General features: G+C 42.7%; 8 protein-coding genes across 11 annotated transcripts in view; all 8 read right to left on the reverse strand.

Annotated features, from left to right (window-relative positions):
• LOC140373640 (glutamate receptor ionotropic, kainate 1) overlaps positions 1 to 14,684 on the reverse strand; it is a 54,622-nt gene extending 39,938 nt beyond the window's left edge. For all 3 annotated transcript variants that reach the window (XM_072460253.1, XM_072460262.1, XM_072460244.1), the window contains exon 1: positions 14,263 to 14,684. In XM_072460253.1, coding sequence (XP_072316354.1) covers positions 14,263 to 14,347 — 85 coding nt within the window. In that variant the 5' untranslated portion in view covers positions 14,348 to 14,684. The remainder of the gene's footprint in view (positions 1 to 14,262) is intronic.
• Positions 14,685 to 19,648: 4,964 nt separating this feature from the next.
• Positions 19,649 to 20,814, reverse strand: LOC140370402 (claudin-8-like). The gene has a single exon (XM_072457544.1). The coding sequence runs from the start codon at positions 20,717 to 20,719 to the stop codon at positions 19,685 to 19,687; it is 1,035 nt and encodes a 344-aa protein (XP_072313645.1). The 5' UTR covers positions 20,720 to 20,814; the 3' UTR covers positions 19,649 to 19,684.
• A 3,222-nt stretch (positions 20,815 to 24,036) lies between these two features.
• LOC140373658 (claudin-8-like) lies at positions 24,037 to 25,256 on the reverse strand. The gene has a single exon (XM_072460273.1). The coding sequence runs from the start codon at positions 25,112 to 25,114 to the stop codon at positions 24,272 to 24,274; it is 843 nt and encodes a 280-aa protein (XP_072316374.1). The 5' UTR covers positions 25,115 to 25,256; the 3' UTR covers positions 24,037 to 24,271.
• Positions 25,257 to 27,736: 2,480 nt separating this feature from the next.
• Positions 27,737 to 29,001, reverse strand: LOC140373698 (claudin-8-like). The gene has a single exon (XM_072460331.1). It carries the CDS (start codon positions 28,920 to 28,922, stop codon positions 28,029 to 28,031), a length of 894 nt encoding a protein of 297 aa, XP_072316432.1. The 5' UTR covers positions 28,923 to 29,001; the 3' UTR covers positions 27,737 to 28,028.
• A 3,548-nt stretch (positions 29,002 to 32,549) lies between these two features.
• On the reverse strand, positions 32,550 to 33,277 carry LOC140370409 (claudin-4-like). The gene has a single exon (XM_072457557.1). It carries the CDS (start codon positions 33,228 to 33,230, stop codon positions 32,550 to 32,552), a length of 681 nt encoding a protein of 226 aa, XP_072313658.1. The 5' UTR covers positions 33,231 to 33,277.
• Positions 33,278 to 40,546: 7,269 nt separating this feature from the next.
• LOC140373684 (rho guanine nucleotide exchange factor TIAM1-like) lies at positions 40,547 to 134,604 on the reverse strand. Of its 2 annotated transcripts, XM_072460310.1 has the most exons (27): positions 134,491 to 134,604; positions 92,602 to 92,669; positions 91,615 to 92,491; positions 87,868 to 88,330; positions 87,132 to 87,304; positions 86,466 to 86,690; positions 84,062 to 84,247; positions 79,245 to 79,391; positions 78,298 to 78,372; positions 78,042 to 78,212; positions 77,268 to 77,372; positions 76,845 to 76,926; positions 74,379 to 74,465; positions 71,010 to 71,222; positions 68,684 to 68,784; positions 53,966 to 54,151; positions 51,737 to 51,805; positions 51,254 to 51,379; positions 49,796 to 49,904; positions 47,297 to 47,476; positions 46,594 to 46,712; positions 46,406 to 46,514; positions 46,268 to 46,326; positions 45,645 to 45,750; positions 44,186 to 44,273; positions 42,202 to 42,374; positions 40,547 to 41,033 (listed from the first exon to the last, which is right to left on the reverse strand). In XM_072460310.1, the coding sequence occupies exons 3-27, from the start codon at positions 92,479 to 92,481 to the stop codon at positions 40,567 to 40,569; spliced, it is 4,686 nt and encodes a 1,561-aa protein (XP_072316411.1). In that variant the 5' UTR covers positions 92,482 to 92,491; positions 92,602 to 92,669; positions 134,491 to 134,604; the 3' UTR covers positions 40,547 to 40,566. The 2 variants fall into 2 exon arrangements, with proteins under 2 accessions (XP_072316411.1, XP_072316418.1); XM_072460317.1 differs by lacking the exons at positions 91,615 to 92,491; positions 92,602 to 92,669; positions 134,491 to 134,604 and adding an exon at positions 89,015 to 89,246.
• An 841-nt stretch (positions 134,605 to 135,445) lies between these two features.
• LOC140373668 (SR-related and CTD-associated factor 4-like) lies at positions 135,446 to 175,361 on the reverse strand. The gene is made up of 18 exons (XM_072460286.1): positions 175,166 to 175,361; positions 174,128 to 174,211; positions 165,226 to 165,270; positions 164,990 to 165,151; positions 164,799 to 164,913; positions 164,412 to 164,548; positions 164,200 to 164,331; positions 164,055 to 164,128; positions 163,891 to 163,972; positions 163,720 to 163,803; positions 163,564 to 163,643; positions 162,700 to 162,881; positions 162,419 to 162,519; positions 160,470 to 160,583; positions 160,244 to 160,400; positions 159,947 to 160,044; positions 138,168 to 138,294; positions 135,446 to 136,117 (listed from the first exon to the last, which is right to left on the reverse strand). Exons 1-18 carry the CDS (start codon positions 175,193 to 175,195, stop codon positions 135,774 to 135,776), a joined length of 2,148 nt encoding a protein of 715 aa, XP_072316387.1. The 5' UTR covers positions 175,196 to 175,361; the 3' UTR covers positions 135,446 to 135,773.
• Positions 175,362 to 176,230: 869 nt separating this feature from the next.
• On the reverse strand, positions 176,231 to 212,680 carry urb1 (URB1 ribosome biogenesis homolog). The gene is made up of 40 exons (XM_072460299.1): positions 212,438 to 212,680; positions 212,224 to 212,363; positions 210,825 to 210,976; positions 210,603 to 210,732; positions 209,863 to 209,959; positions 209,483 to 209,568; positions 209,280 to 209,405; positions 209,079 to 209,206; positions 208,682 to 208,877; positions 203,200 to 203,337; positions 202,470 to 202,643; positions 202,254 to 202,383; positions 201,486 to 201,602; positions 201,292 to 201,410; positions 200,984 to 201,103; positions 200,770 to 200,886; positions 200,149 to 200,287; positions 199,888 to 200,046; positions 197,480 to 197,634; positions 197,345 to 197,395; positions 196,567 to 196,770; positions 196,327 to 196,500; positions 194,645 to 195,479; positions 193,824 to 194,028; positions 192,473 to 192,659; positions 191,562 to 191,620; positions 190,722 to 190,909; positions 189,142 to 189,252; positions 189,018 to 189,081; positions 188,401 to 188,569; positions 188,089 to 188,188; positions 187,849 to 188,009; positions 186,708 to 186,819; positions 184,769 to 184,875; positions 184,540 to 184,683; positions 182,640 to 182,749; positions 181,988 to 182,182; positions 178,904 to 179,145; positions 177,214 to 177,774; positions 176,231 to 176,446 (listed from the first exon to the last, which is right to left on the reverse strand). Exons 1-40 carry the CDS (start codon positions 212,562 to 212,564, stop codon positions 176,262 to 176,264), a joined length of 6,714 nt encoding a protein of 2,237 aa, XP_072316400.1. The 5' UTR covers positions 212,565 to 212,680; the 3' UTR covers positions 176,231 to 176,261.
• Positions 212,681 to 259,364: the final 46,684 nt, after the last annotated feature.

A 259,364-nucleotide genomic window follows, 5' to 3' on the forward strand; every position in this document is an offset into this window, starting at 1 on the left:
CGTTCCAAAACACGGCTGTCTCTGCTTCTTTCGCCTGTTCTGACAAAGCTCAGAGAATATCGAGTTAGAAAGTTAGAGGGATTATTTCGTCGCTCTCACACCGAAGAATCCCTAAAAGCATGGAAAAGTTGCCTGCTGTCCTATAAGCAGGCTCTGCGTAAGGCCCAAACCAGATATTATTCAAATCTAATAGAAGTCAACAAAAGTAACACTAAATTCCTTTTCAGCACTGTAGCTAGGCTAACAAACTGTCACAGTGCAGTAGAGCCCTCAATCCCAGCTACACTCAGCTCTGATGATTTCCTCCTATTTTTTAACAATAAAATAAAAACAATCAGAGATAAATTAGATGAAATTACCCCCGCTATTAGCCCTGAACTAGCCCAAGCTGTAAATCTAACGTCCCATATAAATCCACCTGTAAACCTAGAAAGGTTCACAGCTGTTGATCAAGCAGAGATAACTTCAGCCATTATGTCCTCTAAAAGCTCAACTTGTGTCCTAGACCCCATTCCAAGCAGACTCCTCAAAGACATTCTTCCCCTAATTATAGACCCTATTCTTAATATAATAAATACTTCACTCGAAAGTGGCTATGTTCCACAGTCCTTCAAACATGCAGTCATTAAACCTCTTCTGAAAAAGCCTAATCTAGATCCCGACCTATTGGTAAACTACAGACCTATTTCAAATCTTCCCTTCGTCTCTAAAATCCTTGAAAAAGTTGTAGTAAAACAGCTTTGTCGCCACCTGCAGGACAATAACTTATTTGAAGTTTTCCAGTCAGGGTTCAGAGCCCACCACAGCACTGAAACTGCACTAGTTAAAGTCACAAATGATTTGTTATTAGCCGCTGACGATGGACTGGTCTCAATCCTGGTTCTGTTGGACCTCAGCGCAGCGTTTGACACCATTGACCACAACATTCTACTGCAGAGGTTAGAATGTGATGTAGGTGTTGGAGGAACAGCCCTCAGCTGGTTTAAATCCTATCTATCTGATAGGTTCCAATTTGTTAATGTAAACCAGAGCTCCTCACCAAGCTCTAAAGTAATTCACGGTGTGCCACAGGGTTCGGTACTCGGTCCAATTCTGTTTACTCTTTATATGCTACCATTAGGCAACATTATCAGAAAGCATGACATTAACTTCCACCGCTATGCAGACGACACTCAGCTGTATTTATCAATGAAACCTGATCAGAGCGATCAAGTAGACAGACTTAGTACTTGTGTGAAGGAGATAAAAACCTGGATGACACTAAACTACCTGCTTCTTAACCCTGAAAAAACCGAGGTCATTGTGCTTGGCCCTAAGCATCTACGAGACGCTCTATCTGAGCAGATAGTCACACTGGACAATGTCAGTGTAGCCTCCAGTTCTACTGTAAGAAACCTTGGAGTCTTATTTGACCAGGAGCTCTCATTTAAAGCTCATATAAATCAAGCTTGTAAAACAGCCTATTTCCATTTGCGCAACATCGCCAAAATCAGAAGAATCCTGCCTAAAAGTGATGCCGAAAAACTTATCCATGCATTTGTAACGACTAGATTAGACTACTGTAACTCCCTGCTTGCAGCGTGTCCTAAAAGCTCCATAAAAAGCTTTCAACTGGTTCAAAATGCAGCAGCAAGATTACTAACAGGAACAAAAAGAAGAGAGCACATTACGCCAGTGCTGAAGTCTCTTCACTGGCTCCCCGTCGAGTCCAGAATCAAATTCAAAATTCTACTCTTGACCTACAAAGCCATAAATGACATGGCCCCATCCTACCTCAAAGATGCTATAGAACCATATCATCCAAACAGAGCTCTTCGCTCTCAGAATGCCGGCCTTCTGGTGGTGCCAAGAGTCTCTAAAAGTACTGTAGGAGGTAGAGCGTTTAGCTACCAAGCCCCTGTGTTATGGAATCAGCTCCCGACCCATGTTAAATATGCTGACACAGTCTCTTCATTTAAGTCCAGGCTTAAAACGTTCCTCTTTGAAATCGCTTATGGTCAGAGTAGTTAGGAACAGAAAGATAAACCCACAGCTTCAGCTACGCTGCCCTAGGAGTAACTGTGCTGGGGGAAGTATGACAGCTTGAGCACTATCCTCTTCTTCTGACTACTTATGCTATCAAACAATATTTATTTTTTAATTCCACTTGCAAACTGTTCACCGCCTTCTTTTTCTTTCTCTCACTCCTGAGGACCTGTGGACCCAGATGTCCCTCTCCTGGTGAAGTGGTCCCTGCCCCATGTGGACGGTCCCTCATCTGCCTGAAGAGTGGCTCCAGTTCGCCTCAGTCGGTCCCTCATCTGCCTGAAGAGTGGGTCCAGCTCGCCTCCGACGGTGCCTCATCTACCTGAAGAGTGGGTCCAGCTCGCCTCCCACAGTCCCTCATCTGCCTGAGGAGTGGGTCCAGTTCGCCTCCGACGGTCCCTCATCTGCCTGAAGAGTGGGTCCAGCTCGACTCAGTCGGTCCCTCTTCTGCCTGAAGAGTGGGTCCAGCTCGACTCAGACGGTCCCTCTTCTGCCTGAAGAGTGGGTCCAGCTCCAGTCTCCTCGTGTCCGTCTGTCCGTCTGTGAGAGTCGGATCTCTCCTTCACTGGAACTCCTCCAGGTTTCTACGCTTTTTTCCCAAAGAGGTTTTTTTTGTAGTTTTTCCTGGCCGAGAAGGAGAGTCTAAGGACAGAGGACCCTGGGACATCGTCCCTCGCCACCACAGACATTGTCTGACTCCATCGCCACCACAGACATTGATGATTCATTTCTCCCTGTGGCCCTCAGAGGCAACTGTTGTTGTGATTTTGGGCCTTACAAAAATAAATTGATTTGATTTGATTTGAATATGCACATTGTCTTTTGAAAAACAATTCTGCTTTAAACTCTTTAATGAACAAGTTTTGTATAAAAGACTGATCTGCGTTTAGACATAGGGTAGTCTGAGTAGAGTTTTATTTCTTTTTTCTTGCACACATTTCACTTTTACTTTACTTAAGTACAATTTTGGCTGCAGTACTAGTAGAAATATTCTGTACTGTTTCCACCGCTGCCTGTACGATATAATCCACAGATACACATTCTGTCTCTTCTTTCATTTCCACCTGAGATCAGATCATTTATTTTCATAAGTCATAATGAGTTTGTTGATTTCCTGAGAGGTGCATGCTGGGTAGTGGGGGAGAAGGAACACCACTTAATCCTATACACATAATCAAAAACAAAGAAAATATTGTAATAAAACAGTTTTGAAGGACACATTTGCATTGTTAGAACTTAAAATAATGTATGTATGTAAAAGCAGTCCGCACACCATTAAAGGTCCACAGTCCAACACATGCTTGGCCTGGGCGACGCTTGCGCCCCCTGCAGGTTGAACTGATGAGAGACATCATTCAAACTATGGCAGTTCATAATGTAACAAAGCAGCAGAACTGAGTAACATATCGCCTTATTTACCGTCTTTGTAAGTCCCTGAGATGGTTATATATGTATTTTTGGGGTGTTTTAAGTGTCCGTCGTCGCCCCCTGCTGTTTCTGTCCGTACAACACCCCCAGTCAGGGCTGGTCAGAGGAACCATCCAGTCCTCCTCGCACAGTGGCTTTACATTAGCATCTGTATAGTGTGGAACAGGTAAGGAAAAGTTGTTGTTTTTTCCCCTGGCACTATAAACCTGCACATAAAACTACGATGCACAAAAAGCTCAAACAAATACTGGTTTTACTGTTTTTTTTTTAACTGTTATTCAGAATATCACTTACAATTTACTAATCAGTAAGTCGCCTTTTAAAATATTTTCTCATGTGAATTAATAAAGTTTGTCTGAAAATGAATGGAATTTATGTCTCAATGTTGAAAACATTTTGTGTCACAAAAAGTACCTGCCCCTGAGCAAAAAAAGTCCCAAAAGTCCATGTGATGAGCCCAGATCTGGGTCAAAGGCTCACGCCCCAGTCCCAAACTCAGTCCCAGACCCAATCCCAATCCCAATCCCAGACCCAGACCCAGTCCCACCTTCAGTCCCAAACTCAGTCCCAATCCCAATCCCAGACCCAGACCCAGTCCCAGTCACACCTTCAGTCCCAAACTCAGTCCCAGTCCAACCCCAATCCCAATCCCAATCCCAGTCCCAGCCCAACGTTTCGAGAATGTCAAATTGTGAGAGCGAATCCAAAAGCTGCGGTGAAAAAATCATCTGTGGGAATTGTAAGATATGAAAATCGCCGCACTTTTGATAGGTTTCGTTTGACCTACGGGCGCATAGATGATTGCAGATGCTCTTCTTGGGCAGCGTGCAGACGGCAGCCATGATAATATAATAGATCTATGGGCGATATGCACGCCTGGTGTTTCAGCGGTGAAGTTATTTGGCGTGACTGTCGAAAAGTGATCACATCCTCAAGTGACGGTAAGAAAAATAGTGAGCGCTCACCGAACACGCGCGCAGGTCAACAGTGCCGCGGATCACGGACCACAACAGAGCAAATTAATAAATGATAAGTAAATAATTCAACTTAAAGCAGAACATTTAGAGTCAAAGTCACACCCAAACTCAGAAGATCGACCTGGATTCATACCATATTCTTTATTATCATTCATTATTCATTATATTGTGTTTATCTGGGGTTATTATTATTTATTAAATATATTTATGCTACAGAAACAAACACAAGCTGTGTATTTTCATAATAAAAGAAAGTGGCCAAATCTGAAAAGCCACATACTTGTATTATATCAGCTACTAATGAGACAAGCGCCATGGTAACGCTGAGGGGAGGGGCATATTCCATTCTAAACATTTGCAGAAATATAGTTATCTATAGTTAATCCCCCATAAAAGTCAAGATATGTCCATATTGCCCACTGTGATTTCCAAGCGTACAAGACTGGGTGAAATTTTCGCATTTCAATCATTTAGAATTGTGTTAATACTGACGCAAAAGGACAAACAATTTCCACTTTACACCTCAGAGCTCCTTCACCATCTGGAGGATGAAAGACGAGCTGCTACAATGACCTCACACTCTCTCCGTCTCTCTCTGTCTCTTATCCATTATCTCTGTCTCTCTCTGACTCTGTCTCTCTCTGTCTCTCATCCATTATCTCTGTCTCTCTCTGTCTCTCTCTGTCTCTCATCTGTTATCGCTGTCTCTCTTTGATTCTGTCTCTCTCTGTCTCTCATCCATTATCTCTGTCTCTCTCTGTCTCTCATCCGTTATCTCTGACTCTGTCTCTCTCTGTCTCTCATCCATTATCTCTGTCTCTCTCTGACTCTGTCTCTCTCTGTCTCTCATCCATTATCTCTGTCTCTCTCTGTCTCTCATGCATTATCTCTGTCTCTCTGTCTCTCATCCGTTATCTCTGCCTCTCTATATCTCATCCACTATCTCTGTCCCTCTCTGTCTTTCTCTATCTCTGTCTCTCATCCGTTATCTCTGTCTCTCTCTGTCTCTCATCCATTATCTCTGTCTCTCTCTGTCTCTCTTTGACTCTCTGTCTCTCTCTGACCCTATGTCTCTCTGACTTTCTCTGTCTTTTTCTGTCTTCACCCTCTCTCGTCTTCAGTTCTCTCTTCTCTTTCTTCCTCTCTCCTCGTCCCTCTGTCTCCTCCCATCTCCCCCCTCTCTCTTTCTTTCCCCTACTCCCATTTCTTTGTCTCTTTATCTCCCTTTCTCACCACCACTCCCTTTCTAACCTCTTTGTCTCTCTCACCTTCTTTTTCTTCCCTTGTCCCCTTCTTTCTCCTTTTCTGCTTCTTCCCTTTCTGTCACTTTCTTTTTCTCCTTCTCTCCTCTCTCTTTTCTACCGCTCTGCTTTCGTCTCTCTCTTTGTCCCTTTTGCTTCTCTCTTCTCTAATTTTTGCCCTCTCTCCTCAATTATCTTATCTCCCTCCCTTTTTTCCTCCCTCCCCTCCCGTTTGCCTCTTGCCTCCTCTTCCTCTCTTGCTTTCTCTAATCTCACTCTTTCCCCCTCCCCCTCTGGTCCTCGGTCCACCTGGGCCGGGGCCAGCCCCTGTCCCACAGTCTCGGTGTGCGGACCACTCAGTGTGTTTGATGTGCAGCACTGAGCCTGCTCTGTTCTGACACTCGCACCAAAACATCAGATTCACATTCAGGACGACTGCTCCAAATACACAAAAAGCACTTCCAATCGAACCCCACGTGTTTGTAAATGAGCGCTGGGAGCAGGACGGGCCACATCAAACAGAATAGTGGTCTGGCTCCGTGGTCCTGTGGCGCTTCAGTGCTTTTCTTTTTTTCTCGTTCACATTTAGCAAGTTCGGGAGTTCGACAGCTTCAAACTGGACTTTAAGCCATTCGTAAAAAATCTAAATTTCAAAACATTTTGGTAAATTTTGTGGTATTTTGTGATTTCCTTTGATATCCTTCAAATTTGAGTTTATTCAGGAAAACCCCCCACGATTTACAGAGAAAAGGATTTGCATTTTCATGAGAATTTGTCTCTGGACACTGGATGAAAAGTCAGGGAGTTGGTCCCAAGAAAAATGAATATTCCGATTTGAAAACAATGAAGATTTTCCTTTTTTCAGATTAAAAAAATGCGTTACAAGCAGGGATTTAAACTGGTCAATGGAAATGAAGTCAGAGTTTTTTAGCCACAATAGAAAACACAGGCCCTCCTTTGGCCCCGGGAAGAGGACCTGAGGGAACGAGGAGCAGTGTCTTAAGTTAACAAATAGCAATGTAATCAGGTGCAGAGCCGTTGAGAGTATTAAAAACAATACAATAACAATACTATTTTAAAATCAATCCTAAATTGAATCGGCAGCCAGTTGAGGTTGACTAAGATTGGAGTTATGTGTTATTTGTTCATCTAACTGCTGCTTTTGGAGTGACAGTCATTTTGAAACAGCAGTTTGAGTTTCAGAACGCGCTCGTGCATTCCTGCTTCATGAGGTGGATTCCTGGTCACTGACTTTCGAATAAGCTCCACCCATTCTGTGTTATGGACCTTCTGTAAGATAATATTCATACATTTTTGCTCTAGCTTTGTTCTATTAAACATGTGGGCTCAACATCATCACTGGAAATACTGTGGCTTAAAATTATTATTTTCTTTTCGTATCTACGTTTTACTGTCTCGTTTTCGACCTGAGTTTTGTTTTCCAATCATCTCACTCCACAGTGAGTCAGACCACTTTGGAAGATAGAGCTCTCACGGCCCACTTTGGATCCCTTAAACAGACCAGTACGGTTCACTTAAAGAAGAACTAAGTAACGCTTTGCATTATTAAACACATATTTTTGGGTGATTTGTCGCCCCCTGCTGCCTCTGGGCGTCAGCCTGACAACTCTCCTGAGAAACCCTGGCTCTTTGTGTGTGTTTATACTGTCTTATTACAATGAAGAGAGAAAGAAAAAAGCATTTGCCTTTGTATTGTGTAAAGAAAGAGTTTTTTGTTATCATTAGGGTATCGGTATCGGTTGCGGTTCAAGTATTGCACGAAAAAATGAAATGCATAAATATAACTTTACTTGTTGCTAAGTTTGAAATACACATTGCTAAATAGTTACACATAGTTTATATCGTCAATAAATGTCCCATATCTTCAAAACAACAATTACAATAATGTGCATTTTTCAATATAATTCCCCCCCCCCCCCCCTGATCACCCAAAACAACAACATTAGCATTAGCATGAATAGAGAATGCTAACTCAGAAAAATCCCGTGCCCGTTCCCCACTGCTGTGAGACTTGGCGCTCCCTTTAGCAGCCATATCTGCTCCTTGTGTGACTTTGTGCATAAAGAAGAGTAGTGAGAGTCGGCGTTTGGTTTCGCTTCATTACAGAAGACGGAGAGTGAGCGGGAGAGACAATCGGAGCGAGCGATGTTAATGAAGCTCACCATATGGGCCAGATTATAATGGTCCGACTGTCGCTGGGATTAGGAGGTCACTGACAGATCATTTAAACAGATTAACGATGGAGCCGTGGAGAGCAACAATCAATGCAGGATTTTATCAAAAAGATATATATATATAGCAGTGTTTATTTTCTAATCTAACTCTCGAGAAATAAGAATACTGGAAATTACCATAGACAGTAAACTATTGGGTGGTACAAAATGGTATATATATATATATATAGGTTTGAATGAAATGTGGTAAAAAGCAAGTTATCAAATGATCACAGCGAGTTGGCAGATTTTTACACCAGATGCCCTACCAGCCAGGGACCCGGGGCAGTACATGCAGCCCCTGTCGGTATCAACCCAAACCAGCAGCTCTTTATTTCAAAACGAGTAATTAGTAACCACTTTATACAACTTAAATGATAAGATGCTTGATTTACAATACTGGAACCTGAGGTAAATGTATAACTGAATTTTAGAAAATTAAATTCAAGACAAATTCTTTGAGAAAAAGAATAACCATTCAGTATACAAATATATGTATATATTTATCATTAATTTGTGCTGGGACTTTAAAGGTGCACTATAAAATAAATGGGAAAACAAAGAAATTGTGTTATAACAGATGAAGAATGGGAACATATACGCATATATCTCCATGGAGAAGCCGACTACACCAACAAAAGCCCCACCACCCATCCCCCCTCGCCTCTCACCTGGTCCCAAACTCTCCTTGGCTACAAAAGCCCCACCACCCATCCAACCTCGCCTTTCACCTGGTATCTCCCATAGCTAGGATGCACTGGGTCTCAGCGTTGCCGGGACTTATTGTCACATTAAAAATCAAACCAACCCGGGGCCCTATGTAAAAAGAGCCCCCCCTAGTGCTATTTCTGTAGTCACATCATCACACAGATGGAAAAACAAAATGCGAGTCAGGCCCAATCTGAGAAATGTGTTTCATATTCCCTGTGAAAAGATAAAGCCCAGTCCCGTCTGAAACTTGCTGTGCTAAATGTCAGATCCTTATGTAACAAATCTCTCTTAATTAATAATTTTATTTCTTCTTATAATCTTGATTTTATGTTTTTAACTGAAACATGGCTTGACAAAAACACAGGAAATGTAGTTCTGATAGAATCTGCTCCACCCAACTTTAAGTTTGAATCTGAAACACGAGAAAACAAAAAAGGGGGTGGAGTCTGTGCTGTCTTTAGAGATGAAATAATTACCCGCAGGTTGTCTTTTGGGGTGTTTTCATCATCCTTTAAAATGGAGCTAAAACAGTCTCCATCCGTTCTCTTCATTGTTTTATACAAGCCTCCCCAGCACTGCCAAAGTTTTATTGATGATTTTACTGAGATGCTTTCAGTCATATGCACAGACTTTGATGGTTTGGTCATTACAGGTGTTTTCAATGTGCATGTTGATAATATTTGTGACAGAAACGCTAAAGAGCTTGATGCTGTCCTTGAAACCTTCAGTCTTACTCAGCATGTGAGAGGCCCCACTCACAGCAAAGGACACACTCTAGATCTCATAATTACAAAGGGGGTAAATATTTCAAATGTTAATGTGATCGATGTTGCTCTGTCTGATCATTTCTGTGTCTTCTTTGACCTGTCTGTTTCTCCCAAACCACCGGTTGGTCCTGCAGTTGTTCAGAGGAGACACATAAGTGATGGCACAGGTGCACTGTTTATGGAAATGATAAACTTTGAAAATGTTTCATGTTCTAATGTAAATGATTTGTTGAACTCTGTTACATCTAGTGTTTTGAATGTTCTGGACACCATCGCCCCTATAAAGGCTAAAATGGTTAAAAATAAGCAGAAGGTGCCATGGAGAAATGATGCACAGAAAAGGGAGTGCCGCAGGGCCGAACGGAAATGGCGCAAGTCAAAGCTCCAGGTTCAAAAAGAGATTTACAAAGAGAAGCTGAACATGTACAACCTAATCTTACGTAGAACTAGGGAAAGATATTTTTCTGAAATTATTGGAAGCTGCAGTAACAACTCGCGTGTCCTGTTTGCCACAGTTAACAGATTAACAAACCCTCCAGCTCAGCTGCCGTTAGAACTCATTTCCACATCCAAGTGTAATGAGTTTGCATTATTCTTTAATGACAAAGTTCAGGGCATTAAAAGTGCTATAAATCCCACAATGCAAAAAATTACCCTAAAACCACCAAGACACTTAGAGCTAACTCACTTTGCACCAGTAACTGACAAAACTGTCCATGAGATCATCACCAGTCTGAGTTCATCTACATGCTGCCTCGATGTGTTACCCACCAGATTTCTAAAGTCTGTGCTGAACAGTTTGTTAGCACCATTCACTCACATAGTTAACATGTCGCTTCAATCTGGAACATTCCCAATGTCTTTGAAAACTGCGGTCATAAAGCCTCTCCTAAAGAAGAGCAGTCTTGATGCCGCAGTACTGAGTCATTACCGGCCCATCTCTAATCTGCCATTTTGGGGCAAAGTCCTTGAAAAGGTTGTTTACCAACAGCTCACAGATTTCCTCTTAATAAACAACTCATTTGATGTTTTTCAGTCAGGTTTTAGACCTCATCACAGCACTGAGACTGCTCTTGTCAAGGTGACAAATGACATCCGCCTGTACACAATGACACGGGCAAAGCCTCAGTCTTAATTCTGTTATATCTGAGTGCTGCTTTTGACACTGTCGATCATGGGATCCTCTTACAGAGACTAGAGGACTGGGTGGGCATCACTGGCACTGCCCTAAACTGGTTAAGGTCCTATCTATGTCGGGATCACATGCAATGGTATTTATGTATTTATTTGTCTATGGGAGTTTTTATTTATTTATAGGAGATCTTCTACTGAAAGTGTTTTTTCAGACTTCCTATAAGTGATCTGTTCTTCTGTATCTACCTCTGTATCTACCTGCGTTGCACCAATGAAATTTCCCCATGTGGGACAATAAAGGATTATCTTATTATTATCTTATCTGGAAGACAGGAAGTACTTTGTTGAAATTGGTAGCTGTGTCTCAGACCACATGACCCTGACCTGTGGAGTGCCCCAAGGGTCAGCCCTGGGTCCCCTTCTGTTCAACCTCTACATGCAGCCGTTAGGTCAGTTGATACGCAGTGAAAATGTGTCCTATCACAATGATGCAGACGAGTCAGATCTATGTGTCACTGTCGACAGGTGAATATGGACCAGTGGATTCACTCTGTCACTGCATCCAACAGATCAGTTTGTGGATGCAAAACAACTTTCTCCAGCTGAACTCAGACAAGACTGAAATAATCGTTTTTGGCCCACAGAAACAAAGAGAAAGTGTTAGCGGTCACCTCCAGAGTCTCGCTCTAAAACCTACAAACCAAATTAGAAATCTGGGGGTAATAATGGACTCAGACTTGAACTTTAATTGCCACGTCAAATCAATAACATCAGCAGCTTTTTACCATCTAAAAAACATTGCCAAAATCAAAAATATAGTGTCAAAACCAGATTTAGAGAGACTTATCCATGCGTTTGTCTCCAGTAGATTAGACTACTGTAACGGCCTGCTCACTGGCCTCTCCAAACGAGTTGTAAAACAGCTGCAGTACATCCAGAACGCTGCTGCTCGGGTCCTGACCAGAACCAGGAAGTATGATCACATTAGTCCTGTTCTCAGGTCTCTGCACTGGCTCCCTGTGGCTCAGAGAATAGACTTTAAAGCAGCTCTGCTTGTGTACAAGTCTCTCCATGGCCTAGCACCAAAGTACATCTTGGATATGTTAGTGCCATATGAACCATCTCGGACTCTGAGGACCTCAGGGACCGGCCTCCTGCTGGTGCCCAGAGTCAGGACAAAACATGGGGAATCTGTGTTTCAGTTTTATGCAGCTAAAATCTGAACAGTCTTTCTGAAGATGTGAGACAGGCTTCTACTCTGACAATGTTCAAATCTAAGCTAAAAACAGTTTTGTTTAGCTCCGCATATGACTGAAAGGATTTTTTCTTTGCACTCTTCTCTTTTGTTTGTGATTTTATTAGTTTAGACAATCAGTTGGATTGATAATTTTTAATTCAGTCAATTTTATTGTATTTCTGTTTCTGTAATTTCTTTGTGATTTGAAAGCATTTTTTCCTGCTGTGTGAAGCACTTTGAATTGCCTTGTGTATGAAATGTGCTCTACAAATAAACTTGCCTTGCCTTGCCTTGGCTTGCCTTAAAAATGTGCCACGATATTTTACTACACATGTCCAAGCTCAGATGACTCACAGGAAAGCACTGTTTTTTGGAGAAACTGTGATTATCAAGCGGCTCTTCACTAGGGGACCGTCCTGTTGTTCATAAATACTGGACTGAGAGGACTTTAAAACTGTGTATCTCGGACGTACAACTCCAACAATAGAAACTACAGATGGATACCTGTCAAATGTACTTGCTGCAGAAAAAATGAATAAAAAAAGCATGGAGAAGGATGACAGAAAGCTGATACAGTGTGTGGGAGGGAAAGAACAACAAAGATGGGTGTTATTTTGCCAGTAAATGCACGAATAAATGCAAGAAAGACAAGCGTAATGCCATACTGTGGAAAATTCCAGGCAAAGTGACACCATCTCAAGTGGCGGACCATCTAAATGAAAAGTTACAATGCACGTTTAGCTTCCTAGTGCTGCCTGCTGAAGAGCTACTTGAAATGAAACCTCTTTGTTTTAAATACAGAATATGTTCCTCTACAGAAGTAACAGTACCTTGTCCTAATTGCAAAACTAATATTGCGTGCGCTAATTGCAACGAGATACTTTTCCAACATTGTTCCACACAACTGCAAAAGCCCTCAGAGTGTAAGAAGAAGCCGGGGTAATGACTTCCCCGTAACGTTGCGTGGAGTGCAGCCGGTGGCATGGGGACACTCCAGGCTAATATTTCAACATTCTGTGACGCAACTTAACGAGAAGCACATCATTAATTTGGAACCAAAAAAAAAAGAAAGTATAAACTCTCTGATGCGACTTTGGTCTCTGTTACATCAGCAATCAAAGCAAGAACAAAGAGTTAGAAACACTTTGAGAACTTTAGACAGCGCGTTGTCTTACTAGCCTTTATTATAATATGCTGTAATCCACTGGAATATAGTTAATTTATATTCTCAAATGATTATAAATTAAGTTTAAATGCACATTCTGTAACTTTATCTGGTGGAAGCGCTGCCATCTCCCTGTCTGTGCTGAGATTGTTCCACAGTATGGCATTAAATGTATCAGTCGTCATGAAAACAAGCAGGTGGCACTACCAGGCTAAGTTACAGGTCAGATCTGTGGAGAGGCGAGCCCACTTACAGTAAGAAAGCAGATTTTACAAGTTTGTTTTTCCCGCAATACAAATACCTGAATATCATAATTATTTTAGGATTTAACTAACTATTTCTATTGTACATTGATACTTCTTACATACGTTTTTAACCAAACAAAGGTTGAAAAACTATTCATGAATAAAGTGTGTTGTTTATGGGAATCAGAAGAACCACTTAATTCATTTTTTTGGCATTTTGATTCAAGAATGATGCTGTCTTTGTTACAAAAGGTTATTTGTACATGTTTGTTTAGTCCAGATAATAAGTATGATGATCAAACTACGGCTATGATTTTATATAATTGATCGTAATAACAAATAATAATAATCTCCATGGAAACAAGTGGTGACAGCCCCCCCAACAGAAACGTTACTCAGTGCCCTTTAAAGTATCCAAGTGATAATCACATCAAACTGTGGGCGGGGTGATATTTGAGGCGCTATGACAACAAAAATATAGAAGATTAGATAACTCTAATAACTCCATTTTGAAAATGTGTCTTAAAGTTTTGTTCTTTTTGAAACAATCTTCTACAAAACAGTGTTGATTTTCTCTATTTTTAATTAACTAAAACAGATTCTGCCTCTGAAAACACACTTCCCTTTCCATATTCATCAATTACAACTTAAACATTAACTTTGTCTTATTCAAAACAATTAGCTTTCCGTATTAATTCAATGAACATAAACAAGACAAACCGTGATAGAAATAGAGAGCAATCCACACAATTATGGAGGTGTATCTAGTGAATTATTATTAGCCCTTTTATAGAAAATATTATGATTATTTTATACATATTAGGTCGTTATATGTATTAAAAATGTTGCGTGATTTTCTGACAATCCGGACAGAGAATTAGTTTAAACTTCCAATCGTTGTCCAGCATCATTTTCTTCTTTTCTATTTCACTATTTGAATTAATTAAATGTTAAACTTGATGAGTAGCGTTTATCTTTAAATCAGATCAGGCCTGTATAAGTAAAATAATCTAGATTGGAGCTCAAGACTCAGAACGCAAGGAATTATAAGCACTTTTTAAAGGAATGCGTGGCCTACTTTAGAGATGCTTCACTCACCGATTCTGAGGACTTGCGCCCGGCAGAGGCAGAAGTGTGTCACAAAGTAAAGCAGTGGAGACAAGAGTCCCTTTTGTGGCGCCATGGTCCTCCCTCCAGTGTCCTCCCTCCAGTGTCCAGCAGCTCCTCATTCACATGCGCCTGACCGCTCCAAACAGCTCATGCTCCAAACACTTTTCTGCCCAAATATCCAAGAGGAGACAGGCATCGGACTCTCATCCTCCTTTCAAACATCACGGTGAGAAAAGAGAAACATCAAAAGTCAGAAATCAGCATCCGGGAATATGTGGGGAAAGTGAAAATTACTCCATTCCTGGCGCGTAATGTGTGCGTAAAAGTGCGAGGGAGCGCGCGGGCAGCGCCGGGAACGTGTTTTTTCCCCGCGGAGAGTTGGACAGAAGCGGTGATGAAGATGAAGATGAGACTGAGACTGACTTTGAGGTCAAGAGAAATCATTCACGCTAAAGGGCTTCCTGTGGTGTCTTTCACAATAAGAGTGGAGGGCATCGTATTTTGTAAGGCGTGTTTAAATGAAATCCTAAATGTAGCACATGGTGTTTTGGAATAAAGTAAAAAAAAATAAAATAATAATTAAACCCACAAAAACAAGTAGGACAAAGTTGCATTTATTTATATATTGTGACTTGGTGCTTCTCACATGCTCACTTATGTTGACTTATTGTTTGATAAATGATTGGTCTAACAATATTTTAGGATCTTAATATATTGTGTGCACCTTGTCTTTACTTATTTATTTATTCATTTATTTTATTTATCTAGTTAGTTAGTTAGTTAGTTGTCAATGCTACAGTGTAATGAACATTATACATTACAAATAACCCAGTCAGCCCCCTGCCAGCTGGTAATAGACAGAGGTAGGTAGAGAAGTTAAAAATTGTAAAGAGTAACAACTTATTAATATTATTACTCAGTTAAAGTACAAAGTAGAGGTACAAGAACGTACTCAAGTAAAAGTAAAAACCACCCTTATTGCTCAATTATCAATTATCATCAATATTTGACTGATTTTTTAAAACAACTACAGTTTGTGGAGTGGTCAGCCTTTGACCTCTGTGATCATATTTGCCAGTTGAAGAAAGTACATTTTGGTTTCCTTTTGAAAACTTTACAATAGCAGCTTAAGTCTGAGAGCACAGAACAAGCGCTGTCCATGGTGCTAGTGAGTCCTCTATGGGGAAATTGTCAGGAAAGACACTACATCTCTGAACAGAAATGAGGTACAATCTGTTTCCCATTCACACCCCCATCCTCAGGCCCAAACCCAAACAAAAAAAGAATAATAGTGAAATAGTAATCATAATCAGACTATTAAGGGCATGAACTAGTATGCTAAACATGACTCAGGTGACAGTTTACACCTAGAGTTGGTCATTAGACTAGTTTGGGTTAGTTTCCATGTAGTTAGCCCCTCCCTTCAGACAGATATCAGATGAACTGAATATGAGCAGCAAGTCTTAAAACATTTGTCCAGTTGACAGAATTACATTTTCTTTTGCTGTGGAAATGACCGGACAACTGAGGGTCTGCACAGACATCAAGGATAAATGATTAAATATATTTATTATAAGTCGGTTCTATTCTCATAATTGATTGTAACCAGTTAAAAACACGTAGAAAGTTAAATGAGAATCAGAAAAGGTTTTTTGACCATTGTCATTGAACAAGCCTAAAGGTGCAACATAAAACAATGAATAATAAAATAATAATGATAATAGCAACGTCTATAGAGTCAAATATGGCATGCATAAATTAAGAATTTACTTATAAGATAAATTAAAAATAAACTTGTCTCAGTATGTACACAGATATTTATACAAAACGTTACAGATGGTCGGAAATAGTGCAGAAAGGGAACAGTGTGTGAATAGTATTGGTTGAGTATTGTTAAAGGGACAGTGTTTAGAAGCGTTCATGAGTCCAACGGCAGAGGGAAAGAAACCGTTCTTGTGGCGGCAGGTTCTGGTCCAGATGGACTGGAGCCTCCTGCCTGAGGGGAGTGGCCTCCTGCCAGAGGGGAGTGGCCTCCTGCCTGAGGGGAGTGGCTAAAATAGTCCGTATCCAGGGTGAGAAGGGTTGGCTGTGATCCGACCTGTTCGTCCATGAGTCCTGGAGACGTACAGGTTCTGCAGAGATGGAAGTCTGCAGCCGATCACCTTCTCAGCAGAGGGCGCTGTAGTCTCTGTTTGTCCCTGGCTGTGGCTCCAGCGTACCACACAGTGATGGAGGAGGTGATGGAGGAGGTGATGGAGGAGGTGAGGATGGACTCAATGATGGCCGTGTAGAACTGCACCATCATCTTCGCTGGCAGCTTGGCTTTCCTCAGCTGCTGCAGGAAGAACATCCTCTCCCACTTGAGGTTCTGGTGATGGTGGTGCTGACCATCATCAAACGGTGGTGATGCGGGAATAGCATTGATGAAATGATTGAGTGATAAAATAAATGAGTAGCATTGTTAAAGGAGACATGATAATGCTTTTTTGTCAAGTACTTCATAATGAATGTAACATGAATAGATCATAACTTTCCTATTTGTTTATTGTAAACTGCAATATCGATCTAAAATGGCTTAGTAACAGAAACAGGTCCATTGATTTCCTGCAATGCTCTTCTTAGAGACATTTCACTGTAACAATCAGAATGAGAAATTGGGTTATTGTCATTGTCAATGAACAGGATTCAAAAACTTGGAACTTGCTACGGCATTAAGGTGTAAAATACACGATGAATAATGTTTAAGAGCTCTTTACAGGTAAGAGCACGCTATCAGACAATTCAGGCACAAAAACAGACCAAACAAAGAGCACCAAAACAGCAGGGCATCCGTCTGCGGAGCCATCTTACATTTACATGTAATTGTTTTTGTGAAGTGGTCACGTGACTTTTTAGAACATACAACCTGTTACTCAGTGTCATCACAACAAAGTACAGGGATGTGGGCGGGGATTGGGGGTAGGTGAAAACAGGAATTTTCTGAGCACTGGAGCCTCAGTTTCCAAATAAACTAAACTAACAAGCTTACGCGAAGAAGAAAAGAACACAGTGTCAAAGATAGACTCTTATTTAATTCACAATGATCATTCACATTCATATGACCCAGACAGTAATCCAGATTATTCTGTTTCTAGGAAATCACTAATCTAAAAAAAAGAATCAAGGGTGTGAAAAAATCAAGGGTGTGAAAAAAAAAACTCTCTAAGTCCAAAAGACATTCCTCTTTCACTTTGATTGTTTATGTTTGTGCACAGTTCGACAGAGACATGTGGAGGTAGATCCTCTGACCCTGAAACCCATATTGTGACATCCGTTTCCCCCCCTCACTTCCGCTGTACGTCCCGGTTGACGCAGCCTTGGCACGGCTCGGCTCGGTCCCGTGCAGCGGCCAGACTTCTGCTGCTTCTGCTGCTTCTGCTGCAGCTGATCCGCAAACATGGATACGTCCTGAAGATTAACAGCAAATCTGGCAACGCACGACCCCGACAACGTCTTTGCCGCGGAACACCGAGGAATGATTAAATCCTTGCTCCAGCTCCTGATGGAAACGCAAATCTAATCCGCAAACGGCTCTGTGTGTGTGTGAGAGAGAGAAAACCCGGGGAAACCACACGAGGAGAGCGGAGAGTTCATGCGCACTTTGACTCACGCGGGGCCCATTGACAACACGCATCAGGAGGGCCCCAAGTTAAGGAAACTACTGTGTGAAATAGTCAAATGGAATAAATAATGGTCTTATAATCATATTTGCATGGAATGGAACATTGTGTTAAGCAGAGGTCAGTAACTAGTGACCTCTGCCAGTCCCCATTTGATGCACATTCATTCAGAGTAGGAACCTCTGGGGTCACACATTGCACACGGCAGGAACCTTTTTCAGTTCCTGGTACTTTTTTTTAGTACGAGTCCCCATTTGAACACACTTTGGGGACTTTTTATAGGAACTTTTTGGTGACACAAGTACATCCTTTTGTTTGAATATTTTTTTTTTAACAATTAATCTTCGGATTGTTCTGATCCACAAGAGAGAAGTAGGTGAAATAGTAACTTGTGATTACTGTGAAGATTTGTGTTTTATAGTAAATGCCATAGTTAGTGCAGGTTTATGGTGCACAAAAAGGAGGAAGAAGAAAGACTAACCCACCTAATCAAATATGTAAATGTTCCACCATATGCAGATGCTGATGTAAAGCCAGAGCCACTTTTAGTCGCTGTTGATTGGGGAATGTCGGAACTTCTTCATGGTACTTTCTTTTGTGGATGCTCTATTTCGGCCCCAGCAGGAGAAAGAGGTACTCAAACTTATTTATTCCAGCGGATATCAAGAGTCTACATTCAGTGAACAGAACCTTTGAGTCACTCTCTGTTGTTTGAACCTAGTTTTGTGCACGTCTTCTTTCGTTTTCATGTTTTTTGCTGCCATCTAGTGCAGAGTAATGGATGCTGTCCTTTCCCCCCATGGAACCACATACTGCAGAATATTGTGCTTAAGAATAGAAAATTGCTACAAAGTGAACAGTTAATTGGACCACAAAGTAAAACCACACCTGTCAAACTGCGTTATTAAACTCACACAATGCTTTATAATGCAATATTTTTACCTATTGCGCATAATATATTTCATGTGATTGTGCTTGGATAGTACCGTAAAAGATGTATATATATATAAAATGTAAAAAATAACATATATACCCAACCTGTTCCAAAAACCTGCTCCACACTTTGTTTGTTACACTGTAAGTTTCTCACAGAAGTTTGAGCCAGTTTGTGTTTACAGTGACAACAACCATCAACGTCAGGTACGTTTAACCAGATAAACCACCAAAAACATACAGCTTGTTATAATTGGATTATTTCTTTATTTTTTTACTGTTTGATTTAACCACTCAGAAAGCCGAATATTATCTTGAAAAAGTTTGAGAACCACAGTTTTAGGTTATGACAACACACAAAGCACTCCAGTACTGAAAGTAACAATAACATTTGGATTTATGAGTCACTGTATTTGACAAAACATGAAATTCTGCACAAATTCTGGGAGTTCCAAAGAATAGACTCGACAACAACAACAAAAACTGGGGGTCAGGCGTAAGAAGCGCTTTTGAAAGAGGGAACAAAACTTTTACTCAACCCTTGCTGTTACACTGTAAATATACACTGCCTGACCCAAAAATTATGTATATGTATATTTTGTGGGACCACTTTTAGCATTGATACAGCACATACTGTGTTGCAGCTGAAAGACCCATGCAGCATTTATCCAGTAGGAGGCTCCACCTACTGTATTTGGTCAGGCAATGTATATTCACGTAAGTTACATTGAAAAGACCTCAGAAAAAAAATCTCTTCAAAAACTTACTTAAAATAGAGGTCTGTAGAAAAATGTACTAATTAAAAACGTTTTTTACCTTCAAATATACATCCCTGAACTAGTCGCACTTGGATGATGCATCATGGACCTATTATAACCGATGAAAACTGGAGTTTGTGGAACAGGATAGTAACTGGATTGATACGTCGTTGAAGGATTGTCTGTCTGCGTAAAGGGCATCGTACTGTGGCTCACATAGGCCGAATTCCCCGGAGTATACATGCTATGCGGATGGTTCGAACTCCTCATGGAAGCCTGGTGCGCCAAGTTCGCTTGATACTGTAGCGATGCGCTTTCTGGTAAACTGGGGTCATAAACCATCGGAGCGTTGAACGGCGGTCCATGGTTGGGGATCGCTTGCTGGTTGCCGAACGACATGCTATTTGGAGGTCCCGAGAGGCTGGATATCGTTGAAAGTGGATGGTACCTCATCATCGGCAGTTGGTTCGGCTGTTGCTTGTATTGGAGCAACTTGGCTTGAGTGTAGAGATCGAACGAACCCTTTTCCGACGGCAATTTCCGACACAGGAACAACATTGCCGACGCGAACAGGACTGCGCCGGTCACCCATCCGATGTATAGCGCCTCGCCGAGTTCTCTCCGTTGAGCGTCGATCAGCAAAGGGTTGTAGAAGTCGCGAATGATGACGTGACCCGTCCAAGATACCGGAATGAAGACGCTAATGCTTGCCAAAAGTTGCATGCCGCCGGCGACCATCAAAATGATCGTCTTAGCGCGTTCGTTGCCCTGTATGCAAGAAATGCACTTCATTCCGGCAGAGGCGACAAGAAGGCCCAGTCCTGACAAAGCAATGGAGCAGCACATGAGGCCCCTGGCGGCTTGTAACTCTGCGGGCAAGTACAGAAGCGAATCGTACACTTTGCATTGCATCCTGATGTTAGCTTGACGGAAGCAGTTCATCCAAAGACCTTCCCAGCGAGTTTCCATCACAATAATGTTCTCTCCGATAAAAGCAGTCACCTTCCACATGGGCATGCCGGTGGTGGCCGCAGCTCCGATGAGTCCGAGGAGGCCGACGCACATGCCGGCGATGTCGGTGACGCCTTGGAGCATGATGGCGGGAAAAACGGCAGAAAATGGAAGGTATAAAGTTATTTAGTTGTCCATGTTGAAGTGAAGAGGAGATGTGAAGTGGAGAGTTTGCCAGGAGGAACTGAGCTGTGTGATGGGAAAGTTGGTTGTTATGACTAAAACAAAGCTCCTGATTGGTTGAGGAGATAGGGGGCAAGCTGACCTCTGCTTGTTTACTGTTTATAGTCGCTCTGGTAGGCGTGGCATCATCAAATCAAGTATTTAGCAACAGTTTTTGAGTAATGTTCATTTGATTCTACAAACTTCATTGCCTCCTGAATATATTATTGAAAAATGTAATATCTGTAATGTCTATGTCTCTGTGTTTGGCCCTGCGACAAGATGGCCACTGTCCAGCGTGTACCCCGCCTAAGGCCCAAAGTCACTGGGATAGGCTCCAGTCACCCGCGACCCTGAAAGGGAACAAGCGGTAGAAAATGGATGGATGTTTGTTATAATGGTGGCACTGGCCATGACCGACAGAGACAAATTAGTTTGAAAATGATCAAATGTTTTTTCCAGAATTTCTGAAAGTGTTTGAAGGTTTGTTTTTTTAATCCAGTGATTTAATTATAGTCCCTGATAGAAACAAATTATTCAATAAACAAGGAGTACAAAGAACGCTCCAAAATATTCCAAATCTACTAAAAGACACATGAAAAACAATGATAATTACTAATAACAAGTAAACATGTTTAAATCTCCTTCTAGTCTCAGCGGGTTGGTTCAAGAGAGTCTTTGGCGACTTTTGATGGGAATCATGTATTTCTTTACGATAGCTATACCAGGTTAGGTTGGGCAAGACTAGGCTTTGGATTTGGAGTTAATTATTGAGAATGAAACAAGGACCAAGTGGATCCCCATCGGCTGCAGTGTGATACTTGTAAACTTAAGTAAAACACCACATTTAAACCTACAAACGTACATACAATAGTAGAGCATACTGTATGTAGGCTCTGTGCAGGCCTCGGCAGTGTCTGATCATTTCCCAGTTCTTGTTGAATGTCTCTCCCCACTCTTTTACACACATCTGTCCTGCTATTCCAGAGAGACTCATATATATTATAGTATTTTACAGATACAATTTCTTCAGTAGATCTGCTGTACCTTTACAGATCACAAGGGGCCCCCAGAACTGTGAGAAGTGAGAGTCCAAGTTCGACCTTTTCTGACTTCACAATCAGCTCCAGACGCTTTACAATATAATAAATATTCATTCATCGTTGGGACATTGGCACTGACTGTTGTGAAGATTTATCCCCTCCAGCATTTTAAGATTTTAGCCTATTGGCCATTATAACAACAACAAAAACACCTGTTATTCCCACAAATAACTTCATTAAAGAAAACGCATTCTCTGTTTTTATTTTGATATGTTTATTGATGAATTGTTTCAAAAATCCATCATATTAAAAAACAAAAACTGCACACTACCGTAATTTCAACCTTCTAATGTTTTTCCTCTATATTTTTTTTCACTTTGTTATTTATCAAAAAAGCAATTCAATATACATTTCCCACACTCCTGCCATACTTCTCTGATCCACCGGAGGGCAGTGCAGTGGTATTCACGGGTATCTTCTGTGCGGCTTCATTTAAGAAAAGCTCATTGTTTTCACATTAATTGTTTCGTGCTGTCAGGAAATACACGCAGTATTTTAATTCAAACAAGAAACAATTTTAACAAAAGTACTTTATGACATTGACAAGAAAAAAAGTATTAAAAAAAACCTGTGATACAACAATAACTATGTAACTTGTATTGTGTTATTGTAAATCCTCACTGATTGAAATGTGAAAAGGTAATTTTTTGAATAAAAATATTGTGGAAAAGTGAATTTAGTTCTAGAACTCTATTTTATATATACATTATATCAGGCATGTCCAAACTAAGGCCCGGGGGCCAAATGCGGCCCTCAGACCAATTTTTGTCGGCCCTCCAGCTTCCTGTTAAGTTGATCCAAACAACAAAAAGTAGTCGTTTTTACCGTAAAATTGGAGAGATTGAAGCATTTCGATGTTATACCAACATAATATTAATGTTCCAGGTCTTATTAAAGGTGTGGAGGCATCAAAACTATGTCAAATGCAAAAAACGACATTTTCGTGACATTTTCGGGTTGTTTGTGGCCCTCTGCTCCGTATAAGTTTTAAAATGCGGGCCTCGGTGAAAAAAGTTTGGACACCCCTGCATTATATAGTCATCTTTACTTTATACAGTTTTCAATAAACTCACTGTAATTACTACAAAATATAGAAGAAAATAAATGTTATTTAGTTTTAGTTTTTAGTTTTAAAAGAATTATCTTAAATGACCCATAATATATATATAATAGTTCCATAATATAGTCATTGTAATAGACATCCACCACTATAAACAATAGCATACACGCAGTTTCGACCGAAAGCCCTGTGCATCATTCAAAACAGTTTGCAAATTGTGATCACATGACTCTTGTGATGCAGCACTGCTCCTACTTAACAAACACCGCTCATGTTTCCTGAGTGCATACCTTAAAGCTGCTGTGTGTTTACTCGACTATTGGATTCTACTGCTGCTAAAGCCACAGAGCAGCTACAGGGCTCGTGTCAGGGCTGTTGTTTTGACATATGGACATTGTGAAATGTTAGATCCCATTTAGATTTCATTATCAGCACTTCAGCTCTGCATTATAACCTCCAGCTTTATGATCTCAAACCTTCAGAATGATTAAGTGAAGTTAATGTGACATAAACAGACAGATAAATGCATTTTACATTTAGGTTTACTGTTTTAGAATATATATTGCATGAAAATTACATATTTTTGTTTAAAGAATTGTCATTATATAGAAATGTTTTTGGTTTGTACAATTACGACCTAAATAACGACAACTATAATGAACAATCTCTAATGCATATTAATATTATTGAGAAAAAAAAAATCCCCCACAAGGATGTTAATTTTTGTCAATATTGACCAACGGGACAAATTTGTAGTTAAGTAATATTAATCTGATGATCAAACCTAAGACAATCAATCACTGAAAATGTAAATGCATAGTACATACTTAGAGCCAAGAGATTTAAACATGTATTGTATATGGCTGTAGTAGTATATAAATCCGTGGTTGACTAAAACATGCCCTGTGGATCGATTAGACGCCTGCACTGGTAACACCACAAGATCACAGACGCTGACAGAATTACAATTATACAATTTATACAGAAATCTACTAATAAACAGCGTATTTATCTACGTATGAATATTACGTAGGTAACGTTTTATATCTATCTACAAATGTTTTACTGACTTCGACTCCATCGACCAATTAATAATCTAAAGAAAAAACCCTTCAGCCCTAATTGACAAGAAAGTTAAAAATAGCCCAAACATTGTTATAACATAAGTTATAATCACATCTGAAGTCAAGCTTTGGCCATCTGCTGTCGGAAAACACATAATAGCAAATCAATCCACTCCATGGTCAATTTACATCACTCTATTCTGTGACACATTCTAAGTTAACTCATACCTCAAATGATTGTAAAAGTCTATAGGTAAGCCACCGCGCTCCTCACCGATGGGTACCGGGAGGGTTGGGGTAGGCTTTGGCGGCTCTGCAGGCTGTAGTGGCTGTAGTTCGTGGAAGGGTGCCTGGAGAGCATAGGCTGAGCGCGGGGCTGAAGCTGCTGGGGCTGGGGCAGAAAAACCAACTGCTGCGGCTGCAACTGCTGCGGCTGCAACTGCTGCGGCTGCAACTGCTGAGGCGGGTACGTGATGTAGTCCGAATTCCTGGAGTACAAGTATCTCTCCGATCCCTCCTTCTCCGACTTGACGTTGCAGCAGGTGAACATGCAGCCTCCCGCACAGAGAAACGCCGCCGACACCCAACCGATGTAGAGCGCCTCGCCGAGCTCTCTCCGTTGGGCGTCGATCAGCAAAGGGTTGTAGAAATCTCGGATGATGACGTGGCCGGTCCAAGAAACGGGTATGAGGACGCAAACGCAGGCGCAAATGATCATGATGCCGGCGATGATCAGGATCATTCGCTTGGCGCGGTCGTTGTTCTGGATGCAAGAGGTGCATTGGAGTCCTACCAAGCTGATGAGTACGCCAAGGCCCCCCAAGGCTAAGGCGCAACACATCAAACCCCTAGCCGCTTGCAAATCGGGCGGAAGGGCCAGCAAGGAGTCGTACACTTTGCACTGCATTCGAATGTCGGCTTGTCTGTAACAGTTCATCCAAAGTCCCTCGTACCTGGTTTCGAACACGATGATGTTTTCGCCGATGAAGGCAGTGACTCGCCATTGGGGCATACCAGTGCTGGCAGCGGTACCAATGAGGCCAATCAAGGTCAACAGAAGGCCTATAATCTCCAAAGCCGAGTTAGCCATGTTTCCCCCTCGCTCCTATCCCACCATGCAGCGTACAATATGTGTCGAGCTGTACCAGGAAGCAGGACTATGCAGGGAGGGAGTTTGCATCCCAGAGGAGGAGCAGTTTGAGCAGGTAGTAGCAGACAATGGGAGGAGTGGGAAATGCTATCTGTCGCCAAGTAACCAAATCCCCAGGTCATTTTTTTTCCCTTCTTGTTTACACCTGTCCTACTGTGAGCTCAGGCTTTGTTTGCTCACCGCGCTCAGCTTACATCCACACCACTGCAGGCGGCAACAGAGAACTGTTGCCATGGGGAAATAAAAGTAAAAAGGTAAAGCTGAGAGATTTTAGTTTTATTATTGGCCAGCCAATCTAACAATAAAAGTTTGGAAGTGTGGCATGTCAGGGGTGTTTTAACTTTAGTTACTGTTAAAACCCAAATCATTGGGTTTCATGGGGGGAAACTTCTGCTGCGCACCCCTGACGGGCAGCGGACGTGGCTAGTTCAGCCGGCTACACGCACGGGAGCCCAGCTTCCAGAATGACCAGTCGCCAAAGCACAATCCAGGAGTTCCCCATAGGCACTAGAGTAACATAAATTAGTGGCGGTAGAATTAAACGATTGTAATGGAAAATGCCGAAACTACCTGAGGACAGGAGAACAGGGCGTCGACACGGCCCAATCTGAGGCGGAAGTGGGAGAAGCAGAGGAAGAGGAAGTGGTAGAGGGGGTTTTTATAGAGCGGAGTGACACCTGCTGGTCAATTTGATTAAAGACCATCCACACTATCACAGAAGGAAAAACCTCTGAGAACTGTTGGTTGGTTTGTTTTCTGTTTAGCTTCCCTTTTTCATCACGTCATCACAGCAACTGTTGTACCTGCTTGAATCAGTTACATTACAGCAGGAAGATATATGCAAATATATGTTTAAAAAAAACAAGAAAAAACTGCATTTGTTTGTGCTGTGAGTATCATCTGTAATCAAAACAATTACAAATTAGGAATTTTAACATTTTTTCTGTACTTCTGTGGCTCATTCACGTTTAATGTGATACTTGAACCTCAACCAAGAGATTTACGGACACATTTTAGAAAATCCTGATGTATTGTTTAAATATAATCTGAATATTGTTCCGAAATTGAGCTCTAGTCAGAAATATGGATGCCAACTTTAACACATATTATGCAAAAATCTTTATGTATTAGCAATTATTCCACTGGTTCTGTTTGCTCTTTAATTATAAGACTATTATATATTTAAAGCAAATGTCAGATGTAAAAAACATGGAAACACAACTTTTTATTACTATTAAACAACTTAACATTAACAATCTTACCCAACCCTTTTAAATTACACACCTATCATATATATATCCTCATCTTTATTGCCAAAAAAACATTTTTACACAAGGCCTTTGGGATCAATACTAAATAAACTATGGAAATCTTCTACATCAGTGGTTCCCAAAGTGGGGGTCCGGATCCCATGGGGGTTGGAATCCCGGGGGGGGGGGGTCGTGAAGCTTTAGCAGGGGATCACGAGATGATTTCAAGAACCTACTTCTAAAAATGTAACATCTTGAAATGATCACAGATGTCTGGTTCATTCAGCTGTGCGGGTCCTGGTCCAGTTGCATGGTTATTTTGGGGGTCCCGTGTTCACCGATCCGCCCATTAATAAGTGTCTTGCTCAGGGGCAGATGCAGTAATGTGAGAGTTGAACCACCAGTTTGTGAGTGAATGTTTACCCAGTGCCCTTTAGTTAAACAAGTTCAATACAATGTGTTTACACTGGTCGTTCCGGGAAATGGTCATGATCAAAACACCAAGGAATACTTCAACTATACTTCAACTATTCCAATTTTCTTCAGGCAAAACCACACTTTAGTTGAGCTTCTGAATGTAAAAAAAAAAAGAATCAGGACATACAGAAATTGAAGTAAACCAATCGTTTTATTCCGTTTAAACTGACAGTCAACAGTTGATGAAAATTCACTTGAACAAAATTACATGTTTGTCTTTATTTCTTTGATCCACAAAAAGGTAACTTTAAAGTGCATGTGTCATTGCTGGTGTAATATTACAGATGACAGGGGCAGATAGGAGCTGAACAGTGGCGTGCTGTGGGTGCGCCTGCCCGAGCGTCTGGTTAAACGGGTTTAGCCACATTTACTCTGACAACAACAGAGACAAGGGAAAAAACACTGGCAGTTTCACCGAAAAGCAAACTCACTGCTGTCTGTTTGGAAAAGAAAATCTAAAAAAACACACAGACTAAACAGAACTGTCAATTTTCATCTTAAACTAACAAGTGTCATTACATAGGATTATTTAATAGCATGAATATAGTGACATTTCATCACAGCGTTCTAAAAGGCCATTAAGAATACAGATATTCATCATTTCTCAGTTCTACAGATCAAATGTTTCATTGCTTAATAAATGTATAATGTATTCTTGTTACAACCCAAGGCCTTGAATGTTAAACGTGTACTTTGAATATCCTTGCAATTATATATGTAATACCAGGAAGTAGCTAAAACAAGTAAAACTGGTTCATAAGAAACACTCCAGTCTTACATTTTAAAGATGAATTCCATTTCTTCTTGTGCATAAAAACCAAACAAACTGCATCCATTTTGTAAATACTTCAACTTTAATCAATTAAAGGAAATTATTCATACAAAAAGTACATTATTGTATCGGTTTGAAAAAGGCCGAGTGCATTAAATATTCTCAAAGCAGCAGTCAAAGTCAAACATTTACAATTCAGATCATTGCTTTTCACAAGGAAACTTGGCCCTCTTTGAGAAAACAGTGAAAGTTTGGCCATTTTTCATTATTGCTCCTGTTCCTTTTGCTTCACACGTTTCATAAAACAAACAAAAAAGAGTCTATTGTCTCTAGAATGGCTTAACTTTGACCCAGTTTAGTACTGGGTTGGGGTGTAGACGACAGACCCGGGCGGCGGTGCGGAGTAAGCTGGCTGATAGGTGTACCCCGGCTGGTACCCCGGCTGGTATCCTGGTTGATAGGAGTAAGGTTGATAGGTATAAGCGGGTGGTTGCCCATACTGTATGGCCTCTGCTTCCTGGGTGCGTGGTGCGTGGCGACAAAGCAGGATCACTCCAGCCGTAAAGAGAAAAGCCGAGGTCACCCACCCGATGTAGAGCGCCTCGCCCAACTCCCTTCGCTGGGCGTCGATGAGCAGAGGGTTGTAGAAATCGCGGATGACAACGTGTCCGGTCCACGAGACGGGAATCAAAGTCGTGACGCATCCCAGGAGGAACAGGGAGCCCCCGACCACCAGCACGACATGCTTGGTGCGGGCGCGGTGGTCGATGGCCTTGGTGCATTTCATCCCGACCGCCGACACGATGAGGGCAATGGCCGTCACCGCTACCGAGCTGCACATGAGACCTCGGGCGGCTTGCAGATCGGGCGGGAGAAACAGCAGGGAGTCGTACACCTTGCATTGCATTCGGATGTTGGCTTGTCTGTAGCAGTTCATCCACAGGCCTTCCCACCGCGTCTCCATCACGATGATGTTTTCTTCGATGAAAGCCGTGACTTTCCACATTGGCAGGCCGGTGACCGCCGCCACACCGATGAGGCCGATGAAGCCGAGAACCAAGGCGACCACCTCGCAGCAGACGGCCGAGCGTCGGTCTTTCACTTCGTTTGCTTTCTTCTCATCGTAGACAGAATCCTGGGTGTAATCGCCGTAGTTTTGGGTTTGTTTCCCGTCGTAGTAGGAGCCACCCCCCAAGTAAGTTTGGGGTGGTTTGGTGTAGCCACTATAGCCGCTGTACACAGAGGCCATGGTGGTGGAAACGGTTAAAATGACTGAATGGGAGCGATGTGGCTACTCCGTCACTGCCCGAGAAAGAATCTGAGCAGCAGAGCCAGTCAGGGAACTTATACACCCAAGAAAAAATGCGAATGTGGAGCAATGCAATCTTACTGGTCCAACTGCCTGAGAGTCGTCAGGTCAACAGGGATGAGCTGGAGAGAATACAGTGCTTTCGAATGCTAACATGGCAAACAACAAGTCATGTTTCTGTGATTACTGGGAAATGGAGTAAATAAAGGATTCCAAGGATGTGTCTCATGTGTGTGTTGTTGTTTTTACAGTAAATTACATTGACATTGCACTCTGTTTAAGTCACTGCAAGTCTTTAAATATATTGACATGGACAACTTAAGATAAGATTAAAACTGGAGAGAAATATGCATTTTTAGCTTCCTTGGATCTGATTTTGAATCGTAAATACTGATTTATTTCTAACTCAGAAATTTTAACCCTGAAATAAACAACAACACACATTTAAATTGTTTTTATTCTAAAATAATTCAATAATAAAGATTTTTTTTCTCTCTTAAAAAAATTGAAATGAAAAATTGTCCCAGCAAAGATCCATGATGCCAACATTCACTCATTTTGATCTGTTGCTAAAATCACTGCAAATTTAGACACAATGCAAATTATTACAGTAACATGTAGTAAATTAAATTCAGAATATTAAAAAAATGAATCATGCTTTTTCAGGGTTGAAGATTCTAATTAAGACGTTTTCTAGCTGGCATTTGTTAAGCACTGTGGTCACTTTGAGTGTTGTAAATAGTTAGATTGATTGATTGATTTAGTCTACGTGTAATAACTCCGTTATTGTATACACATTCAAGATAACTGCATTATAAAATGGCTATGACGTATTATTGCTCACATGATTTCCTGTTCCCATAGTTCCCCTGAGGGCAGTGGCCATGTTGTTCAGTTCAGGTATTTCTACAGCTACAGAGTAAACACAACAGGCCATGGGAGGAGCCATGGGAGGAGCCATGGGAGGAGCCATGGGAGGAGCCATGGGAGGAGCCATGGGAGGAGCCATGGGAGGAGCCTGTGTAGATTCACTTTTCTTGAGACCTAAACAAGTCAACGTATAATACACTATAACACAGACTTTCAGCACTGCCATACAATCACAGCTTGATCTGTCCAATTTTATAGATTAGTAATGGATTTGGGATTATATTTCCATAATCAATTATTGGTGTATTTATTATAATTATAAAAGTTTCCCATTTTTCAAATATCATAAACTATACATTTTCGGAAAGCACTCGCGCTTTCCTACCTCATGGTGTGGGTCCCTGGTCACTGACGGGTACTTTCGTTAATTTTGAGTGGGCTCCGCCCACTTTGTGTTTTTGGCCCTCTATACAGTAATAATGTTCAATTTTTGCATTACATGCTTATATGCACGGAACATGCTAGAGATGGGGAACGTATTCGTGAGCTACTTAGCGCAAATGAGTGCTTTATATATCATCCCAATGTGAAGTGCTCGTTTAGTGCGCACTTTTGCACGAGCTTCGCCCGTTTACAACGGTAATGTTCCATTTTCCTACTAATGATTAGTATGCACGGGGCGTGCGTGAGTGAAGGAGTGCGTTAGTGAGTGTTTGGAAGTGGGCGAGCGCTTCGCGCTCGATTTCGTGCGCACTACGTCTCGCACGGCCTTACGAGATTAATAGGCCTCTCGCCAGCTTGTGGCGCTCGGGCCTAATAATAATAATAGATAAAAAACTCAAGAGCGTGCTAGACTTGGTGAGGTTTAAGTTTTAGGAGCAAAAGTTGAGAATAAGGGAGTGGCATCAGAAAAAAGGGGCGAAAGAATAAATAAATAAAAAGACATTCCATTGGTATACGTATCCATTCATAATCCCACATACATATATATACACAAATATGCACATAGTCGGCCATATATTCATATATATATACATATACGTACCTCTCCCCTACATATACATACACAAAGAGGAATTACTCAAGATAATTCAAGATAATTGTCCCATTTTGACCATTGTCTTTTGAAAAATATACTGTCATATTTTTACTAGTACATTTTATACATTTACTTTTACTTTCTGAGGTATAGAAGCTCAGCACAATGTAGACTAGATATTTTCTCCTCTGGACTTGTTTTGCCCCAGTCCAAACCTGGTGGTGTCTGCTGTCTGTGAGCTGTAATCTGAGTGGAGGAGAGGTGGAGGAGAGGTGGAGGAGAGGTGGAGGAGAGGTGGAGGAGGGGTGGAGGAGAGGTGGAGGAGAGGTGGAGGAGAGGTGGAGGAGGGGTGGAGGAGAGGTGGAGGAGAGGTGGAGGAGAGGTGGAGGAGAGGTGTGGAGGAGAGGTGGAAGAGAGGTGGAGGAGAGGTGGAGGAGAGGTGTGGAGGAGAGGTGGAGGAGAGGTGGAGGAGAGGTGGAGGAGAGGTGGAGGAGAGGTGTGGAGGAGAGGTGGAGGAGAGGTGGAGGAGAGGTGGAGGAGAGGTGTGGAGGCAGAAACCGCAGAGGGCCTGGTTTCAGTGTAAGCGAGCCCGGCCGGTGCTCCTGTGTGACAGCCGTTCACACCTCGTCACTGGCCTCATGACTTTGCTCCATAATGAATGAGACTGCTAACACCAGCGCTAGAACAAGTACATATGTGCTATCCTCACTGGTTAACATAAAAGTATTTGCAGTAGTACAGCTCAGTTCTGTAAATAGTTTTATCAGACAAAAAATTGTGTAGTACACGCAAATATACAAACAATGATGCAGCAGTCATGGATTTACAAGAAAGAGTTATAGTTACAAATATTACATTGTGATTATTTTCAGTTTATTTTGTACATTGATCAAAAATACAAATAATCACTTGAAAATAATTTGAAATAGCAAAGAATTATATATTTGATTGATAAAAAAGAAAAAAAAAGTATGACAAAAACGTCAAAATGAGGCTTGGAGATATCTGGAAGAGTCGGTGATTTAGGCATTAAAATATGGATCTGAGTTGATTGATCGCAGCTTTTCTAAATATCGACCTCTGTGTAGCTCATCCAAGGAGTTTGTGGACTCGGAAAGCTCTGGGGCCTCCATCATTTACGTTTGAGATCACTAGGAACGCAACAAGTGACGGACAAGGGGGCGGCAACTTATGAAAAGGGGGCGGCAACGTATGCGATCACGTGGTTTTGTGACGTCGGTGAATGAGCTCTATAGTCTGGGCCTGGATTCAGAGTCAGGTCTGCGAGGTGAGCACCCAAACGTAACAAATGGTTTATTAAAAAAAAGAAAAATTCCAATCATTTAATCATGAGGCCAATTCCAACAATTCACAAAAAGACATTTTGTAATTCCAAGTTTTTGTGACTGTGAGACGTGGCTAAAGCTGGTTCATCCTCAGCTTTATCATAAGATCAAGTCAGCATTTGGAGGGAAATAGTTATTTTTTGTTATATCTGCTTTTCCACCTGCGTTCTCTCTTGTCCAGGCATCTCACACTAAAGCGTTCCGAGGACACAAAAGCAGTCGTGGTCCAACCCTTCCATGACGGGGTCAGTCTAAGGAATTCAGCTCAAAACATTCAGCACTCAGCAAACCAAAGTACACTTATAGAAACGTTCACACATACTCCATGGCCTTGTGAGTGGTGGAGGGCGCTCTCTGCAGGTACACGCTGTCCGCTGCACTTGGCGCTAACGCGTACGCGCCCGGATAATCACCTCCCTCTCGCTTGCCTCTCCTCTGACAGAACCTCAGGAGCAGGATCACTCCGGTCGCCAGCAAGATCCCCGCCGTCGCCCAACCCACGTACAGCGCCGTCCCGAGCTCTCTCCGCTGCGCGTCCACCAGCGTCGGGTTGTAGAAGTCTCGTATGACCGTGTGCGCCACCCAACACACCGGTATCATCGTGGTCAGGCATGCTAGCAAGAAAATGCAACCGCCGATAGCTAGCGTCGTCATTTTCGCCTCCGGGCTGTCGTCGCAACAAGCCGTCACCTTCGTCCCGACCACGGTAATGACAAAAGCGACGAGCGCTAAGACGATGGACGCGCACACGAGCCCTCTCGCCGCTTGAAGTTCCACCGGCAAGATCAGCAAGGAATCGTACACTTTGCACTGCATCCGATCGATTTGTTTGATGCAGTTCATCCACAGTCCCTCCCACTGATCTTCCATGACGATCAGGTTGGCGCCGATGAAAGCCGAGACCCTCCACAGCGGCATGGCGGTGATGGCGATGAGCCCGACGATGCCCAAGCCGCCCAGGACCAAAGCCAGGATGTCGAGTTTGACTCTCATGGCTGCAGAGAGAAGTGAGTGTCGTCTGTAGAAACGCTGGAGTCATTCTGTTCGGGCAGTTGTCGATGATGATATCCACAATGCAATGCTGCCGTACTGGTTTTGGTACGTGGACATTGATAAAGATAGTTTCAAGGTGAAAGTCAAGCTGTATTTGTTTTGCTGAAATGTGTCGTAATGATTGAGCTGTTTTAAAGAAAGCGTGGCACAGACCTGGTGATTAACCTTGGGCAAGAATCACATGTGATGCAATGGCAAAGGTGATGAAAGGTAATGAGGTGAACTGTAACACTAAATATGGTCATTCATTTGGATAATACTTCTATAATCAGCAAAAATCAAATGAGTGATGAACTACAACAAACAGGACCAGACAAAAGGACTGGGAAACGCCCCTTTTAGTCAATCATGTTATGCGAAAATGAAGGTGTCCCATCACAATCACAGCAATGGTGGCAATGTATACATTTTGTAACTGAAAGAATAATCCAAACTGTGACTTGTGTGGAAGGGCAAGCAGATTTAGGGAGTTGATCAATATTTACTGGATAACATTTGCACACAAAAGTAAAACAGACAAAAAATAACATGCAAGGGTGAGTTTCAAACCACCGTCTCCCACATGAAGGGCAGGTCCCCGTCCCACTGAGCTAAACTCAGTAATTACTGCTGAATGGAGTAAATAGTCTCACTTCACTGATCAATTCATTAGATAAATTAGCGCTTAATGTTGTTAAATGAGCGCCTGTATTTCTAACTTACGTCTAATCATTGGAAACATGAACAGAGTCGGCTACAAACAAAGACTTGTCCCTAAAATATAGTTTTTAAGTGTGTCTGTTGAAACTTGGCGCTGCTGTTGCTTCACTTCTCCTCTGCACATGCTCAGTTATTGCAAACATCCTTGATTCCCACACAGGTTTATTCAGTGTGGTTTGAGCACAGATCCATGGGTTTGAGGCTGTGTGGTCCTCAGAGCATGTGCAGAGAAGCTGCTGTCTGCTCTGGTTGTAAAAGCTCATGTGAGAGAGCTGAGCATGAACGGGCCTCTGAACACGGCCACAGACTGAGCAGCTGCAGGAGAAGAAGAACCGAGCTTCCTGTGCAGTGCTGCTCAGTGACCTGTAGTGGCCACTAAAACACTGTAACTTCCAGCCAAGCTTCAGCAGCTGAAGTGAGGGAAAAACAAGCTCATTTGGACATATTTTGGACCAATTTCAATACAGTTGTGACACACAATAATTTTAGATTTTACTAGTCAATCACTACTTGCCTTGATTGCCCTGACCGCACACCACTGCCACAGTTAGACACAGTTACACTAGAATGCCAAGCGGGAATCAGACTGGAAAACTTTTTGCTTAGCTTTCTGCAAAAAAAATAAATAAAAAAGTACACATTAGGCATACAGACCGATTTAATTAATACAAGAATACTATTAATGATACTATTTATTTTTCTCTTTACTAAAAAAAATAAATTAATCCGAAGTGTTTTCCCCACGCAACATTGAAGAGCCTGCACCCAATGTTTTGTATGTAATAAAGTAACTTGGTTTCATGTTTTAAGATGTAAAAAATAGAAAATCAAGTGCCTAGCTTTTAAAACATGGCCTCAATAGAAAAGAACACATCACACACACAAAAAAAAACATATCAACGGCTTGAAAAGGTAAGTTTTTATGTGTTCCTTAAAAGTATGAGGATATTATTTGCCTGAGATCAAGAGGGAGGGAGGGGCCCGCTGTGTTCAGGGGACGACCAACAGTGAGTGTTCTGGAGGGGACGTGTAAGGAGGTCAGGAGCTGGGGTCAGTCTGGAGCCAGTGTAACTCTTACTCTTGGCATTTGGATGAATCTACTTCACAATTTGCTTTGATGATCTCATATGAAGAATAGAATTGTAACTTTGCCTAAGCCACTCCTGCACTGTGTGTGTTGTGGAGGAGAGGCTGTGTCCAGTCTCCAGGAACCGGGACAGAAACTGAAGAACTCGTCTGACCGGCCTCTGATACTGTCACGTCCTCTGCTCCACATGGAAACACTGCAGCACAACATGTACTTTTACTTATGCCTGCAATCAGTTACATTCTGAATAATACTTGTCGCTTTAAAAACAATAACTAAATGTAAACTCTTCTGTGGTGTTTGTAGTAAGTTTATGTGTAAAAATGCCTCTTGATGTGGGAAGGAGAGCGTGCCCTCTGCTGGATATAAATGTCACTGCAGGCCTCAGTTTTATGTGATGTTCCCTGAGAGAGTCATTTGACATTTTATTGATAAGCTGAAAGGCTCTGAGAAGTTCAAATATAACATTTTAGTGCGAGTTATCATCAATTTGTGCCTCGTTTTAGGGCATTATTGTCAAAATTAAACAATGTTGTTACTTCTTTTCTCACGACTTTATTTGTATTTTAAGAAGAGGCACTTCAGATAAATAGGAACACAATTTAAATAGAGAATTAGACATTTGAATTTATTTATGTAGTTCACTTACTAGAAAAAAGGTTATATATAAATCATCCAAGTTAAAATGTGTGCATGATGCGAGTGGTTATCTTTAGTTGTTTTTTATCCATATTCTATTTGTTGCTTTCATTCATTCCACTCTTGTCTAAACCATAACCAACTTTACCTTAGAATAAATAAGAGTAGCTCTCTCACCACACCCAGTAGCGGTCATGTGATCTGAAGCTGTCTAATGTCTGCAGAAAACAAACCCTGACATGCACTGGCAGAAGTAAATGAGGCTAAATACAGTAGCTTACATACTGGACTTAGAAAATGCCAATAACCCATTTCAAATATACATCAGAATGTTCAAAATTCCAGAATGGAGGCATCTGGAGGCTAAAGGAAGTGCATAATTACACACTTTGACAGTGATTTACCAACAGCGGATAGACAATGGGCTTAAGTCTTCATCAAAAACATATCTTTTGACTTCCCAGAGTAGAAATATCAGTAATCTGTAATTTATTTGTAGATAAAGAGAAATGCTATTTATTGTGGGATCAACATTTCTGTCCAGTAAAACCTAAAGCTAATGGTAATGAAAAAACGAATGAAAAAGTGTCTTTCATAATGTTATATTTTATAAGCAAAAAATCAAAAACAATATTAAATGTGTTTTAATCAGGCTCACATTATGTCTGAGTTGTTTTACTTAGATTTTTCATATTTTGAGACATTCTGAGGTCCATTGTGATGCTTTAGTTTAGCCTTAAAAGTGTCTGTATTGTTCAAATGTTTGGCCGTATAATAATAATGATAAAAAAAAAACAACAACCTAGAATTCTATAAAGTGTAATGTTGCTGGTTATGACAGGAAGGGCATCCGGAGGAGGAGGAGTTCCTCTTTGAAGTTGACGAGCCGACACCAGTTGAACGCGGACACAAAGGCAGATCGAGTGCTGGTCTCTGGTGGCACAGATGGCGCACACTTCACTCCCACTCACTGTAAGATCACAGGTTCACTCACTCGGCTGTTCGCTCCACCGAGTCTTTGTATGAGCTCAAGAACTGCACGCGTTAACCTACTGTAGAATATGTACCAGAACTCACTCCGTTCGTCCAAATCCAACAATATCACCACAAATAAGATAAGATAAGATAAGATATTCCTTTATTGTCCCACATGGGGAAATTTCATTGGTGCAACGCAGGTAGATACAGAGGTAGATACAGAAGAACAGATCACCTATAGGAAGTCTGAAAAACACTTTCAGTAGAAGATCTCCTATAAATAAATAAAAACGTGAATTCATTGAGATTAAAAATGGCTTTCTTCCCTTAAATTTGCTATTTTTGCTCTGAATTAACTGTAACTTGCTTGTTGTTCTTGAAATATTGACCTATATTGATCGCAATACTGACCTAACCATGTGCAATTCCGTCATATGTGCAATTACTGTCGTGATTCATGTGCAATTACTGTGAAATTCATCTGCAATCCATGTGCCGTCGTGAAACATATTCATGTGCAATTACTGTCCTGATCACATGCAATGGTATTTATGTATTTATTTATTTTTATCTTTATTATTTTTTCCCCTCCATCCCTTGTTGGGTTTTGTCTATGGGAGTTGTTGTTTATAAGAGATCTTCTACTGAAAGTGTTTTTCAAACTTCCTATAAGTGATCTGTTCTTTTCCTCTGTATCTACTTCTGTATCTTCCTGCGTTGCACCACTGAAATTTCCCCATGTGGGACAATAAAGGAATATCTTATCTTAAATGTATCAAAATATACACAATTCTGCTGCAAAACTGTATGATTATTAGTGAATTTACAAAAAAGCAGGGCAATACATGAAAAAAAAACGATTTATCAAGACTAATATATTTATGAAGTTGCATTAAATGGCGTGAGAAGACCATGTTGTTATAAAACCTCCATCTTTTGAATAATTTCATTCTTTGTCAGTCTCACCTGCAGATTTCAGATCAGTTCATTTTATTTTCTTATTATTAAAATGCATGGGACAGGTCAGACACACTTCACTATAACTATAATGAATATAGTTACGACTTTACTTAAAATTATGGCTATTTCCTCCCATTTTGGTGAAGTTTATGATGTTACTTCCTGGTTGGACATGAGCAGCAGATGTGACATGAGGTAATTCCACAGCTTCTATCCAGCAACCAACTGCAAACAAGAGCCCACATCCTCACACGTTACACAATATATGATTTGATGAATAATAAATAATACCTGATGCACCTTTATTTTGTTAAATTGTTTAAACTGTCTGAATGTTTGTCATATGCCCATAACCTCACAGTATGTTCTTTTCCATCTGCAATTTATTTGAGACTAAAATATTGAACTAATTGAAGAATCCATGTTGTCACTGCAGAATTAACATGTTTCAGCCATAAAAAAACAGCAGAGAACATTTTATTACTGAAAAATAATTTTGGGCTGAATACAATCTTGACTCTTAAAGATGACATATTATTCTTTTTATCAGATACTTGGTTTTAAACAATAACATAAGTAGTATTTTGTTAATTGTAAACTGCAATATTGATCCAACATGGCTCTCTCTCTTTGTCTCTCTCTCTACACTATGGACACCAACTGCCATAAAACACCAAAGAAGAAGAAATGGATTGATTTTCTGTTCTAAACTGCAGAACTGAACCTCTTCACAGTGACGTTTCACTGACAATGAAACAGTTGTAACAAAGCTCATTAAAATAGATTTCTAACGTGTCTCTTTTAAAAGTCTCAATCTTGTCTCGGTCTTGAGTATTACAATCTTCTCTACAATTTAGCTCGACGGGGTTAAAACATGTTTTTTTTCTCCCTTCTCATAAAAACGGCCACAGAGAAAATTGTATTAGCTATAATTAAAACCTTTGAAGTCAAAATTGCCACTTGAATTGGTGCCATTAACCGAGCTGTATTGCAGATAACAGGATAGTTTAGTAGTTTCATATCGTGATACCACAATACACTTATAATGAAGACGAGTTCACCAAAGGAAACATAGGAAACAACTGTATTTATTATGATATCAATACATCTTCTATGTACACACAGTAATAAAAATGCACTCTTAGTAGCACTATAAGATGTTTACAAGTTCATTTGCTTTTCTCAGGCAAAACACAACATCCTTTGATTGCTTAAGCAAATTCTATAACTGGGAAAATGTCAACGTATGAATATACAGATGAATAAATAAAGTTGATTTCCAGTGAACATCTTAAAAACACACAGTAGCTATGTGCAAATCCTCTCTATTGCAGAATGTGCACGTGAAATGTTAAAAGTGGATTATCACAATACTGAAAAGCAATTGATTCACAGTAAAGAAAAGTTGTAACAGCAAATTCAAGTAAAACAGGATTAAGTTAAAACATTAAAACCCATGTGCTGTTATGGCTATGACATAATTCAGCTATTTAACAAAATAACACTATTTTCCAAGATAAAACCATCAAATAAATTCATGTACATAACTGGATAGTGGCCCCCAAACAGTGTTAAAATATACAATAAAAAATTATTTGCCATTTTTACAGCCCTTGACTATAATATATCCGAGTAACACAGACAGGAAATATAATTGACAATGTTGAAATTTGGTAACAGCAGGCAGGACTGTACAACGCTGCCTCAATGTGCAAACCATGCCAATCAAGCAACACTTTCCACCATTGTTCCATTCAAATGTGTTCTTTTGTCAGCATTTCATTAGAAAAAAAATAAAAACAAAGAAAAGTCAGATATTGCTCCATTTGTGATGTGGACAATGGAAGTAAAAAGGAGTGGACCATCGATGCTAAAATAGGAGATTAATTTGAAGTCATAATACTCAAGCTAGGAATATACTTTTAATATCAAATATAGTTATGTATAGCTAGAGCTACATGACAACACGTTAATGGATGAAGCTAGCAATAATTTAAGCGCCATTGGCTACAGTGAGGGCGCTAGCATGGTAAGGGCGCTAGCACGATAAAGGCGCTAGCATGATACAATTTCAATAAAATGGGTTATCTTTTGCCAATTACCTGCATACATTTTACATTAGCACACCTTTGTTTCTTGGCTACAATTCTGTCACAATACTGAACCAAAAATAGAAATGTTTTTGTGAAGCTCGTTGCGTTTGATGAAACCACAATGTAAGCAAGCTATTTAAAGCCAAACTAAGCTTTCAAAAAAGACAAAAGCAACAAAAAACAACAACAACAACAACAACAACAACAACTAAGCTAGCAACAGCCGGCTAACCCCAGGTCCACTCCGGTTTACTGCCATTTCTCTAACTGTACACAAAGCACTTAGCATAAGGTTAAGCAGGCTATATAATACTAGCGGTACGTGATGCCCATGCACTGGTGGCGAGTGTGGGTTGTAAACAGAGCTCTTCATTAACTTTTTGCCAATGCTGTGACAATAATGTGAATTTTCTTTGACAATGGCTATCAGAAGGATTTTCGAGCTCCTATACTATAAGATGATTAAAGATTGTAGAATCACCCAGTGTGCCGGGGAACACTCACGTGCCTTGGAAAAAAAAGAACCAATTCACATTCTGTTGATGTAAATAATTTGCCAATTTGGAGTGTTTTAATCAATCCCCTGAACCAGAAAAGGCTTTAACTGACTAAAACAAATTCAAATGAGAGAAAACAGAAGTCACTCTGCATCTAACACTGAGGATCAAAAAGTGTGCAGCGAATCAAAAAAAGGTAGAAAACCAATGGTATGAATAGTAGCCTGAAAATAGACTTTCTAATAGCCAGTTGTGTTAATGTCAAGCCCTGGATATGTTGGAGCTCATTTTATCTTATTTATATCATATTGTCCAAAAGAGTATTATGCTTCACAGTCTGGGCAGCCTCTTCGGACCCAAACGTCATCCTCTGCCTGGTGGTCCTCGTCCGCGCTGATGCTAATCCGCTTCAAGTCCTCCATCGGGGACATTAGGTCTTCGCTTTCCGTCTCCTCGCTCTCCAAGGACAGCGCAGACGCCGGATCTTCCACCGAGGCCTTCCTGAGCTTCCGGCAAAACTCCTCGTCCTCGTCGCTCAAAATGTCCGTCTCCTTCATCACCTCGCGGTCCTCGTACTCCTCCAGGTCGAACTGCTCCTCCACCCAGCGGTCCGTGTCCGATTTGTGGTGCTGGGGGTCGCTGTTGCCCCGCTGGAGCCGCTCGGGGGCCTCGGTGGCAGGTTCAGGGGGGGAGACCAGGTCCGGGTCACTGTCGAACACGATGTCGGTGTCGATGGTGAAGCGGTTTCGCACCAGCTTCCTCCGGCCCAGCGTCCTGGTGGGCGCAGACGCTGTGAGGGGAACATGACGGCTTCGGTTAATGACTCGCTTTACATTGCTCTGTCCTACATTTTGAGGTTCACATCAGCTGTTCATTTGTTGTTCAAGTATAAAGTGCTTTACTTACTACAAAACCTGCAACTTCTGGTACTATTAGGGGTGGGTAAAGAGGCTTTGAGCAGGCTAATAACCTTAGCTGTTAAATGTATAAAGATATGTTTGTGGTGAAAGTAATTGGATTCGAGATGGTTATTGTTAAAGATTTATCAAAATATATATTATTGATACTCATCATTGATCTGCTCTTGTAGTGGTACTTTTATCAGTACTATACAAATACAAGTAGTAGTTTTCAACAATCAATTTCTTATCTTCTTATCATTACTAGAATAAAAATAATAATAATAATAATGCAATCAATTTCTTTAACAACATATTATATTATTATTATTATCATTACTAAAATATTATTACTATTATTTAATATAAAAAAGGGCAAGACCAGAGAAATAAAATAAAAGTCCCATTTAGTCCGATGTCTGTAAAAGGTCCAAATGGGATGGGATCTTTAATCGTTAGTGCAATTAGTGTCATGCATTTCTTTTAGTGATGGCCTTTTATCCAGCTGCAGGTAGCATGTTCCAAAGGCTTCTGTCCAATATTCTTTTTACAACAGGACACTCCCAGAACACATGACATTTTAATTTAATTTTAAATTTTCATATTAAAATAGGCACAGTTTAAATTGAAATCCAAAGTTATATTTAACAATATAGCAACAAGGTTACAACTCAAGACAGACTCTTAACATAAGCCCAACATGCTTCAATGACGTGCTCTCCTGGGGCTTATTCCTCGTGTCATTAAGGAGGAACTTACTACATTAGTTGATGATTACCACAACTGTCAATCACCTTTATTAACTCAGCCCTAACAATTAAAGAAAGATTCTGTCGGCAGCCATTCCAAAGTGTGCCCAAAAGATCAGGAAAAGAGAGAAGAACGAGACTTCAGAATATGAACTTGAAGGCAGCAGTAAAGTAAATGTGCCATGTGAGTCTGAAGTGGCACGGTGAAGGAGGCCCCTGGTGCTGGAGGCCCCTGGTGCTGGAGGCCCCTGGTGCTGGAGGCCCCTGGTGCTGGAGGCCCCTGGTGCTGGAGGGCGTAGGGGACATGTACCTGCTCTGTTGATGACGGGCCGCGCTCCCTTCAGGGCGCACAGGCGCTTCCCTCCGAAGGGCACGTACTGCTGGCTCAGGGGCAGGCTCTCGGTCTTCAGCAGCTGTCTCCTGTGCTTCTCCCTCAGGATGGAGTGGACCGTCTTCATAAAGTCTTTCCTGCTCTCTGCGGAACTGAGCGGGGACAAAGGAACGGCATGAAGAGGGCTGCAAGGGCTGTTATTGCACGTGCGCTGAAGGGACAAAGTACTGCACTTAAAGCTGTACATTTTATATCAGATACTTTTTACTTGGATCACATTCGAGAGCAGGATCTGTACTTCCTACTCCACTATCATTTTGAAATGGAGTAAAAAGTAAAAGTATTTTTCTTACGGTTTTATGAGTTTTTTTTAAGCATGTTCACATCTTGATTATATTTTTCAAATTCCAAAGTCATGTAGAGTTATGTAAATGACCAGGAAAACTGCTTCTGGTGATCAATAATCAGGATAACTCTATATCAACGTCACAATTTACAATATTTCTCACTTAAATCAGGTGTACTTTCAGAATTTACGTAAATATATATATTTTGTAATCGGGTATTTTTACCTGATTTTTTTTTGTACGATCACTGAAGCTAATACATAATCAATTAGCAAGACGCCTTAATTAATGACAGCAATGGTGAGGCCTTTCATCCATTAAACATTTATTCACTTACAAAGTCTTGAACCAAGTTTGTTTTAATGTTCTTCTGATACTGACTGTGCATTATGAACGTGTAGTTGTATTTTAAACCAATAGGCGTGTACACGTCATACAGTGCCTTTAATCGTACACAACATACAGTGCCTTTAATCGCACACGACATACAGTGCCTTTAATCGCACACGACATACAGTGCCTTTAATCGCACACGACATACAGTGCCTTTAATCGCACACGACATACAGTGCCTTTAATCGCACACGACATACAGTGCCTTTAATCGCACACGACATACAGTGCCTTTAATCGCACACGACATACAGTGCCTTTAATCGCACACGACATACAGTGCCTTTAATCGCACACAACATACAGTGCCTTTAATCGTACACAACATACAGTGCCTTTAATCGCACACGACATACAGTGCCTTTAATCGCACACAACATACAGTGCCTTTAATCTCAGACAACATACAGTGCCTTTAATCGCACACAACATACAGTGCCTTTAATCGCACACGACATACAGTGCCTTTAATCGCACACGACATACAGTGCCTTTAATCGCACACGACATACAGTGCCTTTAATCTCACACGACATACAGTGCCTTTAATCTCACACAACATACAGTGCCTTTAATCGCACACGACATACAGTGCCTTTAATCGCACACGACATACAGTGCCTTTAATCGCACACAACATACAGTGCCTTTAATCGTACACAACATACAGTGCCTTTAATCGCACACAACATACAGTGCCTTTAATCGCACACAACATACAGTGCCTTTAATCTCAGACAACATACAGTGCCTTTAATCGCACACAACATACAGTGCCTTTAATCGCACACGACATACAGTGCCTTTAATCGTACACAACATACAGTGCCTTTAATCGCACACAACATACAGTGCCTTTAATCGCACACGACATACAGTGCCTTTAATCGCACACGACATACAGTGCCTTTAATCTCACACAACATACAGTGCCTTTAATCGTACACAACATACAGTGCCTTTAATCGTACACAACATACAGTGCCTTTAATCGCACACGACATACAGTGCCTTTAATCTCACACAACATACAGTGCCTTTAATCGTACACAACATACAGTGCCTTTAATCGCACACAAGATACAGTGCCTTTAATCGCACACGACATACAGTGCCTTTAATCGCACACAACATACAGTGCCTTTAATCGCACACGACATACAGTGCCTTTAATCGCACACGACATACAGTGCCTTTAATCGCACACAAACACGGCTCCTCACCTGCAGCACAGCTGAAGGGCCCGCTCAGGACGGCCCTCCGACTCCGATTTAGTGTGGACGATTTCGCACACGGCCGAGCCCTCGCCATCTGTCCAGACCACAAAACAGCATATTTTAAGTACGATCCAGGAAACGACGCAGGGCTGGGCTTGGATCAGAGGACGCTGCTGGGAAAGTCAGCGGCTCTCAAATGTTTCACACAGAGGACCACCTGATTTGTCTTCATAAGTACAACCCGATCGAAAGCAGAGCGAGGCAGAGTTTAGTTTGTCTAGACTGTTCTGAAGTGTGTTAAGATCTGCCCCAAGTTTAAGTGCTTTTAAATCTGTCCTAAAAACATGACTGTTCATTGTTGAAGTGCTTATTATATTTTTGTACTGTTGATATTTATTTTTTGGTAATTTTTCTTTCGCTAAGGTGTGCAGTGAATGAATAATGCAAAGGTAAGTGTTGTGTCTTTAAAGTTGCTCTACAAATCCAACACATTGTTACTATGGAAATGTTGCCTGACCCGCCAGCCCCGCCCACATTCTGTTCGAATGCGTAAGGGTCTGGAATCGGAGTCAGAGCCAATGAAATCGTCGGTCATCCATTTACCGACCAATCCCAGTCGGAGGTTTTAACCTGTCACACTGAGATACGGAAGTAGCGATTTCCATCCCCGTTCCAAAACATTCAAGATGGCAGACCCGGCCCGTGACCCGGCCCGTGAAACGGCCCGTGACCCGGCCCGTGACCCGGCTCGTGACCCGGCTCGTGACCCGGCTCGTGACCCGGCCCGTGACCCGGCCCGTGACCCGGCTCGTGACCCGGCCCGTGACCCGGCCCGTGACCCGGCTCGTGAAACGGCTCGTGACCGGGCTCGTGACCCGGCCCGTGACCCGGCCCGTGACCCGGCTCGTGACCCGGCTCGTGACCCGGCCCGTGACCCGGCCCGTGACCCGGCTCGTGACCCGGCCCGTGACCCGGCCCGTGACCCGGCTCGTGAAACGGCTCGTGACCGGGCTCGTGACCCGGCCCGTGACCCGGCCCGTGACCCGGCTCGTGACCCAGTGTTTACTTCTGCTCTGGCTTCGGTTTGAACAATCAGGAAAGTCCGCTCTACTCGTCGTGATGAACGTGCGTTAGATGCTGTTATACGAAGGGCGTCATTGAGATTCAGGAGACATTATAGGCGTTCAGGACGGATAACGCGGAACACGCCTTGTTGACATGGGCTACGTAATATCCGGTTAAGCGTGTCGTGTTTTTTGCGTCACTTCTGGGTTCATGGGATTGGTTCTGTCTCTAAACTCCGCCCTAGAAATTGAACCTCAGCGGTCGAGCCCCAGAACCACACACAGTTTTGATCAGTAGTTTGCCAAAACGTGTTGGGAATGAATGGTCAGGCAAATGGAATCGCTTCAGGTGGAAAAAAAAAAAAGATGAGATGTGACGTTTAGTATTTCAGAAGTATTACCTGCATTGGCCAAGGAGCGCACTTGGAGGGCGTTGGTGGGAATCATATGGCGATAGCGGAAAGGGTCTTTGTCCTCAGAAGACATTGACGCTCTGTGTGTGCCGCCCTGAGGTCACACAAAAAGAAAGCAATGTTAGTATGAAGAGACTTTGAGGGAGATGTCATAGCCAGGTTTAAACCAATAAGCTGCGATCACGTTCTAAAATTTGACATAATTTCCGCCAACACAAATCTGGATATTTCGTCCAAAAACAATAAATCTCTCTTTATGAAGCACAAATGTTGGACCTTATTTGTTCGGGATCGGCGCCGCAAATTTGGCTTAAAGTCCTTTGTTTATTTATACTAACAGAGAAGACATTGAAGTTTGTGCCAGTTTTTGTTTCATGTGAATAGGCCCAGTGATTACAGAGATATGAACCATAAACCAAGTCAACAAATCTGCAACCTGACACTTAAACAGTGACCGTCTCAGCGAGTTTTAAACTACAGGGATTCTAAAACATTTATACATCACGTGAACAGAACCTATCTTGGCCATCTGTTGAAAAGCAAATGACCAAAAAGCGTCCTCAAAAAGTCTCTAATTTAATCAACAAATGGAACAAAGAGTGACAATTTACCATCTTCTTTTTCTGTTTGGATCCATCCTTACAGATGAAGACCACTGCCGTCTTGAACACTGGAAGGAAAACACAGAACGGTAACTAAAGCTCTTTCCGGCAACGAGAATGAATCCGACGCGGAGAGTTCTGACGTACCAAACGTTGCCATCTGCGGCTCCTTCTTCCACTTTCCCAAAGAGGCCGGAGGGTTGAGCCACGTGACTGTGGTGTGCAGGAGCAGGTCTCCCATGGACAGATCCGCCACCTTAAGAAAAACCAAACGTCTTTAATGTCCAGCTCAAGCCCACTCGACAGGAAGTACCAGAACTCCAGCGACCACGTACCTCTTTCTTTTCACCGATCTGCTCTGTGATCAGCTGGTCGAAGACGGCGCCAAACTCCTCGTGGATCTTCTGCATTTCATTTATGTGGCTGGCGACTTTGTTCATGGCTTTCATGGCAACTGCGGAGGAATGGAGCGTCACATGAGGGTCTGACTCTAAAGCCCTGTTACTACGCCGTCACTATGGGAGCATTAAGAGGCATATGTACTTTTTCCCCAGGTGCGTAGTATTGAAATATAACATGAGTTTTTTCATATTTTGTTCATTGTTGACTGCAATATTGATCTAAAACAGCTTAGTAATAACAGTAATCCAATGACTTCCTGTTAAAACTGCAGAACTGATTAGCTCCGCCTCTTCACCAGGACATTTCACTGTAATAAGCAGCAGATTGTCATTTACATGTTTTTGAAGTGGCTCCGTGATATTTCAGAACTCTACATGTGTCGCTCGCAGTATTCATTTTTCAAATAATCACACTAAGTTCAGGGATGTGGGCGGGGATAGGGGGTAGGTAGAAACAGGTATTTTCTGAGCACTCAAGCCTCAGTTACAAGACAAAACAGGATTCACTCAAACATTCAGGAATGATCAAAACACTGTTGTAACAAGGTTAAAATCTCATTCAAGTTGATCTCGCATAATGTGTCTCCTTTAAAATAATGTACGTCTGATGTCTGATAATACGGAGTAATGCCGTTACCGTCCAGGTGGTAGTGCTCCTCGCTGTCGGGGTCAGTGAGGGAGTACAGCTCCTTCAGCAGCAGGGGGTACTTGAGCACCCTCTGGATGGGCTTGATCAAGTACGACTCCAGGGTGGACGAGTGCTGCTGCTTGGGGTTCCGCTCGTCCAGGAAGGCCTTGAAGTCCGGCTCCGACTTGGCTGCGCGGCGGAGCAACATTAGCATTACAACACATCACACACACATAATCCCCACAGTGCACTTTATTACAAAAAAACATTGATAGTAACTTTGAGCAAATGAGAAAACAGAATGCATAACATGAAGTAAGGCAACAAACCAGTATTTTAGTAGTCAACCAGTTACAAATTATATTTGATGATTATTGTAAATTGACAGTTTGAAATAAATTTTTAACCAAATAAAGGTTGGAATATGGTGACTGAAGACTTCTAGATATAGAGTATTTACAGACAAAGTGTATTTTTGATTTAATAATGACGTAATCTTTGTCATAAAAGGTCTTCTGGCTCATGTTGTAGAGTTTGTGAGATTCAAATGATCAAAATACGATTATGAGTCCTAATATAGAGTATAATTTTGAACATTACGATGTATAATGTATAATACTTTGGTGATAAACGGTAATAAATAAATGTCAAGTTTAAATTTGATCACAATTTAAAACATGATTAAATAGATTTTGTATAAATTTCAGTAGCGGACAAGTCAAAGGATTATTTAGCGTGTTCACAGTATCAAACAAATAAAGGTGGAAATAATGTGACCGTAAGAGTCGAGATGGAGAATATTTATGACAATCAGAAACTGTTTATTCCATTTTGACATTTTGATTTCATAATGTTTCGCTTCAAGGTCTTTTTGCTTGTGTTTTAGAGTCGGTACAGTCAAGATAACGATCTAAATACGACAGTACAAACTCAACATGGCCTTCTAAAACGAGCCCGAACAATCTCCACAAAGCCTCCTCACTCGACCTGCTGCAGACGCTCCACGGACGACCACAAAGCACGGACGACCGCACAGCACGGACGACCACACAGCACGGACGACCACAGAGCACGGACGACCGCACAGCACGGACGACCACAGAGCACGGACGACCGCACAGCACGGACGACCGCACAGCACGGACGACCACAGAGCACGGACGACCACAGAGCACGGACGACCGCACAGCACGGACGACCGCACAGCACGGACGACCGCACAGCACGGACGACCGCAAAGCACGGACGACCACACAGCACGGACGACCACAGAGCACGGACGACCGCACAGCACGGACGGCCGCACAGCACGGACGGCCGCACAGCACGGACGGCCGCACAGCACGGACGGCCGCACAGCACGGACGGCCGACCACAGAGCACGGACGACCGCACAGCACGGACGACCACAGAGCACGGGCGACCACAGAGCACGGACGACCACACAGCACGGACGACCACAAAGCACGGACGACCACAGAGCACGGACGACCGCACAGCACGGACGACCACAGAGCACGGACGACCGCACAGCACGGACGACCACACAGCACGGACGACCACAGAGCACGGACGACCGCACAGCACGGACGACCACAGAGCACGGACGACCGCACAGCACGGACGACCGCACAGCACGGACGACCACAGAGCACGGACGACCACACAGCACGGACGACCACAAAGCACGGACGACCACAGAGCACGGACGACCACAGAGCACGGACGACCGCACAGCACGGACGACCACAGAGCACGGGCGACCACAGAGCACGGACGACCACACAGCACGGACGACCACAAAGCACGGACGACCACAGAGCACGGACGACCACAGAGCACGGACGACCGCACAGCACGGACGACCGCACAGCACGGACGACCGCACAGCACGGACGACCGCACAGCACGGACGACCGCACAGCACGGACGACCGCACAGCACGGACGACCGCAAAGCACGGACGACCACACAGCACGGACGACCACAGAGCACGGACGACCGCACAGCACGGACGACCGCACAGCACGGACGACCGCACAGCACGGACGACCGCACAGCACGGACGACCGCACAGCACGGACGGCCGCACAGCACGGACGGCCGCACAGCACGGACGGCCGCACAGCACGGACGGCCGCACAGACGACCGCACAGCACGGACGACCACAAAGCACGGACGACCACACAGCACGGACGACCACAAAGCACGGACGACCACAGAGCACGGACGACCGCACAGCACGGACAACCACAGAGCACGGACGACCGCACAGCACGGACGACCACAGAGCACGGACGACCACACAGCACGGACGACCACACAGCACGGACGACCACAGAGCACGGACGACCACAGAGCACGGACGACCGCACAGCACGGACGACCACAGAGCACGGGCGACCACACAGCACGGACGACCACACAGCACGGACGACCACAGAGCACGGACGACCACAGAGCACGGACGACCACACAGCACGGACGACCACACAGCACGGACTCACCTTTGGCCAGGACCTTGGGGACTTTCGTGTGGCTGGCACAGAAGGCGCTGTAGATCTTAAAGCGGTCGGCGTAGTAGAGGAACGAGCCGCCCAGGGAGAAGAGGATTTTCTGTCAGAACGGAAGGACAAGTTACACAATCGTGCAGGAGAAAGAACGTACCGCGGCAAATATGTAGTTTATGGTGATATACAGTATTTTTTCTGTATATTTCATTATAGTTGAACCTCAGAGGACATGTCCGCAGCAGTATCGACTCGTCTGTGGCATATGGAGCTTAACATTTCTTCAGGGGAATATTACATAAGACCTTTACATTCATCTTTTCATCTCGTCACGCCTTTATTTGCCATGGAACATAATGTGAGTGAAATGTCAAGTGTGCCACAGGTTACATTTGAGGCATGGAAATGTCAAGCAGACTGGCATTTCAACACGACTTGCTTAAAAGATATAGATTATACAAGATTAAAAAGGTGCAGTCTTTAAATCGTCCGGTAATGTCACTTTGTCTAGAATGTTCCACAGCATGGCATTTAAAAGGTGAGGTTACAGGTCCGATCTGTGGAGAGGAGACCCCGCTCACAGTAGGAATATGACATCAGTGCCTTTTGAGGCCTCAACGCTCATCAAACCTTTGTTTAACCAGTATTGTACCAAGTTGTTCAATTATGTTATTACTGAATAAGATAATACAGCTGAATATGTTAGAGTAAAACATATTTGAATTTGTGTTAAAATTGCACATTAGCATTTGATATTTTAAAAGCAAAACATTATTTGTGTGTTTTGTTTTAATTTCCTAACACTGAACATATAATGTACATTTATTGACAATTGATAGTAGTTTTTTTGTACAAACTCATCATTTGTGTGTATGTGACTTTAAACACATGAACTGCTTTAAATTACATTACATTATTGTATGTTTGAGCAATAAAATCACTCATAATTAAATACATTCTGTAAAAGATGTTTAATGCCATAGAGTGGAACATGAAGCCATAACATTAGCACAAAAGTACATAGTGCACTTTGTTTTTCAGCTAATTCACAGGACATTTACATGTTCTACCACTTAAACGCTGCAATTCAGATCTCAAAACCAAAGAAGTTTAAGGCAGACTTTTGCAACCTTTCGAAACTTTCCGACAAACCGGTAATTAGTGCCAGCCGACCTCTCCGACCGTCACAACATGTCACACTGCCACATGCAACCGCCAATTTAAAGCCCCGCTGTGCAGTTTGGCCCCGCGTCACGGTTTCAAAGATTAGACCAGGCTGACAGCACATATTCGTTCTGCCCCTGCCATAATTACCGTAAAAATCAGACTATTGAGTGCACCTGAAAATATGCCAAACCACCTAAAGCTACAAGGAATTTGGAGCCCCCTGATAAAGACATTTCAAACATTTCAAAATAAAATACAAACCCACCGCCGCACGATCCCTTTTCTCACCTTAAACTGCTCGACTCGCTCCAGCTTGTCCAGGTCCGGCACCAGCCTGGTCCCGTCCTCCAGCGTCTTCAGAAACTCCACCTGAAACTCCACCATCTCGGGCAGATTCCCGAACAGAACGTCCAGCTGGAGAGAGAACTGGCCGTTAGTTTGCGCTCCGACAGGTGCCAACTGCTTTTTTGTTTTTCCCATTACAACTGTCATCTATTATGCAACCTCGAATTTGACGGGAAAAAATGAAGAAGTCTTAAAAACGACACGTCTTAAGGTTTGTGATATTCTGAGGCTAATCCCAGTTCGTCCATTGAAATCACATTATGTTCCACCTCCTTTTTTTCGTTAATTCATATTTTTGCTTTTTAGTGGGATAAACAAACAATAAAAACATCAAAAATTACACAAAAAAGGACAAAAAGTCTTCAATCCACTTCATTTTGGCCTTAGAATGCTTTCGCTTGCAGGTTTTCTCTCCACTGAACGTACCTCGTCCTGTGTCAGAAAGCTTTCCTTCTGCAGCGGCGTCAGGTACCTCCCAATGAGACAGTTGAGATCCTGGAGACAAACAAAGGAGGACGGTTTAATGCGGTTAATTCGGGGACGTGCAGCGAGCGTGTGAAGGATAAGGCTAAAACACACATGAGGTTTACACAAGGATTTATGAATGAACTCCAAGAACTGATGGAGAGCGAGGTTTAGTTGCACAGTGTTAGTTTTTTCTTTTTTTACACCATTTTCCGTCTTGACTAAAGTGTATTATAATATTCTAGTAAAATGGATTAATTTATTTATATATTTGTTTTGCGTACTTTTTACTCTGCTGCTGTTCTTGAACTGTACGTTTCAACACTTTCATTTCCCCCTTGTTCTATCTCTTCTCTTAAAATTGATTAAATTGTTATATTGAATGGATAAACTTGGAATTACAGAGGAGTAAATTGCATAATTTAATGTAAATATGATTAAAAATGTGTTTAGAACATAATTATAGTTTCAGTTATATGTTCAGGTCATATTTGAGATAATGCTTGATCTATTCAGGAAAGGTCGCATTTTGTCCCATTTATGAATGATTCTTCAGTATCAATTTGTAGCTTGGTATGTTTTTTTCACCACTCAAAAGTATCATAATGACAACAAACAACTGAATCATTTAAAAAAAAAAAAAAAAAAACGTTTTTAATTGGGACTAAACCAGAAGAAAGAAATCTGTGACTAAAATCTGGCCTTTTACATTTTAAACCGAAAGACAAAAAAACAGCCTTTTCATAAAACTAGAACACAACCATCACCATCCTGGACAAAATAAGATATTGCCAGTAATAAAACAAATGATGCCTTCTAAACTTAATTGCCTTTCACTTCTTCTTAGAACAGTAATTGAGTTATAAACCTTAACCACGATTGATTTCCTGCCGTTCCATCGTGAGGCAAAGTGAGATGAATCGCAGCACAAAGCGCGCCATTAAGGAGGCGCAGCATTCATCCCCGTCCATCATTTCAAATATGATTAAAAGGCCACAACATTACCCCGCCCTGTACTCCGCCCTGTACTCCGCCCTGTACTCCGCCCTGTACCCCGCCCTGTACTCCGCCCTGTACTCCGCCCTGTACCCCGCCCTGTACCCCGCCCTGTACTCCGCCCTGTACCCCGCCCTGTACTCCGCCCTGTACTCCGCCCTGTACCCCGCCCTGTACCCCGCCCTGTACTCCGCCCTGTACTCCGCCCTGTACTCCGCTGTAACCCAGTTAGAGTGCGCTCATTTCTACAGAGGCGCGAGGAGTGGACGGGACGGAGGCGAGGGCACAGCTCCATCCCGCCCATGGCCTCTCCGTCCCGCCCATGGCCTCTCCGTCCCGCCCATGGTCTCTCCGTCCCGCCCATGGCCTCTCCGTCCCGCCCATGGCCTCTCCGTCCCACCCATGGCCTCTCCGTCCTGGGGTAAAGCAGATCCATCACCTGCCTGGATCACGTTGTTTACATGCACGTTGGGGAAACTACTCACTGAGGTGGGCAATATAATGAAAATGTATCGATATCGCAAACTAAACATATTGCCCACCAAGGCGAGAATGCCTCGGGTGCCTCCCGGAGGAGTTGGAGGACGTGTCTGGGGAGGGGGAAGTCTGGGTCTTATAGTGTTGCTTCTGCGACTCGGCCCCAGATAAGAAGATGGTGTTTTTACATGAAAAAGGAAGATTTGATTCATTTCTGTCTTCATAGAATTTTCATTTTCAAGCCCAATTTTAGCCTCGATTCAATCTTAGTTTTGTCCATGTCAATCTTTTATTTTAAGTCTTGCAAGTAAATAAAGGCATGTTAATAATTTAATGCATGTTAATAAATTAAAGCATGCAAGATAGAAGCGACATTAGTATAAAAATATGGTCATACGTTTCAAGAATCGTGCAACTATTTTATGTCCAGGATAAATACACTTTAGTAATTAACTTTTCACTTTAGTCGGAATAATTTGTGATCTTTACCTCAACTTAATATTTGTGGGTCTAGCTAAGGAATTTATGATCTAAACATCAGTAATGGCAAATATCAGCAAGCGAAAAATCCTGCAGTTTCAGTACAATTACAATGATGAGTAGAAAACAATCTAATTCAATATCATCATGTCTTGTACTAGTTCTGCTTTAGATCTAAGACAGCAGCACTTTTATAGAGTAAACATGGTACATTAGGGAGGGAAGCATGACACTCACTTTCACATAGGTGCGCTCCGTCTCCACCAGCTCCCCGATGACTTTCCGAAGCTTGTCCACGTCCGACAGCTGCCTCGGGGGGGTGGGCGGCGGGTACGGCGAGTCCGGGCTGGGCGAGGACGACAGGCACTCCGACGGGTTCATCTCATGCAGGCTCCGGCAGAACGCGGCAACTTGCTCCGTGCTCTAAAAAAAACAAAAAAAGATTGTACAAAGACAAATGGAGGTAAAAGGTTTGACAAATTTACCTCCGAAAGACGTTCACTGAGCCATGACTGAGCAGAGAGTGAGCAGAGAGTGAGCGGAACACGGAAGCAGCAGAGGTAGGTTGGGAAAGGAAAGGTGTTCTGAGCTAATTCAGGTCTATTTTCAGGCTGTCATAACAATAGCGCCCTCCCTCCCTTGATTTTCACACATCCCACTCGTCGGTTTGCTCGCTCTAATGGCCCACCCGGGTAATGATTCATAAAATTCACACTGGCAGCAAAACAAACACAGCTGGAGATCAGTGGGAAAAGGTGACCGCAGGAATAAATGTATGAATTAGAAATTGGGGGAAAAGACAAATGAGTGTAGACTGAGCATTGGACAACAGCATATGCCCAAATACTGCACTTAAAAGAGCATATTCAAAGGGATTTCGGGCCAGTTAACATTGATGAGACGGTTTATGCACTTTAATTAATAAATACAGATTGGAAGTCTGCAATGCCATTATTATGTTTCCACCCATAAAATCAAGTTTAGTTGTAGGTTTCAAATAAAATACTCAAGACCAAACCAAAAAAAACAACAAGGAGAAGGAAACGAGCAGAGGAAGAGTGAGGCTTGGAATCACAAAGCTTTATTGCCGTTGTCGGTGAACAGAATTCACAAAAAACTAGACCCGAGCTGCACTACACAACAGTATTGAGCTCAAACTACAGTGCTTTGTGTACATTGACAGTTTTCTATGCAGTCAGTGGAATATTCCTTATTACCGTATTTTCCGGACTATAAGTTTCACCTTCACCTTTTTTCATAGTTTTGGCCGGAGTGCAACTTATACTCCAGAGCGACTTATATGTGAAATTATTCGTTATTTTCACACTGACGACCACAAGAGGGCGCTCTAGGCTCTAAGCGACGCAGAAGAAGAATCTGCACTTCCTCTTCCTCTGGAGTTTGTGGAGTTGTTTAGAAGTGACACAGAGGAAGAAGAATTCAATGGATTGAGTGATTTGGGGTAAAACTGATGCTTTGGTAAACTTGTTAGCATGTTCTTTATGCTATAGTTATCTGAATAACTGTTCATATGTTACGTTAACATACCAGACACTTACCACAGTTCTGTCTGTGCCTCATGTAGCTGAAGGTGTTAGCGTTAGCATACGTACACCTATTCACCAAGTTCTCTAATCTGTTTATTATTATATATATATATTATTTTAAATTGCATTATATTGCTTACCATTTTGTATCCGTTATCCGCACATTAAAGTCACAAAGCACCAATATGCTACACATGAAAGGAAGATCAATTCATACAGCTGAATCTAAAAGCCAATAATGGGCTCGACACGAGAGTCCGCTTAAATCAGACGCGCTTTATTGCCATATTCATTTGGAGCTAACAAACCGCTAACCGCTGTAGCGTCCATGAAAAGTGCGCGTCGCGTCCAGGACTGGGCTTGTGTTGATGGACGTTACCGCGCTCACTAAACACATTCCTCTTGTCACAGCTACAAGCTGCGCTGGGAAAGAAGAACCACTCAGAAATCTCCTGACAATCTCCCAGATGAAATCATTTTTAAAGGGAATAGGCGCCTGTATACGGTGTGCAAACACGAGGAGTTATAAAAAGATGAATAGCTGCGAATCTTATTCAAGTTGCAAAGATCACAAATGCGTAAGATAATGCACTGCAGGGGTTGGATTTTGACATTTGGAGGATTTATTGCTAAAATTACGTTAAGAGGTTTGACTTTTAAGATGCCACCCTTTTTATTGACACATATTTAGCATTATTTGTATTGTTATTGGCCTTTAACGATTCTTGACTCTGCTTTGAAATCCCATGAATTAAAAAAACATGGGTGTACCGAAATCACACATCACTTCATATCAGTTTGAACTGTAAGTACAGGCTGCAGAGGTAATAACAGGGCACAGAAACAAACCTAGCTCTCTCCTGACATTCTAATGACAACACACAGTTGTAACGGACGTGAGTCGAGTCAGAAATGTGCAGAACGAGCGATTTAAGGGACGTAAAAAGCAGCACAAAAACAATGTCAGGAAACTGTACAATTTGGAGTGTTTTTTGAGGCTCAGAGGGAGAGGACCGCCAGTAGACTTCAGAACACGTACACATTTACAAATTGGCGAGCAAATCATCAGAGTTGCTTTCGAATACAACAACAAATGACACTCGGGTACGTCAATGCCCAACGGGACTTCAAAGTATTTCGAACGGCCCAAATACTTCAGTAGTTTGTGTTTGTATCAGACAGAAAGGCTTTGTGCCACAGACGGACTCCCTCTCTCCATTTGTTCGCCTGATAATGTTCCAACACCGTCAGATGTGCCGACCATTTCTGAGGACAACTCTGATGCAGTAACGCCAGTAAAAGGGCACTAGGACGCCCCCTGCTGGTGCACTGAGCGAGGCGATAGAAACGAGGCTAAAGTGCGTCATAAACAAGTCTATTAGTGAAGGCAAACGAGTGAGGTGAAGGAGCATGGACGTTACAAACATGGGGAAAGAGAGACTAAAATATACATGATTACTCAAGCAGGGCATGTTTTTGATGAAAGTAGATGATCATTTTACATTTTGTTCGTTGTAAATCACGACAGAACAGACCATTTTGTGATTTGGACACTTTTGCAACGTATTGTGCAGAGGCAATTATTGAAATCGCAATATAACGTAATCCAAACCAAACCTACATAGCACAAACACCAAACAGTGTGGACCTTAACGAAGTAGACATTCGTCCCACTGCTCCGAATGTATTTTTAAATTAAATATATTTTATTCCTTAATAGCCTCGATTTAAATTTAAGTTTTGTTTATGTCAAGCATTTGTTTTGTCTGACTATTGATATAAAAATGTGCATGACTTAATTTACTAAAGTCCAAAACACATATTCTAACATTTCAATATGGCTGTTTATTACTGCCATATTGATTTATTGCAATACATTCCAATATCATGCAGCCTTATAGAAATATAAAAAGTTCTATTGATTTCTTGACTCTGTAACAAGCAGCAAGCAGATTGTCTTCCATTAATCGCACTCAGTACAGGGATGTGGGCGGGGATAGGGGGTAGGTGAAAACAGGAATTTTGGAGCCGACAGCAATCAATCACAATACAACTTTGAGTGACCTAATGATGAGGAAACACTGTTGTAACGGGGTGAAAACATCATTAAAATGGATTTTGCATAATATGTCTCCTAAAACTTGATGTAGTCTAATGGTATGGTAGAGTTAGAAATACAAATAGAATTGGCTTGTCATGTTTTTACAAAATGTTACTTCTCGCGTCCACATGGCGTATTCAGATTTAGGCAGAAGATCAGAAGTGTTTAGTGTGACTGTGAGGAGGATCCGTGTAATGGAGAGGTTGGGCGGCTGACAGTTGGCTGACAGGGCCTAATCAGACACTGGTCACAGTCCTCAGCCTTCACAGAGAAGAAAAGAGAAGAAGAGAGAAGAGGAGAGAAGAAGAGAGGCTAATTAACACCATGGAGGAGAGGATGGAGCGCTCAGACGCCCAGGGAGAGAGCAGTGTGGAGGCAAGGCACTTCAACAGGTGCAGATGGATGTGATTATGGAAATGGAAAACAGTAGGCATGTAACAATAACCCACATATTGTGATATCGCACAGTCAAAAGTCTCAGAATAATATGTCACAGTATATCGAATTACAAGCTCCTTTGCTCCAATACTTGGTTTTGATGCAGCCACAGCTAAAATACAGAAGTGATAACATAGACCATGATCCTTTGCTTCATTTCAATGCAGGAAAAAAGAACGTGATAAAAGGCTCGTCAAGATTGGGCATTTGATATGACGGACAGGCAATTTTCCACACTTTAATAGCAAAAATAATAGAGAAAATGTAGCTTTGTCAGTGGAAGATGGAGAGAAATACTGGCTGTATTTTAAGATCAAAGCGGAAAAGACTCACTACTCAAGTACACGGTCATTCTAAGGAGTTCCATGGAGACGAGCAGGGTGAGACGTGTGTTCTATGCAATACAAATAACCCGTAATTGAATAAAAGCAAGATACACACATTTAATGCCATACTGTGGAACGTTTCAGGCAAACCAATAACATCTCGATGGAGATTCTAATGCTTCTAATGTGCTCCTGGGGTTTCTGAGTTTGCATTCCTGTGCTTTTATCTGGAAAAGTCTGGATTTTAAAGGCACCTATAACAAAATCACTGAATTTAACAGCGCTGACAGTAAGATTTGTAATTAGCCTTCTCTAAAGCGAAAGGCTATATCAACATCTTATCATTTTTACTTAAGCAAGCGAGCGTTACATTGGAAATAAATAAAGTGTTGGGTCTTTCTTGTGCAAATCAGTTTTTTGTGGTCTTATGGAAGAAACAACTGTTGTTTGACAGTGATAAATCGTGTGAGAGATCATGTGCAATTCCTTTTTTGTTGTTGACAATTTTCTGTCCCGAAGGCCTAATTAACCAGGACAGTTGTAGCGTGAAATTGGGAGAGAGACGGGAGAGACATTCAGCAAATAGTCGAAGGCCAAGAATCGAACCCATGAAAACTCCAGCAGCTTTTAAACACGGAAAACATACGAAAAAAACCACCAGGGACAGAGCACGACGAAAGAAAAGAAAGACAAAAATTAAGACCCATAGTTCGAAGTAAACGTCCCATTTTGTCCATAGTCTGACGAAATCGGATTCCAAATGTGACTTTTTTTTATTTTTCCTATGTCAATTATTACCAGTCCAGTCTTTGATTGTTGGTGTAGTTTGTGTTATGCATTTTTTTTAATGCGTTTTTCAATTTGGAAAAACATTTAAGTTCCTGAGAACCACCTGAGAGCGCAGCAACAGTTCGCCCTTTAAATAGTGTAAAGTGCAAAATGACATAATACAGCATCAGTGTCTTGTGTCTGAGGACGAGGTCTTAAATGTTTCAAAGTTTCCAGTTCAACTTCCGGTACATTCTCTCTAAAACAACACCACATCACACTGAGCCACTTTAAAAAAAGGAGCAAACCAAACAGACAAATGTGTTACAATCTGAAGAGCCACAGCAGAACTCTCGCGGCGCTCTTACAGTTCCAGAGCACATTGGCACTCGGGCTGCGACAGAGCGGTGACTCACTGCTTCCCGGTCAGTGAGCTCCGAGCGATGCGTTTGCAAAGATCCGTGTCAGCTTTACGGCGCGCATCTGGCAGTTCATCACCACAACAACAACAACACCCCCGCAAACAACCGACAACACATCGCCGAGCATCACACAACGCTCTTACCAAATGAAGCATGTCGTAAATGGAATCTGCCGAACGCTTCCGGTCTTTGCCCCAACTTAAGATGGACATGGTTGGTTCCAAAAAGTTGACGACTGACGAAGAGATGTGTAAAAAAATGATAAATCTTCAGCGCATTTACGATTGGAGAGTGGAAATGGCAGCCGCTTCTCCCCGTTCTCCAATTTTGCGACGGGACAATTTGATTTTTTTTTCCTCGAAGAGCCGAGACGAGCAAGAGGTGTGAAGATGTCCGAAAGTGGTGGCAGAGATCGGCTCCAAAGTGAGGAGGAGGACGAGGAGAGAAAAGGGAGACAGAGAAGACAGTAAGAGAGAGAGAGAAAAGGGGGAGGGTGGTGGAGAAGGATTGGCTGATGGAGCGACGCCGCAGCAGAATTTAAATGCACCACTTGAGCGACGGCCAGAGGGATAGAGAGAGGAGAGAGGGGATGAAGGGAGGAGGAAGACGAGCGGGACGTTATCGTTTTATGGACGTTTCATCCCACGCGTTTAAGATGAGTTATGACGTGCCTGATCAGCTCTGTGTGTGTTTTGTACTGTAAAAAGGTCAAATAAAGGGGAGTCGAAGGTGAAGAGGTGTCTTGCCCCGGGATACAACAGTTTAGATTTGAGCGTCTCCAGTGCCGCAAATGCCTCGGTCCGTTCACTGATGCAAAGGAAAATCCTCGGCTAAATGACATAAATGCTTTTCTTAAAAGGGGATAGTATGTTCTGCTGAATCAGCTTCAATGAGCTTTTACCAAATGAATCATTATTTTGTGGTTGAGTCCTGCATGTTTGAGTTCATCCTGTTTTGTCCTGCAACTGAGGCTCCAGTGCTCTGAAAAGTCCTGTGTTCACCTATCCCCTATCCCCACCCACATCCCTGTACTTGGTGTGATTATTGGAATATTGAGACTAAGTGACACATGTAGAGTTCTAAAATGTATTGTAGCCACTTTAAAGAAACATCTGCTGATTGTTACAGTGGGATGTCACCATGAAGAGGCGGGGCTTATCAGATCTAACGTTTTTAACAGGAAGTAAATGGACCTCTTTCTATCACTAAGCTGTTAAGATAAGATAAGTCATTTGTGACTCGCCACCGGAATTGTCGGACCATGTCGGCCTCGGTGAAACTGAGAAAAACAGCATTTTACTTTTTTTCCCCCAAATTTGTGATTTTCGTTTTTTTGCAGAATGTGCTAGTTGAAGATATGGACCAGCCATTCGATGTATCAGATAACAGTATTTGCAGCATTAAAAGCATAAATAAAGCCGTTTAAAATGTGGTGTTTTCGGGCGCTCTCTGGACGTGCAGAGTGGTGTGACCGCATTTCCATATGAACAGCTGCGCTATTGTAGTCAGCCAATGGGCTGAGCCGCCAGCCGCATGGCTACTTGATAAGCAGCAACACGAGCTGTGTAACATCAGTTGAAAAATGGATCCTTCTGCTATCGCTCCGTAACTTTGACTGTTAATGTTACTCAAGAAGAAAAGAAAATTCTCTACTCTCAAGCAAATCGTGTAGCGGGAAACTCACTCCAGAACTCATGTACAAGCTACGGAGCGACTCATTAGCAGCAGAAAGAGAGTGGCAGGATATGAGGATTATCGGACATATGGAAGCAAACAGACGTTCTGTCGTAACTTCTGAGCTGACGACGTCCACGAAAAAGCCCCAGAAGAAGCGTGGGGAAATTTTGGTGTTGCAACGCAAGTAGATACAGAGGAAAAGAACAGATAAAAAACACTTATAAAACAAAAGAAGTCTTATAAAACAAAAACTCGTATAAACAAAACTCCTATAGACAGAACCTCTCATATCTTAATAGGGAATGGAGGGAAAAAATAAAAATAAAATAAAACAGTTGGCATAAGACAAAATAATACTAATATGTTGTTTGTTGTAGATCAATATTGCAGATTACGATGAACAAAATGCAAAACTATGATCTACTTTAACTATATTGTTATAGTTCAATACTAAGAAGCAGGAAAAAGCAGAATGTCTCCTTTAACATCAGTTAAATGGGATTTATGGACAAAATAATCAGCTTAAATGTGAACAATCAGAGTGACCTTGGACAAAGCATGACTTTATTTACTGTTGTTTAATCACATTGGGCACAGCTCCTCAGTGTTGACCTTGTCATTGGACAAACAGCTACAGAATAATTACTGCTAAAGCTACAACAGTTCAGGCTTAAAGACTAAAGGCTTGATCAATTCTCAATTTTACAACATTTACCAGTAAGGACACTTGATTTGATACACACAAGAAGAATGCATTACAATCCAACTAATGTGATGAATCCAAATGACGGTGAACTCAATCTTCAAAGAACAGTAAACATTATAAACATTCCCAGCAGCGTTATGAAAAAAGGCAAAACTCGGGAATGCAAAGAGAATACCAGCCATTTACCGACAGCTTTTAGACAGAATAAATCACATTCATTTGGATGAGACCTCTGGCTAAAACATTAAATGATGCTTTAAGGTAGTTTTTATATGTTCATTACAGTAATAAAGTTATGAATAAAAACTTAAACCTCCACTTTTACGACCCAGAAAGACCCAGAAAGACGGCAGAAGTTTGTCCATTTGTTTGTAGAAGGTTGAGGTTTCTGAATTCAGCTTCTGACATTTCATTAAATTACAGCATTAAAATAATCTACTTTTACCTTCTATTCCAGAGTTTCTCCAAGTGTCAACACGAGCGGAATCTGTTAATACCAGAGAGCAGCGGGTCAGCCGGCCTCTGTGGCCCTCACACACACGTCTGCCTCTGTGCCCCTCACACACACGTCTGCCTCTGTGCCCCTCACACACACGTCTGCCTCTGTGCCCCTCACACACACGTCTGCCTCTGTGCCCCTCACACACACGTCTGCCTCTGTGCCCCTCACACACACGTCTGCCTCTGTGCCCCTCACACACACGTCTGCCTCTGTGGCCCTCACACGTCTGCCTCTGTGCCCCTCACACACACGTCTGCCTCTGTGGCCCTCACACGTCTGCCTCTGTGCCCCTCACACACACGTCTGCCTCTGTGCTCCTCACACACACGTCTGCCTCTGTGCTCCTCACACACACACGTCTGCCTCTGTGCTCCTCACACACACACGTCTGCCTCTGTGCTCCTCACACACACACACGTCTGCCTCTGTGCTCCTCACACACACACGTCTGCCTCTGTGCTCCTCACACACACGTCTGCCTCTGTGCCCCTCACACACACGTCTGCCTCTGTGCTCCTCACACACACACGTCTGCCTCTGTGCTCCTCACACACACACACACGTCTGCCTCTGTGTTCCTCACACACACACGTCTGCCTCTGTGCCCCTCACACACACACGTCTGCCTCTGTGCTCCTCACACACACACACGTCTGCCTCTGTGCTCCTCACACACACACGTCTGCCTCTGTGCTCCTCACACACACACGTCTGCCTCTGTGCCCCTCACACACACACGTCTGCCTCTGTGCCCCTCACACACACACGTCTGCCTCTGTGCCCCTCACACACACACGTCTGCCTCTGTGCTCCTCACACACGTCTGCCTCTGTGCTCCTCACACACACACGTCTGCCTCTGTGCTCCTCACACACACGTCTGCCTCTGTGCTCCTCACACACACACGTCTGCCTCTGTGCTCCTCACACACGTCTGCCTCTGTGCTCCTCACACACACACGTCTGCCTCTGTGGCCCTCACACACGTTTGCCTCTGTGGCCCTCACACACACGTCTGCCTCTGTGCCCCTCACACACACGTCTGCCTCAGTGCCCCTCACACACGTCTGCCTCTGTGGCCCTCACACACGTCTGCCTCTGTGCTCCTCACACACACACGTCTGCCTCTGTGCTCCTCACACACACACGTCTGCCTCTGTGCTCCTCACACACACACGTCTGCCTCTGTGCTCCTCACACACACACACACGTCTGCCTCTGTGGCCCTCACACACGTCTGCCTCTGTGCTCCTCACACACACGTCTGCCTCTTTGCTCCTCACACACACGTCTGCCTCTGTGGCCCTCATACACACGTCTGCCTCTGTGCCCCTCACACACACACGTCTGCCTCTGTGCTCCTCACACACACACGTCTGCCTCTGTGCTCCTCACACACACACGTCTGCCTCTGTGCTCCTCACACACACACGTCTGCCTCTGTGCTCCTCACACACACACACACGTCTGCCTCTGTGGCCCTCACACACGTCTGCCTCTGTGCTCCTCACACACACGTCTGCCTCTTTGCTCCTCACACACACGTCTGCCTCTGTGGCCCTCATACACACGTCTGCCTCTGTGCTCCTCACACACACACACGTCTGCCTCTGTGCTCCTCACACACACACGTCTGCCTCTGTGCTCCTCACACACACGTCTGCCTCTGTGCCCCTCACACACACGTCTGCCTCTGTGCTCCTCACACACACACGTCTGCCTCTGTGCTCCTCACACACACACACGTCTGCCTCTGTGTTCCTCACACACACACGTCTGCCTCTGTGCCCCTCACACACACACGTCTGCCTCTGTGCTCCTCACACACACACACACGTCTGCCTCTGTGCTCCTCACACACACACGTCTGCCTCTGTGCCCCTCACACACACACGTCTGCCTCTGTGCTCCTCACACACGTCTGCCTCTGTGCTCCTCACACACACACGTCTGCCTCTGTGCTCCTCACACACACACGTCTGCCTCTGTGCTCCTCACACACACGTCTGCCTCTGTGCTCCTCACACACACGTCTGCCTCTGTGCTCCTCACACACACACGTCTGCCTCTGTGCTCCTCACACACGTCTGCCTCTGTGCTCCTCACACACACACGTCTGCCTCTGTGGCCCTCACACACGTCTGCCTCTGTGCCCCTCACACACACACGTCTGCCTCTGTGGCCCTCACACACGTCTGCCTCTGTGCTCCTCACACACACACGTCTGCCTCTGTGCTCCTCACACACACACGTCTGCCTCTGTGCTCCTCACACACACACGTCTGCCTCTGTGCTCCTCACACACACACACACGTCTGCCTCTGTGGCCCTCACACACGTCTGCCTCTGTGCTCCTCACACACACGTCTGCCTCTTTGCTCCTCACACACACGTCTGCCTCTGTGGCCCTCATACACACGTCTGCCTCTGTGCCCCTCACACACACACGTCTGCCTCTGTGCTCCTCACACACACACGTCTGCCTCTGTGCTCCTCACACACACACGTCTGCCTCTGTGCTCCTCACACACACACGTCTGCCTCTGTGCTCCTCACACACACGTCTGCCTCTGTGGCCCTCACACACGTCTGCCTCTGTGCTCCTCACACACACGTCTGCCTCTTTGCTCCTCACACACACGTCTGCCTCTGTGGCCCTCATACACACGTCTGCCTCTGTGCTCCTCACACACACACACGTCTGCCTCTGTGCTCCTCACACACACACGTCTGCCTCTGTGCTCCTCACACACACGTCTGCCTCTGTGCCCCTCACACACACGTCTGCCTCTGTGCTCCTCACACACACACGTCTGCCTCTGTGCTCCTCACACACACACACGTCTGCCTCTGTGTTCCTCACACACACACGTCTGCCTCTGTGCCCCTCACACACACACGTCTGCCTCTGTGCTCCTCACACACACACACACACGTCTGCCTCTGTGCTCCTCACACACACACGTCTGCCTCTGTGCCCCTCACACACACACGTCTGCCTCTGTGCTCCTCACACACGTCTGCCTCTGTGCTCCTCACACACACACGTCTGCCTCTGTGCTCCTCACACACACACGTCTGCCTCTGTGCTCCTCACACACACGTCTGCCTCTGTGCTCCTCACACACACGTCTGCCTCTGTGCTCCTCACACACACACGTCTGCCTCTGTGCTCCTCACACACGTCTGCCTCTGTGCTCCTCACACACACACGTCTGCCTCTGTGGCCCTCACACACGTTTGCCTCTGTGGCCCTCACACACACGTCTGCCTCTGTGCCCCTCACACACACGTCTGCCTCAGTGCCCCTCACACACGTCTGCCTCTGTGGCCCTCACACACGTCTGCCTCTGTGCCCCTCACACACGTCTGCCTCTGTGCTCCTCACACACACACGTCTGCCTCTGTGCTCCTCACACACACACGTCTGCCTCTGTGCTCCTCACACACACACACACACGTCTGCCTCTGTGGCCCTCACACACGTCTGCCTCTGTGCTCCTCACACACACGTCTGCCTCTTTGCTCCTCACACACACGTCTGCCTCTGTGGCCCTCATACACACGTCTGCCTCTGTGCCCCTCACACACACGTCTGCCTCTGTGGCCCTCACACACGTCTGCCTCTGTGGCCCTCACACACGTCTGCCTCTGTGGCCCTCACACACGTCTGCCTCTGTGGCCCTCACACACGTCTGCCTCTGTGGCCCTCACACACGTCTGCCTCTGTGGCCCTCACACACGTCTGCCTCTGTGGCCCTCACACACGTCTGCCTCTGTGGCCCTCACACACGTCTGCCTCTGTGGCCCTCACACACGTCTGCCTCTGTGGCCCTCACACACGTCTGCCTCTGTGGCCCTCACACACGTCTGCCTCTGTGGCCCTCACACACGTCTGCCTCTGTGCCCCTCACACACGTCTGCCTCTGTGCCCCTCACACGTCTGCCTCTGTGCCCCTCACACGTCTGCCTCTGTGCCCCTCACACGTCTGCCTCTGTGCCCCTCACACGTCTGCCTCTGTGCCCCTCACACGTCTGCCTCTGTGCCCCTCACACGTCTGCCTCTGTGCCCCTCACACGTCTGCCTCTGTGCCCCTCACACGTCTGCCTCTGTGCCCCTCACACACACGTCTGCCTCTGTGGCCCTCAGGTCTGCCTCTGTGCCCCTCACACACACGTCTGCCTCTGTGCCCCTCACACACACGTCTGCCTCTGTGGCCCTCAGGTCTGCCTCTGTGCCCCTCACACACACGTCTGCCTCTGTGGCCCTCAGGTCTGCCTCTGTGCCCCTCACACACACGTCTGCCTCTGTGGCCCTCACACACACGTCTGCCTCTGTGGCCCTCACACACACGTCTGCCTCTGTGGCCCTCACACACACGTCTGCCTCTGTGGCCCTCACACACACGTCTGCCTCTGTGGCCCTCACACACACGTCTGCCTCTGTGGCCCTCACACACACGTCTGCCTCTGTGCCCCTCACACACACGTCTGCCTGTGGCCCTCACACACGTCTGCCTCTGTGGCCCTCACACACGTCTGCCTCTGTGGCCCTCACACACGTCTGCCTCTGTGGCCCTCACACACACGTCTGCTTCTGTGCCCCTCACACACACGTCTGCCTCTGTGCCCCTCACACACACGTCTGCCTCTGTGCCCCTCACACAAGTCTGCGCTTCTGTCCTAGTTCCCTTCATGTTAGTCTCCTCCCTCCCCTTTTCTAGTCTAATTAGCCCTTTAAACTGGCTCCGCTTCTGAATGCTCATTTGGTGATATAATAAATATGAGAAGAGTATGTGTGCATTTGTTTCCTTTCCACTTTGATCCCATGCGCTTTTCATTTAAAATGTGAACCCAGCTGACTTGCCCTGTCCGCGCTGCTGACCTGCCCTGTCCGTGCTGCTGACCTGCCCTGTCCGTGCTGCTGACCTGCCCTGTCCGCGCTGCTGACTTGCCCTGTCCGCGCTGCTGACCTGCCCTGTCCGCGCTGCTGACCTGCCCTGTCTGTGCTGCTGACCTGCCCTGTCCGTGCTGCTGACCTGCCCTGTCTGTGCTGCTGACCTGCCCTGTCTGCCCTGTGCAGAGACAGAGGAGAGAGCACTCAGAGAGGCTCATTTATTTGTCTGTGAATGACAATTATTATTGTTATTTCAGGTTAATAGGCAATCATATAGTTGCAATTTGTATTGTTTTATAATCATACGTTATAATTTCCCATGGCTGAGGAGGCGCGTCGATACATTTTTTATCTCCCAAGGGAGGCGCGCCAGAAAAGGTTTGCGCAGTCCTGTTCTATTCCAATCAAACAAGTTGAAGCAAGGAGCCATCTCTCCTGCAGCATCTCCACCTGATTTCTTGGCGCTCTCCTCTTCATACTGAACACTTACATAAACATTCAGCCCCCCTTTGATTATCAGGATCTTTGAAGACCATTTAAACAGCTGGTTGCCATGCAGACCTGGTTAGACGCTTATTAACACCCAAGCTCATGTGTTAAGCGTGGCATTATGTAAACAGGTACGGAGCACAACATTCAAACGCCCCAGTGGCAGATGGCGTGCGAGGCAAACTGTTGTTAAGTGCTGCATGCGGGGGAGATGTGAAGGACAAGGCCGACACTGCCAACAAATCGAGTGCTCACAAATGCCACAATGGACAGCCGGCTTCATGTATCAGGGCATCAAGATCGGCTGTAAATAATGACAAACGATGTTGAATTGAGTAGTGGAATCGCTATATTGGGTCTGAAAAAGTATCATGCTCCAATTTGTTTTTATTGGTTAAAATCTAAATTGTACCTGAATTATACTTTTTAATCATGAGGCTGATCTCAGCAATTCACAAAATATGTTTGTTATAAAAATTTGTGTTGCTGTGAGATGTGGCTAAAGCTAGCATGAACAGGAAACTATTTCTATTGTGTCTTTTTTTATGTAATATATCAAGTTTGGCAAAAATTACATGCCTTATGCTCTGGAAATATAATATTTTGGTCTTAACAAAGCGAATGCCAACTTCTCGCTGATGCTAACGTGTGCTAGCTTTGTTTTGCTAAGTGTGTGGACTCAACACTGGAAATACCGCGGTTTTATTAGCGATTTTATTAGTGATTTTATTAAGTCATCAATTGGTGAAAGTATAATTTTCTGTTTCTATCTTGTTTTTTTCCATCTTGTTTTCACCTGGGCTGTGTTCTCTCAGGTTCTGCTTCGGATCACTTGAATGGTTCACTTAACACAGTGCAGACATCCCAATCGTCCCGAAAGTCAACCAGCGCAAAACGTGCCTGTTCAGTTACCCCGGGTTTAAATAAACTAACTAAGCTAAAAGTCCAACATGTGCAATACACTACATATTACAAACTAAAGTAGTTTAACCAACCATTCTCATTCTAGAAGATCAAAAGAAGCAACAATTTAGCCTTCATTTTCACATGGTATAACTTTCATACCTAAAATAAACCACTCACCTTTCTGCACTCGTCAAAGTCGCTGAAAAGTTCAGAGTCATCGTCGAGACTGTCACCAGAGCTTTCCAAGAAAAGGCCCACGCCGTCATCCAAGATATCCTCTGAAATCAGGAGGAACGTTTTCTTTCAATTACAAACCCATCCAATCCAATCAACACAAGTCAACAGAAATTATGCAGTTAATTTTCCACCCATTTGCACCTTAACTAATATTTTCTGGCGTGTGGTCATCCTACTGCAGAAAAGTAGAAAAGTTGCTTTCAATTTCTACTGTAACAATAAATTATAAAGATTTTTTAATATGTCAATTTTATGCAAGTTAAAGTGCCGTAAAATTCAGACTATAAGACTATCTTGTTTACTCTCTTTGTACCCTGCGACCTATACAACAATTTATCGATCTTTACGGACTAACGGCCTCTAGGGGCGCAAGAATTAGACACACTGAAGAAGAAGACTTTGATGGAAGCGCAGGAGAGCCAGATGTGGGGCAAGGTAGACACAGGTAAATCAGCTCACACAAAGAAATCCAGGACAGAGGGGACAGTGGGGATCAGACGTGTTCTCTGTGTGTTAACCATCAAAATACTTTATTACAATCAGACTCAAATTCACAGAGAAATGAGTCTGATCAGGAACTGAATTTAGACGCGGTTAAACGCAAAGATAAACGCAGAGCACGGACCTGTGATACAGTCAGCTAACCCGCCCCGCAATGAAATGGGAATTTCTTGGCCCGCCCCAACATCACCCACGGGTCAAAAAACAACCCGCGTATCACTCCCAGTACCATCTTTCTGAGTAAATATCTCACGTTACAATGGGGACACCTGCGGCTTAGACAGGTGCGGCCTATATGTGAAAAACATCAGATTTATTATTTGATGGTGGGCAAGGCAATACCACAATTATAGAAACAAGTCATGAAAGATTATTATGATGGAGCAGTGCAACACAAATAATTTTATATTGTTAGGCTGAGCAAAATAATATGTCTGTTTGCCGTAACCCGACCGACCCGGTGTGAAACTAGCCGACTGGAAAAAAAATATCAGCATTTTGTTGAAAAAACGTCAAAATCTTTTATTTTTCAATTATTCACTCACTCACTCACTGACCGGTCTTTCCTAAACCGCCGTGTTGAATATTTTTATCACGCTGGTAACTCTATCTTTCATCCCAAAGGACTGATCACGCACTGCGCAACACATGCGCGACTTCATATTCAGTCCTCCACATGAGTCTTTAACAAAACAAAACGCACAGAAGTGTCGATGTATTGCCTTTTACAAGTTGGTTTGCCTCTGTCGGCGCCACTACATTCTGGGATTGAAACACGCCCAGCAGCGTCATCACAACAAACATGGCGGCGCCCGTGTTCCCCCCGCTCGCCTTCGCTACCAAAATAAAGGATAACGGCGTACAAAAGGTCGATTGAAATATCTTAAAATCGTGAGATTTAGTCTCCCGCTCGGTTTGATCGAGACGTTCTCCGTCATTGACAGTTGAAGCCTGACCCCTGGACTGTTGAAGCCTGACCCCTGGACTGTTGAGGCCTGACCCTGGACTGTTGAAGCCTGACCCCTGGACTGTTGAAGCCTGACCCCTGGACTGTTGACGCCTGACCCCTGGACTGTTGAAGCCTGACCCCTGGACTGTTGAAGCCTGACCCCTGGACTGTTGAAGCCTGACCCCTGGACTGATGAAGCCTGACCCCTGGACTGATGAAGCCTGACCCCTGGACTGTTGAAGCCTGAAACCTAAACTGTTGAAACCTGACCCCTGGACTGTTGAAGCTTGACCCCTGGACTGATGAAGCCTGACCCCTGGACTGTTGAAGCCTGACCCCTAAACTGTTGAAATCTGACCCCTAAACTGTTGAAGCCTGACCCCTGGAGGTCACTCAGAGTCAAAAAATGGCAAAATTTTGATCTTTTTTTTGCCTTCAAAGTAAAAAAAATAAGAATTTGCCTACCGTCCGACCCACTTGAAAAATGTTGGCTCGGGTTACAGCAAACAGACAATTTATTTGGGGCAGCCTTACTGTAAATCTTTTGTCACTTGTGAACGTACTCACAGTGAGAAGAGGAACCACAACTTTGACTCAACTGTGGCACTGTACTATTTAAGCAGGAGTTAAATTATGCAGGCTGATTACTACTTCATATCGCACAAATCTGTAATGTAAATGTAAGTGAGTAACTGCAACTGAGCACTACCCTAACACCTAACCCCGCCTCTGAAGGGAATGTTCTGGCTTATGACCTGAGCTGATCTGATTTGCTGATCTCGACTTGAGTGTGAACACCAGTGTCCCCTCGCTCACCTTGGCTCTGGGAGAAGATGTCGGTGTAGAGGTCGTCCTCAGCCCCAGAGCGCCGCGGGGGCAGGAAGCAGAGCTGCTTCCGGTCTACAGGGGGCAGTGTGCTGACGGTCAGAGACAGGGAGGCCTGGGAGAAGGCTACTTTCATGTCAGAGAAGTTCAGACAGGGGGCGTCCTTCTCGTTCAGCTGCAGGATCTCGTCTCCGGCATTCAGACCTGATGGGAAAGATTTATCATTTTAACTACTTTTATTATGTTTATAAGTCCACATCTCTGGCAAATACTTATACTAATAATAAGGAATAATCAAGAAATCACTGATAACATTTTTTAATAGAATTTAAAAGGGGAAACATACTAAATTAACTTTTAAACGTTTTCCCTCATGTTTGAAAAAGTCTTGTTCTGCATTTGAGGCTCGAGTGTTCAGAAAATGTCACCCGCCTCCTACACTTCCCCCACATCCTTCTACTTGGCTGTTCGACTCAGAGTTTAAAAAAAGTCACTAAAATAAAATGCAAATGTCTGCTTGACAGGACGTCAATGGACCCAAGTCTACTATTACGTTGAAGATCAATGTTGTGATTTATAATGAGCTAAATGTAAGAATATTCTCTGCTTTATAAAGAAAATATCTGAAAATATCTTTACTTCTCCTGAAATGATCCAACACACAACTTTAACGTTCGGTCTGATTTCCTCACACATAAAATGGAACACATCCCATTTCTTTTAAAACTCTCCGAACATGTCTTCAAAAGCGATGAGTCATCTCCCACATGATCTCTGCTCCTGGTTCTCCACGCAGCTTTATGTAACAAACTAAACCCAGCTACACTTTCAGGTGTGCACTTTGTCAACTCTTTTTCAAGAGCCGGGTGGGCGAAAACATATTCCCGGGGAGTTTGATGGACATGTCCAATATTGACTTATTATTAGCGTCATGAATCCATTCAATTACAGTAATCTATTTTAGCCTAATTATTGTAATAACTAACTAACTGTGCAGACCTCACATTACATTTGAAAGTATACAGAGCTTATGTGTTGTAAGAGTGGGCAAGAAACTGCAGAAATATAAATTATTTTAATAGTTATAATAATGAGAGAGAGCGAGGGGACATTAGGGCAGTAAATAGTAAATGTTTTGGACGAAATTGTTTAAAAATGTACTTGAACAGTAAAAAGTAGTAAAGTATTTCACACAGATTGAAAGCTATTAGTATTCAATGTGGGGATTTTGATAAAGAATTGTGCTGATATTCAGTTCTAATCAATCTAATAAGTATTCTTGTGTATTTTATGTTCCGGTATGTATTTTAGTTTAAAGCTTGAACTCTTCACTTATGCTAAACACGACCCCTCCCATGCGCTCGTGTTCAAGGCGACTGTACAATACAGCCTGGCATTACACAAACACAACCTTGCACGGTTTGTAGGTGTAAATATTTAACAGCGCGTGTCGTTTTCAGCCTGTCCATCATCGTAATGCATTGTAGACTCCGTGCCCTTGAACACTTCTGCTTTATATTCTCACTTTATCCGTCCCCAAGTCAAATTTCATATTTATTAAGATGCTTTTAAATCTATATTTTTATGTTTTTTTGTCCCGTAGGCGTTTTTGGACAGGAGAGTGCAGCGTGAAATGGAGGCGAGAGAGGGATGGACATTCAGAAAATAAATAAAAACTGTGGCCGGCTGCACATGGAGCCTGGCATATGTGTTATCCACACCGCCACCCAGATGCACCCTTTGTACTATACTATTTCAATGCCGGTAAAAGTAAGAAGTATTATTCAGCTTGTTCCTGGCGCTCATAAACCCTTTGCCACATTGTTAATATTTACATACATTCTACTACATAAAACTGCTTTTAAAGCCGTGAAGTGAAAGGGGAGTGGACCACCCGAGCACAGCCAATCAGAGCACTGCGTTTGGCTCTTACTTCCAGGTTAACAAGAGAGGAAATACTTTGTTAGATGCAAACAGAGATCTCATTTTATCCAAAAGTGCAGCTCTCACAGGATTCTCTCAGGGCGGAGAACAAATTGGCTCCCCAACATTAATATTTGAGATTTATTTAGATTCAAGACTTTTAGTGCATATGACAGGTTTTCATGTTTTTTGAATTATTACGTGTTTTTTTGGAGATATTTATTATATCAGTCAAGTGGCAGTTTGAAAAGTAAAAAGGAAACATGTCATCCAAAACGCAGGGAAAACGTATAAACAAGGGGACATTTTATTTTAAATTGACAGTTTAAACATTAATTTGACAAAATTAAGGAGTTGTCATTTGCATTTATTCATGAACTCAAAAACTATTATGTAAATTAGACAAGATTTGCGCTTTGTTTACATTATGGTTGCTTGGTAAGTGAAAATTACCACTGAGTCAGAAAGTGAAATATAAACTTCAGAAAAAAAGAAAATAAAAGACAAAAAAAAAGACATTTGGAAAATGTTTTGGTGAAATCAAATGTGAAATGAGTAGTTTAACCTGTCAAACGCACTTTAAAGGCGGTATGGACGATTTTTCGGCGATTTGAGAACGCAGGCGGAAGTGCACATGCCACTCCCCCGGGCACATGCCACTCCCCCGTGCTCATGCCACTCCCCCGTGCTCATGCCACTCCCCCGTGCTCATGCCACTCCCCCGTGCTCATGCCACTCCCCCGTGCTCATGCCACTCCCCCGTGCACATGCCACTCCCCCGTGCTCATGCCACTCCCCCGTGCACATGCCACTCCCCCGTGTGGACTGATACAACACACACGTGCGTTTGTTTATTAGCGCAACGAAGCGCATCGCATCGCTCGTCTCCCGTAGATTTCTGTCCACTTCTGCGTCAGCTCGAACTGTCTTTCTCCGTCTTCATTTTGCCCCGTACACTGAGGGAACTATATTATGATAGATCCATGCGCTTAGGCACGCGGAAACGTGGGGACGAGCCTGACGCGGCTGCAGGTGAGCGGTAGGTGCGTTTTATGATTGATACGTGGCAGGACAAATGATTTATCCACGCCACGAGGAAATATGATACAAAATTTGAAAAAATCGTCCATACCACCTTTAAGTTTTGTGAAGTTCTGTTTACCTCTCATTGTTTTTGCCCAGTAAGGTTCCAATATAATTAATACATATGAAAAAATAATAATACCGGTAATAATAAAAAGTTTATCAGATATGAAGTAATTTATTCACGTTTCCAACTACTTTCACGCATTTTTTTTTTTTTTAAAGAGTTTGGTGCATTTTGGAGAATTCTGTGAGAAAACTAGTATTTCAGAACAACCTCGAACAAGCAGAAACACAATCATTGGGTGAGGTGAGGTTTTGTGTGACTTTCTGGCGTGTGGATGATGTGCAGACCTTTGGCGAAGGCAAGCCCTCCAGCCTTGACGTCGGTGATGTAGAGCTGCTGCACTGCATCCTCCTCCACCACAGAGATGGAGAAACCTGGAGGAGGAGAGGACGTTACATAAGACCTGGAACAGAGCGGCTAAAGAAAGCCTGGACACTGACGACGTCGGGTCAAGAACAGCAGTGAGCCGAAGTGACACAGACAAATACACAAGTCAATATTTCTGTTTACTCTGCTTTTCACGCAGGTCAGAAGGTTGTGTTCAGCTTCAATTTCTACATTCCAGATGGAGGGCAGGAGGAAATATTGACTGACTGAAAAGTACTAGTACAAGCGTGGGCAAACTACGGCCCGCGGGCCACATAGGGCCCGTTTGTCTTTATAATCCGGCCCGCCAAACATGCCAAGTAATATTAAAAAATAATAATAATAATAATAAAAAAAAATATATATATATATATATATATATATATATATATATATATATATATATATATATATTTGTCCTTAGGCATCCGTTTGCACGTGTATCCTTAATAAAGATTATGTGAAAATAATTAAATAATAGATTAAATAGCCTATTTGACAGAAAAGTGATATTTTATTTGATATTTAATAATAAGAAAGAAAAATAATTCACACAAATGATCGTGGCCGGCCCTCCGCTACTTGCCTGGATTCGAATATGGTCCTGGAGGAAAATAATTGCCCACCCCTGCACTAGTATATATACTGTATACCACAACAACTTTTATATTCCTGATAAGTTTCATTATGTTTTGACTCACACAAATTGAATTAAATGTGACCTTCTGGACAGTTTTACAATGTCTTGATCTTTATCAGAACCAGCACTAGACCACATGGTAACAATCATGTTGAAAATGACAATATATTATTTATTATCATTGTAGTTTCCAATCTGGTACAGAGCAGCGAGCCTAATCCTTAGTGTAGAAACTAATGCATATTTTTTTACTCCATGAAGATAGATTTGGCAGAGGACCAGTGGGGCCGAAATACTGAAGTATATAAAAAAAAAAAAAAAAACAATATTGCTCTGTCACATAAAGGCAGGACAAGTTCAGAGCAGATCTAGAACTAGACCTGGTCCTGAACCAAGACATCAGGTTTAAACAACATCTTGAACCAGGACAAGACCATAGAACCTGAACCGGGACTAGACCAAAGAACCTGAACCGGGACAAGACCACAGAACCTGAACCGGGACTAGACCACAGAGCCTGAACCGGGACAAGACCATAGAACCTGAACCGGGACAAGACCATAGAACCTGAACCGGGACTAGACCACAGAACCTGAACCAGGGCAAGAACATAGAACCTGAACCGGGACAAGACCATAGAACCTGAACCGAGACTAGACCACAGAGCCTGAACCGGGACAAGACCATAGAACCTGAACCGGGACAAGACCATAGAACCTGAACCGGGACAAGAACATAGAACCTGAACCGGGACAAGACCATAGAACCTGAACCGGGACTAGAACACAGAACCTGAACCGGGACAAGAACATAGAACCTGAACCGGGACTAGACCACAGAACCTGAACCAGGACAAGACCTGTACAGTAGTATGGAATAACAGAGAAAAACAATTGCAATTGAAGACGAATAACTTAAAAGGTGCAATGGACGATTTTTCGACAATTTGAGAACGCAGGTGGAAGTGCGCATGCGCACTCCCCCGTGTGGACTGATACAACACACACGTGCGTTTGTTTATTAGTGCAACGGAGCGCATCGCATCGCTCGTCTCCCGTAGATTTCTGTCCACTTCTGCGTCAGCTCGAACTGTCTTTCTCCGTCTTCATTTTGTCCCGTACACTGAGGGAACTATATTATGATAGATCCATGCGCTTAGACACGTGGAAACGTGGGGCTGCAGGTGAGCGGTAGGTGCGTTTTATGATTGATACGTGGCAGGACAAATGATTTATCCACGCCACGAGGAAATATGATACAAAATTTGCTGAAAAAAATCGTCCATTCCACCTTTAGGAAAAGTTGTGAAAAAAATGTAAAAACGAGAAACTCCAGGCAAAACACTTCAATGCTGAGTTTTTTGGTCAGTTTACACCTCTCAACTTTAAAGCTTCCACACTGTTCAAGATGTTTTATCATTTCTTGAATCCACATTTATATGGGACATTGTGCATTATTTAATTTATTTAATTCTCAGCCTGATTTATTTCAGTTTTATAAAAAGCAACATTTGAAGTTTTACGCCAAATGTTCAGTATTAGTTTTGCTAACATATTAAATAGAAAAACATGGTCCCAAATATGTGCAATTTTGGCCACATGAAACATTAAATTAAAAATATAAAAATAAAAAAACATACAAATTGAATTTATATGAATACATTGTATGATTCATAGTATAGTAAACAAAACCTATAAAATGTAGATCAATTAAGCTGAACCTTTTCCCCGTTCACAGGGTCACTTACCATATCCGATCATACAGGACTCGTCTCTGTCAAACTGGATGACTTTGGTTATTTTGGAGCAGATCTCGATTTCTTTGTAAAGCTGTAGAGAACAAAAGGAAGTCATTATATAAAGCACTCAACTAATAATCACAGGCTGGATTCACTGCAGTGGGTGTTGCATGACAGCCAGGAGGCAACCCGTTCATTTTCACTATTTCAGAACTTGTGAAGACGATAAAAATACACCAGATAACATTATTATTACTACAGCACTCCGGGAATCAATCCATCTCAGCCACCACAGGAAACAGGATTATTTCTAGAGATAAAATACAGTACTATAAATTAATAATAAGGTATTGTACTGTGTTGGCGCCGTGATCAGAAGGCTATTGTTCAAATTGTTGTTTAGTTTGCTTTGTAAAATGTTGAGGCACTTACGAGGTCGCACACGTCCTCCTCCGGTTTGGGGATGTAGAATTGCACTTGACTTTCAATGAGGAACTTGAGACGCAAATAGTGTTTGGTGTTATCGAGGTGATGGGCCTGCGTGACATTAGAGTAACAATTAAAAGTGACATCATATACATACAAGAAGATGGAACTACCAGTAGTGGTGGTACGCATCAGGGCTGATCCAATATATTGAGGTATCAAGACATTTCATTTGGTGATACGGTATCAATATCGTGGGTTCCTTTATCGATATATTTGTTTGTGCATATTAAACAATTGTTTTGCTTGTTTAGAGAAAGGAGGCCTGTTTATGCAATACATTTGACAAGTAGTTGTCAAATGTAGTTGAAATGTATGTTTAACACACACACCACACACACCCCACACACCCCACACACCGCACACGCACTGAATGTTCCCTCTGCACAGGCGCAGTTTATAGTATAAATAATAGTATATTCCCCCATCATCCATTGCTCTGTTCTCATAGAATCTTCCGAGTGACGGATCCATGTGGTGGTTATCCGGGATTCATAGAACCAGAGTTACATGTTTTATGTCCCGAGTGTGGATGCTTTGGACTAGCACTACCCGCATTCACATTTCCAGTATCTGCGCCGATATCGATACTGGTATCGAAGCATCTCCAGACCGTGTCTGAGCTCACAGTATTAAAATTAAGCTTCCGTACGTTGCATAATTGGATTATTCCAATTATGCAACGTTATTCCTCATCTTTCAGCAGTAATGCAGCGTTACCTTGCATATATTCTCCAGCACACACAGTGCTGAGTCCCCAGGCTGGATGGTGGTTAGCACAGGCTGGTCGTTGGGCAGACACACCCAGGAGGGAGTGAGGTGGTCGGGTACCCACATGTCGCTCTCCGTGCTGGGACGTGGAAGACTCTTCAGTGTGCCCTCCTCACTTCTCTGAAAGTAAATATATGTGTGAAATCAAATCAAATGGCTTGTTTTGTAATGCATCTTCTATTTGTTGAAGAACTGGTTTTCTTACAGAATGTTGTTTGGTATGTTCCATATAAACATCATCTCCAGGGGTTTTTGCCGTTTCCTCGCCATCAGCAAAGACCTGCAGGGGGAAACACACGATCGGTTTTACTGGATGGATGTGGAGATATTAACAATATTCAAATCCTCTGTGTCTGAAACGGTCTTGGTTAAGGTTCAAGTATCTCAAAAAAACTGTAAAATTAAAGGAAAACACTAAAGGCCAGACATATTATGCTATATATTATAACTCTTGGCAGATTTTAGTTATTAAAAGGTGAAATAGTTACTAGTAGTTAATAGTAATACAATTTTACAAACCTTCAAAAGATCAATTTCAATATTATTTTGCAGAAAGAATATCCCCAATCTTTATGCAATGAAAACCCAACCAGACAGTGAGTAAGGGCACGGTTAACCACACAAGCATTAGGCATCACTTAGTAACACTAGTAACACGCAGAAAGGAAACCAGCTTTGCAACATTTTACCCAATTAACTGGTGCATTTCATTTGCCTTGTCTAATTGTTATACTTGTAATACACAATTGTACCACCAGAGAGTGCCCAAGTGCCCTTATACAACTGCTGTTGTATAAGGGCAATTAGGCATGTCAAGGTTATTCGGTTAGTCAATAATTGTGATCATTTTAGGTAATAATATAATCATAACAAAATAATAATATAATAATAATTCATTTCAGTCCAAACTATTGTCCAAAAAGACAAACTACATGTTAAGTTCTTTTTTATCTGGCCGTTTATATGACAATGTATGCAATGTTAATCACACATGGTTTATTTCACATTAGTGAAGAAAACTAATTGGATTATTCAGCTTTTTGCTAAGCAGCTTGCGTCTTTATTTAAGGGTGTGGTCACACTTCCTGGTCCTGTTCTAGTCCCTGTTAAGTGTCTGGCTGTGATCACAAACACATTATCTGCAGTGTGTACCTGGTTGATGGTGGGGTGGGCTTTTGTTTTCTTCTTTGAGGTAGTGTCCAGGCCCCACAGGGAGGAGAACCTGCTTTTGCGTTTGCTACATGAGCGCGACATGGCCTGGGTCCGGCGCCGCACTCCGCTTTCTGTGCGAGCGGCAACCTGGAAGAACACAGCACATTTAAGGCTAAAGTAGGGCCATAACCTGGAAGAACACAGCACATTTAAGGCTAAAGTAGGGCCATAACCTGGAAGAACACAGCACATTTAAGGCTAAAGTAGGGCCATAACCTGGAAGAACACAGCACATTTAAGGCTAAAGTAGGGCCATAACCTGGAAGAACACAGCACATTTAAAGGCGTAATGTACGATTTTTCGCCAATTTGGGAACTCAAGCGGAAGTGCGGATGCACACTTCCCCGTACGGATGCACACATCAGCCTCACTTCTACAAGTGCGTTTGTTTATTAGCGCGACGCATCGCATCTCTCATCTCCATGGATTTCAGTCTCTTCTGAGTCAGCTCGAACAGTCTTTCTCAGTATTAATTTTGTCCTGTACACTGAGGGAACTATATTATGATAGATCCATGCGCTTAGACACAGGGAAACATAGGCTAAAGTAGGGCCGTAACCTGGAAGAACACAGCAGCTTTAAGGCTGCGGCGGCCGAAGCGTCCAGTTTACATTCAAAGTCAACCACGGCGCGATTGGTGCGTTTTCGTAGGCTCTCGGAGCTTTGGCGCCCAAAGCGACATGCTCAGCTTTGTTCAGCTTTCTGCGGCAGATGCGCCGCAGGAGCCAATCAGAGATGACGTGCTACGCACGACCCGGAAAAAGACCCAAAACAAACCCCACAAGACAAAAAAAAAAAAATCCATAAAACGCAGCTCTGGGAGCAAATAATGATATTGACTAAACTCTGCTCAGCTCTGAAGTATATGCAGGTCCCAGACGGGCCCCGGAGCCCATCACCTCCACTTTTGGACTTTGTAAAGTTAATAAACCAAAGCCATGGTCCAACATTAAACTCCATTTACACCACGAGAAAAGCAACACAGCACAACTCGTCCACTGAGCATGTGCAGGACGACTCTGATGCTGAGTGTATTTTACGAACATGAGTCCGGGGCGTCGAGAACGCCCGTCTGATGCGTTTGTCTTTCAAATGTACATGCGATCAACTTCTGCGTCGGGCGCGATTCGGCCGTCGCGGTCTGTACGAGGCTTAAAGTAGTAGTCCTGTAGTAGTCGACTAGTCTAATTATTGTTTCATTATATAGTTAATTATAGTCCTCTAGTCAAACTATTATTTCCACAAATGTCTGATCATCTTTTTTGCAGTTTGATTTAATAACGCCTTTGTCTTTGTAATAAAACCTCTTTTGTCGTGTTTAAGAGTCTGTGCAGCCCAGACAACAAAAACCCTCAGCTTCAATTTTAGTAGTCAATTCATCAAGACTATTCCACTTTATTATTCCCGTATTTATTATTTGATTGAGCTTGGCTTGGACTACTTTTCATGCATCATAAAGCAACAATATCTTATTATAAATTAAATATTTACTTACAAGCGACAACAAGCCTCCCATAGAACAAGTCGAGTGTAAAAAAACATTGTAAATCATCTTCATAAATAATGCAATAGTGGTTTTAGTGTTGCAATTATGCCTCGCTCACACAGACATTGTTATTTTTGAAGCCGCTGTGGAATACTGCAGGTTTACATGTCAAATCAAACAGAAAAATACATTTAAAAACATTATTTTTTCCGTTTGAATCCTTCCTTTGTTCAACAGAAAACCAGATTATTTTTAAAATCTCGTCCATAACTCATTAGAGGGCGTCTGAGGTGGATTGCCCAAGGATTTACTGGTAATATGTGCTTTCTAACATTAAGAAAAACATTACTAGAGCATCATTTCCTTTCCTCTTCCTTGCATAACTCTTATCTGGCCCATTCCAAAAATAAAAAGCGTTCCATGTCCTCCTCCCCCCCCTCCTCTCGCCGACAGCCGCTCGACCGCCCACCGCCTGCCTGTGCGTCGGCGGAGCGGCCACACCGGACATCAATAGTCCACAAGACCAGTCCAAAAATCAAATGTGTTCCTGTTCTACCGGTGATTTTCTTACTCTTTTTTTAGGACCGGGCTCAATGTGAGCTGTGGGAGGCCTCTAAAACAAGGGCCCGTGAACAAGGGCCCCGCCGTCGCACGCACGCCTGGGATCCAGAACAACAGGACGTCTCGGAAAACCTGCTCTGACACTGCGCGCTTTCATTTGGGAAAATCGATTGTTCTCCCGGTCTCAAATGCACACAGCTGCGCAAGTGTGTGCTGCCAAGGGTCAATGTGGGGTAATGTTGGCCCTGGTTGCTATGGGTTACGGAGAGAGCAGGTTCTTAAGAATTTAAAAAGAAAATGTATGCATTATTTGTATTGTTATTGTTTCAGAAAAGCACACATTACTTTACGTCAGTCAGGCGTTTCCCATGTCAGTAATTGAGTTAGAGCTCTCTCTACAGGCAACAGAGGGAATTACCATGCAGGTTGTAATGAACAGAAGAAATGCTCTGAACAAATGTGGCGATGATTTATGGACTTAGAAACGGCAAAAAAAGATCTCTGAGCTTATACTATGATGTCACCGACCTGGAAAATTGAGAATGGAATGTTTATCGAGGCTCAGAGGGTGAGGACTTACTAAACAGGATTAATCAAACAAATGTGAATGAAACTAAATACAACTGGATGTTTCTGAGGGAACAGAGTCAACAATGGATCAAAAATATCACATATTTTGCTAAATTATTTGATTATTGGGGCGGGACAGAGTTCATGAACTTGTGGTAGAGCAGGCATGTCCAAACTAGGGCCCGGGGGTCAAATCCGGCCCTCAGACCAATTTTTGTTGGCCCTCCGGCTTCCTGCTATGTCGGCCCAAACAACAAAAAGTAGTACTTTTTACTGTGAAATTGTGAAAATTAAGGCATAATGTTATACCAACCTAATATAAATGTGGAGGCTCATCGCAATTACATCAAAAGCAAAATTTTGAATGATTCACTTTGTCATTCAACAAATTCAACATTGTCAAGTTGTTTGTGGCCCTCTGCCTGTATAAGTTTCAAAATGCGGCCCTTGGTGAAAAAAGTTTGGACTCCCCTGTGGTAGAGGGACCCCTAGTGGCATGAGAAGAAAAGATTTATTATTCATGATTTAATGCCAACATTTTTAAGTATCCTTTAAAGACCGCGCCAGCTCTGGTGTGGACCAATGAGAAGGATATAAAACATCTCAAATTTATTAATAAACACATTTGTAATTATACTGCATATTGTCAAAGTGCTTTTATTATTCCACTTATTATTTTATTATTCCACTTATTTTATTATTCCACAAAGCTTAATTTATGCCTCATGGTGTAAATGTTGGTGTGCTTCACTTTGGCCCAGGTCACACATGAAAAGGAGGTTTTCCATCTCAATGGGATTTTTAAACTGGTTCACTAAAGGTTAATAAATAAATGAATGAATTGTAAAGCACATGTGTCGGACAGGGACGGACAGAACTGCATTTGGTGTTTGGCAAATAAACAAACTGGATTTGACCAGATTTTTTGTCCCTGGAAACAGGGAGTGATGCATTTTACACATCTAAAACCACCTTCACAGATGTATTTATTCATTTATTCTGACCATTGTAAGCTGAGGAATACAACTGATATTCAACTTTATGTTGCTTTTTACAATGCTTTCAATGGCCACTTGGGAGGGTACCTAATTAATTAAATTTATTTTGGCCCAAACAACAAATACTGGGGTAGTTATAAAATGAGTGAAAAAGATTAAAATGTTGCCATATTTTTAAAAATGCAATTAACTCACCAAATTCAAAATTATTCTAAAATCAAACTCAAAAAAGAAAATTTTAACGCTTTAAAATAAGGTGTTAATGAGCACTATTTGTTTGTTAGAGGCACTTATAAACAAGTGATCAATGCTAGTAAAAGCCTTTTATAAGAGAATGAATAAGCTGCTTATTAAACTTATTTTAACATGGTTTAATAAGACACATTTATAAAAAGGTCTTATAAGCCATCTACAAGAGCTCATAAACATATAAGGCCACAGTTATTTTATTACTTGGTTTACGGATCCGCCACACTTAGATTATTGATTTCTACGATATAAATAAAATAAATTATAATCATTTTTTTTTTCTAAAGTACCGCCAACAACGCAAAATAGCTTCAAATGAAATAGAAAAGGCGGTATTAAGTCAAAAGATAAGAGCGCGTGAAGTAATTTTTCATCAAAATCCTGCTGGAGTCTGTGACGGAGCAGGTCCCTGGGCGGCCCCGGCAGAGCAACTCCTTTATATCGCAAATACACATTTTAAACCCGTTTACCACATTTTCTCCAGCGCGTTTTGCCGTGACTAAGGCTGCACACTTAGAAGCGTCAATTCCAATGCCAATGCAAAACACGCAAAATCTACTGTTTGGCACCCCCCCGTGGTGCATTTTGGGAAAACCCAGAAGAAAAAATCTTTTGAAATTATATTTATATTTCGCCCGCCTGTTCAATATATTTCATTTAAAAATCCGTAAACCAAGTAATAAAATAACTGCTGCCTAACTAGTGCTTATTAACACCTTATAAATAGATTACAAAGGAACCTTATTTGAAAGCGTTACCCTACAAGTGAGCGGGAGCACGGCGCTCTGCAGGGAGCACGGCGCTCTGCAGGGGAACGTGTCAAACGGTCGTCATGTAAACAATGACTCACTCTCCATGAGCCCGGAGCTGCAGGTGTGTTTGTCATATTCACCAGAGCGTGGAAGGAAGACACTGAGAAGATCCCCAGGCGGCCCATCGCCAGCTTGGTGGGCCGGGACGCGAAGGCCAGGAGGCGCTTGGGGTTGGGCAGCTCTCCTCCCTGCAGACTGGCCAGGTAACACCGAAACCTGAACAAGTCCATGTGAAACTGCTCCAGGTTCTGCTCCCACAAGAAAATCTGAAACAAAAACGCACACGTTCAAACCTACGTCCCGTTTTTTGTCCCCTGCGACCGAAGTGCCGCTAGTCCCGAGTCCCGTCCCGTTCGGCTGTTTACTGGGCCAGTGGAGCAGGACATTGTGGTTATTCAGCGGGCCGTCTCCCCCGTCACGGTCCCGCACTGGTGTTTAGGGGGTACAGAGAGGAAGAGAGAAAGGGACCGCGATAGAAGGGGGCCGGCGACGTTGCCAAGTTGCAGGGAGATGAGGGGGAAAACAATAGTGTGCATTCCACTGGCCGATACAACGCCGAGCCCGTCCAAGACCTAGGCCCAGGAGGAGCTTTCAAACGGGGCACAATGTGGAACCTGACGCTGCCAAACCGAGCCGCGCCAAGGGGGTCTTGCCTAAATGTGAGCGCACAAAAGGGGTTTGATCGGTTTCTCCCTGGACGCTTGGGTTGAAGGGAGAAAGTAGTGCAATCAGTACAAAGCATGTTGGTTACATACTAGCCAGTACAACAATCGGTGACACGGATACATCGGGAAACGTACCTCTAAGTGAAGTACTATAGGTACAAGAGCAGATTATAATCCAGCAGAGTCTCACAACCGTTTCAATCAAGAGCTATTTTAGCCACAGGATGCATTTACGTAGTTACGTTCTAGTATCTTTACAGGAAAGGACAAACATGTCGATTTAGAAGCTCTCTTAACATATGAACTTTGACCTGGAAACAACCAAATCTGCTTCTAAAAGGTGTTTTAATTTTTCAGTGAATTCACTTCAAACATAGATTTCACTGGGACGTTGTAAGTTTAAAGTCTGTTTTCTCCAAATGCATTTCGCTCCCACAGAGACAGAAGGATCAGCTCCTACACACACCAAACTTTACAGTCTTGGAAGATTTTGTTTGAAAGAAGGATTTGTTCAGAACTATTTCCAAGCCTGACTTATTACAGTTTCAACTCCAAAAAAGGCATTTAAAACAGTCATTTTCAGTCAAATCTAGTTTTTTTCTAGTGAAAATCCACTCTTAAAATGCATGTTTAATTTTGTTGACATAATCAATGCAAAAAAATTAAGAACCTATCAATGTGAATTCTGACCTACATAACGACCTATTTTTATGTGAAAACATTACAAGATGAAAAACTTGCCATCATTTTTTCCTTTATGCAAGTAAATGAGAGAAAAGGTTTCCATTTGTAATAGAGGATCTAGTGAGGGTCCAGTGAGGGTCCAGTGAGGGTCCGGTGAGGGTCCGGTGAGGGTCCAGTGAGGGTCCAGTGAGGTCCAGTGAGGGTCCGGTGAGGGTCCGGTGAGGGTCCAGTGAGGGTCCGGTGAGGGTCCGGTGAGGGTCCAGTGAGGGTCCAGTGAGGGTCGTCCGGTGAAGGTCCGGTGAGGGTCCAGTGAGGGTCCAGTGAGGGTCCGGTGAGCGTCTAGTAAGGGTCGTCCGGTGAGGGTCGTCCGGTGAGGGTCCAGTGAGGGTCCGGTGAGGGTCCAGTGAGGGTCCGGTGAGGGTCCGGTGAGCGTCTAGTGAGGGTCGTCCGGTGAGGGTCGTCCGGTGAGGGTCGTCCGGTGAGGGTCGTCCGGTGAGGGTCCAGTGAGGGTCCGGTGAGGGTCCAGTGAGGGCCCGGTGAGGGTCCAGTGAGGGTCCAGTGAGGGTCCGGTGAGGGTCCGGTGAGGGTCCAGTGAGGGTCTAGTGAGGGTCCAGTGAGGGTCGTCCGGTGAGGGTCGTCCGGTGAGGGTCCAGTGAGGGTCCGGTGAGGGTCCAGTGAGGGCCCGGTGAGGGTCCAGTGAGGGTCCAGTGAGGGTCCAGTGAGGGTCCAGTGAGGGTCCGATGAGAGTCCGGTGAGGGTCTAGTGAGGGTCCGGTGAGGGTCCGGTGAGGGTCCAGTGAGGGTCCGGTGAGGGTCCGGTGAGGGTCCAGTGAGGGTCTAGTGAGGGTCTAGTGAGGGTCTGGTGAGGGTCCGATGAGAGTCCAGTGATGGTCCGGTGAGTGTCCGGTGAGGGTCTAGTGAGGGTCCGGTGAGGGTCCAGTGAGGGTCCGGTGAGGGTCCGGTGAGGGTCTGGTGAGGGTCCGATGAGAGTCCGGTGATGGTCCGGTGAGTGTCCGGTGATGGTCTAGTGAGGGTCTAGTGAGGGTCCGGTGAGAGTCCAGTGAGGGTCTAGTGAGGGTCTAGTGAGGGTCCGGTGAGGGTCCGGTGAGAGTCCGGTGAGTGTCCGGTGATGTTACCTGGTCCAGAATGGTCTTCCTCTTCTTGTTGTCGGTGACCGCAGACAGCTGCATGTCTCCCATCTTCTTCATCTTCTCGTCCATGTCGATCTTCTGCTCCAGCCTCTTGATCTCGGTGCGGAGCAGCCGGACCGTGTCCTCTCTGTGGTGCTGCCGAGCGACCGCCGTGGCACAGGCCGAGTGGATGGCAGTGATCCAGTTCTCCAGCTCTGTCTGACTGCACGTCTGAGGAGGCAAAGTCCATTTCATTTATAGAGTCGAGACCTTTAACATGCTGGTGGTAGAACGGTCAAAAGGATTCAGATCCAAATACTAATGATCTAAGTTTTTGTAATACTAACAGTAGTAGTAGTAAATGTGTTAAAAGGTGGCTCTGATGTCACTCACATGTCCGAGTGGTTTTCACTTGCCAAAACCGCCTTGATTTGTCCTATTTTGTGATTATAGAAGTTAATCCCAGTTTCTTCACTGAAATCACATTATGTTCCATTTCAATTTTGCTCCATTCTGGAATTTAGCTGAAAGTGTGGCAGACGGACTTCTTGTTGTAGTAAATAAACTGTAGTGTAGTTTTGTATTAAATTAATTTTAAAAGCTGGTCCCTCTTTGATAACGGCATCTGGACGATATGAACATGACTCTGTGGATGTAAGGATGAGACTTCACCTGGAAGAGGAAGGCGTCTCCCAGCGAGTTGCTAAGGCAGAAGACAAAGTCCTTCTTGGGGTGCTCTGGGACGGCCTGGACGATGCTGTTCTCTGCCCACACTGCGTGTTTGGGGACACTGGTGTGGTCGATGCCGGAGCGGTCATCAGTCTCATAGAAAAACAATGTGCAGCCTGAGGAAAGCAAACACACAGTTTAGAACAGCAGTGATGAGACGGAAAAGCTTCTCAAGCAAGGGAATCCTGCTCTCCAGTGGCCAAGATAAGAAGTGCAAGATCAAAAGGGAGTTCTAAGAAACACTGATATAACAAGTCCACTATTGGATCCTGAACCACCATAATGCTTATTGATGGAATAATTGTCAAAGTAAGTACTTTATCAGGGGTCTAAAACTTATTTTTGTTTGTTTTTCAATAGTTGTTGAATTGACAGAAGTCTGAAATACGCTTACGCAGCTAATGTTAGAGAAGCATTTGCTCTAATGAGGTGACAAAAAGCTGCGAGTTTGTGTGTGGAGCCACATGATTAAAAGCTCAAACTAGGGATGGTTTGATATTGATTCTTTGAGCCGAAACTGATCTGCAATATCCGGCTTGCTGTTGTAGTTGGCGTTTGTTAATACCAATATTTGGATTTTAAAATCTATAACCAGTTGATTTTAGTGTGAAAACCTTCAGATATTCAAACGCTCAACATAAATGAGACCCCCCCCAACAGGCCTGCAGGTGGGACACACCTTTGAGAGAAACCCAGTAGCTCTTCCACTTGCGCCTGGTGGCCGACTCCACTTTCTTATTCTTCTTGTGCACCAGGAAGTTCTTGACGGCCAGCCTGCCGGCCTTGCGCACCATGCCCTGCGCCGTGGACAGCAGTAGGCCGGACTGGTAGGCGGAGCTCAGGGTGCTCTGCTCGTCGCTCAGGGCGCCCTCTTCCGGGCTCTCAGCTTGGCACGAGCTCATCTGAAGCTCCTGGCGAAAGTTCTCGTAGACGCCCTGAACGCAGTCGCCCCCTGCAGGCCCGCCCCCGCCGCCGCTGCTGCTGCCGCTGTCGCTGCCGGCGAACAGGCCCCGCCCCCCGCTGGAGCCCATGGAGAAGGAGGCGGACATGGTCTTGTAGCGGCGCGGCTGATGCTCCGAGTCCGGCGTGAGCCCATCGATGCCACTGTCGTCGTGCTCGCTGCCCTCGCCAGCCGTGACGTCCTGCGACAAACCAGACAAGGAACGACTTTTTACAGTGAGTGAGGCCTACAACACTGCTACACAACACTGTGCAGAAGTGTGTGTAGTGGCGTTCCAGGTCAGAAACAGACCGGATCATATCAGACATGTGTTTACCTCGCCAGCACATGTTGTTTTGTGTTGATCCTCAGTGTTAAAGTGAAAGTAAAAACTACCGGAGCTTCAAAGCTTCAAATCATTTATGAGCTTAGTATGTCTGAAAATCAAATGAGTTGTTGCTTATCTATGTTTTGCCAAAAGTTCTGTTATATGTATGTTACCTGTTGTTATGAGCAATTATAGCGCGCAAAGTTTTAGTGCTAATGCTAAATCACTAGACGCCCTCGCTCGCAACTAATCGTTCTTAGACTCTTGTCCCAGTCTGCAGCAGCTTTTTGGGGCAAAGATGATTTGAGTTTGGTTGTTCAGCGCACTTGGAGTTCTCTCTGCACGTAAACAGAGTGACTAAGGTCCTTCAAAGAGGCAATAATGTCTTGCTCAATGACGCAACTGCAGTAAAAAGTCTGAGCAAAGAACCTTTCAGCAATTCCGACACATATTAGAAGACATCTAAACAACAAACTACACACACACAAAACCAACATTGGGGTATTAGACGTGCAAGTCCTTCACTGCTCGACTGGCGCTCCATTGACATTCGCATACCTTCATCTCGCCGATCGTACCCTAGCCCCGCCTCCTCTTCAATCCCTCACTTTTCCATTTTTGTAGTTCGCGGGACAGGACGACTCCGGACCACCACCTGAGACGGATCCGCGCCCATGCTTTGTGCTGCTTCAGCCCCGAATCCATCCACTTTTCCACGCTCTCCTCTCCTCTGGTGCGTGCCTACCCTGCCGATGGCACCGCCGCGTCTGCCCCGTCCTGCCCACACGGCCCAAAGTGGCGGTGGGGGGGGACAGTGCGACCTCCCTATCTGTATATAATCACATGACCAAATCGCATGCGCTCCAATGCTCTTTGTTTTCTTCTCCCCCTTCTTACAGTTACTCTTCCCCGGAGCGCCCCATGCCATTACCATAACAAAGGGCTAGGCATTTCAAAGGGGGAGTCACAGTATAAAGCCAAAGCACCCCCAGACTCCCGCCCCGGTCATCAAGCCTTCACGGACGGACAACAAGTCTATCAGGAAAGGACAGGCCGTTTTCCCCAGTGCACTCAAATAAGGTAACACTAGTTTGTAGTTTAGGGGTCACGTATGAATGGCTACCTAACAATGAAAGGTGTAAAAAGTCTGTTAGTATTCATAAAGTACGTATTTGTGCGTTTTTATTCATGTAATAAAGTAAAATCTGTTCTGTCCCAGTATAGATTTATTGTAAAATCAGTTCCTAGAGTCAGACTCAGACCGCTGTGTTGTCTGCATCATATTATAGTGTTTTTCTTCTCCACAAAACAGGAAGTGTGCCATTAGTAGGGATGGGAATTGATCAGATTTGATCGATATGAACAAATAGTGTGTTTTTTTTATGTATCTAGTTGTATAAGCCTGCATTGTGGCTGACCTAAACGGTAATTTGACAAATAAAAATATATGAGAGCACCTATATTATATTAGAATTGTTTTAGAGTCAAAAAACTCATTTTGTGTAAATTCTGCATAAACTTTGGATGGATGAGTGAGTGTCCCTATTGTGATGTCACTTCCTGTTATTTTATACACAGTTTTGAACTTTTCTCCACAAATACCAACTCGATTGGTGAAAAACTATCAATTATATTTACAGCAGGTATAAATACACCAAATAAAAATGAGAGCATCATATTAATAAGCATTTCAATTATTACGTGTTTCTGACATCTGAACCAACACTAACTAGCATACCAATTACCACTTAATTAGAGGTTAATGTGTGCTTCTTGAACCTAAATGGGCCCAAACTGATGTGGAAATAAGGAAAATGTTGCTCATGTTTCCACAAACCTGGGGCCAATTTGGAGAAGGCAACAACAACATGGGTTGAGGTTAATTCCTGGTTCAATTAAACCAAACTAAAGTATGCAAATGCGCGTCAGGCCAACATATGGTCTACTGTCTGGGGTAAAAGGCAGCGTGCAGTGCAGGAGAGGCTGAATGTCACAAAGGAAGAGTTAGGGAAAAGATCTGGACAAAACTGAATTCATGTATTTTGTTTTAATGCATAAAAGCCTACTTACATTTGGAAGTGTCTCCAACCCTCAATTTGGAAATTTCAGACGAAGACGGCAAAACAAACTTAAATGTTGTATAAATTATTAAATACGAGTTAAGTTACAGCTTGTTGCAAAGAAGGAATTTTTGAATAGATTCCTCAGTAGTTCTAGTTAATCTACAGGTAATCTATAAAAAATATTAGATACATAAACAAAAAAGTGCCTTTTGCTTTAAAAACACACTGAGCCAATATTAACAGTAAATGAGCGTACTTTATATCATGCGAGTTTGATCAAACAAAGAAAAGTAGAGTAAAGTTCCTGCTCCCCTCACCAGAATAATGATGGCTCAGGAATTTATTGATGCTAGCAGCTAATATAAAATATTTCTACTGGAGTTTAATCCACGCCTATCATCATTATGACCATATAAGTGTTTTAAATTATTAAACGACTATTATGGGTTTGATGTACTGTGCATGTAGTGCAGCTCTGCAGATCGATTGAAATTATTCTATTCAAGACAAAGGCTCTTTACATTATGCTTCATGTGGTAAAAGCAGCTTAAGAAAATATATGAGAATAATATACAATCGAGGCATTTAAGAAAGCATTTTATTAAAGGCGTAATGGACAATTTTTTGGATGAACGCACCTACTGATCACCTGCAGCACGTTTCCCTGTGTCCAAGCGCATGGATCTATTATAATATAGTTCCCTCAGTGTACAGGACAAAATTAAGACGGAGAAAGACAGTTCGAGCTGACTCATAAGAGACGGAAATCTACGGGAGACGAGAGATGGGATGTGATCCATCGCGCTAATAAACAAACGTGTGTGTTGTATCAGTCCACACGGGGGAGTGGCATGCGCACTTCCGCCTGAGTTCTCAAATAGGTGAAAAATTTTCCATTGCGCCTTTAAGTACAAACTCAGAGAAAGTCCTGACTATTCTTGTCCAATCAGGCTCGTTGTTCAGTAAGAAACATGAGTTAAAACGACAGTGTGAGACTATCGCAGTTGGTTCTGTGTCACGGGGCAAACTAAAACCTGCTCCTGATTCATTATTTTGCTCAGAAACACATAGTTCAGAAGATGGTGAGCACGTTACCTGTATGGTCTGCGCCCTCCTGCCCTGCATGCTGGCACACATGGACACTTGGCGCTGCCGGCGTCCCTCCGACAGGCAGTGGGAGCGGCGGCACGGCAGCGTGTACGCACTGTAACCGGCCCCGTCCTCCTCTGAGGGCGACAGCATCTTCTCCTCCGGGGGCTCCATCGTCGCCGCCCTGCCCGACCCGTGCCTTTTGCTTTTCGCCGGCCTGTGGGAGCTCGCTTTCTTTGCGTACAGCTCGTCCAGAGAGTTGGCCCTGTTATCTGCCGAATCCGGACTGGCGGGCGTACGGGCGTCACAGTGCGTGTAGTCCTCTTGGCTGGTCAGCTGTTCCTGGCTGAGGTCGGAAAGCGAAAACTCCAAGCTATCGTCGCGCCACATGTCCGCCGACTTGGAGCGCTTTTTCTTGAAGCTGGCCGTCTCTTTGGCTTTTTGGAGATACTTCACCTCCGTCACGTACATATCCTCGTCCAGCCCTTCGACCGTCGGCCCGGGCATCGTTGCGCGCATCTTCTCCGTCATAGCATTGGCCAAGTCGCTGTGGAAAGACATGGGGCGCAGGTTCATGGCGACGCGGTCCACCCAGATGGGGCTGCCAAAATCGGGGAGGAGGCTAGTCTCGTTGAAGGGTTCTAGCCCATGGTCGGCTAAGGACTGGGGCAGGCTAGGGGTGCTGCTGGAGCGCGTGCTGGTCTCGGAGTTGCGGTGCTCTATCTTGCCGGACGGGTTGTGCCGAGGGTTCCGCGACTGCTTGTGGCTGGGGGGCACGCGGAGGGAGCGGGACGTGTGCTTGCGGGACAGGTAGCCGCGCTGCTCGGTGCCGTAGAAGGCATGGTCCCCGTTTTGGCTCTCGGCATTTCCCATGGTTTAAAGCCTGAGAAGAGGGGGGAAAGAAAACATATAGATTTTTTTTGGAGATCGATACAAGACAGGGGACATGCCTCAGGACAAGAGATCACAAGGACTAAACGCAGACGCTTTTACCTGCAGGATGGGAACGATTTGTGGGACATTTTGGTTGTCAGTGAATCCTCAGACTGTCTGGCCAGGATCTGAAAAACAGTAGAGATGAAAAAAAGTGTGAAGTGTGAAATAAAACTACTTTGAGTTATTGTTTTTTGACGATCTTGACAGAAAAACTACAAAGTGGTTATGAAAAGTGAACGAAGGATTTGGACAGGAAGAAGGATGACTAATTTGTCACAATATGTACTACAACATTTGCGAATATTTTCTTTGGAGTAATCATGACCAAAAATCAACCAGTGAGGAGGAGGATAAAAAGGATGGGACAAGATATTGTGCCACAAGATTTTGCAAGTTAAAATTGCTGCAAAACTGTGCACAAATTGGGAAAAATTGGGAAAAACAGCACAATATATATATTTTTATGGATCCTATCTTGTGGAACTTTTGCCTCGTCTTCTAGAACGGTATCATTTAAAGAAAAAACATTAATCTTAAAATAAGGTTAAAATGTTGTTTAAAAAATGAAATTAAATAAATAAATTGAAATAATGGTTTGCCAAATCACAATTAAACACAATTATTTTTTGGGGGGAAAAAATGGTAACGAAAATGTGATTAAAGCTCCACATCCTATTTTGAGATGATGTGAACACTTTTCAATTGATGCATTTTTTCTAATATATTTCAATAATATTCTGCATTTTGTGATAGAACGGTCACTTCCTGTCCTCTGCGTGGCACTTGCAGCTACACGTGAGGGGCACACAATCACGCCATGAGAGAATGAACATGAGTTATTCCGCGGCTAACAGAAACAAGCCGGCCGTGTTGTGTCCTCATTGTCCTCTCAGGCAATAACTTCTGTGGGACAAAGGACGTGTTCCCGTAACCTGCTGTGAAAACCTGTCCTCAGTCCAGGGGCCCGCCGTAAAAGACCTGCTTCAAGCCTGGGACCGTCAACAGCTGGGGCACATGATGAAGAAACTGCTTTGTATACGGCCTCCCTCCTAAGGTGCGCCCCCCTGAGGAGAATATCATGAAGCTTCTGCTGTGTCCCCTGAGGAGGAACAGGGCAAGTACACTAAACACGTACAGTACAAACTAAATGTTGCAACAGGTTTCAAAAGTCTGGTTTCGATAATATTTTGACTTAAACTTAGCCCAGATCATTCAATATGAGCATGATTCATTATAGATTTGAACTTAAATCTGTTTTAAAAGTAGATGATTTTATGGCACCCTGCGACGAGTTGGCCACTGTCCAGAGTGTACCCCGCCTAAGGCCCGAAGTCACTGGGATAGGCTCCAGTCACCTGCGACCCTGAAAGGGAACAAGCGGTAAAAAATGGATGGATGGATGATTTTATGGTAATTCATGTTTTTTGGCAATATTAGGACAATATAACGGCGATCATGCAGGAATATGCTAAATTGTGCCAGTAAATTACTTTGTTGCTGTTCACGTATGACACAAAACACAAATTCAACCCCAAAATATATCACTTTCTACCTTCGTTTCAAAAGATTGTACCACAAGTAGGCATGTCACAATATAACGTTTCAGTGTTACGATTATTGTGAGAAAAAACATCACAATCTAACGATAATTTACGATCATTGAGACTGTGACCAAACAACAGTGGAATCTTTCATGTTCCTTCCTTCCCGAGGTCTGACATGTGACTGTTCATCCAGTTTGTGACCGACTTTACAAAATCAAACTTTCTGAAGCTATTTATGTGACAAAAACAGTCAGATAAAATAACTTTCTTTACATTTGGGTCTGTTTTGGGCTATAAACGTATTGAACAAACAAATACTTTTTTTTTTCTTCAAAAATTGTCACAATTAAAAAAAAATTGTACTTACGATTATACCGTGACCTGAATCATTAAGATGATTGATTAACCTAATAATCAAATTCAACACATCTCACCTCTGTTCATTTAGTTTACATTTGAAATCTATATAAAAATATCGTAATTTAACAAGTAATTCACTAAGATCATTTATTAGATATATTACTACATTACATTACATTACTTTTCCCCATATCACGCTTCCCAGAGGGGGAAGCGGCGTTGTATAAACTCTGATCTCATTTGCAGAACGTTGCTCAGCTTCACTTCTGGTTCGTGCTCACTCATCACCTTTTAAAGTTTCGCTGCAGTATCAAAGTTAGATGGTGGTGCATTTATATTTCAGATCGCCCTGCAGTCAAACCACTGGACTAGATGTGAGCAGAAAGGAGTGATACAGAAATAGGAATCACAGGCAAGTTAAAAACAAAAAGTGGAGCTAAAAGCAAAGTAGTTTTGCAAAGGTTTGAATGCTCTGGAGCCCGAGATTGACCCGTGAGACAAGAAGGCAACATCTACAGTCAGAAGTCAACAAGCATGACACTACAGAAGGTTTTGACTGTTCCTTGTCAAATTGGCTCCATTACTTAGAACGAGACGAGATATTAACATATTGAGGTCAAGCAGCCTCATCCAACCATTTAATTCAAAACTCACAATTTTGGATTTGAAAGTTTTGTGTAAAACTGCTAAACTAATTCCAATACTACACCTACTAGAGGTGGGACGGGAGAATTCTCTTAAGATCAAGACTGGTCCATGAGACAAGACGAGATTTCAACATGTTGAGGTCAAGCAGCCTCATTAAACCAGCCAACTCAAAACCACTCATTTCGGTTTTGAATGCGTCTTGTAGAACTGCTAATCTAATTCTAAAACTAAACCTACTAGTGGTGAGACAAGAGAATTCCCTGAACATGAGATCAAGATTGGGTCCACGAGAACGAGACAAAATTGACACATTGAGGTCAAGCAGCCTCACTAAACCAGACAACTCAAAACTACTCATTCTTGATCTTCCATTCCCATTACTTTTGGAGTTTTTGCTGAAAGTTTAATGGCCCCAGATGTGGTCCCTGGAGTACACCTAACAGTTGCGTTTGTTTAGTCCGAGCCGGATCTCCACAGTCCACCGGGTTCCGGAAATAAAGCATGCTGGAATCTGTGAGCCAAAGTTTGGAGCTACATCAGGAAGTTTCAAGTTTACAATGTACTTTAGGGTCTTTTGGATTTTAATGTTTAGTGAAACTAGCTTGAACTTGTTTTCACTGCAAACAGGGCCAAGTAGGTAAAAATAAATGACTATCATTTAATCAGCCCAGTCCCAGATTACGTAGTATAAACTATAAATACATCATTCATAAGCGTCTCACTGTGTTTTACGGTCTAATTAGGAAAAAGAAAATGATTCACGACTCACTAAAAGATAATTTACTGGTACTTTTTTAATTAAAACATTTTATGACTTTGTAGAATTGTCATCTCCCAGTTTGTAGCTTGTACCGCTAAACAGGAAGATCTTAGGTTTTATTACAAATGTGGCAATACAAATTTTAAGTTCAGGGCTTTTTTGGACGGCAGTAAAATGAGGATGAAAGTGGGGATAAACTGTCAGAGCAGCGATCCATAGGCCATCCCGGAAAACGTTCTTGTTTTGTGGCAAACCAATGAAAGCTAGACCACAATGTCTGAACTATAAGCACATAAAAAGCAACAATATTCCAACTTCACATGCCGCACTTTTCCAGTTCCAACATATCTTCAGGTGTGTAACTTAGTTCTTTGCATTCAGCACTGCGCTGACGGACAGGAATGCGCCGCGGCCACTAGTTACAAGCTTCAACAGTGTCCCCTGTAATCCCAACAATGAACAGTGAAGTCTGGATAATGACACAGGTAAGAAGCAGGAGCGGGGCCGAAGCACAACAACTGCAGCTCGCGTTTCTACAACATTACTCCAGCGCGAACGTCTCATGTCTCACTCAATTCCACAACCGTACCTACAGTCGTTTTAAAAGCCAATGGAAAATCTGACTCCGCAAAACTCGGTCACTTATTAGAGGCGTTTTATTAGTGCGGAGTTGATGAAGAGGGCTTTATGTGAGTGAGGCTGCAGCAGAGGAGCTAGGAGGACCACGTTTTTTGGAAAGAGAATGTGTAGCCCTAGAGACGGTGAATAGGAAACAGCTGGACAGAAGCGCTCGGGGAGATAATGGAGGCTGGAAGAGTTGAACAGTTTGTCTCCAAAGTGTGACAAGCTCAACTCGTTTGGCTCGGGTTGGGAGAAACTCTAGACGAGCCAATGGCCGCTGACTGAGGTTGTGAGTTCGAGCTTCTGTGATGTCCTTGGGCAAGACGATCGTGTTGAGGCACGATGGAGCGAGAAGCCAAGTCGTGACGCCTGGTCGGGCTGCGAGTCAGTCAATCATCATTGACAGACTTAACCATGTGCAATACCGTCATATTCATGTGCAATACTGACTTAACCATGTGCAATACTGTCATATTCATGTGCAATACTGACTTAACCATGTGCAATACCGACTTAACCATGTGCAATACTGTCATATTCATGTGCAATACTGACTTAACCATGTGCAATACCATCATATTCATGTGCAATTACTGTCGTACTCACAAGCAATTAAGGCCATATTCATGTGCATATGATGTAAATAAGAATCTTTACTTACCATTATTATTTAGTCTTATGCTAGCTATTTTTACTTTACATTATTTTATTTTTATTTTATTTTAATCTTTATCTTTTCATTTTCTTTCTTTATTTTTCCTCCATTCCTATTAAGATATGAGAGGAGTTTTGTTAATAAGAGTTTATTGTTTTGTTTATAAGAGTTCTTCTATTAAAAGTGTTTTTTTTTAAACTTCCTATAAGTTATGTCCTTTTCCTCTGTATCTACTGCGTTGTCACACCGACATTTTCCCATGTGTGAACAATAAAGGAATATCTTATCTCATCTTATCTTATAATGGGATCGTAGTTTGGATGGTTGTAATTGGCAAATCGCAAAGACCGTAATTATGCAAGTAATGACTAAATATCCTGCCTGAAATGTTCATTGTTGCATTAAAACATAAATCCAACAGAAAGTAAACTAAAAACAATTAGATATTAGGACTGCAACAAATGATTATTGACTAGTCACACGTTTATTTATTTCTAATGAAGACTTTTTGAATACATTATCAACCGAATAAAGGTTCAAAATTGAGAATACGTGTTTACAAATGTGTTGTTGATAAAAATCTGGACTTTTTGTGATTGTTGACATTTTGCAGCGCCTTTGTCATAAAAGTGTTTGTGTGTGTGTTGTGTTTAGTCCGGATTACAATGAACAAGCACAATTAGATATTTTCCAGAATTGTTTTGAGTGCCTAGCTTAACTTACAATACTCCAAAAACACATTTGACCCAATACCTAATGGCCCCCGTTTGCAGTATAAATCAATTGAAGCTAATGAGGCTTTCAGGAAGATGTTTAAACATATTAATGCCCTCCAGGACTGAACAATTTTGGAAGGAAAAAATAAAATAAAATTGCGATATCCTCAGACAAACATTGAAATCGTTGTGTGATTTAACTTTAAATGGTACAGCTCGGGTCTGTTCTGAGAGAGTCTTAAAATATTAACATTTGAGAAAAGCCTGAAATATGCTCAATTCTACTGTGATTGGTCAGAACTGCTCGTCACTCATGCATGACCGACACTGACCAATAGGAGTCGGAGTTTGAACATAGAGCTACATTACAGCATAAGCGTCACTGTAAACACAGACTTGTCTTACATAAGTGCCCATCGCCTCACACTCGCACCGTGACACAACAGTAACAGCAGGTATTTTTCATCAGCTTTGGTATTCTGTGAGCAGCTGTTTTCCCGGCTTCACAGGGCTCCCAGCTTCACGGGGGCCCCAGCTTCACAGGGCCCGCAGGTCTGTTTTGAAGACAGCACTGAGCCTGGGGACAGGAATTTCCATTGTTTCCTACACAGAGCGCTCGATATTCTGTCCCATCGCAGGAACAGGTGAACCCTCCTCCCCCCTGTCCCAACAAGCCCGGCCACGCAGTCGTCATATCAGCCTGACAGTCAGGGGCCCGCAATAACACAGGGGCCCCAGAGCTCCCTGTCACGGAGACACCAGAGGGTACGACAGTCCAAGTACAAGGCACTGTACTCAAAACAGTGTGTCACTTTATTAGGGAGTTAGAGTTGTGCGTGAGAATCAAACTGTTAGAAGACATTTAAATGGAGCGACACATTCCACTGCTTTGTTGACATTACATTAGATCTTCTTAAATAGGCCTTCTCAATAAATCTTTGTTAAACGTATTTTGAGACATGATGGCAACCATAAAATCAAACTGTAAGTCTTGTTTTCTTATAGGATTTTTTTTTATTTCTTTGTCGGGACATTTCAGAGTGAAATGGGAACGAGATTTGGGAATGACATGATGCAAATTGTCGAAAGCCTGATTTGAACTCACAATGCTGCTGCCTTCTCCACACAGTAAGTGGCATGATTTTTGCACAAATTTAATGCATTTAGTCTTTAGACTTGGAATAGTTTTTAGTTGGCAAGCTAAGAATCGAATGTTATTCTGGAAATAATCTGAAATATTAACAGTTGATCATATGGACAAAACGTAAAAACTATCCATTTGTTGCCTAATCTTAAAAAAAAAAAAAATCTAATTTGACCTTAAACGTGTAGAGTATTCTCTAAAATAATTGTACATAACTTCTTATTTAGTTTCCAAATTCCCAATAAAAGGTTAAATCTGCAAATGACAAAATTCCCAAAACAGGCACTTTACGGGAATTTAAAACGATAATTTCTCCATTTAGACGCTCCGTAGAGCGTTCTTTACTCTCACGTAAGAAATACATGTAAACCTGCTTTTATTTTGTGCTATAAAAGTGGTCAAAACTTGAAACCTTGATACCAGAACCGCCCTGAACGCTGATGAAACAGAATAAATCTAAGAGATGCCACGACATGCCATCAATCACCTCACGGCAAAGTATTGCATCCGTACTGCAGTATTTTCATATAGAGTACTATCACTATTCAAAACAGTCCACAATATTGGCGTTTCCATTCATTACCTCCATGTCATCTCCCATAGCTCCAGGACTATTTCTCCCTCAGCTGCACCTTGCACACAGTCACTCCTCCATTACTCCATTACTCTGCCTGACACTGGCTGGAGTGATTTCCTAACCACCTGCGCCGGGGTGCCGGGGTGCCTGGGTGCCCGGGTGATGGGGTCAGCAGGTCGGGCCCAGAGCCAGCTGTTCTCCACGACATGTAGTGAGGCCTGCACTGAATGAAAATGACCAGGGCTGGGGTCACTGTGGCAAAGACTGTGCACGCTTTGAATTAAAAAATGGATCAGTCAAGAGAAGTGTACAGTATACGCACAGGATATATACATTTTGGGGATGTAACAATATCCAAATCTGCATCTCACACTATGATTTGAGATATTTCATTTCTTTCCTTTGGTGTTTTGCCGGTAGTGCAACTGTCTGGTCAGGTAAAACACCAGAAAGATACAAATAAAAAGACAAACGTGCAGTTACGTCTTCATGTTGTCTGTCCTGGATCGTGGTCTGTGGAGTTCCAAAAGGATGAAACAAGATCTCGCAAGTTACATTTGCCACAAGATTGTGCAAACGTGTGGAAAATGAGATGCTTCCCCGTGCGTTTACATTTGAATAGCACAAAAATGATGAAGAGCAAGTTTGTTACTCCACATGAGAAGCTGCGGTTCCCAAAGGCAGTGCTACATGAATGAACAAAAATGTGAAGTGAAATTCCCACAGAAATGAACTGTGGCTCCAGGAAGCAAACCACGATCACCATCATGGGTTCAGCGACTGTAGTTCAGCGATATTGGACTGAAATGAACAATGCACTGCAGACCGTTTTTGTCATTGCCTCTCAACTTTAGGACTATGTATCTTTGCCTCAAAACTCCTGCCATGGACACAATGAACGGATACATTTGGAATATACTGCAAGAAAGAGGCCGACGCAAAGAAATGGATGACACAAACATCACCAACGATCAAGGACTGGACTGATGGGAACAGACATCAGACAAATAGACGTTCTTCACCGGCAAAATATGTTATTACATCATTTTAATTGCCTGACCCGCCAGCCCCGCCTACATTCTGTTCGAATGCGTAAGCGTCTGGAATCGAGTCAGAGCCAATGAAATCGTCGGTCATCCATTTACCGACCAATCCCAGTCGGAGGTTTTAACGCGTCACACGGAGATACGGAAGTAGCGCTTTTCACCCCCGTTCCAAAACATTCAAGATGGCAGACCCGGCTCGTGACCCGGCCCGTGACCCGGCCCGTGACCCGGCCCGTGACCCGGCTCGTGACCCGGCCCGTGACCCGGCCCGTGACCCGGGTCGTGACCCGGCCCGTGACCCGGCCTGTGACCCGGCCCGTGACCCGGCTCTTGACCCGGCCCGTGACCCGGCCCATGACCCGGGTCGTGACCCGGCCCGTGACCCGGCCCGTGACCCGGCTCGTGACCCGGCCCGTGACCCGGCTCTTGACCCGGCCCGTGACCCGGCCCGTGACCCGGCTCGTGACCCAGTGTTTACTTCTGCTCTGGCTTCGGTTTGAACAATCATGAAAGTCCGCTCTACTCGCCGTGATGAACGTGCGTTAGATGCGGTTATACGAAGGGCGTCATCGCGATTCAGGAGACATTTTCTGCTTTCAGGACGGATAACGCGGAACACGCCTTGTTGACATGGGCTACGTAATATCCGGTTTTTGCATCACTTCTGGGTTCATGTGATTGGTTCTGTCTCTGCTCTAAACTCCGCCCTAGAAATTAAACCGCAGCGGTCGAGCCCCAGATCCACACACAGTTTTGATCAGTAGTTTGCCAAAACGTGTTGGGAATGAATGGTCAGGCAAGGTTCTCCCAGTGTACGAGAGCCACAACTTCAAACTTGATCAACCTAAAGCCAGAGATGAACACAACTCAACACCCCCATGCACCGCACTCCTCTATATGGACAAAAAAGCTCACTTTACACCTTCTAAAAACACTGAAGTACATATACTTCATAATTCACATCTGAGTATCCCACGGTGGCCAATGCGTTCATCTCGTCCCGTTCTAGGTCGCTGTGCGGAGCAGCAGCTGGTGATGTTTAGCCTGGCTGCACCTCTCGCCGCTGCCAGTGCGTCTCTGGGCTGTCGCTGTGTGCAAGAGGTCAGAGGTCACCCAGGCCGCCGCGGATCGGGCGCGGTGGGGCTCCCGAGCAGCAGATGCTACAGCTCCGGAAGGTCAACGCCGCTTTGGGCCGTCCCAGACCGGGTTTACAGGGATGATGACAAAAAGATTCAACCTGGATCAAATATTACTGCTCCAAAACCAAGTGTGTAACTTAGGACACACAAATGCCAACGAAACAGGATTTGCTTTCAAAAGAATACTGTTTGGACCCAAGTCTAGCAAAGATAAGACTTATTCATACTGTGAAACCCAGTACCAGCAGAACAATTTATAAAGTCACCATTTAGGCAAAAATGTAATTGCAATATTTCTGACTATCATTGCAATTGTGATTACATTTGCGATTTATGTTTTCAAAGTTGGAATTCTGTTCAAACTTCACATTTTAAACGTCCAGAAACATCAACATCGAGACGAGACTAAAATCTTAAAGCCATAAAAGAGGTCTAAACTACTGGGTCAGCAGGTTTTATACAGGAGAATACATGATCATTTAGAATTGACTAAACTGTCAATTGTGCATATATCCAGTCAGTTATTTTTTATTCATGCATTATTATCATCATCATCATTATCATTATTAATTTTTTTCATATATTTTGCCATTTGTTGTTTCATGTTGCAAATTATTAACAGTTCCTAGTTTGTGAATCTTGTTTTTATTCACTGACAATGGCAATAAAGTTTTTTTCTGATTCTGAATTATATTTGATTCAATCTTTTACATACAATTACTCTGACTATAGGTGCCCCAGTTTATTTGTAGGAAATTCAGAACAACTAAAATAAGAATTAAAAAAAGTAACAAAACCCAATTCAAAATAAATACAGTTTACTCCAATTCACTGTTAATTACACATGACAAGGACAGGATTTTGTGCAATTATTTACATTTTAATTGAGATTCTGTTGTGTCATCGCTCGTTTTAAATGTCACGGACAGTCCTCCGTCAGGAAAAGCACGTGGTTTGTACCAGAATTCAGAGTTTAGAGGAAGAAAATTAACAAGTCGGTGTAAATAGACAAATGTCGTCTATATTATTTTATATTAATTTGAATTAATGACTAAAACAAATCCAGATCCATATGATAAACATTTGCCACAGAAATCTAACTGCATTACTTCCCTTCCGTTCCGTTTCTTCACAGTTTTGGTGCGAGCGAAGCAAACAGCTACAAAAACAGACCTTTGCCGTCGCTTAATAGGGAGAAGGAGGACGCTCTGCAGACACGGGTTTGACTAATTAGTACAAAATAAAAGCATGATCTAAACTTCCAACAGCCTAAAAAGTGACCGAGGTGAAGGACGCTGACCGCTCAGATCCAGATCCTGCTGCATTTATACACAGAGCTCATGATTATTGCACCTTTTAAACGAATAAATGTGGATTCATTCATGTTGTGTCTTCATAAAGTACATCTATCGAAGAACGGTGAGGTTTGGTGAACTGCAAGTACGAATCCAACCAATACAATACAAGAAAGCACGAAATACATTTGGATTCTTGATAACGTGATTTTCTTTCGTCTCCTTCATAAATCAACAATCTCCTGAACATAAACACAGACTTTTAATCATTTAACACAAAGATAATGACTAGTCTTTCTGAACAGGGCGATCTCACTGAGACGGCGCGGAGGTGTTTGTTTGGGTGTCACGTTCTTTGAGCTCACACAATGGGACATTTGCTCGCAGAGTGTCAGCGGCGTGAGCGATGCTTCCTGCTCCGAGCTCAGAAGTGCGACCACAGCTGCTGCGGACAGAACTACAACAGTGGTGGTCTGCTCCTCCCTCCTCCCTCCTCCTCCTCTCTGCTCCTTCCTGCTCCTTCCTGCTCCTTCCTGCTCCTTCCTGCTCTTTTCTGCTCTTTTCTCCTCCTTGCTCCTCCTTGCTCCTCCTTGCTCCTCCTTGCTCCTCCTTGCTCCTTCTTGCTCCTTCTTGCTCCTCCTGCTCCTTCCTGCTCCTTCCTGCTCCTTCCTGCTCCTTCTTGCTCCTTCTTGCTCCTTTCTGCTCCTTTCTGCTCCTTCTTGCTCCTCCTGCTCCTTCTGCTCCTTCTGCTCGACCACAAGCGTTAAAGACACATGCCGAAAGAGTCTTATTACGACGTTTAGCCATGTTTGGTTTTAAGTTTGTATGGAATTTTGCATTTGAGGCTGTCATGCAGTATTGTTAATGAAAAACAAACATTTATCACCATAATTTAATCATCTCCATGCATTGAAATTTGTATTTTGGCCCCATAGAAACGCACAATCCATCAGTAACGTGCTAAAATATGCCTTTACAATAAACCTTTTCCCCGACAAAATAAATAAACTGATCACCCATGAAGTGATGTACAGAAACCGCTCTTGAATACTTGTTGATGTTATTGTTAATAAAGGTTAGTTTTGTATGTTTCTTGCGTTTTATAAGTGGTGCCAGCGACTCGCCGGGCAGTAAAGTCCGAACCCAACACTTCTGTCTTCTTTTGCCACATGTTTTTCTTGACAGAGGATTGACTACTTCTCCATTAAAAGACCCGAGGAGATCACGGACTATTAGAATTTGATTAATTGTTAAGCTTAACTATATTACTTGCCCCTCCCCTCAGTTTGAGAAGCAATGCACTCAGGCTGAAAAGAGCCAAAAACAAAATAAAGAGGCAAATTCATCACCGTTCGTTCTCCGTCGACATCCACGGCCGACCTTCTCGCTCCCTGCAACTGTCGCCGATCTGGAGAGGTTTCCCCGGGCGACCGAAAACGCCAACGAGGCGCTTTGCACTCCCAGCCTCTGTATTCTTGAGTCCAGACCAGCAGCCTACACCCATGCGCCTGACACTTTTACGATTATTGATTTGTTTTTGGCGTTGGGATCAGCGCACGGGGGAAAATGCGCGGTCACGCGCAGGAGAACGTGTGCCTTGGCGTGATCTTTGGGGAGCGAGATCCTGACACGAGCTGACTCAAGCTGACACGGCCTGATGAGGTGATTTACAACAGCAGAAGAGAAATGTGTGCGTAGCTAGAGGCGCAGAATGTGAAAATCATTAGTCTGGCAATACATCAATGTTCACTATTCTGTCAGAAGGCACATTGAGGGGTTTCAGAGGCTTTCAGAATGTGTAAAGTTCATTGACAAAGTGCGGGACATGAGTGTACAAACAAATAGTTGGTACCGATCAAATTATTGCGGTTAAACTTCAGAATGTCTCTGTTCGTAACAGAGTGCGCTGGATGTTTAGATTCCAAAGTACCGGCTCAAACCCGAGTAAATAAACTTAACCCCTCCAATGTCCAGTTAACTGTTGGCACAGGAATTTAACAAAACATTGGTTTGATAAAGGGTTTTCAAAAGTATTGAAAATCAGATACTTATTTGAACAAGTATCTGTTAAAAAAAATAAATGTGACATGCCCTTAACAGTTCTTTGTTCTTAAGAATTTGAGAACTCCACCGTGCGGACCTACACAACAGCCTCGCCGTGAGACGTGCGTTTTTTTATTAGCGCGACGGATCGCATCGCATCTCTCGTCTCCGTAGATTTCCGTCTCTTCTGAGCTCGAACTGTCTTTCTCTGCCTTAATTTTGTCCTGTACACTGAGGGAACTATATTATGATAGATCCATACGTGGCAGGACTAATCGGCCGTCCACGCCACGAGGAAATGAGACTGAGATTTGGGCTAAAAAAATCGTCCATTACGCCTTTAAGCTCGATCAGAACTTGTTTAAGATCATATTTAGTGTTGAAAATGACCACAAAGTCTGAGCTCTAATGTGGAATTTGTATCGAGAATAGAATCCTTACTATCAAAATTCGAATCCAACTTGATTTTTTAGTGTTGTGACAACACCAGGTTCAATATGGCTTTAAAAGTGATTATTTGGCCTTATTTTACCGACTTTTTTCCAAGACGTGCACTTACAACCCAAAGAAAAGACAGTAAAGGTGTTTTTCTAGTTAAACATAAATTTGCTTGTGTAAATCTTTTACCAACATTTGCCTACAAATTGGATTTACTTTTGTTCCAATCTTGCAGCTGACCAGCAGAAGAGTTATCAAGAAAAAACTCAAACTAAAATGAAATATCAGTATCACAGTAAGAATACAATACTACAAATCTGTCTTTTATTTGCTAAACACACAATATAAAACAGAAGACATTAGATTTAACTTAAATCATCAGAGCCAGCACTATGTCTATGTTTTTCAACTTTTCCGTATAATTTCTTATGTTACTACTGTCATTGTTCGTTTGTCTCACTAAAATGCAAACATATACATAAAAAATAAAGATTACTTGTTGAAATCTCAAAAAATATTCAGAATTCCCGTCAAAAATATAAGATCTGAAATGACAAACTTCTACAGCCTTTGCTTTTCACTGCTCTCCTCACATTTAAGTGTTAAAATACAGCTCTACACGCGTATGGTCAGCTCAAACTAAATATCGGCCTGTGCTGGAGATTTAAGACTGATAACTAATGCGCAAAAAATGGCAAATATCGGTCCGATAAAATCAGCAAAACCAACAGCACACGTCTCCATATCCTCACAAGGCTCATTCTGTGCACGGCTCCAGGCTGCGCCGAGCTCACGACTCCTGCTGTGCCTCACTAATGGAGCTCCTGTTAATGCCTATGAGCACAAAGGTCAAGGGTCAGCGGGGGTCCTTCTCTGCTACACTAACGAGTACATGATCAAACTGTAAAGAATACAAGACTCACATACAAGTAAGACGGTTCCACATCCACAAATGCTACTTTTGTCAGGGCGCAATTATAAAGTGGGTCAGGACAACGTTATATAAAACATTTTACGTGATGTATTTCTTTAGATTTGCATGAAATAAAAGTGTTGGACTCTAGGAGGGACGGACCTGAGGTGAAGCGAGGACACTGGACACATTTGCATGGTGAAACAGGATTAGATGAACCTTGGGGATGTCATTACAAGTCGTTCTGCATAATAAACTCTCAGAGTGCGGCTGATGGAGACTTGATTAGAACAGCACAGACTTCTTTAACAGACTCTGCTTGTTGTCATTTGTTTCAAACGCACTAAAGCTTTGGCCCCTCCAAAGGAAAGTGTCTCCTGCAGGATGTGTCCTTCCTCTGCAGAGACGAGCCCACATGGGACGCTCTGGGCAGCAGGACAGCCTGGGAGACTCACCAGGCGACGCCCAGAAGGGAAAATGCAAGTAAATACAGTGCAGCAGTAACGAGATATGGCCCTGGTTCAACATTGAGGAAGTTTACCTTTTTATTTTGCAAATGAGAAGGAAAAATACGAAAATGGTCAGTTTGAGGATTTGGCAAATCAAGCAGACCAGAGCTTATCAATTTAGCTTGGTTTGTTTCTTTCTGGTCTCGCCTTGTATATTTTTGTTGTTTTATTTAATTTTTTGAGTGAAAAATGTAAAAAATAAGGAAATCAGCTGCAAAAACCATCTTGCAAACAAGGGTATTACAGAGATAATGTTTGAAAGTTTTGATGTTTAATACACACCGTGCTATAATAGTTTCCCTTCTCATTCTAATCTTTATTCTTGTAATCAAGATGCTATTGCTCCGTTTGTTTTGTTTAGTAAGTTGTAAGTTTGCCATTTAAATTGTCCAGAATTAAAACAAATAATCCATGGGTGTCATAGATTATACAGACAAAAGCATGACATTTAAACATTTATAGGCTCATTTCAGCAAATTCCAGCAAAGTTGATTCATTTGACCAGATGTCACAATGTAAACCGGGAGAATTTCCAAACCAACAAACATTAATAATAGTATAGGGCAGCAAACCATATATATATATAGTTGTATTTTGATCATTGTAATTGTTTTCGGTCCAAACCACACGCCAAAAGATCTTACACAACAAAGACAGTGACATTATTGACTCAAAATGCAAAAAAAAATAAATCTAAATAAAGCTTTGTCATCACTAATACACATAACTGGTAAATATTCTCCACCATGTACATAAAAGAGTCTCAATGTACAATAGAATCATAAGTATTAGCTCTATGGGATACATGTGTGTGGTTCCCTCGGCAGTGGTCACTCCGGTCAGAAGCGGCACGTTTGCTTCCAGGTCAGTGAGTGGGAAAACCAAACATGGCCGCGCGGTCTGGCCCTCTTCTCTTCACGAGCGACCACATGTTCAGACAGAAGCCACAGCCCCGTCACAACAGATCTGGGTCAGACTATTCCCAGCGTCGTCATATACAATATTCATACGCACAGTTTACAAATGCTTTGGAGCAAACGTGAAGCGACTGCACGTTCAGAGTCAGAAACGCTGGGATTTGAGTTTTATTGGAAGGATTTTTTGAAAACCTGGATGGGATGTAAAAACAAGGGTGAATGTCAGGTACCTTTCCGGATAATATATAGGCTGTAGTCGATCAAAGACGTTTTTGGCTGACTAAAGACGTGCCCTTTGCATCAATTTAGTCAATTATGGGCCTTTTCCATTAGTACTTACTTGGCTCTACTCGACTGTACTTGGCTCTAAAAGGGAGTGAGGAGTAGCACTGCAAGAGCTCTCAAAATGATTACTAATAGCCATATTTTGACCATATAAGATCATAAGTGATGTATACATATATCTTTTTGATTTTATGGATTTAAATGTGTCTTTAAATGTCTTGTTGAGGTTCAATTATTGCACAAAACATGATTAAACTATGAGAAGTGCGGGAATATAATTTCATACCCGTTTTTGGAAGTTTAAACTGGACATTTCAGTCTTTTTAAAAGGTCATTTAATTAAAGGCGATATGCTAAATTACAGTATAGAGTAGATCTACAAAACAACAATTGAGATTTTATAAATGTTTAAATATATCTCCACCGCTAATCATAAAGATGTCATAAGTTTATTCAGTAACAACTTGGCATATGTAGAAAGGTACTATTTGTTTCCAGTCCTTTTTTTTTCTTCTTCCCAGCTGAAGAACAGTCCAAACATGCTGTATCCATCCATTCTTTTCATTTCAGGAGTTTCACGTCCCAGATACATGGTCTTAAAATGAAGTGTGAAGTCAACATTGTCCATGATTTTATCCAAAAGAAGCACAACTGATGCCAATGAAAACACATCAGAATATACAAGATACACTCAATTTACACAATTTCACTTCATAATAATGATATTCAGATGATATGCGTCTGAGTCCCCAGCCTGAGTCCCCAGCCTGAGTCCCCAGTCTGAGTCCCCAGTCTGAGTCCCCAGTCTGAGTCCCCAGTCTGAGTCTTGCTTGTCAAACCAACAGAAAGGTGCCAAAACATATCGTGAAATGTATTAATTGAGTTTTAATTTGCACTAGACAAATGTGAAATAACTGTGAAATGACCCACAAAAGTAAAGAAATATCATTTTAAACTAATTTTATACTATATATTACAACCTAAAAAACACCTTCAAACCAACATTCACAGCATTATCCAGATTAGTCCATCTGCAGTATTGTCTTCCTCTAGATAACACGTTCATAACACATTCTGCACTGCTCGTTCCTGTTGTGCCTCTGAGCAACACGTGCAGCTCCGGGTTCTACTCACCTGACTGGGCAGGAGCAGAGTCACTGTGACCGCGGTAACGCACGGGCCGTTCTATTGCACCAGAGATGCTGCAACCTCCACCGTTTGTCAGGCGCAGCTTTTAAGAGCCGTAGTAAAAGGCATCGGAGCGACACTCAGGACACTCCCTGGTTTGAATTCAAAGTCAACATGGCAAGTATGTGATTTTTATAAGCTTTTAACAAAAACAACTGAGAAAAAATACTCAAATGTAGTTTTGTGTTCTGACTGACTAGTATTGTATTTGTCCAGTATAATAAAAATGACCATTTAGTGCTGCAACAAGCTCTTTTTTTAATTAGTCGAGCGAGTATTTCTTTTGTACATTTAGACTTTTGAAATATCAACCAAATAAATATAGCGGCTGAAGTCATGAATCGAGGCGAATAAGTCACGTATAAAGTGTATTATTGATGAAAATTACAAATGGTTGAGTCTTTTTTGACATTTTGATTTGTCTTTATTATAAAAAGGTCTAGGTTTTAGAGTCTGGACAGTCAAAATGCGACTCTTTATGTCGACTTATGAATAGTTGCAGCCTTATTTTCATTTACATCGCCGGCCACTTTTATGAACCCATACTGCGGAATGTAACTGCAGATCAATAGATTTAATTTGGAATTAACAGAAAAGAAAATGCTGCCGAGTTTGTATGAAACATTTCCCCAATCTGTGTTGCATAAACGCATAAGCTTAAGAAGGGAAGATTTAACAGTGCAATGTAATCCTACTTCAAAAGCTTTTGTTCAGTCCGGATGGGGAACTCCACATTTGTCCCACTCCATGTACAAAACAAATACATTTGAAATCCAAAGTTCCACCAAAGACAACATTTGCATCACTTTCAACACCTATTGAAGTCTGGAATTTGTAAACCAAATTGAGTGCACGTGAAAAAAAGGAAAGAGAATTTTTGATGCAGGTGAAGACGGAGCACAAATCAATAGCGTCTGGGCGAGCGGGTTTAGAGCCGGGTGATTGGTGGAGGATGTGAAGGAGCACCTGATCCCACATGAACTCTGCTGCCCGTGGAACCACAATATGGCCTTTGTTTGGCTTTTAAATCGAGTCAAGCTTATGACACTAGAGCGAGCGCGGTGAACGGGCAGGGTGCAGCGGGCCGGGTGCAGCGGGCCGGGGTGCAGCGGGCCGGGGTGCAGCGGGCCGGGGTGCAGCGGGCCAAGTGCAGCGGGCCGGGGTGCAGCGGGCCGGGGTGCAGCGGGCCGGGGTGCAGCGGGCCGGGCCGGACTAAACATGGGGAATCTGTGTTTCAGTTTTATGCAGCTAAAATCTGGAACAGTCTTCCAGAAGATGTGAGACAGGTTCTACTCTGACAATGTTTAAATCCAAGCTAAAAAACAGTTTTATTTAGCTGTGGATTTGACTGAAAGGATTCTATTTGGACTCTTAACTTTTACGTCTTAAACTGTTTTGTATTTTCTGTCATGTCTTTGAGATCTCACCGCTTTTTAAAAAACTGTTGTTTAATGCACTTTGAACTGCCTTGTGAACAAATTGTGCTCTATAAATAAACCTTGCCATTGCCTAAAACGTGGTCTGGTAAAGAGCAACAAAATCCTGCTGCGAAAAGCCTGAACTGGGACAAGATGCCATAGTATTGAAACTTCTGGGTTAAGTAAGGGTTAATAAAAGGTTATATTATGCAAGTTTTCACCTGTTGTCTCATGCAAATGTTATTATCTTAGTCATTTTTATTGCCAAAAACAGAAGAAAAAAAATGTGGGGACCAGTCAATCTGGAGAAAAGATAGTATTTGGAGGGTCTGAAACTAAGTCCCCCTTTAAAGTATTAAAACAACTGCTTTAAAAATGCTCTCGCAAAAACATCGTCAAGATTTGAAAGATTGTCTTGAAGTAATGCGAGCACAACGTCGCACAAATTGCTACTTTATGACGTTGGATCATGCGAAAGTAGATGCACGCCGGAACGCGGTGCAGTCCGAGCCAACATGTTAATTATAGCTGTCGGACGAGCGGAAGAAGTGAATTAATAATTAAAAAGGTGGCACAAAATAACAGCAGCAGCTTAGAAAAAAATAGTCAAATTGTTGAGATAAAATGATCAGGCAATACTGAGATTTCAAAAGAAGAAACCAATACCTTCCATAGTATACAATATAGTGAAGGTAAATTGCTGTAACGTGGCAAAATTATTCCAGATAAACAACTTAAATAGCGTTGCACAAAGATACTCATTCAACATCGAAAGAAGTGTTTGCTCTTTAAGTTTCTATTCACTGCAAACATGCTGCAAATCTTTCGCAAATTAAATGTTTAAATTGGCCTTGGTTTAGTTTACTTTTCCCAGCTGTGACAGAAGCCATTGTGAAGATTCTGAAAAAGCCTTGGGCGGATGAGGCTTGACCCTGGCGTCCCGTTTAAGCCAATACATTTCCATAACTATGACACCAGATGACCACCTCCTCGCGCCCCCTTTTCCCCTGCACCCCGGGAGTCACGCCGTTTCCATTCAAAGAGATTTTTAAATGAACTTGCACATCATATAAAGCAAACCCCCCCTCCACTTCGCCTCGCATCCTTTTCTTCCACATTGACAATTCTCCTTGACTTTGACCATCCAACTGCCACATTTGCAATTCATCATCTTTCCTCCCCAGTGCCCACGAGCTGCTTTGTCATTTCAAAGACTCCCCCCCCGTATTGTTTGCAACTGGCCGTGAATGAAAATGCCTAACAATGCCCTCCTTCCCCTTCTCGGTTCCTTGCGAGAGAGTGTTGAAGTGTCCCACAGGACAGGTACTGACATGATATGGCAACCCCACCCCCAACAAAACGTGCTCAAAAGACCCTCGAGGTATGCTTAAATTGGGAGTACGGTAATTATAGATTAAAGTAGCAGAACTAAATGGAGAATGCAGAAGTAAAATGTAGTCAGGGTTGCCAGATGTTCAGAGAGCGACAGGCAATTAAAGCATAATTAACAGCATTTTTAAACATCAAGAATGACTTTAAAACGTGAATTAATTGTTAACAGCCTGCGTTTCAGTCATTATTAGGTTTATTTAGCCCTGAATAAGGCTAAAAATCAGCTCTTTTGCTGCGTGTCTCAAGCCAGAAAACCGCAAAATGTCATAATTTGCAGAAAAACTTTCCCAAAAACACTGCCCAAAGTCTTTATAAAGAAACAAACTTTTAATGCAACTCTGAATGTTGTTCAATTGAGGTCTGCATGTACTTAAGCAAACTTTGGAACGCGAGAAGCACGAGGGAATCATAACATGCCAAACGTCTTGTCGAACAGCTGCACACAGCGCGACTTACCTAAAAAACGTGCGAGCAGGACATCCAAAGAGAAATATTCACAAGAGGCAAATCCTGAAGCGGAAGAACAAGAGCTCTCCGATGCTGAACGTGAGTGCGGTGAGTCTCACAGCTGACTGAAGGACTGAGGATGGGAGCTGAGACGAGGAGTGGACAGAAGAAGGGAGGGGAATGAGCGCACGCCTGCCGCGCTCCTCCAGCTCTGTGCTGAAGTCGACGCCTCCTCCCTCTCCACTGGCTGCTTCACACTCTGCAGCGCTTTCTCATTCAAAACTTCACCCCCTACCCCCCACCCCCTCCCTCTACCTCACTCACAAGCCCCGCCCACGTCTGCTTGGTGACTGCACTCACACCTCGACTGTGGAACTTGTAAACGCTAAATTTAGATGGAAGCAAATGAAGAGGTTGAATTGGAATTAAATACTTCAGTTAAAACAGTTAAAAAGGGTCACTTATGACTTTAACAATAGTTTTAATTAGGGGGGGGGGAAGAATACATATTTTAATCAGTGTCACATTTAACTGTCACAATTTCATGATAGAGGTGGGGGATGTCAAATTTCTCAAAATGTCTATGAATTAAGAGGTTAGAAATTACAAAAAAAAAACGATAAATGTCTTGTTTATTCTCTCAAAGTCCGTAAAATGATATTTCTGCCTTTTGGTAGATATTTTATTCTCCTTTCACGTTTTAGGCTATACATGAACCTCAACCAAGACAATTTACAGCCACATTTTAGCAACATTTTCTGATGCAGTGTAAATCCATCGTTATGAAAATACTAGAAAACATATCGTCAATATTCCCCACTCCTACTTCATACGATTATTTTTCAGATTTTTGCAGAATGATTTAATATCCAGCCATGTTTCAAGAGCCAGAGGTACACAAACATTGGCCATATGTCACCATCTGTTATAAAAAATACGGTCAGTCAAGCGTTGCACTGCTGCCGTCCTGGTTTATCACTCTTTCTTCTTAAATAATTCACAATATCAAACACGGAAATATCACATCGCCAAAAGTCTAACAATATTGTGGCATGTGACAATATATTGAATTAAAAGCTTAAACACAGAGGCAACTACATAGACCATGATCCTTTGCTCCATTTCAGTGCAAACAACATGAAAACTCTTATTAAGCACTTTTATCTCTCAATTCTTTGGCAGATGACAGAAATTATGAGTCACACCAACGTCTTGTCAAAGCATTTTAAAAAGGAAAAAGATACATATTTACATTCTGTTAGACCCTCTACAATATCTCAATCAATATAAATATCATGATAATATCGCACCAGGATATTTGCACAACTTTACAAGTGACTAACCATTTTATTTGACCACGACACTGATAATGTGTCACTATTTAGCAGCTAAACAATGCACATTAAGAGCATCACGCACCATTCTTCTTGTTAGCCATTGTCCTTTGTGATGCAACCGAAATTCAAATGTAAGCAAAACCTAACCTTAAACGCACCAGCGGCAAACAGGTCACACAGTTTATGTTGTGTCTGACAAAATGGACCTGTGGCTGAATAATAGCTCGGATTGGCCGTTGTCATAGCAGCAGTGATGTAGCGCGGCGTCAGCACAGCCCAGGAGAAGTGGAGCCCGAGTGTGCATCATGACAGTTTTACATGAGCTTAAAAGAAACATGCTCCGAGAGCCAGTGGAGGGTGCAGAACCATGACAACAGCACAGAGGCGGGAGAGAGGCGCTGATCCGGGGCCAGCGGCGGGGGGGGTCAAACGTCTAGACTTTGTGATGACTACGAGCGAAATGAAAAAGCCCGAGCTGCTGTGGTCAGAGTGCTTTCGCTTTGCTTCATGTCCTGCCAAGGTTCTGACCCCTGCGTTACAACAAGCCTCGTGTTATAGAACAGATGGACGAGGCTTGACCGCGGACACACTGCGCTTTGGAAAACAGACCTAATTAAAGCCGCAAGCGGCATCCAACGGCCCTCGCGGGCCGCCGGCCTTCCGACTCTGCGCTTTCGACTTGATAAAGATGGCGCCCTTATTGTGTGTTGAATTAAAAAAGAACTTAACAGATGGCGACACAATTGCCAATCCAGTGCAAATCAACACAAGTGTCAGTCAAATTTGCTGCGCCGCCGCACAGAGACCGTAGCACTTGGAATAAAAATATGGATAACTTTTGATGCCGCGCTTGTGTAGATGATTTTTCCCAAAGTAAAGCTTGATCGAGCTATTGCCCATGGAGGAGTTTGTTAAAGTGTGAAGCGTAAATGTGAACATTTCAAGGATTTGGCGTTTTTCCCATTTGTGACAGTATATTTGCAGCTCCACGGCACAGAGACCGTACCACTTAAAATGAAAATATGACTAACTTTTGATGCCCCGTTTGTGTAGATGATTTTCCCCAAATATGAGCTTGATCGGGCAATCGGCCTAGGAGGAGTTCGTTAAAGTGTGAAGCGTAAAAATGTGGTCATTTTAGAGATTTCGCTGTTTTCCCATTTCTGACATATATTTGCGGGTCCGCCACACAGAGACCGTAGCACTTAGAATCAAAATATGGGTAAGTTTTGATGCCCCGCTTGTGTAGATGATATTCTCCAAATATGAACTTGATCGGGCAATCGCCCTAGGAGGAGTTTGTTAAAGTGTGAAGCGTAAAAATGTGGTGATTTGAGCGATTCTACGATTTTCCCATAAGGATAACATGGGATGTTTCTGTCAACGCTACGGTTACGCCGTACAAAATATGACTTTGGCTCTCATACTTTTATGATCAGGATGGCAAATTAGAATTTTGTTCAAAATATCATGTCATTTGGAAAAACTCTATTGTTTATAGGCCACTCTGAAGGCCAAATAGTCAGAATTCTGGGAAACGTTTACGGCTCCGTCGCACAAAGACCGTAAAAGTTATCCTTAAAATTTGGATAACTTTAGATGCACCACTTGTCTAGAGGACGTACACCGATTTTGAGGTTGGTGGGCAAAACGCACTAGGAGGACTTCGTTAAAGTGTAAAACATAAAAATGTGGTAATTTGAGAGATTTTGTGGTTTTCCCATAGGGATAACATGGGAGGTTTCTGTCATCGCTACGACTACGCCGTAAAAATTTAGGCATTTTTGTGATTGGCTTTTGTGATCGGGACGGCAAAATAGAATTTTGGGTAAAGTTTAGACAATTTTGGTAAAACTAATTTTGACCTTCAATGTTAATTTAAAGGTCACTCTGTAGGGGGCGCTATCGCGGCCATTTCAATTTTGTCAGCCTAAACTGGTCCAAACTAGAAAGTTGAACAACTGATTCAAATTTGGTCCTAATCGGACTGGTTTTGATCAAATGGGAGCAATTTTTAGATCTGCAATATTCCAAAATAAGTTGTCCAACTTTGCGGCTGCGCCGCACACAGACCGTAGAAGGTATCTCAAAAATTGGATAACTTTAGATGCCACACTTGTCCAGAGGACGTCCGCCGATTTTGAAGTCGGTGGGCAAAACGCCCTAGGAGGAGTTCGTCAAAGTTTGACATAAACAAAATGGCTAACTCAGCTTGTTTTCATTTTCAAAGGAAGATGGCGGCCATAGGGTAAGTCTGGGGGCGTGGCCACAATAATATTTTTTTTTTGTCCTCACGAGAGAAATGCGTGTCCCGAATTTCGTAGCTTTACGCCAAAGTTGACCTGGGGGCGTCTCCCATAGGCGCAATGTATTTTGACTTTTGTCGGTGGCGCTGTTGCGCCATTTTTGAACGAAAAAAAAAAAGGCCCAGAAAAAATCAAATTTTTCGCCGATTCTGAATTTTGGGCAAAGTTTGGTGAGTTTTTGAGCATGTTCAGGGGGTCAAATTAGAGCTCAAAAAGCAGAAGAACAAGAAAAATAATAATAAATATAGCCGCAAGCGGCAATGATCGGCCCTCGCTACGCCGCCGCCACGCCGCAAGAGGAGGGGGCGCTAACGCGCCCCAATTGTCCTTTTATTACGCCTACTGCTGAATCTGTGACGCTGTCACATCTTCTCCCCTTTGTTTTACCATCAAAAAACAATTTTATTTTGAATTCTTGGCAAAATGTGCGGCTTTGCCGCACAGACACCGTGACTCTTTGAATAAAAATGTGGATAACTTTTGATGGTCCACCCCTGAAGATGAGTCTCACCAAATTTCAGGTTAATAGGGCTAACGCCCTGGGAGGAGTTTGTGAAAGTCTAAAGTGTAAACATGTTCTGGCGATTTCCCCATTGGAATAACATGGAAGGTTTCGGTCATCGTTACGGCAACGCCATAACAATTATGACATGGGTCTCATTGACTTTTTTGATGGGGATGCCAAAATTGAGTTGTGTGTCAAATTTCATATTATTTCGCAAAAATAAATATTTAACCTCCATATAAAATCTGTAGGGGGCGCTGTGGTGCCAAATTAATTTATTTCACTTCAAGTAGGTTTAGGGCAAAGAGTTTAACAACTGATTCTAATTTGACGCAATTCGGACTTTATCTGCGCAAACGGCAGAAATGTTAAATTTGGGAGATTTCTGAAATTCTTGCTACAGTTTGCGGCTTTGCCGCACAGAGACCGTGACAGGTATCAATGTAATTTGGATAACTTTTGATGTCCCACTCCTCAGTAGCATTTTCACCAAATTTCAGCTTTTTAGGGCCAACGCCCTGGGAGGAGTTCATAAAAGTACGACGTTTGGAAAAACTCCGAAGTCATGTTTAGCCATTTTTGAAGCAATATGGCCGACATTTGGTTGGGCGGACGGCGTTGCCGTAATAATATTTTTTACTTCTCTTGTCACCATCTACCTCTGCGCCAAATTTCATGATTCTACGATCAGATTTTTTTTGGGTCATTTCCCATCTCTCAATAAATTTTTGGTACATTTGGGGGCGCTGACGCGCCAATTTTTTTTTATTTTAGAAAAGGGAAATAGCCAGAATGTAGAGAGGCACGATTTTTAGAGGTGTGCAAATTTTTGTGACTTTTCGTCAATGTTCACTGGGTGAAAAATAGGGGGGTTGGTCCCGAGAAGAAGAAAGAAAGAAAGAAAGAATAATATTCCGATACGAAAACAATGTTTCCCATTTTCCAAATATCATAAACTATACATTTTCGGAAAGCGCTCGCGCTTTCCTACCTCATGGTGTGGGTCCCTGGTCACTGACGGGTACTTTCGTTAATTTTGAGTGGGCTCCGCCCACTTTGTGTTTTTGGCCCTCTATACAGTAATAATGTTCATTTTTTGCATTACATGCTTATATGCACGGAACATGCAAGAGATGGGGAACGTATTCGTGAGGTACTTAGCGCAAATGAGTGCTTTATATGGGGATGACGACCGCGAAGCGGTTATCATCTCAATGTAAAGTGCTCGTTTAGTGCGCACTTTTGCACGGGCTTCGCCCGTTTACAACGGTAATGTTCCATTTTCCTACTACTAATTAGTATGCACGGGGCGTGCATGAGTGAAGGAGTGCGTTAGTGAGTGTTTGGAAGTGGGCGAGCGCTTCACGCTCGATTTCGTGCGCACTACGTGCGCACTTTCGCAGCCGTGCTTCGCACGGCCTTACGAGATTAATAGGCCTCTCGCCAGCTTGTGGCGCTCGGGCCTAATAAAAAAAATATATATAATATTTTTAGCAAAAACAATATAGCCGTTTCCACTATAACAACAAATTATACATCGTTTGAAAGCTCTAAGCCTTCCCGATGCCGCCATGGGGTGGAATCATCATTACGAGCGCTTACGCGCTCGTCACTCCCTATTCCGTCGGGATGCTCCGCCCACTCCCCATAGATTTCCATTGATTTGAGCAGATACAAGCATGGCCCATGCCTACGGCATGGACTCTCGCGTACGGGACGATGCCAGGAGGGTTTTTTGAGGAATGCAGCGCTTCGCGCTGCTGTTGTCAACAATGAGTGAATGGGCTACGCCCATTCACTCATTGTTTACTATTTCTGTCATAGCAGGAGTAAGTATGCATGATCCATGCCTTCGGCATGGGCTAGTTCACTGTACTTGCCAGGGGCGACGGGGCACCAAACATGCGGGCTGCGCCCGCATGTTTGGTCGGACAGTTGCAACGCTGCCTTCGGCAGCAATAGGCCCTCCGCCCTGCTGGGGCTCGGGCCTAATTACTGTGTGTAGGACTGATCAACAGTGCCAAGATATTTTATTAATAAAAAGATAATGAATAGCATTGGACTTGAGTCTGATCATGTGTTTATCATGAGTTATTATGAGTCATTATGAGTGAGGATAGTCTTATTTTGGTAGTAAGTTAGCAATTAATGCAACAGGAAATTAAACATTATGATGCATTTAAAGATGAATGAGTATGTACACCAAAACTATATTGGGAATTAGACCATTTCATCTTCACCCCCAAATCAGACAGTTGCATCCATTTCTATCCAGGAAGTGCAATTAATCACATTTTCATCAAGATTCGGTCATAGTTCGGAGCCGAGTTCAGACTTTTGGAGGGAGAAATTCTACTAAACAGGACTATTGAAGAGTCTGCATGGTTTATGGCCAGAAAATACTGAAAATAGTTTGATACAATTTTAATCTAATACAAGTTCTTGAAGGATTTCGACATTGCCTTCAAAAAGAACTCGTCACAACAAAGCCCTGTTTCTCAAATGTAAAAGGTAGAGACACTCGGCTGCCAGCCTCTGATTGAATTGGACTTCCAACACTGGGACAGGGACATTCGATCCCCTCTGTGCTGTTGGGCAGGTGGGATCACAGTAGCACACACACCGCTGATGTGGTCAGCGTGTCAACAGCTCCAGCAATCACTGCCAATCACGTCAACCGCTGTTGGCGAGAGGGAATCCACGGAAAGAAGACGCACGGCATGTCCTCTGGTCTCCGTGGACAAAGCAAGTTCAACGGATCCTCAAAACAAGCTCGAAAAGAAGTCCAATCTACTGCAATCTCAATATCTGTTGCAGCGTTTTCACAATACAAACACTCAATACACACTTGATTCTCATACAAAGGCAAATGATCGAATCGCAATATCCATTTTCGTACCAAAATGATAAAAAACATGTTTTTAATTCAAGGTTTGAGCCGATAAACTGATAACACATACACAATTATAGTCACTGTTCTACTGATAAAGCTCAAAATCTGTGCCTTTTATTTGATTTGATTCTTTAGCATCGAAACTTGTTCAAACAAATGTCTAGTTTTGATCGTTTTAGTATCGATTAGCATTCAATTAAATACTTATGACAATCCTAATCCGTAGGAAACATTGCAATTTGCAGTTTACAGTTACAATACAACATTTACACCCTGACTAGACAGTAGGGCGCCGTGTTCTCTCGTGCACTCACTTAAATCACCTCTGGCCCCAATTCAGCTGAACTTGGCACGACATAAACCATTAAACATACTTTCACGACCCAGATTGCAGCGCAGACAGTCACTTCGTCCGTCCGCTGATCAGAACTGCACTTGAATGTACACAAAGCCCCGAGTCAACACGCATCACGAGGAAGCAGATTTTAAACACAGCACAGTTTAGTTTTCGAGGGCGCACAACAGCCGTGACTAAAAAGCGTCACGTGCTCCGTTTGTTGAAGGTCTTGGCTTTCCCGATCGGCAGTGACCCCTCTGTGCTCGCCGTTCGCAGACAGAAGCGGTATTGTGAAGGAAGGGGTTTGAACGAGGAATATCTGAGAGGAGAAACGCAAGTATTACAGGAGACATGAAAGCGGGCGGGCCGGGGATCATTAGCGGGAGGATTCGGAGGTCTCCAGCAGCGAGGAGGACGGAGATCAAAGAGGGAGGAGACGCGGTGGGGGCTGTTTAGAATGCAAGCGCACGCCGCAGCGGAGAGAAGAACGCCAACGTACGGGACCACGGGCGGGAGACGGAGGGGAGGAAGGCTGCGATCGAAGGCGTAAAAGAGTAGACGCAGGTCGAAATGCGCTTTTGGTCCCATTAAAGCAGTGAAAATGAACCGAGTTTGGATTAAAATGGAGGGATATCATGATTTAGGGTTGATTGATGAAGGAAAAATAATAAATATTATTGAAATCATAATTGAAATCACATTTATTCAAACAATTATTAGGAAACCTGTACATATATTGAACACGTTTAATGTTGTTGTAATCAATTCAAGAAATAATCACAATTGTAACTGAAATTGTATTAATTGCACTGCCCAAACAGAATAAACTGATGTTTCAAGTAAGTCAAGACAGGATTGATTTTGGCTCGTGCTTGTGATACAAGAAGAAACGGGAAAACGAGACCATGCTGCTGTTACCCACAGTTTAACAGCAGCATGGTCTCAGTGCCAGGCTTGATGCTTGGAATGGGTAGGACCTTTTGTGTGAAGGGTTCGGCAATTCATCAAACCGAGAACGAGATTCTGTCACGTCTCATCGTCAAAACGTAATGGATTCCCAGTCTTCTGAGTCTGGACTTACGGACCGGCATTTTAGATGGTTTTAAAAGCTCCTTTAGGGGGCGAATGTTGATGAAACTCTTTTACCAGAAGCATCTGAAACTAGAACGTTGTGTCAACAGTGCTTTTTGTCTTTCTGTGTAGTTTGTATGCGAGTCCATGGCATTTCATCCTCATCCTAATTTCATCCTGTCCATCATCATCTTCTTCTGATCAATTAGCCATTTTGAGAACACAAAACATATTTTTACCAACTTCAACCTGGTAAATATTGACATTACGGCTCATTTTAAAGCTCAAACTCGACAGAATTCAGTTTATTTAACAACGTTTTGTTCTGGTTTCAATAAGTGTACAAATAATGCTGCAACAACAGTGATAACATGTTGAAGTACTATTAAAGAAAGTAACCTGGTATCGGCACATACTCAAAGCCAAAGTATTGATATCGGTATTTGAACAGAAAAAGCTGGATTGTATCACTTTGTTCACAGTCAATCCAGAAACAGTTCAGACCTGGAAAGAAATGAATTAAAACTCTAATTTAAGTCTGAATGTTCATGAAAATATTGAAATAGATTTGTATAAGTTTTTCAAATATTATGAGGAATTCAATATGAGGAAAAAAGGAAAGTATAGAATCACCGCAAAGAATATCATAGTCAAGTGAAAGCTGTGGTAATACTGCATGTGTGATTTGTATACATCTTAAAGTTGTACTAAAGCCTGAAAATGTTTCAAATCAAGTTCATCCACTGGCATCCGTGTGAGTCGAGCGTGCCGGAGTGCGAGTCCTGAGCAGCCCGGCGCTCTTAGTATCCATTATTCATCCTGACCGCACGTCCGGGCGGCGATCTGACAGGCGCTCCTCGCTGGGCCCGACAGGCGCTCCTCGCTGGGCCCGACAGGCGCTCCTCGCTGGGCCCGACAGGCCCTCCTCGCTGGGCCCGACAGGCGCTCCTTGCTCGGCCCGTCCGCTGCACCCGACCCTGGGAAAAGTCTACGGAGACCCGCCGACGCTCGTCTGTCATGTCTCCTCCAAATACACTCAGACCAAGAACTGCATAAATGAACTGCTCAAGCTCAAAATAGAACACAGGCCGCACAGACTGGAGGCTATTCTTGCAACAGCGCCCCCTGGCTTTGAGAGGAAGGAGGACTCCGCGTTTAAATAACTACAATTACAACTGGTTATACATATCATATTTTCCTCACAATGAAGACTGGAATTTGAAGCTACGTTGAACAAAGTATTTTTAGCAGTAAAATCATCTGTATTTGAATAAATGCATCTGGTGGATGAATGTAATTCCAGACAGTGGACTGTAGAGGCGCCATTATGATAAGATAAGATAAGATAATCCTTTATTGTCCCACATGGGGAAATTTCATTGGTGCAACGCAGGTAGATACAGAGGTAGATCCAGAAGAACAGATCACTTATAGGAAGTCTGAAAAACACTTTCAGTAGAAGATCTCCTATAAATAAATAAAAACTCCCATAGACAAATAAATACATAAATACCATTGCATGTGATCCCGACAGTAATTGCACATGAATATGTGTCACGACAGCACATAGATTGCACATGAATTTCACAGTAATTGCACATACGACAGAATTGCACATCAGTATTAGGTTAGGTCAGTATTGCGACGGGATAACGTGACAATCTCCGGGTAAGATGACTGTTCTCCGCAGTTTCATGAGTTCCTCCTTTGTGGAAACGCGGTACGGCGCAGGCCGGGGGGCGGGGCCGGAGCCGGGGGGCGGGGCCGGAGCCGGGGGGCGGGGCCGGAGCCGGGGGGCGGGGCCGGAGCCAGGGGGGCGGGGCCGGAGCCGGAGCCGGGGGGCGGGGCCGGAGCCGGGGGGCGGGGCCGGAGCCGGGGGGCGGGGCCGGAGCCGGGGGGCGGGGCCGGAGCCGGGGGACTCGGAGCCAAGACACATCGCAACGACACGACGAAAACACTCAATCCAGCCGAATAAAGTCAAAACAAGTTAATTTAAAGCGATTCCAGTGCGTGTCCCGATCGTTCGTGAAGTTCCTCTTTCATATAAACGTGTACATAAACGTGTACCGACGACACGCCGTACTTTAGCGCGGCCGGAGGGCGCGGGGGGGAGGGGCTGGTGGGCTCGCTCGGAGCTAGCTCACGTCACAACAACACAATGAACGCAACGAAAAACGCTCAAATCCAACCGAAAAAAGTCAAAAACAGTTGAATTAAAAAACTATTCCAGCGCGTGTCCCTATCGTACAGTAAAATAGAAAAAATATACTAACTATATTTACAAAATATAGGAGATAAAGCACAATAAGTGTGAGAAAGAAGAGAGAGCGTTTACACCGGGCTGCCAGCTGTACCAGCGCCTTATGACGTAATGACCGGAGATGAACAGTAATGAGCCGGAAATTTAGCTCTTGGAGTTTATCTTTGTCGTTAAGAAAACAACACATCTTAAAAATAAATCAGATTAAACATTTGCAACCTTTAAGTGTCCCGGATGTGCTTTTAAAGAGTTTAGATCGCGTCAATTGTGCCCAAAATCTGCAGAATCTGATTCACTTTCCACCTTCTGTCATTCAAAACGGTCTCTGGAGAAATAAACTTCATTATAAACCTCTGAACAGATCATATTTACTGATTATTAATATGATGTTCTCTTGATAAAATAGTTCAAACATGTTGTACTTTGACTAATGTGAAGGTTTTGTACATGGCAGGAGACTAACTCACTCATTTCAATTGAAATAAACACCTGAAAATCATTGGTTCGACTAAACTTTGCGATTTTATAAAAAAAAAAAAAAATTATGCAAATGTATTTTTAAAAAATATTTTTTTATCGTTTTGCATCAAACTTTGCTCTCTAGCTTAATTAACCAAAATAATAATAATAATAATCTATACAGAAGTACATCCATCCATCCATCTTCTGCCGCTTTATCCGGGGCCGGGTCGCGGGGGCAGCAGTCTGAGCAGGGACTCCCAGACTTCCTTCTCCCCAGACACGTCCTCTAACTCCTCCGGGGGGATCCTGAGGCGTTCCCAGGCCAGCCGAGAGACATAGTCTCTCCAGCGTGTCCTGGGTCTTCCCCGGGGCCTCTTCCTGGTGGGACATGCCTGAAACACCTCCCGAGGGAGGCGCCCAGGAGGCATCCGGAACAGATGCCCGAGCCACCTCAGCTGGCTCCTCTCGACGTGGAGGAGCAGCGGCTCTACTCCGAGCTCCCCCCGTGTGGCCGAGCTCCTCACCCTATCTCTAAGGGAGCGCCCAGCCACACGGCGGAGGAAACTCATTTCGACCACTTGTATCCGCGATCTTGTTCTTTCGGTCATTACCCAAAGCTCTTGACCATAGGTGAGGTCAGAACGTAGACCGACCGGTAAATAGAGAGCTTTGCCTTTCGGCTCAGCTCCCTCTTCACCACTGCAGCCGCTGCACCGATCCACCTGTCGTACAGAAGTACATTTGTAGCATAATGAATGAGCGCCATGACTCATTATTAATCCTCTTCTGTTGTCGACCTGGAGCTTTGTAAATCTGGTCAAATACTCAGTCTTTCTTCTGCCCTTGATAACATGTCCATCCCGAGAGCAAAAACACTTCACAATCTCAATAACGACCAAACAGAGACGTACTAGTGACCAGTCTTCATATGTAAAAGAAGAAAACACTCCAGATGCACCACAGCCTTTCCTTTTCTCCGGTTGTCCACATAAATCCTGATCACTCCAAGAGCACCATCAACCCATTCATCCACTAAAGAACTAAAGACGTACAGCCCTAATTCAACGCAGCACGGCTCACAGATCGAGCTAAAGTGACACTGATTTGAAGCCAATGTCGCTCGTTACACTTTCAACATTTATGCCCCCGCAGGCCAAGAGTAACACTGCAATAATGACTCTGCCGGTTCAGCCAACTTTACAATTGTATTCTGTCCATGACCGACGCAACGTGCGCTGAATCCAGATTGGATAACTCGCCTTGACAACTGGAATACACTCAGACCAAGTGTACGTTTGTGCCCGGAGTGGCGAGGTTTCCCACAGCGCCTGGGTGGAGCTCGCCGCTGGAGGGAGGAGGGCTCTGGAACTCATCTGGGGGGCTTTCTGGGCGAGATGCTCGGGAAGATAAGCCGCCGTCAGCATCATAAATTCAGCATGTGACCTCACAGTTATGTGCTGAAGGACTGGAGCGGTTTAAGCGGTGATGAATGAGACATGATGCAAGGCGTTTGAAACGAGGCCTGCATCAGATTAAAACCAGCAGAACAGGGAGACATGTACTTGGTTTTTGAAAAGTACTTTTGAACACGTCTGCATTGGTATTTAACCTTTTAGAACTTAAATGTGGCACTCTCATTTGGAATTAGGCGTTTGAAGCGCTTTGCTGGAAAGAGTCAAGAGTAAAAGAAATAAACTATTGTGAACAAGACACTAACGGACTCGTTCATAGAAGCTTCCAGTTCCATTTTTTCAGATATCAGTATTTGAACAATAATTGGGTTCCGGTACTGAAGCGCAGAACAGTACTTTTTGTTTTTTCCCTGTTGCTAATAATCACTATATTACAATATTCATAAAATTCTACAATCACAAACCTGTCATTATTAAAAGACACACAGAGACAGAGACAGAGACAGAGACACTATTTTGTACCAATAGTAACCTAAAAAAGATTTCTTTCAGGCATAAAGTCAAATCTGTACAAATATAGTGAAATATGTGAAAACTAAACCGCAGTGTGCTGTTTGCATCAAATTATAGCACGTTTTATTCTCCAAGAAGCAGGAAGTGTTCCGTTAGCATAATAGTTGTCATTAGCTTTACCGTGAAGGCAAATCTTACTTATAAACTCATTACAGTGAAAAATAAAGATACATGTACTACTGTGAAGAGTTTAAAATGAATTAGTTCAGTTTTTCACGCATTTAAGACGGTAAAAACCAGGTACAGCAGCTTTAACTTCTTTCCCGGTTCTACACGTGTTCTTAGCCATAGCAATGTTTGCACTTCCTGGTTTCATCGCTTTGTTGAAAGAGCATATTTGTCAGTTCTACAAAGTGCTCTTCATACGTTTGATGTCATGTTTCATGAGGTTGAAAACGCAAGCTTTACTGCGCCGCCACTATCGATAATAAACTGCTGCTCCACATCCTTTTATTCCATTTTTGGTTGATTAAATAGACCCTATGAAAGACTATGGTAATTTGAATCCAAACAAGATCCAATCATTCCAATGGCTTTTACACAGCACAAGTGGTTTATCTGAACGCCACGCCTCGTAATATTCCAAAGTGGTCCAAAGACGGCGGAGGGCGGAGCGCCTTGAGTGCGACACATTCGTCCTGATGGAGACGGACGCGCGTGCAGAGGACAAACCAACGCTACACAGACGTACACGGACGGACGCCCATCCATCACGACCCAACGCTGCAGTCACTCAACTCATAACCACGTTTGAACAAAAAAGGTTTGAATTGAGATTGAAAAGTGTTGTAAGTGGAGTTTTGAGGACACGACTTGGCTGCGTGCCGGGACTCATCGAGCGAGAATCCCAGAAGCGCTGCGATATGAACAACGCTGCACCGTCTGCCAAAGACTAGTGTGCGGGATGAGATATGGAATTCAATTAGAAAGCCGTAACATTTTGAAATTAGAATGACTCACTTTGGCAGAATGAATACGTCCGTACAGGAGTTACAGTTGTGTTTCAATGTCAAGCAAAAGAGTGTGTGGTACTAAATAAGCTAAAGCACGAGGGACGATATACACCTCTGTGTTAGAGATCTGTGACTTCAAGGACAAACTGGCCCAAATTGAGTTTCACCACGTTCCATTGTTCACTCGTCAAAAAAACGCTTCATTCGCGCTAGTTTGATGAGTCGTGTTGAGGACGTCCTCTCGCTCTGAGCGTCACTTTCCCTGATCTGTGATGTCATATTCGACCAGCTACTCCTGGCAGTGCCACGGGCTAAAGGTCAGAGGTGATCGAGCCTTTGCAGTGGCAGCTCCAAAACTGTGGAACAAAGTGCCACTCCTCATAAGAAAAGCCTCCTCACTGCCTCTTTTTAAATCGCTTCTTAAAACCATCTGTTTTCTCTGGCTTTTAACTCCATGTAGTGTGTTGATTGTATGTTTTATATGTGCTGGGAGAGCAGCACCTTTTATTTTGTTTATTTTTATTCCATTGATTTTAGTGTGTTTGTTTGATTTAATTTTCTATTTGATTTTGTTTTTATATCTTATTGTATTACTTTTATCCTATTTATGCCTCTGTAGTCTTTTACCTGCTGTGAAGCACTTTGGAACCCTCTGGTTGTATAAATCGTGCTATATAAATAAAGTGGATTGGATATTCTACCTGTGACACGGCTCAGAGATCTTCTGCGCCGTTTTTAAGTTCAGAAATCATGTTGTTGTTGTGAAATCATGCGCAGTATTTCTTCTAAAGAGTATTATGATGACTTTCTGTTTTTGTACAAATATATACATATATATACACACATTGAAATAAATGTAAAACATGAGATGCCAAACTAATTCAAGGCCAAGAAAAATACAAATAATGCTTAGGATACATTTGTGGTCTAATTATCGTCTCTACAAGTGTTGGTTATTGGTCACAACAGTAAGACATATGGGACCATCCCTTGTAACCACACGCACACGCTGAGCCCGGCACCTGGAGATGGGCCCCTGATCCTAACAATAAAGAGTACTTTGACCTTAAACCTTAAAGTTAAAGTTTCTGTACCGGATTTAAAATGGCAAATAGATAATTTTAACAGTTTGCAGCGGTCCAAAGTTATAGCTCACTTAGTGCATTCTGAGCATCTTAATTAGGGCAAAGGTCATGGTAAAGCTAACAACAACTAGCATGCTAATAGATGGCTTCCCGTTTCAAGGAGAAGCCATCAGACAGTAATCTCATTTTAATCATACCAGCTTTTCCGTTATTTTATGAAAATAAAATAGCAGGTATAAACATATCCTGTTGCCAGAGGTGCAAAATCACTGAAATTGCAAAAATGCCAAGCATGTTTTACAGAATTAACGGTCTCAACTGTAAAGTGGATGTACAACATGTAGTTGCATTTTATTCTCCGACAACACAAATCTATATGATGTGGGTTAAGTCTCACCTCTTTCTTACGCGACTGCTTCTTTTGCCCGTTTAGCACCGCCTCAGTTCCCCCATCATGCACTGCAAACCACCGAGAACTCCACAGCTGATTCAGAACTTTGCTGGTCCCGTCAGATCGCCAGAACGTAAAAGCACGTCCAACACGAACCGCGACAAACTTGGTCTAGTGTCACGCGATCGCTGTTAGGAACGAGTCCCACCGTTTACCCGAGGCTTGGCTAAACAAAAGAGTATTTACTTTGGAAATAAACGAGGAGTTAAGTGCGTGCGTGGGGCAGGACACACAAAAGACCCGCTATGAAGGGTTAAAATATGCACATGCAACACATCAGCCGGGCATCTGACAACACCACTGTACACGCCCGCCAAACAAAGCCCCCATTGGGAAGGAACGCCCACGTATTATCCTATGAATGTGGCCTTATGAATGCATTCTTTCACCACGTGTTGCCGTGTTGATCTAACGTTCGGGGTCTTCAGAGCGGAGTGGACACAGGACAAGATGGTGTTACATATCACTTCTTGAGAAGTGATATGTGACAGCAGCGCTCAGGTCGTGTTACTCGCCTGAGGACGCATGGCTGAGCTGGAGGAGCACATATGCCCCCCAGCGGGAGGCTTGTTCAGGCAGATGACCCATGTCTAAAGTGTGGGGGGTCGACACGAAAAGGCCAGTGCATCCAGTAGGCAAAAGATACATTTAAAACCGCCATGTTAGAGCAAATAAAACATGCATTTTACAAACTAAATTTCAATATGGTAGAATTAAAATGTATCAGGTCAGAATATATGTTTGCTGCACAATAATAGCAAACCACATAATAAGGATTCCTATACAAGACAACACGTGACCAACTTGACTGGGCTTAGAACATATAATCCTCCCCTGTGACCGAGTTGGTTTGAGGCCTTGTGTGGAGTTTGCATGTTCTCCCTGTGTCTGCGGGACGTCCCAGAGGAGGAGAGTCCAAATTTCAGCAGGACTTTTCTGGTAATGTAGGATTTAAGAGTGTTCTATTTTGTTTTTATTCTGTTTACTTACCTGCTAATAGTATTACCTATTACCTAGTCTTGTGCTAGCTATTTTTACTTTATTTTATTCTATTATCATTATTGTATTATTATTATTATCTTTATCTTTTTATTTTTTATTTATCTATTTTATTTTATTTCCCAAGAGTGTGTTTTTTTTAAACTTCCTATAATCTGTTCTTTCCTCCTGTTTCTACTGCAGTGTAACAACGAAATTTCCCCTTGTGTGGATATTAAAGGTTTATCTTATCTTATCTTATTTTGGGGATTTAATCAGGTTTTGACAATACAAAACATTTCCAACTCAATTTTGATACTAAGGAAATGGCTCAATATCCATTTTTAAACCATAATAATATCGAGGGGCGGGGAAAAAAAAGTTATTATATTTATAGAATGTCATTTTTGAGACAAAACACTGCTTAGTTCGTAGTTCCATGCGCAAAACCCTCCTTTTGACTGCATTTCCAGTTAAAGATCTGGACATCCCTGTGTCTGAAGCAAAGCGGATTCAGTAAACGTGCCACGCCTCCTATAATAACTTTCTGCACAAGCGTCCTTTTCCCCACACGACTTCCACAGTCTCCTCGTAGCAGCTTCACACAAAGCACCTGCCAGAGGAGGAAGGGCGATTACCAGGCCTCACCGTGCTCCATATCACACGAGGACAACAGCCGAGGACGCTGCCAGAACGCCAAACAAAGTCCACACCCCTGAGGTCCCGCGGGAGGAGGGTCCGCTTTCAGCACAGACACCTGCACCCGGCCCCGCGCAGAGGAGGTGGGCACGGGGCCAGAGGTGGATCACATCACAATGGGCAGGTGGCAGGGGCAGGGCCGGGCGAAGGAAGGGACATCTGGGACAACGCTGGACACCCAAAGCGGCCCCCAAAATGTCACTTCAGTGCCACGTGACCAGGCTCGGCTTTGGGACAGTCGACAAAATAAGACAATACATCCAGACAACAGCTTAAACATGTGAAGCAGGTCTTTTTTTAATAATAGGCTTGAAAACTGGTGCATTTAATGTGTTTCCGTTGGATAAAGAGGGACTACGTTTATTTGATACTTTATAAAACGACTATGTGTGTTAGTACGTGCGGAGCAGAGCAGGGAAGTCAAAAGTTGAACTCAAGTAAACGTATCCCTAGTTCACTGTAAGGGTCACAGAATTGAGAGTAAAAAAGTATCATTTGTCAACTCATTTTGGCATTGAAATATAATGAGGTTAAATGGGAAATGGAGGTTTTTTTCTAATATAGAAAACCAGGAAGACACAAACAGGAGAAAGGTTCATTTTAAGAGGATTTTGTCAACACTAGCCTGGTAAACACCCATTTGAAAACGTTGAAAGCTGTATTTACACCTCCCCCAGGCCTCAGCACGAGTGAGGGGTCAGATCTGGTGTGAGGGGTCAGATCTGGTGTAAGGGGTCAGATCTGGAGTGAGGGGTCAGATCTGGTGTGAGGGGGTCAGATCTGGTGTGAGGGGGTCAGATCTGGTGTGAGGGGTCAGATCTGGTGTGAGGGGTCAGATCTGGTGTAAGGGGTCAGATCTGGAGTGAGGGGTCAGATCTGGTGTGAGGGGGTCAGATCTGGAGTGAGGGGTCAGATCTGGTGTGAGGGGGTCAGATCTGGTGTGAGGGGTCAGATCTGGTGTGAGGGGTCAGATCTGGTGTGAGGGGTCAGATCTGGAGTGAGGGGTCAGATCTGGTGTGAGGGGGTCAGATCTGGAGTGAGGGGTCAGATCTGGTGTGAGGGGTCAGATCTGGTGTGAGGGGGTCAGATCTGGTGTGAGGGGGTCAGATCTGGTGTGAGGGGTCAGATCTGGTGTGAGGGGTCAGATCTGGTGTGAGGGGGTCAGATCTGGTGTGAGGGGTCAGATCTGGAGTGAGGGGTTAGATCTGGTGTGAGGGGGTCAGATCTGGTGTGAGGGGTCAGATCTGGTGTGCGGGGTCAGATCTGGAGTGAGGGGTCAGATCTGGTGTGAGGGGGTCAGATCTGGAGTGAGGGGTCAGATCTGGTGTGAGGGGTCAGATCTGGTGTAAGGGGTCAGATCTGGTGTGAGGGGGTCAGATCTGGTGTGAGGGGTCAGATCTGGAGTGAGGGGTCAGATCTGGTGTGAGGGGTCAGATCTGGTGTGAGGGGGTCAGATCTGGTGTGAGGGGGTCAGATCTGGTGTGAGGGGTCAGATCTGGTGTGAGGGGGTCAGATCTGGTGTGAGGGGTCAGATCTGGTGTGAGGGGGTCAGATCTGGTGTGAGGGGTCAGATCTGGTGTGAGGGGTCAGATCTGGTGTGAGGGGGTCAGATCTGGTGTGAGGGGGTCAGATCTGGTGTGAGGGGTCAGATCTGGTGTGAGGGGGTCAGATCTGGAGTGAGGGGTCAGATCTGGTGTGAGGGGGTCAGATCTGGAGTGAGGGGTTAGATCTGGTGTGAGGGGGTTAGATCTGGTGTGAGGGGTCAGATCTGGTGTGAGGGGTCAGATCTGGTGTGAGGGGTCAGATCTGGAGTGAGGGGTCAGATCTGGTGTGAGGGGGTCAGATCTGGTGTGAGGGGTCAGATCTGGTGTGAGGGGTCAGATCTGGTGTGAGGGGGTCAGATCTGGAGTGAGGGGTCAGATCTGGTGTGAGGGGGTCAGATCTGGAGTGAGGGGTCAGATCTGGTGTGAGGGGTCAGATCTGGTGTGAGGGGTCAGATCTGGAGTGAGGGGTCAGATCTGGACCCAACGTTCTCCCAAGTTCTGGAAAATACAGGATTCACTCACGGAAACTAGTTGCAGAATGATATTATGAGAAGCTACATGAGAAGGTACAGGCATCACTGGAGCCAGCTACTTTTCAACTTGAGGGTCTTTAGGGTCAAATCTCATAGAAATATCAGACAGCAAAAAACAAAGCACTTCATCCGTTAAGAAAAGTTGAAAAGCCTTTAGTCAACGTTTAATTCTTTATAAATCAAGTGAAAATGATGAATTTGCCCCTAATCCCTCCATACTAAACATTATAAGGAGACATATTATGCTTTTTTCCAGGCATTAAACTATAACAAGTACATTTTGTTCATTATAAAAAAAAAACAATAATGCTCTAAAATGGCTTAGTAATAGAAACTGGTCCATTGACTTCCTGTTCAGAGCTGCAGAACTGATAAGCCTCTTTCATATTTCACCGTAACGAGCAGCAGATTGTCATTTAAAAAAAAAAATTTTTTGAAAGTGGCTTTGTGACATGTGAGTGACACTCTACATGTGTCACTCAGAGACTTCATTTTCAAATAATCACACTAATTACAGGAATGTGGGCGGGGATAGGTGAAAACAGGACTTTTCTGAGCACTTGAGCCTCAGTTGCAAGAAAATACAGGCTTGACTCAGACATACAGGACTCACAACACAACTGAGAGTAAAATAATGACGAGGAGATCCTGTTGTAACGAGCTCGATCAAATGGATTTAGCAGAATACGTCCCCTTTAAAACACGCGGTAAATTGGCTTTAATTAAGAAAAAACGTGGAGCTCAAGTCAGTTTTCTCTCATGAGGCAAAAAAAAACACTTCTATTCCAGGACCAAACCGCCCACAACGCCACTCTCACCCGGACCGAGCTCACCAGCACCGACCCGTCTCACCCACACCGACGGGGCTCACCAGCACCGACCCGTCTCACCCACACCGACCCGTCTCACCCGCACCGACCCGTCTCACCAGCACCGACCCGTCTCACCCACACCGACCCGTCTCACCCACACCGACGGGGCTCACCAGCACCGACCGACCGGGCTTCTTTTCTCCATCTACGTTCTCACCTCTGACAATGACGCATGCAAACTTGAGCTCGTCATAACACACACAGTAACACACAGTCACACACACACACACACACAGTAACACACACAGTAACACACACACACACAGTAACACACACACACACAGTCACACACACACAGTAACACACACACACACACACACAGTAACACACACACACAGTAACACACACACACAGTAACACACACAGTAACACACACACACACAGTAACACACACACACACACAGTAACACACACACACACACACACACAGTAACACACACACAGTAACACACACACACACACAGTAACACACACACACACACACACACAGTCACACACACACACACACACACACACAGTAACACACACAGTAACACACACACACACACACAGTAACACACACACACACAGTAACACACACACACACACAGTCACACACACACAGTAACACACAGTCACACACACACACACACACAGTAACACACACAGTAACACACACACAGTAACACACACACACACACACACACAGTAACACACACAGTAACACACACACACACACACAGTAACACACACACACACACAGTCACACACACACACACACACAGTAACACAGTAACACACACACAGTAACACACACAGTAACACACACACACACACAGTAACACACACACACACACAGTCACACACACACACACACACAGTAACACAGTAACACACACACAGTAACACACACAGTAACACACACACAGTAACACACACACACACACACACACACACACACACAGTAACACACACACAGTAACACACACACACACACAGTAACACACACAGTAACACACACACACACACAGTAACACACACACACACACAGTCACACACACACACACACACAGTAACACAGTAACACACACACAGTAACACACACAGTAACACACACAGTAACACACACACACACACAGTCACACACACACACACACACAGTAACACAGTAACACACACACAGTAACACACACAGTAACACACACAGTAACACACACACACACACAGTAACACACACACTCACTCTCTCCTCCGCCGCCGTGTCCATCCCAAACACGACGAGCCCCGTTAACCTGATGTACCGGGGCTCACCGCATGACGCAGAGCCGTGCGCCCCCCGCCGCGCTGCCGTCTGGGCTCCTCCGCGTCCATGTGGCGCTCGCGACGTTCAGCCGCTTCCGAACCAACGATTTACCGCCTCAAAAATGTTGCAAAAAATGCCCAATACCGTTAATAACTCCTCTGCGCATTCGGCCGCGCGTAACGTTCCCACCGCCTCACGGTCAGAACACCGCGTTTGTGACGTGTCGGCGCGGCGCGGTGCGGTGCGGCGCGGGAGCCGTCACCTCTCATAAAACTTGCCTGATTGAACGGCGCCGCGGCGGAGCACGTTCCCGAGCCGCGGGGAAGTCGGTTACTTACGTGCGTTCGGCGTGCTGCAGCTCGCACGGGGCTCGCGGGGACGTGGTAGCGGTCATGTTCGAGCGCGACGGTCGCGGGGGGTTTGTGTGCGTCCTGGCGGTGCCCGGGAGGAGGACGGAGGCGGGGATGAGAGGGGCAGCAGACCGCGCGTGTTGTTGGGGTCTTCGGCGGCGGAACGGGACCGGGAGGGGCGGGCCCGGTGGTGCCAAGTGGATCGCGAGGATGCCGTTTGTTTGTGCGCGCAGCCAATCGCGGTCTGGTTACCACACAACACCGCGCGATGAGGGAAGCTGCGTGTCCGGGTTACGGGCGTGTTGTCAACGGGAGTTATTTAGCCATTTTTTAATTTAGTTGTAGATTTTTATGATCAAAGGAGACATAGTATGATTTTTATCAGACATTTAGTATTGAACTATAATCAAAACAGATGATCGTTTTACATTTTGTTCATTATAAACCGCAATATTGATCAAAAACGGATTAATAGTAGAAACAGGTTCATCGACTTCCTGTTTAAAACTTGAGAACTGATAAGCCCCGCCTCTTCTTAGTGACGTGTCACCGAAGCAACAGCTAAATGTCACGTATGTGGTGTTTTTGTCTTTGAAAAGTGGCTCTGTGACATGTTATGCTGAGTTAATTTGTGCGTTTTTATCTAGGAAAGTTGTGATTTTGACATTGCCAATAATAAAATCGCAAATTAGACAAGGAAATAAATGTATATCCACTCACTCTAAGAGCTGCGTTGTCTATTTCTCCTTTGGTTTAATATGTATTTGTCCAATGGAAAATTCTCTGAGATGTGTTGACACAATTTGAGCTTTGAAAAACATAATTGACAATTTGACATGTTAATCCCATTTTCATTGGCTGCTGGATTATTTCCTTGTATTGATGCTTCTCTTCTATTTTTACCCTAATTATTGTAAAACATAAAACAACACCACACAGAAAGTTAAAATGCAAGTCTTTTCATTTTTAATATTCACACACTTGTTTGTCCTCATAATGTACAACACTGATGCGCCACTGTGGACACTCCGCCCTCTAGTGGCCACATAAGGATCTCTTCATTTCACAGTTTTTCCAGTTGTCACAACAAATCAAGAAGTGAGAAATCATATCAAAAATATCTCTTTGTCTGAAGAGCAAAGAAACTAGACGCATACAAATATACAAAGAGTCTTTACATTATTCACAACGACCTCCAGTGGAATATTGTCCTTTCCTTCCATTTTGGCAAAGATGGATTAAAAAAAAAATGAATGTAGTATTAAAAGGTTCTACCACCGGGGTCTGAAAGGTGGTGGTCCGAATCCCGGTCGAAAGTGTCCCATGTCCATGCCGGGTCTGGGGAAGGGTGGCCCGCGAGGGGGGAAGGGCATGGGCATTCCGAAGCGGTCCGGGGGGAACATATGGGGTCCTCCCGGGGGCATCATCAGGGGGCGACCCATGTGAGGCGGCGGCATGTACGGGGGCATTCCCGGAGGGGGCATCCCGGGCAGGGGGAACGGGCCGGGCATAGAGAAGGGTGGAGCCGCGGTGGAAACGGCAGAGGCCATGTTGGGGTGACCTTTAGTGTCCGATGTCGGGGACTGGGCCGCCGAGACGTCAGGGTTCAGACTCACTGTGGGAAAAGACCATCAATGTCACCAATTTTGCTCAACTTTTTGCTCTAGTGAAGTAAACACAATGAATCAACAAATAAGGATGTAGAGTCGAGCGAGTGGTCATGGGTTAGGGTTTCCACACCCCACTGACCATGAGGCCGGTCTCACTCGGTCTCTTTATTTTCTTTTCTTTTTTTTAACAAAGAATGATTAAAAAGGAACAGATTTGTGAGCACGGATTGTAGATCATTGTAAATGAAAAAATGCAAAAATAATACATTGTTGACAGGACGTTGATGTCCAAGGACAGGTCTAAGGACAGGTCTAAAGACAGGTCTAAGGAAAGGTCTAAGGACAGGTCTAAGGAAAGGTCTAAGGACAGGTCTAAGGACAGATCTAAGGAAAGGTCTAAGGACAGGTCTAAGGAAACGTCTAAGGACAGGTCTAAGGACAGATCTAAGGAAAGGTCTAAGGAAAGGTCTAAGGACAGGACAAAGGACAGGTCTAAAGACAGGTCTAAAGACAGGTCTAAGGACAGGTCTAAGGACAGGTCTAAGGAAAGGTCTAAGGACAGGACAAAGGACAGGTCTAAGGACAGGTCTAAAGACAGGTCTAAAGACAGGTCTAAGGACAGGACAAAGGACAGGTCTAAGGACAGGTCTAAAGACAGGTCTAAGGAAAGGTCTAAGGACAGGACAAAGGACAGGTCTAAGGACAGGTCTAAGGAAAGGTCTAAGGACAGGACAAAGGACAGGTCTAAGGACAGGTCTAAAGACAGGTCTAAGGACAGGACAAAGGACAGGTCTAAGGACAGGTCTAAGGAAAGGTCTAAGGACAGGACAAAGGACAGGTCTAAGGACAGGTCTAAAGACAGGTCTAAGGACAGGACAAAGGACAGGTCTAAGGACAGGTCTAAGGAAAGGTCTAAAGACAGGACAAAGGACAGGTCTAAGGACAGGTCTAAGGAAAGGTCTAAGGACAGGACAAAGGACAGGTCTAAGGACAGGTCTAAAGACAGGTCTAAGGACAGGACAAAGGACAGGTCTAAAGACAGGTCTAAGGAAAGGTCTAAGGACAGGACAAAGGACAGGTCTAAAGACAGGTCTAAGGAAAGGTCTAAGGACAGGACAAAGGACAGGTCTAAGGACAGGTCTAAAGACAGGTCTAAGGAAAGGACAAAGGACAGGACAAAGGACAGGACAAAGGACAGGTCTAAGGACAGGTCTAAGGACAGGACAAAGGACAGGTCTAAGGACAGGTCTAAGGAAAGGTCTAAGGACAGGACAAAGGACAGGTCTAAGGACAGGTCTAAAGACAGGTCTAAGGACAGGACAAAGGACAGGTCTAAAGACAGGTCTAAGGAAAGGTCTAAGGACAGGACAAAGGACAGGTCTAAGGACAGGTCTAAAGACAGGTCTAAGGACAGGACAAAGGACAGGTCTAAAGACAGGTCTAAGGACAGGACAAAGGACAGGTCTAAGGACAGGTCTAAAGACAGGTCTAAGGAAAAGTCTAAGGACAGGACAAAGGACAGGTCTAAAGACAGGTCTAAAGACAGGTCTAAGGAAAGGTCTAAGGACAGGACAAAGGACAGGTCTAAGGACAGGTCTAAAGACAGGTCTAAGGAAAGGACAAAGGACAGGACAAAGGACAGGACAAAGGACAGGTCTAAGGACAGGTCTAAGGACAGGACTAAAGACAGGACAAAGGACAGGACAAAGGACAGGACAAAGGACAGGACAAAGGACAGGTCTAAGGACAGGACTAAAGACAGGACAAAGGACAGACAAAGGACAGGTCTAAGGGGTTCAGAACAGTTTAGCACCAGTTTAGCCCTACTATAGTCCTAGTTTAGCCACAGTATGGTCCTAGTTTATCCCGTTTTGTCCCAGTATAGTCCTAGTTTAGTCCCACTTTAGTCCTAGTTTAGCCCCAGTTTAGTCCTAGTTTAGCCCCAGTTTAGTCCTAGTTTAGCCCCAGTTTAGTCCTAGTTTAGCCCCAGTGTAGCTGGTGGTACTTGGACCACTGGCCTGTATTCGAACGCTGCAGAGTGTGACAGACTCTTACTTGCAGTGCCGATAACAGCAGGGGCCTTCTCTAAGACGATGGGGGCCTCTGCTGAGACAGACGTGGGGGACAGGAGGCCTCGGTTGGGGGGGCTCGCCATGGGGGCTGCCTGCTGGTGCGGGGGCATCTGTAACACACAGACAACACCATGGTCAAGACAAATCTAAGACAATGGATGACGAGAAGAAAAATGGTTTCAATCAGGACAAAATAAGACCTCACTCATTCTGGTTTAGTTTTTTATTAACACTTTTCTGGGCTTAACAGAAAACAAAATGACACACACATTGATTGGGCTTCTATGTAATTCAAAAGAAGAAAAGAACACAATATAGTTAATATAGATAATTATAACTATATATGGCTCGTTTAAGGCCTTGCACATGTGTGGTCACTGAGCCACTGAGCCACAGCCTTACATTATGAAAACAGCGGCATTTCACCCAAATAGGCAGTGGAGTCTAAATTTAAAAAAAAATACAGGGGACTAATATATAAAGCAAATGATAATGTTAGAGAGCTTCCATTTGAACTTTGCACAGTCCATAAACAGAACTTTGGGCTGCAGCGCTTTCAGAGATGAGACGGGAGAAGAAACAAGTCCTTACGCACACGTGAACGTTAAGTCAGAAAAATTATAGGATTGTTGTGAACAACGATGACAACAATCACAACTGAGGTTTTCTCTAGTCTAGAGTGCATCATGCTCTGACATGCCCAGGGCGCATGTCAGAGTTTCCCTGAATGAACAGAATACTATGCTTTATTTAAATGACCATTACTGTGCAGTAAATGTACTCTGACCTCAATGACCCTTGTTTATGGTTATAACATGTGCTTAGGCACACAAAGGTTTTCTTAGTAAAAAGGCATGATATTATACTATGTCATACTAAAATAATAGTTCAAAGGACAGGTCAATAATAGGTCAAGTTCTGTCAAAAAGGTTACGAAAAATGTGTATATTTTTAAATGGTGAATAATACAGGATTTGATTATACAATTATTTTAGCAGTGCAATTCATCCATCCATTTTCTACCGCTTGGTCCCTTTTGGGGTCGCGGGTGACTGGAGCCTTAGGTGGGGTACACCCTGGACAGTGGGGCCAATTTAGAGTTACCAATTTTGCCTAACACATCATGTGTTTGGACGGTGGGAGGAAGCCAGAGAACCCGGAGAGAACCCACGGTAACACGGGGAGAACATGCAGACTCCACCCAGAGAGATTACCTTGCTGATCAGGTGCTGGAGGGAGATTTACCCAATAAACATTTGCCAATATCAATATTGTTTAATCTATAGCAAGGCCTAATACGGTAGTTTGATTAAGAAATACACTTTTCAACCAGATTTTTAGCTTCTTTGCTTCTCCATTTCCATTAGCCCTCACTACCAGTCTATTTAAAAAGACACACAGAAGACTATATCTATCAGGAAATGTGCATTTAACAAAGTGATATACATTTGAACACAAACAAGCATTCACTCAGGGCATCAGATTGACCTGGTGTAATCCGTGGAAGAGCTGATGAAGAGCAGATAAACGACCCCCGTGACACTGACACACCATTTCAAACAGAACTCAATACCTCAGCTAGAACAGTCATTTACACGCAGGCAGGAAAACCGAATAAGCCTAGTGATCGTCCAAAGTGCATTTAAACCCGGGCACGTGGATGAAGGTGCTGTGGATCAATCCCCCCAAACTACAGCTACAGCCCTTCCACCGCAGACACAGCATGTGTGTGGTTTTGTTTTTAAATAAGAGCAAAAACTACCAAAGCGTCAATGTGTTTATTTGCGCTGCGGAGAACAAACGTGAGCGATGCATGTCTGAAAGTCAAATACTCCACGTAAAAGAGATGTTGCTTATCTATGTATCCATTTGTTTCTTTTGTAGCTGTAAACTGGGACAAGACTGGTCTGACAGGTTTTGTGTAAAAGACAGTGAGAGAGGCAAAAGCTAACAGTGGCTCTTCACATGCACTAAATGTATGTGAATCTTAAAAGGTCCAGAAATCTATATTCATGACATGCAAATTCATAAAATCAGATGTGAGTGAACAGAGGAGCCATGATCAGTGAAATCCGATGGTATTGCAGTTTACATAGTCACATAATGATGATAATCTGAATTGGAGAGCACATAGACGTGGCCAGAGCTAATTTAACAACAAACAGGTCATCCTGATACTATCTTTGTAGCATTAAATATAATACTTATAGTGATGAAGTCATAACAACAGGGTTGATTATTGTATTAATTCTTCAGTTTATCAAGCATGTTTACAATAAATCAAATACATTTAGTGAGCACTACTTCATGCACCTTCCACTAAATGTACAAAGGACCAGAATGTTTGAATAATAAAATCTCAGATAAAGAGGTTGGATCTTGCCTCCTTGCATCCAAAACATATCTGTGGGCCAATATTTACTTAAAATGTTCTTTTTTACTTTTCATTTAGTGAAAGCAATTTGTTGTACAGCTGTGGTGAGAAACCGCAGAATATCAAAGATGAAAAAAGATTTGTCTGAACTTTATGTGTTGAGTGGGACCTGCTGCTCAGAACTACCGTATTTTCCGGACTATAAGTCGCACCAGCCAAAAAATGCATAATAGAGAAGAAAAAAAACATTTATAAGTTGCACTGGAGTATGAAATACGATTGCAAGTGTGAAAATAACAAATAATATTACTTATACCTATACTCCAGAGCGACTTATAAGTATATAAGTATAAATATAAGTAAAAGCCGCACCCCGGCCCAAAACTATGAAAAAAGGTGCGAGATGTGAAGAAAAATTTATGAAATTACAATTGTTTTAGGGATTTGAAAATTAGAATATTGAGTATATTGTCTAAATTAAAATGACAAAAGAGACAGCAAAAGAGACATACTGTAGAGGTCTAATTTACACTTTAAAATGTATGGTCCATACATGTTTTGTGCGATACTTGAACTTCAACCAAGACATTTACAGGCACATTTTAGCACATTACTGATGCAAAATACCATTGGATTATACAGTAGTTAAAGAAATTGGCAACAAATATTGAGGAATTAATGTTGGTGAGTATCACCCACACCGTGTGTTGTGAAAGTCTAAAGGAAAATGTGGGGAAATTCTCTGCAGTCGACAAACGTTTGTTTCAAAACGGTCTGTCCCCACACTGACCCCACCAGGACATTATAGAAAACAACCACAACTCAGCCTAACCTGTGACCTCTGTGTGACCTCTGTGTGACCCGTCCAAAGGTGGCATGTCTGTCAGCAGTTTACCGTGACCTTGCTTGTGTCTTCTATAGAAATGTGCATTTGACAGCTTCATGTTTTTCTAATGATAACTTCATTTGGTGGGACAGCATCTGTAGGGACTATCGTAGTTTAACATCAGTCACGTTAGTAGAGAAAATTTGAAAAGTAAAAGTTTAAAATTACAGGAAGTATAAGGAAATCTTATATATAAGATAAGATATTCCTTTATTGTCCCACATGGGGAAATTTCATTGGTGCAACGCAGGTAGATACAGAGGTAGATACAGAAGAACAGATCACTTATAGGAAGTCTGAAAAACACTCTCAGTAGAAGATCTCCTATAAATAAATACTCCCATAGACAAATAAATAAATACATAAATACCATAATACCATAAATGACACCATATTGTGTCATTTATATGGATTTTGGCCCTTATTTACAATAAGGTTGCTAGGTAACAGTTATGTCACATCTGCTGCTCATGTCCAACCAGGAACATCCACTTCACCATGTTTAACCTGTCAGGTGCACTTTAAGAAGGGCTTGTTTCTAAAAGCAGGTTACACACAGGCAATTCATCATATTCACCGAGAAATTAGTCTAATGAGGAAGTGAATCTAGACACGGCTGAACGCAGACACTCGTGGAGCGCGGACATGTGATATACGGGTCTGCACCTGCCGCACTTTCTTGGCCCGACCGGCCTCATGAGTCAAAAGACAATCCTGCATCACTATCGTGGAACATATTTCAGTGTAAATATCTCATATTACGACGCAACACTCTCTGGTTAAGTACGAAATCAGGAGCAGATGAACCAGATGTGAAGACACAGACACAGGTAAATCAGCTCAGAGTCATCAAGGACAGAGGGGACAGTAGGGACAGCTCAGACGTGAATGCTGTGTTTTATTACAATTCAGCTCATATTCACTGAGAAGTTTGTCTAATTAGTCCCACTGCGCAGGTTCACCGCGAGCCCCTCAGTTCAAAAGACAACTGGCGCATCAGTACAGCGTTTATGTGTAAATATTTCATGTTACAACGTGGGCACCTGCAGTTTATTGACTGGTGCGGCCCGTATATGGACAATTTCTATTTTCTTAGTTAATTTCGTGTGGGCGGATTTTATTCAAGAGCGCTGTAAAGCCCAAAAAGTAGGGCAACTGTGGCATTATTATTGCAAAGAAGAGGAACCATACTAATGTTTGTATGTGCCTTATCAGAAATTAAGGCATTTTAAAAAGGGACGATATGAAGCCTGCAGTTTTAATGTTTAAAAAGACTGCTACAATCTGTGTTTCCAGAACCTTAACCCAAGATAGAAACAAATCCAAGTGTTTGTCCTACTCATTATTTTTTTTTTTCCATTATTGTCATTTGGTCAAAACTAAAAGTGTTAAACATCCAAGCACAAAACAAAAGAGGAGATTTAGGATATTTGCTTTTTGACCAGGTGGAGGCAGAAGCCAAGGCTTATTCCGTCTCTCAAACTCTCACATTGGTGGACATTTGTCATTTTGTAGAAAACCAGACAATTCATCAACAAAAACTACATCACACTAGACAGGATGCTCACAAGTATCCTTCACAAGCGCTCCAAGTTTCACAACAACAAAATGTATTTTTATTCTGCTTTTAAACCGAAATAAAGTGGCTTTTTATTCAACTGTTCCAGAATATGACTCCTTTACTAGATAAACAATGTTCCCTCTGCGTGGTTCTCACATAAGCTCTGTCAAACATACACGCTCCCCTTAAATTATATTTACTTTCTCTCTGGGTAAACTTTGTCTTCAATGGTTTAAGGATTTGATTATATTTGACTAAATACATAAACTTAGCAGTATACAAGTCTACCAAATCCTAAAACTTTAAAAGATTAGATTGTATGACTCTAGACGCCTTGCCTTGGTTTGATCTGGCCGTGATTAGGCCTCCACGTCGTCCAAGTCATGATCAATGTCCCTTTCCTCCAGAAGCATGTGTCTATTGTAGCCTCCACTGCCTTGAACTGGTGAATTTACCCATAATCCACCATGGTAATTTTAGATTCAAAATATGAGTACATCTGTATGACGTTTGAATCAAGTTCAAAACGTACTTAACACAGTATAACAAAAACTATACTATTGTTAGAAGAACAAAAATAATTGGTAAAATAAATCTAAATTACATAGTAAGTCCCCCTTCCAAGAAAGACCCCAACACCACATTATGTGACCCCAACACCACAGTATGTGACCCCCAGAATATATATGACCATCACCCCCCCTACATTTGTGTTTATTGGTGTGACTGGTGCTGCTGCTCATTCCCTCTGCAGATCAAGTCTGGAGGAACATTTCAAAAGCAAAGAACAGCTTTGAGAAACAGCCCATGGCTCAAGTTCAGCTCCTTCTCCTCCAGAATCCCAGGCTCACTGAGCTGCAGAGGCTGAACTTCATGATCGGTGCAGGTGCCTGGCTTTATGTAGTGACCAGTCAGATCAGAGAGAGGACACAGAGGTTGAAAACACTGGAATTGGCCTCATGTGAGGCTCGCTCGGTTTCTGATTGGAGAGTCGTCTAAGGCAGTGGATCTCAAACTTTTTTCAGTACACGTAAAAAAACATTTGGCCCTCCGAGTACCACCAGATCTAAACGTCTAAAGCAGGACTAATCTATGGCAAGAGGTCTAAAATTGGACTAGACAATTGCTTCACTAGTTTAAACAAGGACAAAGTCAAAAGAGGCCATGAATGTGGATTACGATGACTTTTATCTTGCTGCAACTGCAGATGAGTAAATGTACCCCTGAAGGAGCCCCCATACCACCAGTGGTACAGATACCACCAGTGGTATAGGTACTGAAGTTTGAGAACCAAAGCACCAAATGACAACTTGTCCATCATGTCCAGTGTTTTTGTAATAAAGAGTAAATCACAAGTTATATTTGATTTAAACATGTTTGCCTTGTAATGGGCACACAGAGAGATCATGTTAATATTTAAAATCTAAATCTTATACAGCTTTAAACTTAGTTTACTTGAACAAGGACGAGCTTATTTTAACAGTTATGATAAATCAGTGTATGTAAATTCAGTCTAGCAGAGGCAAAACAGGGCTTATAATGCGATATCAATATGTTTAAAGTCTTTCCCCCGTAACCACATGTTTGTATCATATCAGCCCAACACAGCATTCATGCGGATGGACAACAATATACTGTATGTAGTTGACAAGTTTAATACAACAGGAAAGAGGAAGAGGGATTTATGGGTAATCGACCCAGTTGCACAAGCTCTCTGGGTTTCCACATTACCTCTTTCCACGTAGAGCTGGGTTTCGATTCAAATTTCAAGAATCGATTTAATTCCGATTTTTACGTTTCAAAATCGTTTTTTTTCCGATTTCTCAGATTCCATCCGATTCGCTCCGATTTCGATCTGATTTCCGATTCGATTTCGATTCGATCCGGGGGTTAATGTTATTAAAAAATGAAAAATGTATTTGAACCGTTTCCTTCACTTCATGACTGTGTAGAGAAGCAACATATTCAAACTAGTATTATATCAATATTAAACAGTAAATCTTACAAGTATTGGTAGTTACTGATGGAAGACTGATGAAAGGTTAAGGGTCAATCTACCTTCAAGAAAGATAATCCAGGAGTCCTGAATTATCTTTCTTGAAGGTAGATAAAAGTTCACTGAGGGAAATGTAGAAAATAATTCAAATTTTAAAAATAAATACAAATAATAATAATAAAAAAAAATCGATCTTTGGACGTACAAATCGATAATCGGTCATTAATATGCGAATCGATTAAAAATCGGAAAATCGATTATTTCAACCCAGCTCCATTTCCACGGTTAACAAATTGCTCGTGCCCCCGCAGCATTTTCAGGGGGTCAAATGCAGATGACTCATTTTCAGGGGGTCAAATGCAGATGACTCATTTTCAGGGGGTCAAATGCAGATGACTCATTTTCAGGGGGTCAAATGCAGATGACTCATTTTCAGGGGGTCAAATGCAGATGACTCATTTTCAGGGGGTCAAATGCAGATGACACATTTTCAGGGGGTCAAATGCAGATGACTCATTTTCAGGGGGTCAAATGCAGATGACACATTTTCAGGGGGTCAAATGCAGATGACACATTTTCAGGGGGTCAAATGCAATGACACATTTTCAGGGGGTCAAATGCAGATGACACATTTTCAGGGGGTCAAATGCAGATGACACATTTTCCTACAGAGACAATCAAATGTGTACTGTACCCAAATGTCTAAACCAGGCATTAGAAGGTTCTACTGTACATATGAAAAGATACATTTTAAAGCCGTATTACAGTGATAACTCAAGTCACATAAAAAGTATAATAATGTAGTGTGCATTGCAGCAACAACTTAAAGGTGCACTGCGTAACATTTCTGATGGCAGGTAACACCAGCTCGTCTCCATGGAGAGATTGTAGTTTTGACCGAAATGTTCCATAGTATAAAATGTTTACCCACTTACTGTGGAGTGGGGTCACCACCAGCTCGTCTCCATGGAGATGGGTAATTTCAAAGTAATAAGTGGAACAATCAAGACAAGCAGGTGGCATACTCTCCACCAGAAAGGTTACGCAGTGCATCTTTAAGGAAAATGTGTAAACAGTGCCAACTAAATACATAAATGTCCTCTGAAGAATGTCTGTATCATGTGGAATTGACCGTTTACAGCCTTTCAACATACGATTCGGTTTAACATTCAATGTAGGCTAAATTAGAGGTTAGGCTAAAGTGGGGTACTTAACGCATAAAAGTGAAAGTAAATGCCCTGTGCCACTATTATTGAGCCACATAGTTGTGTCTTCATTAGTGTTTGATTGCAATTCTTTCTTTCATCCACAGAAATGAACAAAAATGAACACGTTACATTTTAAATGACAGATATAATACTTTCTACTCCCCTACATTAAAAAAGGGGTCAAAGTAAATGCTCACAGACTCACAAACAGCTTTAATAGACACGATATGAAAGATCAGTCTGTTTGCTGTTCAGGGACTGCTATAAATGAACCCAGCAGTTTTTGACAAATAACCCATAGGTTGGCAATGACTGTTCTAATACATGATTTAGGATGATATTTATGTGTTCTTATTATTTTAGATGCAGTCATCTTTCACCCCCCATATTTAAAAGACCTCGTGAAACAAAAGTACTTTTCAATTCTACATTACTTTAACTAAAATAATAATTTGATCAGGTGCATTTATACTTTTAATCAAGGAACGAAATGCAGTAGTTTAGTTAGTGACAATTCTGATCAGAGACGTCGTTTAGGTTAAAAGCAACTGGATTTGAGGCTCATGTGAGGCTCATCTGCTTTCTGATCGTCTGTGGTCTAAAACACCCAATTATTCCAACAGCATGTCTGGTGGTTCTGTAATTGAGAATAAATCAGCATAACAATCGTTATCAAAGCTTTATTTGATCTGAAATGTTTTATCTTGTATTTGGGGACTCATGTTTTATCTTACATACGGTTCCTAAATTATTATTTATGTGGGTCTAAATAGGCTGTGACAGCATGTAAAACAACAGGAGATACTTTTAGACTTTACTTTTAAAATGTTTTAAAAGAGAAATACAATGGACAGTTAAACACGGACAGAGGGCTTGATACACACTTGGGAATTCACGCCAAAACTAAATTCGTGCCAAAACACCAAACATATTCAATGTGACGTATTATCTTAACATTGTAGAAAAAGATTCAGTTGTAGTCATCTGGACACTAAAAAACAGTGTCCGGATGACTACAACTGAATTGGTTTCTATGATGAAAAAACTCCAGGAAAAATGAGGATTACACCAAATTATCTTTACACGTGATTACGGCGTTAGTTAGATTGTGACCGATCATGCTAATTGCTCTAAATGTTGTTGTCTGTTGTAACAAGGATGTCCTTCCTGCCAAGTAAAGCAAATATATTTTTCATACATTGATCCTGATAATTAAATTGTTAATTAGCTATTTTTAACTATTCATATTACAAATGAGTTCAAATGTTTAACACACTTTTAAAGGATCTTTTGGCCCGAAAGGACAAGTGTTGAATGGAGATGAGGGAAATTTCAACAAATCAGCAATCAATGTGAGCCACTCAGTTATTTCTATACAATTGAAGACTAAAATATGAACAGTTGAAGAATTGTACTAATTGATCATTTTCCACAAAGAGACAATACATTGTGAAATTGTCATTTTCATTTAATTGTAGTAAATTGTGTAGTACTACATAGAATGTATTATGACATATTCTTTGTTACATAAGCATTTCCCTTGGGCCAAAGCCCGCAAACAGCTCCTTTATCACTAACCTTTTGCTACTGAGTGGAGAGGGAGACAAAAGAAGTGTGGAGAGAACTGAAGACAACTAAACTCAAGAACAATGCTTACACCTCCTGAGAGCGCTGAGTGTTTCCATCGCTCGTCACTGTATCTCAGACAGGCCATTTAGCCATGTGACTGGCTTTCAGTAAACCCATCCAAGGCTTACACCCACAGGTTGAAGAGGCACCACGTAATATTGAGGAGAATCTTCTATTTATAAACGTTAAAGGAATGATATACATATCTATTTTAGTTTTTGGTCTGAAGCAGTATAGTACTGTATATTGCACTGAAGCACAAGCTTGTAGATCCAGGTCATGTGATGTCCAGCGGCCAAAGAGAACCCTTTGCGAACCCTCTGAAGTGCTCCAGTGAGTAGGCGTGTCCTCCATGGCCCGGGACTCCCTGTATGATAATGAGGGATCCACCCATACCAATGTCATGCCTCCTACTTTTAAACTGTCCCAGGAGCCTGTAATGGCTGTAATGGTTGAACATCTACTTGAGAATCAGTAGAGTCCAGGTCCAGAGAAAACTGTTGAAACACTGGGTACTAAAGAAAGTTATCCACACTGTAGTGGAAATTAAAACGATTCTCGGAAAATAAGACTACTCTAAACTATTGTTTTACTTTGTCTCAAAAGTGAATGTTTAATCCTGTTGTTCAATCAGAAATAAACTGTCCCTCGTGTGGACAGTCACTCTCATGCAGAGCCCATTCGTCCACACGTCCGTCTGCTCCTGCATTGCTCTCCTCCCCACCAAGGGGTTCACGTTCATTTTATAGTTTACAGGTCGGTCAGGTGGTCACCTGACCCACTTCGAAAGAAACATTTACATTTCTTTACAGGCAGGTACAGGAAGAGAGGCACATGGTGCAGGTACAAGGAAACAAAAGATACAAAGGCCCAAGGAAAGAGACAGTAGATAACATTTGCATTAAATCAATTCTTTGAAAAACAGTGCCCTAGTGTGAAACCAAAACTGGGCCTGGCCTGGTGTCCCAGACATGTAAGTATCAGTTCTAATCCAATAGAAGGTTCCAGGAGAGACCAGGCACTGAGGATAATCTAGGTCTATAATGTCACAAAGCAAAAGGGCCAAATTATATTTTTCCATAACAGACTTTCAGATGACCAGTTTCATAACTGCGTGGTCACTCTTTTTTGTGATATGTCTGTTGGTGAGTCAATAGTAGTAAATAATTTTTTTAAAAGTTGAGAAAGACAGAATGTTATACAGCAGGTGGCATGATAATAAACAAAAGCAAACATATGCAAAAACATGTTCTAGATAGATAATCTAGAAGTGTCTAGAGAAATGCATTTGTGTGAAGTTCCTCTGAGCCTCAATCTGAGAACTCTGAGACTGCATCAGTCAGATCAAAGTCACATGTGCAGCCCTTCCCCCACTTGCCTCTCCTCCTACTGTGCTTGCACTCACACACCTGCCCCTCCCTCACCCGTGCACGCACACCTGCCCCTCCCTCACTCACCTGTGCCTGCCCCTCCCTCACCTGTGCCTGCACTCACACACCTGCCCCTCCCTCACCCGTGCACGCACACCTGCCCCTCCCTCACTCACCTGTGCCTGCCCCTCCCTCACCTGTGCCTGCACTCGCACACCTGCCCCTCTCTCTTGTGCCTGCCCCTCCCTCACCCGTGCCTGCTCTCACACACCTGCCCCTCCCTCAATCACCTGTGCCTGCACTCGCATACCTGCCCCTCACTCACTTGTGCATGCCCCTCCCTCACCCGTGCCTGCACTCACACGCATGCCCCTCCCTCACCCGTGCCTGCACTCACACACCTGCCCCTCCCTCACCTGTGCCTGCCCCTCACTCACCTGTGCCTGCCCCTCACTCACCTGTGCCTGCCCCTCACTCACCTGTGCCTGCCCCTCACTCACCTGTGCCTGCCCCTCACTCACTTGTGCCTGCCCCTCCCTCACCCGTGCCTGCACTCACACACCTGCCCCTCACTCACTTGTGCCTGCCCCTCCCTCACCCATGCCTGCCCCTCCCTCACCCGTGCCCGCACACCTGCCCCTCCCTCGCCCGTGCCTGCACTCACGTGCCTGCCCCTCCCTCACCCGTACCTGCACTCACACACCTGCCCCTCCGTCACCCGTGCCTGCCCCTCCGTCACCCGTGCCTGCCCCTCCGTCACCCGTGCCTGCCCCTCCGTCACCCGTGCCTGCCCCTCCGTCACCCGTGCCTGCCCCTCCGTCACCCGTGCCTGCCCCTCACTCACCCGTGCCTGCCCCTCACTCACCCGTGCCTGCCCCTCACTCACCCGTGCCTGCCCCTCACTCACCTGCCTCTCCCTCACCCGTGCCTGCCAATCCCTCACCCGTGCCTGCACTCACACGCATACCCCTCCCTCACCCGTGCCTGCACTCACACGCATGCCCCTCCCTCACCCGTGCTTGCACTCACACGCATGCCCCTCCCTCACCCGTGCCTGCACTCACACGTATGCCCCTCCCTCACCCGTGCCTGCACTCACACACATGCCCCTCTCTCACCCGTGCTTGCACTCACACGCATGCCCCTCCCTCACCCGTGCCTGCACTCACACGTATGCCCCTCCCTCACCCGTGCCTGCACTCACACACATGCCCCTCTCTCACCCGTGCCTGCACTCACACACATGCCCCTCCCTCACCCGTGCCTGCACACACGCATGCCCCTCCCTCACCCGTGCCTGCACTCACACGCATGCCCCTCCCTCACCCGTGCCACACGCATGCCCCTCCCTCACCCGTGCCTGCACTCACACGCATGCCCCTCCCTCACCCGTGCCGCACTCACACGCATGCCCCTCCCTCACCCATACCTGCACTCACACACCTGCCCCTCAGTCACCTTTGCCTGCCCCTCCCTAACCCGTGCCTGCACTCACACCTGCCCCTCCCTCACCTGCTGCACCTGACTGCTCCTCATCAACATGAACAGAGACTAAATAGTACAATGCAAACTGATGTATAATAGCACTGTATTAAGAGAGAATGAATGGGGCAAGATGCAAGATTTTGGGCAACAACCATTATCCCTCAGCATTGGAGATGGGTCGTGGCTGGATCTTCCAACATGACAATGACCCCAAAGCACACAGCCAGGATAGCCAAGGAGTGAGAAGCATATCAAGATTCTGGAGTGACTTAACCAGTCTCCAGACCAAAATCCAATAGAAAATCTTTTGAGGGCCCTGAAACATTACTGATCTGGAGAATATCGGCGTGGACCAAAATCCCTGCTGCAGTGTGCGCAAAACTGGTCAAGAACTACAGAAAACCTTTGACCTCTGTAATTGTAAACAAAGTCTTCTATACCAAATATTAACATTGATTTTCTCATGTGTTCAACTTCTTAGTTGACATAAAAGCAATTATCTAATTTTATTTTTGGCGTTGTTTTAGATCCGGTCTCTCACAGTGGAAATGCACCTAAAATGAAACTTTCAAAAACAGGGTGTTCAAAAACTTATTTTCCTCACTGTAAATGCATTCTACAGCAAGTCATCATCTGATGCAAGAAGAAAACACTGCCTTTTGATTTGGCTTGATTATTTAAACAAGTTCGCTGAACATCAGATCAAGGATTCGCCGATTAAGATCACATGACATTTTCGAGTTCCACTGAATCAGTACAGAACTTGAGTAAAAGACTTTCAGGAACTTTGCTTCTGGCTTATGAAACAAAGCTCAAATACTTTTAAAGTTAAATTATAATTTTTTTTATTGACTTTTGATTAATTAAAAGCACTTTTAAAAGACTATCCTCATAAGCAGTACTCTTGTTTCAAAAGATTTTATTCCATATTGTGTATTTTATTATTCTTTTTTGAATCCTTTTTAATTAGCAATTGTGTTTTTGTGTCAACAGTACGCTCATGTAAATGAAAGCTTGCTCTCAAGGGCCTTCCCCGTTCAAATTAAAGGTTTGTGGCATATGGTGATGTCGAAAAATGCACAAAAAGTATGATTTTTTTGTGTTCAAAAGTAAAGTTATAATATATATATATATATATATATATATATATATATATATATATGTTTTTAGCTTCAAATCCATATGTATTTTATACAGAAAGTAGAGGTGGAATCACTGATTTCCTCATTTAATTTGATGAAATCAGATGAGGTTAATGACAAACAGCCAAATCAACCAGCATCAACCAGTTTGATGTAAAAAATATTTTTGTATATGTATTTGGTGACATAAAAAAAATAAATGATTATGAAAGTAAATTAATGGTCCTTAGATGTGACCAATACACATTCAAGAATTGAACAAACAACTTGTCACTATTTATATGTAGAACATTTGGCAAAGGATAAGCTTTGAATATTTTTTTTTTTTTTTACAAAACTTTACCTTACAGATTTTTTATTCTCCAAATTCATAAGCAATTCACAAGTACTCACTGTCCACTCACCAGTCTCTGCTCCTCATTCAACATAATCCATGACAGCAGCCCATGATCAAGACAAAGAAAAGCAGTGGCTTGTTTGATCATTTGTAACGGACTTCATTAAAGTAAGGTGATTTAGTTGTCTGATTGAATCCTTAATATTGTATGCAAATAAGTCCTACTACTGCACTTACTAAAAGTCAGATGTTTAAGGTTTAGACACAAATCAAATATGGCACTGTGGTCATAGCAAATACCAATTCACACTAAATATTTTTGACTGACATCCTCCGAATATCACTTAAAAACAGGAAGCTGAAACCCATGAATAAGTTTCAAAACAAATGTAAATGAAACGTTGAAAAGGAACAAAAAAAAAAAAAAAAAAAAAAAAAAAAAAAAAAAAATCACATTTAAAATGATTGAAAGCATACCAATGCATTTCTCACGGGTAGAACTACTGCAGACAGAGCAAATACAGATCAAATCTTCTGCATAGAAAACTAATGATAATGTATTGATGTTGGCCTTGTACACAGGCCAGTGTCAGGCTGCACTCAGCAACGCTTCAGAGCCTTTACCACGAGCAGAATGTGCAGGACACTGGGCTCATTCTAGTTCAGAGCAGGTCCAGAGTTGTCCCACCGGTCAGACACACTGTGTTCATCCTTTCTCGCATGTTACGCTTTCACTATTCGAGATTAACTCCACAGTATTATCATCAGTAATATGCATACTCTTTAGCAATGAGTTGACTAGCAAATGAAAGAAAGTGGTGTTACCGTCTATGGGGCTCTTTGTGGTTCAGCCACTGCGCAGGCGAAGAGTCACTCACCTGTGTGAGGCTTCAGGTTGATTGTGGCTCAAACAAGGATTAGTTCATTGTTGTTACTGTTCCTCTGCTTCAAATCATTCTTCTTTAGAAATGACTGAAACGAGACCACTCAGGCTGCATTACAAACCCTTCACTGCAGGTGACGTTTAGATCAAATATATTCTACCTATATGGAATATTATCCTTTAGAGCTGCCCAAGAGTGTCTAGATTTCCAAATTGGGGCTGGTAATATGTTAAAAAAGTAGAATGCATTGAGTAAGTGGAAACAACATAAGACAGTCACCTTTTTCTATTAGTAAAAAAAACCTTTGTGTCTAATACATTGCAAAACCTTGTGCATGCTTCTTAAGGTATGCAATATAAGTCTATGCAGACCAAGGACATTGTAATAAAGCAGTTTCTGACTAACATTTTATGAAATAAATACATTTAAACATGTTACTCTTAGGCAGTGTCCTCCAGAAGAAACCATGTGAAATAGTAGAGCATTCCAACAGTTAGAGATCCCAGAGTAATGCTGTGTACGTACAAGCCAATATATAGGCTAAATGTAGCAATGTTGTTGTTTTTTTGTGCTATGCATTTCGTATCAGAAACCATAAAGCTGCGGCGCTCCACTGCTTTCAGTTATAGTGCCTGGACAGGGGAGGGCAGCACTGTACATTGAAGTACTGGATCTGCCAAATTCTACAACATAATCAAATATTAGTAATAGTAGTAGTAGCAATGGACATTTGTGTGGGCCATGTGGACCACGACAAAGCTGGTGTTAGCATCAGTAATGTCAATAGCAGCTTTGGTGCAGATTGGTGTAAACAAAAGGGAGGAACCATGTATTAAAAACATTCATGTACATTTTTACTTCAAATGAAATTCAATAACGTTTAGAAACCTGATGCATCAATTAAAATTTACTCAGGGTTAAGTATTGCCCTTTATAATATTATAATAATTGGGGTACAACATGAATCGTCCTTTATGTTTCGCAATATGTATGGTTTCATGACAAAAGCATATAGACCCAGCCCGATAGTTAAGCATTAGACTTCAAACAAGAAATCAACAGATTCAATTTGATTTATGAAACGGATACGGTCACATGTTCATACATACTTAATTATGCTCATTCACACATTTCCACACATTTCTCATTATCTACTTATATATAAAAAACAAGTGACATCAAACTATTGTTGAATCTAAACTCTATGAAGCACACACATCATATTTAGCTGAACTCATTCACAATCTTTGCCCGTTACCTTGGTGTCCCACAGGGCTCTTTTCCCTCTGGTCTTTGGCTCCAGAAATGTTCAGATGAAAACTGTGCCCATCGACCGCATTCCTGTCGTCTCTCTCGTAGATGGAAAAGTCCCAATTTTCTGTCTCGTCCGTTTACATTTCCGCTCTCAACAAATATGATTCAATTAAGTTAGGATTCGAAGTTAGACCTTTTAAGACCTCTGGGCTTTTGGAAATATTCCAGGTTTAAAAGATCCAAACGTTTACAGAGTGGACCCAGCTGCAGACACTGCAGGCGCCTAAATGGCACCACCTGTGCTCATATGGACAATTAAACAGTCTTCAGTCTTACTTTGCTGGCTTACCTTGCTTGTCCTTATAAGAAATCAGCCTCCAACAAGCCTAAAAGCTCTGCATTGTACTTTTAAAGGATTTAGATATGTTCTAAGTTTGATCAAAAACAGAGCTGCAGATGAGCATTTTTGGTTTTCTAATATTCAGATTGAAAGACATTTTATATTGTTAAAATTACATTCCATGATGCTACCTGTTTGCCACTTATGAAATGTTGGCCAGAACACACTTTAAAAAATAAGAAGAGCCAACAGTTTAAAAATGACTTTATATTTCAAATTGCTCTGAAGCTCAAATAAACCTGTGTTTTAGATTTAAAAGTGCATCACTTTCTCCACCCAGCAGCTCTTACATGGCTCATGTGTGCATGACACATGGAGTTTAGAATGATTTCAAATGTACTGTATATTGGAAATCACAGGGTCCCTCGCGATTCAATACACGGCTCACGATACGATATCACAATAATGTGATATATGTGATAATCCATAAATCGCTCATAATATTCTATGATATATCACTATTTTTAAACCCAAAACATTTTAACATTTTTCTTTGTTAAACCACGACCTTCATAAGCTCAAAATGAAATACTCCCATTTTAATCATCAAAACAGTCAAAATGTCCATTGTTTGCGTTAATAAGCTTCCTTTCTTTAAACACGCAACACAATTGTAGCACAGTCAAAACATTATTCGGGAAATTATACTCATGGCGATATATCGACTCAGCAGCCCATGACATTGATATTCCATCACCAAATTTACCATACTTTCCGGGCCATACAGCGCTCCTGAATAAAAGCCGCGCACACGAAATGTACAAAGCAGCACCTGACAAACCGCAGGTGCCCACGTTTTAACATGAGATATGGACACACGATGGTTGTCTTTGAACCGGGGGTCTTGTGGTCCGCTGTGCCGCGGGACTAATTAGACTATTTTCTCAGTGAACATGAGTTGGATTGTAATAAAACACAGAGCATTTTGAAGCTTAAAATATAGAGAACACATTGTTTCCCCTGGACAGTGCTTCGACTGACATCTTCTGCTACAGAGTGCCCCCTGGTGGCCGTTTGCCAGTAAAAATCTAAATGAGACACCGTTGTAATAACCTCAGGGTTAAAAGCATGGGAAAAAAGTAGCGGCTTAAGGTCCGAAAAGTACGGTAGTATCACCATATATCAATATTTCCATATTTTGACACACCCCGGTATACGGTATATTCAAATTATTTCTGCAAACCTGTGCTCATTCCTTCACATGTGCTCTTCTGTCCCACATCACACACTGCTCGGCGGGAGGAGCCTTCAGGACACACAGGACTGGTGTGGAGACCGGTGCACAAACTCACCTCTGCAGCAGCTAGAATCTGTCCAGGCGCTCGCTACGATCCCTCCTGGCTCTTTCCGCTTTGCTTTACGGTCTGTGTAGCGCTATCAGGTCCCGTTTTTAAAAATCCACTGCAAATGTTAGGAGTGAGCAATGTCACTTTTCCCCTGATAAACAACTGAACGTTTTCCGTAGTGCTTTCAACATAAAAACGTCAGCATTTACCACCAGCAGAAAGGACCTTATTGTGGCCATGCACAAACTCTGTGCAAACAACATAGAATGACAGCTCGGCTGAAGAGAGAAAAATCAAGTTTTTTTCAGAGGCAACTCTGGCAGCAGTAAACTTGTAACCATGGAGACGCATGGTTACACTATGGTACAATTACACCATAGTTGCAGATTTTGCGGAAAAACTGAGTGAATCCCCCAAAATCAAACGGAATACAGGGTTCAGATTAAGGATTTTCACTTGTATAGCGGCGCTGCTAAACAATCCGTTCATTTTTTCAAATTTGTATAGCAATTTGATAATTGCATAGCAAACCACGAAAGTGACTAACAATCAATATTTTCCATTCATGTAACAAGATTATTTATTTCAAAAATATTTGTAAACATTCTATTTAAAAAAAAACCTTTGTTGTTGAACAAATTAATTAACACCAAGTTAGATTAACTTATTTACAACTTTCTTCCATATCATCATCAATCAGATGACTATTTGCAGAGTCTCATTTACATATTAATTTACATATGTGTTAAGCTTCTGATGGAAAAATAAAGGTTGCTGTGGTGTTTCCATCATGGTCTATTTATTGTGTTATTCAAATTGTACCGCTCTATTTGACGTTCCATTCCAGCTATAAAACGTTTCCATTTTTCGTTTTGCTATTTGATGACGGTCCCCAAGTACTTCGTCTCGGCTCCGGCTGCACATTTGATGAAGGTCCCTAAGCACTCGTCTCGGCTCCGGCTGCGCATTCGGATCAGTGTAATTCGCTGCGCCCAAAATACGCATCTGATTTTTAAAACGAGGTTGCAGTCACTTGGCAGTGTAACTGAGTATTTTGGCTGTGTATGATCTGTAAAGACTTTTGCCTTTAGGAGTTATTGACCTCGGACGTCTGAATCTGTGACGCCAACTTTACCGCACGTGGCTCCTCCCACTTTCAGACTCACGCTCTGAGACAGCAGCGGGACTCGTCATGTCAACACAGCGTCCTACATGTGTCAGGCCGTTATTGATGATCGATTGACGAGTGATCAGTACTTTTAGGCGCTTTGATTATACAATTGAACACACATTTTTGTATCGCAAAAGCTGCGATACAAAAGCGCTTTTTTCTGACGAACGCATCGCATTTGAGAGAAATTGCGTCGCATTTTGCGATGCAATACCGCTTATTCTGAACCCTGGACTATAAAGTTCTGTTTACGCTTGACGAGTCTGCGACGTCCGCGAGGGTCCGTACGGCGAAATGTCTTCATTTTTGCCGATACGCCCCACCACACAGCGTCCATGAAATGAGTAGGATTTCCTTGCATGCAAATACTATATATTGGCAAATATTGCCAATGTTGTCTCTGCTGCACTTTGTGCGTCTCGATTCAGAGCAAAATTTATTTGTGAAAAGAATAAACCAAGCTGAAAAATGACTGACAGCGGAGAGCAAAGTGTCAGCTCATCACATGAATATAGATTCATTAAAAGGTCAAATGGGTAGAAATATTTTTGGGGAAAATAAACTACACATAACCCCTTTCAAAACTGTAAACAATACAGAATCTTAAATGTAAATCAGAAACAACATGCTAAACGCAGCATTGGTCACACATCACAGTGTTAACTTTTTCACAGCACCAGTTTTATTGCACATCATAACTTCCACAGAAGGGCAGAGTCAAAAGAAAAAGCGATTCAAATTGTCGCATGCATCACCAGTGAACAAAACATATCAGCAAAGGAGCTTGTCCAAGTTTGAATAATTACTCAAAATATGACAACCTATTCCACTAAATCAACTCTAACCTTCAAAGCTGATTTTCCCAACTGCAAGTACACTGCCTAGAAACATGCCCGTTTTTGTTTTGTTACCACTAATGCCTCTGAGGACATAGAAACCCATAGTCTTCCATTTTGGGTTGAACTTTTCATTAAAGGTCCCATATCATGCAACATTGACTTTTCAGAGTGCTATTGGTGCCTCATATATGTGCCAAAAGTGGTTTTCTGATTGATTCCTGCCGTCTTAAGGTGGAGAACAGTCTCTCTCCTTCTCCTCGGATGAGCTGACGGACGGGGCCTAATCACCAGGATGAGTCAGCCAGGTGAATGCTATAGCACGCTTCCCTGTTTCAGCCCCTCCTCTAGGAAGCACTCTGTACCTGTAACCCCCCCCCACACCCCTGCCCCCACGCTCGAGAGGAACCGCGGCTATTTACAGGCACAGTTAGCTTCAAACGCTTCTTCTTTTGTTCCAACGCTGCTGTTGACATGTGCCGCTGTGTCATGCGCTGTGTAGCAGCGCACGTCTAGGGCTCTGTTTACATTCCCATTGTCTCCACGCCGAGACTACATCACGGGTTGGGCCGGGGCGGCAGAGCGCTCTTTGCGAGGGTGGGGGCGAATCTCAAACTAAGCCGTCTGCATTTCCGGGTTTGTGAGCAGGGTCCAAAGTATGGGTGATATTTTATGATAACTATTATGATATGAGTGTTGCACAACACGTATTATCATCAAATATACCCTTAGAGTAGACTACGAAACGGTAAAAACAGCATGATATGGGATCTTAAAATAACAAAACCTGTAACTTCAGAGTTCTGTTGATTTGAGTCTGTTCTGTTACTCTGAGCATTTGGTCTGTTTGAAACATTTCTACGAGCATGAGTCGCCATGTTTGTTTCACCTGTCTGCCATTATAATGCCATTATAACTTTTCCTCCTAAACAATCAGTTTATACAATTTTCCCCCGTGGAACTTTAGTGTGAATGGTTTAAAGGAGAAGAGACTGTGATGATGGTCTGATCAGACACAGAGTCTGAGGAGGCACGGACTGGAGAGACTTTAGTCTGAGAAATCATCTAAATAAAATAAATAAATAAAGAATAACCATACTAGTGTAACTATATCTGAACATATAGCTAAATAAACCAGAGCCAGAATCAAAAGTGTTTCCTTTTTTTCATGAATGTGTTCCAACTGGTTCTATAGTTTAAATCAAAAATGCAAACGTTTGGGGCCTGACCGGTATATTGCAATATTCACTGCGGACAATCTTTTGGAATCAGGATTAAAAGACATCTTATTTGTGAAGCGTTGTGATCTGAGGTGGCCTGTTTGAGCAGTGAGTGTTGTAATTGTGTCCATTTTGAGGCTTTGTTTAATTCCTTGACTTTAGTTAGCGCTTAGCTGGTGAAATGCTAACACAACAACGTAAACAAGGCTTACAACATTGTCTCTGCTCCCTCATTGGTTACTGTAAAGTGACAGCAGCTGTATTAGTGTTTACTGGACTCACTGACATGTAAATGAGTCGCGAAAAGAAGCGTCAGAATTAATGCATATGAATTAATGCGATGCACACGCATTAGTTCGGCTCATCGCAGACTCATGAATTCACTTCAATAGAGACAAACGGGCAGAAGCGGGTGGCTTCAGTCAAACTTAAAAATGTATAATTGACAGGTCTGCATCAATTTGGAATCGTTTTATTAGAATTGATAATGCATCTACAAAACTATTCCCCACCCCTAGCGCTGATGCACACCATCTTAAACTCATAGCATCAAGAGGATTTTGCCCTTTCCTACCAGAAAAGAGACCTCCAAATGTATAATACAACACAAGGAAGACTAACAATGCTTATTCAAACATGAAAAGCTCCAGAACTCATATGAAACACTGGCAGTTTCGCAGTGAAGAACACTGGAGAGCAGAGGTGCAAAAAGAGCATAATTACCTGAACTAAACCCGAGGCTGCTCCTTCGGTCACTGGGCTGTCTACAGCTGCTCCGGCCGGCCTCTGTTTGTTGAAAAACTCCTCTGAAATTCCCCACTCTGTAAAAAGGAACATCATTTGAACTTCAAATAGACAGGTTCAGGAAAAAATATAAGAATTAATCATCAACATTTTAAAATAATAATGTATTAATATCAATAACTAATAACAATAACAGACTATGTTTCCAGGGAACTTGAAGCCCTTAAATAACACGAGCCTGGTCTCCAGAGAGGCCGCTGTGAGGGTGAGGTTTACCTGGGTTCACAGTGTCTGCATCAATCATGCCTCCTTCTCTGTAGCTCTCCAGCTCCTCCACTTTGACCTTGTTCCACGGGATGTAGGTGACGCCGTGCTCGACGTCCCAGAACTTTTTATGTGCCGATTTAATACCTTTGTTCAGAGCCCAAGCAATCTGCAAACAACAAGAGCCAGTTTCTTGAAGGCGCACAAGGCGGTCAGGGAAAAGTGAAACAATAAATACCTTAAATGGTTTTTGATTGACTCGGAATGGTCCTCGACTGAGCTTGTTCAAGGCTGTGTTGGCATCTTGTCTATGGATCATGACAATGTAAGCACAGCCTCTTGGTGGAATCATCTATTTAATAAAGAAAGCAACAACAACAACAACTATGTTAGCAACATATTATGTAGCGCCTAAAATTTATATACAATGATCCCTCGCAATAACGTGGTTCACTTTTCGCGGTCTCGCTGCTTCGCGGATTTGCATCATGCATTGTGTTCTACATTCTGATTGGCTAAACATTCTCTACGCGTCTTCTCTACCTGTGTGTCAATAACGTTATGGATTAATATGTACACGTACGCAAAACCGCTTGCCAAATTGAAGTTTGCGAGGCCGGTGAGAGCAGCGCGCGCGTGAGAGGCCGGTGAGAGCGGCGCGCGCGTGAGAGGCCGGTGAGAGCGGCGCGCGCGTGAGAGGCCGGTGAGAGCGGCGCGCGTGAGAGCGGCGCGCGCGTGAGAGGCCGGTGAGAGCGGCGCGCGCGTGAGAGGCCGGTGAGAGCGGCGCGCGTGAGAGGCCGGTGAGAGCGCGTGTGTGAGAGGCCGGTGAGAGCGGCGCGCGTGAGAGGCCGGTGAGAGCGGCGCGCGTGAGAGGCCGGTGAGAGTGCGAGTGTGAGAGGCCGGTGAGAGCGCGTGTGTGAGAGGCCGGTGAGAGCGCGCGTGTGAGCTGCGGGCGTGAGAGGCCGGTGAGAGCGCGCGCGTGAGAGGCCGGTGAGAGCGCGCGCGTGAGAGGCCGGTGAGAGCGCGCGTGTGAGAGGCCGGTGAGAGCGGCGCGCGTGAGAGGCCGGTGAGAGCGCGCGCGTGAGAGGCCGGTGAGAGCGCGCGTGTGAGAGGCCGGTGAGAGCGGCGCGCGTGAGAGGCCGGTGAGAGCGCGCGTGTGAGAGGCCGGTGAGAGCGCGCGTGTGAGAGGCCGGTGAGAGCGGCGCGCGTGAGAGGCCGGTGAGAGCGGCGCGTGTGAGCTGCGGGAGAAGCCGGTGAGAGCGGCGCGCGTGAGAGGCCGGTGAGAGCGGCGCGCGTGAGAGGCCGGTGAGAGCGCGTGTGTGAGAGGCCGGTGAGAGCGTGCGTGTGAGAGGCCGGTGAGAGCGCGTGTGTGAGAGGCCGGTGAGAGCGCGCGTGTGAGCTGCGGGCGTGAGAGGCCGGTGAGAGCGCGCGCGTGAGAGGCCGGTGAGAGCGCGCGCGTGAGAGGCCGGTGAGAGCGCGCGCGTGAGAGGCCGGTGAGAGCGCGCGTGTGAGAGGCCGGTGAGAGCGGCGCGCGTGAGAGGCCGGTGAGAGCGCGCGTGTGAGAGGCCGGTGAGAGCGGCGCGCGTGAGAGGCCGGTGAGAGCGGCGCGTGTGAGCTGCGGGAGAAGCCGGTGAGAGCGGCGCGCGTGAGAGGCCGGTGAGAGCGGCGCGCGTGAGAGGCCGGTGAGAGCGCGTGTGTGAGAGGCCGGTGAGAGCGTGCGTGTGAGAGGCCGGTGAGAGCGCGCGTGTGAGCTGCGGGCGTGAGAGGCCGGTGAGAGCGCGCGCGTGAGAGGCCGGTGAGAGCGCGCGTGTGAGAGGCCGGTGAGAGCGCGCATGTGAGCTGCGGGACACGCCGGTGAGAGCGGCGCGCGCGTGAGAGGCCGGTGAGAGCGTCGCGCGTGAGAGGCCGGTGAGAGCGTCGCGCGTGAGAGGCCGGTGAGAGCGCGCGTGTGAGCTGCGGGAGAGGCCGGTGAGAGCGGCGCCGCGCGGGAGAGGCCGGTGAGAGCGCACGTGTGAGCTTCAATGTTTTATGGAGTATTTCATTGTATAATAACTGTAAAAAAAATAAAGGTTTCTACTTCGCGGCTTTCGACTCCCGCGGGTTCTTCTTGGAACGTAACCCCCGCGATAAACGAGGGATCACTGTATACACATTACATTTACAGTATGTATATTTACATATACTTACATTTACAGACTCGATCTGACCAAACTCTTCCAGGAGCAACAATATATCAGTCTGCTGAGTCTTTTTGTCCAGCTGACCCACCCAGAGTGTAGTGCTGCAAACTATTCACAAAAACAAAAACAATGTTATTTCAGGTCAACAGCAGCAACACTCTCAAAACTAAATGCTAAACATTATTTAAACTGTCTGGGCTGTACGCTTCAATCACCCTAACCCTTTAGACAAGTCCAGCTTTTAAAACAGTTTGTTCATGAGCTGAACAGAATGCAGTTGTGCCTCACCACTGAGGGTCTGGCCCTTGATGCTGGGGAGGCCCCTCTGTCTGCGCTCCCTCTCCTTCTCTCGTTCACTGCGGTCCATAGAGTGAGACCTCTTTTGGCGCTCTCTGGAGCCCGAGCGAGTGTGTCGGTGTCTGGACTTTCTGGAGCGTGAGGTGGAGCGGGAGCGCCTCCTGTGGGGAGATCTGAAACACAAGCCGACTAATGAGACACTGTGAATGAAAAATATAAAGCATGTGCATTGACGTATTCTGGAAGTAATGCACACTGGTCAAACAAAGCACATTTTGGCCACAAATGCAGAAGTGAGTCCTTATTACTTGACGTAATGGACGATTTTTCCCAGATTTGAGAACTCAAGCAGAAGTGCGCATGCGCACTCCCCCGTGCGGATGCACACAACAGCCTCACTTCTACACGTGCGTTTGTTTATTAGCGCAACGGATCGCATCTCTCGTCTCGTAGATTTCCGTCTCTTCTGAGCCAGCTTGAACTGTCTTTCTCCGTCTTAATTTTGTCCTGTACACTGAGGGAAATATATTATAATAGATCCATGCGCTTAGACACAGGGAAACGTGCTGCTCTCCTGGGGACGAGCCAGAACGAGGCCAAAAAATCGTCCATTACGCCTTTAAATTACACTCAAAGTAAATCCATTTTCCAAAATGACAAGATGGTGTATACTGTACAGGCAGAAGATGATTTCATTAAATATGACAGTAATGTCTGCACCATTACAGTGTTTTAACAGGACTCTGATGAGAGGAGTTTTGGAAACTACATCGGGTTGAGATTAGAATGTTGACACGTGTTATGCAAATCCTGTTTATGCCCTTTTATTCAGACTCCATAGTGAAGCGGATTTACCTGGAATGAGACCGGGACCTCCTCCCATAGCTTCTGTGTCTGCCGTCTCTTCTCACAGGAGAGTCGTCTCGGAGAGGCTCCTGAGAAGAAGGCCACAGATGGTCACGTGACTCCAGCTTATATATGTGCCGATCAGAACATAGGACTGTGTCTTACCCGTGTGTAGGGCTCATTTACAGCTGTATACGCCATGTCAGGGCCTGGATGCATCACCTCCTGGTTCACAACGCTCCCATCGTGCTGTGGGAAAAGGGAATGCATTTTAAGTCAATGTAATGTGACGTAATATGACGTAATGTAGTGAATCCAAGGTGAAGCTTCGTTTACCGGGACCATTGTCTGTGGCTGAACTTCCTGCGAGTTAGGCAACTGCCCAGCAAACTGTTTGAGCACATTTTCTGCTATGCTTCTGTAAAGGAAACACACAGACTCAAAACATGGTGGAAACAAAGAGCATTTGGACAAGAGAAACTCACAAGAGCGACACTTACAAGAGCTGAGCGTGATTCTCTCTGGATGTTTTATCCTCTGGTTCATCCTCATATTCAAACCGGTCCAGAAGTTTCTAGAGACAGAACACATCTCAAGTTAAGCATTATGTGAATACAAAAGTTGAACCCTAGAGTGTTTTTTTACCTCAGCCAAGGTGTTATTGCTGTACGTGCTGGGATGAGCTGCAGACATTTGAGCAGGGTTTGCCAAGTTGTTTTCAATGGCGGCTGCCAGATTCTCATTCCCCTGCTGCAGATTCTGGAGCACTCGCTGTAACTGCAACATCCATTTCACAGTTAGAATGGTGTTTGATCCAAACACAAGGAAGTGACAGTGCAAGTGTGGTGGTGCCTCACCTCCTGGCCCTGAGGAGACTGGAAGAGCTGGGCCATAGCAGTCAAAGCATCCATGTCGGACAAGTTGGGCTCCGCAGGCACAGCCGGAGCAGCGGGCACAGCGCTTATGTGAGGCTCCGTGTTCACAGGCTGGAAAACTGTGAGGACAAAGTATTTTAATAAACAGACAAAAGGAATAGAAAGAACACTACAAGTCACAAGAGGATTAATATGAAACAAAGTGACGTGTAGCACCTGCACACTTTGCAGAGGCCTTGTTACTATGGACACTGGTCTACATCGTTATCTATCCCTCAATGAGGTACTTCAAAACACACAGCAATTGGAGGTAGAGCCTCTCGTAAGCTACTTAAACATGACTATATTATTGAGTGTAGAGGTGTTCACCTTCAGCAGCTGCTGTCACTACAGACCCATGTGCCATGTCCATGAGGGGCTGGATGATGTCCATGTCAAACACACCATTCTTCTGCCACAGGTTTAGCACACGCAGGATTTTAGTCTGGCAAAGAAAAGCAAGAACAGTTTCCTCTTGTTCAGAGCTTCACCACTACACAAGTGTCCCTCCCACACAGTACCTTGTCCTCCTCGGGGCAGCAGTACAGGTTGTGAAAGGTCTCTGTGAAGTTCTTGAGGAATCTGGGCCCAAAGACGTCTTTGTCCACCCCAAACTGATGTCGAGACTGGCGCACGATGGAGTCCACCACATACAGGCCTGGGACCTTCAGGTCAGACTTGCACTGGAAACATCCGCTCAGTTATTATTACACCGTTAAGTGTCACAAACGGACTATAAAACTATAGTGTTACATACCTTTTTCACAAATTTCTCCACAAGCTGGACAACATGTTTGTACAGCTAAAAACAAACAAAACAACAAAAGTCATGTCAAGCTATTGCTCCATCAAAAATCATTCAACCAAACACACAAGGACATTTAGGGCTGTAAAAAGTGCAAGTACAAATGGTAAAGGAACAAAAAGTACCCAAAGCTAGTTCTTGGTGGGTGCAGGGAAAGCCCTACAACAGGAAGCTACTGGACAGTGTGACCATGAACGAATGTTTCCTTTGGGAAATGGATATTCAATAAATGTTCAATAGATAAATTACTTTAATTCATCTAGATAATGACCAATACATTATAAAAAGAAGAACAAGTATGGTTCAAGCAGTGGTACCTATGGACACATCCATAGCTGAAATCATAAACACAATATTCACGTTTGATCCTTTTGTTTGAACGCTCAAACTTAATTTGAGTGTTTTAGCGTTACTATTTGAATTGTAATTTTGATTAGATTGTGAATACATTATTGAGATGTGCTCTGAAGAGTACTGAGAGAGAATGAGTTTCTGACATGTACATCCACAAATAAGAGAAATACTGTAAATCAATATATAATTCATAACATAACGTTATTCATTGAAAACTGATTTAACTTGAGATTTTCATCCTGTTTGTTACAGTAATGTAACTTGTTCACTGCCCCGTCACAATAAACTACATACAAATAGTAAATGTAAGCACAAGGGCTAAAGCTGAGGTGTAATGACCATCACCATTTATGAAATAGATCAAATAAAAACTGATCACATGTGTGAGCTTATTTACCACAGGTAAACGGGGGTAAACTGTGTGTGGTGTAAAATGACGTTGCAGATTTCAAAGCAGTTGGTGTTGGTCCTGTGCTTTTCCCTTCTCTGTGGGGCCCAAACACACGCGAAGGAGCAGAATCACTTCTAAAGCCTTGTACAGACCGCGGCATCAAATTTGCGCCCGACGCAGAAGTTAGACGCATGTACATTTGAAGACAAACGCACCAGACGCGCGTTCTCGACGCCCCGGACTCATGTCCGTAAAATACACTCAGCAGCAGACGTGCGTCTGAGTCGTCCTGCACATGCTCAGTGGAGGAGTAACACACTGTGTTGCTTTTCTCTTGGTGTAAATGGATTTTAAAGGTCCCATAACATGCAAAATCGACTTTTCAGAGCTTTTAACCTTCTTAAATTGCTTTTTGTGCTTCATATATGTACCCAGAGTGTTTTTTTGATTGATTCCCGCAGTTTGTAGCTATAGTACAGACTCAGATCTCTCAGATCTCCTTTCCGCGAATCTCCAAACTGACGGGCGGTGGGTGCAAGACCGCGTCATAAGGGCAAGCAGGCGTCACCATGAAGGCCCCTTAACACTTTGGTCCCTGGGGCTGCACTTTTTCAGTGAGTTCTCCTGAAATCTTTTCACACGGGAGACTCGTAAAATAATAAAATAAATGGTGTGTTTCCAGTAACATTGAAAAAAAATATTCAGGTATGTAGGTCGGATTAAAAATGTTCCTTTTTTTCATAATTTTACAATCCTCGCACAGGTTTTGCAGAGTTTTCTTTTCTCAGAAGTGAGCGCTTCGCATTGAAGTAGCCTTATGGGCAGTGTTTCCTCCAGCCCTATTTAGCGTAGCGGGCTGATACCCCCTTATCCTGAATCAATCAAAAGCCGCGACGCTGCCCTAAAGTATCTGACAGTGCGTAGCGGCCGATACCTTAAAAATCACAAAAGGACCATTCATAGAAATCAATCAAATCTTTTCAAATTAAGCCTGGGGTTGTTGATATAATCCCAGAAATTCCGTCTTAAAAGAATAACAGGATTTTTCGCCAATTAGAGAACTCAAGCGACTGTTAGTCCCACACGCTGCTACACGTGCGTTTGTTTATTAGCGCAACGCATCGCATCATCTCCACAGATTTACGTTTCTTCTGAGCTCGAACACTCTTTCTCTGTCGTCCCTCGGCCATTTTTGTACTGTACACTAAAGCGATGAGAGGCTTTTGACGAGCGCCACTACGTCGGCCCGTCTGAAAACCATGGCTTTGGCCGTGGCTGCCAGTCTCCACGCTGACCAAATACGAGCACCTGCAAACATGGATTTCATATCTTACGATCCCCACAGATGATTTTTTTCCCGCAGCTTTTGGATTCTCTCTTACAATTTGACATTCTCAAAACGTACGGCCAGTAAATATGCCATAAAATGTTTAAGGTCGGGTTTTCTTTATTTTGAAATTCAGGTCGGTTGGGTTACCGGAAACACACAACTTTGTTTTTGGGCCTCATAAAAGAGTAATACCGTGTCTGACATCGTAGAATTACTCAAAAATGTGTTGCCCTGCTGCTGTTTACCCTCGCTCTGAACTTCCTGTAGCGAGCCTGAGCTGCACAAGCCCATATTGGATTATTGTTATGTGCTCTTGCTATTATTGTCATTTATCATTGAGCACAAATTCTTGTGGGACTAAAATTTTTGTGAAAATCTGCCCAAAAATCACAGTGTACGGCAGGGCTCTGGGCCGCATCCGGCCCCACAGACGTTTTAATCCAGCCCGCAGAACAGTTCCAATTTATATTGATTCATTTCCTATAGATATTAAGAGTTTTTAATTGCTAGAAATACGAGTCTCACAGTCCTTTGCGGCAGCCTCCCCCCGCAAGGCTGGAGCGTAACTTTACAGACTTGACTAGAGCTGAGGTGTGAGCGGGAAAGAGACGTGTGGTTTTGGGAAACACGTGGAAGAAAGACGTTAGAGCTGTGCTAAAAGCGGCGCTAATGTGGATTCTGTGATAATGCTCTGTGAGGGAAACATCCAAACCAGTGCAAACCTGGCAAATCAGGAGCCATTTTTTCTATTTAGTCACACCAACTTGCGCCCATTTAAACTGACAAATAAGGTCAAAATTATGTGCCAGTTAAAACGATCATAATAAACCAATGCAATGATGCAATGATCTCACCCTCCCTCTCCCTCGCACTCCCAGTCCCTCGCGCTCCCTCTCCCAGTCCCTCGCACTCCCAGTCCGTCGCGCTCCCTCTCCCAGTCCCTCGCGCTCCCTCTCCCTCGCACTCCCAGTCCGTCGCGCTCCCTCTCCCAGTCCCTCGCACTCCCAGTCCGTCGCGCTCCCTCTCCCAGTCCGTCGCGCTCCCTCTCCCAGTCCGTCGCGCTCCCTCTCCCAGTCCCTCGCGCTCCCTCTCCCAGTCCCTCGCGCTCCTTCTCCCAGTCCCTCGCGCTCCCAGTCCCTTGCGCTCCCAGTCCCTTGCGCTCCCTCTCCCCCGCGCTCCCTCTCCCCCGCGCTCCCTCTCCCAGTCCCTCGCGCTCCCAGTCCCTTGCCCTCCCTCTCCCTCTCCCTCGCGCTCCCAGTCCCTCGCCCTCCCTCTCCCTCGCGCTCCCTTTCCCTCGCGCTCCCTTTCCCTCGCGCTCCCTTTCCCTCGCGCTCCCTCGCGCTCACCCTCCCTCACGCTCCCTCACGCTCCCTCTCCCCCGCGCTACCTCCCCCGTAACCTGTCTGCAGTGGGAGAGTTCAGAATTGGCGCTTCACTGGAGGTGAATGAGAATATGCACTCACGTTACTTCTCGTCACTGTGGATCACTTACCACTGAAGGTCCACGGCCGTCACACACAGACTGCTTTCTGCACGGAGCTGACTCGTACTAATGCACTTTTGTTTCCCATTTAAGATTTATACAACCCAATGAGGAGTCAGGAGCGGAGCCAGTTTATTTTTAGTATTAAAGAGTGGAGGGAGGAGACGAGCACGAAGGGAACCAGGACAGAAGTGCGCAGGGGAACAGAGGAGGGAAAGAGGGGGACAGAGGAGAGACAGAGGAGAGACAGAGGAGAGACAGAGAAGGGACAGAGGAGGGACAGAGGAGAGACAGAGGAGGGACAGAGGAGAGACAGAGAAGAGACAGAGAAGAGACAGAGGAGGGACAGAGGAGGGACAGAGTAGACACGAGGAACAGAGGAGGGACAGAGGAGGGAAAGAGGGGGGACAGAGTAGAGATAGAGTAGAGACAGAGGAGGGACAGAGGAGGGACAGAGTAGAGACAGAGGAGGGACAGAGTAGAGACAGTAGAGTAGGGACAGAGGGGGGACAGAGTAGAGACAGAGGAGGGACAGAGTAGAGACAGGGGAGGGATAGAGTAGAGACAGGGGGGGACAAAGTAGAAGACAGAGGAGGGACAGAGGAGGGACAGAGGAAGGACAGAGTGTATATATGCACATGGAAGCCAAAGCCGGGCAAAGACGTGTCCTCGCTGCTCTCTCATATTTAGAGAAAAACCCTGTGTTGGCACTGGACATTTTTCTGTTGCTCAGAACACGTCTGTCACACATAATGCGCGCACATTTCCCCAAATGTCTCGTGCCCTTCCAAACGGGCACAACATTTTGACAAAGGGCTTAAAGGTGGTATGGACGATTTTTTTCAGCTAATTTTTTTTTATCATATTTCCTCGTGGCGTGGATAAATCATTTGTCCTGCCACGTATCAATCATAAAACGCACCTACCGCTCACCTGCAGCCGTGTGCGGTTGGTCCCCACGTTTCCGCGTGCCTAAGCGCATGGATATATCATAATATAGTTCCCTCAGTGTACGGGGCAAAATGAAGACGGAGAAAGACACTTCGAGCTGACGCAGAAGTGGACCGAAATCTACGGGAGACGAGAGATGCGATGCGCTCCGTTGATACAACACACATGTGTGTTGTATCAGTCCGCACGGGGGAGTGGCATGTGCACTTCCGCCTGTGTTCTCAAATCGCCGAAAAATCGTCCATACCGCCTTTAATATAGGCTGCCTTATATCAGAGTTAAATTTAGGCAGATCTTCATACGAGGTCAATGGCTGTTGACCTCCGTCCAGGCTTTTAGCTAGAGGGCCGTCTTCCCGTTTTTTGGACGGGGTATCTCGACATGTGGACGGACATTTTCGAGGGCAAGGACGGTGTAATTTTTATTAATACATTTTAGAAAAGGGAATACCATCATTAAATCGGGCCTGGAAGCGTCTGACGATAGTCCACCACGGTCCGCGCCATGACAGCTCACTGTTTACAAGTGAAAATTTGCATGCTGCGCGCTGACTGGTCGACAAAGTTTGTGTGCTTGGCTCTGATTGGCTGCCGAGCCGTGGTCTGGAAAATGCCGAAGCTCCACGTTTGCCAAATACCATGTAAAATACTGTGCGATACGCCGCTTGAGTTCTCTAATTGGCAGAGTGTGATCAGGCGGCGCCAGAGTATGAAAAGTCAATATGAGACGAGAGGCGTGCGGGCGCCGCTCTAGATCGCTGTGTAGTCGCTTCCGCGTTAAAAGCGCTGCTTTATCTTTGTAAAAGCGTCGAAAAAAGGTCCCGATACACATATTGGCTTTCCATAGACTTCCGGTTAAGCCCCCGGTTGGACGGGGTGTTTTCAAATCCTAGCCAAAAGCCTGCCTCCGTCTGCTTTGTACGTACACGCTCAGCCCCTGTGTAGTTCAGTGTGTAGTGTGTGTGTGTGGGTGTATGGGTGTGTGTTCGTGCGTATGGGTCTGTGTGTGCGTGCGGGTAGGAGTGTGTGCGTGCATGCGTGTAGGAGTGTGTGCGTGCAGGAGTGTGTGTGTGCGTGCGTGCGTGCAGGAGTGTGTGCGTGCATGCGTGTAGGAGTGTGTGCGTGCGTGTAGGAGTGTGTGCGTGCGTGCAGGAGTGTGTGTGTGCATGCGTGTAGGAGTGTGTGCGTGCGTGTAGGAGTGTGTGCGTGCGTGTAGGAGTGTGTGTGTGCGTGCGTGCGTGCAGGAGTGTGTGCGTGCATGCGTGTAGGAGTGTGTGCGTGCGTGTAGGAGTGTGTGCGTGCAGGAGTGTGTGTGTGCATGCGTGTAGGAGTATGTGCGTGCGTGTAGGAGTGTGTGCGTGCGTGTAGGAGTGTGTGTGTGCGTGCGTGCGTGCAGGAGTGTGTGCGTGCATGCGTGTAGGAGTGTGTGCGTGCGTGTAGGAGTGTGTGCGTGCAGGAGTGTGTGTGTGCATGCGTGTAGGAGTGTGTGCGTGCGTGTAGGAGTGTGTGCGTGTAGGAGTGTGTGCGTGCATGCGTGTAGGAGTGTGTGCGTGCGTGTAGGAGTGCGTGCGTGCAGGAGTGTGTGCGTGCATGTGGGAGTGTGTGTAGGAGTGTGTGCGTGCGTGTAGGAGTGTGTGCGTGCATGTAGGAGTGTGTGTAGGAGTGTGTGCGTGCGTGTAGAAGTGTGTGCGTGCATGCGTGCGTGTAGGAGTGTGTGCGTGCATGTAGGAGTGTGTGCGTGCGTGTAGGAGTGTGCGTGCGTGTAGGAGTGTGTGCAGGAGTGTGTGCGTGCATATAGGAGTGTGTGTAGGAGTGTGTGCGTGCGTGTAGGAGTGTGTGTGTGCGTGTAGGAGTGTGTGCGTGCGTGTAGGAGTGTGTGCAGGAGTGTGTGCGTGCGTGCAGGAGTGTGTGCAGGAGTGTAGGAGTGTGTGCAGGAGTGTGTGCGTGCGTGCAGGAGTGTGTGCGTGCGTGTAGGAGTGTGTGCGTGCGTGTAGGAGTGTGTGCGTGCGTGTAGGAGTGTGTGTGTGCGTGTAGGAGTGTGTGCGTGCGTGTAGGAGTGTGTGCGTGCGTGTAGGAGTGTGTGCGTGCGTGTAGGAGTGTGTGTAGGAGTGTGTGCGTGCGTGTAGGAGTGTGTGTGTGCGTGTAGGAGTGTGTGTGTGCGTGTAGGAGTGTGTGTGTGCGTGTAGGAGTGTGTGCGTGCGTGTAGGAGTGTGTGCGTGCGTGTAGGAGTGTGTGCGTGCGTGTAGGAGTGTGTGCAGGAGTGTGTGCGTGCGTGCAGGAGTGTAGGAGTGTGTGCAGGAGTGTGTGCGTGCGTGTAGGAGTGTGTGCGTGCGTGTAGGAGTGTGTGCGTGCGTGTAGGAGTGTGTGCGTGCGTGTAGGAGTGTGTGTGTGCGTGTAGGAGTGTGTGCGTGCGTGTAGGAGTGTGTGCGTGCGTGTAGGAGTGTGTGCAGGAGTGTGTGCGTGCGTGCAGGAGTGTAGGAGTGTGTGCAGGAGTGTGTGCGTGCGTGTAGGAGTGTGTGCCTGCGTGTAGGAGTGTGTGCGTGCGTGTAGGAGTGTGTGCAGGAGTGTGTGCGTGCGTGCAGGAGTGTAGGAGTGTGTGCAGGAGTGTGTGCGTGCGTGTAGGAGTGTGTGTGTGCGTGTAGGAGTGTGTGTGTGCGTGTAGGAGTGTGTGCGTGCGTGTAGGAGTGTGTGCGTGCGTGTAGGAGTGTGTGCAGGAGTGTGTGCGTGCGTGCAGGAGTGTAGGAGTGTGTGCAGGAGTGTGTGCGTGCGTGTAGGAGTGTGTGTGTGCGTGTAGGAGTGTGTGCGTGCGTGTAGGAGTGTGTGCGTGCGTGTAGGAGTGTGTGTGTGCGTGTAGGAGTGTGTGCGTGCGTGCGTGCGTGTAGGAGTGTGTGCGTGCGTGTAGGAGTGTGTGCGTGCGTGTAGGAGTGTGTGCGTGCGTGTAGGAGTGTGTGCGTGCGTGTAGGAGTGTGTGTAGGAGTGTGTGCGTGCGTGTAGGAGTGTGTGCGTGCGTGTAGGAGTGTGTGCGTGCGTGTAGGAGTGTGTGCGTGCGTGTAGGAGTGTGTGCGTGCGTGCAGGAGTGTGTGTGTGCATGCGTGTAGGAGTGTGTGTGTGCGTGTAGGAGTGTGTGCGTGCGTGTAGGAGTGTGTGCGTGCGTGCGTGTAGGAGTGTGTGCGTGCATGTAGGAGTGTGTGCGTGCGTGTAGGAGTGTGTGCGTGCGTGTAGGAGTGTGTGCGTGCGTGTAGGAGTGTGTGCGTGCGTGTAGGAGTGTGTGCGTGCGTGTAGGAGTGTGTGCGTGCATGTAGGAGTGTGTGTGTGCGTGTAGGAGTGTGTGCGTGCGTGTAGGAGTGTGTGCGTGCGTGTAGGAGTGTGTGCGTGCGTGCGTGTAGGAGTGTGTGCGTGCATGTAGGAGTGTGTGTGTGCGTGTAGGAGTGTGTGTGTGCGTGTAGGAGTGTGTGCGTGCGTGTAGGAGTGTGTGCGTGCGTGCGTGTAGGAGTGTGTGCGTGCATGTAGGAGTGTGTGTGTGCGTGTAGGAGTGTGTGTGTGCGTGTAGGAGTGTGTGCGTGCGTGTAGGAGTGTGTGCGTGCGTGCGTGTAGGAGTGTGTGCGTGCATGTAGGAGTGTGTGTGTGCGTGTAGGAGTGTGTGTGTGCGTGTAGGAGTGTGTTCGTGCGTGTAGGAGTGTGTGCGTGCGTGCGTGTAGGAGTGTGTGCGTGCGTGCGTGTAGGAGTGTGTGCGTGCGTGTAGGAGTGTGTGCGTGCGTGTAGGAGTGTGTGCGTGCGTGTCTGGTGTCTGGTCCCTCACACAGTCTCTCAAACACAGAAGTGCGTGCAGAGAATAGTTTGAGTCTCTGGGCGTCGTCATGGCGCTGTGGAGCAGGTGGCGTGCACATAAACATGTTTGAGAGGACACTTTTGGCTGGTGACATTAGGGTGCAGATGCAGCGCAGATACACAGGCCGCTCAGAGGACCACCGGGACATGGCTGCGGTGTCATTTTAATGTTGTTTTTCAGCACACCTCTCTCAATTTCACGTGTATATTGTGACATTTAAGCATCGCCCCGAGCAGCAAGTAATAAACAACATTAAAATAACGTTAAAAAACCCTCCTAATGTGAGAACATACAAGGCTTTCAACATGGTCTTGTTTAACAGATAACCCAAGTAAACACGGCCCTGGCAACTAACGCTAATACCACACAAACAAATGATTAAAGCATCACAAAGTAAACAAACAGTGGAAAAATGGAAACCTTTCTTCCTGAGTGAATTCACACCATTGTATCTGGTGCAAGGGAAAGTGCTGCGTCTGTGGCATTTAAAGATGTCAGAATAAACACAAGCACTCACCTTTATGGCTTTGATGGCAGACTTCGTCACAGACATCATCTTGGCTCTGGATATGGGAGGCTTCATGTCAATCATGGAGAAAAGCTGAAGAAAAGGAAACAAAGTCCAGCTTATTTCAAATGATATATCATGTTTAAAAGAAGAATTAAGGTGAGACACTACAGGCAAAATATTTGTTTTGTTGTCGTTTTTATTTGCAATCTAGTGTCACAATTTCATCTGACACTAATTCGATGCCATAATATTAAAACACTCTTTTCAACACAAACTAAACGACCCTTCTTATATAATACTCTTGTTATACACTTCTTATACTTTCGCTTATACTAGTTTTGATAAAGCTCAAGCTCATTCTAATTCTGTTCAAATCTAGTTTTGATAACCATTGGGATCCAATTTTCTATACTTTGACCATTTTTTTCCAAACACATACAGTGACTTAATTATATTATGTGAAAATATTAAAGGATTGAAAACGGTCATACATTTATACGAGTTAACTAGAAAATAGAAAATAGACATTTCAAATGGACCTGTTCACTGCAATGTCTCGGGATACAAAAGAAGTCAAATCATGATAGAATAGTGGACAGCCTCGTGGATAATACAGTATTCACATTTACACCTCTGTTCAGGGCCAAAGTGCACCACTGACACCAACCTTCAACCTGTTCATATGTCACTTAAGGATCAGACTGGTAGAACTATGCTAATGCTTGCAGATGATACAACTTAAGGAGTCTGCTTTGTAGTTCATAAAACAGTTAGTAAATGATTATTGACGGTAATGGTGTCGCAGGGCCCCGCTTCAGGACGACGTAGCGTAATCACGGGCCCATCTTAACCTTAACTACTAGTCACTACTATAACTTTATATTCTGGCATGTTTGGAGTGGACGTCATAAACACACGTCCATGGTTGATATCAGGTGTCATTCGTATCTGGTCCACTGTAATCCAGAGCTACACGCTTCATGTTACTGCTGTTATCTGATAGGTGTGGCAGAGCTAAGCTAACTAAGCTAACAACATCTTTACCTCCGCGTTGAAAGCGTTAACAGCGTCCATGTTGGCTTCTTCTCAGGTGAAAGGTCGATGTATTTTTGATTTATAATAACGTCCAATACTTCGCTATATCATAATTATGAGTAAAAAAACAAGGAAAGAGTCTATATTCTCTAGCTAACGTAAACAAGCAGCGCGCAACTGCGTCCTCGCGCAGACTCTAACGTCACATGGTTAAGGTGAGACTATTACGTCATAAAAGCATTTTTATTTATAGAAATTAATAGAAATATCTGGTACGCAATGCCTAAATGTATGAGAAGATAATGATGATAAAAAATATAGTGTACAAAAAACAAAATGCTTTTACTCGTTTTGTGGCCAATGCTGCGTCCTTGTGGCCAAAGGCACACATTACAGCACAGACTATTGTCAGTCCAGGTTTTTTTTCCTGCTCATGGTCTCAACTTAAACTGAACACGCCTGGGCTCTTGGTTCATTCGTGTGTACAGACTGCCAGAAGACAACACACCATATTATCATTTTCCTGATGGAGAACTCAACAGCAGAATGGGAGTATTATTATGATTATGTGGATCCGGTCCTAGTAGACGAAACCAAACTCGCATTCAACAAATGTAAGGATGATTTTCAGATTGTCTCTTCATTTCTTTAGACTGAATTGTAAATTTTTTCTCTCACAGACCTAATTGTTATAATATTTTGGTTTATTCTGGCTGCATTTGTGGGATTTCTTTTTGTAAGCTTAAATCTACTCTCTCGATTTGGGACCATGACAAAGTAAGTAATAACCTTCCCAGAGAAAATTATTCGTTTCAACAATTATATTGGTTAATAATTATATATTTTACTTTCAGAAATAACCACGACCAAAACAAAGGGAGTACTTCCTGACACGTGGCAGTAAATATATTTCGTTTTATCATGGCATTAATAAAAAATAACAATTACATTTGGGGTTCTGGCCGTTGAACTCATTTGTACACATGAGGTATTATTACAAAAAAATGAATATTATTTCAACCATGGCCTTTTAAATACAACACATGATTAAACACAACACATGATTAACTATACAGTAAAAAAAAAAAAAACTATTTTTGTTTTATTATTCTTTAGTTGACGTAATGATGTGGTTACAGATGGTTCTAAGGGGCGACTGCGATAGTGCGGGCCCCTTCTTCTTCTGTGCGTCGTCGGTCACCAAGCGGACGTGGGTCATGAACAGTTGGGCAGACGGGACCCCGCTCCACAGCTCGTGGATGTAAAGGGAAAACAGGAACAGCCCGGCATCTGCAAAAAAATACAACTTACAAATTAACTTGAGCAAGAATATGAAAAATGCCATGCAAATAAAGCTGGGACTGGTGATTATTATAAGTCCATTAAGTTTTTGATTCGTCAACGAGTCAAAACGATTATTTCTATTGTACATTGATGCGCATTGTCACCCAAATAAAAGGTGGAAATATAGTGACTGAAGGCTTTTGGATAATGAATATTTATGAATAAAGTGTGTTATTGATAAAAATCTAAAATTGTTTACACTTTTTTGACATTTTGATTTTATAATGCAGCCATCTTTGCTATAAAATTGTCTTTTTGAATGAAATACTTCTTCAGTATCACATGCCAATGCATAAAAAAAAAATCAATTACACTTTGTGGATTAAGTTGTAAATGTATTATTCATATTATCCTTTCTAGATACTGTTGCTAATGAAATATTAAATTAATTATCATTCTCAAATGCGTTAAATACAGCACACTGGTCTACTGTATATTTTCGCCACATGATAGACCGTTAAAGGTGCACTATGTAATGGTTCGCCATATTGATGTTATGTAAATTCACCCATCTCCATGGAGACGGGCAGATAACACCGCCAGGCCAAGTTAAGGGTCGAATCTGTATATGTCTTAGTTTTAGTTTATTTTACTCAACACCTTATTTTTATCCATACTGTATCTTCTCAAAGTTGATATTTTACTCATTGTTGTGTTTTGTAAATGGCGCCCGGGCGCTCAGATATCGCCCGCCCTCAGTGGCGTGGTCTCACCGTGCCTGGACCGCTCGCCCGCCTCTCCGGACAGGCACGCGGACACAACTGCCCGGTGCCATGCCGGTGTCTGGCCTTGGACTTCCACCAAACGCGTCGTGATTTTGGTTAACGATTTCAAAAGGCTCATTTCTGTGAGCGACTGGAACTGGAACGCCCGGTGATGCAGCCTGAGGAAGTCTGCTTTGAACTGCGCGTCGAGCAGCAGGGCGTCCGCCACGTGGCCGTGCTCCGTGACCGCGCGTTCCAGCCAGTGCAGGAAGTCGGCTGTGTGTTGCGGTGTGTGCGGGCCCTCCAGCAGGCTCTGGAGCGACCACCTCATGAGCAACAGCGCCGTGTCCTTGGCCAAAGCGCCGGGCTCCGTTTTGTCTCCGGGCCGTGGCGTTTGGCCTTGGGGGAGGGAAAACACGGGCGTCCAGTGACAGAGCACGGCGCACAGGGGCAGCGGGCTCGCGTCCGGTGGATGGTCCTCGGCAGACGGCGGCGCACTTTGGGGAGGAGCTTGGGGGCCCGGGGTTTGGGGGCCCGGGGCTTTGCCGCGGTTTTTGTCTTTTACAGTGGCTGTGGAAAAGAGCAGAGAAATTGTGTTTTTAACAGATTTGACTTGACGTGTTTATGACTTCATCACACTTAAAGACCAGTTCAGTGTTTTGGATCTTAGAAATCCAAACGATACAAAACAAAAGTAGATACACAAATGCACATATATGAATGAGGTATTATAGATATTTTCTCTTGTTTACTGGTTTATTTTAAGGTTTGTGTGAGTTTAGTCTGGTTTAATTAGACTGGTTTAATTCCGATTTGTCCCTGGTTTAATTTAGGTTTGGTGACGGTTTAGTTTAATCCTGGGTTAGACTTTCTGGATTTAGTCCTAGTTTTATTCTGGGTTAGTCCTGGTTTAGTCCTGGTTTAACCTTCCTTCAGAACTAGTTTAACAAATAGATTTTTGTAAAGCCTTTTGCATTTAATTTTCCCACAAAAATCTAATATAGCACTTGTTTCTTCTCGTCATTGAAACAGATCTAGTGTTGGGAAGAGTTCCTGCGACACCAAACTGCCACGGCCCTCCAAAAAATCTGGCCCTAAGGAAATATATCTATGTACAATTTTAGGATTTTTAACATTATTGTTGTATTTTGTATTTTAGCCAAATTTAAATTTCTTTGCCACAACAAACGAATGCACGTTTTATTACGTCTGTGACTGTGACTGGAATTGGAAAGTGAGGAATATTTGAGTTTAAACCACCAAATCTATACTTTTCACTCACTAAAGTTTCGTCAAAGTATATCAAAAACTGTGCAACGGTTTATATATTCCAACAAGGTGTGGGCAATCTTGATTCTCTACCTTTCAATCCTGATAACTATAATCAGACGATATTATGTCAATCCAACAGGAGCCTGTTAAAACGTGTCTTTAAACTTATTTGTTGAGGTTTAATTATCAGATAGATGTGAAATGTCTGTCACATTGATCCAAAAAGAGCAGAAATATCACCTTATACTGTGACCATTTCATACCAGGTTCATTTAAAACCTTCACAATTCACCACTAAAGTTTTATCAAAGTACGTCCAAAACTGTGCAAAGGTTTATATCATCTCCTTTGGTACTTTTGATTCAGTATGTGAATAATAAAGCTGCTGTGGCGCCCCATGTGACGGGAGAATGCTGGTTAAACTCACGGAGCAGGTGTTTGAGCTGGTGCTTGAGGCACAGGCTGTGGAGCTGCTGGAGGAGCTGGCTGTGGCGGTGCAGAGAGGCCCAGCAGAGGAGCAGGCTCAGGGCTTCAGAGCAGGACAGAGGCTCTGGGAGGAGGGTGAAGCGCTCCGCCTGTGCGCTCGTATCCATGGACGCCACGTAATGTTTCAGCACCGAGCTGTACGTCTGGAGGAACAGGCTCAAGTGGCCGGCCTTCACGCCCGACCTGGAAGATAACATCAATATAAATGTGAATGTAAAGGGACGCAAACAGAGTGGTGGTGTAGATGACCATGTCCCGCCTGTACAACAGGGTGTTTCAAACCTTCTTTGTAGACATTAGATTATTATTTTTTAAGTGCATGTCCATCAGGTTTTAGTTTCAGGTAAAAAAATAAGTGTCAGATTTACTTCCATCTGTAAACACACGGTGACACGAGCTCGTTCCCACAGGAGCAGCACCTTTGAACAGAGCTCTGACGCCCGGAGGCTTCATCAGACAGGACAGCATGGAACGGGGATGCGACTGGGGAAGGACATTGCAGCAAATTGTCAAGAACCAGATTCTGAGAACCGGATTCAAACTCCCTATGCTATGGTTGCTCACATGCACAAGTGCTATCAACTAGGCCACTGAGCGGCACCTGGTGCCCATGTACACTTCTTGTCCAAAAGTTTGAACCTGAAGGATTTAACCTGCACTTTGAGTATTATAATGTCTGCGCCGTCTCTGGTTGTCTCTGCGGTGTCTCTGGTTGTCTCTGCGGTGTCTCTGGTTGTCTCTGCGGTGTCTCTGGTTGTCGCTGCGGTGTCTCTGGTTGTGTCTGCGGTGTTTCTGGTCGGTGTCTGCGGTGTCTCTGGTTGTCTCTGCGGTGTCTCTGGTCGGTGTCTCTGGTCGGTGTCTGCGGTGTCTCTGGTTGTCTCTGGGGTGTCTCTGGTTGTCTCTGCGGTGTCTCTGCGGTGTCTCTGGTTGTCTCTGCGGTGTCTCTGGTCGGTGTCTCTGGTCGGTGTCTGCGGTGTCTCTGGTTGTCTCTGGGGTGTCTCTGGTTGTCTCTGCGGTGTCTCTGCGGTGTCTCTGCGGTGTCTCTGGTTGTCTCTGCGGTGTCTCTGGTCGGTGTCTCTGGTCGGTGTCTGCGGTGTCTCTGGTTGTCTCTGGGGTGTCTCTGGTTGTCTCTGCGGTGTCTCTGCGGTGTCTCTGCGGTGTCTCTGGTTGTCTCTGCGGTGTCTCTGGTCGGTGTCTGCGGTGTCTCTGGTCGGTGTCTGCGGTGTCTCTGGTCGGTGTCTGCGGTGTCTCTGGTCGGTGTCTGCGGTGTCTCTGCTTGTCTCTGCGGTGTCTCTGGTTGTCTCTGCGGTGTCTCTGCGGTGTCTCTGCGTTGTCTCTGCGTTGTCTCTGCGTTGTCTCTGCGGTGTCTCTGCGGTGTCTCTGCGGTGTCTCTGGTTGTCTCTGGTCGGTGTCTCTGGTTGTCTCTGGTCGGTGTCTCTGGTTGTCTCTGCGGTGTCTCTGGTTGTCTCTGCGGTGTCTCTGGTTGTCTCTGGTTGTCTCTGGTCGGTGTCTGCGGTGTCTCTGGTTGTCTCTGCGGTGTCTCTGGTTGTCTCTGCGGTGTCTCTGGTTGTCTCTGCGGTGTCTCTGGTTGTCTCTGCGGTGTCTCTGGTTGTCTCTGCGGTGTCTCTGGTTGTCTGTGTCGTCTGTGTCGTCTGCGGTGCGGTGTCTGTGGTGTCTGTGGTGTCTCTGGTTGTCTCTGGTTGTCTGTGTCGTCTGTGTCGTCTGCGGTGCGGTGTCTGTGGTGTCTGTGGTGTCTCTGGTTGTCTCTGCGGTGTCTCTGGTTGTCTGCGCGGTGTCTGTGGTGTTTGCGGTGTCTGCGCGGTGTCTGCGCGGTGTCTGTGGTGCACGTTGAGTGGTGGAGAGTCTCCAGTGAGACATGATGTTATGATGAAGTTATGTAAACGTATTTCATATCACAAACAGACTTAGTTTACTGAGGATGTGACAGACGTGTTTAAAGTGCATTTTAATGCAACAAACCGTGAACGCAGCGGAAATAAACGTTATTTAAAAGAGATTTTAGAGAGTTTGGAATCGATCCAGAATGTTTAAGAAGCAGAATCGCAGAATATATTTTTTCACCCGAGTCCACACTCACTATTCACCACGCTGAGTTTAAAAGTGCTTTTTACACCTTCTAGAGGCCAGAGCAGAGTTCACAGTAAAGCTAACTAACATTAGCATGCTAACAGTGCACTTCCTGCTTCCTGCTAAAACACTCCCACTCACAGCGGCCTCATTTTCACCCTTTTACAAAACTGGGGCTAAACAGATGAAACTTGTAAAAAACATGGGACTGAAACATGAAAGCATGTTTTGACACTTAAATTAAACCAGTAAAACATTAAATTGTGTAAAATAATCTTGAAATGTAAATATAGTGTAAATGTGATAGGAATAAATGGTTGCCAAAATTTCCATCACAAACACCACTATCAAAATTATGCGTTTTATTTATATAAATGACTAACAAGTTTTCCTTTGTTAATGATTGCTGTGTTGTTCCAAACTTGAAAATAATAACTCTAAATCTAATCCACCTTCCTTGCTCACCTCCATAAACTGTGCTAATATGAACCAACAGCAGCTCTTCTCTATTATGAGTCAACAATCAGCCTAATTCAATATAAATGACATAAGGTGATGTTACTGCGTTTCTAAGATAAGATAAGATATTCCTTTATTGTCCACACATGGGGAAATTTCGTTATTACAACGCAGTAGATACAGAGGGAAAGGACAGATAACTTATAGGAAGTTTCAAAAAAACACTCTTAATAGAAGAACTCTTATAAACAAAACAAAAAACTCTTATTAACAAAACTCCTCTCATATCTTAATAGGGAATGGAGGAAAAAATATATATAAATAAAATAATAAAATAAAGTCAATATTAATTAAAAACAATAATAAATAATACTAATGGTAAGTAAACACTCTTATTTACATCAGTTATATGCACATGAATATGGCCTTAATTGCTTGTGAGTATGACAGTAATGGCACATTGTTTCTGCCCGTTTACCTGAGGTGCTTGGTGATGGTCGATGCCACGCAGACAAACTCGCAGGTGAGCGGGAAGGGCAGACACTTCACCGCCTTCTCCTCGGGTGGAACTGACCCAAGTCTGTCCAGCTGCTTCTCCTTCTGCCCCAGGTTCGTCCGCCACAGAGAGTGAACCAGCTCAATGATGGCGCCGAGCTGCTGCTGGTCACATTTCCTGAAAAAGAACAGAAAAGGACAAATATGATCCATTATTGGTATTGTTATTGACTACCACTGCTTCGGCATCTCACGTTTTAGAACTTAAAAGTAAAACATCTACAGAACTACTGTCAGGACTTGAGTTAGAGCTCCCTCTACTGGCTCCAGAGGGAATTACGTAGTTCTCTCGACACGCTAACAGATGTTCTGAGCATTTCTGCCATCAAATCTCGTCTGACAATGATTTATTAACTTAAAAATAGTGCAGAAGATCCCGGAGATCTATTCATGACATCACAAAACCGGGACATTTGAAGCAGAGTGTGTGATGAGGCTCAGAGGGAGAGGACTTCATCAAATGAGCGTGAATGAAGCTAAGAACAACTCTAGCTGTGTTCCACCAATTATAACATGGTCAAAAGGCTCAAAACAGACCATTTAGCATCATGTGTGTCCTTTAAATCAGCACTCACCGTTTATCAAGTAGTTGTATGATCCAGCTCAGCAATCCACAGCTTTTAGTGAGGTTGTAGGCGGCGTGGGTCGCTTTGGCAGCGTGGCACAACACCCGCAGGATCTGGGCCTTTTGGAAAGCAGAACCAGCAGTGGATTTAGATCATTTATTCACATTCTCTTTTACAAATACAGTAGTCGTGTCCATCATGTTCAAGAGACAAGGAGGAGACAAAAAAAAAAAAGACTCAAAGACAGAGACAACTCATCTTTGAATGTGATGCAGATTAATTTGATATGAACTCTGAAACTACTAAACTATTTTGACTAGTTAACGATACCGGGTAAAATATTCTGACTGAAAGCTTCTAAATGGAGAATGTGTACAAATTAAGTGTATTAAGGCTGAAATGATACACATATTTAACATTAAATTTAATATTGCTTGACTTAAATGTCTTCTGGCATGAGGTGTAGGGTCTGTATAGTCCAGATGACAATTAACGATTATTAAAATAGCCAACAACAGACGTTATGTAGCTGATATCGCAATGACATATTCTCCAGTAAGAGCTCAAACAAATCTAAAAAGTTAAAGCGCTGCTACAGTATAAATATAAACGTCTACAACTCTGCTACACAACCAGGTAAACAAAGTCACTGCAGACTTTGAGAACACACACAGTAGATCGGATTTCTCCTTAAATAAAATATTTGTGAGTCTTTGTATTGAGGAAATGAATTGTTGCTTCGGTGATAAAGTGTCCTTTATCTCCCCCTGCTGTAAGCAAACGAGCGAAAGTAAAACTCTGCAGTCGAAGCAACAATGGAGAAACTATTTTCAGTTCACATTTTAAAGCGCAAAGTTAATCTGAGCGGTACAGTAGGATAAAAAGGCCAATAATTAGACGTAAAAAAGCAAAGAAATACATTTTGTCCGTTGTGCTGGCCATAGTTTTGTCACAGCCATGAAAATAAACGATGTCAGTGCATAACCTCAACATCATTCTACAGGCCAAGCATATTTAATACAGACGGGGCAAGTCTGCATAATAGCTGTAATAGAAGGAGTTTGTGAGTCCGGTCATTTTTAAGCATTTGTGAATTTAGTGAAGATTTCGTGAATCTGTCAAATACAAATGTCATCAATAAATTGCGTTCACGTGACATCACAACATTCAGTCAGCCAATAAATCCCATTCTAGAAGCGGAAAACATTATTATTACACAATTATTATTCCAATAGGCTCTGTTCACTTTCCCTATCAATTGCGGGTCAGAATTCTCAAGTAAAAATGTAGATTTGTTGCCCGACTTTATGGTTCATATCTCTGTAATTACTGGGCCTATTCACATCAAACAAAAACTGGCACAAAGTTCAACATCTTCTCTATCACTATAAATAAACAAAAGTGAACCAAGAAGGTAAGCAGGCCTGGGTCTGGTTAGTACTGGGATGGGATGCCTAGTGTTTGTAGATATTTTTTTAATACATTATTAAAAAGAAAAGAAAAAAAAAAGACACAACCAGAGAGAGAGCAAACACAAAATAAAAGCAGCAGACATCCAACAAATAAAATAAAAGAATTATTAATAGAGTCATGGTCAATCAATCAAAGTACCATTTTGTCCAAAGTCTGTCAAATTTGTCCATTTTCATTTTTAATCAATCAAGTCCAAATGTAATTTTTTCCATCGTACATATGTCCGTTATGATCACAGTCCAGTCCTTGATTGTAGATGTCTATTTTGGATATTTCTCAGTAGTCTCACACACTGTAGGCCCCGCCCTCCCACTGAGATCATGACATCATCACGTCTTAGACCGTGAACACAACCTGGCAATAGCTTCAGCTCTTACTTGGCCTAAAAGAAGCAGAAAGCCTTGAGCTTCTGGAGTATCTGGTGCTGTGCAAATACCTGGGTGCCCTCGTCGCACAGGGGCGAGCTGCAGAAGCCCAGCACGCTCTGGAACACTCCTTGTTGCTCGCACAGTTCGTAGCAGTATCGGTCGCTTATGCCCTCCTCCAGCACGTTCAGGATCCAGTCCCGCTCCAGCTTGTGCTGCAGAGAAAACATGAAAACAGACAGTGAAGGCCTCTGGCAGATAAGGCTGAAGGTCGTGGTCCTCTCTCAAACGTCACTTTACCTCCAGCTCAAAGCCGTAAAAGAGCTTGAAGAACTCCGGGACCCTTCTGAAGTCCAGACTTTGGTGAGACAACAAGAACCTATTTAAGACGATGTACATGTGGTCTTCTGCAGAGAGCGGGGGAAACAGATTAGACATTCTGAAATCTTTCCCAAACACACAAATAAATAACACATCTCTTTGCTCTATATCATAGATGTCAAACTCTAGCCCGCGCGCCAAATCTGGCCCGCCAGACGTTTTAATCTGGCCCGCCGAACATTTCAAATGTATATTTGAAAAAAATAAAATAAATCGATTTTTAAATCGATTCATTAGAACCCTAGTTACAGCCGTAACCGTTTTTATCGCTAAAACTACGCGTCCCTCAATGCCGCCGGTGGGCGCCCCTCCCCCACGGGGCTCTGCTGCACTGCTGTGTGAGCTGCCGAGGGAGAAGTGCACTTTAAGCACTTTTGAGCAGAAGTTTAGTGGTTTGTCAGTTCAGGTGAACAGAGAACTACACAGACGTGGAAATGTTAGTTCGTACATTTAAAAGTTTTTTTTAGATCTTGAGAAGTTTATTTTGTTATAAAGTCAAATGTTTATCTCTGTGTAGAACTGTAAATCAACTCTGAAGTTGTAATGCACATAAACTGAAGCAGTGTTGGTGAAATTACACTTGTTTTTCTAAATACATTTCAGTTTATGAGAACAAACGTTTTGTAATTGTTTTTAATCGATCCAGTAATTGCTTCAAAACAGCGTAAGCTATATAAAGCTATTTTTTTTTTAATAGTTTTATGTTTTACGTTATATTCGGCCCACGGCCCAAATGAGTTTGACACCCCTGCTCTATATTTTAACAGCTCTCCACTGAAATAGATGCACTTATTTGGGACGGATCATTGGGGGTCTATATTGTTAAAACATGAGGAGATGGCATAGTTTTGAAAGAGAGACATGCAAATGAACAGTGCACAAGTCATTTTCAACTTGACAGTCGTGTACCACAGTAGGATTATGTTTAAATACAACTTTCAGATTCAGATACAAAACATATCTGTGTGTGTTCTGGTTCATAACCAAATCAGAAAGCAGAATGAGCCCTTTGTTTTGGAGACACACACAAAAAAAGCACTGAACTATTTGATCTAGAATTAATCTAGATTTGAGTTTTGTTTGTCGATTGTTGTAACATAAGTGGGAAAATTTACTTTTAAAAAGGGGTTTTTACCAGATATTTTTATATTAAGTCAAATCTGTGTCGCTCCAGAAAAGATGCATTGTAAAAGCAGCTCTGGAATCTCCTCACAGTGATTATTTAGGATGCTCAGACTGTATTATGTAAGTAATAAGAAGTTTGGGCTGCTGCATAGAGTTTAGAATGAAGTTGTTCCGTTTGACATGTTGATGTGATAATCAAGTACAGCACCTTTAAATCAAGTAAAAAAAGTCTTTGTTTTCTACTAAACTATGGGATTGTGTGTTATTTCAAACATAACCGCTAAAGGCATGCCAGGTTCTGTCATTTAAAATAATAAAAATTGAATCAGTGTTCATCTTGCTTTGAGTTTATTTTCACTACTTTCAAGTAAAATGGCCAATGGAACAAACATGAAATAATAAAATGAGATAAAGACAAGTAACCTTAAAATGCTACCTTAAAATGAGGACAAAAAGGCTACTACACTTGAAATAAGAACGACACTTACTTGTCCTAGTAGCAAATCAGTCAAAAATATACTCAAATTAAGATAAATACTACTTTTTAACACATAGTGGCCTTGCTTAAGATCGTCATTGTTTTGCAGTCATGACTATATGTATTCCTGTTACACAAGTCAAGTGCATGTCACAGTTATTACCTTTAACATGCTCATATGGTTCAAATATCACCAGCTGAACCGTCTTTATTGCAAAAGCGTGTGTAGCTCATGTGTGGATGTTATTTACGGACCGGGTCTGAGCATCTGCTGCATGGCTTTGGACATAAACGTGGTCAGAATGAACGGGAGACGCTGGTTCTGCTGCCGGACGCTGTTCTTCAGGAGGTCCACCAAATATAGCAGCTGTTTGAAACATACATCCACAGTCAGAAGAACCTGGAGCCACAAACTAAACCTCTAGGTACAAAAGAAGGGGGCATATGATGTAAAACTGACTTTTATGAGCTGTTGTAATGGTGTTTCCTCGTCGTTAGTTTACCTAGAGTGGTATTTCAACTGATTTAATGCATATTTGTGTCTGTAATCCTGTAGTTTCCTTTGCCCACTCCTTGGCTTTTACTTGTGATTATAGACATTCAGACTCCGTGTCATATATGTAGAGTTAACAATAAAAAACGTACACTGAAATCCACTACTTGCTATGATGAAATGTCACTGTGAAGAGGCGGGGCTTATTAGTTGTTTCTATTCCGGTTTTTAGCATTTTTTAATTTTGACTTTATTTGGTGTATTCATACCTGTTGTACATCTAAAAAATATAGTTTCACACCAATCGAGCAGGTATTTTGTGGTGAAAACGTTAAAATGTTCTGTAGAAAATTAGTTTCTGCATAATTTACACAAAAAAACATTTTTTTTTTGACATTCTAAACATTAATTCACCAAAATAAAGGTGCTCTAATATATTATTATTTGTCAATTAAAAAAATTGTGACATTAGATTTAATTTTTGCTGGGTAATTTCCTAGTGTGATGTCATCAATTACAAACAGGAAGTGAAATTATAATCCCAAAAATGTGCTATTCTAGGATAACTTTCTAATAAATTTGAGCAAACTTTGAAATATATTTATCTTAACTGCATTTTAGTTCAATGAGTCGTCAGACCTGTAGGGGGCACTTTAAGCCATTTTCAAACAATTCTGCGCGTTTAGAACGTGTGGGAAAATGTCATGTTTTATACAATAGCTTTAATAAAAAGAATGATCATGTACTTGTCACATGTCATATAGTTAAAAATATCCCAGATAGTTGTTAGCGTATTAGCATAACCTATGCACTGTTATCATTGTTAAGTGATCAAGTCCTGAGCCTTTTACGTGTAAGGTCTGTGGATTGAAGAGTTATTAGTAGTTGATTCTGTGGACGTACCTGTTTCTTTTCTTTGAAGCGTGCTCCCTCAAGGTGGTGGTAGAAGCGGGTCAGCACGTGGTAGGCCGCCGCTCTCATTTTGGGGTCGTAGCTGCTCAGTGCGGCGGCGGTGAAGCCGAGAGCGTGGCACGAGACAAACTTGAGGCAGTCGATTACGGACTCTGCGAGAGTGGAGAGGGATTCAAACACTGTAGCTTTTGTTTTAGAGTAATATGTGAGTGGTCAGGGGGATGTTTGTACCTGGTCCCAACACGGCACTAAAGAGAGGCAGGAGAAAACGTGGGTCGTATAAAGTCTGAGGGTCCTTTGCGTCATCTGTTTGGAAGAATGGCTCGTCGTCCTACAAAACAATAAGCGATCTTTGGTATTTGCTTCGAAACTATTAACATTGTTATTTTAAAGTAATTTAATGATGATAACAGGTGATTTTAACACACATAATTAGTCCATTTCATTATCAGACAACCAAATGACTCTTTCAAACTGAAAAAAGGGAGAATAAAAGACTAAACAGCAGCGGTCTGGAATGGACTAAATAATGGTTGTGGGCACCTGTGGTACGAGGCGGCGCTGTTGGGGGAAGTGTGTGATGCTCTGGGTCATGGTGTCAGGGCTGAGCAGGGCTAACAGCTCCTCTGTGCTGCTCTGCTTCCACAGGGACGAGCCCAGGGACTTCTTGGCCTTGTGGTGCTCCACTGCAGCCGGCCCCCACACAAACGACCTGGACACGGATTAAGAGTGTGTACGTGTTATGCACTCTCCTCTATCATCAGAAATACTTTGAACAAAACATATGCTATGTTTTTGCCTCGCCACCAATGACTGTCTCTGTCTCTGTCTGTCTCTCGCTCTCGCTCTCGCGCTCTCGCTCTCGCGCTCTCGCTCTCGCTCTCGCTCTCGCGCTCGCTCTCGCTCTCGCGCTCTCGCTCGCTCTCGCGCTCGCGCTCGCTCTCGCGCTCGCGCTCTCGCTCTCGCTCTCGCTCTCGCTCTCGCGCTCTCGCTCTCGCTCTCGCGCTCTCGCTCTCGCTCTCGCGCTCTCGCTCTCGCGCTCTCTCTCTCTGATTTAGGAAATTGGCCATGATACCCAGCCCTAGTCGTATACTGTGCTTTTTCAACATCAGCAAAAGAACAAACTTAAGACAGTCACGATACAAAAAACGTGTACTTACTGGAATTTCAAGAGGCTGACATTGTTTCGTTCGTATTCCTGTATAAGTAGCAGCAGCTTCTGATCTGCAAACACACGACAGGTTAAAAGAGCTCAGCTAAAAAACAGTTTGAATAGAAGTTTACCTAAGGTGGTGAGAGAGGCTCCGTAAGCCCCCAAAAGCACGACAAAGTGGTTCATGTCGCAGACTGAGGGGCACTTCCTCACCAGGCAGAGCAGCAGAGACACCAGCGCTTCTGTACACAGTGTGAGCTCTTTAGCATCGCATTTGTGTTGATGTTATCGCTTATTTCTTCATTTAAATGTTACTTTAATGTTTACTTTTGTTGCTTCTATAAACACATGTAAAATCTTATAATAGATGTCACTAGTAATAAAAACATTGTGTCTACTGATTCTATTGCTTGACACGCCAGCCCCACCCACATTCTGTTCGAATGCGTAAGGGTCTGGAACCGACCAATCCCAGTCGGAGGTTTTAACCTGTCACACTGAGATACGGAAGTAGCGCTTTCCACCCCCGTTCCAAAACATTCAAGATGGCGGACCCGGCTCGTGACCCGGCCCGTGACCCGGCTCGTGACCCGGCTCGTGACCCGGCTCGTGACCCGGCTCGTGACCCGGCTCGTGACCCAGTGTTTACTTCTGCTCTGGCTTCGGTTTGAACAATCAGGAAAGTCCGCTCTACTCGCCGTGATGGACGTGCGTTAGATGCGGTTATACGAAGGGCGTCATCACGATTCAGGAGACATTTTCTGCGTTCGGGGACGGATAACGCGGAACACGCCTTGTTGACATGGGCTACGTAATATCCGGTTAGAGCGTCGCGTTTTTTTGCGTAACTTCTGGGTTTATGTGATTGGTTCTGTCTCCGCCCGAGAAATTGAACCTCAGCGGTCGAGCCCCAGACCCACACACAGTTTTGATAAATAGTTTGCCAAAATGTGTTGGGAATGGCTGGTCAGGCAACTGATTCTACAGAGCTTCAGATGTTCAGAAACAAATTTAACTTCAAAATCCTTCAATACTTACACATTTAAATTAATATTAGATTTGCATTACATTATAACGGCTGGTTTTCAGATGACATCACAGCATTTTATTGGCCAGCACTATTTAATACAATATTGTAATAATGTTATATAATGATTCATGATAAATTACAATTTTATCAGTTGGAAAAACTGTCCCTTCATCTGAGAGTTTAATGTCTTGTTACATTACCAACATTTCAAACTGGAAAAATGTAACGAATGCTTGAAATACATAGGATTTATCATGTTTTGAGTATATTTGACAGCCTTAAAATAAGATTACCAGTGGAACAAGCAGAAAATATTTAGTTTTGCTGGAAAAGAAGAAAAATACAAGCATTTTACAACTTGAAATGAGAAGAAAATGCTTAATTTAATTCAACCACTTTACAGTATTATCATATTTAAGATTGTAATTGTTTCCAATGTACACAGATTCTATACCACAACAATCACAAAAAACACTCTTCTTTAGACGATAGCCTGTTAGCGACGACAAACATGTTAGCAGTAGCATCAAAATGAGAAAAAGGGCTACATCTATGTTTTTAACAACCAACGTTTTTACCATGATGAGGTTTATCTTCAACAATCCGACCCAGGACCTCGTTGCTGTGATGTGAGAGTGCAAACCTGACAACAATAATGATAATAAAGTGTAATATAGTGACCTTTAGCGTGCGCCCCGGTCTGCTCCTCGGAGGCGTCCAGCATACAGGGCAGGAACATGGAGTGGCTGCTGCTCATCATGTGGAGCGTGGCTAAAGGCAGCAGGTCAGTGTGCGCCTCGGCCTGAGCGTACATCACCTGCACCAGGCCGGGGAGCGAGGAGAGGAAGGCCGCGTGTTTGTAACGGCATCTACAACACAACACTGTTAAACACCTGTTGTCTCGTATTTGCATCAAACCTACGTAGGGACTAAACTGGGGGAATAACGTCGTCGTGTGGGTTATACCGATGTTTAAGTTCGTAATTGGAATCCTGTGAATCGTTTTACAAGATTAATTTCCCACGTGACAGGTTTAAGTAGCAGCTGCTGCCAATTCCAAAAAGCTAAACGTCAAATTTGCAAGATGTGAAAACGTGGCTAATATAACTGTTGTCAATTCCCAATACGAGGCAAGTTGGGTCAAAAAAAAGTAATGAAAACACAGCAGTTATTTGCCTGGCTTTGGACCTGGTTCAGTTCGGCTTTGAGACAGATCCAGTTCTGGTTTTGGCCCGATTTGGACTCAATTCAGTCTAAAAACTAAAGATAAACAACCATTCAAGTGTTAAAAAAAGTATTTCAATGCAGTTTTGTGATTTTTTTTCTATTGTGTTTAAGTCTGTGTTGTGTTATGTATGCAATAACCCAAAAGTGAAATTTGAAACTGAAAACATTTAAGCCTTGTTTTGGGTCCAAGTGACGTTATGAAAAAAAAAAAAGAAATAAACATCACATTTCAAACATTTGTATATATTGGAAAAATAGTTCAGGGGTCAAAGAATAAGACACAGGTTTGCTTACTTGAGTCCAGTTTTGACAAAGCTGTTCCATTCAGAGGCCGAGATGTCTCCAGCACTGGTCTGTGGAAAAGAGTGAATGGATGACATGAGATTCAGAGCGTTCAAGTTAAACAATTACAGAAAAAGTAAGTCTGAAGTGGTTAAAGCTGAACTATCCTGTCTAATAAAGCCTACTGAAAAAAACAATCCTTTCTGACAAATAAAGACTAGGCATTTGACAAAATTCAAGATTAATTTGACGATTTAAACACCCCCAGTGGTAGAGCTGAGACAAAGCGATAATAGTGTTATAATACGAATATTCCATATTTGATTTTTCATGATTAGGAATAGGCTCGAGATTGATTTCGATGCCATAATCTTTTTTAAATATATTTTACAGTACTTTCTTTACGTTAGATCTTATACTAGTTCTTACAAAGCTCAGGATTATTCTAAAACTGTTCAGGAAAGCTTATATTTTGTCCCCTTTGTGTGTTTTCCTCAACACTTCACATGAGTTAGTTATCTTTTTCAATATTCATTTTTAGTACAGTTTTGTGTCTAAATTAGATGGGCTTGTCAAAATGATCAAAAATCAGAGTTGATATTTGGGAATTCTGTTTTGATTGATAGACTTAATAAATTAATTAATATATTTTCTTCAGGCAATGCATTTCTTTGCCTAGTTGATGAAAGGGAAGTTTTTAAATGTAATGCATCTGGAAATATTCACTGCAGTCATGTAATTTTATCTAAATGTTTTCTTTTGTATTGTGATTTTAATGCATTTTAATTATTATACAGCGTTTTTCATTACTGATGGAATATCAAAAAACAGTATTAGAAATAAATGAATACATTTTGACCATTAAATTGGGTCTAGATTTGAATTTCAGTGGAAATAAAAAAATAAACAGTACACAAACTGACCAGTCGTGTGTGCAGTGTGTCCAAAACGCTCTGCTCCTGCTGTGACCGCGAGGCCTCTGGGTCTTTAAACTGACTGTACGACGCCTTCAGACACACGAGGGCAGCAGAGAGCACGCACTTCCTCCAGCTTTCAGACTCCTCCAGGTTCTCAGCCAGCTTCTCCGAGATAACATCAACCAGTCGCCACCTGGAGGACAACACAGGAAATACACTCAGCAGCTATTCAGACCGGAAAGCATGTAATACGTCACAACAGTCCAGGAAAATAGTATAAAATCAAGAAGTGGTCAACATTTTCCATGACAGGTTTTTACGATTCTATCATTTTTTACTTTATTTTGTGTATTTATACCTGTAGTACATATAAATTATAGTATTTGTGGAGAAAACCTTGAAAAAGCTGTAGAAAAAAGTTTATGCATAAATTACACAAAAAGTCACTCTCATGCATTTTCATTTGTCAAATCTCAGTGGATTCTGGGTAATTTGATGTGATGTCATTAATTACAAACCTAAAAAATAATTGCTTTTCTGGGACTACATTTTAAATATATAAAACTTAACAACATTTTAGTTCAATGAGTCATCCGACCTGTAGGGGGCACTTTAAGATGTTAAGATTGTTGTTAATATCTCTGTAATTATTGAGCCCAATGACATGAACAAAACTGGTAAAGTTCCAAGTCTTAAACCTTCTGCACATTAGGATTTTATGCCTGATTTCAATCCTGATTTCTCTCCATAAGAGTTTGGGGAGGCGTGGCCTGAGCAGAGTTTATTTGTGGTGGTGAGGAACTTTACAACAGCCAATCAGAGCAGCCATACAGCGCCAGGCTCTGTTGCCTAGTGATAGCGCTCTTGGGCAGCGTGGGGCCTTTCTGTGAGGGGTTTGCATGTTCTGCCTGTGTCTGCGTAGGCTTGCTCCGCCCACTATATGCTGAAGTATGAATGAGAATGTGATTGTTGTCAGTTGAAAGGACTTAATAAAGCTAGAATATGAATATGACAAGTTTGTAGAGCCGATTACAAACAAAGAATGATGTGGTTCAACATTCAACAAGTAAAAGGAGGAGCTCAGACGTACATTTTAGACACCAGAGCCTTCCTCAAGTGTATTTTCTGTATTCATGATCAGATATCGGGTGTGCACATGGTCTCACTAGTGCGATATCAAAGCCTGTGACAGGAGCACCGCAGAGCTGCAGGTTTCATGTGAACTCTCCATTGTAAGCTCCAGCACAGCAGTCGCAGCTGCCCCGGGGCAGTGTGAGCGAGGCCCGTGTCCTTCATCTGACATTATTGAGGCATCAAATCTAGAGCGTAAACACAAGCCATTTAAAATGTGCCTTACCTTTCCAAACAGTCTGCAGTCCGCAGGGCAGCAGGGAGCTTTGTACTCAGGGCTTTAATATCTTTGGTGTCTGCAGAGAGTTTGATCAAACTGCACAACGTTTCTACATATTCCACTCCGGAGGATTCAGGGAGATTTTCCAGCACACGTTGGGACACTTTGGGCAGGAGGGAGCGCTTTAAAGTATTCAGCACTTGTTCTCGCACTACAAAAACAGGAACATACAAAGTCAAATCATTAACAGACCCTCAGTCACCTTGGCAAGTCAAACATCTTCAAAAACAAGTGCAGAATACTACTGATTATTAAACGTCTTTACATTTTTGTTCAACCGTTTGGACAAGGGCTGACACTTTTGATCAATCAATGTTCAGTTTCATTTTGACTTATTAAAAACAAACAATTACAATTTGAATTGTAATTTCTTGAAAGCAGAGGTTTAATCAGTGCCATTAAACACAAAAAGTCAGAGGAGTTGATTGTATCCACAGTTAATCTTGACTAAAATTGTATTATTTATTTGCACAGCCATAGTTTGGACATAAATGCATGTCAAGATTACTCGACTAAGCAATAATCAAGACACAAATGTTATCTAATTGTGAGAAAAGTAACCATCTAAATGCAGCAAATTTGTAAATCAATAAATGCACAAAAAGAGCCAATTATTTCAGTGGGACTACTTTCTTGTGCGGAAGGTGAAGCGGTTCAGTTTCAACCCTGCCTCCAATGGTTTAAAAGTCAACTTGTGACCATAAAACATATTATTAAGTTTAGCTCCATTACAAAATTATTTCACTCTAAAAAACAAAAGTACCCACCGTCTTCGGGCCTAGCGGGATCCTCTTTCCCCGCCAGCTCCAGGTACACGTTAATAAGTGAGTGAAACGTGTCCATGTCTTGGACCAGCTGCTCCGCGTTCCCCGACTCCAGGCACCACTTCTCGAAGCGGAGCCTGTGCGTGCTGCAGTTCCGTAGCAGCAGACCCGCTATCTTCTGACCGCCTTTTCCCCTTTTTTGACCGAGACAGTGAAGCAGAACGCTGGTGTGGATGAGCTTGGCGCTCCCCGGCTCGCTGGAGAGGATTTGGAGGAAGAAATCCTCCAAAGCGGGACTGGGACCGGAGGACAGCAGGGTCCCGAGGCCGCTGAGGTGAGCTTGGGTCAGAAACACAGACTCGGGTGAAGCGTTTTGGGTGAGGATCTGCAGAGCGGCGCGGCCATAGACGCTGAGCCCGGTTCCTTCTTCGCCGGTGGTAAAAAGGAGACGTCGCGGAAGTAGGAGCAGTTTAGAAACGACGTCCTTAACATCGGAAAAGTCCATGTAGTGGAAAAGCGAAGTGAGAGCCTGCATCGCTCTGGACTCGCCGTTGGTCTGTTGCGTTGCGTTTGTCGCGTTTATCTCGGTCAGCTCCTTGAGGACGGCTTTGGCGGTGGCGTCGGTGAAGTGTTTGAGGAGGTCCAGCCGGTGGAGGTTTTGAAGCGTGGGCGAGGCGAGGGCGAGCAGGCTCTGGACGTGCTCGGACATCAGGGAGCACAGCTGTTTTAGCCGCACGGGTTTGAGGTGGTGCGGGGGGAAAGCGGCCCGCTCCAGAGCCAGGAACCACTGCTGCGCACAGGGATGCTTCAGGACGGAGGACAGGCCAGAAATAATGACCTAAGGCGGGAGGAAAGTGTTTAGAACCATTTCAATGCTCGGGGTTGACCGTGTATTCAAATGACAAAAGCTCCCTGATTTCATTTCTATTTGCAATTTTCATTTTTAAAAGTGAAAGAGTGGCAAAAAAATGAAATTCATCTAAATAAAAAAAAAGTTAAATGTTGAGGTTGTTGTTAAGCAGATGTACAAAATGAGTATAGTCTGTAAATAAAAATAATAAAATTGACAGTAACGTCTCCAAAAAAAGTGTATGAAGTGATATTTCTGTTCATTTTATGCTCCATTAATGATGTGTGTGATACTTGCCCTCAACTAGACACATTTTACAGACACATTTTAGCATTTGTTACAGAAATAATGCACAAAAAAAAAAAACAGAAGGCATTCATTTTTGTCAATATTGCCCACACCTGGCAATAGGAGTAAATTGTCAAGTCAACTGTGCAACATTTAAACCCTTATCTTATCTAGAGGATTAGAAGACGTGTCGCCAAATACTCTTGGACTATAGGACTACTACTAACTCAAATAAAAAGTACTAAAATGTGTAAAAAAAAAATCCATGTCTTTCCCTGGGGCCACACAAGAGAAGAGCAGATTCAGTTTAATTTATTTCAGGGACAGTTTGTGGGGATTTACACTGCAGAATGAGTCTTACTCTCAAACTATTCTGCTGTATACTGTTACTAAAGGCATGTGTGATGAAATGTACATAACTTCATCATTTCTATCCATTTGTATCAACACACAACAAAAAGAAATGCATAAAGTAAAGATATATAAATCAAAATTTCGTCTCGTTCTCGTCCGGCCTCGCCACAATAACGTTTTTTCTCGTGCCGACCTGCTCTCTGCTCGCTTCCTCCTCAGACGACTGCTCGATGTGGAGGAAGAGTTCGGATCCCTCTGCCAGTAGTTCTGACCGTGCGGTGTCGTCGGTCTCAAGGAGCCAGACCACCAGCAGCTGCAGGATTCTCAGCAGATTGGTCAGCGCGGCGTTTCCCTCGTCTTTGGGAAACTGCAGGAAAACATTCTTGTGACGGTTTGAAGGAGATGAATTGGATGTTAGTTTGGTGAGCCTTACGGAGTCAAAGTCCTCCACGGTGGTCTTGATGTACAGCAGCACTTGTTTGATGGCGACGGGGAACTCGGCGCTGGACAGAGCTGCCTGTGCTTTATCTACAAAGGCGTCTTTGGTCAGCGCGGCGGCTCCTTGGACGTACGCTTCTTTCAGCAGCGCACTAAATGTAGCTGGAGCCTGAAGATCTTTGACGAGGACAGACTTGAACTGTTGATATAGAAATATTCAATCAGGATTAGTTTAATACAAATTATACTAGATTAACTAGTAATCTTGTTAAAAACTTGTTTCTACAGTTTTATTACAGAAATGCACTTAGGTTACTTCTTCACAGCAGTTTGTTTTGTGTCTTTTATGACTTTTTAATTGTTGAAAAAAACTGTTATTATTACTGTTTGTGGTGAATTTATATTAACATTTAGTTAATTTAGCAAAAACAGAGGGTAGAGATATTTTGAATGGACATTAGCTACAATACTCAGACTAAAAACAGTCCAGATCACAGACAGGACTAGAACTATGGTATAATCATATTTTTAGACATTTTCAGAGACATGGATAATTGGCACAGGATTAAAAACACTGACGATGTTTGTAATTATTACAATTTACTCAAGGTCCCGGAGTAAAACTAAACCTCTCTGAAATATGGAAAAGGATCCTGGTCTATGTAGTATTTTAGACCCAGGGGCTTTCCATTCCATATGACAAAAGTAACAAATCTTTGAAAAATTATTCATTTTTCAAACATCACCGATATTACGTGTGTGAAAATACTGACCAGTGGCTCGTGGCTTTGCTGTGGGAGCCATTTGGAGTAGTACTGGTGCAGCTGGAGAACGGCGGGGTGAGGGGCGTGCTGAGGGGTGGGCTGAGGGACGGGGTGAGGGGCGGGCGGAGAGGTGGGCGGAGAGACAGGCTGAGGGTTGGGCTGAGGGTCGGGCTGAAGGGCGGGCTGAGGGGTCATCAGCTCTTTGTCGTACTGCAGCAGGGCCAGGCACAGGGGCAGTGGGTCTCTCTGACAGTGCAGCACCTGAGACAGGACCGAGCTCAGGTACTCAAACACCTCGTCTGCAGAGGGGGAGAGAGGGGGAGAGAGGGAGAGAGAGAGAGAGGTAGAGAGAGAGGGAGAGAGAGAGGGAGAGAAGGAGAGGGGGAGACAGAGGGAGAGAGAGGGAGAGATAGAGGGGGAGAGAGAGGGAGAGAGAGAGAGAGAGAGAGAGGTAGAGAGGGGGAGAGATAGAGGGGGAGAGAGGGGGAGAGATGGTTTAGAAAGAATGTAATGAAAAGCTCATCGTATTACTTTTCCTCCAATCATAACCTGACAAGTCAATGTGCTACTGCCAGAAGTGGGTAGAGAACTTCAAAATAATATGAATCAAGTAGAAGTACAAAGTAGAGGTCCATGTAAAATTAATACATATCTGAGGGAGCGGTGCAAGTACTGCTACTGCAAACTGATTATTACTCAAGTATGTAGGAGTCAAAGTAAGGTGTCTAAAAAATACTCTGAAGTACAATTTATCTGAAAGTACATGTAACCGAGCTCTTCTTACTGCTACTACTCTTAATTATAAACATCACAGATTAAAGCTCAGTGGTCTGTGATATGATATGATATTATCTATTATAACTAGGGACGCGTACCGCTGCAACGGACCGGATCTGGACTTGTAAAAACGTTTCGGTTCAGGTCCAAAAAAACCGAAACCCTGGTGATTCGGTTCTGGACTCATATAAAATATAGCACTGACATACTATATCCTTTTTGTTCTAGAATCTAGACCATCTTAAACCTTCCATTGATCGCGAAATTCGTGCTGGAAAAGACGTAAACACTGCCCTGCGCCGCTGTCAATAGCGCACACGGACCCTAATTGGCGACGCACGCGTCTTCCGGGCATAAGTTGAAGCCAGCGAAATAAGTTTAAAGATGCGAGAGACGGGAGCGCTTCGTACGTGTCGAGCTGCGCGGAACCGTGTATATATGAACATTGAAGCGGCAGCCGGTAAGATCGCTGGCTTTATTTGAACTGTTTTAAGCTGTGGCCGCCGCGTGCGATGTTTTGATGGTTAATGTGCTGCGTGCGTCCTCGTGTGTTAAAGGGGCGGGGTCAGCGTGGTTTCTTGTCTGGGTCTTTGGTCTGGGTGTAAATATGAATGAAATAACTTAAGTGTTATGTTGTGGTGTGATGTATTTGGCATTAAGTAAATACAAAGTAAAGTCAAAGTAATATTGCTAAATTGCTGCATTCATTAATTGGAGTTTATATTTTGTAATAGTATTTTGTATTTGTATTCTACAGTTGTTAAATATGGTCTGGTGTTTAATGCTGCTAATGTGATGTATTATTTTGATGTGTTGTGTAAAATATTTTCATATTCTACTTTTGATACTGCTAAGTTGATGCTTTATAGTGATTCAAGTTGACTTTTATGCAATTTTTTGTAACTGTTATTTTACACTGTGACTTAATTATTTACACTGGTGTATTGTCTGTTTGAAGGTTTTTACCTGATTTTTGATGCTAATGGATCTGCAAAATTAAAGAGTGGAAATGTGTCTAAAGGCAAAACATTGTATCAGATGAAACAGCTGCTTTGACCTTTGACCCAGACTTACTGTCAACAATAATCAACATGCTCTTGTTGTTGAGTTGAGTCTTGAGTTGTTCCTCAAGTAATGTGTGTTAACTGTTAAGCTATAGTTTAGCAGCTAGCTCGTAGCTAGTAGCTTGTGATTTGTAAGTTGTAACTTCTGTTAAAAAACAGGCCGAAATTTCCCCATTGTGTGGACAAATAAAGGCTTATCTTATCTTTATTTCAGTCTGCAGTTAAGCCTTGTGTTTGATAGTCGTCCTTGTTCAAGTGTCTTCAACTTAATTTAGCCAAGTAGCTTGTGTTATGCTGTTGTAATATTATGCAAATATGGCATGGTTTAGGTCCGGACCTAATGAGTCCGGACCTGAACCTAAACCTCTGGATTCGAATCCGGACTTGAACCTGAACGCGGGTTTAGGTATGCATCCCTAATTATAACATTGTCCGATTAGGTTCATTAAGTCTTCACGTTGTTCTTCTGTTTAGGATTCAGTCAGACTTGTATTTCAAGTTCAAGGTACAAGACTAACATACAGTTCTGACTATTTAGTTAAAAACCACATAAAAGTCACTTTGGTGTAATAAACAGTTGGACCTTTGTTACAGAAATGCTGTTTATAAAAAGCAAAGCACATGATCTGGGGTGAATTGGACAAACAGATGGACACGACCTGCCTAAACTCCATAACCAAACTGAACTGAAACGCTGGCTTCAAATCGTACCTTTTCCCGGGGACAGTTTGTTTCTTGCCTCCAGCGCCGCGGGCACCAAGGCGCTGAAGGGGAACGTCTGAACGATGAGCTCTTCACTCAGAGGCGGTCCAAACTCCTCCATGTCTCCATCGCTGCTCTCCATGATCACGTCCAGCATGTCCAGCACATCTGAAGCGAGCGGAAGATGTAACGCAGCAAGTCAAATCCAATTCAATTTTCAATGTGAACGTGAATCTTTAAAACTATGACATCATCCCGTTTATTCTTTACCGTCTATATGTGAGACGGGGATACTGGCGGCGTCCCCCTCCTGGCCGCTGAGGTTGGCCTGGACGTAAGCCGCCTCCTGGACCAGACTGGCCACTTTATCGGTGTAAACGTGAGAGGAGGAGACCAGCTTCACCAGCACCTGCAGACGAAACGCCCACGTCTGAATATACAGTCGTCTTTAAACACGGGTGGAACGAGGACTCCGTTTGGAAGATACAGGAGCAACAATGTACTCAAGTAAAAGTGTCACGTATAAAATCTACTCAAGTAAAAGTATTTTGCATTGACTATTAAAGAATGAAATGTGGTCATCTGGAGAGAACTGTCCTGATGTTTTACGTCAATCAATTTCTCAATGGTTTTATATGTATATTTGTTTGCTCAAAATAAGTATAAATTAAAAAGCAGAATTTCACCATGAATTTGCGAAGCAAAAAGAAAAAACAAAAGACTTTTTACATTTCAAAAATGCAAAAGTACAGATATCTGCTCTCAGATGTAGTGAAGTAAAAAGATCAACTTTAAAACGTACTTAAGTAAAGTTCACCTAAAAATGATACTTAAGCAGAGTACTTTTACTTTAGTACTTTGTTACTTTCCACTACCGATTTGAGTAGTTACTTTTTCCAGGAAATGGATGACAGTTTCCCGTTGACTTGGCTGAAGGGCACAGAGCTGGTCCAGCCACAGCTCCAGCTCGGTCCAGGTGTATTCAAACACGCCGCTGTCCTTCAGCACCTGCACACGAGAGGGCATCAGCACGTTTAACAACTCAAGTATCAACTCAAGTATCAACTCAAGTATCAACTCAAGTATCAAAGCCTGGAGCACAGACCTTTAAAACCAGCTTCCTCGTGGAGGTCTTCAAGTGGCTCGTGCTGCTGCTCACAAACATGTTCAAAATCTGATAAAGAACTGACTTCTCTGAGGACGAGGATTCACTGTCTGCAGCGTCCTGTAAACCATTTATAAATAACAGTTTTATAGAGCCTTTAAAATGTGATGTCAACAACTTTCTAAATTCCAAAATGGAGGCGACTGGAGCCAAATGAAGCAAATCTGAACACATTTTCAATGATTATCTGAGATCTGATCTTTTTATAACAAAAATAAGCTTGTCTCATATTGTACCAATCGTATTACTCCACACTCCAAACGGAACCAGGAGAACTTGCAGGAGGGCAGCTCCAGAGCCAGCTGCAGAATGTGGTCCTGCAACATGGGAGGAACGCCTTCCTTTATGCCCTGCTCTGACAAGATCCCTGAAGGTAAATGAAATGGTTCAGTTGAGAGTTTAGGAGCATTAATCACATCTACAATGATGTGAGAGGCACTACCTCTCAGGAGTTTGCTGAAGTCAAACTTGCACTGTCCCACCAGATGTGGCACCACTTTCTGATACAGACAAATGACCTGAAGAATGAGCGCTTTGAGCAGAATCACCTCTGCAGTCTCTGGAACAGGAAAAACATGAATACAATTAGACTAGCGCATCAGACTGTTACTGGGTGACAGACACAATGAATATCTCAGTTGTTTTAGATATTCAGATTATATTATGTCAATCTAAAAGCAATGCATCAAACATAATAAAGTAAAATTACCACACAAATGTCAAATATGTAAGATTAATCAAAATATTGTAGATATAGTCCCACAACAGTATCGAAATTGTATTATATTATGATTCAGTTTATGATTTTTTTGCGAGAAATACCCAAAGACTTAAATTAATCCCAAAAAACAGTACAAAATTTGATCCGTTTTTTTTTTACTATTATTGTGGCATCGAAAAAGGAATCGAGTATCGAGCCTAATCCTGAATCAAAATAGAGTTTGAAACAACATTAACTGCAATATTGTGAAGAGGCAAACTGAATTGTAAAAAACAATTACTGTCGATATACAAAAGTGCTAAATAACAGTTATTTTCACATGTAGTCTGCAGTGAGATGGAGCAAATTATCATGGATCCACCTGCTGCAGCATAACCACCATCATGACTTTTTTAGGTAAGATTGGGCATTCTCAAGGTGATATGAGATTTATTTGCAAAACATTCAGATTTTCAATGTATAGTAGTGCAGTAGTCCAACTTGTGTTACCTTGTCCTGCCTTTTCACCAGTATCTTCAGTACTCTTTTCATTCTTTGCGTTTGTGGCATCACTCGCTACTTTCTCCTTCTTACTCAGGGCCTGCCATTTTCCAACAACGGTCGTCATATCAGGCAAAATCTAAAGGAGAACAAAAGACGTTCAGCACTTCACGGCCCTGGAGCATCAAAAGCACGGTGTGTGTAATGCTTGTGGTGCTGCTGTACTTTGGTGAGGCTCTCCCTGTAGAGCTGCAGCAGGTCGGCCGCGACGTCTGCGCTCGGCCCGTCTGCAGGGCTGCACGCCGCTCGCTCCTGGAGGTGCGCCATGTTCTTATGGGCTCGCTTCAATATGAAGTTCATCACGGAGAAGGTGGTGAGCTGCACCGCTGTGTTTGGGAGCTGGACGAGAATGAGAAACGTGTGCTGACAAATACAGCATTTGTAATGGTAACTAACACACAAGGCAAATAAATAACTAATTATACACCTTGGTTATAGCAACACACTGAATAAACATTTATCACTGTTTCAACAGACACATAACATATATTTCTGAGAAGTTTGATCTGTATTTTCATTGTCTTTGCTATAGCAATGATAGCTTTAGAAGTCCTGAATGTGCAACACAGTTCATTGTGCAGATGATGGCGCTTTCTCCACTGGTTCATCTGTACTCAGCCTCGTGTTCATTACTTTAGTGTTTGTGTGTGGGGGCAATAAAGTTTAATAACTAAATTTTTTATTTGATCTGAACTATAAATGTAGAGTTTCTTTACAACTATTTGTAAAGAAACTATTTGAGGTTATTAATGCACAAAGGTTCACATAGTAGTTCATGTGAAATTGGAAACTTCTAATGCTCGTAGTGTCGTAGAGGTCAATGATTTGCTGGGGGTTTTGCTGGCACACATCAGAAGCACCACAGAGCTATGAAGGTGTGTGAAGTGTGGCTTACGTTGAGTCCCTGTGTGAAGAAGGCCTTGTTACAGACAGGAGGCAGTGACAGCACGTGGATCATGCTGAGCAGGCGGCTGCTGGGGACGGCCTCCTGACTCTGCAAAATAGTGGAAACGTCTGGCTGGGCTTCATAGATCTGAAATGATAGTTACAATAAACACACAGTAAACAAAGCGTTTGAAGGGGTATTTAGGTGTTTGTATCCTGCTTCCGAAGAGTGCACACACTTTTTTGCTCGCTCCGCTTGCTATCGCTGCTTTCCTTATTTATTTTGCTTTTTAATCAGTTTTTGTCTTCCAAACATTTTTGCTTTAGACTTTTTCAAGTAAACCAAGGATTTTAAGAACATTTTTCCAGTTTTAACGACATATCTGACGCCAGCGACATGCCCGGGAGAAGAAGGGAGAAAGACTGTGAACGCTGTCGGAAATATCAACAAGAAATTAATGAGCTGAAAACACGGATATTTGTTTTGGAATCTGAAAAAGTTCTTCACGATACCATTCCTGTGTCAACCGATGGTAAGAAGAGCACACTTTTTTACAAGAAAAACTGCTACTTTCAACCTAAACCGCAGTGACTCTGTGTCGTTTCCAAAACTGTCTAAAAACCAGAAAGACCAGGCTGTTTCTTGGAACAAACTTGGAGCAAAGCCTAAACGATACAAAGATAACGTGAAGTCACCTAAAATACAGCTCACCAACAGATTTTTACCACTTTCAGAGATGGAATTAAATGAAAAAAGGAAAGATGACGTGGCCAAAATACAGCGAGGAGGATCTGTGCCAGGAGCCAAGGTCACGCAGATTGTTTTGGTTGGGGACGGCGCGATAAGTCACGTGACGCATGAAAAGATAAACACACATTCTTTTCCAAGCGCCACTGTTTCTGAGATAACGTCACTCCTTCCAAATATTATGGCTAAGCATGGAGGAGCTAAACAGCTGATTGTGCACGTGGGTGCAGTGGACATGCGGCGGGAACAGACTGAAGTTTTGAAAAAAGACTTCTTGAAGTTATTCGACGTGCTTGATAAAATGGAAATCAAAACATTCATAAGTGGACCTCTTCCAAACATCGACAGGAGGATAAACAAGTTTGGCCGGCTTCTTCAGCTGAACACATGGCTGTCCAAAGAGTGTACCCCTAGAGGACTACACTACATTGAGAACTTCTATCTATTCTGGAAACGAGAGGACCTGTTTAAGAGAAATGGCCCCCACCTATGCAGAGGTGGAGTGAGGGTGCTGACAGAGAACCTGCTCCAAGCTCTGAGGCATTGGACTGGGCCTGGACAGGGTCCTGAGCAGATAGTTAGAGAAGAGAGGAATGAGAAAAGAATTCCTGCTCCATCAGCCAGAGACCGAGCCAATGTTTCAACATCAAAAGCACCACAACCTCAGCCTCCACCAAATGATTCATCAGCAGCTGCTCCACCACCACCAGCAAAGGATTCAGCTCCAGCTGCTCCACATTCACCTCCACCGCCTCCAGCAAAGGAACAATCTTCAAAGGCCTTGGACCCATCTGTGACAAGCCCAACAACATCCCTGTCATCGCCCCTGCCTTCACACCAGCCCTGGGTTCCCCCTGCAACATCTACTCCCACTAAAGATTCATCATTCTCCTTCTCATCTCCACTCTCACCCATGGGCCTTCCCAGCCATTTTGAAAGTCTGATCAAATCAGGCATTAAGATGGCTCCACTCACGCCCAATATAGCAAGGGCTATGTCAATATGTATCAACTCTTCCCTGCACAAGCCGACTACACCAACAAAAGCCCCACCACCCATCCCCCCTCGCCTCTCACCTGGTCCCAAAGTCTCCTTGGCTACAAAAGCCCCACCACCCATCCAACCTCGCCTTTCACCTGGTATCTCCCATAGCTAGGATGCACTGGGTCTCAGCGTTGCCGGGACTTATTGTCACATTAAAAATCAAACCAACCCGGGGCCCTATGTAAAAAGAGCCCCCCCTAGTGCTATTTCTGTAGTCACATCATCACACAGATGGAAAAACAAAATGCGAGCCAGGCCCAATCTGAGAAATGTGATTCATATTCCCTGTGAAAAGATAAAGCCCAGTCCCACTGAAACTAGTCTGAAACTTGCTGTGCTAAATGTCAGATCCTTATGTAACAAATCTCTCTTAATTAATAATTTTATTTCTTCTTATAATCTTGATTTTATGTTTTTAACTGAAACATGGCTTGACAAAAACACAGGAAATGTAGTTCTGATAGAATCTGCTCCACCCAACTTTAAGTTTGAATCTGAAACACGAGAAAACCCAAAAAAGGGGGTGGAGTCTGTGCTGTCTTTAGAGATGAAATAATTACCCGCAGGTTGTCTTTTGGGGTGTTTTCATCATTTGAGTATGTATCCTTTAAAATGGAGCTAAAACGGTCTCCATCCATTCTCTTCATTGTTTTATACAAGCCTCCCCAGCACTGCCAACGTTTTATTGATGATTTTACTGAGATGCTTTCAGTCATATGCACAGACTTTGATGGTTTGGTCATTACAGGTGATTTCAATGTGCATGTTGATAATATTTGTGACAGAAACGCTAAAGAGCTTGATGCTGTCCTTGAAACCTTCAGTCTTACTCAGCATGTGAGAGGCCCCACCCACAGCAAAGGACACACTCTAGATCTCATAATTACAAAGGGGGTAAATATTTCAAATGTTAATGTGATCGATGTTGCTCTGTCTGATCATTTCTGTGTCTTCTTTGACCTGTCTGTTTCTCCCAAACCTCCGGTTGGTCTTGCAGTTGTTCAGAGGAGACACATAAGTGATGGCACAGGTGCACTGTTTATGGAAATGATACACTTTGAAAATGTCTCATGTTCTAATGTAAATGATTTGTTGAACTCTGTTACATCTAGTGTTTTGAATGTTCTGGACACCATCGCCCCTATAAAGGCTAAAATGGTTAAAAATAAGCAGAAGGCGCCGTGGAGAAATGATGATTCGGTCAGGGCACAGAAAAGGGAGTGCCGCAGGGCCGAACGGAAATGGCGCAAGTCAAAGCTCCAGGTTCAAAAAGAGATTTACAAAGAAAAGCTGAACATGTACAACCTAATCTTATGTAGAACTAGGGAAAGATATTTTTCTGAAATAATTGGAAGCTGCAGTAACAACTCGCGTGTCCTGTTTGCCACAGTAACAGATTAACAAACCCTCCGGCTCAGCTGCCGTTAGAACTCATTTCCACATCAAGTGTAATGAGTTTACATTATTCTTTAATGACAAAGTTCAGGGCATTAAACATGCAATAAATTTACAATGCAAAAAATTACCCTAAAACCACCTAGACACTGAGCTAATTCACTTTGCACCTGTAACTGACAAAACTGTCCAAGAGATCATCACCAGTCTGAGTTCATTTACATGCTGCCTCCATGTGTGACCCTCCAGATTTCTAAAGTCTGTGCTGAACAGTTTGTTAGCACCATTCACTCACATAGTTAACATGTCGCTTTAATCTGGAACATTTGACAACTTTGAAAACTGCGGTCATAAAGCCTCTCCTAAAGAAGAGCAGTCTTGATGTCGCAGTACTGAGTCATTACCGGCCCATCTCTAATCTGCCATTTTGGGGCAAAGTCCTTGAAAAGGTTGTTTACAAACAGCTCACAGATTTCCTCTTAATAAACAACTCATTTGATGTTTTCAGTCAGGTTTTAGACCTCATCACAGCACTGAGACTGCTCTTGTCAAGGTGACAAATGACATCCGCCTGAACACTGACACGGGCAAAGCCTCAGTCTTAATTCTGTTATATCTGAGTGCTGCTTTTGACACTGTCGATCATGGGATCCTCTTACAGAGACTAGAGGACTGGGTGGGCATCACTGGCACTGCCCTAAACTGGTTAAGGTCCTATCTGGAAGACAGGAAGTACTTTGTTGAAATTGATAGCTGTGTCTCAGACCACATGACCCTGACCTGTGGAGTGCCCCAAGGGTCAGTCCTGGGTCCCCTTCTGTTCAACCTCTACATGCTGCTGTTAGGTCAGTTGATACGCAGTGAAAATGTGTCCTATCACAATTATGCAGACGACACTCAGATCTATGTTTCACTATCGGCAGGTGACTATGGACCAGTAGATTCACTCTGTCACTGCATCCAACAGATCAGTTTTTGGATGCAAAACAACTTTCTCCAGCTGAACTCAGACAAGACTGAAATAATCGTTTTTGGCCCACAGAAACAAAGAGAAAGTGTTAGCGGTCACCTCCAGAGTCTCGCTCTAAAACCTACAAACCAAGTTAGAAATCTGGGGGTAATAATGGACTCAGACTTGAACTTTAATAGCCACGTCAAATCAATAACATCAGCAGCTTTTTACCATCTAAAAAACATTGCCAAAATCAAAAATATAGTGTCAAAACCAGATTTAGAGAGACTTATCCATGCGTTTGTCTCCAGTAGATTAGACTACTGTAACGGCCTGCTCACTGGCCTCTCCAAACGAGCTGTAAAACAGCTGCAGTACATCCAGAACGCTGCTGCTCGGGTCCTGACTAGAACCAGGAAGTATGATCACATTAGTCCTGTTCTCAGGTCTCTGCACTGGCTCCCTGTGGCTCAGAGAATAGACTTTAAAGCAGCTCTGCTTGTGTACAAGTCTCTCCATGGCCTAGCACCAAAGTACATCTTGGATATGTTAGTGCCATATGAACCATCTCGGACTCTGAGGACCTCAGGGACCGGCCTCCTGCTGGTGCCCAGAGTCAGGACAAAACATGGGGAATCTGCGTTTCAGTTTTATGCAGCTAAAACCTGGAACAGTCTTCCTGAAGATGTGAGACAGGCTTCTACTCTGACAATGTTCAAATCTAAGCTAAAAACAGTTTTGTTTAGCTGTGCACTCTTCTCTTTTGTTTGTGATTTTATTAGTTTAGAAAATCAGTTGGATTGATCATTTTTAATTTAGTTAATTTTATTGTATTTCTGTTTCTGTAATTTCTTTGTGATTTGAATGCATTTTTCCTGCTGTGTGAAGCACTTTGAATTGCCTACAAATAAACTTGCCTTGCCTTGCCTAGGGGGCTCGCAGTAGAAATCACACATCTTGCTCACATGTATAAGTCTGATCACAAATATGATAACTCGTTGATGTGAGATGACGTCCTCACAACCTTTTAATTTCCATAACTACATTTATTACAGTTTTGTTTTTATTACATTGCTCAGTCCTTTTTAAATTAAGTGACACTTTATGTCTTGATTTACTGAAAAGTCAACAATCGTTAAATGTACGAGCTGTAGAGTAGTTGGGTAATGTTTTGGGTGTTGATGCACAGTATAAAAGTACTTCTTCAGTCTGTTGTGTCCTTGTAAATATTATGAGGCAGCTTCATGACAGAAGTACAAGTGTGGATTATTTTAGAACAGTATCAATACCATAAATTAGAACAGTCGGGATCGAAGGTATTGATACTTTTATTTGATTTGAATTGACCATTACCTTCTTCATGAGGCTGACGTTGTCCTGCCAGGCGTTCTTCAGGCGAGGGCTGTAAGAGTGCTGCGTCTCTTTGAAATATCTGGACAGAATATCAGGGCTGGCCTTCAGGACCTTCACCAGCAGCTCTGCCACCAGCTCATCCTCGGGAGCCTGCTTCAGTCCCACCAGGAACTGCAGGAGAACGAGGTTTCCCACTCTAAAGGAAAATCATAAACCGGTTCATAGTGATACAGCCGTGTGCTTGTCTGCTGAGCTGAAGTAGGTTTTATATTCAAAGTGATATAATGCAGCTCTGCACAGACAGACGCAGTACTTTAACCAGTTACATTTAAAAGGTAATGCTAGCAAACACTGATAGCATCGAAAGTACTATTCAAAAGCTCTTCCGTTCCCATACCTGCCTGCAGTTCCAAAGCTAGCATCGTGAAAGCTAATGCCATGTTTACGAGAGCAGCACAGGTCCACGAGAAAGCTGTGCACCTGCGCCCGAACCACAGACGCTCCACTCTGCGGAGACTCCTCCATCTTAAAACAGACATAATCCATTCATTCATCACATTTCAGACAATTTCAAGAAAGTATGTAGAATAAAACTTACAGATTCTTCTTCAGTGGCAGCATCCACAATCCCGTTCCATTTATAAAGAGATGCCAAGTTTGCCAATACGGCGGGAGTGAAGAAGCGCACCTTCTGAGTTTTACTCATGCCTTTGTTCAGAACAACCTGTACAGACACAAACACAATGGCAGAAATAATACCATTTTGTATTCTTGGTACATTTAATTTCGGTATTCACTTACTCTGCTCTTGAGCGTGGTCAAAATCAGGTTAACAACAGACAGCCTGTCCTCTTTCAGACCCGTGTTCAGGATCTCAGGCAGAAATTCTATTCCATGAAGAGGTGATGGGTTAAAATTAACATAAGCATCATGATACAGTACTTAACATGTGAAATATCATGTGAAATATAAGTAGAAGTATATAAGGCCACATAACATACAGACAGAATACGGTCTTTGTGGTGGTTTAAAAATGAGGGTCGTCAATTATTGCATTATGACTAATGATTTAGTGACAGAACATACTATAAACATACTGGTCTTCTGTCTATTGCTTTTCTAAAAATGTTTTTAGACTGACAGAAAATCTATATAATATTTTGAATAGCACTTTTGTTTACCTTTTACTTCCAGTATCTGTCCGACGGTGGTATTATCTCCAGAGACCAAAAAGGACAATACAAACTGGATGTAGGCCATGCGGACGTCTGGTTTCCCCTAAAAGTACACAACATTTAATAAGTGAATGCAATCATTGGGTACATTTTTACATTTGAACACGTTTTCATTGGTATTTCATGTTTCCATAATACAGATGTTTGACGTACAGATAAAGTAATCTAGTCTTATTCACCTGATTCACCGCTGACATGGATGGAGTGAAGGTTATTTATTATTATCATGTTATTTCTGGACTTAACAAACTATAAAAACACATACCAAAAGACCATTTTACAACAAAAGGTGGGATTACTAAACCAAAAAGGTAAAAAAGAATAAACGAGTTCTGCCTTTCATAAATAATACATGTTAACTGTGAATAGTCATAATCTTTATTTGGTTGAAAATGTAATTTAAAAGTCTCAATCAAAGAGTAATCACTGAATAGTCGACTGCTAAAATAATTGTTAGTTGCAACTCTAAGTATGAGTCTGGCAAAACTCGATATAGACTTTAAAAACAGAGGAGCACTTCCTGTATAAGAAGGACATCACCTCATGACATCAGCTGGTAGTACACAATATTTTGAGCAATTCAGGCGAAGAAATTAACAGAACACATCTTTTGTGTTTTTGATGAAGAAACAACTTTTAATCATGGTAAACATGGTAAGTACATTTAGCAATATATGATCACTAACCTGTTTGTCTCTTCTTTTTGCTAGACCTGACATAGTCTTGTAAGCATAAATGTGGCTTAAAACTTCTCTGGCAGCTTCTGGGCCCTGAGCCACCAATGCAGACAGGAAATTCAAACACTGACGCACAAATCTACCAAGGAGAAAAGGAGGAAACATAAACAACAAAGGCACGGACATATTTATTATTATTTGGACACTCTGAGAAGCTGAAGTTGTAAAAACCTGTGATTATTGGAGTGCAGAGAACCCAGGAGGCTCTTCATGTGGCTGGAAACTGTCTTCTTCACTATGGCATTCCCCACAGTGTTGAAATGTGAGAGGTCACTGGCGGTTCTCAGAAGAATCATCTCAAGACTCTCAAAAATCAACATCAACTGTAGAGAAAACAGGGACGAATCAAATACTAAACAAGGTACAAACTAAATGAATAAAGCTTGAAAATGTTGGCCACGTGTTTAAGTAAACGCGAGCCAGTTTTTGTGTGGAATGTGCTCAGCAATGTTAAAATTTTCTGGTAATTTGTTATTTGTTTTTACTTGGTGTCCAAAATGTACATCAAAATAATTAGAGGACAAATCTTTTATGTTTTAATTTTATTGGCCTTTTGGAATGCTCTTGAGTATCTTTACTTTGGCATTTCATATTTTAGAAAAAATAAAATAATAAAAAATATTAAACAATATTAGTTTGTCACAGCCTTGAGAGACACCAGACACTTCTATCTACTGGCTGCAGAGAGAATTACATGCAGTTTCAAATAAACATTTCAAGCTGGCTTCTCACTTCAGGGTCTCAGCACGCAGTTGTACTGATCGTGATTTGACAGCAAATATCTCCAGAACGATTCTGGCTCTGAGACTTTCTAACAAGGAATCATCAAACTAGTTTGAATGAAGCTAAATGCAACTCCAGGTCTATTTTTGATGAGGACCAAAGTCATAACATGTTAAAAGCTCATGAAAGTCAAGTCTGCATATGTGTCCCAGTGTTCTCGCTGGGCTGAGGTTGAAGGATGGCGGTGGGAATGCGCTCGCGAAAAGTACTTAAAAGCGCAGTGTGCGCAGTGCGAGGTGTGCGCCGTACGAGCAAGCACCGTTTGCGCGGTGCGAGGTGTGCGCCGTGCAAGGTGTGCGCCGTGCGAGCGAGCACCTACGTGCCATGATCTTAATACCTGGCGGTATCTTTTTAGCTTGGCGGTGACCAGCCGGAGCATGGCGGTCCGCCATGCTAAAACCCCTCAGCGAGAACACTGGTGTCCATTAAAATGCATAGTGGTCATGAGCTAAAGCAATAACGGGTATTTTAGTTTATTTAACCAATTATTTAAAAAGGTTTTATTGAGATTAAAATCTCTTTTCAAGAGCAAAAGATTTTTATGACAAGCATACGATCAATATTCTTATACAAACCTATCAAAATAGCTTAAAAAATGGCTAAAAAAGCAATACAATGTCAAATGTGTAAACCACATGTAAAGGTAGTTTATCCCCTGGCTGATTGAAAGATTTCACTTACTTCTAATAAGGGAGAGCTGACTTTCTAAAGCCCTCAACAATCTAGTATTTTTGGCTAAGGATATTATTCCTGCAATACATTTCTGTTTTGAGACTAGAACACTTACCTCACTTTCCACCTGAGCTTCTCCTTCCAACAATCTGAAGATTTCTGTACAATCCATAGAGATTTTGATGTATCCTTCCACCACATCATACAGATCTGGGCTTGGCAGTTTCTTTGCAGTTGATATGAATTTCTCTAATCCTGCAAAACCATTAAGAATTCAACCAAAATGTCATATGCAACAGCAAATATATTCATTTCAAGTTAACACCAACCTTTCATGGCTTGCGTTGGCTCTTTTAGCATGGTTTTAAATACAGTTCCATTAAATTCTGCAAACTTGTCTTTTTTCGCCGGGACGTGTTGCTCCGCCTTGTCCTCATTTTGACGCTTTTTACCCATTTTTTTGTCGGTTAAATAATGCTTCTCCTAAGCATTTAGGACCGTTTGAAGATGGAAATGACTTCTAGAGAAGTTCTATGACAGTAATAGTAACCCACGTTGTAAGCATGCGCGATGTAAACACAGCGGTCCGACAGCGCTGTCATCCGGAGGAAACGAGCACCGATGCAAAGGTTCCGGGTGAGTATTTTTTAAATACTTTCTTGAATAATAAGGATACAATGAGAAAGTAAATGGCTTCTCAAAAGTCTTGACTACCTATATGTAAAACGATTAAGAGTCATATTCGAGTCTCAAAGTTTTATTCAAGTTCTTTTTTTTTTCTTCTTTTTTTTACAGAAAAAACAACTTGCCGTGAGATTTTTAGCAATATTTCAAGAAACATGCATTACTACATTGCAAGTTCTGTTTGTTTTAAATGATATGTCCATTTGTTTTTATATTTATATTGAAATTACTTTTAAAAGAACACTGCCTCTATTTTACATGTTTTTACAGCACTAAGTATTGCACTAAGATGTAATACTCAGCAAACGTTTTTGAGAAGTGAGAGAAAGTGAGTAGAAATAAAAAAAATTGTGAATCAAAATGGCACATTTTGTGTTTTTCTTTCATTTTAATTGTACTTTATGTTATTATTTTTTATTTGCCTAGGTTTGTTTGTCTTATGCTTGTTCTTGTTGTTTTAAGTTTGAAAAAAAATGATATAGTAAAAAAAAAAGGCACATTCTGGCAAAGGAGAACTTTATGAATCAGAATTGGAAAGGGTTTAACAGAATTCACAATGGCATGACATCATGCCACAAAAAAAACATGAATAGAAGGCTTTAATAAATGATTTAGTTTCAACGTTTTTAGTGACATTTTTTTTCTTAAGAGCGGAATTAAAAAGTTAATTAAAAATAGGCAGTTGGGTATATTCTGTTGAAAAATTCAAATTAGTGCATATGAACTGCGTTTAAAAGAAATGTTGAAAACGCCTCACCACTACATTCCAGCAGAGGTCAGCAGAGGTCAGTGAATGCTTTATGTTTTGGAGAACGCTTGGTGGTGCATAAGGAGCAATATCATAGATCCATGATAACTTAAGGAGTGTCAGTAAATTAAAATGTACCAAAGAAATGTTGCATTGTAAGAATATGAAGAGAATACAACATTTACTGCCAGAGTGATAAAACATTTTTTCAAGCGCAACATTGAGTTGGATTTATTTACTATTCAATCAATAAAAGAAGGAAAAACAAATAAAACATTGTTGGGTGTGTTAATTCAAGCTGATTGGACTAAGCGTTATGACAGCATAGCAAACTGATAAACTAAATATTTTGCTGAATCGGGTTGAGAGAAAAGCACAGATTTTTCCCATCCACAAATGCACTAGACATATAATTTATAATTATAAATGCTTGTAGGTAATAATTTTTTTCATGAGCTGTATTTGTGGGAGCTGCAGTTTTGAACAAGGGCGGTCAATAGTTTTAAATGAGTTTTTTGGACGTCAAACAACAGGAACATTAGTTATCACGTTGCTGTTTGGCTTCTGTAGTGCCATGAAACTCTTAATATTTGAATTCCTTTTGGTTCTTTTTGGGACTTCTCTTTGGCCTCTGCCCGGTGGATTCTCCAATACTCTTCCTGGCACAAAGGCTCTGACCCTGGAGCAGAGAAACTACCACTGTTTGTGCACTAAACCAGGCCGTTTGAGACTCGCATGGGAGGCAGAAGTAATAACATTTTGTCCAAAATGTAGTTTTAAGTTTGTTGATTATGTTGTTCTAAGATAACACATCTGAATATTAAAGAATAAAACACATAAGTCATACTCTCTGTTTTACTTAGGGTCACTTTTTTTTTCTTCAATGTTTGTAGAAAAAATATTTGTCATGATTTTAAGTGATTTTGACTTACCACTGTCACGTTAACATTATATGGTTATTAGGGGGGAGCAAAATATAGAAATATTGACATATACTGATACAACATTTGGTAATACAGTATTAATATCATGGGCTGCTGTATCGACATATTATCATACATTATTTTTAGTATAATTTACCAAAATATTTTATGACAGCACATGGAAACTTCATGCAAAACATATGACAATTTCACTGTTTTGGTTATTAAAATTATTTTTATGTTGTGCAGGTCGTGGTTTAACATAGTAACAATGTGTTAAAATGTATTGGGTTCTGTTAAAAATAGTGGTACATTGTAGAATATCATGAGAAATATATGAATTATCGCACTTATCGCGTTTATCATAATATTATCGCATCGTGAGCCGCGTGTCATGAATCAAATCCTGAGGAACTCTGTTATTCTCAGCATTAATGATCACAGAACATTTACTGATGTTTTAAATTACACCATAAGAGGACGTGAACTTCAATATTTGTGAAGCAAAAATCTGAATATGGAAATCCCCATATTTTATAACAAGGTTTTGGTTGTTTTTGTACTGGAAGGGGTCCGGAAAACTGTCACATGGTCATCACGTTTCTATTTATTTATTTATTTTACGTTTATGTTCCATTTTGAATGCATAAAATCAATTTATTTTGTCAGTTTTATGACCACATAGTAAATTGTGGTTATTTTAGTAAAAAATTACCGTATTTTTCGGATTATAAATTGCACCAGCCAAAACATGCATAATAGAGAAGAAGAAAAACATATATAAGTTGCACTGGAGTATGAAATGCGGTTGCAAGTGTGAAAATAACAAATAATATCACATATAAGTTATTCCGAAGTATATAAGTATAAATATACCAAAACTATGAAAAAAGATGCGACTTATAGTCCGGAAAATACGGTAAATCTTTGATCTGAGGTCGACACATTTGCTTTTGCGTCAATGGTGCTCTTTATATTGAGGGTATGTTAAAATTCTTTATTCAAAAAGATAAAGTTTTGAAAGTTTATGATGGCCAAATGGCAGTAGTTTGGTTCCATGAGCCGACCATTGCTCACCACACACCATCGCAGAGATCCTCTTCCGTCGCACTAGTTCTCTCACCCACCAGGAGGTCACTTTTGTGTATCCGCTTTGCTCCAGTGTACAGTAGCAGTTGAATCTAAACTCTGGGTGGTTTGCTCCAGCTGAAGCCACTTTGCCATGACTGTTCTCACACTGTACACCAGGTCATGTGAGCGGCTGCCGTTTCCGCCCTCAGGATCCTCTGCACAATACACACACCACACTGAGCACACCACACTCCAGCACCGCTCGGCCAGGGATCAAAGACTGTCATAACCCTAACAAGCCAGTGCACCGACCGAGCGCCCCGGAACACATGTGTGGGCCGGCAGCAGCTGTCAGTGCCCCCCGCCCACCAGGGTCCGGACGCGGGCCAGATGTGCCAGGGATCGCACGAGAGCCACACATGTTTTTGCTCCTCACCTGCGCGCCACACGGCACGGAGAGAAGAGGACGATCACTCTGAAGTCTTGTTAGCATTGGACTGTTTGTTCTTGCTCCCAGATTGGTTTTGGTGCCGGGGGATGAGGTGCCACCACTGCCGGACTGTGGCTTATTGTTGTCACTGTTATGAGAATGGATTGGAAACAGGGCTGGCTATAAAAAGGCACATGTGTTTAGAGATGTGTTTTGAACGAGAACCACCTGACGTGACCTTATATTATACTTGAACTTGGTGACCCTAAAAACACTTTAAATTTATAGAAAATCAAGGTCAACTTTAAAGTTGTACTGTAAAACTTTTCTGAGATGTTATTGCTTTGTCTGGAATGTGTTGATCATTAGTTTACTCAAAATGTTTAATTTGATGATTCCCTTTGAGTCCCTTTTATTGTACTGACCTGCAGATGACCTCGGAATGTTGCCATGGTGACAGGAATGCGGGAGTAAGGTTTTACCATGGTACTGGAGTTTTATGGCGTCCCTGCAGGAACAGGAACTTCTTGCTTTGAACGTTGGAAAAAAACGTTTTCTATCAAATGACTGCTTTTGGATTCAAATTAATTCCATTTTCTCTCCAAAGACAAAAGCTGAAACGTAAAAAGACTATTCGGTTTTAGTAAACATCATGTTGTGTTCTGCATGTTCATTTTACCGTTTTATGACTCGTTTTGTGAATAATTTTACCTTTGTAAGTATGTGGAATGTTAATGCTAAACAATGGCTATTATTCCGGATCTTCTTCCCTGATCAAGCTCTGACTCAGCATGTGAACAATGGCGCCAAAACCCAACCCCCGCAGGGGTCAGTCAGAGAGAGGAGAGAGGACCAACTTAGTTCCATCGGAGATCAAGGAGGAAGTATCTCCAGAGAATGGTTCATCTCTGGCCGAGCGATGCTAAGGCAGACATTCCAGAGACACGCCCGTGGCAGTTAACTTTTCTCTCCCTAAAAATTCTGTGCCCATTTTTTGAACGTGATATAAATTGTAACATGCAAACTCAAGCAAAGGACCTTTTTGCAACTTTTCAAGTCTAGACCCAAACTTGGATCCAGGACAGTCTCTTCAGGCCAGTCTCATCAGTGAATCAGTGCAACGGCCCTTAATATCTGAGAAACGCCTCAGAGCCAAGGAGGACGCAGATCACTGAACCTGATCCGGTGCTTCTCCAGAGGGGCCGTGCCCTGTCCCGAGTGTGGACCACACTGCCACAGTCTCTCCCAGTATGACCCCTGAGAGGACCCTGGAGGAGTCACATGGACACACAGGCCCATCTGGATCAGGCAGCTTCTTCCTATTCTTGTCGTATGAATACATTTCACAGCTTGGCTCATATAATACAATCTTAGAATCAACATCACAGCACACGTATGCCAGGCTCCAAGTGCACCCGGCCGCAGTGTCGTGAGTTTTTCTAATAAAGCTACACCTAGATAGATCTAGAACAGGGGTAGTAGGCAGTGAGGGTCGACCGTGCCAAAGCGCGACGGAAAACGCCGGAAAGCTCCGGAAAGCGACGAAGTGCGCCAGAAAGCACCAAAGTGAGAGAAGAGAGAGGAGGTTCTGGTTAAGCTCAACATTCTGTCATTTAGCGTAGTTGTGGTCAGTATATGTTATTTTCAAAATACTCAGCTGTATTAAATGGTCTAGTTGATATTGCACATTTGTATGTGATAAACAATATTAGACTATTAATGAAAGCCAACATTGTGTTCCTATGGCCTAATTATGGTTAAAAAAAAATAAAAACCTGTTTAATACTGACAATAAAAATAATACAAAATGATTCAATAATTTAGATCTATAGTAGATAGTAGGTCGATTTTCGGCATTTGTCAAATATAAAAGTAGCTCATGAGCCAAAAATGTGTGGGCACCCCTGGTATAGAACAATCATGTCTCTGTCTGTTCCCTATTCATTTTACCAGTTTAAGTATTTGGTCAATAAATCTTCATAAACCATATTTGCAAAGTGTTCATTCATTTCCAGAAAAGGGGTCAATGTCACAGTTACGTTCTCACAAACCTTCAGATTAACGAGCTATTTTTATTTATTTTTTAAATAAATTGATTTAGATAATTTATTATAGAATTGTTAAATGCCTAATATGGCTGGTGATTCCAGAAGAAAAAGAACCAGGAGAATATCTTTCTTATGTGGACACTGACAAAAATTGTATTACAAAGAATAACATCACCAATAAATAGATACAATTTGACACCAAATATATATTTATCTATTTCTGTCTCAATCTACGTTTGACAACAGCGCAGAGAGGACTGTTAAATGACCTTTTTCTTTAAGAAGATTAGAAGATTAGACCAAAGTAAAGGCCTATTCTCTAATCTCACTGGCAGCCCAAAACGTGTTATCTAAAATGTGCCCGATTTTTTGGCGCCTATAAAATAAAAATCCTCCTTGGCTTTTTTGTTTGAAACTGGAATGAAATACAGTAAAGTATTTGAACTAAATGGACATGGAACATTTGCAGTTTGTTCTATGTTTAGAAATACGTAAAATACTATACAGTCTCAATAAGTAAATAAAAGCGGATACTTGAAAATAATCTGTAAATAAGTTATAAAGTAATGTAAAAGTCAGTGCTGACCCTGATAGGAGAGTAGGACTATTCCGACAACTCCTCACAGTGACATTTTTAAACTCTTGGACCTTACCACACTTTACTCTCTCGACTTCTCCGCAATAAAAACACATCGACGACTGCGCCTCGCCGTCGGAAGCTTGGTCCGAGTCCGGGTCGGCCTCTCCTCTGTCTGAAAGGGTCGTGCACTTCAGAACAGCAGCAAAACAGCAGATCCTCCTGTTTGTTCTGGCTCCTTCTGCAGCACTTGAACCACAACACGCTGAAATATTTGTGATTGTAAAAACACAGACCATGCAGTATTTATTATATACACTTGGACATGTTATTTATGGAGGCGTCGTATCGTGTGAGAACTGGAACGACGCAGAGTTCACAGTTATGGCGGAGGAGAAAGTCAGATAGACTTCTTTTTCGCATGTGAAGCTCATAACTCATGACGGCTCAGGTGCAGTGAAGGAGAAATGTGACCAGACCAAGGGCTCGGATCCAAGAGAAGCTTTAGTTCTCTCAACAAACATTGGCTGCGAATGGTCCGGTTCCTGCTGAGGTTTTGGACCGAGGTAGAATGAAAATGGAGTTTAAATGTTCTGTAAATACATGTGTTAAATGGGTAAAACTTGTAAATTGGCCCTAGTGGATGAATGTGAGAGTGAATGTTTGTGTGTGTGTCTATGTCTCTGTGTTAACCCTGCGACGAGCTGGCCCCTGTCCAGGGTGTGCCCCGCCTGAGGCCCAAAGTCACTGGGATAGGCTCCACTCACCTACGACCCCGAGCGGGAACTAGCTGTAGAAAACGAATGAATGAAAGTTTTGTTTGGTACTTTAACATGGACAAAAATGTAACATCGTCCTCTGTTTGCTTTGTCTAATTCTGTTGAGAAATGAAGAAGAGAAATATAAAGAGTGAAGAATTACTTTGGAACACACTAACATTATAATGAAATCTGTTTTGTGTGTTACTAATTGACAACATTTTAGTACATTATATTTTTCATGTGTCTTCTTGCTCATAATTAATTGTAAAATACTTTTCTCATCCGCAAACCAGGAAGTGCGCTGTTAGCATGCTGTGTGGCTAGTTGTTGTTAGCAGTTGTGAAAAGCGCTTATGAACTCATAGTGATGAATAATAAATATACATGCTTGGAATGCGTTAGGAAATAAGTTTGAACTGCTGCAAACTGTTTAAAATGAACTACTTCTATTATTTAGAATATCAGGAACAGCGCCTTCCAACTATGTGATTCTGTATGGAGATCATTATTTTACAGATCTTTTATTGTAAACCGCAACATTGATCATAAATGGCTTAAAGACAGGTCCAAGTGAAGAGTCTCACAGTGATCTGACATGGGAGAAAACTACGTTGCATCAGTAGGAAACGTGACTTTTCCCCTCTTCTAAAGTTGTATTTCAAGCACATGAAATCACATCACAATTGAGTCTTAACAGAAGTTGCTGCTTGTGTTACTTCAGAAAAGAACCAGCCCAGGCCTAACCGCGCAAGCAGCCAATCAGCTTTCAGAACCCTAACCCAAAAACAGTGATTGTCAGTTCAGAAATATGAATGAATCGATGAACCCAACCGCATATTCAAATGTATTATCATGGGTTTCAGCTTCCTGTCATAACATTTTAATTGCTATGGTAAGTGTCCTAATTTTTCAACATTTTGAAACCCATGAATAAAATACAAACTTGTTTGTCTCACTGGTCTAAGATGGTCCACCAGCAATACACCAGCATAGACTACCATAGACCAATAATGCAAACACAGCAGATGGCGTCTCTGTAGCCTTTAGCTCGCATCTACCGTTAGCATTCGTGGGTATTTATACAAAGAAGGGCCACTTTATTCTTCGTCATGTCTTTGTGTCTATATTTGGCGTAAAATAACTCCTAAAGTTCCAAAGTGTTTGATTTTCCACATTGAAATGAATGAATCACTTCCCCCTCAGAGGCCGTGGGGCGTTCCCTCGGTTGTCAACTGTATCTATGCAGAAGTGATGGCCCCTTCAGAGTGGCATTTCAGTGTTCAAGCAGCAGATCATTTACTTTTTTTATAGTTGAAAAATGGCTGTATGATATGAGCACAGAGCAGTGGGCTGAGAAAGGGGGTAGGTGACGGCAGACATTTTCTGCACACTCAAGCCTCAAATGCAGGACAATACAGGATTACTCAAATACGCAGGAACTATTCGATGATTCATGTAAAGCAAAGTAGTGCACAAAAAAGGTCTGAAATGTCTGACATGGAGCTTCGGACTTGAACATGTTCCAGTTTCCATATTAGAGTTTCAAAACTAACATGAAGAAGCTTAGGGTCCTGCTCCTGCACGTTCCCTTTGAACTCGCAATTATTTTATCTCCAAAGATGGCTATGAGACTTTATGTTAATTATTTGGCTCTGGGCATTGCTCCAGGCCATTTTGGACTACTATCGGATATTAAAGTAACCTCAAGCCAACTTCAAATGTAGAAATTAGATGTGGTTTCTCAGAGTATTGGAAAGAAAACAACTTTTTTTAGTTATTAAAATGATGACGAGACGATGTGAGGTGTAATTGCTAATGTAAGGCCATGCGATATGTATATTTAGCAGTGTTTTTAGCCGCTGGTTTATGGCGTGCTCCTGATTATAGCGTTGGTAAAACCCAAAGTACATCTGGACTGGCTGAAAACATGTGCACCCAGACTGTGCAGACAATACTGATGCTGAGGCTTCCTGAGCAACATTATTTTGACCATCTTTTTACTTCTAGAGAGGTTTTTTCCCTTCCCATAATTTTCCTATACACAAACCTTTGAGACTTTTGTCCAGCTGCACACTACTTTGACATATAAAAATGTATGTGGACGCTGCACACATAATACTACAAAACTATTTGAAATAAACACATGCTTGACAAAACTTAGACTGGACTGGGACACAATGTGCCACACTGTTTTTGAACAAACAAGACGTTTCACCTTTGATCCAACTCCGCCCACGCAGGACATTCCGCCCATTTAAAGAAAAGAAAAAAACGGTGTCCAGAAGACTGCATCTGATTATGTTTCTACGATGGAACACTCCTGGACGAATGAGGGTTAACATTGGCTTAAAAATGTTCAAACTATCCAATCCAAACTATTTAGGGATGCAAACACTAGGATGGTCACATTCTCTGGTGGTTTGTGATCTGATTTGTTACAATTTTCTACGGAGAGGACCTCCAAACCCCCCATTACATATGAGGTTTCCCTCATTTAAAGCAAACAAACAAATAAACAAACATTCCAATACTGATGAATATGTGGCCCGCTCTGCCAACTTCTAACCAGTCCAACCCTGATTTAAATGATATATAAAAATAACAACTCTTTATTAAAGCAGTTTGTGTATTTTGGTGGTCCACAGCCACCAAATGCCCGGAGGTGCCCTGTTCATGTGCAAGTGAACGCGGCACTGTTGCTCTGCCGGCTTGAAAGTGACTTGGTACTCTGTAGGACTTTTCTTCTGTAGCAATCGGCAGCCATAAATCACACAACTGAAATTATAATGGCGATGCCCGTGGCTGTTTTTGTGTTGGTAGAAAAAGATGAAACCAGCAGACCAAGTCTGCTTCTTCATAGCAACTTTGGGCTTCTATATTTGAAAAGTCGCTTGCATATTTTGACATTGATATTTGATTTTTTGGGCTTGCACTTTGACGTCATAATAGCAATTTTTAAGCCTTATTTCTGTTTCACCACAACAGTTTTTTAAAGTCGGTTTTCTAATGTAAAATATGCAATTAAAAATGTCCTTCTCATTAGAACTCATTCAGAGGCGACACACAACATTTAACTAGTTTTTGTGGGTCCCTTAATTTGGCAGGTAAGAGCATGGAGGGTAAACTGGAGTCTTCATTACATTGGGGGATTTTTTTTTAAATAAAATTTTATATTTATGCACAGAAAAGGACAACGTACAGTTACATTATGCAAAGATGCTCATACCAGATTCTAGCTATGACATCTCATTTCCATCGACAGTCCTTGAAAAGTGCAACAATACTTATATTCTCAGTTTTTCACAGCCACATATCACAAAACACAATAGAATGCAGATATAGCAGCAGCTGCTACATGTTGGAAGGTTATAGTATTAGTTATCAAATATCAATGCAATACAATATATCATATAATATATAATTAAAAGGATTAAATGAAATCTTAGAACGACAGTTGCTTTGTGTTTTCTATAAAAAATATATATTTAGACCAAACATTTTAAATACATAACTGCATAACAAACTGATAAAATACAGTTGATGAATTCAAATATCTTGGGTTAGTGCTAGACCCCCAACCAAATTTGATAAACACATTAAGAAAATATGCAAAGCAATACAAATAAATCTAATTTGCTTTAAACTAATCCGATACTACATTCTGCTGTACACTATGATGTTTCATACTGCAGGACAGCGAGGGCCCAGCTCCCACACACACAAAGCACAACCAAGCAATCCATTTTATGGATGGAAAACCTAGCTGCGTTCATCACTGCCACATCATTAAAAAATTTAATTTATTAAGTTTTGAAAGCTTCAGTAAGTATTCATGACTTGGCCCCTGAACCTCACAGTACATTTATACAGAGTCAACACAGCAGCAGTGAGAAGAGGCTCCTCAAACCAAAAGTGTCAAATCCCAGAGTGCAGAACATCTTTTAGACAAGCAACCTTCTCCTATAAGAGCTGTAAACTGTGGAACTCACCACCCACTGAAATAAAGTGCATTTCTGAGGTAAAAATGTTCACTTTTCGACTTAAGTGCTGTCTGAAAGAAATTCCAACCTGTACCTGGTGTAAGTGTTATGAAAGTGTGAGAGTGAGGGCCACAGAAAGACTGAGCTGTGTTGATGGGCACATTTTCCACTGATGTATTTCTAAAATGGAAATGTGTTTTAATCTCTATTATATCTGTAAAAAAAGTGTAGAAAAGCCCAACCAGGGACGAGAGTTGAGAATTAGCGCTTGCTACATCGCATCAGCTACAGTTAGTTAGTTGTAGCTATGTGTGACGGCTTTGTCCCGGCCAAATAAATAAACAAATAAACAAACAAATAAAAAATAAAATAAATAAATGTTTTAGCAGCACAAACAGTGAATTTAGGATGATAGGGCTATAACACAAAATACATTGCAGCTATAAAAGGTGTGAATTTCATTGTTAAATCTGCTTCTGATCGTTTCATTGTTCGATTTTCTAACCTTCTGTTCTGTTTTACACTTTGCTGCTACTTCTGTACATAATGGTATTGTAGGCATATTTTGTATTATAACATTATTGCAAACAGAGGGCAAATCATTAGTATTTACCTAACTCTTAGGGTTGATGTAGTACCTTATTAGCTTTCATAGCCTGGTGCTAACACAGGATTCCTCCCAGTGTAAATGTCTCTCATCCCTCATGTCCTCTGCCTTCTGTTTCCACACCTCCTCCTGCTCAGTATGCCTGTGTTGGTGTTTGCTGACAACATTCAAACATTGATCAATAAAACTCCTCTCCACATAAATCATACTCTTAGACTAACTGATGATAAAACGCTCGAGCTGAGACGCTGGGCTGGGCTGGGATGGGACGCAGCATTAGACACAGAAAAACCCACAGATTGCACCTTTGCATTGGTAAAGAAGTGTGATGAAAATACAAAACTACTGATGAGTACTGTCAGTGCAAATCCCCTGACACAGTGATGTTTTGCATATCTCTCTGTACATTTATTGTAAATTGGGTTGATTTGTCGATTTGTGGTCTAAACAATTGTCACCACAGTCTGTCACTGCATTTGAAGAGGCCCAGGTCAACATCTCGTTCGGGAGAAATGTGTGCTTTCAGTTCATACATTATTTTAAGTTCTAAGTTTAAGTTCTAAAGCATTTTTAAAGAACAATATCAATACAAATATAGCATAATATGTGTCCTTTAAAGGGCCCACATTAGCGTTAGCATTTTGTGGATTGACTTTGGATACCATAGCTTTGGCTATATTTATTGCATTTAGTATAATTGATGCTATAAATATACTTATGTTATAAAAGAGAAGAACACCAGCAGATGGCACTTTGGTACTGAAAAAGTGAGCAGTTTGTAACAAGCCAAAAACAATGGCTGCAATAGATTGGTGAAGGTGTATGGAGTATAAAAACACAGTAGATTTAGTATCATAATAAAGATCATTTTATTTTTCTTCATCTCCTTGATGGGGGGATGTAGCCTACAGCCCTCATCTCCAGAAGCCCCAAAACCTACATTCGTGCCAGTGAAACATACGGTAAAAGAATATTGTTGCCAAATATGGAATCTTAAGGAGTAATTTCTGGTCTCCTACAATCTGAACCCTTTGCTCAACACACCTCTTATATGTATGTTTCTTTTTATTCCCCGTACAGCCTATTTGTCACACATGCAGCCACGTCGCATGCTAGCGCACAATGCACATACTAACGCAGGGCCATATTTTAAAGCTGTCGTAGGCACAGACAGGAGAATGAATGGAGGTTGCCACAGCTGTGCGCCCCGTTCTTTGCACTCACACAATCCAAACAGAGCTTTTCTCCAAACATCATTTTTATAAGTCTCATTCATTTGAAAGCTGTGCACTCGAAAGCAATTTCAAACCAGACACTGAGCCCGTAGAGAGTAATTTATTTGCATGCAGCAGTGGTAAATTAATCATGAGGCAAATGAAGGAGCGATGAAATGCACAGTGGAGAATTTGTAAAGAATGTCTGCTGCATGATCGAGATATAAAAAAGTACTCCCTATGCTTTAATAACTACTTAAAGGTCCCATGTTATGATAAATTCACTTTTTCGTTTTTTAACTTAATAAACTTCTTACCCATCATAAAAATATAAATTTGTGTTTTGGTTCATTCTCACGTTTTTGAGGAGAATGAAGGAGAACGTTTCCTTCACCAGAGTGCCAAATAACAGGTTGCATCTAGTGACATCACCAGGCGGTAAACCAGGAATTGCTTCCCTTTGTTTTTAAAGGACACGTTCTACATTATTTGCATAGTGTTTGTCCTTTAATCATGGAATAAAATAATATATATACTGTTTTAACAGGAGCCTTTTCCAGAGGGCGGTTCCAGATTGCTCTTTTGCTTCTTTGCCGAAGTTAACGCTGGTGTAAAGAGGCGGGACTTGGGATCGAAGTGGGATGTTGCCAGTCCATATTTGGTGATCGAGTTTGACCCAATGACTTAATAAGCAATAAAATGGTTTGGTTTTCAACTTGTTCCCAAAACTGAAAAAAAAAGAAAGAAAAAGAAAAAAATGAAATTAAATATTGAATTGCAGCCTTGGATTGTTGTTGTTTATTTAATTAACCTTTATTTGTTTTGCACAATGCAGAGAGCTCAGACTAAACAAGTCTAAACCAGACTAAACCCAGACTAAGCCCAGATTAAACCAGGTCCAGAACCTGGATATGCTGAGCACAGAATATGGCGCAGTCCACTCACACATCTGCTTATAAACTCGACTTGAGATCCATAAACAAGGACAGGCAGCAGCAGAGCCACAGGAGCGGGTGATCCTGAAGCGCACACCCCCAGACTGCTGCGATGACCCACATTAGTCCCGGTGCCAGGCCTCTGAGCCCCCGGTGATGGTTGCTACGTAGCATGGGGAGTTTACAGACAGAGATGTGAGAGCGGACTTCAGTGTGTTCTGTGCTGAGCACCGTTACACACAGCTGGACATCCAAGTGCTCAGTGGGATGCTGAGTGGTTCAGAGGGCGCGAGAACAGGGTTACCCCCCACGAGTCCGAAGGTTCGCTAGTCCGAAGGTTCACAAGTCCGAAGGTTTAAAAGGTTCACTGGTCCGAAGGTTCGCTAGTCCGAAGGTTCACTGGTCCGAAGGTTCACTGGTCCGAAGGTTCGCTAGTCCGAAGGTTCACTAGTCCGAAGGTTCGCTAGTCCGAAAGTTCCTCATAGGCTAAAGTGAAGGTGCACAGACGGCATCGGGATGTAGTCAGTCTGTAAAATGCGCACAAAGCACGAAGACACGCACTGGGGCTCGTCACAACGTTTAGTACACCAGCTGCTCACAGGAGGCACCGCAAGTTGTACTGTGTATATCGAAATAACAAGGGAACATCTCGAATCCTCCACTCTATGCCTTCATTTGGTCATAAGTATAGAAATACGCGTGATCCGATCACAGTAGGATTGGTAGTCAAAAAGGAAATTCAGCTTTTGAAGGCCGAAGTGTCTATTTTGCCGCGGCGCGGCGGCCGAAACTGCTCTGCTATTTTGTGCCGCGGCTCCTGAAACTGCTGGGCTATTTGACCGCGCCGCGGCTACTGGAAAACAGTTTAATCCCTAGTGAACCTTCGGACTCGTGGGCAGCCACCGAGGACAGGGCCCACTGTGGTCAGCTCCGGAGCCAAAAGTCTGATTATACGTGTGAATATCCGTGCCAGCTTTATGCAGACTGGGACAAGGATTGTGGGGAGAGTAACACGACTCCAGTGCACTTGTTTAGAAATGTATTAGTTAAAATTCTAGCCACAGTGTGTCTTCACAGAATGCACCAGACCACGTCCTCAGTTTGCTTCACTCCACCTCATATATATATACATATTTTGGCTTAATCACGGCCATGCAATATGAGCTCCTTAACACCCAAGTTAACGCTAAGACCGGGGGCAAAATGAGAGTGTGAATGAAACCTCTAAATACAACTCCAGGCATATTTTTGATGAAGGAACAATGTTAGAACATTAAACCATCACTTTAACACCTTCACCACACTCACACACACGAAATGAATAAATACCACTCAAATTGACTCAGAAATGAGGGCTTAATTACTATGACTTGTTACAGCATATACAACATTTAAGATGTATGTGCAGTGCCCAGGGCCCATCTTCAGCCTTAGCTGCCTTAGCCTTCAGCCTTAACCTTAGCTGGAGGACATTATGTTGGGAAACTGGAGGGCCCGGAGGAAACCCACTGGGGGGAAACCAGGCATGGAAAGTCCCGGTCCAGACCCAGGACCCTCCATTAGAAAAGCCAGTGCACCTTTAAGATTACAGCCTCCACTTTGGATAATAATTAACTGACTAAAAAGTAGCTGTTGTTTATCGCTTCATCTGCAGAGCTGACACATGAAAGGTGGGACAGTGAGCTGGGGGCTGTCCCACGGGCAGGACGTGTGCTCACTGAACCTGTTTATCTGCCTTTACATCCAGCCCTTTCCATCAGCCTCCAGGCACTGCATCAACATCGCCCAGGTGAAGCCAAAATACATGCAGAAAACTTTCTCACACAAATATTTCATAGTGCCAATGGAAAAAAGTATTCTGAGACATCTCGTTTAGTTAGTTTATTTATTTATTTGAATGGGACGGCATGTATTAATGAACAGCTAATGTTGTAAAAACACTAGATTGAGAAACAAATTACTCAAATAATTTAAATACCATGCTTAATTTATGTATTTGTATGAAAATACATTGGTATTTAACCCATATATACAGGCATTAACATCTTTATGATGTTGATTTTGACTTGGACCTTATCTTTTTTTCAAAATCACAAAATGCATTTAGTTTAAATATTGCAATGAGGAACACAAATCCATATTGTGATGGATTCATTGTAAAGAATTCTGTTATGAATTTAAATATACAAAGTCTTACAAAAGATTATAATTACTTAGTCACTTTGTTAGCTTCACTGAATCATTCTTTGTCTGTTATTGGTCTTAGTGAAACGTGGCTAAGAGTCTGGAATTCATGAAGTGCCTGGGAACGAGGCTCTTCATTTTCTGATTTTAAACAATGTTCAATCAGTATCTATTGAAATTATCACCACTAAAATTAAAAATATTGTTATAGGTTTTATTTATAACCCTCCTGCTCTTGCAGACATGACATCAGAGGTCGGAGTTCAGGAGGGAAGGACAAATGGATGTGTAACATCCTCTTATAGGAGGGTTTATGGCTCACAAATCTTATTATAGGAGACAAGGCTCTGTCATACAAGTCATTGTGAAGAGGAGATGAAGAGGTGAAGAGTGGGGCCAGACTTTCAGCAAACTGTTGGAACCATGGAATAAACTTACAATATAGAGTATATTGTGACGGCCAAACCCCTCAGCCATAGTGCAGTACAAAGGCAAAGAGCACTGCATTATTCCTTCATGGATAGTTCATTGATAACTTCTACAGTAACTAGAGCTGCCCTGGGGCTGACTGGTAGACAAGGTGACTAATCTGATCCAACGGCCTCTCCAATCACCTCCAACCACCTCCATTCTCAAGGCAACCAAAGGTGGTATAGCATTGCAATTCTCAACTAATACAGCTGCATGCTTTATTATATTGTACAGTGCAGCAGTCTCTTCTTGAGTCAAAGCTTTGGATCCTCATCCCACAGTGAGTAAGTCTAAAACTTTATGTTAACAACATTAAACATGAACATTTGTTCTTCTCATTTTAATTTTTCTTTATTTAAAAAGGAAAGTTCCATTGAGATACAACAAATCTTCTTACAGGGCGCTCCTTCAGATATGATTTAGCTTTTCTTTTTTTGGAGTGCATCCTCACACACACACACTTACACACACACACACGCACACACAAACACACACACACAAACACACACACAGAAGCACATCTACACACACAAACACACACACAGAAGCACACCTACACACACCTACACACACCTACACACACACACACACACACCTACACCCACACCCACACACACACACACCTACACCCACACACACACACACACACACACACGCACACACACACACACGCACACACACACAGAAGCACACACACACACACGCACACACACACACACGCACACACACACAGAAGCACACACAAACACACACACGCACACACAAACACACACACGCACACACAAACACACACACACACAGTGAAAGAGTGCTGCATGTATTTGGAACATAAAAATAATGAATGAAGCCACTGAAGATAAGAGAACCTTTATTTGTCCCACAATGGGGAAATTCCACTGTTGCAACACAGATTAAGCACAGACACACAGATTAGAAACAGTGGAATAATAAATATACATAAATCTAGTATAAATGTAAAATGTAACAACAAAAAAGTATAGAAAAATGACAGACAGGTGGCGCCCTCAGCGCCACTTCCTCGTGAAGGCATCAACTGCTTTTACTCTGGAAGTCACTTTAGATCAATATTGCAATTTTGAATATCCAAATAATGATCCACACGTGTCATATGATAATTACATGAAGGAGACAAAAGCATCTCTTCTGCTGGTCCAGACAGTTACTCCTGTGCAAGTTTCCACAATATCTTTGTCTAGAGTAATTAGTTGGATCACCATTCTTTTTGAGTATTATTATTTTGAAGTAACTTTGAAGTACTTTTGAATGCGTGTTAGGTGAAGAGTTTTACCCAAAGAACAACATTTACATTTGTCACAGCCTTGCGCTTCTAATACAAAAAACTAAAAAAGTATCCACGTTATTTATCCTTCAGACAAACCTGATTAGCTTCAAGTATTTGTGTGGCGTTGAATCACTGACGTGTCTTTCCCATATGGTCTAAATGCAGTTCCAAATAAAGTCTGTGTAAGTTTTCATTATACTTTTAATGCTGATAACAGTAATTGAAATGAACGCCTCTTGGAATGAACAATACCTGATACTAAAGTGAAAAACAAACTTTCCAGTCGCTCATTAGCTGAGACTAAATTAAATTCTCTTCCCCAGGTGAGGAGGGATTGTTTTTACATTGCTCATTATTTTGAAGCCATTTTTGAAGCTTCTAACCACATTGCAAACGCTCTTTCCTCCTCCAAACTTTGCGCATGTTTGACTGATGTTTTATTTTAGCCCGTTTCTCTCTGGTAATAATAAAGAAGTGCTCGTCCCTTCACCAGAATCGGATTGTTACTCACATTTCCCGCTCTTCCCAGTAAAAACACTAACTTTAGGATCATGATTAGAACCTCGTTACTCTTCAATCATTGCGGCCTCTGCTGCTGAGCCAAACACAACATGAAAACTGTCACAAATGACGAATATGGCTTTTCTTGTCATTATATTCCTATCCATAATGTGAAAATGTACAATTATGTAAACTACTTTCTAGCTTCTATTCTGTGGTCAAGGTCAGCAACTATATTAGAAGTATAAATCATTGGAATAGTCTAGATAATACTTTAAATGGAGCTACATCATTAAAGGCATTCAAACATTAGAGTGAAATAGAAGCATTTTAGTTTTAAGTGCAATGGCATAATGTGATTTGTTCATCCAATCTGGTGAAAGATTATTGTTAATTGATCAGATCTGACTAATTTGTACAAACTGTTCACACTGAGTTGACAATGTTCCTGTTGTGTTTTACATTTAGCTCTTTTACTGAGAGCGTATTATTTAGTATTATTTAGTCTTATGCTAGCTATTTTAATTTAATTTTATTTATCTTTCCTCCATTCCCTATTAAGATATGAGAGGAGTTTTGTTAATAAGCGTTTTTTGTTTTGTTTATAAGAGTTCTTCTATTAGGCTAGGCAAAATAATATGTCTGTTTGCCGTAACCCGACCGACCCGACTGAAGAAAAAAAAAATCAGCATTTTGTTGAAAAGAGGTCAAAATCTTTTATTTTTCAATTATTTCGCCGAGTCACCGACCGGTCTCCGTGTCGAATATTTTTATCTCGCTGATTAACCTGTCTTTCATCTCAAAGGACTGATAACGCACTGCGCGGCATCATTTTCAGTCCTCCACATGACTCTGTTTCAAAACATAGCGCGCTTAGGAATTTGTCATTATGTTTTTTACAACTTGTTTTTCCTGTTGTTGTTGTTGTTGTTGTTGTTGTTGTTGTTTTATGGCGGTTGGCATCCAAGTGTTGCATTACCGCCAGACTTTATTCCTCAGACTTTGTCGTAGTCCTCAGACTCTGTCGTAGTCCGTAAAAGTACTCCTTCCATTGCTTTGGTGTTACAAAGCCCATGAGGTCATGATATGTCTTTGTGACTAGAATAGTTGTTGTTGTTTTAGAGACCAACCGGCTTCAAGAGTGGAGGTCCCAAGTGTGCAGGTTCCAGAATTAATGAGAATACCCTGGTTGTGGATAGAGAGGATTTTGTACTCTTTATGGTGGATGTTGTAAACTGTGCTGCTCAGACTCAAAGCAGAACTGAAAGGATCAGGATCATTGCTAAAGCTGCAGGGAGATTCCTTGGAACAAAGGAGCTTGATTGGGCAGATATAGAAAACAGGCTAAAGGCGCTAAATGGGAGTCGGAGTGATGGGGGTCTGCTTTTGGGGAGTCAGAGTGATCAGAGTGACGAGATGGGGGTGGGGGTGGTCTCCTGTCCTCGTCCAGTCTCGTAGACGCACGGCTACCAAGCAGCGACATCAGTGGAAATATTAAAGCCTGTAGAATGAAGCCTAAAGAATAAAGCTGTACGGTGGAAGCACCGAACGTCAAAGAAGGAGAGGAAGATGAAGAAGAGTCTCCCTGGAATAAAGCCGGTTGTTGTCTGAAACAACAACAACTATTCTAGTCACAAAGACATATCATGACCTCATGGGCTTTGTAACACCAAAGCAATGGAAGGAGTACTTTTACGGACTACGACAGAGTCTGAGGACTACGACAAAGTCTGAGGAATAAAGTCTGGCGGTAATGCAACACTTGGATGCCAACCGCCATAAAACAACAACAACAACAACAACAACAACAACCGGCTTTATTCCAGGGAGACTCTTCTTCATCTTCCTCTCCTTCTTTGACGTTCGGTGCTTCCACCGTACAGCTTTATTCTTCAGGCTTCATTCTATAGGCTCTAATATGTCCACTGATGTCGCTGCTTGGTAGCCGTGCGTCTACGAGACTGGGCGAGGACAGGAGACCACCCCCACCCCCATCTCGTCACTCTGATCACTCTGACTCCCCACAAGCAGACCCCCATCACTCCGACTCCCATTTAGCGCCTTTAGCCTGTTTTCTATATCTGCCCAATCAAGCTCCTCTGTCGGCGCCGCTGATATTTCCATAGGACATGTGTTTCTCTGTCAGGGTGTGAAATTTGGACTTACGCAAATGCATTCTGGGATTGAAACATGCCCAGCAGCGTCATCACAACAAACATGGCGGCACCCGTGTCCCCCGCATGTTCCCCCGCTCGCCTTAGCTACGAAAATAAAGGATAGCGGCGTACAAAAGGTCGATTGAAATATCTTAAAATCGTGAGATTTAGTCTCCTGATCGGGTTGATCGAGACGTTCTCCGTCATTGACTGTTGAAGCCTGACCCCTGGTGGTCACTCCGACTCAAAAAATGACAAAATTTGGATATTTTTTTTTTGCCTTCAAAGTAAAACAAAATAAGATTTGCCTACCGTCCGAGCCACTTAAAATTTTTTGACTCGGGTTACAGCAAACAGACAATTTATTTGGGGTAGCCTATAAGTTATCTGTCCTTCTCTCTGTATCTACTGCGTTGTAACACCGAAATTTCCCCATGTGTGAACAATAAAGGATTATCTTATCTTACATTTGTAAAAATAGCTGTATTCTTGGTATTTTGAATGACTAAACTAACGTGTAATCTTCTGTGACGTGAGGCAGGAGCAGATGGTGATTGAGAATGTTGAGTTTGAAGTACCTCCTGAACCTGCTCTTTGCTTCTTGCCCTCACCGATCTGGCTTCTTCTGCTCATTTTCAAAACCAAGGAGAATCACTGAGTCTGGGAGCGTCGGCTCACATCACTTTCACCCATTAGCGCTCATGGAAGCCTGGAAAGTCCGACGCCGGAGGATCTCCTCTGACGTGTTTCTGATCTCTGACCATCTGAGCATAAAACGTCAAGTAGAATTACATACAAGGAGATCCAGAAAGGAAGGGGTTTTCCTCAGAACACTTTGGGTGCCCTAAGCAGAAAGCCCAACCCCTTTTGAGGGAGGTATTACAACTTCTACTGACTTCTCCTCCATGTGTTTGTAAAATGTCTTTCACGTCTCAAATCAAAGTTATTGTACCGCACTCTTCGACCCTGATCCCATTTTCCATCTCACAGAACCGTGGGCGTGAGTTCATTCCAGACTGTTCCTCGTCTGTCTTCATAAGCATTAACAGAAAGGCAAAAATTACATGGATCGTATAAAATAAATACATTCCTGATGAAACAGTAATGAACTAGAGGCCATAATAAGAGCGTTCACGGCTTCACAAATTCAAAATGACAAATGACTGCACAAAGGACCGGGCATACGCTGAGGGGCCGCAGTGTCGATAAAGTCCAAACCCTCACCTCAAGATCATCATGTACATATACTGCATATGCCAAGTACATCCTACAGTAACACAAGATGTACTACTGTGATACATAAGCAGAAGTCAGACTGATCTCAGGTCTGATAGGGTCAGCATTTCAATCTGGAAAAGCTTGAAAACGTTCAGGCCACAGCATGTAATATTAGCAATAATGCAGTGGTGGAAGTAGTACTCCATTGTGTTACTTAAGTAAAAGTACAGATGCATGTACAAAAAATACTCCAGTGAAAGTAAAAGCAGCACATAAGTATTGAAGTACCCATTTAGAATTGTGCTTCACACAGATTTTAAGAACTGTTAAAGCGATTTTGACTCAGAATTGTGCTGATCTTTTGTCAATAAAGATCAATTTGAATGAATTTAGATTTTTTTCCTCCAGAATTGTATGTGTATATTTTGTTTACTCAAAGCCTTTAGTCAGAATGTCACTCAAAATTACCCCTCAAACCATTTGAAAAGTACAAAAATACAATGGAGAAGAAAGTACAGATAACTGCTCTCAAATGTACTGATGTAAAAGTAAAGTATCCATTGTAAAAAATACCAAAAGTAAAGTACAGATACCTAAAATTTGACTTAATTACAGTACTTTTACTTCTTTACTTCGTTACTTTCCTCCTGCCCTCTCATGGCATTAGTGACTGCCCACCGGGCGGGACCTCCTGCAAACAGTCTGTCCTGTTTATCTATTTGTTTACAAATGGAAGTTTCACCTGATCTTCTTTGTTACCCTAACAGTGCTGTAATGGTTCGTCAAAGTCCTAGCGTTAGTTAGCTGTAGCTCCCTCATCGCTGATGAGTACCATATTAACATTAAAATGACCAGGGCTGATGCCTCCCCATCATTTCAAAATGTTGTACGATTGAACCTTAAACCTCCATTTCTTTTAACCAAAATGGCCTCCTCATCTCTTCTTTCAAACCATCTCTTCTCCAGCTTAGAATCTTCACCTCACTGTCCTCAAAAGAGGTGTTTGTGGTTTTAAGATGGAGACGCAGGGCGCTCTGTAACGCTGCCTCTTGTAGCCTTTTGTTCAGTGGTTCTTAAGTCTCACCTGTAACGCTCTTCACTCACTGTATTGGGCAGAATACAGTGCATTTGAGAACATGATATGTTTTCCAACCTTTAGAGAAGCAAACTTTCTGACATTTCTACCAGCTGGAAATTCAAACTTGCTGCTTATTTTTTGTTTATACATACTTGTAACTTCATACAAAACTAGATCTATCTCTAATATGTCAGTTAATCGTTTGAAGAAAAAAAATAAAAATGTATTATCATAATTTGGCCTCCGATCCAGAATGTTTAACATTGTGATGACAAGGTCTGTATTGGGCAGTCAAATCGTAATTACATGTGGAAATAAATGAATCCGGACGTTCCTCCTTCACAGATTTTGAGTTCAGACTGTTTTCTCTCTCTAGCACTTCACTCCATTGTCCCTCCTGTAGTACATTTCCCTCCCTCCTCAGCTCAGGAGACACATCTGAAACCCAATCCATCTTTTTGTGAAATTCACACATTCTTTTCCGATGTTCTTCACTTGAGAAATGTCAGCTTCACTAATGAGCTTTTATTGACGGCGCTGCTACGGAGAGCGCTGAGGAATTCTCTTCAATCTGCCCCTGTTCTTTCAATGTGCACGGGGCCTTTACAGAGATGGACCTTCCAAAGTCAAACCGCTCTCCATCTCTAACATTGTCCGCAGACGAGTGACGAGATGCCACGCCTTTTGCGTAGTTTCGTCAAAGGAATATCTAGGAATTGTTACGTTCTTGTTCTAGAGGAATCTTAGAGGACAATATTACGCTAAGGGTGTGGAACCATTAAAATAAATAATAAGATGGACTGAAACGAATAATCCGCAGCAGACTGTTTTTGACATTGCCATCAATCACAATGATATAATTTGAAAACTATGGCCTTAAAATCCCTGCTATGGACACAATAAATTGATACCTTTGTAATATACTTTTGGCAGCAGGAAAAAAGGCCATCATAAAGAAATGGAGGACATACAGCTCACCAATGAATAAGAAAAGGACTAACATCATAACAAACATAAAACAAACTTGGAAATTGACGAATTTTGAATGACTCTGGACCAGTTGGGATCATTATTTTTATTTATACGCCGTGATTTAGTTTCTTTGCCGTTTCGTTGATGTTCTCCCCCCTCCTCTGTTGTGCTCTGTGTTATTTATCGTTGGAAAAATATTGGGGGGAAAAATCCAGAATAAAGATGGGCGATTTTGACAAAAATGCAATATTAACTGAGCTAGAATGAAAAAAACTCAAATGTTATTGACAAAACCCGCCATCTTTGTTCTAAGCATGCACCAAAATTAGACAAAAGAAAAGAAAACATTTCAGCTTTACTCTGATACAAATATGTGTGCATTGAATCAGATATATACTAAAACAAGCTTGTACATTTTATTTTTTGGTATTTAACCTTTATTTGTCCTATTCAGTTTTCATTTACAACAGCAAAATGTCTTGGTTTGTGGTTCAAGTCAAGTCTTTCACACCAGTCAGTCTCTTACTTGAGTAGTAGTTTTCTCTGACTACTTTTGCTGTTCTATTCATGAACTAATTAAGTATTGACGCAGTTGTCCTCTTAAATTTGTTTGCCTAGCCAACAATCAGTCATTTAATTGTCAATCTTTTGTAGGAAACCTTGGTGTTACTATTGACAGTTCTCTTGAATGTGAGAAAAAAATGACTGCAGTAATAAAAACTAGCTCTTTTCAGCTCAGAGTTCTTGCCAAGGTTAATCCCTTCCTGCCAGTTTGAAAAAGTACTACACATGTTGCTGAGTCCGCGCTCGAACTACTGTAACTCGCTGTGCTACGGTCGTGATTACTCTTCAATAAATAGACTGCGGCGCGGTTGTTGACAGGAACAAAACGATTTGAGCACATGACTCCTGTTCCAATCACTTCAGCGGCCCCATGTTTCTTGTCACGTGTCATTACATTGAAAATCTTTGGCCTAGCCCCAGTGTACATGTCCTTTTATACGCCTTTAAGAACATTGTGACCATTTCTCTCAGAGAGTCCCGGATGGATGACATGCTTTTCATCCGTCCAGACGTCCGATGCCAGCTTAATTTGGATGATTTCTTTATGCACGGGACATAAGAAAGACACCGGAGCATCTCTGTCTGCATGCATGGCTGAAGCTAGACACTCAAGATAAGTTGGTTCTAAAACAAAGACAGTACATAATGTGCTTTTCCATTAAAAAACAAAGAAAGAATGCATCATATTTGCCAATCAAAATTAAGTTTAAGTCACCGCCTATACCTCAAACATCCGTCTCCGCGCTCTGCTCTTGTTAACTTGACTCCGGCCCCATCCCCTCGGGCCCCTTCCCCACAGTAGCCCCCTTCAGCGCTGTCTTTTTAGAACAATGTACTCCCACGTCAGCGCGCTAACTGCTCCACAGCCCCGTGCGCACCGCTGCCTCCTCATTAATACTCTATCAATCACACTCGGGCCTGTCTTTGGGGCACATTCCTCGCACTTTGTACACTTTGTGGATCCGATGGAGATCTCTGGAATTCATTCTCTTCCTGGAATTCCATTATTCCTTTATGCCGATGTGGACGTGGAATGTGAGTGACAAGGGAAAAATCTCGGAATTCCAACGCGCAAGAACAATTCCCAGATATTTCTTTGAGGGAATTGTGCCAAAAAGGGTCTAATCGCGTTACGCCACACTTGACAATGGAATAGCTTGAGAAAAGGTTGCCTGCAAATCCAAGAGCGTCGTTTAAAGGAGATGGAGGGAAAGTGAGATAACTATGGTGGAATTTGCTTTTATGCTGTCGAAATGCAAAGATGTAGTTTAAAAGCACTTTGAAACTTTTCTGGTGGAGGGCTCTAGATAGATAAGTGTAATACCATATTGTGCAGCAGATGTGTGGACACGCCAATTGTGACTTGGACTCGAGTCAGACTTGAGTCACTGTTGTGATGTTAAGACTTGATCAAATGTGTGGCGCTCGTCATGGAGTGGAGAGTTCATATGCCTGCTGTGTGGGGCTGGAACTGGAACATGTCCCTTCTTACTGCTCTATTTGTTAATAAAGCATTTCAAAAAAGTGAAATTATATCAACTGCAAAAATACAAGATGTATTCTGTAATTTGGTATAAAGACTTGACAGGACTTGAAACTCAAAGGACCGAGGACTTGACTTGGACTTGTGGCCCGGTGACTTGAGGCTTAAGTCAGACTTGAGGACAAAGACTTGAGACTTACTTGTGACCTGCAGAACCAGGACATCTGCAAAGCAAACACATTTACATGAAACAAACAAACAAACAAACAAACAAACGGTTGAGCGACAACAAGAAAATGTTCATAGAGCACAAACTATAAATACATTCTGGTAAGTTTACAGGAGAAAATCAAAAACAATCCTCAATTAGACATTAATTTAACTAAAACCTAATAATAATAAAGTATATCTCATCTCAGTTAACATCTTGCACTCCCACCATTTCTAATTATTTCATCTTCTGAAGAGCTGAGACAAATTTGAACGAAATCGTTGAACTCTTGTGTTTGTTTGAAAGTTTGCGCACACCTCCGTATGCAAGCTGCCTGTACTTAACAGGACCGGTTTTTATGTACAAAACTCTGTGAGCTCTTAGCGAGGCTGAAGTTGTTTAAAGGACTTTTAATTGTTTTAATTGGGTCTCGAGGGGGCTCTGTAAAACGTAAAACTCATTAGACATCAGAAGTCACCGCCAGAGTTGAAGTTTCAAGGCAGCTGTCTAAGCAGACGCTCACACTTCCTGCTCCACGCCCACAGATAAAAGGAAAGTGTGAAATAATGTTGCTCTCTCATCCACAACGTGCCTGTTGTGTTTCATTAAAACACTACCTGACTTTCATTTCCATTAGTAAAAGCAGGTTTCTGTGAAACACTGAGGATGAATAATACCTTTACCAGTGTTTCTCAAACTGTGGCACAGAAGTTCCTTCTTGTGGTACGTGAGCTCCAACAGTTCTAATATTTTCACTTTTATTCACATTTTGTTTGTTTTTTATTTCTTTGTTAGACCCTAATGCAGGCATGACCAAACTACGGCCCGGGGGCTCAAACCAATTTATGTTGGCCCTCCGGCTTCCTGCTAAGTTGGTCCAAACAACAAAAAGTACATAGGTGTGGAGGCATCGAAACAATGTCAAATGCAACCTTGATTCACTTTGTCATTCGACAAATTTGACAATGTCGAGCTGTTGGGCCTCTGCTCCGTATAAAGTTTGTACACTCCTGCCCTAATGTAACAGTGTTTTTGTCCAATATTAAACCTGTTTTAATTAAGACCTGAACTAGTCCAATTGCAGATGCAGTTTAGATCTTGAAGTACAAGGAAAAACTTTATTTTTCTCAGGTTTTTCTGGTACTCGGTATGAAAAGTTTGGGACTCTACATTTTTACAGAGATATGAATCATAAACCAGGTCAACAGATCTGCAGTCTGACCATTACACAGCATATTCTCCCATCGAATCAGTTCATGACAAAGTACACATATCAATAATAGAATTCAATTGGTCAGAGTCATATTGTTTCTACGCGACGCGTGTTTACTTGTTGTACTTTGCCCCATAATTAACTCTAAATCCTCGAGCAATAGAAACATGATTTGTAATGTCTGAATCTTTCTTTTTGTGTAGTTATAGTGCTGCATTTTGAGCTTTTAGTGTTTACATTGATCACTGTCTTTGCAAGTCATAAATTGTGAAACATAATCACATAATCAGGACTAGAACCAAGATGGCTGCCGGTGGCACAAATGGCGTTTCTGGCAGGAACCGGTTGCGTTCACATGACAACGCAACATTGTCCACTGAGCTGGTGATGGGTCAGAAATATAACGTCGATTTTGCACAATGTCTTTAGCTTACATGAGTATTTTGAGCTAAACGTGTACAAGGAGGACATTTTCTACATTTATTTCTATATGTGAAATCTAAATGTGTGTGTGCTAGCATCAAAAGGCTCGTTAATATGCATATAAACATTTTGAATTTCACAAGATAGAAATATCTGTTTGAAGAAGTATGCGCCAAACTGTAACACAACTTGACTCTGTGCATAACGTTTGAAGCGATGCAATGGTCCGGTTTGTCGCCCAGCTGTTGTGGTTTGCGATACAGTCTCAACCATGTCAGGCTTTTCGAGATGCCTCCAAGACCCTACTCCTAAAATGAGTATCAACAACGTCCATAGAATTGTGGACTCACATTGTTCCCTCTTCAAAAACATACCCGTAGTTTCGTTTAGCTTCATTCCAACAGTCAAAAACACTCAATCTCCTCGATGACTGGTGAGAATCGTCTCTGCTGTTTTAAAGCAGAGCTATGTAACATTTTCATTTTCATGGTTATATGTGTATTTTCGGGGTGTTTTGAATTTCACAAGATAGAAATATCTGGTTGTCTGCTTTTCTATTACAAATTACAGATAAGTAATAGTTTCTTACTACACCTTTTATACTTGTGGATACAATACAAAATCTGTACGGGTTTAATATTTCTGAGAGTAATTGTCGAATAAAACCTAAAAAACAAGATTTTGTGAGCTCATAAACTCCAATTAAAAAAACATATCACGTAAAATACAATGGCAAATGTCTTTAAACCAGCCTCTGATATCACTTAGATTTATCTGAGTAGTTTTTATTAGCCAAAACCATCTTGATCTTTCATATTTTGTGATAATCTGAAGTGTTGCGTAGTTTCACCTTTGAATTTGCATTATGTTCTACTTAACTTTCCAGAATGTTTAAAGTGTCTATTGCGTCCATCCATTATGTTTTATTGCTAACCAAATATTATCACAAATATTCTTGCCTTGTCGTCAACATCCTTAATTTGTTGAATGATTTGTGAGTGCCATCTGTGGGTCAGGAGGAAGCAGTAACCAAAGAATATCGAGTACTTCTACATGACGATTAACCCTCACTCAAAGTCAAAGTTGCGCTCTGATCCTGATGAAATGAAAGCCAGGTGTTCTGCCCATAAAGGAGCCCTCCACAATTATGTCCCGTGTGTGCGTTTGAACTGCACCGGGCCTGCATGTTTTATGGGCTGTAAAAGTACATTCTATACGTCTTTCAGAGGAGAATGTAACAAAACAAAGATTATATTTCTAAGCTCTGAGGAAACTGAGCACTTTTGGCTAGGGTTTAAATTTGCAACACACATATTTGAAGTTTTGTAGACTTTATTATTATCCGTAAGAGCCAGATATGATGGTGATTTTATACATTTGAGCCATCTCTCAGCCAGTGCCTTTAGATCAAGGGTGTTTTTTCACCGAGGGCCGCATTTTGAAACTTGTATGGAGCACAAACAATCGAATTTGAAAGTGAATCCTTCAAAATTTTGCATTTGAAATAGTTTCGGTGAGCCTCCACACCTTTAATCCTACTTGGAACATTAATAATAGGTTGGTATAACATCAAAATGCTTGAATTTGTCCAATTTTACTGTAAAAAGTACTACTTTTTGTTGTTTGGACCAAGCTGGAGGGCCGCCAAAAATTGGTCTGAGGGCCGCATTTTGCCCGCGGGCCGTAGTTTGGGCATGATGGAGCCTCTCCAGATCTTGATCCAGAGTCTTGGTCAGGAGAGCTTGCAGTACCTTTAAGGATTCCATCATGATCAAGGGTGTACGCATGTGTTTAGGTCCATGGTCACTTTATGCAGATACATAACAGCTGAGAGTGAAGTGGAGGAAGTATGCGCCAAACTGTAACACAACTTGACTCTGTGCATAACGTTTGAAGCGATGCAATGGTCCGGTTTGTCACTCAGCAGTTGCGGTTTGCGATACAGTCTCAACCATGTCAGGCTTTTCGAGATGCCTCCAAGACCCTACTCCTAAAATGAGTATCAACAATGTCCATAGAATTGTGGACTCACATTGTTCCCTCATCAAAAACATACCCGTAGTTTCGTTTAGCTTCATTCCAACAGTCAAAAACACTCAATCTCCTCGATGACTGGTGAGAATCGTCTCTGCTGTTTTAAAGCAGAGCTATGTAAAATTTTAATTTTCATGGTTATAATGTGTATTTTTGGGGTGTTTGAAGTGTCTGTCGTTGCCCCCTGCTGTCTCTTGGCGGAAAACTAGCCTTGAAAAATTAGCCGACAACAACCTGAAGACAACTCGACTGAAAAACCGCGGCTCTTTTAGACATAATGTTTGGCATGTGTCGTCACACGGGAGCTCTTTCGCCAAAGTTACTTGGTTCTGCTTTATAATCCATAAATCTGTTTTGTGAAATCCTGCCATCAAATCATGATAATGCATGCTTAAACCAGGAAGTCGGCAAGCAGCTGCATTAGCAAGCGGTGTTGATTGTGAAATTATGTAATTCCCTCTGCAGCCAGTAGATAAAACTATAGCTCAGTTACTCTAGCGTCTCCCATGGCTGTGGCAAAGTTAATAGTAATAATAATACTTAACATTTGTCCTTTAAAAGTCCAGACATTTTATTTCTTACACCTCACATGTCCATCCATACATTTTGTACAGCTTTTCCGCTGCAGGGAAGATGTCTGAACTGGATTTCTTTGATTTTTTCTTCCACTTTTTCCTCCGCTTCGTTTGCTTCATCATTGTATTGGATATTGCTTCCCAGTGCTGGTGTACCTTTAGCCTGAGGACATCACCCGGTGCTCCCCTGGTCTCGCTCCCGCCTGTGGCTTCACCTCCTGGTTGTCCAGCCTCAGAATAGTCCTGGTGAAATGTCCCTGCCCTGTGCTCTGATGTGGACAGCTGAGGAGAACAGCAGAGCTCCACAGCATGACCACATCTTCTGAGTCACCTGGCACCGGGAACAGCCAAAACCACAGCGTCCCTTGAGCCACTGTGCACCGAGCGTCGGATTAAAGTGTGTGTACAAGTGAAAAGTACACTATTCCTCCACATGCAGAGAGGTTTGGAAATATTAGATTGATGATTATGCGTTTCAGTCCAGGTTTAGTCATGCTTTAGATCTGATCATATCTGTTTGAACCTGAGTTAGAAGTCCTGGTTTGATTTAAATAAAAATAAATAAATGAAATAAAATAAATACAACAAATAAATAAAATAAATAAAATAAATAAAATAAATAAAATAAATAAAATAAATAAAATAAATAAAATAAATAAAATAAATAAAATAAAATAAATAAAATAAATAAAATAAATAAAATAAATAAAATAAATAAAATAAAATAAAATAAATAAAATAAATAAAATAAATAAAATAAATAAAATAAATAAAATAAATAAAATAAATAAAATGAAATAAATAAAATAAATAAAATAAATAAAATAAATAAAATAAATAAAATAAATAAAATAAATAAAATAAATAAAATAATTCAACAGATTATGCAAACACAATTTTTTAAAAAGCATTTGTGATAAATTTCTTCAAACTACTTTCTCTCACTTAATTAATAGATCAATGATAAATCCTAGAATCCATCCATCCATTTTCTACCGCTTGGTCCCTTTCGGGGTCGCTGGGTGACTGTAGCCTATCCCAGTGACTTCGGGCCTTAGGCGGGGTACACCCTGGACAGTGGCCAACTCGTCGCAGGGCCAACACAGAGACATAGACATTACAGACAGCCATTCACTCTCACATTCATTCACTAGGGCCAATTTAGAGTCACCAATTTTGCCCAACACATATAAATACTAGAAAACAAAACATATTCATAATGAAGGTTTTGAATTGTTTTGAAACTATGGTTAATTTATTCCCCAAATGAAAACCCAAATCAATGCAGAAATTAATTTGTAGCTTAATTAATGTGAGGCTTAACTCACTACAGTCTGTTTAGTTGCAGATATCCACTTCTGTCGATCTGGAGTTTTGTAAAACCAATACACTGCTTTGTCTTTCTTCTGCCCTGGGTCATTTGTAAATCCCGGAGTGCAGAAATAATTCATAATCTCTGAATCCACAATAAAGTTTATTAATTGCGGCCGATGCTGTTAGTTTCAATGCTAATTCCCTGTGGCCATCACTGCCGGTGTGGAGTTTGATGATGCATGCTGGGATAGCGAACTGCAGGAGCTCTTTATCAAACTTCCTGCTCAATTTTCTAAAGTTTAAGTACAATTTATGGTGCTTGATAAAATAAAACTAAAGTGTCATTGTCAAACCGCCCATTATGATTTTGGTGCATTACTGTCCAGCGAAACCTTAGATTTAAGAAATGTTTATTACGTGGTTGAAGCATGGATGCTAATTGCAGCACTAATTACTAACGTTAACATTCAGGCTAACATTAAGATAAGATAAGATAATCCTTTAATATCCACACAAGGGGAAATTCTGTTGTTACAACGCAGTAGAACAGGAGGAAAGGACAGATTATAGGAAGTTTCAAAACACACTCTTAATAGAACTCTTATGAACAAAACAAAAAAACTCTTATTAACAAAACTCCTCTCCTATCTTAATAGGTAATGGAGGGGGGAATTAAATAAAATAGATGAATAAAAATAAAAAATAAAGTATATAATAATAATAACAAAATAATAATGATAATAGAATAAAATAAAAAATAAAATAAAGTAAAAAATAGCTAGCACAAGACTAGGTAATACTATTAGCAGGTAAGTAAACCGTATAAAACACAAAATAGAACACTCTTATTTACAGGTATTGCACATGGTTGATTCAACATTGCACATGAATATGATGGTATTGCACATGGTTACATCAGTATTGCACATGAATATGATGGTATTGCACATGGTTACATCAGTATTGCACATGAATATGATGGTATTGCACATGGTTACATCAGTATTGCACATGAATATGATGGTATTGCACATGGTTACATCAGTATTGCACATGTTCAGGACTAACAGTGTTTGTTATAAAGTCTGACAGCAGCAGGAAAGAAAGACCTGCGAAACCTTTCCTTCACACAGCGAGGGTGGATCAGTCTCTCACTGAAGTTGCTCTCCAGAGCGGACAGAGTGTCCTGCAGGGGACAGAGTGTCCTGCAGGGGGCGACATGCATGGTCCAGCATAGATGTGAATTTAGTATTGTTACATCTGGTAATGTTTCTTAACCAGGCTCTGATGTTGGCACTGACACTTGGTTTGGTTGTGGGTTTTGTCTGTATAGAATTGTTTTAAGCCTGGTTTAGTTGAAGTTTAGCAGTTAAATTATGGATTGGTCTAGACATCGTTTAGGATTAACAGACTCATGATGATTCAGTCTTACAGTTTAGACATAGTTAAGATTTATTTCGCCTTGACCAGTTGATGTCACAGTTAAACTGCTTGAGCAATTCATTCAATAAAACCGGGTTTAGTCCAGATTTTAAGTTGGTTGAGACATGGTGTAGTCCCAGTATAGATTAGTTTTCTGTGTGTGTGTGTGTGTGTGTGTGTTTTTGTTGTGAATATTTAGTCCTGGTTTTGTCCATTGATTGTGATAAATATGGGTGAGTTTTTGTTTGAGCCTTGAGCAGACCCAGGTTCAGACCAAACTGCCTGAGGGCTGCAAAGACAACACTCTTCCATTAATCATAGAACATGTAAAGGCGTCAAGACGTTTCATTTCAGAGCACATTTCAGAGAGTTTCTCACACTAGATCAAAAATGACAAATCTCTTGATTTTGAAAACATTGTCCAGATGACTACTTTTAGAACCTTTTATTACAGTGGATGACTCCTGGACCAAAGAGGGATTACAAACACTCCCATTAAGTGTCATTATTGCACATGCTTCACATGAGGGAGCAAACACTTTTAATTGGATTTGCAGTTCACCCCTTGGCACCTCTGTCGACCTGGGCCTGGACTTGGTTAAATCAGAGTAAAATCCTAGTTTTACGTTCTGGTTTGGACTTGTGTAGCTCTGGTTTGGCATTGGATTGGCTCTGACAGTTAAGACCAGTTTCATGTAGATTCAGGCCTGGCAAAGCCCTTATTCAACCTGTATTTAGTCCTGACTTAACCCCGTCTTGGTTCTCACATCCTCAGCGCACATACTGTACTCCTACACTAATTTGTGACCCTGTAGACCTTTACCCTGGTGAGTGCGCCTCAGTCCTGCAGGGAGACAGAGCCAGGACTAATATATTCTCCTTTATTCATATAAAACAGCATAAATCACTGTCATTGAAGTCATGAAGGACACTGCAGGGTGATTAGCGATTAGCATAAAGCAGCGGCTATTGTCGTATCGAGTACAGAAGCGAAATTAAAAAACAGAACATGAAGTCTTCTTACGCGCATCTTGATTAGGAATTATTTATGAAAGGTAGTGCTGATGGACAGATCGTAACAGAGAAAAGATGTGGCAGATAACGAATACACAAAATGAAGTTGATCATAAATGCCACACACCATGTTTCTGCTGCGATTTATTTGTAGAATTCAAAGGATCCAATTAAAACGAGTTACAAAAGAGGAAAATTAACAGATTTGAGTTTTTAACACCTTTAAATGACAGTGGTAAACTTTGGGGTCATGTGAAAATCTGTTTATTTAGAGATAATTAAAATGTTAGGAAATGCAGCCGGCCAAAACAAGTTATTGCCTGAAATGTTTCACGTCACGGCATTAATTAACTAATATCTTACACTTATTCCATTAGAGATGAAAAAAGAACCTTGAATAATGACTCTCCCTGGGGTTCAGATCTGTTGTAGATTAATTTCTGCTTCTCCTTAGATGTTTCTTCTGCTTGATGCCGATGATTTGACCCTTCTCAAGCACACTGATATCTTCTCCATGACCACGGGACTCGTCTTTCCACATGGTTGTTTGAGAAATGAGAATCAGTTGGGTTTAAATACCGTGTTGAGGCTGAAAGATCATCACACGTGCTGCAGTTATCTTCAAAAGTAAGAAGCGAGTGTAGAGAGAAAGCGAGAAAGAAAGGGAATCAAAGAAATAGAGAAAGAGTGGAGGATAAATGGCGTAATAACAGAGGGCGAGAGGTGTGCGGGGGAAAAAGCAGTCACGCACAGATCATGGCTCAGAGGTTATACACAGGGTTATTCTCACAATAGAAGGGAAGATCAGCACGTCTCCAGGCTTTATCACACTCTACACTCTCTTTATGGACAGACAAATAGGAAATAAGAAAGAATAACTCCTTGTCTCAAGCGCTAAGGATCCCAAAGAAAGGGCACTTTGTCTCAAGATACTCAAACACTCCAAAGAAATAGTATAGGACGTGAAGAATTGGCAATGTTCACAGCAGCCTTGCTATAATCTGGTATGTTTACACTGTTTTAACTGTTACAGATGATCATTCAAATGCACTGTCCCAATCATATAGATGGATAGATAATTAAATTATTGATTAATTAAATAAATAAACATCTGATCTGATTTTTGCTGTGATCAGATTATTGAAATGTAAAAGTAAACTAGACTAAACTAACAGTAACAGTTACATCTGATGTGATTACTTTCTGATTGTTCACGTGTGCAGCTTTTGCCAGGGAAAATGAAGAAAAAATATGAAGAAAAAAAACAACAAAGATTTAAAGATTAAAATGTTTGAAAAAGTTATTTCAAAATTAATTGTACTTTGTCTCGAAAATTCATTCATCCATCCATCCATTTTCTCCCGCTTATCCGGGGCCTGGTCGCAGGGGCAGCAGTCTAAGCAGGGACTCCCAGACTTCCTCCTCCCCAGACACTTCCCAAGGCGTTCCCAGGCCAGCCGAGAGACATAGTCCCTCCAGTGTGTACTGTGTCTTCCACGGGACCTCTTCCCGGTGGGACATGCCCGAAACACCTCCCCAGGGAGGCGCCCAGGAGGCATCCGGAACAGATGCCCGAGCCACCTCAGCTGGAGGAGCAGTGGCTCTACTCCGAGCGCTTCCTGTGTGGCGGTGGCTGTGTCCGGCGGAGGAAACTCATTTTAACCGCTTGTATCTGCGATCTTGTCTTTTCAGTCATTACCCAAAGCTCATGACCATAGGTGAGGTCAGAACGTAGAGTGACCGGTAAATAGAGAGCTTTGCCTTTCGGCTCAGCTCCTCCTTCACCACAACAGTCGATGCAGCGACAGCATCACTGCAGCCGCTGCACCGATCCAACTGTCGATCTCACGCTCCATCCTTCCCTCACTCGTGAACAAGACCCCGAGATACTTGAACTCCTCCACTTGGGGCAAGGACTCCACACCCAAAATTCAACCATTCCTCTTTAAATCTGGTGGTTTTTTGATCATCAGATTTCTCTTGGAAATGTAAACACAGCAAAATCAGATCTAATTATTGGGTTATCTGGTTTTGACTGGCCATGTGAATGTGCCCAATTATGGCCAGCTGCCTTTGCCTCTCAACCAATCACTATTAAGCATTTCATTTAACTGCGCTGTCTCTTTCCTCATACGTGTTTGACCGGGAGTTAGGATTTTTGGGGGATAATTGCTTACAGAGTATAAAGTATACAGAGCAGTGGGCGGAGGGGATAATTCAAAACAAGACATTTCTAAGCGCTCAATTCTCAAAAGCAGAATAAATCAATTGAGATACAATTTTGCCACGTTATAACATGGTTGAAAGCTCCAAAAAGTCTGCGTATGATGAATCTTGATCAAAACATACTTGAGATTTGTTTGGTTTCATTTCCTTTTCAAGTTCAAAATCTTCTCTTCTGCTACACTCAAGTCTTCCATCTGTCATTTTCAGAATATCTTTTTTGATGTGGAATAAGTGCTCACTTGTGTTTAGTTCCTCGTATATTGGACGTTTGCTGTGCGTTAAGAGCACGTGTCCAGTCAGCTGATGTTTGCAGCTCCAACTCACTTGATGTGTGTATAACTACTATTTCAATTGGATGTTCATTTTGGTTGCCTTGACGTCAAATGTAATGGAGCTGCTCATCACAAAATCCATCTTTCTGTTTGTATTATGGTCCTCGTGATGATGCAGATTGATATTGTTGTTTTAAATATATGTGAAATACAATATTAAAGATGCACCAAGCTTGTTTCCATGGATAAACGTGTCTTTCTCCATGAGGACAAGCAGGTGACGCCAGAAGTTACAGGTCAGATCTGTGGAGAGCCAGCCCACAGTCAGAATTGTCTTCACACTTGCACTATAACTGTAAGTGAATAAAGGCCAAATGGGAATGTTTAATGCTGCGGGACATTCAGGCAGCAGACCCCAAGTTACTTTGTGCCCCTTAAAAGTTTTAATTCAAAGAAAGTAATAAAAAAAATATATATATATAAAAAAAATTATAATAATAATAATAACTATAAAGAATAAACATAGAACACAGAACTCAACATGTCCAGAGAGTGAAATTCAAAATAGGAACATCAAAAGAAACAAAACCCCAGCAAATTGAAATCAAAATAAAAAAAAGGCCCATTTGGTCCAAAGTCGGTCAAATTTGTCTATTTCGTGTCATTTTTTCCATTTGTCTAATGTCTGTTCCTATGTCAGTCCAGTCCTTGGTCATTGGTAAAGTTTGTGTCAGCCATGTCCTTGGCCTTTTCTCCTGTCGTCATAGGAACGGTCCAAAGGTATCTTTGTTTATTATGACCTCGGGAGGGGTTTTGCGTCTGTACATAGTTTCTGTTCTGCCCCAGTACAGATATAAACAGCTCCTGGGGTCAAAATGAGACCGCTGTGTGCTGTCTGCATCTAAAAATAGAGCGTTTTAGTCTTGTGTAATAAAGGTTTTAGAATGATTTGTGCATTTTGGTGTACAATTTTCACAGTCCATTATGTTTTTGTGCAATATTTGAGCCACATTTACAAGAAGGTTTGAGCTGTTTTCTAATGGAACATACATTTGATCTAATATCACCTTAATGACCTTAAACAATACTGACATCACACTTTCAATATCAGTTGGACAACACTGAGAAATAAATACAAAGTTTACTCTTTCTAAAACTCGGCATGCAATTTTGTCATCTATTTTGTTTGTCAAATGAAAACGACCTTCTGGCTTTGTAAAAACGTGTTCAGTTGCGCAGTTCTTGTGTTTGGACCGTATTATTCAGCTCCACAGCGTTCACTCAACACGCCTCGCATTCCCCCAGCTCCACGTGGAGAGCTCTCAGTCACTAGGGGGCAGTAGGGAGCAGTTTTTGGTAACACCTTTTGGCACCGGAAGAGAGAAATGTATCGCAGTTTCGACCCATATTGAACAACAGGAGTTTGGGGGATTTGCGCTGGAATCAGGGCTCGAAAGGAAAAGATTAGATTTTTTTTTTTTTTATCTCTTTGGCACATTTTCTGAAACGTTTTTTAAAAATCTGGCCAAATAATAACACACTTTCCAACATTATTCACTCCATCATCGAGACACATCCTGGTAAATGTTACAATACTTTTAGACGTGTGTCGTGAGGGAGCTGCAAAAAGTGTTGAAATTGGATATAAAGTGTTGAATGTTCGATCTCTGAGTGGAACATTTGGGAGTTTGTGTCGGAATTAAGACGTTTGTGTCAAAGCGATTGAAGTTGATGTAAAAGTCGTGACATTTACAAAGTTAAGTCCACCCACAGTATGCAAATGATGATGAATTAGAGACCTAAAAGACCTGCGCACTGTTTGTGTCGGTTTGAGAGTCAGGTTTACGCGGCAAATATGTGCAAAATATGACACAAATACTTTACGTAACAACTAATAATTCACTTTTTCACCACAGTCTTGTGTCGTGCTCTCAACTCCTCCTATAGTCTCTCACACTCTCCTTCATATTGTGACTCCTGTTCGTCCTGCTGTGCGTCCTGCTGTGCGTCCTGCTGTGCGTCCTGTTGTGGATCACAGTGTGGTGTTTCCAGGTGCACAGACTGCAGAACATGCACAGAAAGTCTTTGAATAGTTGATCGTTGTGTTTTAGGTTCTGCAGAAAGTGTTTTGTAGATTTGATTTGAGAGTTAAGCTTGAAAATGGTTCGAAGGTTGTGCAAATCTAAGCAGAGCGTTTGATCCTTGAGTGGAAAGTTTCGAAATTTGTGCCAGAATTTAGACATTAGCGTCAAAGCGATTGAAAAAATAAATAAATAAGTAAAGTAAATCAACAGACACATTTTCTTATCGAATTGTGTTTCTTTAGCGCTTTAGTTTAGTTCTTTATGTTATATTACAGGGCTGAGAGAGGGAAGGACATGCAGCAAACGGTCGGAGCTGGAATTGAACTCATGGAGCCTGGATTTTGTGTGAGTTGTGCAAATGTCAATTTTCAATACAGAAGTGTGTCAAAGCATTTGAAAAACACGATTTTGAGTTTTTATCAGAATAAGAGCACAGAATAACCAGGGCTGGAGACCTTTCGCTGTGAAAGGTCGACCAACATTTCTTTTAGTTTTGGTGGATTTGACATGATTTATACTACAAAAAGAAGAAATCATGTAGTGAGTTATCTTGAGATGTGGGAGTGATAGTCAATTGAATCTGCTATTTTTTGTTTTGTTTGTAAACACAATTTACATGTGGTTTTCGGTTTAAATAGATGTAATAATTTTTTGGTAAAATCATAGAGATTCTTTGTCAACTAACTTGTCTCTAGAATTTATTTTGCCGACTACCGCACTGATAGAAATAACTAGGCTATCATTTTGTGTTAAAAATCACCTGATTATAATTATTATCTATGAAAACCATCACTGTGGCATCGAAATCGCGAGTGTTGAGTCTATTCGTATCGTAGTTTGAAATGTTATCGTGACACTACACAAGTCTGAACCACTCCGCTCACTTATCCTTTATTTTGTTCGATACAAAAGAAAAATAAAACCAAGCAAAGGTATAATACGCTTGAGAGCAGCAGACAAAACAACTCAGATAGCGTATAACATCCACATAAACTAAATCACGACATAGTGGCCTGTCCAAAACCCGTCTAGTCGCAATATTTTTTACTGTTATTTCTTTTCATATCATTATAAAGTCAGCCTTGATTTTAGGTGCAACTTGTGTCATACTTTAATGTTGTAATGCCCTTATTATTGCCCTTATATACAAAACTATCAATGAATGTCCTGTGCGACACTACCCTTTTGGAGCGCAAGGTGGCACCAGAATTCACCTTTTTACCCACGCCGCCCGCTCCTCCTGCTCCTGCTCCTGCTCCTCCTGCTCCTCCTGCTCCTGCTCCTGCTCCTCCTGCTCCTCCTGCTCCTCCTGCTCCTCCTGCTCCCCCCCCCCCCGGTTCCATGTGGCCCCTCCAGCCCCTTTATCCCTCCTCCACATCCCCAGCACCAAAGAGAAAAGCCCGCCCGGGTGATGTTGTAGTCGGAGCGCTCCTTCTCTCTCTCTCTCTCCCTCTTTCTCTCTCCCTCACTCACGCACTCGTCGTCACGTGCCGGGACGGTAATCGCATTTGCAGAGAAGTCCGATCGGTCACCGTTTGTGCGCGCGGCAGAGGCGGCAGACGCGGCAGAGGCGGCAGCGGCGAGCGGGACGGAACTTTCCCTATTCTGACATGGAACTTACCGTTACTTTGACATTCGAATAACGGAATATCGCGGAGGAGAGATTTGGGATCACTTTGATGAACTGTTTTGTCTTTTAAGTTTTTTTTGTTTTTTTGCAGCGGACGAGCGGAACGCGCGAATGTGAGTACGAGAGTCACACGCGCGTCTGGAGAGTTCATTCAAAGCGTCCGTTATTGTGTCAGTTAGTTTGAGGTTAGTGGCAGCGGTGTGGGACCAAAGTGCGCGCGTTAAAAATAATAAAAAAACAGAGGATTGTGGAGGAGGATGGAGGCTTTTGGTGCCGTATTGTGCGAACATTCTTCACGCGCGCGACGCAACAACTTTACGCGAAAGTTTGTGGCTGTGATACACTAGACTTTGAGTGATTATTAGCAGTGGAATCGTTGTGGAAAGATAAATAGGATTATTCTTATTCTCAACAATTCCCTGGCAGCAGAAGGACACTGATTCGACGCTGATAACGTTTATTTGCGCTCGTTTTGTTCATGGGTAAATAATGTTGATTTTGGTTCAATTTCATCATCAACGCAACAAAACATTGCAAATTCAACTACACTATATTATGTTGATTTTACATTGAATCAGCTTTGAAATGATTTATACCTGGAGGTTGCGTTTCAACTGTTTTTTTTGCACAAAGTTTATCCAAATACCTCTGTTTCATAAAGCTTGCTCCGACATATGTCTATAAATTAAATTCAGATTTATGCCTCATGAAAACAAGTTAAACGATCTCTTAAAACGATATAAAAAATGTAGTTTAATAATAATGATGTTGAATTAGGAGGTTGAAAGTGGCTGTAGCAATTAACAGGGTGTAAACTTTTGGTAAACTAATAATCACAGTAGAATTAGGGTTCTGTCTGATGTTTTTTGTGAAAGTTAAGTTATTCTTATTTTGTATTCTTGCTCCTAATTACCTTCTTTACATTTTCATCAAGATTTTGCTGGGGTTTTGTGATTGTTTTTGAGCATTTCATCTTCTTTTGTGATTGTTTTTGAGCATTTCTTCCCCAAATGTGCTTTCGATTTGGTCTGAACTTAATCCTTAATACACCCAAACTGCCGAGAACACAAATTCAATCCGATAAGTCCAAGGGGACATCAGTGATAAATAAAATACATGAACAGACTAAAGTTTGTGGAGAGAAAACATACATCAAAGACAACATGGAACAGATTTATGCACAAGTTGTAATCCGCTCACCTTCCTGGCACAGATGTGATCCTTTTGGCAAATTTTGTGCCAGTGCTTTACCCACTGTGCGCACTGGCCACAATGTTAAGTGTTTAGGTAGAGATACATTTGTTTTACCTTCTTTACGATGGGGAAAACAGGTATTTTGGTGTGTTTATAGGCAATAAATGAAAGCACCCACTGACTTTCCCCCACTGCATGTCCAAGATCCCAACTTTACAATGCTTTTTGGGGTGGATTGTAACAGTTAAAGTAGATGTATTATGCTAAATTAACTTTAATGAGCTTTTAACCTTGTTACAACAGAGTTTCCTCGTCACTATTTTACTCACAGTTTTGACTAATTCCTGCATTTTAAGTTAATCCTATTTTGTCCTGCAACTGAGGCTGGAGCACTTCTGTTCTCCGCCCACTCCCTAGCCCCGCCCACATCCCCGTACTCACTGTTATGATTATTTAAAAAAAAACAAAAAAAAAAAACAGACTCAGAGCATCATATGTCTCCTTTAAGACCTTTTACTTACCCATGTTCTCATTTATAAAAAAGTAACGTGGCATTTTCAGTAAACGTGTGCACAGACTGAACAGAAACGGCATCAAAATCACAAGATGTTCATCTCTGAAAGCTCTGATGCAACAAGTCTTTTTATAAATCCCAAACTTAACGAGGAAAGTGACGTACGTAGCATTTTTGTATGTACGCATGCTTTATAAATGAGACTCCTGGACTAGTGGAGCTCGGCCATGATGTTGTTCTACACTACTATGCAACACCTTTCCCCCCCAAAGGTTTTGAAGTCTCCAGTCGTCATGCGGCGCTCTCCTTTCCACATTCCAGTTCTTGTACCCGTCCCCCGTCTGCCACACGTCTGAGCGGGCTTTGTGTCGGCGGGCTCCTGCGCACTGACCGTGAATAGGTGTTCCTTTTTACTCAATTAATAAATTCATTAAGTCTCGGCTGGGTTCCATCAGCGCGCACGGCTCCGGGAGTGCCAGAGTTGCCATGGAGAGCCCAGGCAGGCATTATGCACAGTTTTGGGCTTTGAATACGGAGTCTCCCGCTTTTGTTTTTTGGTACAATTGTATCTAATTACCATGGTCTGGGGGTAACATGAATGCATTAAAAGTGTAAATGTGTAAGACAACAACGATTGCTGCAGTTTTGGGCACAATCTGGAGAAGTAAACACAAGTGCACTTGCTGTAATGTAGAAGTTCATTATCAGAAGTAAGAGTTTGATTTAGTCAAGTACATTTAAACTATCTTTGCTACTTAAGCATGTTTTTTACATCACGTTGTAACTTCTGTTTACTGTTATTTTAATGTAGTCTTCATGTTTGTCCTGGGTTTGGACCACATTTAGTCTTGGTTTAAGAATAACAACAGTATTGAACATACAGATACTAAAGCTTGTATCACAACTATAAAAAATATACAAAGTATAAGTATAGAGACGTAATATAATGTATGAAACAAAGGAAATACATAGGACAAAATGTGAACTTTCCTGAAGATTTGTTGTGCCAAGTGTCAACACAGCTTAAAGGTCCCATATCATGCAACATCGACTTTTCAGAGCTTTTAACTTACTAATAGTGCGATTGGTGCCTCATATGTGCTCAAATTCGTTTTTTGAGAACAGTCTCTATCCTTCCCCTCGGATGAGTCACCCTGGTGAGCATGCTTCCTTGTTTCAGCCCCTCCTCCAGGAAGCTCTCTGTACCTGTAACACCCCCCCCCCCCCCCCCCCCCCGGCAATGAAACGGCAAAAATAGTAATAATAATACAGTATCTTTAAAGATTAATATTCTTGTGCGGCTTTGTTGGCTGCTCTTCACATAGAATTTGCGCACTCTTATCTTGTCCATGTTGACATCTTGACATGTTCCCAGCACTTTAATGTGACCAAAACTGGGTTAAGAACATTTTTAAACTGACAAATCACCAGTAGCTTTGTCAATTTTGTTTAACAGTCGCGGCTTTGGTTACTCGGAGAAACAGAAAAACAAAACATTGATCTGATTCACACAATAGGAAACGGCCGACTCATTCACGCATTGGGACAAAAAAACAGAAGAAGAAAAAAAGCTTGGGAGTAAACAAACAAAAAGGGCGACGCTGATGGATGAAACCACTGCCAGACTCGCGGTGCTTTCATACGGGGCCAGATTGGACGTCAGAGCGGCCCGGGAACCGCATGAGGTCATAGGCGCACCACTCCTGATCAAGGGCTTGGTCTAGACGCTTAAATGAGATCTGTAAATGTTGGAGGCCGTCCTCTCACGACAGCAGGCGCGGGGAGAGACTAAAGTGAGGAGTAAATAGCCGGTGCGGTCGGCTGTGTTTGTTGTTGTTGTTGTTGTTGTTCTGCGTCACCGAGTTGGATATGTGGACGCTGGGCAAAGGAGCATTGCGTAATTGTCTGTGTTTTGTAGTTTTTGAAGAAAATGGAAAAGAAGTAAAATTGTATTAGTGTAATTTAAAGGTTCAGTGCGGTACACCATAGTGAATAAAGTTGTCTCCATTGAAAATATTGGAAAAGCAACAAATTTTAAAGGCACAGTAAGATTCTTTTGTTTTTCATTATGTTTCCTATTCATCTAAAATGTACAAAAACCTGTGCAAAAACTTGCATCTAAACAAACCTGACTCGTGTTTTTCATTTGGCTATATTATTCCACAGAATAACATAAAATGTATCTACTGTAGCTGCATGGAGAATGTTCCCAAGTATGGCATTAACTTCCTTTTTCCATGGAATTATGCAGGTGATTCTCAACATCTAGAAAGTTATTTATTGTGCCTTTGAGTATTTTATCAATCACAAACCCGGAAGAGTTGTGGGCGTCACTACAATCGGCTGTTTTAAAGCTTTGCACGTCCCCAAAAATAATGTACGTGACTATTAATGATGTGATGGTTTGTGAGACCCAGGAACTCTTTGGGAGATGTAAATACCAGTAGCGTGACTTTTATGGATGGGGAAGCAGACCTGGGGTGTGTAGTGAATAACACTCTAAAAGAAGCTGGTGTCCGCCCTGGTTCTAAAAGTTCACGTTAGAGAGCGGAGCATGAACGGGCCTCTCAACACGCTCCGAGAATGAGAAGTGGCGGGAGAAGAAGAACCAAGCTTCCCGCGCAGTACTGCTCAGCGGCCTGTAGAGCCAAGCTTCAGCAGCAGAAACCAGGCTTATTCGGATATGTTTTGGACTTGTCGTGATTCTACAATGACCGCAAAAATATGAAATCAATCAAAAACGGTGAACTGCACTATTCCTTTTATTATGAATTATGTGAAAATCTCATGTCTCTTTTTGCCTTATGGGAATTGTGTCTCTATAATGAAGCTTTAATGTTCAAAAACAAATTATAGCAGCAATTATCATTTCACCAAGTCCTGAGCGCTCTGTGACTTTAATGATATTGAAAAAGAAATGCGTTTTTCCTCTTGATGTCATCATTGTTTGCCCTGTCTGAAGAAGATCGACTGTTGGATCTGTCTGAATGACAAACATTTTATTTATTCAAGCTGGCGAAGTTTGTGTTAAATCCGCGGGACAGACGCTATATGTTTGATGTACTGTCCCTCTAATGGCGCATGACTAAATAAGTAAATCAAACTAAACTATAACTCCTGTCGTAGTAGAAAGAAAGTCAATTTAAAAAAAAAAAAGGTCCTCTACAAAAAAATGATGGTACTAATACACATTTTGGAAGCTGTTTTATTCATGTTCTTTAAGAGAACTTTCCTACACACGCTTACACAAATCTCTATTAGCAAATTTTAGAATGTCCCTCTTTCTTCATCGTTAGGTTAAATTTGAAGTTGCCAGGACAACACACTTTTTTTTGGAGCTTTGCCAGACAAAAGCAATTGATTTGAGATGAAGCCAATTTCATTATGCAACATTTTTTCCTAAACTTTCAGCTTTAGACTTTTTGAGGAGAAATGAGCTTGGCTTTCATGGCTGTCGTGTGTGGCTTTGGTCGTTTGCCAGACTCCAGACCATTGCATCAGAGCGTATTGTTACTGCGCATCTGTCACAACAAGGATTGCATCTGTACTTTATTAGTACTTCAAATATTTGAGTTATTTCCTTGTGTTTGAGGAAAATGTTGAGGTACATATGAAGGAGAAGGGACAGGTCAGAGAGAGAGAGGGGAAACAGAAGGTTTACAGCAGTGGTCCCCAAACTTTTTGACTCGAGAGCCACATTGGGTTCTAAAATTTGGCCGAGGGGCGGGGCCAGGACAAGGTGTGTTTGTGTGAACTAATGAATTACTATAAATGACACGCAAGATTTGACCTGTAACTTGTAACAAAGCAACAAATGCAAGGCTCAATTTACAAATTGTTTTCCAAATGCATTAAATAATGATTCATTATCTACTGTCTTCTACTGTCCACAAGAGTCTTCTACTGTCCACAAGAGTCTTCTACTGTCCACAAGAGTCTTCTACTGTCCACAAGAGTCTTCTACTGTCCACAAGAGTCTTCTTCAGTATCAAACACTTGCACTTCCTGCTTGATTGCACCCTGTGGCCGTTTGTGGTGAATTTTATTTTCTGCGCGTCATAGATTTTCTTGTGCGTGCAGTGCACTATGTGCAAGCAGTGCCGAGCAGTGCACTAAGTGCGAGCAGTGCACTAAGTGCGAGCAGTGCACTAAGTACGAGCAGTGCCGAGCAGTGCACTAAGTGCGAGCAGTGCACTAAGTGCGAGCAGTGCACTAAGTGCGAGCAGTGCACTAAGTACGAGCAGTGCCGAGCAGTGCACTAAGTGCGAGCAGTGCACTAAGTGCGAGCAGTGCACTAAGTACGAGCAGTGCACTAAGTACGAGCAGTGCCGAGCAGTGCACTAAGTGCGAGCAGTGCACTAAGTACGAGCAGTGCCGAGCAGTGCACTAAGTGCGAGCAGTGCACTAAGTACGAGCAGTGCCGAGCAGTGCACTAAGTGCGAGCAGTGCACTAAGTGCGAGCAGTGCACTAAGTACGAGCAGTGCCGAGCAGTGCACTAAGTGCGAGCAGTGCACTAAGTGCGAGCAGTGCACTAAGTACGAGCAGTGCCGAGCAGTGCACTAAGTGCGAGCAGTGCACTAAGTGCGAGCAGTGCACTATGTGCGAGCAGTGCGCAGCTTAGAGGGAACAGTGCCATCTCTTGGGGAAATGTGGGCATTACAGGCGAAAAGTAAAATGAACGGCCAGCCACTGTATCGTGAGCTTGAATCCCGACTCCGACATTTGCTGCATGTCCTCCTTTCTCTCTCATCATTCCCCTTCCTTTCTTTCTCATTCCATCTACTGTCTAATAAAGCCTACGGCAAAAAAAAAAAAGATATATATATTTTTTTTAATATAACTTGGACAAGCTTGGCGGGCCGGATTGAAAGGCCCAGCGGGCAGGATGTGGCCCGCGGGCCGTAGTTTGGGGACCACTGGTTTAGAGGAACATCTAAAAAAAGAAAGATTATGGATGTTAGTGAAGATGAGAACAATTTATCATAACTCTATAAAAATGCTGAAAGAATCTGACAGACAACAACAAGAAGGCCCAAGTGCTTGCGTTCATAGTCTCACACTGCTGCACTGAGGTGTGGAGCATGTTAAAGCCACAGTGTGTAACTTTTTAGCCAAAAAAATGAATAAATTAGAAGCATGTTGTTGTTTTTTTCATTTTAGTTGTTTTAATTGCAATGAAAACCCGTGTCTGTTCTGTGAGCGGCTCCATCTCCACAAACCTG

The sequence above is a fragment of the Eucyclogobius newberryi genome, unplaced genomic scaffold (genome assembly GCF_026437365.1).
Source record: "Eucyclogobius newberryi isolate DKJ021-1_F unplaced genomic scaffold, fEucNew1.0.hap1 SCAF_10, whole genome shotgun sequence".
Taxonomy (NCBI): domain Eukaryota; kingdom Metazoa; phylum Chordata; class Actinopteri; order Gobiiformes; family Gobiidae; genus Eucyclogobius; species Eucyclogobius newberryi.

What these genes read in the sequence shown, in the direction of transcription:
- LOC140373658 (XM_072460273.1), bottom strand. Translation starts at nt 25,114, where the DNA reads ATGGCTAACTCGGCTTTGGAGATTATAGGCCTTCTGTTGACCTTGATT.
- urb1 (XM_072460299.1), bottom strand. Translation starts at nt 212,564, where the DNA reads ATGGGTAAAAAGCGTCAAAATGAGGACAAGGCGGAGCAACACGTCCCG. An exon ending in AAGCTCAGGTGGAAAGTGAG is followed by an intron (nt 210,977 to 212,223) that starts GTAAGTGTTCTA and finishes TTTTCTCTACAG; the next exon opens with TTGATGTTGATTTTTGAGAG. An exon ending in TCCCGCTAGGCCCGAAGACG is followed by an intron (nt 194,029 to 194,644) that starts GTGGGTACTTTT and finishes CTGTTTTTGTAG; the next exon opens with TGCGAGAACAAGTGCTGAAT.
- LOC140370402 (XM_072457544.1), bottom strand. Translation starts at nt 20,719, where the DNA reads ATGCTCCAAGGCGTCACCGACATCGCCGGCATGTGCGTCGGCCTCCTC.
- LOC140370409 (XM_072457557.1), bottom strand. Translation starts at nt 33,230, where the DNA reads ATGAGAGTCAAACTCGACATCCTGGCTTTGGTCCTGGGCGGCTTGGGC.
- LOC140373668 (XM_072460286.1), bottom strand. Translation starts at nt 175,195, where the DNA reads ATGGACGCTGTTAACGCTTTCAACGCGGAG. An exon ending in GAGAATCACGCTCAGCTCTT is followed by an intron (nt 163,973 to 164,054) that starts GTAAGTGTCGCT and finishes TTTCCTTTACAG; the next exon opens with AAGCATAGCAGAAAATGTGC. An exon ending in CAAGGGCCAGACCCTCAGTG is followed by an intron (nt 162,520 to 162,699) that starts GTGAGGCACAAC and finishes TTTTGTGAATAG; the next exon opens with TTTGCAGCACTACACTCTGG.
- LOC140373684 (XM_072460310.1), bottom strand. Translation starts at nt 92,481, where the DNA reads ATGGGAAATGCCGAGAGCCAAAACGGGGACCATGCCTTCTACGGCACC. An exon ending in GCGCTCCTTGGCCAATGCAG is followed by an intron (nt 44,274 to 45,644) that starts GTAATACTTCTG and finishes TGGTCTGGACAG; the next exon opens with ATGGCGAGGGCTCGGCCGTG. An exon ending in GCCCTTCAGCTGTGCTGCAG is followed by an intron (nt 42,375 to 44,185) that starts GTGAGGAGCCGT and finishes GTCCCCGCTCAG; the next exon opens with TTCCGCAGAGAGCAGGAAAG.
- LOC140373698 (XM_072460331.1), bottom strand. Translation starts at nt 28,922, where the DNA reads ATGGCCTCTGTGTACAGCGGCTATAGTGGCTACACCAAACCACCCCAA.